This window comes from Pristiophorus japonicus, chromosome 9 (genome assembly GCF_044704955.1).
Source record: "Pristiophorus japonicus isolate sPriJap1 chromosome 9, sPriJap1.hap1, whole genome shotgun sequence".
NCBI lineage: Eukaryota > Metazoa > Chordata > Chondrichthyes > Pristiophoridae > Pristiophorus > Pristiophorus japonicus.
This window is the reverse complement of record NC_091985.1, coordinates 62544531-62832888: the sequence shown is the minus strand read 5'-3', so window position 1 is coordinate 62832888 and position 288358 is coordinate 62544531. Positions and strand designations below refer to the sequence as shown.

The window sequence follows — 288358 nt, the reverse complement described above, 5'->3', positions numbered from 1 at the left end:
GGAGTGCCCACCAACTCTTCATTAACACTTACTTTTAGCTCCCTGTAGATGAAAATTAAATCAGTAGATGGTCTTGCAAATATAAAAAGCCAATTATTGTCTTAATTGTTCCCTGTGAAAGTGATTTGGTTGTTCCTCTGTTTAAATATGAATGTATTACATTTTTGCTGTAATACTTCACATAATGATGTTGAAATCAATAACAAATAGTGAAATATATCAGAGTTGCACTAGACGTTTAAATTTGTTGCTAGGATATGGCAACTCAACAATCTGGGGTAAACCAGCAGAACCCCCTGATAAATGGTAGCATTCCTGGGAGTTTCCAACATGCCTTGCAAGTGGGCGGAGGTTTGGTGGGGGGGGCGGGAGGGGGGGCGGTTGTCGTGACCCTCTGTCTGCTCCTTACAAGGCAAATGTCATCAAGAAGTGGAGCCATGGCTGCGGATTCCGTATCCCAGGAGCTCCCACTTATCTGATTCAGTCGGACGTGGTGCATCTCCGGAGGCCAGTAAGCCAGGTGAGTTGAGGTGCATCAGCGACCACATGGGCAATAGTAGACTCCACCAGTGGGGTCCAGGCCAGGGGCATTTAAAGAAAAAGTATTTCTAATTGCTCCCCTTATGCAGGGGCTGAGAGGGACATGGCTGAGGTCAAGCAAGGGAAATCCCAAAACCTAATAGTGGGCGAATGGCACTTTTTCCAGCTGCATGGGACAGAAGGGTGTAATGGTGCTCATTGTGGCCTTTACACCAACCTGCCCTATGCAAGGTAGGTGCCCACCCACAGATTTCACAAAGTCTCGGGGGGAGGATTGTGTCCCCATAAATTTCAACACCATGTTGGTTGCAGAAAGAAAGGCTCACAAATAGACATATCTAGGGATTGTTCTGCACAAAAATGTAGCAAAAAACAATCTTTGCTCAGTGGGTAGCACACTCACCTCTGAGTCAGAAGGTTGTGAGTTCAAGTTCCACTCCAGAGACTTGAGCACAAAAATCTAGGCTGATACTCCAGTGCAGTGCTGAGGGAGTGCTGCACTGTCGATGGTGCCGTCGTTTGGATTAAATGTTAAACCAAAGCTCCGTCTGCTCTCTCAGGCGGGAGTAAAAGATCCCATGGCACTATTTCAAAGAAGAGCAGGGGAGTTATCTCTGGTCTCCTGGCCAATATTTGTTCTTCTTAGGCAGTCCCCCGAAGTCGAGGATAACTTGCCTCCACACTAAAATGAGTTCTAAGGTGACTGATGAGACCAATGCGGGATCTACAGTCTCTGTCACAGGTGGGGCAGATGTTGGTTGAAGGGACGGGTGGGCGGGGTGCTTGATTTGTCATACGCTTCTGTTTAATTTGGCTTCCGCATGCTCCTGGCAAAGAGACTCGAAGTGTTCGGCGCCTTCTCGGATGCTTCTCCTCCAATTTGAGCATTCTTGGGCAAGGGATTCCCAAGAGTCAGTGGGGATGTTCCATTTTTTTCAAGGAGGCTTTGAGGGTGTCTTTGAAGCATTTTCTTTGCCCTCCTGGGGCTCACCTGCCGTGACATAGCTCGGAGTAGAGTGCTTATTTCAGGAGTCCAGTATCGGGCATGTGGACTATTTGGCCCATCTAATGGAGCTGATTGAGCGTGGTCAATGCCTCAATGCTGGGGATGTTGGCCTGAGAGAGAACGCTGATGTGAAGAGCCTGACCTGTGAGGGACCATCAGCGGCAAGTCGGGGCCATAAGAGGTGCAGCGTGCGACAGCCATGGGCAGCGTGGAGGCCACTACAGCGCGAGCTGATGTAGGAGGGCAACGGCTGTGAAGAGTGACGTCATCAAGATCCAGGTCGATGATTGGGCAGATACAGCAGGAGCAGCGAGAGGGGTGAAGGAGCGGCGAGAGACTGTGGAGGGACGTAATCAGGGCCCAGGGGAGGTGCGAATTCAGGGCCAGGGGCCCAGGGGCTGCACGGACCAGTTCACACTGCAAAACATGTGCGCGCTAGGTCCATGCAGCAGAGCTGGTCTCCAGTTGTCTTGGGTAATCCTTGCCACTGGACCAAGACCTAGCTCTGTCAAGCCCATGTGATGGCTGGTGTGCAACGGCCACCCCATGTTAAAAAATGCACGCACAGGCATCTTCCACCCTTCAGGATGTAGTTTAGGTCCTTCATTGAAACACCTGTGAACTCATCCTTTTTTTGGTGGGAAGCAAGTCATCCTCGTTTCGAGGGGCCGCCTATAATGATGATGATATCCTGCCAATTAATTTGAAGAATTTTGAGGAGGCAACTTTGGTGGTACTTCTCCAGTGCTTTGAGGTGCCTATTGTACACTGGCACCAAGTTCATGGTCTACAGAGCAGTAGTGATACCCATCTTCCTGTATGGCCAATATTTATCCCTCAGCGAATATCACTAAAGCAGATTATCTGGTCATTATCACATTGCTGTTTGTGGGAGATTGCTGTGTGCAAATTGGCAGCAGCGCTTCACACATTATAACAGTGACTACACTTCAAAAAGTACTTCATTGGCTGTAAAGTGCTTTGGGACATCCTGAGGTCGTGAACGTTTCTATATAGATGCAAGTCTTTCTTTCTTTATATCATCTCAGATCAGTGTCCATATTATATTATGGTAATGCCAGATAACAAAATCCACATCACAGAAGTTAGAAGCTGAAGGCTAATGACAATGTAAGAATGGTTAGAAAACCAATGCAAGATTTTGTATAATATGTATGTTATAAGGTGGGTTTGATAGCTGTCAGCTTACAGGAAAGAGAGCACATCTGGGATTACAGTGAGTGCACATGCTGACTGGCGTGAATGAACAAGTGTGTGTGTTAAATATTATGAAATGTCGAAAATTTCAGTTGTTTCTTATTATTTTTCAATGTTGTCGAGAGCAAAGCTTTACCATCTTGGGAATTCTAAATGGCTTTGATATATAAAAAAATAATTGATCTTGATCTTTCGGGAACTACAGTAACTGGGGCCCCTGGCAGGAACATTGCAAAGGTTATAAGGACAAGGACTCACGTGAGACCATTCCATTTTCTAGTTATTAATTTTCATTAGGTTTCCCCTTTCCTTAACTGAAAGCTTTTGCAGAAAATTCATGTTAACTCTTTAACTTCTGGAGTTTTTGTTTTGACACTGAACCCAATACTGTCAGTATCATGGAAGCAAGAATAAAGGATCACAGTTATATGCATAAATGCATTGTCGATTACATAACTGCACGAACAAAAATTTGATGAACATTTAATTTACTATGATATGAAAGTAGAATTTGGAAAATATCCCCTGTATGCTATTTGCAACAAAATTAAAAAAATATATAGGGTTCATAAACAAGTTGAGAGTCTTGTTACAGATAGCAGATACAGGAATTTTTTCTTATGTAAAATAAAACTTATTCGACTTTTGTAAGCAACATTAAAGTTGGATTCCAAAGTGACCCAAGGGCAGCAGATGAGGCAGGTGCTGTTTCCCATTGCTCCATTTCCTATACTAAATGGAAAGGCTAAGAGAGCTAAATTGGATAGCTCTGAAAAAGGGCGCGGTGAACACGATATGCAATTACCCCATGCCCCTTCGATGTAATGCAGGCAGCACAGCATCTTCATGCTGCCTACTCATGTACATGTTTTCTGCATGCAGCCAGCCCTAGCCACGCTGTTGATGGGCTCCACACATAAGCAGGGGGCCCAAAATTGATATTTGCTAGCAGCAATTAAAATTGCTTAAAACTAGCCTGCACATCTTAAAGGGGAGGTGCATTGTGGCTGGGACAGATGCTGGGAGTCCTTTGTGAGCTGAATCTGACCTGGGAAAGACAGAAAAATGGCTGAACATGGGAGAGAGCGGGCACCCAGATTTTCCAAGACTGCACTGGAGGCTTTTGTGGAGGAGGTGAAGGGGAAAGGAGATGTGCTGTATCCGCAGGGGGCCTGAAGACACCTCCAGACACACAGTGAAAAGGCAGTGGGAGCAGATAGCCGTGGAGGTCAATGCCCAAAGGACCTGGATGCAGTGCCGCAAGACGTTTAATGACCTCACACGAGTGGTCAAGGTCAGTGAATGCATCATCAAATGCCACATCCTACCAACTGCACCACTAGCCTCAGCTACTGCTCAAATCAACACACCCCCATCACTCACCTACCAATAATATCCATCAATCAGGACTCATATCTAATATGCTTCACCTCTTCCTCACACTTAGCACTGTTGCAAGTCTCACATCTACACCTCACAATTTACATACCCTGCTATTCAACCATGACAGCCACATCACCCAAACATATTGCATAACACTCACTGACACACTTCCCCCTCTCTTGCAGGAGAAGATGGCATACAACCTAAGGCAGCAGGAACTAACTGGAGAGGCATGCCTGCAGGTTCTAGCTCCCATGGAGAAGACGGTGCTGGCTATCATCAGAAAGGCCATTGCTGAGGCCAGCAGTAAGCTGAATCCATTGAAGATAATGGTATCCTCATACCTAATGCTCCTTCTCACATCTCACTTCCCCTGAACCACAATCTCTTCTGACTTAAAAGCTGCATATGGTGTAAGCATGCACCTCTTACTTTCCCCCTTATACCTTTTTCCTTTCAGATACCCAAGTGCAATCTGGCCAGGCAATGGAGGAAGACCAAGACGACAGTGATGATGAAGATACACCATCACTTGATTTCACACTCGCAGCCATCAGCTCAGATATGGACACTGCATGTATCTTAGAGCATATCATAGAGGCGGGATCTGCATGTGGTGAGACACTGAGCACAAGTGCCCTGCAGCCAGGGCAGGGGACAAGGATAGCGCAATTGCCAGCTCACCGGAGGGCGAGGTCGCACATGAGTTCTGCTGCAGAGGACTCAGATGAGGACTTCGATGGGCCAGTCTACAGAAGATGGTTGATGGTGTACACAACCAAATGCTTGGTGCATTGGCAGGCCTGCCAGGAAGCCTGCATTCAATGTCAATGAGCATGGAGGAATCCAGCACTAACTTGGCACAGGACTTTGCGCAGAACTTGGAGCCCATCCTTTCCCGCACTCCATCAACATACTTGTGAACCCAACCATGATGCCATGCGTGAAGGCCAATGTCTCAACAGATTTCTAGGGTTGGTGAGGCGCCGACCCGGGAGAGTGGCCGTGGTTCCATGGAGCATGAGTCTGCTGTCCTCTCTCAGGAAGGCAGCATTCGTGCTCCCATCCCTTCCACTCCGCCAGTGCCTTTGCTGTTTCCCGGGATGGGAGGATTGTCCTCTGAGGAGAGATTGAGTAGACTAGGACTATATTCTTTAGAGTTTAGAAGAATGAGAGGTAAGCTCATTGAAGCATACAGAATTCTTACAGGGCTTGACAGGGCAGATGCAGGGAGGATGTTTCCTCTGGCTGATGAGTCTAGAACCAGGGGTCACAGCTTCAGAATAAGGGGTTGGCCATTTAGGATTCAAAGGGTTGTGAATCTTTGGAATTCTCTACCTCAGAAGGCCAAGGAGGCTCAGTCGTTGAGTATATTCAAGACAGAGATCAATAGATTTTTAGATACTAAGGGAATCAAGTGATATGGGGATAGTGCAGGAAACATAGAAACATAGAAAATAGGTGCAGGAGTAGGCCATTCAGCCCTTCGAGCCTGCACCACCATTCAATAAGTACATGGCTGATCATTCCCTCAGTACCCCTTTTCTGCTTTCTCTCCATACCCCTTGATCCCCTTAGCCATAAGGGCCATATCTAATTCCCTCTTGAATATATCCAATAAACTGGCATCAACAACTCTCTGCGGCAGGAAATTCCATAGGTTAACAACTCTCTGAGTGATGAAGTTTCTCCTCATCTCAGTCCTAAATGGCCTGCCCCTTATCCTAAGACTGTGTCCCCTGGTTCTGGACTTCCCCAACATCGGGAACATTCTACCCGCATCTAACCTGTCCCGTCCTGTCAGAATCTTATATGTTTCTATGAGATCCCCTCTCATCCTTCTAAACTCCAAAGTATAAAGGCCCAGTTGATCCAGTCTCTCCTCATATGTCAGTCCTGTCATCCCTGGAATCAGTCTGGTGAACCTTCGCTGCACTCCCTCAATAGCAAGAATGTCCTTCCTCAGATTAGATCAGACCAAAACTGAACACAATATTCCAGGTGAGGCCTCACCAAGGCCCTGTACAACTGCAGTAAGACCTCCCTGCTCCTATACTCAAATCCGTAGCTATGAAGGCCAACATACCATTTGCCTTCTTCACCACCTGCTGTACCTGTATGCCAACTTTAAATGACTGATGAACCATGACACCCAGGTCTTGTTGCACCTCTCCTTTTCCTAATCTGCCGCCATTCAGATAATATTCTGTCTTTGCGTTTTTGCCCCCAAAGTGGATAACCTCACATTTATCCACATTATACTACATCTGCCATGCATTTGCCCACTTACCTAACCTATCCAAGTCAACCTGCAGCCTCCTAGCGTCCCCCTCACAGCTCACACCGCCACCCAGTTTAGTGTCATCTGCAAACTTGGAGATATTCCACTCAATTCCTTCATCCAAATCATTGATGTATATTGTAAAGAGCTGGGGTCCCAGCACTGAGCCCTGTGGCACTCCACTAGTCACTGCCTGCTATTTTGAAAAGGACCCGTTTATCCCGACTCTCTGCTTCCTGTCTGCCAACCAGTTCTCTATCCACGTCAGTATATTAACCCCAAAACCATGTGCTTTGATTTTGAACACTAATCTCTTGTGTGGAACCGTGTCAAAAGCCTTTTGAAAGTCCAAATACACCACATCCACTGGTTCTCCCTTGTCCACTCTACGAATTACATCCTCAAAAAATTCCAGAAGATTTGTCAAGCATGATTTCCCTTTCATAAATCCATGCTGACTTGGACCGATCCTGTCACTGCTTTCCAAATGCACTGCTATTTCATCCTTAATAATTGATTCCAACATTTTCCCCACTGCTGATGTCAGGCTCACTGGTCTATAATTACCCGCTTTCTCTCTCCCTCCCTTTTTAAAAAGTGGTGTTACATTAGCTACCCTCCAGTCCATAGGAACTGATCCAGAGTCGATAGACTGTTGGAAAATGATCACCAATTCATCCACTATTTCTAGGGCCACTTCCTTAAGTACTCTCAGACTATCAGGCCCCAGGGATTTATCTGCCTTCAATCCCATCAATTTCTCTAACACAATTTTCCACCTAATAAGGATATCCGTCAGTTCCTCTTTCTCACTAGACACTCGGCCCCTAGTACTTCCAAAAGGTTATTTGTGTCTTCCTTTGTGAAGACAGAACCAAAGTATTTGTTCAATTGGTCTGTCATTTCTTTGTTCCCCATTATAAATTCAACTGAATCCGACTGCAAGGAACCTACGTTTGTCTTCACTAATCTTTTTCTCTTCACATATCTATAGAAGCTTTTGCAGTCAGTTATGGTCACTCTTCCCCAAGGGGCCTCGCACAACAAGATTGCTAATTAGTCCTTTCTCATTACACATCACCCAATCTAGGATGGCTAGCTCCCTAGTTGGTTCCTCGACATATTGGTCTAGAAAACCATCCCTAATACACTCCAGGAAATCCTCCTCCACCGCATTGCTACCAGTTTGGTTAGCCCAATCAATATGTAGATTAAAGTCACCCATGATAACTGTTGTACCTTTATTGCATGCATCCCTAATTTCTTTTTTGATGCTATCCCCAACCTCACTACTACTGTTTGGTAGTCTGTACACAACTCCCACTAGCGTTTTCTGCCCTTTGGTATTCCGTAGCTCCATCCATACAGATTCCACATGATCCAAGCTAATGCCCTTTCTTACTATTGCATTAATTTCCTCTTTAACCAGCAATGTCACCCCGCCTCCTTTTCCTTTCTGTCTATCCTTCCTAAATGTTGAATACCCTTGGATGTTGAGTTCCCAGCCTTGGTCACACTGGAGCCATGTCTCCGTGATGCCAATTACATCATACCCGTTAACTGCTGTCTGCGCAGTTAATTCGTCCACTTTATTCTGAATACTCCTCGCATTGAGACACAGAGCTTTCAGGCTTGTCTTTCTAACACACTTTGCCCTTTTAGAATTTTGGTGTAATGTGGCCCTTTTTGCTTTTTGCCTTAGGTTTCTCTGCCCTCCACTTTTACTTTTCTTCTTTCTATCTTTTGCTTCTGCCCCCATTCTACTTCCCTCTGTCTCCCTGCATAGGTTCCCATCCACCTGTCATATTAGTTTAATTCCTCCCCAACAGTGCTAGCAAACACTCCCGCTGGGACATTGGTTCCGTTCCTGCCCAGGTGCTGACTTTCCAGTTTGTATTGGTCCCACCACCCCCAGAACCAGTTCCAATGTCCCAGGAATTTGAATCCCTCCATTGTGCACCACTGCTCAAGCCACATATTCATCTGAGCTATCCTGCGATTCCTACTCTGACTAGCATGTGGCACTGGTAGCAATCCTGAGATTACTACTTTTGAGGTCCTACTTTTTAATTTAGCTCCTAGCTCCCTAAATCCGTCTTGTAGGACCTCATCCTGTTTTTCTACCTATATCGTTGGTACCTATATGCACCACGACAACTGGCTGTTCACCCTCCCTTTTCAGAATGCCCTGCACCCGTTCCGAGACATCCTTGACCCTTGAAAGTGGAGTTGAGGTAGAAGATCAGGCATGACCTAATTGAATAGCGAAGCAGGCTCAAGGGGCCAAATGGCCTACTCCTGCTCCTAATTCTTATGTTCTTATAATGCCTGTCAGCCAGCCAACCCAGACCGCTGCTGCCCATGCTGAGATAGTGCAGTCTGAATCCAAGCCTTCTATGCCCAGAACCTTTTGAGGTTGTCCTTCAAGGTCATCTGCAGTCTCTTCCACTGAATGCCAGCAGCCTTCCACCAGCCATGCTGCAGCCACTAGGGTAGCACTGCATGGTAGCACTAGGACAGGCAAAGGCACATGGAAGACAGGCACTAAAGGAATGCGCAGGGATGGTTAATTTAAGTTTGTATGCAATATGGCATGACTTGATTTATAAATTTGGTTTGGGATGTTTATTTTGTGTTGGCTTTTATTTTTGCATTGTGGCCAAGAAGAAAATGTGATAGTCAGTGACAGAGGGAAGGCAAGGAGTGTGGGACTGTTGGTGAATGGGGAGTTGGAGTTGAGGTTACTGGTTATTGCTCTTGAATTAATTCTTCATGTACAGTCCAGCTACAAAGAGGCTGCCTAGGTTGACGCCTCCCTTCATCTTTCTCCTCTTCTGCCTCCTCCTCTTCCTCGTGCTCCTAATCCTTCTGCTCTTCCACGTGCTCCTGATCCTCAGCTTCTCACCTGATAAGTGGTGACAAGGGCTGTCCCCTCGTGATGGCACAGTTGTGCAGTATGCAGCTTACCACCATGAATCTTGGAATCTGGTCAGCCAAGTACTGCAGGGCTCCTCCAGAGTGCTCTACGCAGGGGTATCGTTGCTTCAGCAAGCCAATGGTCTGCTCTATCACATTTCTTGAGGCTGTATTGCTTTCATTGTATATATGCAGCCCACGTGTGCATGGATTTCCAGCTGGAGTCATGAGCCATGTCGTCAGCAGATAGCCCTTCTCACCCAATAGCCACCCTTTGGTTTGTCATGGCAGAGTTGACATGCGGCACCCGCAAAGCAATATGCATGCAGTCAATGGCACCCTGCACCATGGGGAAGCCTGCAAACCTTGAAAACCCTCATGCTTGCTCTGCCTGCTTGTCTCTGGCAAGAGGGAATGAAATGAAGTTATCTCTCTTTGAATAAAGAGCCTCAGTGGAACAGTGGACTGCAAACTGCGGGATGTTGTTAATATCTCCTGGGCGGATCCAGGTGGATAAAAGTTCATAGCCACAGTCACCTTCCCAACCAATGGCAATGCAGCCCTTGCCCTGCTCTGAGGTCGGCGTTGTGGCTGCAGCAATTGGCAGATTTCAAAGACCTCCTTAGTGAAGCACAGATGTCTCAAACATTGGCTGTCACTGAGGTTCAGGTAGGAAAATTGCTCCCTGAACACCCTGGGAGGATATGGACTCCTGCTGAGTGCCCTGCTCCACCTCCTCCTCCTCCCTATTCTAACAACTTGGCCTGCTCTGCATGGCCTCTGCTCATTCTGCTAGTCATACTCTATTCCAAGAGGAAGGTCTACTAGTCCACCCATGTCGGGGAGCAAGTGGTTTGTGCAGAAGCATTGTAGTCAGCAAAAAATCTTCAGTACTTGCCTTACCATTCCCTGTAGACTTTTGAAACCTGCAACAACTATGAAAAGCACTAAAAACGTGTAGAATTGTAGATATAGCCAGAAGAAATCAACCAGGAACTAACTTGTAAGCAGCTGATGATCCCTTTAAATAGCACTAGTGGAGGTTCCTTCCTGCTGCTTAACGCGTGTTTAGCTGTGCGAGCTTAAGAGAGGCAGGGCTGACTTAACCATAGGCTAATAGGCCTATATTTTTTAGGCCCTCGACTTTAGGCCCTAATTTTTATATCATTAACCCTAAATCTTTGTCACAAGATTGATTAAGCAATATTATATATAACTGCATAATTATATCTTCAAAGGTGTAAAATATTGTATCCTTATGGCTCAAAGTGTGTATAAAATTCTGCGAAATGTATAAATAGCCCCAAAAAATTCACCCAGAGAGTTATGTATGCTGTTCATCGGATAAATGCATAAATATTGACCCCTAGCTCTCTTTTTCCTATTAATTCCACAAAACCTGAGTACACCAAACAGAATCGTTATCTGACCAAATAAATGTTTGAATATATGTTTAACAAACAGACTGGCAAACAAGAATGGCTCATCTATTCACTTTCTACGAAAAAAGTGCACTGTTTTTATTGCCGCTTGTTTTCTGAAGACAAAAAGTGTGTCATGTTCTGTGAAGGCTTCAATGATTGGAAGAATACTGCAGACATAGAAAATCATGCAATGTGTGAGCAATATGCATTGTCAGTGGGTCTCTATCATGCCCGAAAGAAAGTCAGCGACAGAATTGATTCTCAAGTGGAAGCTCGATCGCATTGGAAGAATGTCCTGAGACGTGTAATTGAAACCATTGTTTTCCTTGCTGAGCATGGTCTGCCATTCCGTAGCTCAGATCAGACTATTGGATCAAAACACAGTGGCAACTATCTTGGCATTCTGTAAATGATTGCTAAATTCAACCCTTTCGTGTCTCAGCACATCAATGAGCATAGAAATCGTGGAAAAGGCCATACATCATGTTTATCAAATCATCATCATCAATCATTTATTATATATCACTGTTTAAAGCCAGAAAGAAACCATTTTCTGTATGCTGTTTTTTTAATGTACATAACTTTGATTTTTGTTAGTTGTTAAATTTGGATAAGTATACAATTATATTTGTTTGATGATTTTATGAATTGTATGCTATATATAGTACATATATAGGCCCTTCCCTCCTATTAGCCTCAGGCCCCTCACAGCCTTAATCCAGCTCTGAAGAGAGAGCGTCAGCTGGAGCATTGAGTTCCAAAATGGCAGCGCTGGCGTCAAATCAGCGTTGATGTTATAATCTGCTGATTCTGCATACTTCTGGCGGACGTTAACAGCACGTGTGCGAACCCCTTTAACAAGATGGCATCCGGTGCACTTCGTGTCAGAAGTGTGTTTGCGTGCCGCAGAGGCCATTTTGGAATGCTAAGGGCACTCATAGCGCCCAAACAACGGGTGCTACTGAGCCCAATTTCTTGCCCATACTGCCTTGATATCTGGTTATTTTGCTACAGGAGTGCAATTATTGTCCTTGAAAGCACATTCTGACTGTGCGCCATCAAGGAGAAAAGAACAGCTACACTGTGGCTTTTTTACACAGTGGGCCCTATTTTTGTCTCACTACTGTCCCGTTTACCCGTCTAACTGTGATGATAGCAGAACAAAAATTGCAAAATGAAAGCTGCCGACTTACTGCTGGAGGTCCGCCCAGTCCGATTCTCGGGTCGACTTGGATACCAATGTTGAAAGTGCTGCCAGTGTTCCTGCTGGAAACATGCAGGAGCTTAATGAATGATCAATGCTCCAGAATTCCAGGCCCTAAGTATGGTAGTACAGTACTCATGTTCATCCAACCAGACTGATAGATCTGAAATCCCGGGGTCAGCAAATTCACATATTGCTGAAGTAAAATATAGTGTACGATGATTTTAGAAAACACTTAGCAGGTCAGACAGCATCTGTTGAGAAACAGAGTTAACATAATTCAGGTCAATGACTTTTCATCAGAAATATTGCTGGGCAGGACAATGGCCCATGTTCCCCCAACAATTGCCTACTTACACAAAGAGACCCGGATATTTTATCGGGGTTGGGGATGGGGTGGGCGGTGGGAGGGGGGGATGGTGAGGGTGGCGGGGGTGCAGAGGAAACACTAGTAAAGGCAGTAGTTCTGCATTTAAATATGTTCTGCTCTTAAAGCAGTACCAGCATGCAACACTTTGAAGCCAAGGATCAATAAAAAACTAGGAAGAAGAGAAAGTGATGTAATTATTATTTTAACTGACATTAGACAGAGGGGAGGTTAATGAAATTGTGGGAGTGATGCCAAGACACCGGTCAATATGACAGCTAGGACCATGTGAAAGGAAATGGCACAGGTAGTGAATGGCAACTCCCAAACCATTGCAGATCAGGGTTTGATGACCTCACAAGATCAACAAAGATAAGTGAGATGGCTGCCAGGTGGCATTAATGTATATTTTATAAGTCTCGCACATATTTACCCTAAAATCCATTCACAAATCTAAGGGTACCTCCTGTGTATTAAATGATGTGTCATGACAACTGTATGTGAAAATCTTCTATTAAACGGATGCCACATCCTGCAGTGCACACATATCCATCGAAACCTCACTACTTCAGTGGGAATTCCATACGCATAATTGATGAGAATTCTCAAATAGCTGTCAAATAAAACAGAGAAAGACAGGCTGCAGGAGAAGGAAACAGCAAGAGGAGGAGGCATTGCAAATCACTAAACCAATGCTGTGGGGGATGGAGACATGGGAGGATCTGCATCCACAAATGGTTTGTGCTGATTAAGTGTTAATGGTCAAAGATCAGAAATGGTTTCTCTTTTTTCAGGCTAATACTCTGAGGACACTGTAACGTGAGTTTAACCAGAAGGAAAACGTGGACAGCAGGCAACTTATTATCTTCCTAATTCTTCTTATCACCACAGAAACTGGAAGCAAGAAAGGTGCTGGAGAGAGAGAGAGAGAGAGAGAGAGAGAGAGAGAGAAGCAGAATTATGACCATCAACATCTGGCACTGGGGGCATAAATTGACCTGCTTCATCGTGAATCCTATTGCTTGCAGTCAGCAGCCCAGATAGGTTAACTCAGGGTGATACAGCTAGTCTAAATGAGGATCTGTCAGGGTGGTGCACAACTCACACGGAAGCCCAGGAATGAGCTACTAGAGATAGAGCATAATGTATCTGAGTGGAAGCTTAGGCGATGTCAGATCCTTACTGTTGAGCATTCAGGCAATGATCTCAGGGGTCCAGCCATAAAAAGACAAATTCTTGCAGAGCATCAGAACAATATAAAGGCAGAACAACGACTCTCCGACGATGTGTCATAGATGACAAGGATGGCAGCAGAGTCTCCTTTGCGCCAGTATCAGAGAGGGATTCATTCCAGAACATCTTGGAGCAACTGACAGCCCCAGGAACTTCTACACACATCCCACAAGACAAAGAAGCCTCTTTTCTAGGCAAATTGACCAAACAAGAAACAGTCTCAAGGAAGACTTCAAAATGAAAGTAGGCGCCTTTAAATTAAAGAGCAAAATATTTTTCACAAAATTCCAATCCAAACAAAAGGGATATGAAATCGAATAGCGCAATAAAACACAGTAATTCACCTTCATGACCTGATCAGATACGGAGACAGGAATCATGGGTAAAAGGAGACGTCGGCAGTACAAGTACAAAAACCGCAGATTTCCAGTTCTTAATCCCCACTATGCAAAGTTAAATATTTTGAAAGTGAATCATGTTTGGAACAGAATTCTTTCTGTAGGTCATGTAAGCTTCTTTAGCTCCGATCTATACACACAATATTGTGATTATGGGATGCTCCAGCTTTAACCTTTGAACTGCTACACGAGTCCTAGTGCAGCTTCCCCTCCCTTGCCCCACTCATTGGCATGGCAGTAAATTAGACTTTTGACACAATATTGGCGGCGGGGAAGGGGGCAGCGGGGGGGAAAGATACTGCCGCCGATAAAAGGTTTAAAAAGGGGTATGGAGAATAAGTGAGAATTTTTCAGAGAATTTCTTTCTAAAGATACTGAAATACATTTTTTAAAGTGCATTTCATGTATCAGGCTCTGTGAACTGACCCAGGGAAGCTGTTCTTTTCAGAACAGAGAGATCTCCCGGTTTTGAGAGCCCATGTGTTTCAGCTCACTGTTATTTTTAAATTAGCTGTGGGATAAATTAGAGGGTTAAGAATAAAACAAAACCATCTGATGGTGAGGCAGGAAACAGATGTGGTTTGTGCTGTGAAAGAATAGTATCAGTTCAGTGGCTTTTACAAAGCTACTTTTTGAAATCCATTTTGCTGGTCGCAAGGAAAATTTATGAGCTGTATTAACTTTTCCACTGCCACTTAATGGTTTAAGAACATAGCTTTCAAGCTTTGAACTCTTCTAAGAACATTCCAGAAAAATACACTAAATATGGGAAGGTTTAGAAGTATTGATTTTTATATTCTGGATGCAAGGGACTGCACTGGTTGTGGGAGTCACATAGTTAGTGTCACCGTTGAACATACCATGGATAAACAATAGGGAAGTATTCCATGAGGAAGAACTCATAACTCATGAGTGCCAAAGTGAAGAGTGTAAAGGTCTTTCTTTAGAATGGAATTGAATAGGTGTTCCAGTGTACACCTTCATGCATTCTGTTTACATCACAGATGAAAATTTAGAAACACACCAATGTGTTGAAACAGTGAGATAGTAAAAGCTATTAAGTTGCTTTTTTGACTATACAAAGAAACAAATGTGATACCAGAGAGACTGTTGTAATAAAATGCAGTGATAGTAACTAATATGTCCTTACTATACAGTATAAATGCACACGAGGCCCATACTTGAGAGAAGGTCACTCTGTGACCAGTAACCTTTATTAACCAGCACTGAAGTGCAGAAGGTGGGTGGAGCTTCCCCTTTTATACCTGAAAGTCCAGGTTAGGAGTGTCTCCCACAAGTTCACCACCTAGTGGTCAGTATTCTCACGGTGTACAACTTAGGTCAGTTTATACATGGGTTACAATGACAGTTGAATACATGACATCACCTCCCCTGCAAAGTTTTATTGGGATCGCAGGTTAAGTCTCTCTGGTGGTTTACGCTCCCTTGTAGAGTACCTGAGTTGGGGCTCCGCTTGTTGGGCGCTGGCCTGAGTGTCTGCTGTTTGCGGTGCCTCAGGCCTGTCCGGACTGCCCACAGTGACTGGGCTCTCCTCCACTTGGTTCTGGTGTTCGGTCACCTGTGGTGGAGTGAACTCTACATCGTGTTCTTCCTCTGCTTCTTCTATGGGGTTGCTGAACCTCCTTTTTGTTTGATTCACGTGTTTGCGGCAGATTTGTCCATTGGTAAGTTTAACTACCAGAATCCTGTTCTCCTCTTTAGCAATCACAGTGCCTGCGAGACATTTGGGCCCTGCAGTGTAGTTGAGGACAAAGACAGGGTCATTGACATCAATACATCACGTCCTCGCATTCCCGTCATGCTGGTCACATTGTGACCGGCGCCTGCTCTCAACAATTTCTTTCATGGTGGGATGTATAAGGGATAATCTGGTTTTGAGCGTCCTTTTCATTAGCAGCTCTGCGGGTGGAACCCCTGTGAGCGAGTGTGGTCAGGATCTATTGGCCAACAGGAGGCGTGATAAGCGGCTTTGTAGGGAACCCCCTTGGATTCTGAGCATCCCCTGTTTGATTATCTGCACTGCTCGTTCCGCCTGGCCGTTTGAGGCCGGCTTGAACGGTGCCATTCTGACATGGTTGATACCATTTCCTGCCATGAAGTCCTGGAATTCAATGCTTGTAAAGCACGGGCCATTGTCGTTGACCAAGACGTCCGGTAGACCATGGGCGGCGAACATTGCCCGTAGACTTTCTACCGTGGTAGAGGATGTGCTTCAATTGAGAATGTCACACTCGATCCATTTGGAGTAGGCGTCTGCTACAACCAAAAACATTTTTCCCATGAAAGGACCTGCGTAGTCCACATGGATGCGTGACCATGGCTTGGCGGGCCAGGACCAGGGGCTAAGGGGGGCTTCCCTAGGCGCATTGCCCAGCTGGGCACACGTGTTGCACCTGCGAACACAAAGTTCCAGGTCTGCATCTATCCCTGGCCACCAAACGTGTGACCTGCCAATTTCCTTCATCATGACAATGCCCGGGTGCCCATTGTGGAGTTCTCTGATGAACACCTCTCTGCCCTTCTGGAGCATGACTACTCAGTTTCCCCATAGTAGGCAATCGGCCTGAGTCGAGAGTTCATCCTTGCTCTTGTGAAACGGTTTAAATTCCTCAGGGCATGCCCCGTACGTGGCTGCCCAGTCCCCATTCAGGACACATTTCTTAACTAAAGACAGCAGCGGGTCTCTATTTGTCCAGACTTTGATCTGACGGGCTGTCACGGGTGAGCCTTTGACCATCTCAGCAGCATGCTCGGTTGCCCCCTCGGTGGTGGCTAGTGGGAGCCTGTTGAGTGCATCGGCGCAGTTTTCAGTGCCAGGTCTTGCCGAATTGTGTAGTCATAGGCTAACGTGAGTGCCCAGCTCTGTATGCGGGCCGGCGCATTTGCACTTATGGCCTTGGTGTCGGCCAAAAGGGACGTTAGGGGTTTGTGATCTGTCTCCAGCTCAAATTTCCTGCCAAACAGGTACTGGTGCATTTTTTCTACTGCATATACACATGCGCTTCCTTTTCTACCATCCTGTAGCCCCTTTCTGCCTGGGACAGACTTCTGGAGGCATAAGCTACCGGCTGTAACTGACCCTTGGCATTAACATGCTGCAACACACACCCAACCCCATAGGACGACGCATCGCACGTTAGAACAAGTTTTTTACATGGGTCATACAGCGTTAACAGATTGTTGGAGCATAATAAATTGCGTGCTCTATCAAAAGCCCTTTCCTGGCTGTCCCCCCAGACCCATTCGCGACTTTTGGTAAGAGCACGTGTAGCGGCTCTAACAGCGTGCTCAATTTGGGAAGAAAGTTACCAAAATAGTTCAGGAGCCCCAGGAACGAACACAGCTCCGGCATGTTACGGGGTCTGGGTGCTCTCTGGATCGCTTCCGTTTTGGACGCAGTAGGTCTGATCCCGTCTGCTGTTACCCTCATCCCCAGGAATTCTACCTCTGGAGCTAGGAAGACGCACTTCGCCTTTTTCAGTCACAGACCTACCCGGTCCAGTCTGCGTAGCACCTCCTCCAGGTTGTGGAGGTGTTCTTCAGTATCACAACCCGTGATGAGGATGTCGTCTTGAAAAACCACCGTCCTTGGAATCGACTTGAGGAGGCTTTCCATGTTTTGCTGAAAGATCGCGGCGGCCGAGCGAATCCCCAACGGACATCTGTTGTACTCAAACAACCCCTTGTGTGCCGTGATGGTAGTCAGCTTCTTCGACTCACTCACCAGCCCCTGGGTCATGTAAGCTGAGGTTAGGCCCAATTTTGAAAAAAGTTTTCCACCGGATAGCGTCACAAAGAGGTCCTCCACTCTCGGTAGCGGGTACTGGTCTTGGGGTGACACCCGATTGATGGTGGCCTTGTAATCGCCACATATTCTGAATGACCCATCCACCTTGAGCACCGGCACAATCGGGCTCGCCCAGTCATTGAATTCGACTGGCGAGATGATGCCTTCCCTCAGCAGGTGGTCCAATTCGCCTTCTATCTTTTCCCGCATCACGTACGGCACCGCTCTGGCCTTGTGGTGTACTGGCCTGGCGTCCCGGTTTATGTGAATCACTACCTTGGTCCCCATGAAAGTGCCAATGCCGGGTTGAAATAGTGAGTCAAATTTGATCAGGACCTGTGAGCATGATAGTCGCTCCACAGAAGAAATTGCATTGACATCGCCCCATTTCCAGTTCATGACAGCAAGCCAACTCCTCCCCAGCAGTGCGGGACCGTCCCCCGGGACAATCCAGAGTGGTAACCTGTTCTCCGAATCTTTGTGGGTCACGACTACCGTGGCGCTGCCTAGCACCGGAATGATCTCCTTTGTATATGTCCGCAGCTGTGCGTCAATCGGCACTAATTTTGACCTCCTGGCCTTGGACACCCACAACTTGTCGAACTGTTTGATAGTCATCAGGGACTGGCTGGCCCCCATGTCTAGCACCATTGATACTGGGATGCCATTGAGGAGCACTAACTGACGTTGCAGTTTCTGCAGATATATTGCTGATACCTGCAAGTTCTGGCTGTGTGTTTGCCTCCACACCTCCAACATGAGCCATTGTTGGAAACAAAAGGTCCATTACCAGTCGATCGTCTCTGACTGTCTCTGTAACTGTCCTTAAGCACACCATTGACAGGTGTTGATGGCCCCATTACTGGCCGCATTGTCCCTTGCGATGGCATGAATCACCGTTCAGCTAGCCATTGTCTCTGTTGAATTCCCCCTTTGGGTGCGACTACATGCTCGGGCATGTCCGATTGCCCCTGTCTGCCTGCAGAACTGTGTGCTGCGTTAACAATGTTGACTCCCTGTCCACTTGCTGCATTTAAACCAAGATTTTTGTTAAACATCATTCTGGTCTCTTCCTCCCCTGAGATAAATGTCTGGGCCATCAAAGCCGCTGTTTCCAGGGTCAAGTCTTTTGAAAACCCCAGCGTGCCCGATGCCCTCAATAAAAAAGTCTTGCAGCATCTCCGCTCTGCATGCATCTGGGAACTTACATAGGCTCACCAGTCGTCGGAGGTCTGCCACAAAGTCTGGAACGCTTTGCCCTTCTCGCCGCCGGTGCGTGTAAAACCGGTGTCTCGCCATGTGCATGCTGCTCGCCGGTTTAACGTATTCCACGATCAACTTACTGAGCTCTTCAAAAGTCTTGTCAGCCGGCTTCTCTGGCGCTAGAAGGTGCTGCATCAGGGAGTACGTCCTGGATCCACAAACCGTCAGGAGATGAGCCCTGCGTTTGTCGGCCGAATCCTGTCCCAGCCATTCCTTAGTGTTGAAACTTTGCTGTAGTCTCTCAATAAAATCGGCCCAATCATCACCAACACAGTACCTCTAGTCTGTGCTGCTAGTGGCCATGCTCGCATGGTTTAAATCCCAGTTTCTCGTCGCCAATAATATGTCCTTACTATACAGTATAAATACACACGAGTCCCATATTTGAGAGAAGGTCACTCTGTGACCAGTAACCTTTATTAGCCAGCACTGAAGTGCAGAAGGTGGGTGGAGCTTCCCTTTTTATACCTGAAAGTCCAGGTTAGGAGTGTCTCCCACAAGTTCACCACCTAGTGGTCAGTGTTCTCACAGTGTACAATTTAGATCAGTTTATACATGGGTTACAATGACAGTTGAATACATGACAGTTACAAATTAGACGATTTTATAAAAATAACACCGTGATCTGTGGTATATAGAAAAATCTGTGAAGACTGTGAAATATGTAAAATATTTCTCTGAATGGACTGGTTCCATGAAAGAATCAAATCAAATTGGAGGCTTGTTAAAAAAGGATGGCAGTAATCATGGGCGATTTTAACCTTCATATTGATTGGACAAAGCAAATTGGCCAGGGTAACTTTGAGGAAGAGGTCATTGAGTGTATCCGAGATAGTTTCCTTGAACAGTACGTTGCGGAACCAACCTTGATATGGTACTGTGTAATGAGACACGATTAATAAACGGTCCTCTAGTCAAGGATCCTCTAGGAACGAGTGACCATAATATGGTTGAATTTCAAATTCAGTTGGAGGGTGAGAAAGTTGGATCTCAAACCAGTGACCTAAGCTTAAATAAAGGGGACTACAAAGGTGTGAAGGCAGAATTGGCTAAAGTGGACTGGGAAAATAGATTAAAGTATGGGACGATTGATGAGCAGTGTCAGACATTTAAGGAAATATTTCATAACTTTCAACAAAAATATATCCCCATGAGAAGGAAAGACTGTAAGAGAAGGGATAACCATCCATGGCTAACTAAGGAAATAAGCGAGGGTATCAAATTGAAAACAAGGGCATACAATGTGGCCAAGACTAGTGAGAGGCCAGAGGATTGGGAAAATTTTAAAAGCCAGCAAAGAATGACTAGAAAAATAATAAAGAGAGGGAAGATAGATTATGAAAGTAAACTAACACGAAATATAAAAACAGATAGTCAGAGTTTTTACATGTACATAAAAAGGAAAAGAGTGGCTAAAGTAAATGTTGGTCCCCTGGAGGATGAGACTGGGGAATTAATAATGGGAAACAAGGAAATAACAGAGACTTTCAACAAATATTTTGTATCGGTCTTCACGGTAGAAGATACTAAAAACATCTCAATAGTGGATCGTCAAGGGGCTATAGGGAGGGAGGAACTTAACACAATCACTATCACTAAAGTAGCACTCGGTAAAATAATGGGACTAAAGGCGGACAAGTCTCCTGAACCTGATGGCTTGCAACCTCGGGTCCTAAAAGAAGTGGCTGCAGAGATAGTGGATGCATTGGTTGTAATCTACCAAAATTTCCTGGATTCTGGGGAGATTGCAACGGATTGGAAAACCGCAAATGTAACGCCCCTATTTAAAAAAGTAGGCAGACAGAAAGCAGGAAACTATACACCGGTTAGCCTAACATCTGTCGTTGGGAAAATGCTGGAGTCCATTATTAAGGAAGCAGTAGCAGGACATTTGGAAAAGCATAATTCAATCTATTGTGTTCCGAACACAGATGAGGCTGCACACAGGGAGGTTAAAGTAACAGTGACCTCAGTCTTTAATAAGACACTCCAGAGTGAGGAACAGGCCTTAGCGGCCGGCTTATATACAGTGCTCCCAAGGGATGCTGGGATTCCTTGGGACTTCAGGGGATGAGCTCCCTAGTGGCGGAACATGGGAGCGCATGCTTTACAGATACACAACATCACTCCCCCCCGCCCCCAAAGTCAAAGTGAAAACTATTTACAAGGTGAGGCGGTCGGGAGCCTTTCTTTCCCGAGTGGACCGCCTCAGTACAAATGTCTGTTCTGGTGTGTTGGCTGTGCCCTCGCTGGGCTGGCGTGTTGTTGGCCCTGCAGGGCTGCTGGGTGAGCCTGGCCTTGCTGGGCTGTTGGGCGTGATAGGTTCGATTTCCTGGTCCGGGGTGGTGTCGTTGATCTTTTGGGTGTGTGTTGTGGGCTCGAAAAAGGTGGTGTCTGCTGTGGGTTGTTCAGGGCAGTCTGTGAACCGCAGCCTCGTTTGGTTCAGGTGCTTTCTGCAAATTTGTCCATTGTCTAGTTTGACTACAAACACCCTATTCCCTTCTTTAGCTATCACTGTGCCCGCGATCAACTTGGGACCATGTCCATAGTTTAGCACATACACAGGGTAATTCAGATCAATTTCCCGTGACTCAGTGGCGCGACCATCGTTTACATTTTGTTGCTGCCGCCTGCTCTCTACCTGATCATGCAGTTTGGGGTGAACCAGCGAGAGTCTGGTTTTAAGTGTCCTTTTCATGTGTAGCTCAGCCGGGGGCACCCCTGTGAGTGAGTGGGGTCTCGTGCGGTAGCTGAGTAGTACTCGGGACAGGCGAGTTTGGAGTGAGCCTTCTGTGACTCGTTTAAGGCTCTGTTTTATGGTTTTTACTGCCCGCTCTGCCTGCCCATTGGAGGCTGGTTTAAACGGGGCCGAGGTGACATGTGTGATCCCATTGCGGGTCATGAATTCTTTAAATTCGGCACTGGTGAAACATGGCCCGTTGTCACTGACCAGTATGTCAGGCAGGCCGTGGGTGGCAAACATGGCCCTCAGGCTTTCAATGGTGGCGGTGGCGGTGCTTCCCGACATTATTTCACATTTAATCCATTTTGAAAAAGCATCCACCACCATTAGGAACATTTTACCGAGAAATGGGCCCGCATAGTCAACATGGATCCTCGACCATGGTCTGGAAGGCCAGTACCACAAACTTAGTGGTGCCTCTCTGGGCGCGTTGCTCAACTGAGCACATACGCTGCATTGCCGTACACAGGACTCTAAGTCAGAGTCGATACCGGGCCACCACACGTGGGATCTGGCTATCGCTTTCATCATTACTATATCCGGGTATGTGCTGTGGAGATCCGAGATGAATGTCTCCCTGCCCTTTTTGGGTAGCATTACGCGGTTACCCCACAACAACCAGTCTGCCTGAATGGACAGCTCGTCCTTTCGCCACTGGAATGGCTTGATTGGCTCTTGCATTTCAACAGGGATGCTGGCCCAGCTCCCATGCAGTACACAGTTTTTTACTTGGGACAGCAGAGGATCTTGGCTGGACTAAGTCCTAATCTGGCGGGTCGTGACAGGTGATTTAGCATTTTCAAACACTTCCATGACCATCAACAAGTCTGCGGGCTGTGCCATCATCAACAAGTTTGCAGGCTGCACCATTTCCACCCCCGTGGTGGGCAATGGTAGCCGACTGAGAGCATCCGCACAGTTCTCGGTGCCTGGTCTGTGGCGGATGGTATAGTTATACACTGATAGCGCGAGTGCCCACCTTTGTATGCGGGCTGAGGCATTAGTATTTATCCCCTTGTTTTCAGCGAACAGAGGTGTGAAGGGCTTGTGATCGGTTTCCAGCTCAAATTTGAGGCCAAACAGGTACTGATGCATTTTCTTTACCCCGAACACACACGCTAATGCCTCTTTCTCAATCATGCTGTAGACCCTCTCGGCCTTAGACAAGCTCCTGGAAGCATAGGCGACAGGTTGCAACTTCACTACAACGTTAGCTTGTTGTAATACACACCCGACTCTGTACGACGACGCGTCAGATGCTAGCACAAGTCTTTTACATGGGTTATACAATACAAGCAGCTTGTTGGAGCATAAAATGTTTCTGGCTTTCACAAAAGCAATTACTTGTTTATTTTCCCCCATACCAAGTTCCCACCTTTGCGCAATAACACATGTAGGGGCTCTAAAAGGGTGCTTAACCCCGGTAAGAAGTTACCAAAATAGTTGAGGAGTCCCAGGAACGACCGCAGCTCCGTGTCATTCTGTGGCCCGGGCGCGTTTCTGATAGCCTCTGTCTTGGCGTCTGTGGGCCGAATGTCGTCCGCCGCGATCTTTCTCTCCAAAAACTCCACTTCTAATGCCATGAAGACGCATTTCGACCTCTTATGCCGCAGCCCTACGCGATCCAGTCGCTGGAGGATCTCCTCCAGATTTTGTAGGTGCTCGGCGGTGTCCCAACCCATGGCCAAGATGTCGTCCTGAAAGACCACCATGTGTGGTGCCGACTTGAGTAGCTTCTCCATGTTTCTCTGGAAGATCGCTGCAGCTGACCGAATTCCAAACGGGCATCTGTTGTAGATGAACAGTCCCTTGTGCGTGTTGATGCAGGTGAGGCCCTTCGAAGACTCCTCCAGCTCCTGCGTCATGTAGGCTGAAGTCAGGTCGAGCTTGGTGAATGTCTTGCCTCCTGCCAGCGTCGCAAATAGGTCGTCTGCCTTAGGTAGCGGGTATTGGTCCTGTAGCAAGAAACGATTAATAGTTACTTTATAATCGCCGCAAATCCTGACCATGCCATCACTTTTGCGAACAATTGGGCTGGCCCACTCACTGATTCCACTGGGGAGATGATGCCCTCGCATTGCAGCCTGTCCAGCTCGATTTCCACTCTCTGCCTCATCATGTGAGATACCGCTCACGCCTTGTGGTGAATGGATCGTGCCTCTGGGACCAAGTGGATCCGCACCTTTGCCCGAGAAAAGTTTCCAATGCCTGGCTCAAAGAGGGAAGGAAATTTGTTAAGAACCTGGGTACAAAAAGCCTCATTGACATGTGATAGCGCTCGGATGTCATCCCAGTTCCAGCGGATTTTGCCCATCCAGCTCCTTCCAAGCAGTGTGGGGCCATCGTCCGGGACAATCCAGAGTGGCAGTTCATGCACTGTGCCCTCGTAGGTGACCTTGACCATGGCGCTGCCCAGGACAGTGATAAGCTCTTTGGTGTACGTTCTCAGTTTTGTGTGGATGGGGCTCAGGGCTGGTCTGAATGCCTTGTTGCACTACAGTCTCTCAAACATCTTTTTACTCATGATGGATTGGCTAGTGCCAGTGTCCAGTTCCATGACTACGGGTAAGACATTCAATTTTACGTTTAGCATTATAGGTGGACATATCGTCAAAAATTTGTGCATCCTGTGTACTTCAGCATCTGCCTCCTCTCTCTGAGACTCGAAATTGCTTTGATCCACCAAGGACCGACCTTCCTCTGACACGTGGTGATTAGCAGGTTTTGCAGAGCTTGCAGCTTGTTTGCAAGCTCGTTGGAGGTGCCCCATTGTTCCACAGCTCTTGCAAGTATACCCTTTGAAGCGGCATCAATAGGCTGAATGGAAGCCTCTACAACGCCAATGAGGTGTGAATTGCCTTGCATTCATCCTTTGTTGGGGATTCTGATTCATCTGGGTCACCTGAGGCCTGCTGGCAGTTGCAGACTCGTGGGTTCTGCCCTGTACATTTCTGATCGCAAACACAGTTCCAGTTAATTTATGAACACTGCTAGCACTTGTATGCTGAGAGATTTGTTTGGTGTTATCACTGGTGGACGCTTGTGCTATCACAATGCCTCACTGAGGGTCCATGTCTCTACAGTCAAAAGTTTTCGGAGGATGGTCTTGTGGCCAGTGCCCAGTACAAAAAAGTCTCTGAGCATTTGCTCCAGGTAGCCATCAAACTCACATTGTCCTGCCAGTCGCCTTAGCTCACCACTTCCTGACCTTCAGATCACTGGCACGTGTAGAACCGATACCTCGCCATCAGCACACTCTCCCTCGGGTTAAGATGCTCCCGAACCAGTGTACACAGCTCCTCATACGACTTATCTATGGGTTTCACCGGAGCCAGAAGATTCTTCATGAGGCTGTAAGTCGGTGCCCCGCAGGCTGTGAGGAGGACCGCTCTCCTTTTTGCAGCGCTTCCTTCTCCGTCCAGCTGGTTGGCTACAAAGTACTGGTCTAGCCGTTCGACATAGGCTTCCCAGTCCTCACCCTCCAAGAACTTCTCCAGGATGCCCACAGTTTGCTGCATCTTTGCGTTGGATTCGTATTCTCATTGCCAGTTATTGTGTTCCTAACACAGATGAGACTGCACACAGGGAGATTAAAGTAACAGTGACCTCAGTCTTTATTAAGACACTACAGAGTGAGTAACAGGCCTTAGGGGCCGGCTAATATACAGTGCTCCCAGGTGGCGGAACATGGGAGTGCATGCTTTCCACAACACAATCAAGCAGAGTTCACATGGTTTTATGAAAGGGAAATCGTGTTTGACAAATTTGTTGGAGTTCTTTGAGGATGTAACAAGCAGGGTGGATAAGGGGGAACCAGTGGATGTGGTTTATTTGGATTTCCAGAAGGCATTCGATAAGGTGCCACATAAAAGGTTACTGCACAAGATAAATGTTCACGGGGTTGGGGTAATATATTAGCATGGATGGAGGATTGGCTAACTAACAGAAAACAGAGAGTCGGGATAAACGTGTCATATTCCATTTGGCAAACAGTAACTAGTGGGGTGCTGCAGGGATCAGTGCAGGGGGCTCAACGATTTACAATCTATATTAATGACTTGGATGAAGGGACCGAGTGTAATGTAGCCAAGTTTGCAGATGATACAAAAATGTGTGGGAAAGCACATTGTGAGGAGGACACAAAAAATCTGCAAAGGGATATGGACAGGCTAAGTGAGTGGGCAAACATTTGGCAGATGGAGTATAATGTAGGAAAATGTGAGGTTATCCACTTTGGCAGAAAAAATAGAAAAGCAAATTATAATTTAAATGGTGAAAAATTGCAAAATGCTGCAGTACAGAGGGGCCTGGGGGTCCTTGTGCATGAAACACAAAAGTTAGTAAGCAGTTACAGCAAGTAATCAGGAAGGCAAATGGAATGGTGGCCTATATTGCAAGGGGGATAGAGTATAAAAGCAGAGAAGTCCAGCGTATTGGTGAGGCCACACCTAGAGTATTGTGTACAGTTTTGGTCTCTGTATTTAAGGAAGGATATACTTGCATTGGAGGCTATTCAGAAAAGTTTCACTCGGTTGATTCCGGAGATGAGGGGGTTGACTTATGAAGATAGTTTGAGTAGTTTGTGCCTATACTCATTGGAGTTCAGAAGAATGAGAGGTGATTTTATCAAAACATATAAGATAATGGGGGTGCTCAACAAGTTGGATACAGAGAGGATATTTCCAATCATACGGGAAGCTAAAACTAGGGGGCATAGTCTCAGAATAAGGGGCCGCCCATTTAAAACTGAGATGAGGACAAATTTCTTCTCTCAGAAGGTTGTAAATCTATGGAATTCTCTGCCCCAGCGAGCTTGGAGGCTGGTTCATTGAATATATTTAAGGCGGAGAGAGATAGATTTTTGAGCGATAAGGGAATAAAGGGTTATGGGGAGCGGGCAGGGAAGTGGAGTTGATTCCATGAGCAGATCAGCCATGATCTTATTAAATGGTGGAGCAGGCTCGAGGGGACAAATGGCTGACTCCTGCTCCTATTTCTTATGTTCTTATGTTCTTAAATTGAACTGGTAGACAGATACCATGATTTTGAAAAATATTATGGACCCGAAATTGGTGGTACCGACCGTGTACCGCCTAAAAATGCAATGTTGGTGAAAAAACACCTACATACCACCGACATACCGCACGATTGAAAATTCCTCAGTGAAATACCACCTGGCGGTGTGCACATCGCCCGCCCATGCAGATCGCCGACATACCGCCCAAAAGTGCAAAATTCATGAAATACCGCTGGAAATACATACTGTCCTGGAGAAGTTACTTTTAAGTGCATCTTAAGTGGACGGTATGTGCACAGAGCAGACAGGTTTGTTTGATATTGATAGTTCTCCACAGTTTGATGTATTTTTAAATGGATTGTAGTATTTTCTAGTGTTAGGCAATAATATAAATGGTCTAATAAAGCCTTATTTAATTCTTTATTAATGAATTATAATAAAACATTTATTAGTGTCTCTCATCCCTCAGCCTCTACCACCCCCCAGTCTATGTCTGCCCCCAGTCTCTCTCAACCCTCAGTCTCTCTCTCTCTCACCCCCCAGTCTCTATCACCCCCTCAGTCTCTTTCCCCCCCACAGCGATTTCTTCCCCCCATAGCGATCACTTCCCCCCCCCCCCCAACAGCGATCTCCCCTCCTCCTCAGCGATTTCAGGCCACTCCACAGCAATCTCTCCCTCCACCCCACCCCCCACCCCCCACACAGCAATCTCAGGCCAACAGTCTCTGGCCTCTCATCAATGCCTGTCGGGGCGGAGTTTGAGAGCCGTGCGCACGCATGTGCACAACTTAGGAACCGAAGATTCCCGAGTCAAAAGGCCTCCTCCGCCGCACACCGCCGGCTGCACTGCGCTCCCACCCGCTGAACTCCGCTTAGCTTACCGCCGAGAAAAGTGGGATGAAATTCCCGCCCACTCAGCCCCAGCTATACCGGGTGGTAAAAAATGATGCTCGGAGACCACCGAAAAACGGGCGGACCATGTAGTTGACCAATTTCTGTCCCTATGTATGTGTCCAATCTCTATAAATTAAATGACTTGTAGAAACTGGATAATATGTTTTCACCAAGAGGCCCATGCCATACTTTATACTCGGTCAGTTCACCTATTCCCAAGAACCATCATCCACAGCTGTTTAGCCCCTCCTAGTACAGATGTAGTACTCTCCAGTTAATGGTCAGAGTCAATTCAAGTTTAAAAAGCTCCTTAATATTATGAATACAGCTTATTAAAGAAAAGTAACAACAAAGAGGCTCCAAATCAGTTCATAGCATATAAAAGTTACCCCTGACATGTCAAACTCTCAACGATAATCAGTTCGGAAAAAGTTGGACGTGGGACACATGGACAGATGCTCCTATATTTCATGTGAGGGTGTATTGCTCTGCATTAGCGAGATGAGTTGGACAGTAGGAGCACATTAGGTTAATGATATTTTGTACTGTAGTTTAAATCCAGACAGTGTCTCCAATGTTTTATCAAGTATATGAATTGCAGACCACAAATTCTTTGAGAGCTGCAATTAGAATAGAAATTTCTGTCTTATGTGCCAAAAATCAATAAGCACAATAAGCAAGTAAGTAGTTTTCATTCCGAACATTTGTGAAGTGCCTTGGAATGTTAAGGATGCTGTATCAGTGTTGTATAAAGATGATGATATGACAAATGGAGTATTTTTGTCCATAGATTGTAAATCTTCTCTGTGCATTATACAACATAGTTTTAAAAAGCTGGCTCTTTTAAGAGAGGTTCCACTCTCAAAGTGAGTTCTACCACTACATGTTGGTCTATTTGACTAGGCTTCTCCAGCCCTGCCTCAGGCATTTCGAAAAGAAACCAGTGAAACTGTTGATTACTAATCGCCATATGCCAATAACTTCCGAGCATGCCTCTGCCAAAGTTACGGGAAACTCCTGTGGAAATTCTAAAATTCTATCCCATAGTATCTGAGGAAAGCAATGATCCAAGTGCTCGAACAGTAAAATGCATCACCAAGCAAATAATTGATGTCAGAATCTACTCAGTAATATATACAACTCTCATTGAACACTCTCCCCCTACCCATGGAGCTGCACTTCAACAAACCTCTTGTACATGTAAATACATTGCGCCCCATTGTGCAAGTAATTGCTTTAGCCTCGCAGATTGGTCTCTCAAACGGCAAGAATGCATTTAAAAGAGTGCAAGAAGTATAAACATGAACATATCTGATATATGTTAGATTTCAAATGAACCATAATAGATGTCGAAGCAAGACAAGGAGCTGAATCTTAACTCCCAAAAACTTGTGGGTCGTGGTCGGGTCAGAGATTAATATTCAAAAAATGTGAAACAGGAACCCAACCCACCTCGAACCCACCCACTTCTGGTTTAAACGGAGGCGGGACGAGGGGCGGGTGACCAATCCACTCGCAGGAGCCAGGTTGGTCATTTAAATATTTTAATGAGACTGCGTGCCTTCATTTTACCGGTGATTCTATTTTTAACCACAGGTGACCAGGATTCCCGGCAGGAAACTTGGCAGGTGAAAGAAGGTGAAAAGGGCTGAATCCATGAGGTAAGTGCCTTTACAGCATTGCTTGTGGGCCAGGAGGAGCAGGAGTGTTTCCGCCAGGCCGAACAAGCTTACTGGCCCTGCGATTTGTCTGCTCTCCCTCACTCCACCAATGGACCCCCCTCCCTGACTACCATCTGCCTCCCCTTGACCACCATCGGATCCCCTTGAGCACCATCGGACCCTTCCCCAACCACCATCTGCCCCCTCCCACGATCAGAAACCCCCATGATTGGAAACCCCTGTGGTTGGAACCCCCTCTGCAATCAGAACCTTCACCTGCGATCGGTACCCCTCCCGCGATCGGAACTCCCACACGATCGGAAGTCCTCCTGCATGACAAGAAAACCCCCTGCATGATCGGAACCCCCCCCACCCCAAATGATCGCCCCCCCCTCTCACGATCTTTCCCCCCCCACACTAGACCTACCTGCTCTCAACCCAGCTTGGCTGCGGCCTTGTGCTGTGGGATTTCCCGCCCGACAGGTCTCCAGCCTGTCAATCAGGCTGGCTGTGGGCGCGAAAACTACAGAATTTTAAAAAAAGAACTCTATACAATACTGATAGACTCTATACTCCAATATGATATAATATAAATTTCCCACTGCAAAGCATTTTTTTAGTAATTGCGCTAAATGTTTCTAACGAATCACTTCTGTTGCAAGTTTACTCAATTTGCATCATACTATACCAAAAACCAAAAATATTAATGATAGCGGAAAAAGGTGACAGCACAAACCATACATTGATCGATGCTGTTGGTGTTAATTCCAGTCCGATACATGGGTCTATGCTAATATAAGGACGAACTTGCTCTTGCTCCTCCCTGCCTTGTCACTGCTGAAATCGGGACTTAATTTTCTGTCTTCTAAACAAATTCTTTCCCAGGACTTCAAAGCCATGGAAAGCTTCATCTGCCTCAGTCTTCCTTTTCTCCCAACAATTGACAGACATTAGAAACCCAAGGCTTGATGTCACCTAACTACTATTACTAAATCTTCTATTGTTTTCAACCTTGGTGGCGATCGTTTTCAGTCCTGGCCTTTGTCCCTAATTTTTTTTTAAAGCATAGCAGCACACATGACTCATAAATTCTCACTGGCGAAACCAGAAATTTATTTGCTTTGCTTTGAACGTTTTATTTCTGCCGAGTATTATATAAAATACAAACTAAGGCTAAAAATCCGCAGTAAAATTACCTTCTCAAATGACGGATGTATTGGTAAAATGAAAGGGTGACTGACATTAGTGGAACCTGATGTTTAAAAGCAATACCATAAATTTAGTGCTTTGTAGATGAAAGAAAAAAAATCAAGCGTGCTTCCTGTTCCAGTTCGCTATCCATCGACTACTGGCAGAAAGTGCGTGTTGTGGAAGTGCTGTGGTCCTGCATTTATATCCATTGACCTGTGACCCCATTCACCTACAGCAGTTGACCTTCCCCTATAATACAGAAATAGAAAATACAATGTCTGTGTGTTTAACCACCTGCAGAGTCTGTTGACTTATAAACTGCCAATGACAGGGCTGCTGACCTAAGAGGCAAAGGCCAAATGGTCTGTTTTGTTTGGGGTGAATTTAATAAATGGAAGCACGCAGAATTTTAGACACTCTGTAAAACGTACTGAACATAACAGCATATTTATGGAATTTTATGAAATGCTTGCTGTGTGAAAGTATGGTTCCTTTATGTTATTTTTAGATTTTTTTAGAAAACAAAATTAAATTATATTTTCCACTCCTTCCCCTTTCAAACAATTTTCTTTGGCTGGAAAATGTGTAAATGAGTTGTGGGCTTGTTCGTCATATTTGAAACCAACATTACCTCATAGCTTCACTGACAGTAGATTCAAATTGTCAAAGTGAGATGTGGGCACGTCACTTTCTCTGCAACAGCGAGGACCCCATCTTAGTAGCCCAATCCCAAGGCCCGATGGAAACGCATTACATATTGGCTTCAAATCTCAACCAGGCTTTTATCTGAATTTCTGGATATTGAGCACTTTAAGGGCTGCGCTATCAAGCTGACATTTGTTAACCTGTCCTAATGAACAAAAAATAATAATAATTAATACTTGCTCTAATATATCACCTTTCACATTTGAATGTGCCAGCATACTTCACAGAACAAATTACTTCTTGAAATGCATGAATTGTTGTAATTTAAGCAACCATGCAGCTACTCTGCACCAGCAGCCTCCCACAAACAGCCATGAGATTAATTACCAGACAAACTGTTTCATGATGGTTAGCGGAGGAATGTTGGCCAGAACACAGGAGAACTCCCCACTCTTTTTAAAGTCATGTAATTTGGTATACAAAGTTCTTCTCCACTCAGTCTCAAGCACTTTATAACCAATGAAGTTTTTTTTGAAGTGTAAACACTGCTTTAATATGGGAAATGCGGCAGTCAAATTGCGCACAGCAAGGTCCCATAAACAGCAATGAAATAAGTGCCCAGATAATCTGATTTAGTGGTGTTGGTTGAGGAATTAATATTGGCCAGTACAATGAGAATAACTTCTCTACTCTTCTTCAAAATAGTGTTACGGGATCTTTTCCGGCCACCTGAGAGGGCGGACGGGGCCTCGGTTTAACGTTTCATCTAAAAGGTCTAATTCCAAAAATAGATGGGGTAGGATTGGAGTGGGTCACGGCATGGTATTGTGGCTTGAATTATGAGGTTTGTTTTGCTGTTGATGATAATTAATTGAAAACATTACAATGCCATGACCTCATAAGGCATTAAAATAAGTGGAAAATGAAGTACAGCAGTTCCAAGGATCAGGATCGACAGAGATATTCTATTGTAAATATTGAAAATGTTACTTTTCACTGGGAAGAAGGAGAACAGTAACTTAAATGTTACACATTTCCACTTTGTTTGCACAGTGGTATCGTTTTGTGAATTTTAGTGAAAAATGCTACCCTTGTAATTATTTTAAAATGCTAAATTACAATAAAATATTTGTAATGAAATATTTCCAGCATTAAAGCTACTTCTGTTAAGACCTACAACTATCATTCATCTTTCTACCAATTATTCTGCTTTATTTTTCCCATCGAGTTTGGCTGTATATTTCTGACTTAGATTTCAATGGGCAATTAAAAACACATTTTGCCATTGATTATTGAGGCCCACTAAATCTCACACTTCACTGCGTCCAAACCACTACCTGAGAAACTGTCATTACTTGTTTCTTAATTACTCACTGCAACAGAAAACATACTTCCAAAACAGTGAAAGCATGATAAATTTACAGGGACTGTAATGGCAATATATCTTTACAGTCCTAAATCGCATTTAACATAACTCTGCTCTTGTGAGCTGTACAAGCACCTTATTCTTCAGCCCTTAGGTCAGTGCCTGAGCTTTGCAATACCTTGTACACTCAGGCACTCTAAGTGGATTTTATTCAAATAAAGCAATTCTTGCAAATGTCTCAAATGGATTTATGTGAGATTAAAGGACGAAGCAATGTTAAGGCTGCCACTCACAGCTTTCATGGGGATGCAGTGAAATTGATAAATGCTTGATTTTTTTTTACATTTACTATTGGAGATACAAACCTATAGAGGATACATGTGAAATTCAGGGTTTTAGTGGAAGATCAAACCAAATATCTGATAAATTATGGACATTTTATGAGGTCAAAGACAGTTTGAGTTACATGGGGCTGATTCACTGGGTGGTTTATTTTTAGGTGAACAAGTGGGCCTTATCTTATACTGCATACAATCACCAATGTTTCCTTTTTTGAGGTCGAATTTTGTGCTTATGAAGGTATAACGTACAACAACAATTTGTATTTATATTGCACCTTTAAGATAGTGAAATGTCCCAAGGCGCTTCACAGGAGTATGAGACAAAAAATTTGACACCGAGCCACATAAGGAGAAATTAGGGCAGATGACCAACAGCTTGGTCAAAGAGATAGATTTTAAGGAGCATCTTGAAGGAGGAAAGAGAGGTAGAGAGGCAGGGAAGTTTAGGCCAAGAATTCCAGAGCTTGGGGCCTAGGCAACAGAAGGCACGGCCACCAATGATTGAACGATTATAATCAGGGATGCTCAAGAGGGCAGAATTAGAGGAGCGCAGACATCGCGGGAGGTTGTGGGGCTGGAGGAGATTACAGAGATCGGGAGGGACAAGGCCATGGAGGGATTTGAAAACAAAGATGAGAATTTTGAAATTGAAGCGTTGCTTAACCGGAACCCAATGTAGGTCAGCGAGCGCAAGGGTGATGGATGAGCAGGACTTGGTGCGAGTTAGGACACGGACAGCTGAGTTTTGGATCACCTCTAGTTTACATAGGGTAGAATGTGAGAGGCCAGCCAGGAATGTGTTGGAATGGTCAAGTCTACTATTCACCATTTATAAAATACTAGGATCTATCTTTTTTGGTCCAAAATGGATGACCTCACACTTACCTGTGCTGAAATCCATCTGCCACAGTTTTGTACAGTCACTTATAAGGCCGGAATTTTCTCAAGAGAGGCGGGTTGGGGCGTGGAGCTTCTGAGGTGGTCAGGAATCCCGGTCAGGTGGCCAGGTTTCCTGCAGGCCCTGCTGACCTTAATGGCAGGGCCTGAATTGATTCTGAAGCCTCAGATTGAGAGGCTGGCTGGCTGTGGGTGGGTAGGCCTCAGAAGCAAGCGGCTGCTCTGTGAGAGGGATCATGGGAGGAGGATCGGCAATCGGCAGTGTTGTGTTCCTAACACAGATGAGGCTGCACACAGGGAGGCTAAAGTAACAGTGACCTCAGTCTTTATTGAGACACTCCAGAGTGAGGAACAGGTCTTAGCGGCCGGCTTATATACAGTGCTCCCAAGGGATGCTGGGATCCCTTGGGACTTCAGGGGATGCGCTCCCTGGTGGCAGAACATGGGAGTGCATGCTTTACAGATACACAACATCACTCCCCCCCCAAAGTCAAAGTGAAAACTATTTGCAAGGTGAGGCGGTCGGGAGCCTTTCTTTCCCTGGTGGACCGCCTCGGTACAAATGTCTGTTCTGGTATGTTAGCTGTGCCCTCGCTGGGCTGGTGTGTTGTTGGCCCTGCAGGGCTGCTGGGTGAACCTGGCCTTGCTGGGCTGTTGGGCGTGATGGGTTCGATTTCCTGGTCCGGCGTGATGTCGTTGATCCTTTGGGTGTGTGTTGTGGGCTCGAAAAAGGTGGTGTCTGCTGTGGATTGTTTAGGGCAGTCTGTGAACCGCAGACTCGTTTGGTCCAGTGCTTTCTGCAAATTTGTCCATTGTCTAGTTTGACTACAAACACCCTACTCCCTTCTTTAGCTATCACCGTGCCCGCGATCCTGTTGGGAGCATGTCCATAATTTAGCACATACACAGGGTCATTCAGATCAATTTCCTGTGAAACAGTGGCGCGACCATCGTTTACATTTTGTTGCTACCGCCTGCTCTCTACCTGCTCATGCAGGTTGGGGTGAACCAGCGAGAGCCTGGTTTTAAGTGTTCTTTTCATGAGTAGCTCAGCCGGGGTCATCCCTGTGAGTGAGTGGGGTCTCGTGTGGTAGCTGAGCAGAACTCGGGACAGGTGGGTTTGGAGTGAGCCTTCTGTGACTCGTTTGAGGCTCTGTTTGATTGTTTGTACTGCCCGCTCTGCCTGCCCATTGGAGGCTGGTTTAAACGGGGCCGAGGTGACATGTTTGATCCCATTGTGGGTCATGAATTCTTTAAATTTGGCACTGGTGAAACATGGCCCATTGTCACTGACCCAGTATATCAGGCAGGCCATGGGTGGCAAACATGGCCCTCAGGCTTTCAATGGTGGCGGTGGCGGTGCTTCCCAACATTATTTCACATTCAATCAACTGAGCACACACGCTGCATTGCCATACACAGGACTCTAAGTCAGAGTCGATACCGAGCCACCACACGTGAGATCTGGCTATCGCTTTCATCATTACTATACCCGGGTGTGTGCTGTGGAGATCCGAGATGAACGTCTCCCTGCCCTTTTTGGGTAGTACTACGTGGTTACCTCACAACAGGCAGTCTGCCGGAATGGACAGCTCGTCCTTTCGCCGCTGGAACGGCTAGATTAGCTCTTGCATTTCAACGGGGATGCTGGCCCAGCTCCCATGCATTACACAGTTTTTTTACTAGGGACAGCAGAGGATCTTGGCTGGTCCAAGTCCTAATCTGGCGGGCCGTGACAGGTGATTTATCATTTTCAAATGCTTCCATGACCAACAACAAGTCTGCGGGCTGCGCCATCATCAACAAGTTTGCATGCTGCGCCATTTCCACCCCCGTGAGAGCATCTGCACAGTTCTCGATGCCTGGCCTGTGGCGGATGGTATAGTTATACGCTGATAGCGTGAGTGCCCACCTTTGAGGCATTAGTATTTATCCCTTTGTTTTCAGCGAACAGGGATATGAGGGGCTTGTGATCGGTTTCCAGCTCAAATTTGAGGCCAAACAGGTACTGATGCATTTTCTTTACCCCGAACACACACGCTAATACCTCTTTCTCAATCATGCTGTAGGCGCTCTCGGCCTTAGACAAGCTCCTGGAAGCATAGGCGACAGGTTGCAACTTCCCTGCAACGTTAGCTTGTTGTAATACACACCCGACTCCGTATGACGACGCATCACATACTAGCACGAGTCTTTTATACGGGTTATACAATACAAGCAGCTTGTTGGAGCATAAAATGTTTCTGGGTTTCTCAAAAGCAGTTACTTGGTTTATTCCCCATACCCAGCTCTCACCTTTACGCAATAACACATGTAGGGGCTTTAAGAGGATGCTTGACCCCGATAGGAAATTACCAAAATAGTTGAGGAGTCCCAAGAATGACCGCAGCTCCGTGACATTCTGTGGCTTGGGCACGTTTCTGATAGCCTCTGTCTTGGCGTCTGTGGGCCGAAAGCCATCCGCCACAATCTTTCTCCCCAAAAACTCCACTTCTCTTGCTATGAAGATGCATTTTGACCTCTTCAGCCGCAGCCCTACGTGATCCAGTCGCTGGAGGACCTCCTCCAGGTTTTGTAGGTGCTTGACGGTGTCCCGACCCGTGACCAATATGTCGTCCTGAAAAACCACCGTGCATGGTACCGACTTGAGTAGGCTCTCCATGTTTCCAAACAGGCATCTGTTGTCGATGAACAGTCCCTTGTGCATGTTGATGCAGGTGAGGCCCTTCGAAGAATCCTCCAGCTCCTGCGTCATGTCGGCCGAAGTCAGGTCGAGCTTGAGCTCCTGCCAGCGTCGCAAATAGATCGTCTGCCTTAGGTAGCGGGTATTGGTCCTGTAGCGAGAAACGATTAAAAGTTACTTTATAATCGCCGCAAATCCCGACCGTGCCATCACTTTTGAGCACTGGAACAATCGGGCTGGCCCACTCGCTGAATTCCACTGGGGAGATCATGCCCTCGCGTTGCAGCCTGTCCAGCTCGATTTCCACTCTCTCCCTCATCATGTGAGGTACCGCTTGACCTTGTGGTGAATGGGTCATGCCTCTGGGACCAAGTGGATCCGCACCTGCGCCCCAGAAAAGTTTCCAACGCCTGGCTCAAAAAGGGAAGGAAATTTGTTAAGAACCTGGGTACATGAGGCCTCATCGACATGTGATAGCGCTCGGATGTCATCCCAGTTCCAGCAGATTTTGCCCAGCCAGCTCCTTCCAAGCAGTGTGGGGCCATCGCCCGGGACAATCCAGAGTGGCAGTTCATGCGCCATGCGCCCGTATGTGACCTTGACCATGGTGCTGCCCAGGACAGTGATAAGCTCTTTGGTGTACATTCTCAGTTTCGTGTGGATGTGGCTCAGGGCTGGAATGAGTGCCTTGTTGGACCACAGTCTCTCAAACATCTTTTTACTCATGATGGATTAGCTAGCGCCAGTGTCCAGTTCCATGGCTACGGGTAAAGCATTCAATTTTACGCTTAGCATTATAGGTGGACATTTCGTCAAATATGTGTGCACCCCATGTACTTCAGCATCTGCCTCCTCTCTCTGAGGCTCGAAATTGCTTTGACCCACCATGGACCGATCTTCCTCTGCCACGTGGTGGTTAGCATGTTTTGCAGAGGTTGCAGCTCATCTGCAAGCTCGTTGGAGGTGCCCCATTGTTCCACAGCTCTTGCAAGCATACCCTTTGAAGCAGCATGAATAGGCTGAATGGAAGCCTCCACAACACCAACAAGGCTTGAATTGCCTTGCATTCATCCTTTGTTGTGGATTCTGAGTCATCTGGGTCACCTGAGGCCTGTTGGCAGTTGCAGACTCGTGGTTCTGCCCTGTACATTTCTGCTCGCAAACACAGTTCCAGTTAATTTATGAACATTGCTAGCACTTGTGTGCTGAGAGATTTGTTTGGTGTTATCACTGGTAGACATAAACGCTTGTGCTAGCCAGTGCTTACTGAGGGTCGGTGTGTCTACAGTCAAAAGTTTTTGTAGGATGGTCTCGTGGCCAATGCCTAGTACAAAAGAGTCTCTGAGCATTTGCTCCAGGTAGCCATCAAACTCACATAGGTCCTCCTGCAAGTCGCCTTAGCTCGGCGACTTAGCTCGCCACTTCCTGACCTTCAGATCGCTGGCATGTGTAGAAACGATACCTCGCCATCAGCATGCTCTCCCTCGGGTTAAGATGCTCCTGAACCAGTATACACAGCTCCTCATACAACTTATCTGTGGGTTTCACTGGAGCCAGAAGATTCTTCATGAGGCTGTAGGTCGGTGCCCCGCAGACTGTGAGCAGGACCACTCTCGTTTTTCAGTGCTTCCTTCTCCGTCCAGCTCGTTGGCTACAAAGTACTGGTCTAGCCATTCGACATAGGCTTCCCAGTCCTCACCCTCCGAGAACTTCTCCAGGATGCCCACAGTTTGCTGCATCTTTGTGTTGGATTCGTGTACTTGACACCAGTTGTTGTGTTCCTAACACAGATGAGACTGCACACAGGGAGGTTAAAGTAACAGTGACCTCAGTCTTTATTGAGACACTCCAGAGTGAATAACAGGCCTTAGGGGCTGGCTTATATACAGTGCTCCCAAGGGATGCTGGGATCCCTTGGGACTTCAAGGGATGCGCTCCCTGGTGGCAGAACATGGGAGTGCATGCTTTACAGATACACAACAGGCAGGGGTTGGGTCTCGGGAAGGAGGAGAGACCATCAGCAGGGGTCGGGGATTGTGGAGAGGGAGTTCGACCAGGGATCGGGCGGAGAGGCCAGGGATCACAGTGCGGGGGTTGACCAGGGATCGGCAGGGGGGAGTCCCATTTTTAACAGTTTAACTACCCCCACGCTCCAAACCCACCAGTGTTTTAGGGGAAAATTCCGTCCTTAGTCTATCAATGTCTCTTTGTAATTTTATGCTCCTGTCTCCACCACTTGCTTATGCCACTGAACTTTGTTTGATCAGCAAACTTAGAAATATAGCTCACTGTTGTGTTATCCAAGTCATTAATGAATATTGTGAATAGTTGAGGCCCCAGTGCAGTTCCTTGTGGGACACCACTAGTCACTTCCTTCCAATTCGATTACATATCCATTATCATTACTCTCTGTCTTTTACTGCCTAACCAATCTCAAAACAGATCAATAATTTGCCTTCAATTCCATGGGGCTTGAATTTCCACTTTATTTGCATCGATATCGCACTTAACGTCCATTTGTACGTTGAGTTGAGATATAACGCACAGCTATCGCCCATTTAGGCAGAAAATGGAAAATAATGCCCATTTCTCGCCCAGCGTTACTTTCAGCATGTACTTAACGCTGAGAAATAATAATACCGCCCGCCCACTTTATTTGTCATAAAGATCAGAATTGATGAAATTAACGGCCAAAATATCGGCGGGCGTTACTTTTGGCACCTCGCACACATATCTCCGAAAATATGTATCGCCGAAAAAACCACTGTGAAAAAGTTGCCCTCGCCTGAACTAATCACAGCAGTATAGATACTATTCTGTAACTCGCAGGTCGCTTCATTTAAAAGGTTGCTTCAACTCCTGGGGAGCTTTGATGTACTGAGGAGTTCTTTTACGGTGATTTCAACATCTGAACAAACATCTTATCGTACTGTGGACGATTGGAATTTAGTTTAGGTGCCTTAGTGGGAAAATTTTATGTTTGTGAACAATAGGTATAACACTGATAGCTATTGTAATGGGGCCTGTAATTTCTCAGCCTGTCTTGATGACTATGCACATGCTGCAGACTAGAAATGGCAGAAACATAGAAACATAGAAACATAGGTGCAGGAGGAGGCCATTCGGCCCTTCGAGCCTGCACCACCATTCAATATGATCATGGCTGATCATGCATTTCAGTACCCCATTCCTGCTTTTTCTCCATCCCCTTGATCCCTTTAGCTGTGAGGACCACATCTAACTCCCTTTTGAATATATCTAACAAACTAGCCCCAACAACTTTCTGTGGTAGAGAATTCCACATGCGCACAACTCTCTGAGTGAAGAAGTTTCTCCTCATCTCAATCCTAAATGGCTCACCCGTTATTCTTAGACTGTGATCCCTGGTTCTGGACTTCCCCAACATCGACAACATTCTTCCTGCATCTAACCTGTCCAATCCCGTCAGAATTTTATATGTTTCGATGCGATCCCCTCTCATTCTTCTAAATTCCATTGAATACAAGCCTAGTCGATCCAATCTTTCTTCATATGTCAGTCCTGTCATCCTGGAATCAGTCTGGTGAACCTTCGCTGCACTCCTTCAATAGCAAGAACATCCTTCTTCAGATTATGATACCAAAACTGTACACAATATTCAAGGTATGGCATTATCAAGGCCCTGCACAACTGTAGTAAGACCTCACTGCTCCTATACTTGAATCCTCTCGCTATGAAGGCCAACATGCCATTTGCCTTCTTCACCGCCTGCTGCACCTGTATGCCAACTTTCACTGACTGATGTGCCATGACACCCAAGTCTCGTTGCACCTCCCTCTTTAACAATCTGTCACCATTCAGATAATAATCAACCCTCCTGTTTTTAGCACCAACGTGGATAACCTCACATTTATCCACATTATACCGCATCTGCCATGTATTTGCCCACTCACCTAACCTGTCCAAGTCACCTTGCAGCCTCTTTGCATCCTCCTCACAGCTCACACTGCCACACAGCTTAGTGTCACCTGCAAACTTGGAGATATTACATTCAATTTCTTAGTCTAAATCATTAATGTATATTTTAAATAGCTGGGGTCCCATCACTGAACCTTGCTGTACCCCACTAGTCACTGCCTGCCATTCTGAAAAGGACCGGGTTATTCCTACTCTCTGCTTCCTGTCTGCCAACCAGTTCTCTATCCACGTCAGTACATTACCCGCAATACCATGTGCTTTAATTTTGCACACTAATCTCTTATGTGGGACCTTGTCGAAAGCCTTTTGAAAATCTAAATACACCACATCCATTGGCTCCCCCTTGTCCACTCTACTCGTTACATCCTCAAAAAATTCTAGAAGATTTGTCATGCATGATTTCCCTTTTATAAATCCATGCTGACTTGAACCGATCTTTTAATAATTGATTCCAACATTTTCCCCACCGCCGATGTCAGGCTGACCGGTCTATAATTCCCTGTTTTCTCTCCCCCTTCTTTTTTAAAAAGTGGGGTTACATTAGCTACCCTCCACTCCATAGGAACTGATCCAGATTTTATAGAATGTTGGAAAATGACCACCAATGCATCCACTATTTCTAGGGCCACTTCCTTAAGTACTCTGGGATGCAGACTATCAGGCCCTGGGGATTTATCGGCCTTCAATCCCATCAATTTCCCAACACAATTTGCTGACTAATAAGGATTTCCTTTAGTTCCTTCTTCTCGCTAGACCCTCATTCCCCTAGTATTTCCGGAAGGTTATTTGTGTCTTCCTTAGTGAAGACAGAACCAAATTATTTGTTCAATTGGTCTGCCATTTCTTTGTTCCCCATTATAAATTCACCTGATTCTGACTGTAAGGGACCTAAATTTATCTTCACTAATCTTTTTCTCTTCACTTATCTATAGAAGCTTTTGCAGTCAGTTTTTATGTTTCCTGCAAGCTTACTCTCATATTCTATTTCCCCCCTCCGAATTAAACCCTTTGTCCTCCTCTGCTGAATTCTAAATTTCTCCCAGTCCTCAGATTTGCTGCTTTTTTGGCCAATTTATGCCTCTTCCTTGGATTTAACACTATCCCTATATTCAACAGCATTATGTACCCAATTAAAGACGTGCCAGACTGTTGAGGAGAACAAGACCTTAGACACCACGCACTTACAGGGAGAAGCGGTCTTACCTGAACTTGTCTGATAACACGTGCCTGAGGAGACTGCACTTCCGCAAAGAGGTTATCAGTGAGATATGCCAGCTCATCAGAGGAGATGTGCAGCCTGCCAGCACCGACAGGGCCACATTGTCCGTCGAGGTCAAGGTCACTGCGGCAATTTCCTTCTACGCATCGGGTTCCTTTCAGGCCTCAGCTGGTGACATTTGCGGTATATCTCAGCATGCCACATATTGCTGCATTTGTCAGGTCACTGAAGCCCTTTACGCATGCAGGATGGACTTTATCAGCTTCCCTATGACCAGGGAGGCTCAGACTGAGAGGGCTCTAGGACTCTACCAAATTGCTAACTTCCCCAAGGTGCAGGGAGCAATAGACTGTACACACATCGCCATGCGGGCATCTTTTCAGGATGCAGAGGTTTTTCTCGTTGTTGACCACCAGCAAATTATTATGGCAGTGAGTGCAAAATTTTCCGGGCAGCATCCATTATGCTCACATCCTGCGTGAGAGCGCTGTATCTGACACGTTTATCAGTCAGCCACAAGGTCAATGTTGGATGCTTGGTGACAAAGGATATAGCCTCACCACCTGGCTGATGACTCTCCTGCGTAATTCCCAGACAGAAGCCAAGAAGCGATACAACGAGAGCCACAGAGCCACAGGCAATATCGTCAAGAAAACCATTGGAGTGCTTAAGCAGCACTTTAGATGCCTGGACCATTCAGGAGGCGAGCTACAATACCACCACAATTCTTGGTGGTGTGCTCCATGCTGCACAACTTGGCTATCAGGAGGGGACAAGAATTGCCAGAAGGGACTGCCAGTCCACCTCAGGAGAGAGAGGAAGAGGAGGACGAGGAGGTGGACGTTGAACTCGGCCCAGACAATCAGGCTGACGATGAAACCATGCCCTCGCCCCCCTCTAGACCGCTGGAAAAGGCCCGTGGTGGCTACATAGCTGCAAGACTCTTATTTCAGCAGCTCATAAATGAGCGCTTTGCTTGAAATAACATTGGTGATATTTACAAAGCTGCAACACTGCTGTGTCTGCAGTTCATACATCAATGGTGTGCATCACCTTCATGACAGTTAAAGCTTAAGTTGATTCAAGTTAAGTTTAATTATCCCCTTTCATGTTAAACAATCACCAGTGTGTAACGGTGCATCTATCTGAGACAATGTGCAACAAGGTTATGTTAAATAAAAAACATTTAATGAGAACATTTGTATGAAATCATAATTTTATAACTGTAAAAAACACCCCACCCCACCCCCACCCCACCTTACATCAAATTTATAACATTTAAATCTTTCACATTTCCAACAACACTTCATAAACATCGAACACAAATGCAAGAAAACAAGGTGCCGCCCCCCCCAACCTCCCAACAAAATAGCAGCAACAACATTAAAATACTGTGAGCAAGACAACACCTGCGGCTATGCACCTCACTTTCCTTTCTCCCCTTCCCCGCTTCTCCTCTCCACCTCTATCCCTTCCCCCTCCCCTCCTGACTTCAAGCCACGTGGTCGAGGAGCTCCTCAGATGATGCTTCATTGGGGGTGATGACGGCAGAACCGCTGCTTGGACGGATATGGGAGAGGACGGTCCCGAGGTGGGAACATGCTCTGAGCCAGAAGCAAGATCTTCCTCCTGGCTCTCATGTGTCGTTGGCAATGGGGGTGCAGCACTTTGGGGTCCAGTGCCGTGCTCCGGGACCACTGGGAGCTCTCTGGCATCAGTGTTCCTGGCTATCACCTCCAGGGCCTCCGCCATCCATGGCACATACTCACTTATGATGGCGAACATGCTGGCCATTTTTTGGGATTATGCCCCCCATTGTCTGTAGGATCTGCTGACCTATGTCAACAATCCTCCTGATCAAGTGTACCATGTTGCTACTCAGATCTGTTGCTCATGGAGCAGATCTGCTGCGTCAAACCACCCTCCATGTTTTTGGCGCTATCCTGGAGACACTCGGGTGCCCTGCAACAAGGTGCTTGGGCCCGGTACCTCCATGCAGGAGGAAGGAAGGCCGCAGGAACACTATATGTCATGTGTATCGACTGCATTATGGAGCTTGGCGATGCAGGCTCCTCGAAGTCTGCACTCTCATCCGTGGAGAAGGCACCCAGTAGATCCATCGGCGCGAATCGGGGCTCCTCAGCACCAGATGCACGATCGTCTGGTGAGTCCGGCCCCGCACCCCCAGGTTCTGGACTCATTGGTGTTGCATGGGGCCGCGATGCTAGCTGAGCTACAAAACATAAATGAGGTTATTAGAGGAGAAGGGGTGGTAGGGTCACAAGGTGATTCCAATGCTACACACAGCATAGGCATGACAAAAGTACCACCACTATCAAAATCATCACAGACATCACATTTCATGACCATGGCCAAATTCTGCATTGCAATGATTCTCATGCGGCCATCATTATTTAGAGAACATTTTTATCAATCATATAGCATATATTATTGGTGGATATGAATGGATGTAGCATCTATTGACTTTACATCACGCAATGGTGTATACTTTACTCACGTGGCATCTCATCAGGTTCTACAGCTGCATGCATGGCCGACCGGAGGTGGCTCCCCAATAGTGCCAGCACCCGCTCCTCGATGTCGGTGAGCTCGATGATGACCGGTGGCCTACCACCCGTTCGCCTCTGCTTGGCCCTATTCCTCGAAAGCTTCTTCTGTAAAAGGTAACATCAGCACGTCATGCCATGAGATCATTGCATGAGATCATTGCTAGGTACTGTCACACATACAACATATAACCTACAGATGTAATCATCATTATTTGATAATTATCATTCTTTACCTAAAGACGTAAAAGCAGACTTCGAGTAAAACATTCCCGGTATAAGTGCAAGACATCACACCTGATTTTAATCAATCATTACACTTACAAATCAAATTATATAAATATATAAGTACATGTAAATAAATGTAAGACTCGGGCGGATCCGACAAGGTCATTCCAGCGCTTGCGGCACTGGCTGCCCTCACGCACCTCGTTGGTCGCCGACGAGACCACCTCGGCTATCTCGGCCTATATCCTCTGGTAGACCTTTGGGGTGGGCTTCCTATGCCCACCCTGGGTCAATTGACCCCAACGTGACTCCACCTCCTGTAGGAGGGAGGCATTTGCCTCGTCGGAGAATCTCCTCGCTTATTTTGCATCCTCCCAATTGTTCCTCTCCCACCTAACTGCTTTCACCAGTATCAGTCTCCACAGCATACTGGGTCACCTCCTCCATCCCTTCCATTTTAAATATTATTGTTTTGACAGAAACTCAGTGGCAACAATGTTATTTGTGCTCAGTAGGCCTTTTGCTGCTGGTAAATCTCCCTCCTGCCTCCCAAAACAGCCAAACAAGCACACAACACACCCACACACGCTTTCAGTTCCTCTCTGCTCTCTCTCTCTCTTTCTCTTTCCTCTTCTGCGCATGTATCGATGACCCCTGATCTCCTGAAACGCGGGAAATGTGGGAAACAACCATTGCCATACCGCTGCTGTGGACGCCAACACTTTACGACAGAAGGTCAAAACATTTTAACGCTGACACCCATTTCCGATCGTTCGCGGTAACAGCCATTTTATAAAATGGAAAGTTGTGGTTTTGAAAATGGCCGATAATCCGGCAATCTCAAAACCCATATTTACCACCAATGCTGGAAATAACACCCATTTTAGGGTGATCTGCACAATAATGGAAAGTCTAGCCCTGTGAGCTTTAATTTTAGCTGACAGTCTTTTTTGTCAAATGCCTTCTGGAAGCCCATATAAACTACATCCATAGTCTACTACTTTAGTTACTACCTCAAAATATTCAATTAGGTTCGTTGGACATGACCTACCCTTTACAGAGATCCATGTTGGCTCTCTCTAATCAGCTCAAATTTCGCTAAGTACTCAGTCACTCTGTATTTAATTATGGATTCCAATAACTTCCCCACAACAGATGTTAGACTAACAGGTCTATAATTTCCTGGTTTCTCTCTCTCTCACCTTTCTTAAATAATGGAGTTACATTTGCAATTTTCCAAGTTAAAGGGTCAATTCCCCTGAATCGAGGGAGCTTTGGAAGATTATGGCTAAAGCACCTGCAATTTCTTCACCTACTTCCTTGAAAGCCCTGGGATGGAATCCCATCAAGTCTTGGGGATTTCTTAGTCTTTAGTGCCATTATTTTTTCTAAAACTGCTTTCTTGCTTATGTTAACTTTAATGAGTTCCATTGTTAGTTTCCCTGGAAGGTCAGGTATATTATTCTCTTCCTCTACTTTGAAGACTGACGCAAAGTAATTATTCAACAAGTCTGCCATTTCCTTATTTCCATTATCCGCATCGGTTTTTAAAGGGCCCACATTAACCTTGACTACTCTTTTTCTTCGAATATAATTGTAAAAACTTGTGTTAATATTGACATATCTTGCAAGTTTCTTTTCATATTCCTTTTTACAGCTCTTACTATCTTATTTTTTTTCCTTTGCTGTTCTTTATATCTATCCCAGTCCTCTGGATCTACACTATTTTCACTTTTGTACATCTTTTTTCTATTTCTCAAATGGCTCCAATGGGATTATTCAACTTATCCTTTGGGGGATTTATAATTAATTTGATATTTTAGAATGAACTGAACATGCATAAAACCATTACTTAGAAGTGCTTACCATGAGAAAGAATATATTATCATATAAAACATATTAAAAGTGAAAAAATATCTTCAAATGTTTTTATCCACTTAATAACCAACCTAAATTAAAAATCTACTATTAAAATTAAAGCAGACTGCAAAGATCTAAATAAAATGATTTCTGATATACTTGAATTATGCTCAGCTGACCAATCAGATGATGACTTGTGTGTCATACAGGGTATTAATAATCCAGTGAACCTTACCATCCCTCAATAAACACCTCGCTAGTCTAGCAATGAACTGTGGTGACCTCATGTAGTAATTCAAGCAAAGGAAAACTGCTAAAGTAAGACTCATTTTTCAACTTATGCTTAGTATTAGCTTGTAATGATATTGCAAATCTGTTCTGAAGTACATTAGACAGTAACTAATGAACTCCTGTTGAGTTTACTACTGCAACAATATTGATGGTGTTGCTGAAAAATACCAATCACTAACATGGGCCGAGGATTTAGCTGAGAAAGAAAGCAGCTTGTCATCCTGTAACATCAGTGGGTTTACCCCTCTCTTTCCAAATCTCTGCTTTCTTGCTCCACTTGATCATTATCTACTGCTCAGAAATCTTGGTAAAGGACCAATGTGATTATTGCAGGAAAGACCATAGCTGAATATAGTGGGAGAGATGACAAATTTGATGAAGAAGTATTGGAGCAAGAGTAGGAGATAGTATGGTGAGCTCAACACAGCAAGGACTGAAGGAAAAGGAAAGGTGTGTAGGATTGATTTTTATATTTTATTTTTAAATTCTATTGAGCAAATTTAGTACGGCTACACTTGCCTCTTAGGGCTTGATTTTCGGCTTTTTGCGTTTTCACCTGTTTCTGGGCGCAATTCGCGGTGGAGTCAAAAGTTAGTGTTAGCGCCAGAGCTCACAATTTCACTGAATGAAAGTTCATGAGAAGTGTTAGCGTTAACTCCGGCATTGCCGAAAGTTCCACCACTGAAAAAGCAGCTGTTCTGCGCATGTGCAAATATTTATTTATTTTTCTTCCTGCGCTTCTGGTCTGCTCTCCAGTCGCAAATGCCAATGCAGGTTGCCACGCGCATGCGCAGTACAACTGGGGCTCAATCAGCCATTTTACATTTGGATTTTGATGATGGAGGACGACGATTCCAGACAGCGTGCCAGGTGATTCAGCCACGAGGCTAATGAAGCTTTAGTGGGGGTTATGGAAAGAAGATGGTAGGAGTTGCATCTTCGGGGTGAATCTAGACCACTGCCATCTATATTTAAAGGATCTGGAGGCAAATCGCTGAGGAGGTCTGTGCCTCAGACACTGTGGTGAGAACAGGCGCACAGTGCAGAAAGAAATTTAATGATCTGATAAGGGTGGTCAGAGTGAGTACAATTTTAATTCATGCACTCCTTCATTACTTCAAGGATAATCTGACACACTATTTGTTCTCATGCTGTTGGTGCCTCTCAGCACTCTGTGGGTTGCCTCCTAAAATGCATGACACATAGGTAGTCTTAGTTCGGAACCCTATTTGCCATGAATGATCTTTACACATTATTAAGATTGCTTTCTGAGCTCTCATAAGATTGCTCCCCACTTCAATGTCCTCCTGATGAACCATGTGAAACTTCTAAGACCATTAAACAGAGGACTTTATTACATTCACACAGTATGGTATAAGTGCTTTGGTGGCTATCTGTGCCATAAGAGCCATTGAATCCTCTTGTAACCATTCCCATTTTTATCTTTGCAGGCAAAGAAGTCTCATAACCGCCGCGAACAGGCGCGGACAGGCGGCAGCCCATCTCAGACCCTGCCACTCACGGACATCAAGGACAGAGTGGCAGGCCTCATCGGCGTCATTGGTTGGACAACTGCCACTGGGGGCGCTGACCCCCGCTCGGATACTGAGGGTAAGTCTTGCAATGTTGTTAATGTTGTTGAATGATCTCTCAGCTGGATGCAGCTTATTTAATTTAAATTAATTTAATTGAAGTCTCACAATAAAGTTTACAAAGTTTACAATGTTACAATGTTTAATACATTTTTTGTTCACCTTAACCATTCCTGTGCCGTGCCTCATTTGCAGAATACGAGGGGGAATAGTCAACATGGTGGGGTAGAGTGGGCAGGCAATGGTCAAACATGCCGTTCACTCTTCAAGCAAAGTGTTCAATTATGAGCTGCCGATGTAAGGCTTTTGCAGTGGTGAAATCTCCTCGAGGCCTCCCCTGTGGCCTCTTCAATTACGTTGCAAATGATCAACAATAAGCCTTCTTCCAGCTTGAAGCCGTATGAATATTGCAGCCAGGATTACTGGCTCCCGACCTAGCCTGCCCCCATATTTTTTTAATGATCTTAAATGTCCTTTATAAAACAAACTAGAAACTCACATAAACTCCACAATCAAAAGTATGCAGTAACGGAATGTTTGTCTCCAAATCCTTTCAATCACTGACAACTCTGACTTTCTCCTCCGATTTCAACATGGTGCCATTAGCACCTGGTGCACCCTGGGTCCATCTGGTTTTTCTGGGTTAGTTCTCAGGCAGACGCTAAATCGGGCGATATGTCCGAAAGTTCCGCCTGGGGTGCTAGTGCAGCGATGCACAATGCTTTACGTCATCCCAACGGTCAAATCAGCAGCGGTAAGTTTTAGCGCCGCCGCAAACCCATTGGTGAAAGTTCCGCCTGGGCGCAAAATGTTGTGCGCCTCGTTTTCACCCAAAAAAAATCAGTTTTGCGCCCCACCGAGGCGCTAAATGGGGCGCAAATCAGCCGAAAATCCAGCCCTTAGTGTTTTATCATTAAATGCGCTCCCATCTATTGATGATCCAGCCAAGTGTGAAGAACTGTATAACTTTATGGGACCCTCAATTTATGTATCTTCAATTATTGCATAGCATCTATTCTGTTATTCTGTGTTGTAGCATGACCTAAGAATGCATGTAAATTTTAGTAAAACTCATAATTTTAATTTTGAAAAATAACTATTTTAGAGCACTGATTGAGACTATAGCGCATGGTTGAGTTGAGAAGGCAACATGATGATTAAAGCATAAGGTGGTAGCTGGGTGTTTCAATCAGCTCAAATTGCTTTCTTCCACAGTGCGGCCTATTCATTTGCATGTTATGGAAAACTGCCAAGGTCCAACCGTTTGAGAGTTTGAGGAAACAGCAACACATCTGCAAAAACCCTTTGAAATGAACAGAGATTTTTCTTTACTTTGGGAAATACAGAAAGAAGCTATATTTTTTCAGAAAAGAAGATACAGCCTTTGGAAATAAATAGGAACTGACAGTCCTGCAGTGGACAATTATTTGTGGAAATCCAGCAGGGAGGGCAGTTAAACTGGAGTGGGGGACATAGCCACTCCTTTCCTGCCCCGATCTGACCGACTGCAATTTTAAATTGCAGTCGGCAAGGACACCTGCCCCAAACTGCAGTGTGCAATTTAAAATCTGGCTTCTATTACATCAATAGAGCCTGAATTGCCATTTTAACCTGAGGCCTGAGCAGGCGAGCAGTGGTGGATTCCCTGGCAGACCAAACCTGATGACACCAGCAGTCAGCGCCAGAAGAGGCCCAGCAAGGTAAGTGCTCCTCTGGCACTCTAGGCCTTCCCTACCCTGGGCTTCCTGCACCACTTTCCACAAACGTTTCCCTCTTGGAACACTTGCCTTGTGCCGGGGATCGTTCCCCTGAGTCCCCGGCAACGGCCTTCTGTTGCCCGATTTTAATGGCCGACCAGCTGCTTCCCACCGACTTCTCTGGCCGTATTAGTCAGAAAGTTAGCCAGTCTCAAGCTAATGATGCCTGGTCATTATAATCGGCCAAGTCTGCCTGCTGCTGTTCCCAGGTGGATACGTCTGCCACATTTCCCAGTGCCCAGCCAGAGGTTAAAATCCCGATTTGTTTTTCTATCTGTTTCCAAGCAAAGGTTTTATTTGGGTTTTAGAATGTGAATTCTCCTTTTTTGTTCTGTTCTAAGGAGTTGTGGCCTTACTGAAATAATGTATAAAATACTACCTCTGTCCGACTCACCATCATGTGGCATAACATAAGAACATAAGAAATAGAAACATAGAAAAATAGGAACAGGTGTAGGCCATACGGCCTCTCAAGCCTGCTCCGCCATTCAATAAGAATATGGCTGATCTGATCATGGACTCAGCTCCACTTCCCCGCCCGCTCCCCATAATCCCTTATCCCCTTATCGTTTAAGAAACTGTCTATTTTTGTCTTCAATTTATTCAATGTCCCAGCTTCCACAGCTCTCTGAGGCAACGAATTCCACAGATTTACAACTCTCTGAGAGAAGAAATTTCTCCTCATCTCTGTTTTAAATGGGCGGCCCTTTATTCTAAGATCATGCCCTCTAGTTTTAGTCTCCCCTATCAGTGGAAACATCCTCTCTGCATCCACCTTGTCAAGCCCACTCATAATCTTATACGTTTCGATAACATCATCTCTCATTCTACTGAATTCCAATGAGTAGAAGCCCAACCTACTCAACCTTTCCTCATAAGTCAAACGCCTCATCCCCGGAATCAACCTAGTGAACCTTCTCTGAACTGCCTCCAAAGCAAGTATATCCTTTCGTAAATATGGATAACAAAACAGCACGCAGTATTCCAGGTGTGGCCTCACCAGGTATAGCTGTAGCAAGACTTCCCTGCTTTTATATTCCATCCCCTTTGCAATAAAGGCCAAATACTATTGGCCTTCCTGATCACTTGCTGTACCTGCATACTATCCTTCTGCGCTTCATGCACAAGTACCCCAGGTACTGCGCAACTTTGCAATCTTTCTCCATTTAAATAATAACTTGCTCTTTGAATTTTTTCTGCCAAAGTGCATGACCTCATACTTTCCAACATTATACTCCATCTGCCAAATTTTTGCCCACTCACTTAGCCCATCTATGTCCTTCTGCAGATTTTTTGTGTCCTCCTCACACATTACTTTTCCTCCCATCTTTGTATCGTCAGCAAACTTGGCTAAGTTACACTCAGTCCCTTCTTCCAAGTCATTACTATAGATTGTAAATAGTTGGGGTCACAGCACTGATCCCTGCGGCACCCCACTAGTTACTGGTTGTCAACCCGAGAATGAACCATTTATCCCAACTCTCTGTTTTCTGTTCGTTAGCCATTCCTCTATCCATGCTAATATATTACCCCCAACCCCGTGAACTTTTATCTTGTGCAGTAACCTTTTATGTGGCACCTTGTCATAAGCCTTCTGGAAGTCCAAATACACCACATCCACTGGTTCCCCTTTATCCACCCTGTTCGTTACATCTTCGAAGAATTCCAACAAATTTGTCAAACAAGGTTTCCCCTTCATAAATCCATGCTGACTCTGCCTGACCGAATTATGCTTTTCTAGATGTCCTGTTACTGCTTCTTTAATAATGGACACCAACATTTTCCCAACCACAGATGTCAGGCTAACTAGTCTATAGTTTCCTGCTTTTTGTCTGTCTCCTTTTTAAAATTGGGGTGTTGCATTTGCAGTTTTCCAATCTGCTGGGACCTCCCCAGAATCCAGGGAATTTTGATAAATTACAACCAATGCATCCACAATCCCTGCCGCTACTTCTCTTAAGACCCTAGGATGCAAGCCATCAGGTCCAGGGGATTTATCTGCCTTTAGTCCCATTATCTTACTGAGTACCACCTCCTTAGTGATTTTGACTGTCTTAAGTTCCTCCCCCCCCCCCCCCCTATAACCTCTTCACTATCCACTGTTGGAATATTGTTAGTATCCTTTACTGTAAAGACTGATACAAAATATTTGTTCAGAGTTTCTGCCATCTCCATGTTCCCCATTACTAATTCCCCGGTCTCGTCCTCGAAGGAACCAACATTTACTTTAGCCACTCTTTTCCTTTTTATATATCTATAGAAACTCTTGCTATCTATTTTTATATGTTGTGCTAGTTTACTTTCATAGTCTATCTTCCCTTTCTTAATCATTTTTTTAGTCGTTCTATGCTGGCTTTTAAAAGCTTCCCAGTCTTCTGTCCTCCCACTAGTTTTGGCCACTTTGTATGCCCTTGTTTTTAGTTGGATACCGTCCTTTATTTCTTTAGTTAGTCACGGATGTCTATCTTTTCTCTTACACCCTTTCCTCCTCACTGGAATATATCATTTTTGAGACGTATTTTTTGTTGGCTGAAGCGAGACATTTACCACGAGAAAGTAAAATCTGTGCTTCTATAGGCACATTAGAAAGTATGGAATAGTAAAGTGCTATTTGCCTCATAAAGCCACCAACAGGTTGTGTTCATTATTCATTGCCAAGGTCGTACCCAAATAACTTAACCGATAGTAAAAATTCCAATTTGATTAAATGCTATGAACCTTTTCCTGACCCTAGAAGGTGTTGAATGAAAATTAACTAAGAACACCATTTACTTGATTCAGATTGGTTACATTCTACAGAGGGCACTTTGCATGCCCCAGCAGAATGGGAACAATAATGCTCCTTATAATAGTTTATCACCTGAGTCTATAATTAATCCTTATAACCGTGACTCACATTCCAACCAAACATTCGTCAGGTTTGTTTTGAAAGGGTAACTGTTCTCCTGAAAGAGGGGTTGGCAGATCTTATTGTTTGTTTCTTTTCATATATACACAGCAGAATGATGTAAATAGCATCAAAGTGCATGACATTGTGGTGAAAATAATCTTCTCCCTCCTCAAACAATATAAGGGCTGTCATTGGGACAGTGCCATTTAAAGGAGTTCATTTGATGCAACATTAAGTGCATCTGATGGAGTCTGTTCCAAATATCTACTATTCAGTGGGAATTTCTTTTCTAATCTCAAATCAATTTAATATACTGAGGTTTGAGATTAAAGGTCCAATGACGTGGTCCCATCACCATGTCAGTGGGTTAGCTGTAACCTGCTTGCACAGCACATGTCCAGCCCCAATTTTAACTTGGGCTGAAAATTGGGCAGGTGGGGGCAACTGATGTCGTCGGCCTGAGGCCCAGGCAATTATTTCCAGTTGACTGATGGGTTCCCTCCCGATCATGTTGGGAATCGGACAGCTCGCCTATCTACCACACGCAATTTCCAGTGTAACACCACAGGTCTATTTAAACAGATGTACCTCTTAAAGCTAGGTTGCCTCCCCTATTTGGATTTTTAATGGAAGAACAATGGAGGCTATCCTGGCTATTGAGATGAGTAGAAGGTTTCCCCCTTACATCTTTAATGCCTCAATGGAGGCCGCAGTGGATGAAGTCAGGGCAATGTGGGAGGTATTTTTACTCAGCAGCCGCAAGAGCGCCCCCATGGCTACCATGAAGCAGTTCTGAACAGAGGTGGCTGACAGGGTCAGTACCGCCAGCATCACCTCCAGGACTAGGTTCAGTGTAGGAAGAGGTTTAATGAGCTCATATGAGTACAGCTCTTCATCTCTCAATCTCTCTCAACAATACCTGACAATTCCTTTCATCCCCTCCCCACCACTCTCAATAATTCCATCACACCCTTCAGTATACCAGGGACAAAATGTTGTCTATCACCCTGTTCCACATTTGCTGCTCATCACCACCTAGTCTTCACACAACCTGACAACTCTTTCATTGCATCTCATGCATAGCCATAGCTCAACGGGAAAACACTTAGGGCTGGATGTTCGGATTGGCTGATTTCGGGGTGGTAATGGGGGCGGGGCAGTAAATTGCACTCTTTAACATTTTGTGCCTGAGTCAGCAAATTGGGCAGTTGGGCCCCGAGTGTGGGGCGGAGCGCTAAGGGGGACATTGTACACCTCTCTTCGGGCATTAGACCAGCTGAGCATGTGAAAATCCCAAGCTAAACAGCTGGCCCGGGAGCACTCTGAGAGAGGCCTAGGAAGAAGAAAACTTGAAAAAACAACACCAAAAACATCCCCAGTACATAATCAATGCCACCACAACATAAATCGCAAAAAAATAAAAGAAAAAACCATCACATTTACCTGAGGTGGACATTACTTACCTCACTGAAGCTGGTATAGGTTGGACTGCCCGTTTTCACAGGCAGTCCCAGCAGGGCATGCTGCAGAGCGTATAGGTCAGGCGGGAGTCAAAAAGCGAGCCGGTGTCGCAACCAGGGGCGTTGCACACTGGCACAGCTCTTCCGGGCGGTACTGCTCTGCGACCCTGCAGAGCCGGCCCTGAAAACCTCCGCAGGGCGCTGGAAGCTGACCGACCGACTGCCCAGAAGAGCTCACCACCGCCATTGCCACCCCTCCGGGGTGAAAGCAGAAGCACACATCAATGAAAAGTCTGCCCCTTTAAGTGCAATTTATCATTGACAGCCTAATACTCACGTATTCCAAGGTCTTCATATATCAAACAATTGTAACACAAACAAGGTCACTAATGAGAATTAGTGATGGATGGGCTTCAAATTGGGTGATCAATGATCCTCAACACTTTGGGAAATGCACCAGTGCAGTAAAAATGGACAGACGTATAATGTTATTAAGTGGACAAAGAAATGAAAGTGTTGGCCATGCAGCCATCTGTTTAATGCATGTGTGAGAAACATGTTAGCTGATCTTGCAGTGCCCGACAGGAATGAGCAACAAAGACTTGAGGACAATAATGATCTTGCTAACTCACTGGTAGTTCAAAACTCTGCAACTGGCCCCATGCTCACTCAGAGCTTGAACAATTGGGGCTTTTGTCACTGAGACAGTGTGTAAAGTCCTGTCCCCTCAGTACAGATTCACACGAGGCATGTAGTGAAGTCAAGGTCACTGTGGACCTGCACCTTTATTTCACAGCTCTGGAATGCTGCACTTGCCTGAGACCTGTCCTTATATACCTGTCTCTTGCAAGTGCACCACTGGTGGTAAGGTATGCTGGTGGTTACAGGTCATATCTTATTACAGTCATGTGTAGCATGTTAGGATACAGTTATATATAATAATGTAAGATACATGACATCACCCTCCCCCAAGGTCTTATTGTCTTTTTAGGTTCAGTGTCTCAGGTGGTCTACGCTCTCGCGTGGAGCGTCTGAGTTGTGGTTCAGTTGTTTGCCTTGGTGTCTGTTTTTCTTTGGGTGTGGTTGCTGGTATCTCGCCTGGGCTGTCTGTTTCAATTAGTGTGATTGTTGTTGACTCGCCTGGGCTGTCTGTTGGGATTGCCCTTTCCTGAGGTTGTTTCCTCTGTCTGTCCACCAGGTGTGGTGCGAGTTCCACATTGTAGTCTGCCTCTGGTTCCGCAGTGTTGTTGGTAAATCTGCTTTTGACTTGGTCTACATGCCTCCGGCAGGTTTTGCCACTGTCCATTTGTACTACCAGTAGCCTGTTTCCTTCCTTGCCCGTTACTGTCCTTGTAAACCATTTGAGACCTCTGCCATAGTTTAGTACAAACACTTTATCCCCTATCTCATTCCATCTCCCCCTCAAATTTCTGTCAAGGTACTCAGTCAGCATACGACGCTTTGCCTCAACGATTTCGTGCATGTCTGGGAGGATTAATGAGAGCCTTGTTTTTAAAGTCCTTTTCATCAACAGTTGCGTGGGGAGGATCCCAGTCAGTGAGTGCGGACGAGATCAGTATGCCAGCAGCAGTCGCGACAGATGACCCTGCAGCGTGGGACCTTGGATTTTAAGCATGCCTTGTTTAATGATTTGCACTGCTCTCTCCGCCTGGCCGTTGGGAGTCCGGCTTGAACGGTGCCGTCTTGACGTGATTTATGCCGTGGTCAATTATAAAGTCTTGGAATTCTGCGTTGGTGAAGCACGGACCATTGTCACTGACCAATATGTCAGGGATTCCGTGCGTTGCAAACATGGTTGCGAGGCTCTCCACAGTGGTGGAGATTGTGCTCGAGTTTAAAATGGTGCATTCGATCCACTTTGAAAATGCATCTACAACTACGAGGAACATTTTGCCCATGAATGGGCCCGCATAGTCTACGTGCACTCACGACCACAGTTTGGTAGGCCAGGGCCAGGGGCTCAGTGGAGCCTCCCTGCGGGCATTGCTGAGTTGGGCACAAATGGTGCACCTTCGGACGCAGAGCTCCAAGTCCGCGTCAATACCAGGCCACCGGACGTGGGATCTGGCTATGGCCTTCATGAGAACGATCCCCGGGTGCTCGCGGTGGAGCCCCACATCAGGCAGTCTGCTTGTAGTGATAGCTCATGCATGTGCCTGTGAAAGGGTTTTAATTCCTCGGGGCAGGTATCGCGAGCCTCTGCCCAGTCACCGGTTAGGACACATCTTTTTACTCAGGATAACGTGGGGTCGCTGGCCGTCCAAGCTCTGATTTGGCGAGCCGTCATGGGCGAACCTGTGGACTCAAAGGCATTGATTGCTATGACTATCTCACAGTCCTGTTCGTCAGATCCTTCCGTGGTTGCCAGGGGCAGCCTGCTGAGCGCGTCGGCACAGTTATCTGTGCCTGGTCTGTGCCTTATGGTATAGTCGTAGGACGCCAGCATGAGTTCCCACCGTTGAATTCGCGCTGAGGCGTTGCCGTTTATTGCCTTGCTCTCGGATAGGAGGGACGTGAGGGGCTTGTGATCGGTTTCTAACGTGAACTTGGGCCCGAAAAGGTATTGGTGCATCTTTTTGACACCATACACACATGCGAGCGCCTCCTTCTCTACCATTCCGTATCCGCACTCCGCGAAATTTACTTGTAGACATAAGCTATGGGTTGTAATTTTCCCGCACTATTAACATGTTGCAAAATGCACCCGACCCCATACGCTGACGCATCGCATGTGAGAACTAGCTTTTTACCTGAGTCAAAGAAAGTCAAAAACACTTTTGCAACACAGAAGGTTGAGTGCCTTATTGAAGGCGCGTTCCTGGGCGTCCCCCCAAAACCAATCGCACCCCTTCCTGAGTAGCACGGAGAGGCTCCAGCAGCATGCTTAAGTTCTGCATAAAGTTCCCGAAGTAATTGAGTAGCCCGAGAAAGGCGCGCAGTTCTGAGACATTCCGGGGCCTGGGTGCCAGGCGAATTGCTTCTGTTTTGGACTCGGTTGGGCGGATTCCATCAGCGGCAATCCTTCTGCCCAAAAATTCAACCTCGGGTGCGAGAAACAGGCACTTGGATTTCTTGACTCGTAGGCCGACTCGATCCAACCGCTTTAGTACTTCCTCCAAATTACGGAGATGGGAGTCGGTGTCCCTGCCCGTGATAAGTATGTCGTCTTGAAATACAACCGTCCCCGGGATGGACTTGAGCAGACTTTCCATGTTGCGCTGGAATATGGCAGCTGCCGATCTGATGCCGAATGGGCATCGATTGTACATGAAAAGGCTTTGATGTGTGTTGATGGTGGTGAGTAGCTTGGATTCCTCGGTCAATTCTTGCGTCATATGTGAGGTCTAATTTTGAGAAAAGTTTACCTCCAGCCAATGTGGCAAATAAGTCCTCTGCTCTGGGCAGCGGGTACTGGTCCTGTAGGGAGAATCTATTTATGGTAGATTTGTAGTCCCCACTGATTCGTACAGATCCATCAGTCTTCATGACTGGGACGATGGGACTTGCCCAGTCGCTAAATTCCACAGGTGATATGATGCCTTCCCACAGAAGCCTGTCTAGTTCATGTTCAATCTTTTCCCTCATCACATAGGGTACAGCTCTGGCCTTGTGATGGACCGGTCTAGCATCCTGTGTGATGTAGATTTTGACTTTGGCCCCTTTGAAAGTGCCCACACCTGGCTGAAAGAGATGTTCAAATCGCTTTATAACTGTTGAGCAGGAGGTCCGTTCTTCTAATGACATGGCATGGACATCATCCCATTTCCAGTTTAGTTTTGCCAGCCAGCTTCTCCCCAGCAGTGCTGGGGGGTCTCCGGGGTCAATCCACAGGGGAAGTCGGTTCACTGTCCCTTTGTGTGTGACAGAGAGCATGGCGCTGCCGAGGACTGGTACGATTTCTTTGAAAAAGGTCCTTAGTGTGGTGTCGACCCTTGTGAGTTTTGGTCTGTCTCTTTTATGCGGCCACAGTTGTTCAAATTGTTGAGCGCCCATGAGAGATTGACTCGCTCCCGTATCCAGCTCCATGTTGACAGATATCCCGTTGAGTAGGGCCCTCATCATTATAGGAGGCGTCCTGTTGTAGGAGCAGCGGCCATTTATCGTGTTGACCCGCTGTACACCGGTGTCCCGGGTACTGTCCCTACCATCTTCTGGTCCGCTTTCCGACCCATCTGATTCGTATACCAGCCGAGCTGCCGTTTTTTTGCACATGCAGGCCAAATGCCCTGTATATTCACAATTTCTGCAAACAGCCTGCTGAAATCGACATCCCCTTGACGAGTGCCCACCCCCACATCTCCAGCACAGACCTGTTCCATTGTTCAAAGAGTTCCCAAAGAATGAGCTGCGTCTGGCTGATCTCTCTTGAGCTTCTCTCAGTTTGTAGTTGATTGCTTGCATTGTGGGTTGATGTGAACGGATGTGAACAGGTGTGAACGGCTGTTTCTGTGGCCCTTGATGGCCTCTGCCTGCTGTTGAGAGCCTGTTCTCCCGGTTTTGTCTGTGTGTCGGGGTAGCAGCTTGTTTAATGCTGTGAACTTCTTCTTCTGATATTTTGTTAGTTGTCGTACCTGCATTGTAAATCAACCTCGTTTTTCTTCTTCCCCTCCCAAGAATGTCTGTGCAACCAGTGCTGCTGCCTCTAAGGTCAGGTTCTTGGTCTCTATGAGCTTTCAGAATATGCCTGCATGGCCTATTCCTTCAATGAAAAAGTCTCTCAGCATTTCTCTCCTCAGTTCATCGGAGAACTCACATAAACTAGCCAACCTTCGAAGTTCTGCCACGAAGTCGGGTATGCTCTGGTACACACAGCGTCTATAGTTGTAGAACCTGTGCCTGGCCATATATAGGCTGCTCACTGGCTTCAGGTGGTCTCTTACCAGTGTGCTCAATTCTTCAAACGACTTGCTTGCTGGTTTCTCGCGTGCCAACAGATCCTTCATTAAAGCGTATGTTTTCGAGCCACAGCTGGTCAAGAGATGGGCTCTTCTCTTGTCTGCCTTATCGTTGCCTAACCAGTCTTTGGTTGCAAAGCTTTGCTGGAGCCTTTCTATAAAGTCCTCCCAATTGTCTCCCGCATTGTACTTTTCATCTGATCCGTTGTTCGCCGTTCTGTGGATTCTGTAATCCTGTAACCCGTCGCCACTGTAAAGTCCTGACCCCTCAGTACAGATTCACATGAGGCATGTAGTGAAGTCAAGGTCACGATGGACCTGCACCTTTATTTCACAGCTCTGGAATGCTGCACTTGCCTGAGACCTGTCCTTATATACCTGTCTCTTGCAAGTGCACCCCTGGTGGTAAGGTATGCTGGTGGTTACAGGTCATATCTTATTACAGTCATGTATAGCATGTTAGGATACAGTTATATATAATAATGTAAGATACATGACACAGTGAATGTTATGGGGAGTTCGAATAGATGTTTTCAAAATTATGAAAAGTTATGCGAGGGTGAATAGTGAAACATTGTCGACAGTGGTTGGCAAATTGGTAACAAGGGGCATGGTCTCAGGATTAACACTTAAACAGCTAAGGGGGAGCTTAGAAGAAATATTTTCTCACAAGTGTTTTTAGAATATGGATTGCTTTACTGCAAGTGTCGACTATGCAGAGGCCATGATATCGCTTAAAATGAATTGGATAAGTATTTGAAAAAAGTATATAAAAATAATTGGGGGAAGGACAAGGAAATTGAATTAGAGTAGGTAACTCCAGTTGAAGATCACTGTTACAGGCATAAGCATTATGGGCCAAATGGCCGCCTACTCTGTTGTTTTGCTTCAAAAACATGGAACAGTGGTCAGTGGGTGCATTACGATATAATATACCCAGGGTCTCCAAGAGTATAATCGTCTGATGCATGCTCCATAACTTTGCTATCGAAAGAAACCTAACCATGGAGCAGGAGGAGACCAATCCAGGGCCAAGGATAGAGCATCATCATCATCATCGAAGCGAGGATGGCTTGCTTCCATACCAAAAAAGGATAGTTCACAGGTGTTTCAATGAAGGACCTAATATTCCAGATCCCGAACTACATCCTGAAGATGCCTGTGCGTGGATTTTTTTAACATGGGGTGGCCGTTGCACACCAGCCACCACATGGGCTTGACAGAGCTAGATCTTGGTCCAGTGGCAAAGATTAACCAAGACAACTGGAGACTAGCTCTGCTGCATGGACCTACTGCGCGCACGTATCACAGTGTGGGCTGGCCCGTGCTGCCCCTGGGCCCTCGCCTCTTCTGGGCCCCGAACTCACACCTCTCCTGGGCCCTGATCACGTCCCTCTACAATCGCTGCTCCTTCGCCCCGACCTCGCCGCTCCTGCTGTACCTGCCCACGCTCCAATCACCGAACTGGACCTTGATGATATCACTCTTCGCTGCCGTTGCTCTTCTGCACCAGCTCGCGCCGTACCTTGCAGTGGTATGCCACCACACTGTTCCAGGGACCGCTCACCGCTCCTTTTATGGCCCTGGCCTGCCACTGATGTACAGAGCAGGAGGTAGATACTAACTATCAAGATGTAGTTTCTGAACATCAGTGCAGCCAAGAACACTGATTACGATGCTCATCCAAGATGCATTGAGGTAACTGTCTAAGTTGCCCTTTTGAAGAACCCTGTGCCAAAGAGAGCTCTGCTGTAGCTATTCCTGGAGTTAACACATGCTTCATGGTTGACTAGAGCGCAGATTGCAACATTGGAAGCACATTCTTGCTATCTAATTCTCAGTGTGCTGCAGTTCATCGCTGCACAGTTATGGCTGGTGGATGCCTCCAAAATTCTTAGTTAGACGTAAGGCTCTTTTGTATAAGGTTGGGGTGGTCTTGAACCTGACCTGGAGATGGCGCGGGTTCTCACTGGTTCTGTAGTTTAGTTCCACTCCAGCGGGGAGCTTGTTGACTGTGAGGTGGAACATGGCAGCGAGAAAGATTGAGAAGAGGGTTGGGGCGATGAGGCAGCCCTGTTTGACCCTGGTGCAGACGTGGATTGGGTCTGTGATGGATCCGTTGGTAAGGATCATGGCCTGCATGTTGTCGTGAAGCAGTCAGAGGATGGTGACAAACTTTTGGGGGCATCCGAAGCGGAGGAGGACACTCCTTAGACCCTCACGGCTGATAGTGTCAAAGGCCTTAGTAAGGTCGAAGAAGGCCATGCATAAGGGCTAGCGCTGTTCCCTGCATTTTTCCTGCAGCTGTCACGCTGCAAAAATCATGTCCATTGTGCCCCGTAGGGAATGAAATCCGCACTGTGACCCTGGGAGGAGCTCCTTGGCCATGGGAAGAAGAAGAAGGTTGAGGAGGATTCTAGCGACGACTTTCCAAGTGGCTGATAGCAGGGAGATTCCTCTGTAGTTGCCGCCGTCGGACTTGTCCCCTTTTTTAAAGATGGTCATGATCACTGCATCTCTGAGAACTCCCGGCATGCTCTCCTCCCTCCAGAAGAGAGAAATGAGGTCATGTATTCGTGCCAGCAGTGCCTCTCTGCCATTCTTCAATGCTTCAGCAGGGATTCCGTCCGCACCCATAGCCTTGTTATTTTTAAGGGGCTAGACTTTTCACTTCACATCGCCCATCTATGGCCGAAAACGGACCTCTATCGCCCATTTTGAGCAAAAATTGGAAACTAGGCCCAAAATATCGCCGGAAAAATAGACCCTCAAGTTTCCACTTTGATTGCTGGGATGATCACCCAAATGATTGCCCATACAAGGCCCATCCCAAGTTTCAGCACTTAGCATGCACTTCGCTGGACCAATGCAAGGCCCAAAAGAGTGCTCAAAAATAGTTGCTTTTTCAGGTCCTTAGAGAGGGAAATGGGCACTACGGACGCCATTTTTAGCTTCTGAGGAAGGGTGGAGAATTGTTCTGAGTTATTTAGAGAGTAAAATTGATGCAAATTGTACTCAGAAATTTGGGACAGGGAATATAAATAGGTATTATCACCTTATTTATGCTAAATAGATCTCATATATTGGAATTGTGTATTAAATAGCTTTTACGTAGTGAAGTTATTTAATCATATTCCGTGGGGAAACATAATTAACAAACAAATCTGCATGAAGAACTGTAACATTGTAAAATTTATGTAAATAAGAGAGAAGGTACATAAGTTTTAGAAATGTTTTTTTTATTAATAAAGAATTAATGAACAACACCCTCCCTCCAAGCCCCGACCCCCTGCACCACCCTACCCTTCCCTCAAAATCCCCAAAACGTTAGAAGAAAAAATTATTGAACATTTTAAAGAACAAGTGGCCATTTAAGTAATGATAACAAGTGATCATTTCAGTCACGCTAACAAGTGACCATTTCAGTCATGACAACAAGTGATCATTTCAGTCATGACAACATGTGACCATTTCAGTGATGACAACAAGTGACCATCTCAGTCATGCTAACAAGTGACCATATCAGTGATGATAACAAGTGACCATTTCAGTCATGACAATATGTGACCATTTCAGTCATGCCAACAAGTGACCATGTCAGTCATGCTAACAAGTGACCATATCAGTGATGATAACAAGTGACCATTTCAGTCATGATAACAAGTGACCATTTCAGTCATGATAACAAATGACCATTTCAAAAAGAATGGAAAGTGAACAGTTAAGTAATGATAACAAGTGAGTAAGTGATTATTTAACTATTGAATACAATTGGCCAATTTATAACAATAACAATAACAAGAGTATAATAAATTGGTAATAACAAGTGAACATTTTAAAACAAGTGAACTATAGAGAAGGACTCCCCCCTCCCTACCTGCGGCCACGTTTCCCTCCAGATCCAGTCCCATCCTGTATTCGCACCCCACCCGCCCGTTTTGGTTGACGCAGACCGTCACCAAGACGTCGTGCAGAGTGGGATGTCAAGACTTCCTGCCGTGGTGGAGGTGATGGAGAGGAAGCGGAAGCCTGAGGCTCCACTTCCGAGTCCGGAGGAACTGTGTCCTCCGTACTCGTTTGCGTGCTAGGGGTCTCGCTGCGAGCAGATACGACACCTTGGGGTGCAGCGTGTGTCCAGTCAGCAACGCATGCCGTAGGGCATTGGTTGCGGCTGTCTGCTGCTGAATTGTCTCCAACGTCTCCCGAGCAGTCTGTGACTGCTCAGAAGACCAGTTCGAGAAGTTCTGGCAGAACTCGCTCCAGGATGCTGGAAACTGGCTCCAGTTCGCAGAGAATCCCGTGAACCTCTGGATAAGGTCGCGACCAATCACAACCGTCTCCCTGCACAGGGAAATCAAGCTCTCTGTCTGGCCCTCCAAGGCAGGCGATTGCTGACCGGACCTCCGTGGGGTCGGCGTTTGCAATATGACGTGCCTTGGTGTCGCCACCTGCACACCGCTTGGTCCCGGTGCTTCTTGCATCTCAACTGAGATGGCTGCAGGTTGTTCCCCCCCCCCCCACAAAAATCTCTTCCTCTTCTTCCGTCTCGTCAATCTCCTCCTCCTCCTGCTGATATATCACAGCAGCAGGAGTCCGCAGTGGCTCCCCTTCCTCCTCAGTCTCCTATGATCTCGGCGAAGTTTCAGTGGTGGTAGTGGATTCCACCGACTCGATGACCACTTGACCTTTAATTTGATAAACAACGTTTAACAATTCAAATCATTACATTACAATTTTTCTCCAACTGAAAACATTGCATGCTTTCCATTACCCCATATGCACAAGTGATCACAAGGTTTAACATGACCTAACATGACCTCATTCGAAGATCTATAGTACATCACAATTATATATCAGATTATATTATAATTGCATAACATTACATGCGTAACTATGATATTTTCAATATTTACTCATGATTCACACATTGCACAAAGCACATTTTTCATTACTCACATGTCTCAAGGATGGGTTCGGCCACACCACGGGATGTGACTGAACGGCTTTCTGGCCCCACCAAGGACACCGCAAGCTCCTCGTACTGGCTTAGTGTGTGCATCATGGCAGCACCCCCACCCGTCCTCCGTTGCTCCCGATTATTCATTGAAATCTTCTTCTGTAAATGATACGATAACATTGCATGGCATAAGCAAATGGATCAGGCATTTTAAGACATTGAAGACATCTAAGACTGACAGATTTAAATGCTCTATTACAAATTAGCATTACATTGCATATTTCGCGCTACATTTAACTTTATGCTGGGTTGCGTAAAATTTAGTTATGTTTAAATGTAACCCAATAACATTGCAGATTCTAGTTACTATTTAGATCATTAAATAATACATAAATATTAATTTCAATTTACTCTCACAGCTGCCAGTAGGCTGTTCCACCGTTTGCGGCACTGGTCCAGTGTGCACGTTTCATTGGAGGCCGATGTGACTACGTCGGCTATTTCGGACCAAATCCTGCAATATCTTGCCCACCCCATGTCAGATCCTCCCACCTGGAGCTTACTGCCTTTACGAGGGCCTCATTTGCCTCTTCGCTGAAGGGTTTGGCCCTTCTCTTTCCTGCACCTCCCTCCATTCTTTAAATTTATCTGTAATTTGGATAAGACTTTCCGACCTGCTTCCTTTCTCCTCTCTCTCTCACTCTCTCTCCCAGACCCACCAAGAGCTTCTGAGCATGTGTGAAGACCCTTGACCTCTCAAAACACAGGAAGAAGCATTAACCTGAAAAAAAAATCAACCTGCACATGCGCAGTAATGCGTTGCTAGGAAAGCTTTTTTTTCATTCACTTCCGTTTTCTTTGGGCGATCAGGAGATCGCCAAGAAATGACATTGCCCATTTGACATCGCTGGGCTAAGGCCGAGTGGAAAATCGCAAAAAAAATGGGCCTTGAGCCGCCGATCAGCACAGGCGATAGATAGGTCCTGCATCGCTGGAACAAAGCCCATTTTTTTTGGCCTTAGCCAGAAAGTGGCAAGTCTAGCCCAAGCTGTCTTATGGACTTTTCTACCTCATGCAGTCTCACTGAGGTGTAGCATGCTGTGGGATGGAGACGAGAACACTCAAGTCAAAGGCAGAGTCTCGATTGAGGAGATCTTCGAAGTGCTCTTTCCAGCGGGCCCTGACTGCCTCGGTGTCCTTGATGAGTGTTTTCCCATTTTTGGCCAGCAGTGGGGTGGGGCCTTGGGTGTTTGGCCCGTAGGTGGCTTTGACTGCGATGAAGAATCCTCGCACATCATGGTTGTCGGCCAGCTGCTGTATCTCCTGTGCTTTCTCCATCCACCATCTGTTCTTTAGGTCCTGAGTTTTTTGTTGGACCTCAGCCTTGAGTCGCCTATAATGTTGCTTTGCTGCTCCCGAGTTGGGATGTTGCTTCAGGCTCAGAAATGCCCTGCCTTTGCGATCTATTAGCTCTTGGATCTCCTGATCATCCTCATTAAACCAATCTTGGTGTTTCCTGGTCGAGTGACTGAGCATCTCTTTGCAGGCACTGGTTATGGAGGCCTGGAGGGCAGACCAAGCACTGTAGGTATTCTGCGTCTCCGGATCATCAAGGCACGCCAGCTTAGTTGTGAGCTGCTGGCTGTATAGGGCTCTCTTAGCTGGGTCCTTAAGTACTCCGGCATTGACTTTTTTGCAGCACTGCTTCTGCTGCCCCCTCAGCTTTGGGGCTATGTTGATGTCGATGATGGATCGGATTAGGCGATGGTCCATCCAGCGGTCATCGGCTCCTGTCATGGCGCGGGTGATGCGCACATTGTTGCGATCCCTGGCTCGGACGATGATATAGTCAAGCAGGTGCCAAGGCTTGGAGCGAGGGTGTTGCCATGATGCCTTGTATTTGTCCCTCTGGTGGAACAAGGTATTGGTGATGACAAGTTCGTGCTCTAGACATTTTGTCAGGAGTAGGGTACCACTGGAGTTGGTGGTCCAAGATCACGGCAACCTCTGTCATCAAGCTACAGTACGCGGACAACACCTGCATCTGCGCACATACAGAGGCTGAACTCCAGGACATAATCGACGTATTTACTGAGGCGTACAAAAGCATGGGCCTTACACGAAACATCAGCAAGACAAAGGTCCTCGACCAGCCTGTCCTTACCGCACAGCACTGTTACAAGGACACCCTCAAAGCCTCCCTGATAAAGTGTGACATCCCCACTGACACCAGGGAGTCCCTGGCTCACGACTGCCCTAAGTGGAGGAAGTGCATCAGAGAAGGCGCTGAGCACCTCGAGTCTCAACGTCGAGAGCAGAAATCAAGCGCAGGCAGCAGAAAGAGAGTGTGGCAAACTAGTCCCACCCACCCCTTCCCTCAACCACTATCTGTCCCACCTGTGACAGAGTCTGTGGCTCTCATATTGGACAGTTCAGTCACCAAAGAACTCACTTCAGGAATGGAAGCAAGTCTTCGTCGATTCTGAGGGACTGCCTATGATGATGATGATTTGTATGGTGTCAAGTGAATCTTGTAGTTGATCCTGCTCATGCATGAGATTCCTTTTCTAATCAATCCCTGTGAGGTCAGAATCCCTAGTTACTGCAACTGAGGATGGAACTGTGCTGACCCTCCTGATAAATGTCATGTTTGACAAATTTGCTGGAGTTCTTTGAGGATGTAACAAACAGGGTGGATAAAGGGGAACCAATAGATGTGGTGTATTTGGACTTCCAGAAGTCATTTGACAAGGTGCCACATAAAAGGTTGCTGCACAAGATACACGTTCACGGGGCTGGGGGTAATATATTGGCATGGATAGAGGATTGGCTAAATAACAGAGAACAGAGAGTCAGGATGAATGGTTCATTCTCTGATTTGCAACCAGTAACACAGTGCTAGGACTCCAACTATTTACAATCTATATTAACGACTTGGAAGAAGGAATTGAGTGTAACGTAGCCAAGTTTGCTGATAATACAAAGATGGGAGGAAAAGCAATGTGTGAGGAGGACACACATAATCTGCAAAAGGACATAGTGAGGCTAAGTGAGTTGGCAAAAATTTGGCAGATGGAGTATAATGTTGGAAAGTGTGAGGTCATGCACTTTGGCAGAAAAAATCAAAGAGCAAGATATTATTTAAATGGAGAAAGATTGCAAAGTGCTGCAGTGCAGCGGGACGTGGGGGTACTTGTACATGAAATGCAAAAGGATAGTATTGTGTTCCTAACACAGATGAGACTGCACACAGGGAGGTTAATGTAACAGTGACCTCAGTCTTTATTAAGACACTCCAAAGTGAGTAACAGGCTTTGGGGGCCGGCTTATATACAGTGCTTCCAAGCGATGTTGGGATCGCTTGGGATTTCAGCGGATGTGGTCCCTGCTGGCTGAACATGGGAGTACATGCTTTACAGATACACAACATCACTCCCCGCCGCAGTCAAAGTGAAAACTATTTACAAGGTGAGGCAGTCGGGAGCCTTTCTTACCCTGGTGGACCGCCTCAGTACAAATGTCTGTTCTGGTGTGTTGGCTGTGCCCTTGCTGGGCTGGCGTGTTGTTGGCCCTGCAGGGCTGCTGGGTGAGCCTGGCCTTGCTGGGCTGTTGGGCGTGATGGGTTCGATTTCCTGGTCCGGCGTGGTGTCGTTGATCCTTTGGGTGTGTGTTGTGGGCTCGAAAAAGGTGGTGTCTGCTGTGGGTTGTTCAGGGCAGTCTGTGAACCGCAGCCTCGTTTGGTCCAGGTGCTTTCTGCAAATTTGTCCAATGTCTAGTTTGACTACAAAGACCCTACTCCCTTCTTTAGTTATCACCATGCCCGCGATCCACTTGGGACCATGTCCATAATTTAGCACATATACAGGGTCATTCAGATCAATTTCACGTGACACAGTGGCGCGACCATCATTTACATTTTGTTGCTGCCGCCTGATCTCTACCTGATCATGCAGGTTGGGGTGAACCAGCGAGAGTTTGGTTTTAAGTGTCCTTTTCATGAGTAGCTCAGCCGGGGGCACCCCTGTGAGTGAGTGGGGTCTCGTGCGGTAGCTGAGCAGTACTCGGGACAGGCGGGTTTGGAGTGAGCCTTCTGTGACTCGTTTAAGGCTCTGTTTGATTGTTTGTACTGCCCGCTCTGCCTGCCCATTGGAGGCTGGTTTAAACGGGGCCAAGATGACATGTTTGATCCCATTGCGGGTCATGAATTCTTTAAATTCGGCACTGGTGAAACATGGCCCATTGCCACTGACCAGTATGTCAGGCAGGCCGTGGGTGGCAAACATGGCCCTCAGGCTTTCAATGGTGGTGGTGGCAGTGCTTCCCGACATTATTTCACATTCAATCCATTTTGAAAAAGCATCCACCACCACTAGGAACATTTTACTGAGAAACGGGCCCGTATAGTCGACATGGATCCTCGACCATGGTCTGGAGGGCCAGTACCACAAACTTAGTGGTGCCTCTCTGGGCGCGTTGCTCAACTGAGCACATACGCTGCATTGCCGTACACAGGACTCTAAATCAGAGTCGATACTGGGCCACCACAAGTGGGATCTGGCTATCGCTTTCATCATTACTATACCCGGGTGTGTGCTGTGGAGATCCGAGATGAACGTCTCCCTGCCCTTTTTGGGTTGCACTACACGGTTACCCGACAACAGGCAGTCTGCCGGAATGGACAGCTCGTCCTTTCGCCGCTGGAATGGCTTGATTAGCTCTTGCATTTCAACGGGGATGCTGGCCCAGCTGCCATGCAGTATACAGTTTTTTACTTGGGACAGCAGAGGACTTGGCTGGTCCAAGTCCTAATCTGGCAGGACATGACGGGTGATTTTATCATTTTCAAACGCTTCGATGACCATCAACAAGTCTGCGGGCTGTGCCACCCTCAACAAGTTTGCAGGCTGCGCCATTTCCACCACCGTGGTGGGCAATGGTGGCCGACTGAGAGCATCCACACAGTTCTCGGTACCTTGCCTGTGGTGGATGGTACAGTTATACACTGATAGTGCGAGTGCCCACCTTTGTATGCGGGCTGAGGCATTAGTATTTATCCCCTTGTTTTCAGCGAACAGGGATATGAGGGGCTTGTGATCGGTTTCCAGCTCAAATTTGAGGCCAAACAGGTACTGATGCATTTTCTTTACCCCGAACACACACGCTAATGCCTCTTTCTCAATCATGCTTTAGGCCCTCTCGGCCTTAGACAAGCTCCTGGAAGCATAGGCGACAGGTTGCAACTTCACTACAACGTTAGCTTGTTGTAATACACACTCAACTCCGTATGACGACGCATCACATGCTAGCACCAGTCTTTTACACGGTTTATACAATACAAGCAGCTTGTTGGAGCATAAAATGTTTCTGGCTTTCTCAAAAGCAATTACCTGTTTTTTTTCCCCATACCCAGTTCTCACCTTTACGCAATAACACATGTAGGTGCTCTAAGAGGGTGATTAACCCCGGTAGGAAGTTACCAAAAGAGTTGAGGAGTCCCAGGAACGACTGCAGCTCCATGACGTTCTGTGGCCTGGGCACGTTCCTGATAGCTTCTGTCTTGGCATCTGCCGAATGCCGTCCGCCGCGATCTTTCCCCCCAAAAACTCCACTTCTGTTGCCATGAAGACGCATTTCGACCTCTTCAGCCGCAGCCCTACGCAATCCAGTCGCTGGAGGACCTCTTTCAGGTTTTGTAGGTGCTCGACGGTGTCCCGACCTATGACCAATATGTCATCCTAAAAATTCATCGTGTGTGGTACCGACTTGCGTAGGCTCTCTCTGGAAGATCGCTGCAGCCGACCGAATTCCAAACGGGCATCTGTTGTAGATGAACAGTCCCTTGTGCGTGTTGATGCAGGTGAGGTCCTTCGAAGACTCCTCCAGCTCCTGTGTCATGTAGGCTGAAGTCAGGTCAAGCTTGGTGAATGTCTTGCCTCCTGCCAGCGTCGCAAATAGGTCGTCTGCCTTAGGTAGTGGGTATTGGTCCTGTAGCGAGAATCGATTAATAGTCACTTTATAATCACCGCAAATCCTGACCATACCATCACTTTTGAGTACTGAAACAATCGGACTGGCCCACTCGCTGAATTCCACTGAGGAGATGATGCACTCGCATTGCAGCCTGTCCAGCTCGATTTCCACTCTCTCCCTCATCATGTGAGGTACTGCTCGCGCCTTATGGTGCATGGGCCATTCCTCTGGGACCAAGTGGATCCGCACCTTCGCCCTGGAAAAGTTTCCGATGCCTGGCTCAAAAAGGGAAGGAAATTTGTTCAGAACCAGGGTACATGAGGCCTCATCGACATGTGGTAGCGCTTGGATGTCATCCCAGTTCCAGCAGATTTTGCCCAGCCAGCTCCTTCCAAGCAGTGTGGGGCCATCGCTCGGGACAATCCAGAGTGGCAGTTCATGCACCGTGCCCCCGTAGGTGACCTTGACCATGGCGCTGCCCAGGAAAGTGATAAGCTCTTTGGTGTACGTTCTCAGTTTCATGTGGATGGGGCTCAGGGCTGGTCTGAGTGCCTTGTTGCACCACAGTCTCTCAAACATCTTTTTATTCATGATGGATTGGCTAGCGCCAGTGTCCAGTTCCATGGCTACGGGTAAGCCTTTCAATTTTACATTTAGCATTATAGGTGGACATTTCGTCGAAAATGTGTGCACCCCGTGTACTTCAGCATCTGCCTTCCCCTCTCTGTGGCTCGAAATTGCTTTGATCCACCATGGACCGATCTTCCTCTGCCACGTGGTGGTTAGCAGGTTTTGCAGAGGTTGCAGCTCGTCTGCAAGCTCGTTGGAGGTGCCCCATTGTTCCACAACTCTTGCAAACATACATAGAAACATAGAAACATAGAAAATAGGTGCACGATTAGGCCATTCGGCCCTTCAAGCCTGCACCGCCATTCAATGAGTTCATGGCTGAACATGCAACTTCAGTACCCCATTCCTGCTTTCTCGCAATACCCCTTGATCCCCCTAGTAGTAAGGACTTCATCTAACTCCTTTTTGAATATATTTAGTGAATTGGCCTCAACAACTTTCTGTGGTAGAGAATTCCACAGGTTCACCACTCTCTGGGTGAAGAAGTTTTTCCTCATCTCGGTCCTAAATGGCTTACCCCTTATCCTTAGACTGTGACCCCTGGTTCTGGACTTCCCCAACATTGCGAACGTTCTTCCTGCATCTAACCTGTCTAAACCCGTCAGAATTTTAAACGTTTCTATGAGGTCCCCTCTCATTCTTCTGAACTCCAGTGAATACAAGCCCAGTTGATCCAATCTTTCTTGATAGGTCAGTCCCGCCATCCCGGGAATCAGTCTGGTGAACCTTCACTGCACTCCCTCAATAGCAAGAATGTCCTTCCTCAGGTTAGGAGACCAAAACTGTACACAATACTCCAAGTGTGGCCTCACCAAGGCCCTGTACAACTGTAGCAATACCTCCCTGCCCCTGTACTCAAATCCCCTCGCTATGAAGGCCAACATGCCATTTGCTTTCTTAACCGCCTGCTGTACCTGCATGCCAACCTTCAATGATTGATGTACCATGACACCCAGGTCTCGTTGCACCTCCCCTTTTCCGAATCTGTCACCATTCAGATAATAGTCTGTCTCTCTGTTTTTACCACCAAAGTGGATAACCTCACATTTATCCACGTTATACTTCATCTCCCACTCACCTAACCTATCCAAGTTGCTCTGCAGACTCATAGCATCCTCCTCGCAGCTCACACTGCCACCCAACTTAGTGTCAACCGCAAATTTGGAGATACTACATTTAATCCCCTCGTCTAAATCATTAATGTACAGTGTAAACAGCTGGGGCCCCAGCACAGAACCTTGCGGTACCCCACTAGTCACTGCCTGCCATTCTGATAAGTCCCCATTTACTCCTACTCTTTGCTTCCTGTCTGACAACCAATTCTCAATCCATGTCAGCACACTACCTCCAATCCCATGTGCTTTAACTTTGCACATTAATCTCTTGTGTGGGACCTTGTCGAAAGCCTTCTGAAAGTCCAAATATACCACATCAACTGGTTCTCCCTTGTCCACTCTACTGGAAACATCCTCAAAAAATTCCAGAAGATTTGTCAAGCATGATTTTCCTTTCACAAATCCATGCTGACTTGGACCTATCATGTCACCTCTTTCCAAATGCGCTGCTATGACATCCTTAATAATTGATTCCATCATTTTACCCACTACCGATGTCAGGCTGACCGGTCTATAATTCCCTGTTTTCTCTCTCCCTCCTTTTTTAAAAAGTGGGGTTACATTGGCTACCCTCCACTCGATAGGAACTGATCCAGAGTCAATGGAATGTTGGAAAATGACTGTCAATGCATCCGCTATTTCCAAGGCCATCTCCTTAAGTACTCTGAGATGCAGTCCATCAGGCCCTGGGGATTTATCGGCCTTCAATCCCATCAATTTCCCCAACACAATTTCCCAACTAATAAGGATTTCCCTCAGTTACTCCTCCTTACTAGACCCTCTGACCCCTTTTATATCCGGAAGGTTGTTTGTGTCCTCCTTAGTGAATACCGAACCAAAGTACTTGTTCAATTGGTCTGCCATTTCTTTGTTCCCCGTTGTGACTTCCCCTGATTCTGACTGCAGGGGACCTACGTTTGTCTTTACTAACCTTTTTCTCTTTACATATCTATAGAAACTTTTGCAATCCGTCTTAATGTTCCCTGCAAGCTTCTTCTCGTACTCCATTTTCCCTGCCCTAATCAAACCCTTTGTTCTCCTCTGCTGAGTTCTAAATTTCTCCCAATCCCCGGGTTCACTGCTATTTCTGGCCAATTTGTATGCCACTTCCTTGGCTTTAATACTATCCCTGATTTCCCTTGATAGCCACGGTTGGGCCACCTTCCCTTTTTTATTTTTACGCCAGACACGAATGTACAATTGTTGTAGTTCATCCATGCGGTCTCTAAATGTCTGCCATTGCCCATCCACAGTCAACCCCTTAAGTATCATTCGCCAATCTATCCTAGCCAATTCACGCCTCATACCTTCGAAGTTAGCCTTCTTTTGGTTCTGGACCATGGTCTCTGAATTAACTGTTTCATTCTCCATCCTAATGCAGAATTCCACCATATTATGGTCACTCTTCCCGAAGGGGCCTCGCACAACGAGATTGCTAATTAATCCTCTCTCATTACACAACACCCAGTCTAAGATGGCCTCCCCCCTAGTTTGTTCCTCGACATATTGGTCTAGAAAACCATCCCTTATGCACTGCAGGAAATCCTCCTCCACCGTATTGCTTCCAGTTTGGTTCGCCCAATCTATGTGCATATTAAAGTCACCCATTATAACTGCTTTGAAACAGCATGAATTGGCTGAATGGAAGCCTCCACAGAGAGTGGAGAGCACCAGTTCCCACTGTCACAGGACAAAGAGTGGAGAGCACCAATTCCCACTGTCACAGGACGGGAGAGTGAAGAGCACCAGTTCAAACTGTCACAGGACGGGAGAGTGGAGAGCACCAGTTCCAATTGTCACAGGACAGAGAGTGGAGAGCACCAGTTTCCACTGTGACAGGACGGGAGAGTGGAGAGCACCAGTTCCCACTGTCACAGGACGGGAGAGTGGAGAGCATCAGTTCCAACTGTCACAGGACAGAGAGTGGAGAGCACCAGTTCAAACTGTCACAGGACGGGAGAGTGGAGAGCACCAGTTCAAACTGTCACAGGACGGGAGAGTGGAGAGCACCAGTTCCCACTGAGACAGGACGGGAGAGTGGAGAGCACCAGTTCCCACTGTCACAGGATGGGAGAGTGGAGAGCACCAGTTCCAACTGTCACAGGAGAGAGAGTGGAGAGCACCAGTTCAAACTGTCACAGGAGCATCGAGTCGTGTCCTGGTAACTGCCCCCAAGGGAAGTGGAGTGTGGGAAATTGCACTCCGCTTCCATTGAGGGGTGGTAAGGCCAATTCTGCGGCGGGAGCAGGACTTCCACGCTGGGGGCTAAAATTCCCTGCCCCAGAAGGTTACCGCCCCAAGATGGGAGCCTGTGCGGGGAGGCAGAGGGAAGTTGAGGGGAGACGGGGGCAGGGGATGGAGGGGAGAGTGGTGGATGTGGGGGGCAGAGAAACCCAGGGCGGGGGACAGGAGGGACCACATTGCAGCGAAGGTCTAGGGGGGTGAAGTGTGTTGGAGGGGCGGGCCTGTGGGCTCTGTGCCTCGGTGCGGGGAGTGTTCAGAGTGGGGTGGGCGGGTTGACTGCGCAGATGGCGGTTGGTGGATGTGGTATGGTTGGCGTCGCGGGGGCGTGGCTCTGGGGTGGCCGGGACTGGGGGCTCGACATCCGGGGGTGTTCGGCATTTGGGAAGGATTCTGACGGGACAGGGCGGGTTGGGTGCGGGGTGAATGTTCCCGGTGTTGGGTGGGTCCGGAGCCGGGGGTGGCACGCTCTTGGGATGGGGGGTGGGCTGTTTGGGGCTGGGATTGGTAGAGACTTTTTCACTTGGGGAGTTGTTGGCCTGTGGGGTTCCCTACCGCGGAGAGTTGTTGATGCCAGTTCATTGGATGTTTTCGGGAGGGAGTTGGATGTGGTCCTTGCGGCTGGGAGGGGTAAGGGGGGTTTGGAGGGGGCATGGGGGGAGGTGCTGAGGTGGTTGATCAGCCATGATCTTGTTGAATGGCGGTGCAGGCTCGAAGGGCTGAATGGCCTACTCCTGCACCTATTTTCTATGTTTCTATGTTTCTACAACACCAACAAGGTGTGAATTGCCTTGCATTCATCCTTTGTTGCGGACACTGAGTCATCTGGGTCACCTGAGGCCTGCTGGCAGTTGCAGACTCATGGTTTCTGCCCTGTACATTTCTGCTCGCAAACACAGTTCCAGTTAATTTATGAACATTGCTAGCACTTGTGTGCTGAGCGATTTGTTTGGTGTTATCACTGGTGGACATAAACGCCTGTGCTATCGTAATGGCTTTACTGAGGGTCGGTGTCTCTACAGTCAAAGGTTTTTGTAGGATGGTCTTGTGGCCAATGCCCAGTACAAAATGTCTCTGAGCATCTGCTCCAGGTAGCCATCAAACTTACATTGTCCTGCAAGTCGCCTTAGCTCGGCGACGTAGCTTGCCACTTCCTCACCTTCAGATCGCTGGCACGTGTAGAACCGATACCTCACCTTCAGATCGCTGGCACGTGTAGAACCGATACCTCACCTTCAGATCGCTGGCACGTGTAGAACCGATACCTCACCTTCAGATCGCTGGCACGTGTAGAACCGATACCTCGCCATCAGCACACTCTCCCTCAGGTTAAGATGCTCCCGAACCAGTGTACGCAGCTCCTCATACGTTTTTCACCGGAGCCAGAAGATTCTTCATGAGGCTGTAGGTCAGTGCCCCGCAGACCATGAAGAGGACCGCTCTCCTTTTTGCCGCACTTCCTTCTCTGTCCAGCTCGTTGGCTACAAAGTACTGGTCTAGCCATTCAACATAGGCTTCCCAATCCTCACCCTCCGAGAACTTCTCCAGGATGCCCACAGTTTGCTGCATCTTTGCGTTGGATTTGTATACTCGTCGCCAGTTATTGTGTTCCTAACACAGATGACCTCAGTCTTTAATAAGGCACTCCAGAGTGAGTTACAGGCTTTAGGGGTCGGCTTATATACAGTGGTCCCAAGGGATGCTGGGATCCCTTGGGACTTCAGGGGATGCGCTCCCTGATGGCGGAACATGGGAGTGCATGCTTTACAGATACACAGCAGATAGTATGGAGGTACAGCAAGTGATCAGGAAGGCCAATTGTATCTTGGCCTTTATTGTGAAGGGGATGGAGTATAAAAGTAGGGAAGCCTTACTACAGCTATATAAGGTATTGGTGAGGCCACACCTGGAATACTGCGTGCAGTTTTGGTTTCCATATTTATGAAATGGTGTACTTGCTTTGGAGGCAGTTCAGAGAAGGTTGACTAGGTTGATTCCGGGGATGAGGGGTTTGACTTATGAGGAAAGGTTGAGTGGGTTGGGCCGCTACTCATTGGAATTCAGAAGAATGAAAGGTGATTTTATCGAAACGTTTAAGATTATGAGGGGACTTGACAAGGTAGATGCAGAGAGAATGCTTCCACTGATGGGGGAGACTAGAACTAGAGGGCATGGTCTTAGAATAAAGGGCCACCCATTTAAAACTGATGAGGAGAAATTTCTTCTTTCAGTGGGTTGTAAATCTGTGGAGTTCGCTGCTTCAGAGAGTTGTGGAAGCTGGGACATTGAATAAATTTAAGACAGAAATAGACAGTGTCTTAAACGCTAAGGGGATAAGGGGTTATGGGGAGCAGGCAGGGAAGTGGAGCTGAATCCATGATCAGATCAGCCATGATATTGGATGGCGGAGCAGGCTCGAGAAGCCGTATGGCCTACTCCTGTTACTATTTCTTGTGTTCTTTTGTTCTTATAATATGTACCTGTTACTCATCTGGCACCACCAGTTTCTCCTCCTCGTTCATGATGAACCTGGGGTAACCTGATCAAGTTGCTAATTCGCATCTTTCAGGGTATGTTTTTTTATGCGGGTCTTGGCATAGGTAGTGAGAGTGATGCAAGATACTACAAGCTGTTGGCTGGCTGGCATTCTGGTAATACAGGCTTACAATGGCCTTTCATGACCTCAGGACATCCCAAAGTACTTTGCAGCTGATGAAGTGTAGTCACTGTTTTACTCTACAAAACGCGGCAGCCAATTTGCACACAGCAAGGTCCCACAAACAGCAACAAAATAAATGATGAGATCACCAAACCCAGCACTGGTGCCAAGATCAAAATCCCAATTTTCCACAGTTCCTGCGCTGCTTTTTTGCCTCTAATGCCAGCACAAGGTAACACAATTTCAGGCCCTAAGAGCCTGCTGAATCCATTTAACTGTTGTTTAGCTGCGTAATCAATCCCGTCAGCGTATTGGCCAGCCTAGTGGTGGTCAGGAGATCCCACAATTTGAACATGCAGTTGAAAACAGGAATATCAGCGGTTTAAAGGCAGATGAGAATTCTCCTGAAAAGCTTTGGTGGTCCACAGTTAACCCTAAAATAGCATATCGACAATTTCCAGGATTATAGCTAAGGCAATACTTCAGACGGAGAGAAAAACAAATTCTGCCACCCAATTCTCAATTTCTCCAAACACAGCTACAAAAGTTAAATTTTCAGTATCAATATTGGTGATTAAAAATGTTCTTTTTTAAAATCAGCTATACTTTGTTATTATTACCTCCTCCCCCAGTGGGTCCCACTGCCACTTATAAATCATTCTAATGGTGTTACTCGTGGTGATCCTCTGTCCCCAGAGTATCCTGTGAAAAGTCTTCCTGCGGTAAACAGATTGTGATGTCAGCTGTCAGACGCACGGGCAGCTGTTAATATACCAGTGCTAGAACCATGCTTGATTGTGGTTGCAATCTGTGTAATATAATCGCAATATGGCAAAGCAGCTATATTGATTTCTGCTAAAGACGAGCACATCCTGAACAGCTGAGACCCGTCTCTCACAGTCATGGACCAGGCGTGCTTTATTGCTCAAATTAAATGGGGATTAAATCTTTGAAACAGCTGCCTCAAAGCACCAGCGAGGGAGAGAGGAAGGGAGAGCAAAAGCAGGAGGCACATTACAGGTTTCTTCAGGTCAGCCAATTTTAGCAGGCAGATTTATGGCGGGTGGTTAAAATAAATGTTTTATGTTGAACAATAAACACCTTGTTACAAGTATTAAATGGGCTGCAGAGACACAAAGGAAGCTATTCCCACACACTGGCTCGCGAAACATGAGTGAATCGACGAGCTGTTGTTTAGAATGGGACCATTTTTTTCAGGTAAAATGTTACAATTAAAATAAAAGTGAGAGTAACGGTTGAAATTTCAAAAGCTATTGTCTGGGGCAGTTGATGTTGGACTGCCGCCTTTGCAGTGTTACATTTTGAACAAATGTCAGCATCTGAATTTTGAGTCCGTTTCATAAATTCGCTATGACATTCTGTATATGCCAGCAGATTTAGGAATATAGGATGAGCAGCAAATAGTTAAATTCAGTGACAGTATTTGAAGATGAGAATTAGGAAGGCATAATAATGTTAAAGATAAATGTTGAGACTTGGTTATAGTTCCAAATTTCAGAGTGCATTCATAACAAGTCGTGAATGGTGCTGTATAAATGCTTCCAATCTCACCTTTTCACTATCCCCTGTGACCTCCCCTCTCTGACCCCGAACGATCAGTCCTCAGCAAAGGCTTGAGCTTCATCCCCTTACGCCCCATCTCAATGAATTTCGAGCTCGGCCACGATGTTGAGCTCTTTTTCCGCCGTCTTTGCCTCCGTGCCCGCTTCTTCGGCCAGGAATCCTCCCCCCGCACAGCTGACCCTTTCTCCCGTTTTGAGAATTCTCGCTCTACCGAGACCCCTCACTCTGGCCTCTTACCCTCTCTGGACCTTTTCATTGCAAACTGCCAAAGGGACATGGGCCGCCACAATTTCTCTGCTCCCCTCACTCACCCCAACCTACCTCCCTCTGAACTTGCAGTACTCTGCTCGCTCAGATCCAACCCCAACCTTATCATTAAACTTGCTGACAAGGGTGGCACTGTTGTAGTTTGGCGAACCGACCTCTACCTTGCAGAGGCTGATCACCAACTCTCTGACACCTCCTCCTACCTGCCCCTGGACCATGACCCCACTCATCATCATAGTCCCTCGAAGCAAGGATGACTTGCTTCCACGTCAAAAAAGGATGAGTTCACAGGTGTTTCAATGAAGGACCTAATATTCCAGGTCCTGAACTATACCCTGAAGGATGGAAGATGCCTGTGCATGGATTTTTTTAACGTGTGGTGGCCGTTGCACACCAACTACTGACCCCACTACTGAACATCAAGCCATCACTTCCCAGATCGTCACTGACCTCATCTCCTCTGGAGATCTTCCCTCCACAGCCTTATAGATCCCCAACCCCGCACAGCTCACTTCTACCTCCTTCCCAAGATCCACAAACAGGACTTCCCCGGTAGACCCATCGTTTCAGCCTGTTCTTGCCCCACAAACTTATTTCTTCCTATCTCGACTCTCTTTTTTCTCCCGTTGTCCATTCTCTTCCCACCTACATCGGCGACTCCTCCGACGCCCTCCGTCACTTTAACAGTTTCCAGTTTCCCGGCCCCAACCGTCTCCTTTTCACCATGGACATCCAATCCCTCTACACTTCTATCCCCCACCAGGATGGCCTGAGGGCGCTCTGCTTCTTCCTCGAGCAGAGACCCAACCAGTCCCCATCCATCACCACCCTCCTCTGCCTGGCTGAACTTGTTCTCACATTGAACAACTTCTCCTTTAACTCCACTCACTTTCTCCAAAGTAAAGGTGTTGCTATGGGAACCCGCATGGGTCCTAGCTATGCCTGCCTTTTCATGGGATATGTGGAATGTTCTTTATTCCAGTCCTACTCACCTCTTTTTGGATGATACATCGATGACTGTATCGGTGCCGTTTCCTGCTCTCGTCCTGAACTAGAAAATTTATTTCACTTTGCATCCAATTTCCACCCTTCCCTCACCCTCACATGGTCCATCTCCGACTCTTCCCTTCCTTTCCTCGACTTCTCTGTCTCCACTTCTGGGGACAGGCTTTCGACCAGTATCCACTATAAGCTAACTCCCACAACTACCTAGACTACACTTCCTCTCACCTCGCATTCTGTAAGGACTCCATTCCATTCTCCCAGTTACTCCGTTTCTGTCGCATCTGCTCTGACGACGTCACCTTTCACATTCGTGCCTCTGACATGTCTTCCTTTTTCCTCAACCGAGGGTTCCCCTCCGCCGTGGTTAACATGGCCCTCGACCGTGTCCATTCTATTTTCTGCAACTCTGTTCTCACCCCTTCCCCTCCCTCTCAGTACCACGACAGAGTTCCCCTTGTCCTCACCTTTTGCCCCACCAGCCTCCACGTTCAACAGATTATCCTCTGCTATTTCAGCCATCTCCAGCGTGATCCCACCACCAATCACATCTTCCCCTCCCCTCCCCTCTCAGCATTCTGAAGGGACCGCTCTCTCTCTGCGACACCCTGGTCCATTCTGCAGTCACCCCCAGCACCCTCTCCCCCTCCCAAGGCACCTTCCCATGCAAGCACAGGAGATGCAATACCTCCTCTTTTACATCCTTCCTTCCCACTGTCCAAAGCCCCAAATACTCCTTCCAGGCGAAACAGCAATTTACTTTGACTTCTTTCAATTTAGTATACTGTATTCGCTGCTCACGATGTGGTCTCCTCTATATTGGGGAGACAAAGTGTAGATTGGGTGACCACTTTGCGGAACACCTTCATTCAGTCCGTAAGTGTGACCCCGAGCTTCCAGTTGCCTGTCACTTTAATTCTCTACTCCACTCCCACTCTGATATCTCCGTCCTTGGACTCCTGCACTGTTCCAATGAAGCTCAACGCAAACTCAAGGAACAGCAACTCATCTTTCGTTTAGGCACTTTACAGCCATCTTTCAGAAGGCTTTCGACAAGGTCAAACACAAGAGATTAATGTGCAAAGTTAAAGCACATGGGATTGGGGATAGTGTGCTGACGTGGATTGAGAACTGGCTGGCAGACAGGAAGCAAAGAGTAGGAATAAATGGGTACTTTTCAGAATGGCAGGCAGTGACTAGTGGGGTTCTGTGCTGGGGCCTCAGCTGTTTACATTGTACATTAATGATTTAGACGAGGGGATTAAATGTAGTATCTCCAAATTTGCGGATGACACTAAGTTGGGTGGCAGTGTGAGCTGCGAGGAGGATGCTATTAGGCTGCAGAGTGACTTGGATAGGTTAGGTGAGTGGGCAAATGCATGGCAGATGAAGTATAATGTGGATAAATATGAGGTTATTCACTTTGGTGGTAAAAACAGAGAGACAGACTATTATCTGAATGGTGACAGATTAGGAAAAGGGGAGGTGCAACGAGACCTGGGTGTCATGGTACATCAGTCATTGAAGGTTGGCATGCAGGTACAGCAAGCGTTTAAGAAAGCAAATGGCATGTTGGCCTTCATAGCGAGGGGATTTGAGTACAGGGGCAGGGAGGTGTTGCTACAATTGTACAGGGCCTTGGTGAGGCCACACCTGGAGTATTGTGTACAGTTTTGGTCCCCTAACCTGAGGAAGGATATTCTTGCTATTGAGGGAGTGCAGCGAAGGTTCACCAGACTGATTCCCGGGATGGTGGAACTGACATATCAAGAAAGACTGGATCAACTGGGCTTGTATTCACTGGAGTTCAGAAGAATGAGAGGGGATCTCATAGAAACGTTTAAAATTCTGACGGGTTTAGACAGGTTAGATGCAGGGCGAATGTTCCCAATGTTGGAAGTCCAGAACCAGAGGTCACAGTCTAAGGATAAGGGGTAAGCCATTTAGGACCGAGATGAGGAGAAACTTCTTCACTCAGAGAGTGGTGAACCTGTGGAATTCTCTACCACAGAAAGTTGTTGAGGCCAATTCACTAAATATATTCAAAAAGGAGTTAGATGTAGTCCTTACTACTAGGGGGATCAAGGGGTATGGCGAGAAAGCAGGAATGGGGTACTGAAGTTGCATGTTCAGCCATGAACTCATTGAATGGCGGTGCAAGCTCGAAAGGCCGAATGGCCTACTCCTGCACCTATTTTCTATGTTTCTGTGTTTCTATGTTTCTGGAGTCAATATAGAGTTCAACAATTTCAGAGCATAGCCTCTGGCCATCTTTTGCTCCCTTTCCCCCGCCCCCGAGCTTATTTTTTTTTCTCTTTGTCTCGAATGGCAGCTGGTCATTAATTGCGCCATTCACACCTTATCTAGACTGAACTTTTTCTAACCTGCCATTATCATTTTGATGCGACTCAGCATCCCTTTTGTCTCTCTAATCTCTCCTGCCTTCCACCCTATCACAGACCTTTGTTCTTTCTTCCCCTCCACCTTTCAGTGCTTAAGAATGTGCTGTTTTCAAACATTCGCCAGTTCTGACGAAGGTTCGGTGACCCGAAACGTTAACTCTGTTTTTCTCCCACAGATGCTGCCTGACCCGTTGTGATTTCCAGCATTTTCTGTTTTTAGTTCAGATTCCAGCTTCCGCAATATTTTGTTTCTATGCTACATAATTGCATACTGATTACAGGTGAATTCCACCCCTTCCCCAATCCAGGTTTGTTGTGCGTTGCCTTCAAGCACTAGAATCATAGAATTTTACAGCACAGAAGGAAGCCATTCGGCCCAATATGCCTGTGTCAGCTTTCTGATAAACATATCCACTTATTTCATTTTCCCATACCCATTTATATTTTACTTTGTCAACTATTTATCCACTTCCTTTATAAAAGCTATTATGGATTCTGCTTTCACCATTGTTTCTGCTTGGGCATTCTATGTTCTACCAACCGCCTGTGTACAAACAATCTCCTAATCTCTCCCTTTATTTTTTGGTAATGATCATAAATTTATGGCCTCTAGGTATTGACTCACTGACTAGTTAAGAACATAAGAACATAAGAAATAGGAGCAGGAGAAGGCCATTTGACCCCCCTCAAGCCTGTTCTGCCATTTAATAAGATCATGGCTGATCTGATCATGGACTCAGCTCCACTTCCCTGTCCGCTCTCCATAACCCTTTATTCCCTCATCACTTAAAAATCTGTCTATCTCCGCCTTAAATATATTCAATGACCAGTCACAGGGCAGTCGGCGAGAGGCGGGAGTTCGGAAGAGAGGTCTATAAAGGCCCAGCGGGAGTTCCTGAGGTGGCAGCAATCGGCGAGAGGCAGGAGTTCGGAGGAGAGGCGTATAAAGGCCCAGCAGGAGTTCCTGAAGTGGAGGCAGTTGGTGAGAGGCAGGAGTTCGGAGGAGAGGCGTATAAAGGCCCAGCGGGAGTTCCTGAGGCGGCCGCAGTTGGCGAGAGGCAGGAGTTCGGAGGAGAGGCGTATAAAGGCCCAGCGGGAGTTCCTGAGGCGGCCGCAGTTGGCGAGAGGCAGGAGTTCGGAGGAGAGGCCTACCGGTGCAGCTGCAGCAGGGAGAGAAGGCAAAAAAGAAGTAGAAAAAAATTGAAAGGTGACGTCACAGCCAAGGGGGTAAGTGATTGGCTGGTGATTGGTAAGTAGCTTTACTTTTTCTTTTCTTTATCAGTAAGTAATCTTTAGCATTGTTGTTGCCAAATTAAATTAATCTAAGGGTTAAGTCATGGTAGGAGAGCTCAGACACGTGTTATGCTCCTCCTGTACTATATGGGAAGTCAAGGACGCTTCCGGTGTCCCTGACGACTAAGTGTGCGGGAAGTGTATCTGCCGGCAGATCCTGACGGATCGCATTGCAGCACTGGAGCTGCGGGTGGATTCACTCTGGAGCATCCACGATGCTGAGAATGATGTGAATAGCACGTTTAGAGAGTTGGTCTTACCGCAGGAAAAGGGTACACAGCCAGATAGGGAATGGGTGACCAGCAGGAAGAGCAGTGCAAGGAAGGTAGTGCAGGGGTCCCCTGTGGTCATCCACCTGCAAAACAGATACACCGCTTTGAGTACTGTTGAGTGGGATGACTCATCAGGGGAGGGCAGCAGCAGCCAAGTCCATGTCACCGTGGGTGGCTCTGCTGCACAGGAGGGCAGGAAAAAGAGTGGGAGAGCGATAGTGATAGGGGATTCGATTGTAAGGGGAATAGATAGACATTTCTGCGGTCGCAACCGAGACTCCAGGATGGTATGTTGCCTCCCTGGTGCAAGGGTCAAGGATGTCTCGGAGCGGGTGCAGGACATTCTGAAAAGGGAGGGTGAACAGCCAGTTGTCGTGGTGCATATAGGTACCAACTATATAGGTAAAAAACGGGATGAGGTCCTACGAGACGAATTTAGGGAGCTAGGAGCTAAATTAAAAAGTAGGACCTCAAAAGTAGTCATCTCAGGATTGCTACCAGTGCCACGTGCTAGTCAGAGTAGGAATCGCAGGATAGCTCAGATAAATACGTGGCTTGAGCAGTGGTGCAGAAGGGAGGGATTCAAATTCCTGGGACATTGGAACCGGTTCTGGGGATGGTGGGACCAGTACAAACCAGACGGTCTGCACCCGGGCAGGACCGGAACCAATGTCCTAGAGGAAGTGTTTGCTAGTGCTGTTAGGGAGGAGTTAAACTAACATAGCAGGGGGATGGGAACCTATGCAGGGAGACAGAGGGAAATAAAATGGAGACTGAAGCAAAGGATAGAAAGGAGAATAGTAAAAGTGGAGGGCAGAGAAAGGCAAAAAGCAAAAAAGGCCACATTACAGAAAAATTCTAAAGGACCAAAGTGTGTTAAAAAGACAAGCCTGAAAGCTCTGTGCCTCAATGCGAGGAGTATCCAGAATAAGGTGGACGAATTAACTGCGCAGACAGCAGTTAACGGATATGATGTAATTGGCATCACGGAGACATGGCTCCAGGGAGACCAAGGCTGGGAACTCAACATCCAGGGGTATTCAACATTTAGGAAGGATAGGTAGAGAGGAAAAGGAGCTGGGGTGGCGTTGCTGGTTAAAGAGGAAATTACTGCAATAGTAAGGAGGGACATTAGCCTGGATGATGTGGAATTGGTATGGGTGGAGCTGCGGAATTCCAAAGGGCAGAAAACACGAGTGGGAGTTGTGTACTGACCACCAAACAGTAGTAGTGAGGTTGGGGACAGCATCAAACAAGAAATAAGGGATGTGTGCAATAAAGATACAGCAGTTATCATGGGTGACTTTAATCTACATATTGATTGGGCTAACCAAACTGGTAGCAATGCGATGGAGGAGGATTTCCTGGAGTGCATTAGGGATGGTTTTCTCGACCAATATGTCGAGGAACCAACTAGAGAGCAGGCCATCCTAGACTGGGTGATGTGTAATGAGAAAAGACTAATTAGCAATCTTGTTGTGCGAGGCCCCTTGGGGAAGAATAACCATAATATGGTAGAATTCTTTATTAAGATGGAGAGTGACACAGTTAATTTGGAAACTAGAGTCCTGAACTTAAGGAAAGGTAACTTCGACGGTATGAGGCGTGAATTGGCTAGAATAGACTGGCAAAGGATATTTAAAGGGTTGACGGTGGATAAGCAATGATAAACATTTAAAGATTGCATGGATGAACTTCAGCAATTGTACATCCCTGTCTGGAGTAAAATAAAATGGGTAAGGTGGCTCAACCATGGCTAACAAGGGAAATTAAGGATAGTGTTAAAGCCAAGGAAGAGGCATATAAATTGGCGAGAAAAAGCAACAAACCTGAGGACTGGGAGAAATTTAGAATTCAGCAGAGGAGTACTAAGGGTTTAATTAAGAGGGGGGAAATAGAGTCCGAGAGGAAGCTTGCAGGGAACATCAAAACTGACTGCAAAAGCTTCTATAGATATGTGAAGAGAAAAAGAGTAGTGAACACAAACGTAGGTCCCTTGCAGTCGGATTCAGGTGAATTTATAATGGGGAACAAAGAAATGGCAGGCCAATTGAACCAATACTTTGGTTCTGTCTTCATGAAGGAAGACACAAATAACCTTCCGACTGTACTAAGGGACAGTGGGTCTAGTGAGAAGGAGGAACTGAAGGATATCCTTATTAAGCGAGAAATTGTGTTAGGGAAATTGATGGGATTGAAGGCCGATAAATCTCCGGGGCCTGACAGTCTGCATCCCAGAATACTTAAGGGAGTGGCCCTAGAAATAGTGGATGCATTGGTGATCATTTCCAACAGTCTATCGACTCAGGATCAGTTCCTATAGACTGGAGGGTCGCTAATGTAACACCACTTTTTAAAAAAGGAGGGAGAGAGAAAACAAGTAATTATAGATCGGTTAGCCTGACATCAGTAGTAGGGAAAATGTTGGAATCAATCATTAAGAATGAAATAGCAGCGCATTTGGAAAGCAGTAACAGGAGCGGGCCAAGTCTCCCTGGATCAGGAAGGTATATGCTTGCTTTTTTGGAAATAGGAGGTGGGTGGGGTGGCTTGACCCATCTACCTCCACGGAGGTGTGTGGGGGACCTGACCTATCCACCTCCATGGCACGAACCTGGTATTGCAGTACTTCCAGGAACGGTGCAGTGGCTCTAGGCCTTTTGGCTAAGAGCATTGGCGCAGAGTGATCCTTGAATGGGCCCAAGGTGACCTCTGGCGTTTGTGATTTGACAAAGAATTGGAACGATTGGCTACGAATTTCAAAAAAAAAAAAAAAAATGGATTTGTGAAAGGGAAATCATGCTTGACAAATCTTCTGGAATTTTTTGAGGATGTAACGAGCAGAGTGGACAAGGGAGAACCAGTGAATGTGGTGTATTTGGACTTTCAAAAGGCTTTTGACAAGGTCCCGCACAAGAGATTGGTGTTCAAAATTAAAGTGCATGGTATTGGGGGTAATATACTGACGTGGATAGAGAACTGGTTGGCAGACAGGAAGCAGAGAGTCGGGATAAACGGGTCCTTTTCAGAATGGCAGGCAGTGACTAGTGGAGTGCCGCAGGGCTCAGTGCTGGGACCCCAGCTCTTTACAATATACATTAACGATTTAGATGAAGGAATTGAGTGTAATATCTCCAAGTTTGCGGATGACACTAAACTGGGTGGCGGTGTGAGCTGTGAGGAGGATGCTAAGAGGATGCAGGGTGACTTGGACAGGTTAGACGAGTGGGCAAATGCATGGCAGATGCAGTAGAATGTGGATAAATGTGAGGTTATCCATTTTGGGGGCAGAATATTCTCTGAATGTTGACAGATTAGGAAAAGGGGAGGTGCAACGAGACCTGGGTGTCATGGTTCATCAGTCACTGAAAGTGGGCATGCAGGTACAGCAGGCAGTGAAGAAGGCAAATGGTATGTTGGCCTTCATAGCTAGGGATTTGAGTAGAGGAGCAGGGAGGTCTTACTGCAGTTGTACAGGGCCTTAGTGAGGCCTCACCTGGAATATTGTGTTCAGTTTTAGTCTCCTAATCTGAGGAAAGACGTTCTTGCTATTGAGGGAGTGCAGCGAAGGTTCATCAGACTGATTCCCAGGATGGCTGGACTGTCATATGAGGAGAGAGACTGGATCAATTGGGCCTTTATTCACTGGAGTTTAGAAGCATGAGAGGGGATCTGATAGAAACGTATAAGATTCTGACGGGACTGGACAGGTTAGATGCGAGAAGAATGTTGTCGATGTTGGGGAAGTCCAGAACATAGTCTTAGGATAAGGGGTAGGCCATTTAGGACTGAGATGAGGAGAAACTTCTTCACTCAGAGAGTTGTTAACCTATGGAATTCCCTGCCGCAGAGAGTTGTTGATGCCAGTTCATTGGATATATTCAAGAGGGAGTTAGATATGGCCCTTACAGCTAAGGGGATCAAGGGGTATGGCGAGAAATCAGGAAAGGGGTACTGAGGGAATGATCAGCCATGATCTTATTGAATGGCGGTGCAGGCTCGAAGGGCCAAATGGCCTACTGCTGCACCTATTGTCTATGTTTCTATGTTTCTCTGACCCAGCCTCCACAGCTCTCTGGGGCAGAGAATTCCATAATTTTACAACACTCTGAGAGAAGAAATTCCTCCTCAGTTTTAAATGGGCGGCATCTTATTCTGAGACTATGTCCCCGAGTTTTGTTTCCCCTATATGTGGAAATATCCTCTCTGCATCCACGTTGTCAAGCCCTCTCATTATCTTATATGTTTCGATAAGATCAGCTCTCATTCTTCTGAACTCCAATGAGTATAGGCCCAACCTACTCAACCTATCCTCATAAGTCAAACTCCTCATCTCCGGAATCAACCTCGTGAACCTTCTGTGAACAGCCTCCAATGCAAGTATATCCTTCCTTAAATACGGAGACCAAAACTACGCCGTGCTCAGGGTGTGGCCTCACCAATATCCTGTACAGTTGTAGCAGGATTTCTCTGCTTTTATTCTCTATCCAAATTGCAATAAAGGCCAACATTCCATTTGCCTTTCTGATTACTTGCTGTAACTACATACAAACTGTTTGTGTTTCATGCACAAGGACCCCCTCTGTACTGCAGCATTTTGCAATTTTTCTCCATTTAACTTATAATTTGCTTTTCTATTTTACTGCCAAAGTGGATAACCACACATTTTTCCACATTGTACTCTATCTGCCAAATTTTTTCCCACTCACTTAACCTGTCTATATTACTTTACAGATTTTTTGTGTCTTCCTCACAATTTGCTCTCCCACGCATCTTTGCAGCATCAGCAAACTTGGCTACATTACATTCGGTCCCTTCATCCAAGTCATTAGTGTAGATTATAAATAATTGAGCCCCCAGCACCAATCCCTGCGGCATCCCATTAGTTACTGTATGCCAACCGGAAAATTACCCATTTATCCCGACTCTCTATTTTTTGTTCGTTAGCCAATCCATTATCCATATTACCCCCAATCCCGTGAACTTTTATCTTGTGCAGTAACTTTTTATGTGGCACCTTATCGAATGCCTTCTGAAAATCCAAATACACCACATCCACTGGTTCCCCCTTATTCACCCTGCTCATTACATCCTCAAAGAACTCCAGCAAATTTGTCAAGCACGGTTTCCCTTTCATAAAACCATGCTGACTCTGCTTGATTGAATAAATTATGCTTTTCCAAATGTGCTGCTGCTGCTTCCTTAATAATGGACTCCAGCATTTTCGCAACGACAGATGTTAAGCTAACTGGTCTATAGTTTCCTGCTTTCTGTCTGCCTATTTTTAAAAATCGGAGCGTTATATTTGCGCTTTTCCAATCCGCTGGGACCTCCCCAGAATCCAGGGAATTTTGGTCGATTACAACCAATGCATCCACTTCTTTTGGGACGCTAGGATGCAAGCCATCAGATCCAGGAGACTTGTCCGCCTTTAGTCCCATTATTTTACCGAGGACTACTTCTTTAGTGATTGTGATTGCATTAAGTTCCTCCCTCCCTATAGCCCCTTGATTATCCACTGTTGAGATGTTTTTAGTGTCTTCTACCATGAAGACTGATACAAAATATTTGTTGAAAGTCTCTGCCATCTCCTTGTTCCCCATTATTAATTCCTCAGTCGCATCCTCTAGGGGACCAACATTTACTTTAGCCACTCTTTTCCTTTTTATGGAACTGTAGAAACTCTTACGATCTGTTTTTATATTTTGTGCTGGTTTACTTTCATAATCTATCTTCCCTCTCTTTATTATTTTTTTAGTCGTTCTTTGCTGGCTTTAAAAATTTCCCAATCCCCTGGCCTCCCACTAGTCTTGGCCACATTGTATGCCCTTGTTTTCAATTTGATATCATCCCTTATTTCCTTAGTTAGCCACGGATGGTTATCCCTTCTCTTACAGTCTTTCCTTCTCATTGGGATATATTTTTGTTGAGAGTTATGAAATGTCTTCTTAAATGTCTGCCACTGCTCTTCAATCGTCCCACACTTAAATCTATTTTCCCAGTCCACTTTATCCAACTCTGCCTTCATACCTTTGTAGTCTCCTTTATTTAAGCTTAAGACACTGGTTTGAGATCCAACTTTCTCACCCTCCAACTGAGTTTGAAATTCAACCATGTTATGGTCACTCATTCCTAGAAGATCCTTTACTATGAGATTTTTTATTAATCCTTTCTCATTACACATTACCATATCTAAGATAGCCTGCTCCCTGGCTGGTTCCGCAATGTACTGTTCAAGGAAACTATCCCGGATACACTCTATGACCTCTTCCTCAAGGCGACCTTGGCCAATTTGCTTTGTCCAATCAATATGAAGGTTAAAATCGCCCATGATATGGGTTTTTATCTGGATTTTGTGTCTCCCAAGTGATCACATGGCTCCAGTTGGAGTGGAGTGTAGATTTGGTGCAAGGTGTGTTGCAGTTGTGTTGGGTGGACTGGTTGGGCTGGGTACTCTTTACCTTTCCACCATTGTTCATTGTTCATAGGTTTGTATGTAACCTTCAGGGCTGCTGACCGAGGGCCGAGCAGTTCTTTGTCGGCCGGCACGGACATGATGGGCCGAAATGGACTCCTTCTGCACTGTAAATTTCTATGTTTCTATGGGCCCAAGTTTCTCAAGGAGGCGCTCTGTTTTTTTTTGAGCAACTAGATTATTTTGGAGTAACTTAAAAATCGCAATTCTCCCCATTTAATTTGCTCCAGTGTAAGTGAGTTAGGTTTTTTTTTAGTTTCGTTTTTTTTTCAAAAGGGGGCATTACCAGCCACTTACGCCTGTTTTGGCCATTTAAGCAAGTTTAGCCAGCTAAAAGTTACTCCAAACTAACTTAGGCCAGCGCATGTGGCCACTTGTGTCCACTCAGAAAAATCTTGCGGTGAATTAAAAAATCAGCGCAGGTAGCCAGAGATGGGAGGGGAAGGGGAGAGGATTTTGCAAAGCACTAAACACCTTCACAACATCATTAAAGATGCATAAAAACCATCATCAATGATAAATTAAAAATAAATCAATTACTAAAAAATAAAAAGTTCTAACTTGCTGACTGCAGCACACACCGGCAAGCCCTTCGGCCAGGGCTAGGGGCGGGAGGCTTGCAACAAGCAGCAGGAGAGCCCTCCGGGGCATGCAAATGGAATTATTTGAAAGGTGCAAACATTGGACTCAAGCCACACACCCCCCCCCCCCCGTTCTCCCTCCCCCCCTACCGGGTTCCTCCAGCTCCTGCTCCTGCTCCCCCAGGCTCCTCCAGCTCCTGCTCCCCCGGGTTCCTCCAGCTCCTGCTCCCCCGGGTTCCTCCAGCTCCTGCTCCCCCGGGCTCCTCCAGCTCCTGCTCCTGCTCCCCTGAGCTCCTCCAGCTCCTGCTCCAGCTTCTGCTCCCCCGGGCTCCCCGGCAAGTTTCCCTCAGCACACACCGCGCACACACTGAACTGGAGTCTAAGTGATTGCGAGAAGGCAGCGGCCGGCCTGTGCGGCAGGTAGGGCACTCAGCCTGGGATAGAGGCGGCGAACATCAGGTCACCCCTTCGGCTAGGGATAGAGGCAGCAAGCATCGGGACGTGCTAGGAGGGCGAGGAGCTACCGAGCATGCGCGCTGACTCCACTGCGCATGCACACAGCTGCCGGCACTGTTTTTGGCGCAGGGCTGTAGCTCCGCCCCCCACTGTGATTGCCACACCACGCCAGATCCTAGGACAGTCCATGGAGCGGGGAGAATCAGCAGCTACATTTTCGGTGCCGTTTTTGGAGTAGAAAGTCGGCGCAACAGGGTAAGTGCGCTGGAAAAAGGGGTTGGGGAAACTTGGGGCCTATGTTTCTATAATTATTGCCGTTCCTTTTTTACAAGCCTCCATTATTTCTTGATGTATATTCTGTCCAACAGTGTAGCTACTGTTAAGGGGCCTATAGACTACGCCCACCAGCAACATTTCCCTCTTATTATTCCTTATCTCCACCCAAACTGATTCAACATCTTGATCTTCTGAGCTAATATCGTTTCTCACTAACGCACTGATCTCATCCTTTATTAACAGAGCTACCCCACCTCCTTTTCCTTCCTGTCTGTCCTTCCGAATTGTCACATATCCCTGAATATTTAATTCCCAGCCTTGGTCACCTTAGTTGAAATAGTTTTTGTTAATTTACCTTATCAAAAACATCTCACAATTCTGAATACCACTATCAGTTCTCTTCTTAACCTTCTAAAGGAAAAAGCTCAAGTGTCTCTAGCCTCTCCTCATATATATAGCCATGCATCTCTTGTAACATCTTGGTGAATCTTTTCTGTACCTTCTCCCTGGCCTTGATGTCTTTCCTAAAATAAAGCACTCAAAACTGGACTGCTGCTTGACCAATAACCTGTGTAGGTTTACCACTAGTTCTTTGTATTTGTACTCTATATTAATGAAACCCATTTACTATTCTTTACAGCTTTTTCATTTTTTCCTCCCAGTTTTACAGATGTGTGAGTTTGAGCACCCAAGTCTCTCTGCTCCTAGAATCCTTTTAAAATGTTACCATGCATGAAGAGTGTGCCTGTTAGTGTACACATCCTCTCCTATTTATCCTCCCAAAATGAATCAACTGATGTTTTCACCGCATTAAGTTTCAGCTGACACATTAGTTACTTTGCGTATTTCCTTTTGTTGTTATTTACAGTCCTCCCTGCAGTTAAACATGCTCCCAGTTCTATGTCTCTACAAATTTTCATATTGTTCCCCGTCTATACCCAAGAAGGAGGTATTTGGACCTTGAGCTGGAAGGCTGAGCCATAATTTAAAAAAAAACAGTCAGTCTCTTCAGGCGTCTAGGCTGTAGAGGCCCGTACGCCTCATCTCACTGGCTGCATCACCCTCTACTGATATGCCATGTCCTAAATGCGCTAAAGGAGTGGAAACTCCTGGCATAGGGAGACCCCACTCCTGCTTCTGTACCTTGCTGTCATTTGCCTTGGAAGGAGTGAGTGGTGTTACAAGGCAAAGAGCAAACTCCTGGAAATGGCAGCGATCTGCCTCAATCTGCCTTTAAGGCCCCAGTGACCCCATGTCATGTTGTTGCGCTCTTCTGGTATTAACAACACTCTTACTGGTATCGTTATCCATGGAACCAAAGGGTATCCTCTTTCATCCAGAATCTGTTGATGTGATTTTCTTCTCTGAAGAGGTTGGGAGTGTTGAATTTCACATTATGAAGGCATCATGACGACGTCCAGCAGATCCAGTGTTGACATGGAAGAGTCTCTGCATGCTGTTACACACAATCTGCACATTAAGGGAGCAGAGTCCCTTCTATTAATGTAGTTGAAGGAATGTTCTGCGGGATCAGTCAAAGCAGAATGTGTGCCATTGAATGCATTCTGGTCCTTAGGAAAGCCAGTAACCCCTTAAAAGTGGATGTCCCGATCTCATTGCTGCCTATCTTTGATGGTAAAATTGAGGAATTTGCCTGATCTCCTATAAAGGACATCAGTGACCTGAAAAATGCATGCCTGATATTGTAATGATTGCTTGTGTATTCCTGAATCGTACTTGTGCCACAAAAGTTGAGGGTATGGTCACCAACGAGAGAGTACTGTGGGAAGATGAACGTGGCTGCAGTTTAGAACCTCCCGGCCTTTCCAAACCTCCCGGCCTAAAATATTCAAAAGTGACAAAGCAGTAAATAAGAAATAATTGCAAATAGGACTGTGTACCCAGACTTTGTGGACCGTATTGCCACGGCTTGGGCCGCATCTGGCTTAAAAGCTGCAGTTTGAACACCTGTGATCTAGACTGCATGCAGGTCTCTCCCTCACCTCCTCAAAAATGTATGAATTGAAGTTATTTTATTTTTTGGGAAGTACGCAATTGGTCAGAATTTCACCAGCACTGAGAGGGCAGGATTGGAGGCGGGTCAGCTATCAAAATTGAAATGATTGGCAGTGGGTCGGGAGCCCGCTGTCCCTCCATGCTCGTCACCCAGGTGTCAGATCTGTCAGCGCTGAAGAAACCCGACACCAAGCGGCGGGGGGAGGCAATTTAACAAGTTAACAAGCACTTAAAAACTATTTTAAGCTCACCTTTAGATTTTTAGAGCTTGCCAATGGCTTCCCTGCTGCTCGGGGATCACGTCAGGTAAGGAGGTTGAGATGATTTACTAACTTGACAGCTGCAAATGGTTTATAAAAGCTCCCATTTCATAGGTGCTCACTTTCCAAGGCTAGCAGCTGCTGCTTACTGCATTTGGAAGACAGATTGATCTTTATGCAGCTAGCAAGTGTTTGGAGCAAACTCTCTATCTGGTGACACCTCATTGGAACAATCTCACTCACCATTGACAGATCGTTTCTGTCATCTAAACCTCACCTGCCATCTATTCCATCAGCATCAATGCCCTTGAAAAAACCTTACCTTGGTCCTCAGAATCCCACCACGATCAGCCCCAACACTAGCATCACGAGGCACACCAACATCACCAACAACACCACCAGGTAATCACCTGATGCTGCACCAGACACAGGGCATCAGCACCCAACCACATTGCTGCCCGGGATGCCAGGGATGGCCTCACCGTGGCCAGATTTACTTCACTTGACGCTGTACACCCTGGCTGCTACATAATGCGCCAGGTTGGCACCACCCCACACCAACATCATAAAGCATCCCTACAATGCCCAAGCCATTCCTTTCACACTCATCACCATTACGGGAGGTACCATTATGTCTCACCATTCTCTGCAACTCACAAAGCCACATACAAAGGTGCACACAAAAATCTGTCCAAGAAAGTGTTCAAAATAAAGATTTCAATGTTTGACAGCATATTAACAGAAACTTTACATGAACATTGGCGATAACAGCCAAGTGCCTACCCTTGTGTGCTGTTAGCTGGTATGATTGGACTAGAATGAGGGTGAGTGTGAGGGGAGGATAGTAAGATGGGGAAGTGATAATGTAGATACAGAGGAATGGGTGGAGGTGCAAGGTAAGTTGGTGTGAGTATGGATGTGCAGGAGTAGGGTAGGGAAGGCAGAGTGATGGGGATGTGATGAGTGGCACAGCAGGATGAGGCTGAGTGTGGCTTTGCAGTAATCTTTTGTGATCCACTGAGATCATTGAAAGGTTTGTGCCACAAAGCCAGGTCCTCCTGACGACATCCCTACTTGTGCCCTCCTGTGCAATATGCAACCAAGCTACGTTGGTCTCCTGAGGAGGTCTCTTCCGCCCATGGGAAAGGAAGAGAACTTCTCTGTGTGCTGTGTTTTTCTCCATCAGCATATGGAGTGAGTCAGGGGAGAGCCTGCGTGCAGCCCTGCACTCTGTGCAGTGCTTGTCAGTGTTTGCAGCACCTTAATGCTGTAGAACACTAACAGCACAACTGTTAAAATCAATATGGAAATGGTACCATTAAAGAAACCGTCTGATGACGTGCGATCAAATGACCTCATCAGACCTGCTCCCTTTTAATTGGCTAGGAACCTCGCTGGGCAGGCTTAACAAGCCCAATCAATGTAAAATCACGTATAGAGAATGGGGTGGAGCTGGCAGCGGGCCAGGACCTTGCTACAGACCTTGGCCTCCCAGTACCCGCCTCGGTAGGCGAAGTCGCAGCCTTTGTGTTTGCTCATTACCTTGGATATAGGGGTGAAGGCAGCAAAGATCAGAACCATGAGCCTGCAAAGCATATTCTTCTTGAAATGATCCTTGCTAGGAAAGAATAAAATGTATGTTCCTTCAATCAAAATCTCAAATACCGAGCAGTATACTTTTATGAGATGTGAAGTTTGTGCTTTTTGTATTATTTGATTCAAAACTGTACTCTTCTATGTAGAGTTTAGATAAATCTATTTGGCTGATAAAAATGTATAACTTTTCGTTGGGACAGCCAAATGACATTTAGCACTGACAAGGCTGAAGAAACATTTCTGTTCCTCCTGACACCATTGAAAGTTAAAAAACAAATTATTCACTTACCTTTTTGGTGGCAGCTGCTAGCTCGGCCTCAGCCACGTCCCAAAAGCCTGCATGGAGCAGGTCCGAGCAGTTTTAATCACAACTTTCACACACAGACACCCACAGCCTCTTTGCTTAAAAAAGCACTCATTTTAACTGTATTTTCCAGCTTATCATCAAATAATAAAAAAATACAACTGATCAGAAACTTCTAAAAACTGCAGAAAAGTATTCCATCAGTACAGTTGACTGGTACTGATGCTTCCTGGGAAATTAGACACACGATACATTCTTGGACACAGCTAACTGCATCACAGCACTGGGCTAAAGTAGCAAATCCAAGCCCAGGCTTTTCAGTGTGGTTTAAGTAAAAAAAAATAATTCAGGCATTAAAAGACACAAAAGCAAATTCTTTGGATAAATGTAATCATGTTATTCTGCAATATGTACTCTTTAAAAAAAATTTGTTTAAACCCTTAGTTTTAACATTAGAAACATAGAAACATACAAATTTACAGCGCAGAAGGAGGCCATTTCAGCCCATCGTGTCCGCGCCGGCTGACCAAAAGTCACTCGGCCCTTGGTCAGCAGCCCTGAAGGTTACATATAAACCTATGAACAATGAACAATGGTAGCCCAACCAGTCCACCCCACACAACTGCAATATCCCATGCACCGCAACAGTTTACACTCCACCCCAACCGGAGCCATGCGATCTCCTGGGAGAGGCAAAAAAACAGATAAAAATCCAGGCCAATTGGGGGGGAAAAATCTGGGAAAATTCCTCTCTGACCTATCCAGGTGATTGAAACTAGTCCGGGAGACACTTTGGCTGTATTAGATTCCATGACGTACTTACCATCATGTCTGCACCAGCCAACAAGAAGTTATCCAGTCTAATCCCACTTACCAGCTCTAAGTCCATAACCCTGCAGGTTACGGCACTTCAAATGCCCATCCAAACACCTTTTAAATGTGATGAGGGTTTCTGCCTCTACCACCCTTCCAGGCAGTGAGTTCCAGACCTCCATAACCCTCTGCGTGAAGAAGCTTCCCCTCAAATCCTCTCTAAACCTTCCACCAACCACCTTAAACCTATGCCCCCTTGTAATTGACCTCTCCACCAAGGGAAATAGGCCCTTGCTATTCACTATATCCAGGCACCTCAAAATTTTATACACCTCAATGAGGTCTTCCCTCAGCCTTCTCTGTTCCAAGAAGAACAAACCCAGTCTATATAATCATAGCTAAGTTTCTCTATTCCAGGTAGCATCCTCATAAATCTCCTCTGCACCATCTCCAGTGCAATCACGTCCTTCCTATAATACGGCGACCAGAACTGCACGCAGTATTCCAGCTATGGCCTAACCAGTGTATTATACATTGAAGCATAACCTCCCTGCTCTTGTATTCTATGCCTCGGCCAATAAAGGCAAGCATTCTGTATGCCTTTTGATCCACTGTTACTTTCAGGGGTCTGTGGGCAAGCACTCTTGTTCATCTACACTTCTAAGTGGCCTACCATTTAATGTGTATACCCTTTCCTGATTAGCCCTCCCCAAGTGCATTACTTCACACTTCTCCGAATTAAATTCCATTTACCACTGCTCTGCCCACCTGACCAGTAGATTGATATCCTCCTGCAGTCCATGACGTTCTTCTTCATTATTAACCACACAGCCAATTTTAGTGTCATCTGCAAACTTTTTAATCATACCCTCTATATTCAAATCTAGATCATTGATGTATACCACAAAAAGCAAGGGACCCAGTATTGAGCCCTACGGAACCCCACTGGAAATATCCTTCCAGTCACAAAAACATCCATCAACCATTACCTTTTGCTTCCCAGCTCTAAGCCAATTATGGATCGAACTTGCCACTTTGCCCTGGATCCCATGGTGATCAGTCTACCATATGGGACCTTATCAAAAGCTTTGCTAAAGTCCATATATACTACATCATATGTGCTACCCTCATCGACCCTCCTGGTTACCTCCTCGAAAAATTAAATTAGGTTAGTCAAACATGATCTTCCCTTAACAAATCCGTGCTGACTGTCCCTGATTAATCCTTGCCTTTCTAAATGTAGATTTATCCTGTCCTTCAGGAATTTTTCCAATAATTTTCCCACCACTGAGGTTAGGCTGACAGGCCTGTAATTACTCGGCCTATCCCTTTCTCCGTTCTTAAACAAGGGTACCACATTAGCAGTCCTCCAGTCCTCCGGCACTATGCCTGAATCCAAAGAGGACTGGAAAATGATGGTCAAAGTCTCTGCTATTTCCTCTTTTGCTTCGCTCAACAGCCTGGGATGCATTTCATCCAGGCCTGGGGACTTACCCACTTTCAAAGCTGCTAAACCCCTTAATACCGCCTCTCTCACTATGTCTATTTCATCCAGAATTTCACACTCCTCCTCGACAGCAGTATCTACATTGCCCCTTTCCTTTGTGAAAACAAATGTAAAGTATTCATTAAGAAGCATATCCACATCTCCCGCCTCCACACACAGATTACCCTTATGGGGCTAGATTTTGCACTTTTGTGCAAATCGCCCAAAAATGGCATTATTTCCGGCGTGGGCGGTAAAAATGGGTTTTCAGATTGTTGGCTTCTCGCCTATTCTCAAAGCATCTAGTCTCCATTTTTGAAATTGGGCATTACCGTGAGCAATATGAAATGGGCAGTCACGTTAAATCTCTCTGACCTTTTGCAGTAAAGTATCGCGGTCCTTAGCAACGGCATCGCAATGCTCGATTCTCGCGATTCAGGAGATAAAGGGTCATCGTGACATGCGGAGAAGAGGAGACAGAGAGAGAGGGAGCTGAGAGGGATTGAAGGCGTGGCTGGGTGTTGTGTGGCTGCTTTGGGAGGAAGGAGGGACAGTTTAGAGCTTTAGAGCAAATAAGGAAAAAAAATTAGCTGGTACCAGCCACATATTTGCTCGAATTTGGCCTATAATGGAGGGAGAGGAGGAGGCATCACAGCACACTGTGGAGACTGACGCTGGAGAGAGCGGAGAGGAGCACATTGGAGGGCGAAAAGAGCGAGGAGGTTCTCGGATGAGGCAAGTGCCTCCCTCCTGCAGGAGGTCGAGTTACGCTGGGATGATTTAACACAGGGAGGGTGTGGGAAACCCACCCCAAAGGCCTACCAGAAGAAATGGGCCAAGATAGCAGAGATGGTCTTGTCAGCAACCAACGAGGTGTGTGAGGGTAACCAATGTTGAAAACGATGGAACGACCTTGTGGGATCCACAAGAGTATTACATTTATTTACATGTACTTATGTATTTACATAATTTGATTTGTAAGAATCATGAGTGACTATCAACAGATATGAGGTCTTTCACTTTTACCGGGAATGTTGTAATCAAAGCCTGCGGTCACGGTGTACGTCTTTAGGTAAAGAATGATAATTATCATAAAGTCTCTGTGACAGTACCTAGCAATGATATCACGCAATGACCTCATGCCATGTCATCCTGTTACCTTTTACAGAAGAAGCTATTGATGATGAGGTCTGTGCAGAGGCAAACGGGTGGGGGGGCCACCAGTCCCCAGCGACATCACTGAGATGGAGGCGCGGGTGCTCGCACTCGTGGGGAAGCACCCCCGGACAGCCACGGATGTATCTGCAGAGCCTGAAGTGAAGCCACATGAGTAAAGTTTACACCATTGCGTGATGTAAAGTCAATAGATGCCACACTCACTCATATCCGAACAATCATATATGATAGATGATTTCTAAAATTGTCCTAGACATAATGATGACCTAATGAAAATCATTGCAATGCACAATGTGTTGATGGTCATGAAATGTGATGTCTGTGATGAATTTGATAGCGGTGGTGCTTTTGTCGTACATATGCTGTGTGTAGCGCTGGACTCGCCTTGTGACCCTAGCACCCCTTCTCCTCCAATAACCTCATTTGTGTTTTGCAGCTCAGCCAACAGCACGGCCCCAGGCAAGACCACAGAGGCCAGAAGGTGGGGGCGCAGGGCCCAACTCTCCAGACGATCCTACATCTGGTGCTGAGGAGCTCCGATTCTCGCCCGTCAATCCGCTGGGTCTGTTCTCTACGGATGAGAGCGTGGACTTCGAGGAACCTGCATCACCACTCTCCAGAAGCCATTCCACCCCAAGGCCATCTAGTGCTCCTCCGGTCATTCCCACCTGCACTCTGGAGGTACCGGCCCCAAGCACCTCCCCATAGGGCACCCCATTTGTCCCCAGGAAGGCGCTGACGCTGTGGAGGCGTCGTGGATGCGGCAGGTCTGGTCCATAAGCGCCACATGAGAGCGGAGAGATGGTTCAGTTGTCCAGGAGGACAGTAGACATTGGTGACCAGCTCATCGAAGCTTTGGGAGGCATATCCCGACAGCTGGCCACCATGACTGAGTACGTCCCACGGATGGCGGAGGCCCTGGATACGATAGCCAGGAACACTGCTGGCACAGGCCCCCCAGTGGTCCCAGAGCGTGGCACTCCACCCCTAGGTTCCGCACCACCACTGCGATCGACAGATGAGAGGAAGGACCAAGATCCTGCTTCTGCATCAGAGAATGTTCCTCTCTCGGCACCCGCTGCTCCTGTACCCATGTAACCACTACATCTGCCTTCATCCCCTGCAATGAGGCATCGTCTGAGGAGTTCCTCGGCCAGGCACCATGGAGTGAGGAGGGGAAGGGGTAGAGGTGGGGAAAAGAAGGGGAGGGGGAATGGAAAGTGAGGTGCATGTCCGCAAGAGATGTCTGTCTTATATCTCCAGCTGGGTGTATGCAATTTGTTGTAATGTATGGGGGGTAGGGACCACCCTCCTGCTTTGCATTTGTATTCTGTGTTGCTGGACATGTTGAACATTTGACTAATGTCAATGATGGAAAAAGTGGGATGTGGGCGGGGGTTGGCTGTTATTGCCCGTGATACTTAATGTTATATATGTAAACTTGTATATACTCTATACAGCCACCAGAGGACTCATCCCCTGGAGTCCCAAGGGATCCCATAATCCCTTGGGAGCACAGGTATTTAAGGAGGCCTCACAGGTTGGAGAGGCACTCTGGAGACCTGCAATAAAAGACTAGGGTCACACTTTATTTTGAGCTCACAGTGTTCAGTCTGACTCTTTCTCCACATATATTATTTCAGACCAATGTTGGTATTTTTTTTTTTTTATTGAACATAACCTTGTTGCACATTTTCTCAGATAGCTGGACCGTTACACACTGGTGATTCCTTAACATGAAAGGGTTAAATAAAAATTAACTTCAATCAACGTAAACTTTAACTGGCACCAAGGTGATGGGCACCATTGGTGTCTGAGCTGCACATACATAGCAGTGTGTCAGCGTTGTCTCTCACAGCAACGTTCTCTCAGGCAAATCGTTCAGATATCAGCTCCTCACGTAAGAGTCTTGCAGCTATGTGGCCACCACGGGTCCTATCCTGCAGTCTGGAGGGGGTCGTGGGAATGGTTGCACAGCCAGCCTGATTGTCTGGCCCTAGGTCAGTGTCCAGCCCCTCATCCTCCTCTTCCTCTCTCTCCTGAGTTGGAGCATCAGTCTCTTCTGGCAATTCTTGGCCCCTCCTGATAGCCAGGTTGTGCAGCATGGAGCACACGACCACGAATTTACCTACTTGTTCAGGGTTGTATTGCAGTGCCCCTCCTGACCTCGACCAACACTGATGTCCTGATTGCAGACTGCATATGTGGCCTGATGAACTCACAAATTTCATTGATCACCACCTTGTGGAAGCGCAGTCTCCGAAGGCAGGTGTGCTCGGACAGATCGAGGTAAGACCTCGTTTCCCTGTACGTGCGGGGTGTGTATGGTCTGGCCCTCCTCCTCATTCTTGCATGTCTTAAATTGGGCACATAATGATGTGCATCACACATTGAGCCATCTGCACTCTGAAGCATCTGTGTATTAATCGATGCAGGCTGAGAAATGGCTGGCCTCATTGCAATGAAAATATAATAGTGATTGATCAGAAGCAATAATTTCCTCACTAAAATACACCTGCAGGCAGAAAATACTAGTGGGAGTTGTGTACAGGCCGCCAAACAGTAGTAGTAAGGTTGGGGACAGCATCAAACAAGAAATAAGGGAAGCATGCAATAAAGGTACAGCAGTTATCATGGGCGACTTTAATCTACATATTGATTGGGCTAACCAAACTGGTAGCAATGCGATGGAGGAGGATTTCCTGGAATGTATTAGGGGTGGTTTTCTAGACCAATGTGTCGAGGAACCAACCAGGGAGCTGGCCATCCTAGACTGGGTGATGTGCAATGAGAAAGGACTAATTAGCAATCTTGTTGTGCAAGGCCCCTTGGGGAAGAGTGACCATAATATGGTAGAATTCTTTATTAGGATGGAGAGTGACACAGTTAATTCAGAAACTAGGGTCCTGAACTTAAGGAAAGGTAACTTCGATGGTTTGAGGCGTGAATTGGCTAGAGTAGACTGGCAAATGATACTTAAAGGGTTGATGGTGGATAGACAATAGCAAACATTTAAAGATCACATGGATGAACTTCAGCAATTGTACATCCCTGTCTGGAGTAAAAATAAAACGGGGAAGGTTGCTCAACCGTGGCTAACAAGGGAAATTAAGGATAGTGTTAAATCCCAGGACGAGGCATATAAATTGACCAGAAAAAGGAAGGATGTTTTTGCTATTGAGGGAGTGCAACAACGGTTCACCAGACTGATTCCCGGGATGGCCGGACTGACATATGAGGAGAGATTGTATCAACTGGGCCTTTTTACATTGGAGTTTAGAAGGATGAGAGGGGATCTCATAGAAACATACAAGATTCTGACGGGGCAGGACAGGTTAGATGCAGGTAGATTGTTCCCAATGTTGGGGAAGTCCAGAACCCTTAGGATAAGGGGTAGGCCATTTAGGACTGAGATGAGGAGAAACTTCTTCACTCAGAGAATTGTTAACCTATGGAATTTCCTGCTGCAGAGAGTTGTTGATGCCAGTTCATTGGATATATTCAAGAGGTAGTTAGATATGGCCCTTACGGCTAAAAAGATCAAGGGGTATGGAGAGAAAGCAGGAAAGGGGTACTGAGGGAATGATCAGCCATGATCTTATCGAATGGTGGTGCAGGCTCGAAGGGCCGAATGGCCTACTCCTGCACCTATTTTCTATGTTTCTATGTTTACAGTAAATGCCCAATAGTCCAGAGTCTGAATATAGAAACATAGAATATATGTCTTTTAAGATGGTCGCTTCACTTGAGAAGAACTCCAGAGTCAATCCAAACTCCCCCAAAGTTGAAGCAGCCTTTGAAAATGGCAGCCACACCGCTGGCTTTAGTTCAGAACAGTTCCACTTTTTCCGGGTGGTTTTTTGGGTGAGCGATATTGTGGGCGATATGTGTGCAAGGTGATGAAAGTGATGGTGGGTGATCTCCTGGGTGTTAGTTTCGCCAAATGTGCTCTTTACAACAAAAAATAATGGGCAGGCGGTATTATTGAATCTCGGCGTTAATTCCGTGCAGAAACTAACGCTGGGCTATATTATGGGCATTGATTTTGCCCATTCTGATGACTCCGCCCAAAAAAAGTGGGCGGGCAGTATTATTTTTTTCCGGTTTACACACATGGGGAAAGTAACGCTCGGCGATAAATTTCCGAAAAATGCCCATCAGTTTCCATTTTGTGGCTAAATGGGGGATATCTGGGCGTTTTACGTCATTTCAACGGTAAAATGGACATTAAGTGGGCGTTAGGCATGCAAAAAAACGTGGAAAATCTAGCCCATGTTCTCTAATAGGCCTTATCCTTTCTTTAGTTATCCGCTTGCACTTAATATATTTATAGAACATCTTTGTGTTTTCCTTGATTTTACTTGCCAAGAATTTTTCATGCTCTCCCTTAGCATTCCTAATATCCTTTTTAATTGCACCTCTGAACTTCCTATATTCCTCCAGAGATTCTGCAGTATTTAGCCGTCGGTATATGACATAAGCGTCCCTTTTTTTCTTTATCCCTAGACATCCAGAGGGCTCTGGAATTGTTATTCCCACCCTTTTTCTTTAAGGGCATATGTTTAGGAGCTTAGACGTCTGAAAAACAATGGTAGATCAAACATTTTCTGTGAAAAACTTTTCAGAAAGGATTTTGAGTGATTTGTGCTTAAAATTATCCACTGGTCAGATGATGCTGTGGCAGGGTGATGAGCTTATGTAGGCAATTTCCATTATAAATATGGACATAGGGAATTTGTAATGGAAAAAGTTTTTCACAAAGGTGTGATGAAAAGAGTGACAATGTGGAGTAAGGTTTTGTAGACAGGAAACACGCGTATAGATTAATAGAAATTAAAAACTTAATATATGAACGTCTGAGCTGCTAAATGTTCAATCCATTTTTACTGCATAGCTTACAGATAAAATGGATGGCACGTGTTCATTGCATTCATGCCACATTAGTGTACCAGGACAATAGCTGATTTGCAGCTTCTTGTTCACAAATATGTTGATTTTGTTTTTTTAATTTTAGCCCATTTGCCTGTCAGCTCCCTCAGGCCACCTGTCAAACTGACATTCAATGCATTGTGTAGTACCATTGTTTGAATCACTATGTTTACTTGTCTGTTCCGCATCTAAAGGTGACACAGTTATGAATGAAATGCAAAAATGCACTCTGTCGAACTAACAGGCTGATTTTTCATTCAGATTCATGGTGTTCCTTTTTTGCTCTTCTATAAAACTGCCCATATTAAAGGTGTCATGTATCTCACATTACTGTATATAACAGTATCTTACCATGCTATACATGACTGTAACTGGATATGATCTGCAACAATAAGCATACCTTACCACCAGGGGTGCACTTGCAGGAGACACTCCATACCTGTCCCACTGAGGTATATAAAGGGAGGTCTCAGGCAAGTGCGGCACTGGAGAGCTGGAATTAAAGGTGTAGGTCCTGAGTGACCTTGATTTCAGCATGTGTCTCGTGTAAATCAGTACATTAGAGTCAGGACTTAACAAAAGGGTTTAATGAAAACCAGGCTGAAGTGGCTTAAAACAACTTTCTGAGCTAATAATTATCTGTGGAGGACAAAGATAGAAAACTGAACATAACTCAGGAGAAATAACCCTCGAATATGGTCACAGTAAACTAGAGCAATAATGTCGTAAATTGAGAGGAAGAACGACTCCAAAGAGTGCAATAGGTTATAGAATAGAAATTTATTGAGTAAAATGGTTGCTGTCTTTTGCGGCTTGTATCTTTGGGCTTGAATTTCCATAGGCCTCCCGTTATGTTTCTGGGTGGTATTGGCCATTGTGGGCGATAACAAGGTGAGCGAGAAATTCCCCACCTGAGTTACGCCGGCGGTTTCGAGGTACCGCTGGGGAGCGGACCGCCGGTGTGCACCGTTCTCAGGTCGCTCTGGCGTGATATTTGGCTCAGCGGTGACCTGTAGGTAAGTATGAAAAAAAACGCCCACGAGAATCAACGGAGCTGGGTGGTTGGTGATTAGCTCTTCAAGAAAAAGGTTAGTAATTGTCTTTTTACACATTATTTTAAAATTATGTTGTGGTGATTTAGGTTAAAAGGGTCTGGAGAATGTTTGAATGATCTTTTATGTCCTGTTTTTTAAAACAATATTTTAAATGTTTTTCTGCTCCTCGGCCCAACCCGTAACCTCAGGGTAAATTTTTAGTGATTTTTTTAATTTATCGCCCATTTTCTTTCGGAACCGCCCAATCGACCCTAAATTCCACTTTTTTGCCAAGAATCGGGGTGCTGGACAGATTTTTTTATTTTTTGGGGGGAAGTTTTTGCCGGCAATAATCTTGGGAATCTTAGTGGTCTTTTGTCGGCAATCGGGTGCTGGCGGGTTGTTAGGAAATTAGAGAGGTTCCTGAACAATTAGTGCTGTGCTACAGCTGCTTGGCAGCTTGAGTAGAAAAGGCTAGGCCAGACCACCATTGTATTAGAGACAGTGTGTATAGTATTGAATTTCACTGAGTCTTCCTCTGAAAGATCTGAACAAGATGTATTGCATATGGTCCTAACTAGGTCGGTGTAAGGTGAGGACCCCCGGCAGACAGGAGAGAATAATTCTCGAGAGACTTACAGACAACAGAATTAAATTAAACCTCATATTTGATAAAGACCTGGGTGTAAGGTGAAAAGCATTTGATATATGTTTAGGAAACTAGAAATTGCTTAGAAACTAGTCTAGAAAAAACTGATCATGTTTTTAATAATAGGATATTTTAGCCTTGCAACTAAAATTGCTGTTGAGTATTTCAGTCTGGAACAAATTTTAAAATTGACTGGAAGTTTGAGATACTATTCCATTAGACATCTGTTTGTATGGCGAATAAAATATTTAAAGTACTTTTACAGTTATATATTTAAGAGTTACAGACAAACTTTTAAGTAAAGTTTGAAACGTTGAGAAAGATTGGGAATGAAATTGGCCTGTTGTGTGCCTCCCGTTAGCACATCCAGTGTCGGGGGGGTGGGGGGGTGCCAGCCTAACAAGGCGCAAAAGTGTTTTCACTCGGGTGGGGCGGGGCGCTACCGGCTTCCACGAAATTGTGCGGGAATTAGCGGAGTCATGAAACCAGTAGAGCCGCGCCCCCACTGGTAGCCTCCGGGACTCTGTGCCTGCGGCGATGACATAATCGCCGTGCGTGGCGACCCCTTTTCGCCCTGCAGCGGCCCATTTTTGCCCCATGGCAGAAATTGGGCAGTGCCCTGTGGGGCTGCTGTGGGCAATGTCAATTGCGGGGCTCACAGGGTGAAATTTAAAGGGAAGGTGCGCTTCGCCATGCGCCTCCATTTTTTTTGGCCGACTTACCGGTCGGGTCTTTCTGTGCCGATTTAGTGTGGTCCCTGCCGTGATCGTGCAGCCCAGCACTCCGTTTCGTCGCCGGGCTGTGGCCACGGCACCCAGCATCCCTGGTGGCCTAATGGATGCCCATCAAGAGCCATGCAGAGCTCGCAGCGTCCCTCCCCTTTAACGGAAGGGGAGGGCCCGTGGAACATGGCAGCGCTATGTGGAGAGGTCGTGTAACACTCCGCGTTGCACGCATTTAGTGCCCCCGTGAGTAAGTGGAGCACGCGACACTGCGCTCCACTTCCTATGAGGGGTGGTAATCCCAATTTTGCTTCAAGGGCGGGACTTCAGCACCGGGAGCAGAATATCCGACCTCGGAAAGGTTAGCGCCCGCAAACGGGTAGATACGCAATTTCACGCACATTGAGTTACGCAAATTACATTGGTCCCGTAATACTTGGAAATGCAATCCTGGCAGTCACTCCAAGCTCGTGCTTAGCGCTGGTTTTCAGTGTTGACTCCACCAGAGTATAACGGTCAAGGGGAAGGGCCTTTAATTAGCATGGGGTCAGTGAGCACCCACACCACAATGGGCACATCTTGTGTGCCCACCTACCCCAAGCTGCAGGGAAAATCCAACCTCAGGCTGTCCAGGTTGGAGGACAGTATTGGTGTCTCCACCCATAAATCATCCAAGTCCACTCAAGTAGCATGAGGTGGATAGATTTTTGTGGGACCACGAGGAGCTTTAATCCTGACTCCACAGAAATCAGTTTGAATTCTATTACTTGCCGTTTTTGGAGTGGCCTGCAGCGAACCCTTTAAGAACTGTTGGTTGTGTCACTCTGCACCAAGTACCAGTGAGTTTAGCATATGTGCCGCACACTCCACGCATTGGTACCTGAAAATTTCATTCGGATCCTATGTACAGGACCCTGACTTGCGTACCTTAATGAAGCAGCTGTCTGCAACAGAAGGGCACTGTGGCAACAACATTTCCAGAACCAGATGAAATACATCAGTAAATAGCACATTACCGTCCAAGCCAAAAACAGAGACAAAACCGGCCCCAATCACAATCTAGAGTTTCGAAGAATTAGAGGTGATCTCATTGAAACATACAAAATTCTTACAGGGCTTGACAGGGTAGATGCAGGGAGGATGTTTCCCCTGGCTGGGGAGTCTGGAACCAGGGGTCACAGTCTCAGAATAAGGGGTTGGTCATTTAGTACCGAGATAAGGAGAAATTTCTTCATTCAAAGGATTGTGAATCTTTGGAATCCTCTACCCCAGAGGGCTGTGGAGGCTCAGTTGTTGAGTATATTCAAGACAGAGATCGATAGATTTTTGGATATTAAGGGAATCAAGGAATATGGGGATAATGCAGGCAAGTGGCGTTGAGGAAGTAGATCAGCCATGATCTTATTGAATGGCGAAGCAGTCTTGAGGGGCTGAATGGCCTACTCGTGCTCCTAATTCTTATATTCTTATGTTCCAAGGTCAGTTTATTTGCACAATTATTCACAGCTCGAAGTGCAGATTTGGGTGTGCACATGGACGTAACCTAATGCTGAGTGAATTTGTGGTTCAGATGAAATTTAAACAAATGACAAAAATTAAAGGGAAGTGGCAGAATAGGAAGGCAAATACAGAGGCAGTCCTTGGAAGTACTCAAAAGGCATTTCAACTCACTGACAGCCTTTGCTGAGGGTGATGGGGGAGAGTGGCCTTAAATAATGAAAGTAAAGGAAATCCAGTATGGAGACATGAGTCTGCAGGCATATGACAGAGTAGCTCAGCACACAGTCTCTTGTTTGATGGCTACTGAGTTGAACGTTGTGCTGCATGAAGTGACAGTAATGAAGGTGGCCCTGTTTACTACCTTGTAGCACTATCCCCATAGGTCAAGATTGCAGTATGCCTGGAGAAGGTGTAGCCAGGTTGGGGACTGCAGCTTACTGTTACTGACACTGTCCGTGCAAGCTCATTTGTGCATTTTAGCTGCTGTTGTCCTTGTAGTAGATTGCAAAGCTGTAGGTCTAGTTCTCTGCTGATCCGGAGTCTGTGAAGACACTTCCCCATGGTATTGCCAAGTAAGTGTGCCAGGACCTGCAGATATAGCTGATGGTATCTTGGTCGAGCTGGAGGTTCATACAGGAATACTTTCTTCCGTGCAGGATCACTTCAAGCATTAAGAACCACCCAATCAGGCCTTCACAAATCATCTTTGTGCTATTGGGTCTGCTTCTACAACCTCTCTTATGAATTGGCATTTCTGTTTGCACTAATCCTCTTCCAAATGAACTTATTGATGTGGATGTGAAGGATGCACCCAGTGGGCAGAGAATATCTCTGGTGCAGCCTTACCTGCCTGGTATCTTTCCTTTCATAGAATAATAGAAGCTTAGAAATTTACAGCATGGAAGGAGGCCATTTTGGCCCAGCTAATCCACGCTGGCTGACCAAGAGCAATCCAGCCTAATAGAAACATAGAAACATAGAAAATAGGTGCAGGATTAGGCCATTCGTCCCTTCTAGCCTGCACCGCCATTCAATGAGTTCATGGCTGAACATGCAACTTCAGTACCCCATTCCTGCTTTCTCGCCATACCCCTTGATCCCCCTAGTAGTAAGGACTTCATCTAACTCCTTTTTGAATATATTTAGTGAATTGGCCTCAACAACTTTCTGTGGTAGAGAATTCCACAGGTTCACCACTCTCTGGGTGAAGAAGTTTCTCCTCATCTCGGTCCTAAATGGCTTACCCCTTATCCTTAGACTGTGACCCCTGGGTCTGGACTTCCCCAACATTGGGAATATTCTTCCTGCATCTAACCTGTCTGAACCCATCAGAATTTTAAACGTTTCTATGAGGTCCCCTCTCATTCTTCTGAACTCCAGTGAATACAAGCCCAGTTGATCCAGTCTTTCTTGATAGGCCAGTCCCGCCATCCCAGGAATCAGTCTGGTGAACCTTCGCTGCACTCCCTCAATAGCAAGAATGTCCTTCATCAAGTTAGGAGACCAAAACTGTACACAATACTCCAGGTGTGCCCTCACCAAGGCCCTGTACAACTGTAGCAACACCTCCCTGCCCCTGTACTCAAATCACCATTCAGATAATAGTCTGTCTCTCTGTTTTTACCACCAAAGTGGATAACCTCACATTTATCCACATTATACTTCATCTGCCATGCATTTGCCCACTCACTAAATCTATCCAAGTCGCTCTGCAGCCTCATAGCATCCTCCTCGCAGTTCACACTGCCACCCAACTTAGTGTCATCCGCAAATTTGGAGATACTACATTTAATCCCCTCGTCTAAATCATTAATGTACAATGTAAACAGCTGGGGCCCCAGCACAGAACCTTGCGGTACCCCACTAGTCACTTCCTGCCATTCTGAAAAGTACCCATTTACTCCTACTCTTTGCTTCCTGTCTGACAACCAGTTCTCAATCCATGTCAGCACACTACCCCCAATCCCATGTGCTTTAACTTTGCACATTAATCTCTTGTGTGGGACCTTGTCCCACTTTCCAGCTCTTGGTCCGTAGCCTTGTAGGTTACGGCACTTCAAGTGCACATCCAAGTACTTTTTAAATGTGGTGAGGGTTTCTGTCTCTACCACCCATTCAGGCAGTGAGTTCCAGACCCCCACCACCCTCTGGGTGAAAAGATTTCCCCTCAAATCCTTTCTCAACCTACTAGTAATTTCTTTAAATCTGTGCCCTCTGGTTGTTGACCCCTCTGCTACGGGAAATAGGTTCTTCCTTTCCACTCTATCTAGGTCGCTCATAATTTTATAGACCTCAATAAGGTCTCCCTCAGCCTCCTCTGTTCCAAAGAAAACAAACCCAATATATCCAATCTTTCCTCATAGTTAAAACTCTCCAGTCCAGGCAACATCCTCATAAATCTCCTTTGTACCCTCTCTAGTGCAATCACATCTTTCCTGTAATGTGATGACCAGAACTGCACGCAATACTCTAGCTGTGGCCTAACTCGTGTTTTATACAGTTCAAGCATAAACCCCCTGCTCTTGTATCTATGCCTCAGCTAATAAAGGCAATTATTCCATATGCCTTCTTAATCACCTTATCTATCTGGCCTACTACCTTCAGGGATCTATGTACATGCACTCCAAGGTCCCTTTGTTCCGCTACAATTCTCAGTGTCTTACCATTTAATGTGTATTCCCTTTCCTTATTAGCCCTCCCCAAATGCATTACCTCACACTTCTCCAGATTGAATTCCATTTGCCACTGTTTTGCTCACCTGACCAGTTCATTGATATCTTCCTGCAGTCTGCAGCTTTCTTCTTCATTATCAAGCGCATGACCAATTTTTATATCATCTGCAAACTTCTTAATCGCAATTCCTACATTCAAGTCTAAATCATTGATATATACCACAAAAAGCAAGGGACCTAGTACAGAGCCCTCCAAAAACCCACTGGAATCAGCCTTCCAGTCACAAAAACACCCATCAACCATTAACCTTTGCTTCCTGCCTCTGAGCCAATTTTAGATCCAACTTGCCACTTTGCCTTGAACCCTAGAAACCTTGAAGCTTTTACTTTCCTGCTAAAATCCATATAGACTACATCAAACACAGTACTCTCATCGACCCTCCTTGTTACCTCCTCAAAAATTCAATCAAGTTAGTCAGACACAACCTTCCCTTAATAAGTCTATGCTGACTGTCCTTGCTAAACCCCTTAATACTTCCTCTCTCACTATGGTTAGTTCATCTAATATTTCACACTCCTCCTCCCTGATTGCAGTGTTTGCATCGCCTCTCTCTTTTATGAAAACAAACGCAATGTATTCATTTTTAACCATATCCACATCTTCCACCTCCATACACAGGTTATATTTATGGTCTCTAATAGGCCCCACTCTTTCTTTAGTTATCCTCTTGCTCTTAATGTATTTATAAAACATCTTTGGGTTTTCCTTGATTTTACTTGCCAAAATGTTTTCATACTCTCTCTTTGCTTTCCTGATTTCCTTTTAAATTTCACCCCTGCACTTCCTATACTTCTCTAGGCTTTCTGCAGTATTGAGCCCTCAGTATCTGTCATAAGCCTCCATTTTTTTCTTGATCCTACCCTGTATGCCCTTTGACATCCAGGGGTCTCTAGATTTGTTAGACCCACCTCCGTGGGTACATACTTGCTCTGAACCCTCAGGATCTCCTCCTTGAATGCCTCCCACTGCTCTGACACTGATTTACCTTCAAGTAGCTGTTTCCAGTCCACTTTGGCTAAATCACATCTCAGCTTGGTAAAATTGGCTTTCTCTCAATTTAGAACTTTTATTCCTGGTCTATCCTTGTCCTTTTCCATAACTACCCGAAAGCTAACTGAATTATGATCACTCGCACTAAAATGCTCTCCCACTGATACCCCTTCCACCTGCCCAGCTTCATTCCCTAAAACTAAATCCAGAGCCATCCCCTCTCTTGTTCGGCTTAAAGTTCTCCTGAATGCATTTTAGGAATTCTGCACTCTATACCTTTCACACTAATTCTATCCCAGTTAATATTACATAATTTAAATCCCCTACTATTACTGCCTTATAGTTTTTGGACTTCCCAGAAATTTGCCTACATATTTGCTCTTCTATCTCCCTCTGACTGTTTGGGGGTCTATCGTACACTCCCAGCAGTGTGATCGCCCCTTTTTTGTTCTTCAATTCAACCCATATGGCCTTATTTGATGATCCTTCTAAAATATCCCTCCTCACAGCTATAATTGTTCCTTTAATCAATATTGCGTTGTCCCCCTTCTTTTTTACCCTCCTCTCAATCCCATCTGAAAACCTTGTAACCAGGAATGTTGAGCTGCCATACCTACCCTTCTTTCAGCCATGTCTCAGTAATAGCTATAATATTATACTCCCAAGTATCTATCTGTGCTCTCAGTTCATCTGCCCTATACTCATTGCATTGAAGTATATACTGTTTATCATTGCCAAACTCCCTTGTTGTCTATTTTCTAGCCTTTGCTTCCTCTGCCTTTCAAAACAGCGCGGGAACCCAATGGCAGAGGCAGTGCAGCAGAGCACATTGGGAGAGCAGAACATTTTAAAACAGCATGGAAACCCAGTGGCCTCTTTCTCCAAAAAGGTCAGATATGGGGTGTGGAGATTCCCATTTGGGAAACCCATTGTTGGCACCAATGAAATTGTCCAAAAAAACCCCATAGAACTAATGCAATGAAATATCCTGCAAACTCAAATGAAGAAAAATCATGCAGAAATGGTCTGCAAATTGTTCACCAAATCTTCTTGCTAAGTCCTCTAAACTTACTGTAGAACTCAGTGGCCAGCAATTCTGGCCCTCCCAGTATATATGGGTGTGAAGTGCACCATGTATAATGCACACTGAAATGTTGGGAAATTGGGTAAATCAAATGGCATCTCTCACCCTTATTTTTAATATTATGAAATTCCCAGCTTCTTCAACCTGGAGCTTCCAGCTGCCCATTCTTTTCAAATTTAAAAATGTACGAGCAGTGTCAACTCAATGGAGAGCCAGTGGAATATATCTCTGCCAAATTGTCTGCTCAGTGACACCACAAAAACTAGTGTATGCAGGTGTAATAGTGGCATAAATTGGTGTCAATGGTCTCACTGTGCTGCCCCCAAAAAGATGGTGTTTGAAAATGGTATTATTCACACAGTCATAGCTGACTCACGAAGCAATTAGAGTTGTTGGCCGTGAAATTCAACCTGTTTGCGCCGGCTGTTAAGGCTGGTTTGGATGAAAAAATGGGGACCACCTCGCTTCCTCGGAATGCAGCGACCACCGTTTTTGGAAGATCGTCAGCACTGTTGTTCCCTGCGCTCGCTCCAAACATGGAAATTAGTCAGTTCGTGATGTTAATCAGCGTGCAATGCTGAATTGACGCATGACTTGCTATGTTGGATGTCCCTGCTCGTTTTAATGCCCTCTCCAAAGCACGCATGGCAGAACGTGTGTGCAGCTGTACGACAGACTTCTTAAAGGGACACATGCAACTTTCAGCTAAGTTTAGATTTTTGCTTTTGTACTGGTTCCATTACATTTTATTGGATGAATGGCTTGGTGTAAGACATTTAAAAAGTGGTTACAGTGTGAAGGGAGTGCCGGTAATGCTGCTTTGCAAGGCTTTGACTCTTAAAAGGAAGGCCTCTGAGAACATCACTTGCTCCCAGTCCTGGGGACTCTATTTGCAGCCCTGCTTGAGCTGCAGCATGACATTGAGATGGAGCATAGGCAGCAAAGGGGATAAGTTGCTCGCAGAGGGAGGAGGAGAGGGAAGAGGTGGAAGCAGAAGGAAGGAGGCAGCCCAGACAGTCCCTTTCTTGCCAGGATATCCGGGATCAAACCATCCGCTTGCAGTTCCAGTGAACCCAACCCCAATTTCCCTTTCAACATTTTGTCCACACCTTACCTTCCCTCTGTTACTGATCATCACAATGTCCCCTTGGCCACATTGAGGAAATAAAAACCACCACAAAGCAAACTTTCCAATCCAACTTTATCCATATATACATCCAATATTATTTCAAAAAATCAACTAATCACCCTTGTGCATTCCTTTAGTGATGTTTTGTGTGTGCCTTTGCTTATCCTAGTGCTACTACGCAGTGCTACCTCAGTGGCTGCAGCATGGCTGGTGGAAAGCTACTGACTTTCAGTGGGGACACTGCAGATGGCCTTGTAGGCGATCTCGAGAAGCTGGTGGCTGTGAGTGTCAAAACGAGTGCTGGCATTTCTTATTATTATTATTCTTCACTCCCCTCTCCCTCTTTTTGTTGACCCACTGGCTGGGCGGGCTGGATTTCTTGGGTGTCTGAAATGATGAAGGCACAAGAGTAGGGTTGTGGTGAGGGAAAGGGGTAAAGCAAGAGGTATGTAAATCAGAAGATATGTAGGATGAGGGGGAAGTGGGATGTGAGAAGGAGGATAATATATTGGCCTGGAAATTCCGGCCTCCCCGGGTCCATACTGACTGTCTACGGACCCGGAAAGGCATTGCAAAAGCCGATTTTCAGCGCACAATGCGCAAGCGCTGAAAACTTGACAGATCCAACGCATATTGGGAACAAAGACATTTGCAAGATTGCGGGATTTAACCATATCTTGCCCAGCAAATGTCCTCAAAATTCTTGCGCCTGATAAAAGCAGGCGCATAGCCTACTTTTACAGGCGTAGGAGTTTAAAAACATACAAAAGTATAATTAAATTAATTTTAAAAAGCACATTTTATTGTTAAAACCCTAATAACAAAACTTTAAAAAAAACAGAAAACTATTTTTCTTTTCGAAGGCATTCATTAACTTTAATTTCAATTAATTTTAATTATGTGAGGTGTGTTTTTTATTTTTTATTATTGCGTTTAGTGTGTTTGTTTTTTTCTCATGAATAGCAATGAGAACTCGTAGATACGGAGTTCTCATTGCTATTAATGAGAAAGCTGTGGAATACTGTACCTGATTGGCTGTGCCGTCACGCGTGACTGCACCTTCGGCGTGGGAACCTTGAGGATGGGAGCGTGCTTTGCAGCGCAGGAAGAGAATGTCACCCCAATGGAATCCCACACTCCTCCGGGACCACCAGATATTTTCGTATAAATTTTTCAGGTCAGATGCATCTGCCCGCGGGAACCCTCCGACCGCAATTTCTGGGCCATTAAGTAAAGTTAGCTTTGCTCGAACAAGGCGACCTTCGGCCCCCTGCTGAGTGCGTTGCCTGTCAGCAGTGCGTTCAGCGCTGGGCTGTGTGCTGCAATCATGAGAATTAGCAGCAGCATGAAGTTAACATGCTGCCTGCGCTGCTTGAACAGGCGTGGGCATATCGCACTTTGCGATGTCCGCACCCGTTTTTCAGTGCAATGGATTTTTAGCCCTGTTGAACCTTGACAAGACCTAGAACACAGTGCCTGTTTTGGACATTTGTGGGCAAAATCATAGAAATGACTGAACTGAACAGCAGGAGGCCAATTAGCCCATCTGGGGGCTGTGCCAGTGCTAATTCCTCAACTGGAGCTGTCTACATTAATTCCTAAAATATCTGGGAATTTTACCATATTATCCTTTTCCAGTGCAATTCAAATGAAATCATATATAAAATTATTATTGATGAAACGTTTTAACGTGAAAAGTGTTTGTGGGCCATTTGTATATAACACGGAGGCTTTTAACAAAATAGCAGAAGGATTTAGGGTAGAGAATTGTTCCATAGCATGAAGCCAAATATGAAAAAGTATCAATCAATTTATTTATACATGTGTGTGTATATATACATATGAGTATTTATGGGAATGAAGTATAAAACTAATTTGCAATTAACCCCAGACCTTGCTGAATAAATATCCCCCATATGTGAATTAGCACAACAATTTTAGTGGCTAATACTTTGAGGGTTAAGTTTATTTGCACACATGATAAACAAACATGTGTTATACATTGAAGAGGCTGATCATAAGGTCCTGAGCTGAGCAGTTAATCAATGCCTGAGTCTGATTAGTGGATCTCTTCAATAGTAATGCTGATGCATATTTTCAGGATGTGTATAAAAAAGGCCTACCGAAATGACTGGAGCCTTGTCCAACATCTACATAGTGGAAGGTTTCAGTGCTGCTTCAGCTTGTGTTGTGAAGACTCTTCTCAGCAGGCTTCTGGCACAGATCCTTTCAGGACTGTTTTCTTTGGATGAAGTTCTTCTTCCTAAGATCAGGCTGAAAATGGATAACTGCTTACCATTTCAATCCTGGAGCCAGCTGACATGTGGTACATACATTACTGAGGGCCTCACAAGTAAAAGGGAGATCATTGCAAGTTAGAAACTGAACCCATTATGGATAATAACAGATTCTATTTTCTTGTTAATTTATATTTTGACTTTTTAGTGCTTGCGACATAAACTTGAGCTCATCCAAAACTCTGCTGCCCTGTGTCCTAACTCTCACCAAGTCGTGTTCAACCATCACCCCTGTGCTTGCTGACCTACATTGGCTCCCAGTCCGGCAAAACTTCAATTTTAAAATATTTATCCTCGTTTTCAAATCCCTCCATGGCCTCACCATCTGTATCCTCTTTCAAGAAGGTCCAAGAGGTCCCCCATTCAGCCCCTGGTCTATGCTTAGTTAGCAAAATGTCCTAGGGGGAGTGTTTGCTAGTGCTGTGGTGGAGGAGTTAAACTAATATGACAGGTGGATGGGAACCTATACAGGGAGACAGAGGGAAGTAGAATGGGGGCAGAAGCAAAAGATAGAAAAAAGAAAAGTAAAAGTGGAGGGCAGAGAAACCTAGAGCAAAAAGGGCCACATTACAGCAAAATTCTAAAGGGACAAAGTGTGTTAGAAAGACAAGCCTGAAGGCTCTGTGCCTCAATGCGAGGAATATTCGGAATAAGGTGGACGAATTAACTGTGCAGATAGCAGTTAACGGTTATGATGCAATTGGCATCACTCCAGACATGGCTCCAGGGAGACCAAGGCTGGGAACTCAACATCCAGGGGTATTCATTATTTAGGAAGGATAGACAGAAAGGAAAAGGAGGCGGGGTGGCATTGCTGGTTAAAGAGGAAATTAATGCAATAGTAAGAAAGGACATTAGCTTAGATGATGCAGAATCGGTATGGGTGGAGCTACGGAATACCAAAGGGCAGAAAACGCTAGTGGGAGTTGTGTACAGACTACCAAACAGTAGTAGTGAGGTTGGGGACAGCATCAAACAAGAAATTAGGGATGCATCTAATAAAGGTACAGCAGTTATCATGGGTGACTTTAATCTACATATTGATTGGGCTAACTAAACTGGTAGCAATGCAGTGGAGGAGGATTTCCTGGAGTGTATTAGAGATGGTTTTCTGGACCAATATGTCGAGGAACCAACTGGGGAGCTGGCCATCCTAGACTGGGTGATGTGTAATGAGAAAGGACTAATTAGCAATCTTGTTGTGCGAGGTCTCTTGGGGAAGAGTGACCATAACATGGTAGAATTCTTTATTAAGATGGAGAGTGACACAGTTAATTCAGAAACTAGGGTCCTGAACTTAAGGAAAGGTAACTTCGATGGTTTGAGGCATGAATTGACTAGAATAGACTGGCAAATGATACTTAAAGGGTTGACGGTGGATAAGCAATGGCAAACATTTAAAGATCACATAGCTGAACTTAAGCAATTGTACATCCCTGTCTGGAGTAAAAATAAAATGGGGAAGGTGGTTCAACCGTGGCTAACAAGAGAAATTAAGGGTAGTGTTAAAACCAAGGGAGAGGCATATAAAGTGGTTCGAAAAAGCAGCAAACCTGTGGACTATGAGAAATTTAGAATTCAGCAGAGGAGGACAAAGGTTTTAATTAAGAGGGGGGGAAATAGAGTACGAGAAGAAGCTTGCCGGGAACATAAAAACTGATTGACATGTATTTCATCATCTTGCAATGACAATAGTTATGTAACTGTAGCTCATGCACACTGTACCCGTACTCTTGAAATGCACACCCTGACCACAGGGGGTGAGCTTGCAGGAGACACTCCTCACCTGGGTTTCCAGGTATAAAAGGGGAGGTCCCACCCAGGGTCAGCACTCCTTGGTCCTGGGAATAAAGTGAAAGTCACAGAGTGACCATGTCTGACATGCCTCGTGTGAGTTTGTAACAAGGTGCAGAGACACCACATTTGGCGACGAGAAACGGGAATCACCGAACCACGAGGATGGCTACCGGTGGCACAGAAGAACGCTACTGTGTGGGTGAGGACTGGGATGACTTTGTGGAAAGACTCCAGCAAAGCTTTGTCACAAAGGACTGGCTGGAAGAGACAGCGGCTGACAAGCGGAGGGCGCATCTACTGACCAGCTGTGGTCCACAGACGTATACGCTGATGAAAGACCTGCTCGCACCCCAAAAGCCAGCGGACAAGTCCTTCGAAGAGCTCAGCCAGCTGATCAGTGAGCATCTCAAGCCGGCAAGTAGCATACACATGGCCCAGCACCGGTTCTACTCTCACCGGCGTCGGGAGGGTCAAAACGACTCGGACTTCGTGGCGGAACTGTGGCGTTTGGCCAGTCTCTGTAAGTTCTCCGATGCCTGCAGGGGGGAGATGTTAAGGGACTTTTTCATCGAGGGCATTAATCATGCCGGCATTTTCAGGAAGCTCATAAAGACTAAGGACTTGACTTTAGCTCAGACCTTTATGGCAGGGGAAGGGGAGACCAAGCTAATTTACGCACGCAGCCCTGGTTTTAACGTTGCAATGAACCAGGGAGTTAATGTTGTAAAAGTGATACAGAACCCCGCAAGCAGGCAAGGGCAATTCGACACCGCCCAGGCAGGCAGGCAAGGGGAATTCGACACCGCCCAGGCAGCAACAAGCTCCAGGGTGGGCCCGCAACAGGGACAATGGAAAGGGGATCGGCAATTCACACCATCACGAGGAACAATGCATCCCGTGATGGGATCAGTAACACCCTCCATCAGAGTGCTTAGAATCAGCCAAAAGGGCCATCAGAGAGGAATGCCTGGGAATAGTCCTTTTGTTAACAGCAATCTCAGCTCATGTTGGAGGTGTGGGGGTAGACACACTGCCAAAAGCTGCAGGTTCCAGCTTTATACCTGTAGAATTTGTAATGTCAGTGGACACTTGGCCAGGATGTACAAAAAGGCAGTAGTGAGGCTAGTCTGCGAGACAGAGGAACCAGACGAGGGGTCTGCAATGCAGGATGAGGCCTGGGGAACAACCATGGATGCTGAAGTTCAGAGAGTTCATGTGGCTGACGTCCACAGCTCGTACACTAAAAGGCCACCCATGATAATAAAAGTCTTACTGAATGGCATCCCGGTGCACATGGAGCTCGATACGAGAGTTAGCCAGTCACTCAAGAGCGCCCAACAATTTGAGAGACTATGGCCACACAAAGCTAGCAGGCCCAAACTGGAACGCATTGAGACGCAGCTACGTACGTACACCAAAGAGATCATCCCAGTGCTGGGTAGTGCAAACTTAGTGGTAACGCATAATGGATTACAGAACCGACTGCCACTCTGGATTGTTCCGGGAAATGGCCCGCGCTTTTGGGGAGGAGTTGGCTAGCTGAGATGAATTTGAAATGGGGGGATGTGCATACCATTTCATCCGTGGAGCGAAATTCATGCTCGTAGGTATTGCAAAAATTCGAGTCACTCTTTCAACCCGGTGTTGGAACGTTCAAGGGCACTGAAGTAGTGATACGCAACACTCCGGACGCCAGACCAGTGCACCACAAAGCCAGAGCGGTGCCGTAGGCGATGCGTGATAAAATTGAAAGTGAACTGGACAGGCTGCTCAGAGAGGGCATAATTTCGGCCGTTGAATTCAGCGACTGGGCAAGTCCCATCGTTCCTGTCCTCAAAGCAGATGACTCGGTTAGGATTTGTGGCGACGACAAAACCACCATCAACTGAGTGTCACTGCAAGACCAATACCCGCTTCCGAAAGCGGAGGACCTCTTTGCCACGCTGGCAGGTGGAAAGCTGTTCACGAAGCTGGACCTCACTTCGGCCTACATGACTCCAAGCTTCTGACCACCATCACGATGCACAAACGATTATTTGTCTACAACAGGTGCTCGTTTGGCATTCATTCGGCAGCGGCTATCTTTCAGCGAAACATGGAAAGCTTGCTCAAGTCCATCCCTGGAATGGTCGTATTCCAAGGCGACATCCTTATAACGGGTCGAGACACCGAGGAACACCTCCGCAACCTGGAAGAAGTGTTACGCCGATTGGATCGGGGAGGCTTGCGGCTAAAAAAGGCCAAGTGCATGTTTTTGGCCCCAGAGGTCAAGTTCCTGGGCAGGAGGGTTGCCGCAGACGGGATCGGGCCCACTGAATCAAAAACAGAGGCGATTCACCGGGCGCCCAGGCCCAACAACACGTCGGAGTTGCGATCATTCCTGGGACTTTTGAACTATTTTAGGAACTTTCTGCCGAACTTAAGCACATGCTCCTCCGTAAAGGTTGCGAATGGTTTTGGGGGGAATGTCAAGGACGGGCTTTCAACAAGGCGAGGAACCTGCTGTGTTCCAACAAACCATTGACTTTGTATGACCCCTGTAAAAAAACTGGTTTTAACATGCGATGCGTCATCCTACGGGGTTGGATGTGTATTGCAGCAGAGTCACAATGACGGCCGACATCAACCGGTGGCCTATGCCTCCAGGTCGCTCTCTCAGGCAGAGCGTGAATATGGCATGGTTGAGAAGGAGGCACTCGCGTGTGTGTACGGTGTGAAAAAGATGCACCGGTACTTTTTCGGTAGACAGTTCGAGCTAGAGATGGACCACAAGCCGTAAACATTCCTGTTGTCCGACAGCAAGGCTGTCAACGCTAACGTGTTAGCTCGCATACAGCGATGGGCCCTCATGCTGGCTGCGTATAACTACACCATACGGCACCGGCAAGGCACCGAAAAATGCGTTGACTCAGCAAGCTCCCACTAGCCACCACCGAGGGGGCGCGGAGTAGAGCGCCGAGATGGTCATGGACGTTGAGGCTTTTGACACTGTGGGCGCCCCCATCACCGCCGGACAGATCAAACTCTGGACCAACAGGGACCCCCTCCTATCCATGATAAAGAAATGTGTCCTGGCTGGGAATTGGGCGCCCGAACACAGGGCGTGCCCCGAGGAAGTCAGGCCGTTTCAGAGACGGATGGATGAACTCTCCATCCAAGCCGACTGCCTGTTATGGGGCAGCCGGGTAGTCATGACCCAGAAAGGAAGGGAAGCATTCATCAGAGAACTCCGCAGCGAGCACCCTGGCATCGTGTTAATGAAGGCCATTGCCCGGTCACATGTATGGTGGCCGGGGATTGACTCAGACCTGGAACACTGGGTTCGCAGGTGCACGATGTGTGCCCAGCTGGGCAATGGCCCCAGGGAGGCTCCACTCAGCCCGTGGCCCGAGCCCACCAGGCCATGGTCACGTATTCACGTAGACTATGCGGGCCCGTTCTTGGGGAAAAAGTTCCAGATCATAGTCGATGCATACTCGAAGTGGATCGAGTGCATCATATTGAATTCGTGCACGATTTCCATCACAGTGGAGAGTCTGCGTACGGTTTTCGCGACCCACGGCTTGCTGGACATCCTGGTCAGCGACAATGGCCCGTGTTTTACTAGCCATGAATTCCAGGAGTTTATAGAAACATAGAAACATAGAAAATAGGTGCAGGAGTAGGCCATTCGGCCCTTCAAGCCTGCACCGCCATTCAATGAGTTCATGGCTGAACATGTAACTTCAGTACCCCATTCCTGCTTTCTCACCATACCCCTTGATCCCCCTAGTAGTAAGGACTACATCTGACTCCTTTTTGAATATATTTAGTGAATTGGCCTCAACTACTTTCTGTGGTAGCGAATTCCACAGGTTCACCACTCTCTGAGTGAAGAAGTTTCTCCTCATCTCGGTCCTAAATGGCTTACCCCTTATCCTTAGACTGTGACCCCTGGGTCTGGACTTCCCCAACATTGGGAACATTCTTCCTGCATCTAACCTGTCTAAACCCGTCAGAATTTTAAACGTTTCTATGAGATCCCCTCTCATTCTTCTAAACTCCAGTGAATACAAGCCCAGTTGATCCAGTCTTTCTTGATATGTCAGTCCCGCCATCCTGGGAATCAGTCTGGTGAACCTTCGCTGCACTCCCTCAATAGCAAGAATGTCTGTCCTCAAGTTAGGAGACCAAAACTGTACACAATACTCCAGGTGTGGCCTCACCAAGGCCCTGTACAACTGTAGTAACATCTCCCTGCCCCTGTACTCAAATTCCCTCGCTATGAAGGCCAACATGCCATTTGCTTTCTTAACCGCCTGCTGTACTTGCATGCCAACCTTCAATGACCGATGTACCATGACACCCAGGTCTCGTTACACCTCCCCTTTTCCTAATCTGTCACCATTCAGATAATAGTCTGTCTCTCTGTTTTTACCACCAAAGTGGATAACCTCACATTTATCCACATTATACTTCATCTGCCATGCATTTGCCCACTCACCTAACCTATCCAAGTCACTCTGCAGCCTCATAGCATCCTCCTCGCAGCTCACACTGCCACCCAACTTAGTGTCATCCGCAAATTTGGAGATACTACATTTTATTCCCATTATCTAAATCATTAATGTACAATGTAAACAGCTGGGGCCCCAACACAGAACCTTGAGGTACCCCACTAGTCACTGCCTGCCATTGTGAAAAGCACCCATTTACTCCTACTCTTTGCTTCCTGTCTGCCAACCAGTTCTCAATCCACGTCAGCACACTACCCCCAATCCCATGTGCTTTAACTTTGCACATTAATTTCTTGTGTGGGACCTTGTCGAAAGCCTTCGGAAAGTCCAAATACACCACATCAACTGGTTCTCCCTTGTCCACTATACTGGAAACATCCTCAAAAAATTCCAGAAGATTTGTCAAGCATGATTTCCCTTTCACAAATCCATGCTGACTTGGACCTATCATGCCACCTCTTTCCAAATGCGCTGCTATGACATCCTTAATAATTGATTCCATCATTTTACCCACTACCAATGTCAGGCTGACCAGTCTATAATTCCCTGTTTTCTCTCTCCCTCCTTTTTTAAAAAGTGGGGTTACGTTGGCTACCCTCCACTCCATAGGAACTGATCCAGAGTCAATGGAATGTTGGAAAATAACTGTCAATGCATCCATTATTTCCAAGGCCACCTCCTTAATTACTCTGGGATGCAGTCCATCAGGTCCTGGGGATTTATCGGCCTTCAATCCCATCAATTTCCCCAACACAATTTCCTGACTAATAAGGATTTCCCTCAGTTCCTCCTTCTTACTAGACCCTCTGACCCCTTTTATATCCGGAAGGTTGTTTGGTCCTCCTTAGTGAATGCCGAACGAAAGTACTTGTTCAATTGGTCTGTCATTTCTTTGTTCCCTGTTGTGACTTCCTCTGATCCTGACTGCAGGGGACCTACATTTGTCTTTACTAACCTTTTTCTCTTTACATATCTATTGAAGCTTTGCATTCTGTTTTAATATTCCCTGCAAGCTTCCTCTCGTACTCCATTTTCCCTGCCCTAATCAAACGCTTTGTCCTCCTCTGCTGAGTTCTAAATTTCTCCCAGTCCCCGGGTTCGCTGCTATTTCTGGCCAATTTGTGTGCCACTTCCTTGGCTTTAATACTATCCCTGATTTCCCTTGATAGCCACGGTTGAGCCACCTTTCCTTTTTTATTTTTACACCAGACAGGGATGTACAATTGTTGTAGTTCATCCATGCGGTCTCTAAATGTCTGCCATTGCCCATCTACAGTCAACCCCTTCAGTATCATTCGCCAATCTATCCTAGCCAATTCACACCTCATACCTTCAAAGTTACCCTTCTTTAAGTTCTGGACCATGGTCTCTGAATTAACTGTTTCATTCTCCATCCTCGAAATAGTGGATGCATTGGTGATCATTTTTCAACAATCTATCGACTCTGGATCAGTTCCTATGGACTGGAGGGTAGCTAATGTAACACCACTTTTTAAAAAGGGAGGGAGAGAGAAAGCAAGTAATTATAGACAGGTTAGCCTGACATCAGTAGTGGGGAAAATGTTGGAATCAATTATTAAGGATGAAATAGCAGCGCATTTGGAAAGCAGTGACAGGATCGGTCCAATTCAGCATGGATTTATGAAAGGGAAATCATGCTTGACAAATCTTCTGGAATTTTTTGAGAATGTAATAGTAGAGTGGACAAGGGAGAACTAGTGGATGTGGTGTATTTGGACTTCCAAAAGGCTTTTGACAAGGTCCCACACAAGAGATTAGTGTGCAAAATTCAAGTACATGGTATTGGGGGTAATGTACTGATGTGGATAGAGAACTGGTTGGCAGACAGGAAGCAGAGAGTCGGGATTTTCAGAATGACTAGTGGGATGCCGCAGGGCTCAGTGCTGGGACCCCAGCTATTTACAATATACATCAATGATTTAAATGAAGGAATTGAGTGTAATATCCCCAAGTTTGCAGATGACACTAAACTGGGTGGCGGTGTGAGCTGTGAAGGGGACACTAAGAGGCTGCAGGGTGACTTGGACAGGTTAGGTGAGTGGGCAAATGCATGGCAGATGTAGTATAATGTGGATAAATGTGAGGTTATCCATTTTGGGGGCAAAAACGCGAAGACAGTATATTATCTAAATGGCGGCAGATTAGGAAAAGGGGAGGTGCATCGAGACCTGGATTTCATGGTTCATCAGTCATTGAAAGTTGGCATACAGGTACAGCAGGCGGTGAAGAAGGCAAATGGTATATTGGCCTTCATAGCTAGTAGATTTAAATATAGAGCAGGGAGGTTTTACTGCAGTTGTACAGGGCCTTGGTGAGGCCTCACCTGGAATATTGTGTTCAGTTTTGGTCTCCTAATCTGAGAAAGGACATTCTTGCTATTGAGAGAGTGCAGCGAAGGTTCACCAGACTGATTCCCGGGATGGCTGGACTGACATATGAGGAGAGACTGGATCAACTCGGCCTTTATACATTGGTATTTAGAAGGATGAGAGGGGATCTCATAGAAACATATAAGTTTCTGACGGAATGGGACAGGTTGGATGCGGGTAGAATGTTCCCGATGTTGGGGAAGTCCAGAACCAGGGGACACAGTCTTAGGATAAGGGGTAGGCCATTTAGGACTGAGATGAAGCGAAACTTCTTCACTCAGAGAATTGTTAACCTGTGGAATTCCCTGCCGCAGAGAGTTGTTGATGCCAGTTCATTGGATATATTCAAGAGGGAGTTAGATATGGCCCTTACGGCTAAAGGGATCAAGAGGTATGGAGAGAAAGCAGGAAAGGGGTACTGAGGGAATGATCAGCCATGATCTTATTGAATGGTGGTGCAGGCTCGAAGGGCCGAATGGCCTACTCCTGCACCTATTTTCTTTGTTTCTGTGTTTTTGCTCAGTCTATTTTTTGTGCTCCACCAATTCTGGCCTCTTGCGCATCCCCGATTTTAATCGCTCCACCATTGGCGGCCGTGCCTTCAACTGTCTAGGCCCTAAGCTTTGGAATTTCCTCTCTAAACTTCTCTGCGCCTCTAACTCTCTTTCCTCCTTAAAACCTACCTCTTTGACCAAACTTTCAGTCATCTGTCCTAATGCGTCTTGGTGTCAAATTATGTTTAATTACGGTCTTGTGAAGCACCTTGGGACATTTTACTACATTAAAGGCACTATATAAATGCAAGCAGTTGTTGTTGTTATTGCCAAATTGATGGAGGTTAGCGCAAGGGAATGGAGGATGTTCCACTTTAGTACCCAATGACAGCAGTGAGCAGTGAGGAACAGCATGGCCAGATCCAGCATAAAGGTCCCTATATTCTAACCCAACAATGTACCTCAGAATATAACAAGATAATCTCGTGTACCAATGTGAACTTTTTCCATTTCCTGCAGTTATACCATCTACAAATGGAACTGCCAAGTTATGGTTCGGTTTCTGTTCTAAACATGGGGCCCGATTTTGCTCCATTTGATACCTGAGATCATCTGGTTTTGGGACGTCAGCCAGAGGAAATGGGAGCTGAAATTTCATTATGCCAGGTCTCTGCCCCTTAACTCTTGATGTGCCTTTCTTTAGACATCCTCCATTGTAGGCAGCAAACCCCCATCTGAAGAAGCTGGGATTGAGAAGGTAGATACATGCACATGTCCTTTACTGTGCATTTCCCAACATTCACAGACACTTCCCATAATCCGAGAAGCACGAGCAGTTCACTTTCTCAGCAGAAGCACAGAATTCTCAGTGATGGCAGCAGAGCGCAAGGCTAATGGGTGCATCCACAACAGTTTTCATAGAGGACAGTAGGCCTTTCCTGATGTCCATGTCATCTGCTGCCACTTCTGTACTGTCTACGGAAAGAGAGCTCTGTGTAGGTATCTTAAAATAGAGCATTGTGGAACATGTGCATGTGGAAACACAGGACTGCACATTGTTCATTGCCATTCGCAACTCCTCAGATAATAGAGCAGTTGATGCCTGCATGCAAGACCTGGATGACATTCAGACTTGGGCTGATAAGTGGCAAGTAACATTTGCACCACACAAGTGACAAGCAATGACCATCTCCAACAGGCAAGAGTCTAATCACCGCCCCTTGACATTCAATGGCATTACCATTGCCAAATCCCCCACCGTCAATATCCTGGGGGGGTACCATTGACCAGATACTTAACTAGACCAGCCTTATAAATAATGTGACCATAAGAGCAGGTATTCTGCGGTGTGTCTCTCACCTCCTGACTCCCCAAAGCTTTTCCACCATCTACAAGGCACAAGTCAGGAATGTAATAGAATTCTCTCCACTTGCCTGGATGAGTGCAGCTCCAACAACACTCAAGAAGCTCGGCACCATCCAGGACAAAGCAGCCCGCTTGATTGGCACCCCATCCACCACTTTAAACATTCACTGCCTCCACCACCAGCGCACCGTGGCTGCAGTGTATACCATCAGAGAAGTAGCGGCAGGGATAATGGATGCACTGGTTGTAATTTACAATAATTCCCTGGATTCTGGGGAGGTCCCAGCAGATTGGAAAACTGCAAATGTAACACCCCTATTTAAAAAAGGAGGCAGACAAAAAGCAGGAAACTACAGACCAGTTAGCCTAACATCTGTGGTTGGGAAAATGTTGGAGTCCATTATTAAAGAAGCAGTAGCAGGACATTTGGAAAAGCATAATTCGGTCAGGCAGAGTCAGCATGGATTTATGAGGGGGAAGTCATGTTTGACTAATTTGCTGAAATTCTTTGAGGACGTAACAAACAGGGTGGATAAAGGGGAATCAGTGGATGGGGTGTATTTGAACTTCCAGAAGGTATTTGACAAGGTGCCACATAAAAGGTTACTGCACAAGATAAAAGTTCACGGGGTTGGGGGTAATATATTAGCATAGATAGAGGATTGGTTAACGAACAGAAAACAGAGAGTCGGGATAAATGGTACATTCTCGGGTTGGCAATCAATAACTAGTGGGATCAGGGATCAGTGCTGGGACCTCAACTATTTACAATCTATATTAATAACTTGGAAGAAGGGACTGAGTGTAACGTAGCCAAGTTTGCTGACGATACAAAGATGGGAGGAAAAGCAATGTGTGAGGAGAACACAAAAAATCTGCAAAAGGACATAGACAGGCTAAGTAAGTGGGCAAAAATTTGGCAGATGGAGTATAATGTTGGAAAGTGTGAGGTCATGCACTTTGGCAGAAAAAATCAAAGAGCAAGTTATTATTTAAATGGAGAAAAATTGCAAAGTGCTGCAGTACAGCAGGACCTGTGGGTACTTGTGCATGAAACACAAAAGGTTAGTATGCAGGTACAGCAAGTGATCAGGAAGGCCAATGAAATTTTGGCCTTTATTGAAAAGTGGATGGAGTATAAAAGCAGGGAAGTCTTGCTACAGTTATACAGGGTATTGTTGAGGCCACACCTGGAATACTGCGTGCAGTTTTGGTTTCCATATTTACGAAAGGATATACTTGCTTTGGAGGCAGTTCAGAGAAGATTCACTCAGTTGATTCTGGAGATGAGGGGTTGACTTATGAGGAAAGGTTGAGTAGGTTGGGCCTGTACTCATTGGAATTCAGAGGATTGAGAGGTGATCTTATTGAAACGTATAATATTATGAGGGGGCTTGACAGGGTGGATGCAGAGAGAATGTTTCCACTGATGGGGGAGACTAGAACTAGGGGGCATAATCTTAGAATAAGGAGCCGCCCATTTAAAACTGAGATGAGGAGAAATTTCTTTTCTCGGAGGGTTGTAACTCTGTGGAATTCGATGCCTCAGAGAGCTGTGGAAGCTGGGACATTGAATAAGTTTAAGACATAGACCGATAAGGGAATAAGGGGTTAGAGAGAGCTGTCAGGAAAGTGGACCTGAGTCCATGATCGGATCAGCCAAGATCGTATTAAATGGCGGAGCAGGCTCGAGGGGCCATATGGCCTACTCCTGCTCCTATTTCTTATGTTCTTATGTTCTTATCTGCAAGATGCACTGCAGCAACTCACCAAGACTTCTTCGACAGCACCTCTCAAAACCGGGACCTCTACCACCTAGAAGGACAAGGGCAGTAGGTGCATGGGAACACCATCACTTGCAAGTTCTGCTCCAAGTCATACACCATCCTGACTTCGAAGTATATCGCCCTTCATTCATTGTCGCTGGGTCAAAATCCTGGAACTCCCTCCGTGACAGCACTGTGGGAGTACCTTCACCACACAGACTGCAGCGTTTCAAGAAAGCGGCTCACCACCACCTTCTCAAGGGCAATTAGGGGTGGGCAATAAATACTCAGAGTAACTATTTGTACTGTCCTTTTTCTGTCCTTCTGCGCCTGTGTCCTCTGGACTCTGCCTCTGAGGCCTCTCGCCCGGAACTGGAACCGGAAGTAGATACCGCAAACCGAAAATGGGGCCCACAATTGACCATGTTGTTCCTCAGAGCCTGCAGGCAGTAGGGAGAGAAGCAGCGGGGAGAGAGCTGGCATGCGACGGGGAGAAGAGCGGCAGAGAGGGGCGGTGGGTAGAGGGCCTGTGGGTGGCGGGGAGAGGCGGAGAGACATGGGGTGAGAGAGAGAGACACGGGGAGGGGGGGCAGCAGGGAGAGAGAGATACAGGGGGCGGGGAGAGATAGAGACATGGGGGGAGAGAGAGAGACATGAGGTGGAGAGGGGAAGCGGGAGAGGGGAGAGAGGGATCTCGGGGAAGATGGATCACGTTCTTCCAACCCCCTTTACACCCACACCCGATTTCTCGGAAAGCTCGGTGCATATGTTAAAAGGGACATCGTTGGAGTGGATGAAATCCAGAAGTCACAACACTGGCACTATTCACTTCATACTCAATAAACCTGTTAACAATCCGCACACAATGCCCCATCTATGGTGGGTGGGAGGAGGCGGGGGGGTAAGTTCATGCACCTGCACTGGTGTAAGGGACTTTGTGCTGGGGTAGGCAGCACTTGCGCTGGGGTAAGGGACTTTGGCTGGAACTTGGTGGCTTTTGCTGGGTTGGTGGAGATCTATCTTCTGTGGCTGCTGAAGTCAAAATGGATCGAATTACAATTTGCAAAGTCAGTCAGAACTTGGGCTGGGCGGTTCCAGTTACACATTCCAGAGAAACTTCAGGGTGCGGCTTATCCTCCAAGGGGACCAATCAGCAATAGATCATGTGATAAGAGACAAGGTAGCTATTTTGGCAGTACAATTAAACATGTCCATAAATGCTGGCTTTGCCAGCGCGCCCACATCCCATGAACGAACAAAAAAAAAGGAAAGGTTGCTGGTCTTCATGGAGCACAGAAGATATCATCACAAGAAGCGAGCTAGTACATGCTGTAACTATGCCCTCGGAGATGGAAAATTTAATGTGCACCAAGTCAGTGTGCAGCGACGTTTCTCGCTAGTTGGCCTATAATTTGGGGAGCTGTGTCATACACTCCTGCATTTCAGGGTGCGGCTTATCCTCTGATGTGTCAAAGTGTAAGATGCTGTCAAAGCTGGTGGAAAGAGTAAAGGTAATATAGGAAGTGGTGAAACCCCAAAGGGCCTAAAGCCCCAAAGATGTGGCTGCTGTGAATAAAGCAATTGCATAACAGTAGCTGTGCACAGCATGTAAAACTGCTGCCGGTGTGACTCCTATGCAGCACAGTTTGGAGCGATTGTCTGGTTTGCACAGCTTTCAATCTATGAACTGAGGGGCAAAAATATCCCTGGCCAATGCTGGAACTTAGGCAGGATCTTCAGGATTGTTTTTACACAGAAGCAGCGGGCCTTCTTCATCCAGCAGGCCTCAGGCAAATTTGGCAGTGTTTACATTGCACCTTAATTTGGGAAACATAGATAAAAGAACAAAAATAAAGAGTACACATCAGAGAAGGTGAATGCATAGAGATACTTCACATTGAAAGCTTTGCACCATAATCAACTGATGGCGCCCTTTATCATGTACTTCCTCGGTTTTATGGGAGAGGTAGATTGACACATCTTTATTGTAATCTCTTTAAGCACCCAGGAAATAATTTTCTAAAATTAAATATTGCGAAGACTGAAGCCATTGTCTTCGGTCCCCACCACAAACTCCGACTCCATCCCTCTCCCTAGCATCTGGCTGAGGCTGAACCAGACTGTTCACAAACTAGGTGTCATAATTGACCCTGAATTGAGCTTCCGACCACATATCCGCAACATCACTAAGACCGCCTATTTCCACCTCTGTAACATCGCACGTCTCTGCTCCTGCCTCAGCTCATCTGCTGCTGTTACCTCTAGACCTGATTATTTCAACGCATTCCTGACTGGCCTTCTACATTCTACTCTACGTAAACTTGAGGTCATCCAAAACTCAGCTGTCCATGTCCTAACTCACACCAAGTCCCATTCACCCATCACCATAGTGCTTGCTGACCTACATTGGCTCCCAGTTAAACAACGTCTCAATTTAAAAATTTGCATCCTTGTTTTCACATCCCTCCATGGCCTCGTCCCTTTCTATCTCTGTAATCTCCTCCAGTCCCACAACCCCCCCCCCCAAGATATCAGCGCTCTTCTAATTCTAGCTTCCTGAGCATCCATGATTTTAATCGCTCAATCATTGATGGCCGAGCCTTCTGTTGCCTCGGCCCTAAGTTCTGGAATTCCCTGCCTAAACTTCTCTGCCTCTCTATCCCTCTTTCCTAATTTAAGACACTCTTAAAGCCTACCTCTTTGACCAAGCTTTTGATCATTTGCCCTAATTTCTCCTCATGTGGCTCGGTGTCAATTTTTTTTTGTCTTATAACACTCCTGTAAAATGCCTTGGGACATTTTACTACGTTAAAGGTACTATATAAATATAAGTTGTTGTTCATTTGCTGGGCAATAACTGAGAATTCTGAAGAAATGTCTTTACCCAGAAAGTGGTGAGAATATGGAACTCGCTACCACAGGGTGAAGTGAATAGTATAGATGCATTTAAGGGGAGGCAAGATAAACGTATGAGGGAGAGGGGAATAGAGGGTTATGCTGATAGTTATATGAGGAAAGACAGGAGGAGGCTCAAGTGGAGCATACCGGCATGGACTGGTTAGGCCAAATGACACTTCTTGCACAGCAGTCATATGTTTGAGGCTCTTTTAGTCCTGCTTAGCCCCTGGAGACTGAAACACTTTGGTGTCCTGCAAGCTAATGCCTTTTCCAATTGTTATGTTAAGGAGCATGCAGCACACCATCTCTGGAGCATACTATAATGTGCCACCAACTGATCCAGTCAACCAGTGATTGTTGCCTTAAAACTCCAAAACGCTGCTCAGTGAGCACCCTTTTTTGGCATTGGCTTCACAGTAATACTCCTCAGCTCTTTTGGTTGTTGTGTCAACTGGCCTCATGAGCCAAGATTGAAGAGAATAGTTGAAATCCCACAGAAGCAATCTATCTAGTCTGCCATCCATGTGGAATAGATCTTTGAATGTTGGAATGTTGCAAGACGAAAGCATCTTGGCAGGTCCCAAGATACCTGGAGTTAATGTGCAGATTGCTAAGGTTCACATTAGACACACTAGGGCTCATTCCCCAATCACCTGTATAGAATCAGCTATGATTACAGCGCTTACCCATGCGCCCAAGTAAGTAGACTTCTCCAGATTCAGTAAGGTCTGCTAATGGAAATAACTTTGTGTGCGAGAAGCGTGTTATCAGCTGGGCATTAGTGAGTTAGACGTGCAGCACTTAAAAGGAGGTTGACAGATTTTGAATCTAGTCTGACTGTTGTGCCACAGTGAAGGGAACAGAATATGTTAGCAGCCTGTGAGAAACTGTCCCGTTCTCAGAAGAAGGCCTGGATATATAGCGAACGTACATTCAGCAGTCGCCATTTTTGGTGCAGTGGGACACCTCTCCAACGGAGCCAATATGCAGGAAGTATAGCAGAGGCTGGCCAGTTGTGTCAATGCAGTCTCCAATATCCATAGGTTATAAGTGAAAATGAGGAAAAGGTTAGCTGGACTGAGGTAGAATGTCAAGATAGGAATAACTAAAGTGTGCTCAAAGAAAAGGAATATCTATGCTATAAATGTATCAAACACTCGGTTCATGGCATGGCATCCCATCGGCAATCCAGCCTGGAAACCATTGGTCCTACTCCTCACATTTCCCATCCCCCAATTATTATCTCTGTCATGTTGCAGCAGCAAATTGGTAGCCTCCACTATAAGGATTTCCTTGCTCAAACTATTTATATACCTTACACCAATTCTTTCAGACTAAGTGGAATATAGGCTAGTCGTTAGTGTTCTCCTCAGATTATGTCATAAGACAAAGCACCTATTTGAATCATAGAATCATAGAATGGTGATACAGTGCAGAAGGAGGCCATTCAGCCCATTGAGTCTGAGTCGGCACTTTCAAAGAGCAATCCAGTTGGTCCCACTCCCCCGCTCCTTCCCAATTATCCCTGCAATTTTTCTCCTTCAAGTACTTATCCAATTCTCTTTGGATGGCTATTATTGAATTTGTATCCACCTCACTATCAGGTAGTGCATTCCAAATCCTAACCGCTCATTGCGTAGAAACGTTTTTCCTCGTGTCATCTCTGGTTCTTTTGCCAATCACCTTAAATCTGTGCTCTCTGGTTATCGACCCTTCAGCCATTGGAAACCGTTTCTCTTTGTTTACTCTATCTATTCTACCCATCTTGATTTTGAACACCTCTAACAAATCTCTGCTCTAAGGAGAACCCCAGCTTCTCCAGTCAATCCATTTAACTGTAATCCCTCATCCCTGGAACCATTGTTTTTAAAAGAATAATCGTCCAGAACCTTTAAAAAGGGAACCTGCCAGGTGGCTCTCCCTTGAGCTAAAAGATGCTGTGGCACTATTCAAAGAGCAGGGAGGTTCACCTGGTGTCCTGGCCAATATTCATCCCTCAAACAACATCACTAAAAGAGAATATCTGGTCATTTATTTTATTTGATATCTGTGTGACCTTTCTGTGCACAAATTGACTGCTGTGTTTCCTATAAAGTGACTTTTCAGAAAGCACTTTGGGACAACTTTGGGATGTCAAAGGCACTATATAAATGCAAATCTTTCTTTATTGTCATAACATGAGGGAATTAGCCACATTAGTCAACCCTATCTTGACATTCTTCCTCAGTCCAGCCAACATTGATTCAATATCCTTTTCTATCTTTATCTGCAGATGTGTACTCAATGACATGCTGCATCCTTAGAAAACAGGCAATGTCAATGAAGCTTTCTTGCCTGGACATCTGCTGCTGCTTTGTGCCAAACTGGGGTATGTACCTTAACAGATTGTGGATACATTGCTAAATGGCTCATTCCTGCCAAGTACGAACAGGAATTTAGTGCCTCAGAAAGGAAAAGAAAATTGATGGTTCAGACTTCCTTTTAAATGCATCGCGCCCAAAGTCCTTTTCCGTTCATTCAAAATAATTATATCACAATTTGCCTTATTCTAGAAAATGGCTTATATTTAATTCTTTATTAAAATAGATCATTGCACCCAGATGTATATTACATAACCATTAAGAATACCTACTTCAGTAAATGTCTGAGTAAAATATAATAAAGTGAGCATATTGTACACAAACTATTCCTTTATTGATAGTAGACCATAAAAGGGAGCCACCGTGGGTTCATAGGAGGTCATACCTGACACTCTTTCACCAAAGACACTGGAAACGCTGGCGCAATGAAGTTGACCCAAGGGCTGGGAGGTTCTAGATAACACCATTTCTGAAAGCTCCAGATCGTGGCCCTTTTAACCATCTTGGCCTGGATTGCTTCCACCTCCATAATGGTGCCCACTTCTGCCTACCTCCACAGTGGGTCCCACTTCTGCCTCATCTCACTTGGCGTTCTAGCCTCTAAACTTAATGCTGGTTAATGTTTGAACTCGAAGTGAAAGTAGTTACCACTTTTGGCCCTGCACCCTTTGTATCTGCTATATTTATGAGGGTGGAAATTCGGTACCGCTCATTTTGAGGCGTTAATCCAGGTGGAGCGGTAAGTATAGCGCCTTTAAAAAGTTTGGCCTCCTACCAAGAAATGTGGTTGAATTGGACCAAGGGGGCGCTCAATCAGCTGTTGCACACTGACCTGGGGGACGCTACTGAAAATCTTTGCGCTAAATTTTGGAAATCATTGCGCATGCTCCGAAGTCCGATCCTGGGAAAAGTCAAGTTGTAAAGGCACGGCAAGGTAAGTACGCGCATGCGCAGATCCAACTCCTAAGTGTCTTGAGAGTGGGAAAATGAAGGAGCAAGGAGGACAGCAGCAAGTGCATCGTTTCTCGGCCACTATCCTTGAGGCCTTGCTTGAAGCTGTGGAGAGGCGCAACAATGTGCTACAGCCTGGAGGGGGAACGAAGGCCATTGCCAAAGGTGTTCAGGGGGCTGTGGAGGGAGGTGGCCCAGCATGTCTCTGCCTGCGACACGGTGGCCAGAACAGTGACTCAATGTCACAAAAATTTCAACGACCTTGAGTGAGTACTTTCACCTTTCACCTTGCAATGCGTTCATGTGAGCCTCACTGTCTCACACAATGTAAAGGCTTTGTACTGCCCACCCCTTCTCTATGTGTACCAGGCCAGGCTCCTCGTTGATGGAGACACCCTAAAACCTCTCTATCGCCTCACCTGACATGCCCCGCCCATCCAAGCATCTCTCACCTTCCAGCTCCCGACTCAGCCTGAGAACATCTTTTAACTCTTCATTTATAGTCACAGGCCTTCAGCTTCATACTTACTCGTCACTCTTTGTCCCCAAATCCCACCGTTGACACATCCAAACACAGGCATCTTCCACCCTTCAAGATTTAGTTTGGACCTGGAATTTTAGGTCCTTCATTGAAACACCTGTGAACTTTTTGAAGTGGAAGCAAGTCATCCTCCATTCGAGGGACTGCCTATGATGATGATGATGTGCTGCTATGCAGGCTGAGATGCAGAAATGCACACAAAGACATTAGTATCGAGTCACTTATTGCAGACAAATATGGCACACGAGTAACTACTGACCCACTGACAACTTCATGGTTTAGTCATTGTAGGCCAAACTCGGCCACAACAGGCGACAGCAGCAGCGGATGGGAGGTGGGGAACCAGACCTCCAGGACCTTGCCACCATCGAGGAGCGAGTGTCTGCTCTCATGAGCAAACCAGCTGTGGTGGTAGTGACTGGCGAGGCAGGGCTCCTGCATGACAGTGGTGGTTTGTGAATGAGATGGGCGTTTTCTGTGAGACACTTTACCCTTGAGCCCACATGCCTTACAACATGTAGCTCCAAAATAACGATGCCCCCTCCTTCTTGCCTTCCTACCCCACCCCAACTGCTACCCACACTTCTGTTGCTTTGTGCTTACAAATGATGAGCCAGATGAGCGGCAGCCTGCCCGTCAGCCATCTTTGTCACACAACGGCGAAGATGAGGAGGAACTGAAGACCAGTGTGGTGACAGAGCGGGATCTGTCCTCAGTACCAGCAAGTGAGGAGGCCAGCTCGTTGGAGGAGCCCGTCCTCTGGGGCCTTGTAGATCTGGACGCTCCAGGCCCCAGTGGGCTGCAGCAAAGCCCAGCGTGAGGGGAAGCTCGGAGACCAGCTCTCCGGAGGGTAAGTCGGCCCAGGAGTCCTGCTCAGAGACTGACAGATGAGGACCTGGATTAGGAGGCTATGTCCAGGGAGTCCATGCAGATGCACCGCGAGCTTATGGGTGCATTGGAGAGGGTTCCGCAGTGCGTGGATGCACTTGTTGTGAGCGTGGCGGAGGCTGCCTCAAGCATCACCCATGCCTTTCAGCAGTCCAGTGAGCCCATCCTTGTCTGGCTAAACCAGCAAGTGGGCTCAACGAGTGACAGTGGGGACCCAGATGTGATGGCGCGTGCCATGGTTGTTGGGGCAGCAGCCATGACATCACAATATGAAGCCATACAAGGTCTTCATGATTGCTGGCATGTACTCTCAGACTGCTGCGTTACAAGCTCGGTCTGCTCTGATGCAGTCTCAGAGTGATGGCATGCAAGCAATGACTGCTGCCATCCCTTCTGTCATCTTCACAGTCTGACGGGGAACAACAACAACAACAACAACTTGTAGTTAGAGCACCTTTAACATCGTAAAAAGTCCTAAGGCGCTTCACAGGAGTATTATGTGATAAAAATTTGACACCATGCCGCATAAGTAGAAAGTAACGCAGGGAAAGAGATATGTTTTAAGAAGCATCTTAAAGGAGGAAAGAGAGGTAGAGAGGCGGAGAAGTTTTGGCATTAAGTTCCAGAGCTTGGGGCATAGGCAACAGAAGACACAGCCACCAATGGTTGAGCAATTATAATCAGGGATGCTCAGGAGGGCAGAATTAGAGGAGCGCAGTATTCGTGGGGGGTTGTGGGGCTAGAGGAGATTACAGATATAGGGAGGAGCAGGGCCATAGAGGGATTTGAAAATAAGGATGAGAATTTTGAATTTGAGGCGTTGCTTAATCAGAAGCCAATGTGGGTGATGGGTGAGCGGGATTTGGTGCGAGTTAGGACACGGGCAGCCTCTAGGTTACGTAGGGTAGAATGTGGGAGGCCAGCCAGGAACGTGTTGGAATAGTCAAGTCCAGAGGTAACAAAGGCATGGATGACGGCTTCAGCAGCGGATGAACTGAGGCAAGGACAGAGATGGGCGATGTTATGGAGATGGAAAAAGGCGGTCTTAGTTATGCTGTGAATATGTGGTCAAAAGCTCATTTCAGGGTCAAATATGACACCAAGGTTGCAAACAGTCTGGTTCAGTCTCGGACAGAAGTTGGGGAGAGGGATGGAGTAAGTAGTTAGGGAATGGAGCTTGTGGTGGGACTGCAGCAGGCCAGAAATCTGTGCTACATATTGCCCCTGATGCTCTTGCTCTGCCCTGAGGGTGTGGCAGTGGGCCGCTGGAAATGGAAGGTGCTGTCCTTGTTGTGTGGGGTCCTTTAGGGAAGAGTGACCATAACATGATTGAATTTCTTATTAAGATGGAAAGTGAAGTAGTCCAATCCGAAACTAGGGCCCTAAATCTGAATAAAGGAAACTATGAAGGTATGAGGAATGAATTGGCTATGATAGATTGGGAAGTTTCATTAAAAGGCATGATGGTGGATAGGCAATGGCTAACACTTAAGGAACTAATGCATGAATTGCAACAGTCATACGTTCCTTTCAGGCGTAAAAACACAAAAGGAAAAGTGGTCCAACCATGGCTAACAAAAGAAATTAAGGATAGTATTCGGTCCAAAGAGGAGTTATACAAAGTTGCCAGAAAAAGTAGCAAGCCTGAGGATTGGGAGCAGTTTAGAATTCAGCAAAAAAGGACCAACAGATTGATTAAGAGGGGAAAAATAGAGTATGAGAGTAAACTTACAAGGAACATAAAAAATGATTGCAAAAGTTTCTACAATTACGTAAAAAGAAAAAGATTAGTGAAGACAAATGTAGGTCCTTTACAGACAGAAATGGGAGAATTTGTAATGGGGAACAAGGAAATGGCAGAACAATTAAATAAATACTTCAGTTCTGTCTTCACGGAAGGGGGACACAAATAACATCCCACAAATGCTGGGAAGCAAGAGGAATTAAAGGAAATGATACTTAGTAATAAAATAGTGCTGGAGAAACTAATGGAACTGAAGGCAGATAAATCCCCAGGGCCTGATGATTTGCATCCCAGAGTATTAAAAGAGGTAGCCATAGAAATAGTAGATGCATCGGTTGTCATCTTCCAAAATTCTATAGATTATGGAACAGTTCCTGCAGATTGGAGGGTGGCAAATGTAACCCCACTATTTAAAAAAGGAGGGAGAAAGAAAACAGGGAACTACAGACCGGTTAGCCTGACATCAGTAGTAGGGAAAATGCTGGAGTCTATTATAAAGACTGTGATATGGCACACTTAGATAATATCAACAGGATTAAACAAAGTCAACATGGATTTATGAAAGGAAAATCATGTTTGACAAACCTACTGGAGTTTTTTGAGGATGTAACTGATAGAATAGATAAGGGAGAACCAGTGGATGTAGTGTATTTGGATTTTCAGAAGGACTTTGATAAAGTCCCACATAAGAGGTTAGTGTGCAAAATTAAAGCACAGGATTGGGGGTAATATATTGGCATGGATTGAAAATTGGTTAACTGACAGGAAACAGAGAGTAGGAATAAACGGGTCTTTTTTGGGGTGGCGGGCAGTGACTAGTGGGATACCACAGGGATCAGTGCTTGGGCCCCAGCTATTCACAATATATATAAATGATTTGGATGAGGGAACCAAATGTAATATTTCCAAATTTGCTGACGACACAAAACTAGGTGGGATTGTGAGTTGGGAGGAAGATGCAAAGACGCTGCAAGGCGATTTAGATAGGTTGAGTGAGTGGGCAAACATGGATAAATGTGAAGTTATCCACTTTGGTAGGAAAAACATAAGGACAAAGTATTATTTAAATGATGATGGCTTTGGAAATGTCGATGTGCTGAGGGACCTGGGTGTCCTTGTAAACCAGTCATTGAAAGCAAACATGCAGGTGCAGCAAGCAGTTAGGAAGGCAAATGATATGTTGGCCTTCATTGCAAGAGGATTTGAGTACAGGAACAAGGAGCACCTCGAGTCCCATCGCTGAGAACAAGCAGAATCCTGCGACAGACTGTAGGGCTTTGGTGAGACCGCACCTGGAGTATTGTGTGAAGTTTTGGTCTCCTTACCTAAGAAAGGATATACTTGCCATAGAGGGAGTGCAGCGAAGGTTTACCAGACTGATTTCTGGGATGGCAGGACTGTCGTATGAGGAGTGATTCGGTCGACTAGGCCTGTATTCACTAGAGTTTAGAACAATGAGAGGGGATCTCATTGAAACGTATAAAATTCTGACTGGGTTGAATAGACTGGATGCGGGGAGGATGGTTCCCCTGGCTGGAAAGTCTAGAACAAGGGGTCACAGTCTCAGGATACGGGGTAGGAAATTTAGGACCGAGATGAGGAGAGATTTTTTCACTCAGAGGGTGACGAACCTGTGGAATTCTCTACCACAGAAGGCTGTGGAGGCCAAGTCACTGAATATATTTAAGAGGGAGATAGATAGATTTCTAGAAACAAAAGGCATCAAGGGGTATGGGGAAAAAGCAGGAATATGGTATTGAGATAGAGGATCAACCATGATCATCATCATCATAGGCGGTCCCTCGAATGAGGATGACTTGCTTCCATGAGAGCTCACAGATGTTTCAATGAAGGACCCGATGTTCCAGTCCTGAACTCCAATGGAGGGGGTGGAAGATGCCTGTGCGTGAATTTTTTTCAATGTGTGATGACCGTTGCACATTATCCACCACACGGGCTTGACAGAGCTCGGCCTTTAGCCAGTGGCAAGGATTAACCAGGACGACTGGAGACCTGCTCTGCTGCACGGACCTAGTACGCACACATAATCGCAGTGTGGGCAGGTCCGTGCTGCCCCTGGGCCACATACCCTTATTCACCGCACCTCCGCCACAATGTTCCAGGGCCCGGCGCTCCAGCTCTATTTATAGCCCCGACCTGCGGTGGTGTTCTCACACAGGTCGGGGCGGCCCACGAGTACTGTCATGTAAGGCATAAAATGACAAAATTCTCAAGAAATGATCAAACCCGCCCACACAATTGTTTCTTGCTCCAAACAAAAGTCTTGAATTCCATGCACCCATCCAAGCAGAACCTATTAGTGATACGGGGCTGAAACCGATCAAAGGCAAGCCCCGCCCAAAGCACCATCAGAATCTCAGCCGTCTTTTCGACAGTAAATGGGCGAAACTTGCCTCGACCAACCCAGGCCCCTGTGTCACCAACAGGCTCCGCCCAAATAAATATGTGGAATCCAGGACTCCCACCTGGAACAAAACACTATTACACAGGCAAGTCCAATCATTTCCCGTGAACTTTGTCACTTTATGCCTTATAAAGCATACTGTTGGTGAGAGTCTTTGAGAGAATTAGAGATGCCAGGCAAAAAGATTTTTCAATAAATATTTCATGCAATTTTGCTAGCTCCCTTCGTTACTGGCAGCTTTTGTTAACTTTTATACGTAGACTTTTATACATCACTAACTCTTAAAGAAAAGTTTGCATCGAATGCATTTTGCTCATGCTTCAGACCTGGAACTTCGAAGTGTCTGAAGTATTTTTTTTAAAAGAGAGAAGACCTGTCATTTCATGCTATGTTTTCGGACTTTAATCTAGCCTCTCATCAAAGAAGGGCAGGATTCCGAGATTTATAAGCAGCTGTCAATCTAGAGAAATTCCCCCAGCAATTAGCCTGTAATTGATCTCCAAAGATGCCCATTTAAACCGCTCCCCTACAGGCCTGGACAGTGGAGAAGTGGTTTGGATGGGCATATCTGGAGATCAATTAGAGGGATTGGCCAGGGCTAGCTACAGCTCCACCTTCGCAAATAGACATCATAACCAGACTATGCTTGAGCAATGTCATGGGAACTCTACAAATATCTCTCCCATGGTGTTGCTTACGCTAAGTGGTATGAAGTGCGAGTTTATAATGACAGGGGAATTATATTGTAGCTCGCGGTGTATTATGCTGCCGCTAAGATGAAGCTGTGTTTAAACTGGCCTGTGTCAGGAAGCCAGGAAGCCAATTGCTATCGATAAAAGCAATTTTAAGAAATCTAAATATATTTGTGTCACTTGGATATGATTGGCTAAAATTTCATATTGATAAAATAACAATGAATGGCAATCGGTCAGTTAGATAAGGCACCAATTGGGAGAATGCAAAGCAGGTGCATAAACATCAATGAAAGGATCAGCCATGATCATATTGAATGGCGATGCAGAGTCAAAGGGCTGAATGGCCTATTACTGTTCCTATTTTCTATGTTTCTATATTTCCTCAGAATGACATCATTCTGGCTCCCACCATTGCCATTCCCCCTTTGCACCTGCCATGGCCTGCACCCCAGCCATCCAAGATTGCTGCCACTCATTCTGAGGCAGTGCAGTCGGCAGCCTGACATTCCAAGCCCACAGTTGGTGCAGGGCGTCCTCCTAGGCCATCTGTCCTGTCTCCTTCAGACACAGAGCAGCACTCAAGCGGCCTTGATGCAGTCACTGAGACCACATTGAGGAGGAGCAGTAGGCATGGGAGGGGGTGAGGCAGAGGGGTGGCAAATGCCTGCAGAAGACGCACTAATCATATGTGTCCCCATAGGAATATGTCGCTGTTGACTATAAATGGTTGTCAAAATCTCTTTGGTGTTCTTGCACGCCTGCTCCTGTTGTAAAGGGCTGTAGCTAAAATGGATACTGTTGCAGAATGTGAACTGACAAGGCCGTTTGTACAGATGTTGTTGATGTTCATTATGTATTCTGGTGTTTGAAGAGACGGTAGCTCCAGCTTTTATTGTTTGCGGGTGTGGGTACTTTGGGGTTGTTTGAGGGATGTATATAAATAAAATGTTGCTTTGACCATTTCCTTCAGCCTCTGGTATATGACTGTGGACTTGTGACGGAGATGTGGCATTATCATTGCACAACGCGCAATCATTATTAGCTGCATCCCTCAACTTCCTCCATCTAAGCAAACCGACGCATTATGAGCCACTGCCGCATGGCCCTTGCGTCGGCACCATTGGCACGCTGCCTCCTCCGTGGCTGCTGCTGGTCCTCATCATCTTGCTGGACATTCGGGGCCTCACCAGGCTCCTGTTCATCTTCCTCTTCCTCTTCCTCCCCCTCCTCCTTCTCCTCCTGTGGTGGGCCTACAATCCCCAGTGGCAAGGCCTGGGCCCTCCTGGTGGCCAAGTTATGCAGCATGCAGCACCCCACAACAGCGAGACCTGGTGAGGGGTATATTGAAGGCTGCCTCCAGAGCGGTCCAGGCATCAGAATCGCTGCTTCAGCAGCCCTACTGTCCGCTCAATGATGTTACGGGTGGCAGCATGGCTCTCATTATAGCGTTCCTCCGGATCTATAGTGGGATTGCAGAGGGGGGTCATTAGCCAGGCTTCCAGGCCGTATCCCTTGACCTTGAGCAGCCAGCCTCGGCATTCTTGTGGTGGTTGAAACAGTCGAGGAACAGTGCTCTCCCACAGGATAAATACCTCATGTGCACTTCCAGGATAGCGAGCATTGACTACAAGAATGCGCTGCATGTGGTCGCATACCAACTGCACATTTAGGGAGTGGTATCCATTTCTGTTTCTCAATACCTCTGCATTCTGGAATGGTGCTCGCAAGGCCACGTGCGTGCAGTCCATTGCTCCTTGAACCCTCGGAAAGCCCACTATCCTGTTAAACCCACATGCGCACTCATCCTGTTTCTCCCTGGTCATCAGGAAGGTAATGATGTCCATTCTGTGTGTGTAGAGAGCCTGTGTGATGTCACGGATGCACCGATGTGCTGTGAATTGTGACACGCTGCATATGTCCCCTGATACAGCCTGGAAGGAGCCAGAGTCATAGAAGATGAGTGGCACCGAGACCTTCATTGCAACAGGCAGCGCAGTCCTGTGCCGATGTGAGGCTGCAGGTCTGCCTGCAGGAGATGATATGTCTCTGTAACTACCTTGTTTCGAAAGCGCAGCCTTCTGACACACTGCTCCTCGGACAGATCCAGGTATGAATTGCTGCTGGTAAAGCCGTGGGGGTAAGGCCTCCTGCCTCGACAACTAGGGCCTCTCCTCTTTCGGCCGCCGACATGGCCAACAGCCCTTCTGTCTTGACGCCGCCTTACTGGAGCATGTAGAATGCGACGCTGGCGCCATAGTAATGTCATTAAAGTTTTCAGCTTCACTTATTATCAAACTGTACTGTTATGTCTGTCTGTCGCTGCAAACGCAGAGGCTCACTGCCGTGCCGTTTGTAAACGTTGCACTGACTGTGACCTCTGAGGGAAGCACGTCCTCATCCCTTTAAGTAGCCACCAGTTAGCAACTTTGGAAGGTTGCACTGACTGTTTTTTCAGACATGATTAGTGCTGGTCGCTAAATGAGCTGGCCGCGCCTAATTTAGCGAGCGGGGCGCTAGCATGGTCATTGCACCAGGGCTGACATTATGATCTGACTGATAGCAGCCAGGCGCTAGCATTTGGCAGCCGGTAAACTTCAGCTAAATTTTCCAGTGGGGCGCTGCAAACTGCACACCTGGTCGGTAAGTTATTACATTAGCATTAACGCCCCTCCTGCCGCTAACTGAGGCGCTAGACAACTGAATTTCTACCGCATGGAGTATTTTTCTTTAGCTTCTAGCAGATCCTATTCAGAAGGCTTTTTCAAATAATTTTGAAAAGCAAGAGGGAAAATTCAAATTTTTATTGAGGTAGCATTTATATTGAATGGACTAGAAATTCATTTTTTGGCAAAAACGGTATTTTGTCGCCAAAAATACCACTTTCGCTTTGCTACCGTTACCCGGCGTAAAATTCGAGCTTCAATTTGTGCAGCGGTAAAAATCCGCATTGCACGAGGATTCGTGACGCAAACCTCGAATTATCTGCAACTTTACTCCGAGGCCGATATCGCTGCGACAGAGGCCTTGGGAGAGGGGAAACATCAAAAAAAATTGCAAAAAAATTGTGCACAAGCAAGCTCCCACAAACAGCAACGTGATAATGACCTGATAATCTGTTTTTTTTTGTGATGTTGATTGAAGGATCACCGGGCATTACTTGCCTGCTCTTCTTCGAAATAGTGCCATGGGATCTTTTACGTCCACCTGAGAGGGCAGACGGGGCCTCGGTTTTAACGTTTCAGAAAGATGACATCTCTGGTGCAGTGGAGCTCAGTATTGCCCTGGAGTGTAGCCCTAGACATCCATACTGCTTTGCCACTGGTGTCTCCTATCTGCTTGTTGTGCCTTACTCTGTTGGCTGCCTGGAAGGAGCAGATAGGTCCTCACCCTGAGACGTGAAGTCCTCATCCATGTCATCTCTTGTCTTTCCTGGCCCTAGTGGATGATCTGGGATAGACGTGGACACAGACCCTTGATCGATCCACTCGCTTCTGTAAATCAGAAGCAAGAGCTTCCTGTAAATTGGAGCCCAAGGTCTCAATAATAGCAGTCATGATGTTGGCACTTGAACTAAATATCCTCGGAGACTCCCTTTCCTTTTTTTGGGCTAGCATGAAGTCACTAAGCTCTCCTTTACCCATTCCCCCAATCACCATTATTAGCAGGGCCTGCTCGTCATAACTACTGAGGCATCTCAGGTCCACCTCCAGTATGGATTCTCTGTTGATTGCTTTTGTTATATATGTAAACCTGTAAATACCTTGTTTAACCACCAGAGGGCTCATCCCCTGGAATCCCAAGGGATCCTACAATCCCTTGGGAGCACCTGTACTTAAGGAGGCCTCACAGGCTGGAGAGGCACTCTGGAGACCTGCAATAAAAGACTAAGGTCACCCTTTACTTTGAGCTCACAATATCTGGTCAGACTCTTTAATCATACATAACAACTGGCGACGAGATACAGATGACGAACCCTATCGCAATGATGCAGAGAACAGTGGCATCTTGGAGAAATTTTTGGAAGTAGATGATTGGGAAACCTTCGTGGAACGACTCGACCAGTACTTCGTGGCCAATGAGCTGGAAGGAGAAGTGAACGCTGCCAAACGAAGGGCGATTCTCCTCACCGTTTGCAGGCACCAACGTATGGCCTCATGAAAAATCTGCTTGCTCCAGCGAAACCCACAGAGAAATTGTATGATGACTTGTGCACACTGGTCCGGGAGCATCTTAACCCGAAGGAAAGCGTTCTGATGACGAGGTACCGGTTCTACACATACAAGAGGTCTGAAGACCAGGAAGTGGCGAGCTATGTCGCCGAGCTAAGACACCTTGCAGGACATTGCGAATTTGAAGGACATTTGGAGCACATGCTCAGGGACTTCTTTGTACTTGGCATTGGCCATGAAGTAATACTTCGCAAACTTTAGACTGCAGAGTCCCAACCTTGAGAAAAGCCATAGCAATAGCCCAAGTGTTCATCGCCACCAGTGACAATACCAAGCAAATCTCTCAGCAGACGAATACTGCAACAAGTACTGTGAACAAAGTAATGTTGTTTTCAAATCGTAACGTACAGGCAGGCCTTACATGCCGGCAGCTGCACGTCTGCAGATGTCTCAGAGTCTACCATCAAGGGTGATGAATGCAAGGCTGTTAACACCCTGTTGGTGCTGCGGGGGTGATCATTGATTCCATTCATGCCACTTCAAAGGATACGTTTGCAAGGGCTGTGGAACAATGGGACATCTCCAACGTATGTGCAGGCGAGCTGCAAACCCTGCTAATCCTGCAAACCACCATGTTGCAGAGGAGGACAGATCCACGGCGGATCACGACGAACCAGAGCCTCAGACCGAGGAGGCAGGGGTATATGGGGTGTACCATTTACCACAAGGTGTCCCCCGATAATGCTGAAGGTTGAATTAAATGGACTCCCAGTGTCAATGGAGCTGGACACGGGTGAGAGCCAGTCCATTACGTGCAAAAAGACTTTCAATAAATTGTGGTGCAGCAAGGCCTCAAGGCCAGTCCTGACTCCCATTCGCACTAAACTGAGAACTTACAAAAAGGAACTGATTCCCGTAATCAGCAGTGTTACTGTAAAGATTTCCTACGATGGAGCGGTGCACAAGCTACCGGGCAATGGCCCCACGCTGCTCGGCAGGAGTTGGCTGGGGAAGATACACTGAAACTGGGATGACGTCCGAGCACTCTCATCCGTCGATGACACTTCGTGTGCCCAGGTCCTAAACAAGTTCCCCTCGCTGTTCGAACCAGGCATCAGAAAGTTCCAAGGAGCAAAAGTGCAGATCCACCTAATTCCGGGGGCCCGACCCATCCATCAGAAGGTGAGAGCAGTATCGTACATGATGAGAGAGAGGATGGAGATCGAGCTGGAACGGCTGCAACGAGAGCGCATCATTTCGCTGATCGAATTCAACGAGTGGGCCAGTCCGATTGTGCCAGTCCTCAAGGGAGACGGCACCATCAGAATCTGTGGTGATTACAAAGTAACTATCAATCATTTCTCCCTGCAGGATCAATACCCACTACCAAAGGCAGATGACCTTTTTGCGATGCTGGTGGGAGGAAAGACGTTCACGAAGCTGGACTTGACCTCAGCCTACATGACGCAGGAGCTGGAGGAATCATCGATGGGCCTCATCTGCATTAACACGCACAAAGGTCTCTTCATTTACAACAGGTGCCTGTTTGGGATTCGATCAGCTGCAGCGATATTCCAGAGAAACATGGAAAGCTTACTGAAGTCGGTCCCGTGCACCGTGGTCTTCCAGGACGACATCTTGGTTACAGGTCGGGACACCGTCGAGCATCTGCAGAACCTGGAGGAGGTTCTTAGTTGGCTTAATCGCGTGGGGCTCAGGTTAAAACGCTCGAAGTGCATTTTCCTGGCGCCTGAAGTGGAATTCCTGGAGAGAAGAATTGCGGCGGACGGCATCAGGCCCACCGATTCGAAGACAGAGGCAATTGAAAATGCACCGAGGCCACAGTATGTAACGGAGCTGCGGTCGTTTCTAGGACTCCTGAACTACTTTGGTAACTTCTTACCAGGTCTCAGCACACTGTTAGAACCACTGCACGTCTTACTGCGTAAAGGAGACGAATGGGTATGGGGTAAAAGCCAAGAAAATGCCTTTGTAAAAGCTAGAAAACTGTTATGCTTAAACAAATTGCTTGTGTTGTATGATCCATGTAAGCGTTTGGTACTAGCATGTGATGCATCGTCATACGGTGTCAGGTGTGTATTGCAACAAACTAATGAATCTGGGAAATTGCAACCAGTTGCTTATGCATCCAAAAGTCTCTCAAAGGCTGAGAGAGCCTACAGCATGATTGAAAAAGAAGTGTTAGCTAGTGTTTATGGGTTAAAGAAAATGCATCAATATCTGTTTGGGCTCAAGTTTGAATGGGAAACTGACCATAAGCCACTGATCTCCCTCTTTTCTGAAAATAAGGGGATAAATACGAATGCACCAGCCCGCATCCAGAGATGGGTGCTCACGTTGTCCACACACAACTATGCCATTCGCCACAAGCCAGGCACAGAAAACTGGACCGTTGCTCTCAGTAGGCTGCCATTTCCCACCACGGGGGTGGAAATGGCACAGCCTGCAGATTTAGTCATGGTGATGGAAGCATTCGAAAGTAAGCAATCATCCGTTACCGCCCGACAGATTAGAACCTGGACGAGCCAAGACCCCTTACTGTCTTTGTATAAAATTGTGTGCTTCACGGGAGCTGGTCCAGTGTCCCGTTAGGGATGCAGGAAGGAATAAAGCCGTACCAGCGCCGCAAAGATGAAATGTCTATACAGGCATACTGCATCTTATGGGGTAATCGGGTAGTGGTACCAAACAAGGGCAGGGAAACTTTCATTGGTGATCTCCACAGTACCCACCCAGAACATCAGAACATAAGAATTAGGAACAGGAATAGGCCATCTAGCCCCTCAAGCCTGCTCCGCCATTTAACAAGATCATGGCTGATCTGGCCGTGGATTCAGCTCCACTTACCCCCCAGCTCCCCATAACCCTTAATTCCCTTATTGGTTAAAAATCTATCTATCTGTGATTTGAATACATTCAATGAGCTAGCCTCAACTGCTTCCTTGGGCAGAGAATTCCACAGATTCACAACCCTCTGGGAGAAGAAATTCCTTCTCAACTCGGTCCTAAATTGGCTCCCCGTATTTTGAGGCTGTGCCCCCTAGTTCTAGTCTCCCCGACCAGTGGAAACAACCTCTCTGTCTCTATCCTGTCCATCCCTTTCATTATTTTAAATGTTTCCAGAAGATCACCCCTCATCCTTCTGAAATCCAACGAGTAAAGACCCAGTCTACTCAATCTTTCATCATAAGGTAACCCCCTCATCTCCAGAATCAGCCGAGTGAATCATCTCTGTACCCCCTCTAAAGCTAGTATATCCTTCCTTAAGTAAGGTGACCAAAACTGCACGCAGTACTCCAGGTGCGGCCTCACCAATACCCTATACAGTTGCAGCAGGACCTCCCTGCTTTTGTACTCCATCCCTCTCGCAATGAAGGCCAACATTCCATTCGCCTTCCTGATTACCTGCTGCACCTGCAAACTAACTTTTTGGGATTCATGCACAAGGACCCCCAGGTCCCTCTGCACCTCAGCATGTTGTAATTTCTCCCCATTCAAATAATATTCCCTTTTACTGTTTTTTTTTTCCAAGGTGGATGACCTCACACTTTCCGACGTTGTATTCCATCTGCCAAACCTTAGCCCATTCACTTAACCTATCTAAATCTCTTTGCAGCCTCTCTGTGTCCTCTACACAACCCGCTTTCCCACTAATCTTTGTGTCATCTGCAAATTTTGTTACACTACACTCTGTCCCCTCTTCCAGGTCATCTATGTATATTGTAAACAGTTGTGGTCCCAGCACCAATCCCTGTGGCACACCACTAACCATCGATTTCCAACCCAAAAAGGACCCATTTATCCCGACTCTCTGCTTTCTGTTAGTCAGCCAATTCTCTATTCATGCTAATACATTTCCTCTGACTCCGTGTACCTTTATCTTCTGCAGTAACCTTTTGTGTGGCACCTTATCGAATGCCTTTTGGAAATCTAAATACACCACATCCATCGGTACACCTCTATCTACCATGCTCGTTATATCCTCAAAGAATTCCAGTAAATTAGTTACACATGATTTCCCCTTCATGAATCCATGCTGCGTCTGCTTGATTGCACTATTCCTATCTAGATGTCCCGCTATTTCTTCCTTAATGATAGTTTCAAGCATTTTCCCCACTACAGATGTTAAACTAACCGCCCTATAGTTACCCGCCTTTTGTCTGCCCCCTTTTTTAAACAGAGGCTTTACATTAGCTGCTTTCCAATCCGCTGGTACCTCCCCAGAGTCCAGAGAATTTTGGTAGATTATAACGAATGCATCTGCTATAACTTCCGCCATCTCTTTTAATATCCTGGGATGCATTTCATCAGGACCAGGGGACTTGTCTACCTTGAGTCCCATTAGCCTGTCCAGCACTACCTCCCTAGTGATAGTGATTGTCTCAAGGTCCTCCTGTCCCACATTCCTGTGACCAGCAATTTTTGGCATGGTTTTTGTGTCTTCCACTGTGAAGACCGAAGCAAAATAATTGTTTAAGGTCTCAGCCATTTCCATATTCCCCTTTATTAAATCCCCCTTCTCATCTTCTAAGGGACCAACATTTACTTTAGTCACTCTTTTCCGTTTTATATATCTGTAAAAGCTTTTACTATCTGTTTTTATGTTTTGCGCAAGTTTACTTTTGTAATCTATCTTTCCTTTCTTTATTGCTTTCTTAGTCATTCTTTGCTGTTGTTAAAATTTTCCCAATCTTCTAGTTTCCCACTAACCTTGGCCACCTTATACGCGTTGGTTTTTAATTTGATACCCTCCTTTATTTCCTTGGTTATCCACGGCTGGTTATCCCTTTTCTTACCGCCCTTCTTTTTCACTGGAACATATTTTTGTTGAGCACTATGAAAGAGCTCCTTAAAAGTCCTCCACTGTTTCTCAATTGTGCCACCATTTAGTCTGTGTTTCCGGTCTACTTTAGCCAACTCTGCCCTCATCCCGCTGTCGTCCCCTTTGTTTAAGCATAGTACGCTCGTTTGTGACACTACTTCCTCACCCTCAATCTGTATTACAAATTCAACCATACTATGATCACTCATTCCGAGAGGATCTTTTACTCGGAGATCGTTTACTATTCCTGTCTCATTACACAGGACCAGATCTAAGATCGCTTGCTCCCTTGTAGGTTCTGTAACATACTGTTCTAAGAAACAATCCCGTAAGCATTCTATGAATTCCTCCTCAAGGCTACCTCGTGCGATTTGATTTGACTAATCGATATGTAGGTTAAAATCCCCCATGATTACTGCCCTTCCTTTTTCACATGCCTCCATTATTCCCTTGATTATTGCCTGCCCCACCGTGAAGTTATTATTTGGGGGCCTATAAACTACGCCCACCAGTGACTTTTTCCCCTTACTATCTCTAATCTCCACCCACAATGATTCAACATTTTGTTCATTAGAGCCAATATCGTCACTCACAACTGCCCTGATATCTTCCTTTATTATCAGAGCTACCCCACCTCCTTTCCCTTCTTGTCTATCTTTCCGAATTGTCAGATACCCCCGTATGTTTAATTCCCAGCCTTGGCCACCCTGCAACCACGTTTCTGTAATGGCCACCAAATCATACCCATTTATAATGATTTGTGTCGTCAACTCATTTACTTTATTTTGAATGCTGCGTGCGATTAGGTAGAGTGTTTTAATACTAGTTTTTAAACCATGATTTTTAGTTTTGACCCCTCCTGCAGCCCCTTTATATCCATACATATTGTCCCTTCCTATCACCTTGTGGTTTACACTTACCCCAGTGCTATTCTGCTCTGTGCTTCCTGCCTTTTGCATTCTTTCTTGGGATCCTGTTCATCTGAGCTCTCACCCATTCTAACTAGCTCAGAGCTCTCTCCTGTGTTCCGAATACTCTTTGCATTGAGGCACCGAGCTTTCATGCTTGCCTTTTTATTACACTTTGACCCTTTAGAATTTTGCTGTACAGTGGCCCTTTTTGTTTTTTGCCTTGGGTTTCTCTGCCCTCCACTTTTACTCATCTCCTTTCTGTCTTTTGCTTTTGTCTCCTTTTTGTTTCCCTCTGTTTCCCTGCATTGGTTCCCATCCCCCTGCCATATTAGTTTAACTCCTCCCCAACAGCACTAGCAAACACTCCCCCTAGGATGCTCCAAATGGATTGAATGTGAGATAATGTCGGCAAGCATGTCCGCTGCCACTACTGAAAGCCTGCGGGCCATGTTTGTCACGCATGGCCTGCCTGATGTCCTTGTGAATGACAATGGGCCGTGTTTCACCAGTGCCGATTTCAAAGAGTTCATGACCCGCAATGGGATCAAACATGTTACATCTGCCCTGTTCAAACCAACGTCCAATGGTCAGGCAGAGAGAGCAGTGCAAACAATCAAGCAGAGCTTGAAGAGGGTAACTGAAGGCTCACTGCAGACTTGCCTATCCCGAGTGCTGCTTAGTTACCGCACGAGACCCCACTCGCTCACTGGGATTCCACCCGCTGAACTGCCCATGAAAAGGGCACTTAAGACAAGGCTCTCGTTAGTCCACTCTGATCTACACAAACAGGGTAGAGAGCAGGCAGCTTCAACAAAGTACATATCAGTATAGCGCAAATGTGTCACAGAAATTGAGATTAATGATCCTGTATTTGTGTTGAACTATGGACAAGGTCCCAAGTGGCTTCCCGGCACTGTCGTGGACAAAGAGGGGAGCAGGGTGTTTTGGGTCAAACTTTCAAATGGACTCATCGACAGGAAACACTTGGACCAAACCAAACTCAGATTCACAGTTTACCCAGAACAACCCACATTAGACCCTACCATTTTTGACCCCCCAACATACACACCAGTGACAACCGAGACAGCGGTTGACCACAAAACAGAACCCATCACCCGCAGCAGCCCAGCAGGACTCCCCACACCAGGCAGCCCAGCAAGGCCAGCTGCACACCAGCCCAGCGAGGGCCCAACAAACAACTCAACAAAACCAGCATTTGCACTGAGACAATCAACCAGGGAAAGAAAGGCCCCAGATCGACTCAACTTGTAAATAGTTACACTACTGACTTTGGGGGGGTGGGGGGGGGGGGAATGTAGTTATATATGTAAACCTGTAAATACCTTATTTAACCACCAGAGGGCTCATTCCCCGGAGTCCCAAATGATCCACAATTCCTTGGGAGCACCTGTACTTAAGGAGGCCTCACAGGCTGGAGAGGTACTCTGGAGACCTGCAATAAAAGACTAAGGTCACCCTTTACTTTGAGCTCACAGTATCTGGTCAGACTCTTTATTCATACATAACAGCTTTGACCAGCTTTCTCCTTTGAAAAGAAAACAGAAACCTTTCAGCATTAGAAAGGGCATCCCACTGAGCAGCTTGACCAGGCAAGAAAGGATGAGCAGAAAGCATGCAAATAGCCCAAGGAGCCATTTAATCAATTAGTGATAAATGATGTGTGTGTTCATCCATTTGGCAGCCACCATATTGGAGATATTTAGATGGTTTCAGAAGTGAGGGGCTCCATTACACATGTGACTGTATACTAGGAACATAGGAAATAGGAGCAGGAGTAGACCATTCAGCCCCTCGAGCCTGCTCCACCATTCTATTAGATCAAGGTTGATTTGATCTTGGGCTCAGCTCCACTTCCCTGCCCACTCCTCATAACCCTTCACTTCCTTATCTTTCAAAAATCTGTCTATCTCCGCCTTAACTATATTCAATAACCCAGCCTCCACAGCTCTCTGGGGCAGAGAATTCCACAGATTTACGACCCTCTGAAAGAAGAAATTCCTCCTCATCTCAGTTCTAAATGGGCGATCCCTTATTCTTAAACAATGCCCCCTAATTTTAGATTTCCCCATGAATGGAAACATCCTCTCTGCATTTACCTTGTCGAGCCCCCTCAGTATCTTATATGTTTCAAAAAGATCCCCTCATTCTTCTAAACTCCAATGAGTATAGGCCCAACCTGCTCAACCTTCCTTCATAAGTCAACCCCTTCATCTCAGGAATCAACCAAGTGAACCTTCTCTGAACTGCCTCCAATGCAAGTATTCCCCTCCTTAAATAAGGAGACCAAAACTGTATGCAGTACTCCAGGTGTGGTCTCATCAATACCCTGTACAGTTGTAGCAAGACTTCACTGCTTTTATACTCCATCCCCCTTGCAATAAAGGTCAACATTCCATTTGCCTTCCCGATCACTTGCTGTACCTGCATACTAACTTTTTGTGTTTCATGCACAAGAACCCCCAGGTCCCCCTGTACTGCAGCATTTTGTAGTTTCTCTCCATTTAAATAATAATTTGCTCTTTTATTTTTCCTGCCAAAGTGGATAACCTCACACTTTCCCACATTATACTCCATCGGCCAAACGTTTGCCTACTCACTTAGCCTGGCTATATCCCTTTGCACTCGGCTGAGTGCTTGGTACATGCGTAGTACATCATCCCATTGCTTTTAGTGGGCACTAATTAACCTCTCTACCTTTGTATTTTTCCTCAGTTTGGAGAATATCCTTCTCATTCGCACAGAAGTGACAGCATTCACATGACTGGCCAACTTGTTGGACACTGTTTCTATTTGGAAGATTTCCCTCTGCCCCAAAACATTGCCACTTTCTTGAGAATCGCCTCCTTCAATAACGTTTATTCACTGAAAGGACAAATTCTGGGAGCTTCTCTAGCTGTAAGCCCACGACACTTAACTTTGCCATAGTGGGAATCATGCCCTGCTGGTGACATAGGAACACAAAATCTGATCCTTCCATTTATGCAGAGACTTATGGGTAGAAAGAGCTTAATAGTATAACAATCATCTGGGGGCAATCCACACTGCAAGGACCATTTCAAGGGGAAAAAAACACCAGTACATGTTTATTCAAGCAAGGAGAGAGAGCAAGCAAAAAGGATTAGCGAAAGGAGTGATGAGGGCTGTAAATAATTTTATAACCATTGATATGCCTCTCCCTATCTCTGTAATCGCCTCCAGTCCTGCAACCCTCCAAGATCTCTGCGCTCTGATTTTAATCACTCCATCATTGGTGGCCGTGACTTCAGCTGCCTCGGCCCTAAACTCTGGAATTCCTTCCCTAAGGCTGTATGTCTCGCTACCTCTCTCTTACTTCCTTTAAGGAGCTCCTTAAAACCTACCTCTTTGACCAAGATTTTGGTCATCTGTTCTAATATCTTCTTATGTGACTCGATGTAAAAAAAATTTTGATAAAGCTCCTTTGAAGCTTTGGGGCATTTTACTGCATTAAAGGTGCTACATAAATGTCAGTTGTTGTTGTCTGCTCTCAGTCATTTTGGTTAAAAAGATTCTAACCTACCTCCTTACATTTTGCTTAACAAAACCCCCAAAGTTTTCTGCCTATAAATGAGTTTGAAATATATCTCACTATTATGTTTGCAAATCCAACTCCTGAAAGGAGCCTTTACGCTTGACTGATGCGTCAGTTAATTATTGCTACTAATTAATGCCTAATTAGGAATCAAGAATTGACCAGTCCTTTCAACCTCATAAGACAGTCTTTAAACCTTAGATTTAAGTATGGCTTCCACCCAATCAGCCTTTGTTGTTGCATAATCCAATGTGAATTTGCAGACACCACATCAGGAGAATAGTACTGAACCAATTATAGGACGCTAATGCTTAATTATTAGCAAGGGCTGCTCCTCACAGCAACTGAGGCATCTCAGCAACCTCACTGAATTTGCAATAGAAAAAAATAAAATACAATTGTGTTTGAAGATTGCTTTGTAATGAACCACAAAGAGCTTTCTTGAAGTTCAAGGGAAGAATTTATTGTTTGAATTTAAAACCAGGGACACACATTGTGAGGAAATGCTACATTGGAGTCTCCTTTTCTTCTGAAAGGATGATATCTGTCTGAATGTGGTCACTATTATGTATGCAACCCTATGTAACCAGCATTCTACTGCCACCAGAGGACATATTTGTTGGAGTCCCAAGGGATCCCAGCATCCCTTGGGAGCACTGTATATAAGCAGGCCTCCAACCTGTACTCTGGAGTTAGAATAAAAGAGACTAAGGTCACACTTACTCATGTCTACAGTACTCAGTCACATTGCTTTATTTAAGTCATAACAACTGGCGACGAGATAACAAACCATGCAGAGAATGCAGAGAACTGTTGGTATCCTGGAGAAATTCTCAGAAGGTGACGATTGGGAAGCCTTCATGGAGCGACTCGACCAATACTTCATGGCCAATGAGCTGGAAGGGAGTGTGAATGCTGCCAAATGAAGGGTGATCCTCCTCACCATCTGCGGGGCAACAACCTATGGCCTCATGAAGAATCTTCTTGCTCCGGTAAAGCCAACAACCAAATCGTATGAAGAATTGTGTATACTGGTCCGGGATCACCTAAAGCCGAAGGAGAGCGTTCTTATGGCAATATATCGATATTACACATGTCAACGGTCTGAACGGCAGGAAGTGGCGAGCTACGTCGCCGAACTAAGGCGCCTTGCAGGACAGTGCGAATTCGATGGATTCCTGGAGTAAATGCTAAGAGGCTTTTTTGTGCTTTACATTGGCCATGAGGTTATCCTTCGCAAACAATTGATGTTGAAACACCGAACCTGAGCAAAGCCATAACGATAGCCCAGGCATTTATGTCCACCAGCGATAACACCAAACAAATTTTGCAGCATAAAGATGCATCGGCAAGTACTGTACACAAAGTAATGTCATTTTCAGGCAGGAATGCATATGGCAGAACGTACACGCCTGCAGCTGCACGACCTCAGATGACCCAGAGTCCACCATCAAGCATTAATGCGAGGCAATTAACGCCTTGTTGACGCTGCGGAGGTGATCATCGAACCCATCAATGCCGCTTCAAACACTATGCGTGCAAAGGCTGTGGAACAATGGAACACCTCCAGCAAATGTACAGATGAGCTGCAAACCCTGCAAACCACCACGTTACAGAGGAAGACCAATCCATTGCGGATCAAACTGAACTAAAGACTCAAACCGAGGAGGCAGAAGTGTATGGGGTACACACCTTCACCATGAAATCTCCACCAATCATGTTAAAAGTTGAACTGAATGGAATTCAAGTATCCATGGAATTTGACACAGGTGCAAGTCAGTCCATCATGAACAAAAAGGTCTTTGACAGGCTGTGGTGCAACAAGGCACACAGGCCCAAGCTGAGCCCTATTCATACCAAGTTGAGAACTTACACTAAAGAGCTGATCCCTGTAATTGGCAGCGCAGCAGTAAAAGTCTCCTATGATGGAGCAGTGCACGAACTCCCACTATGGATTGTACCAGGAGATGGCCCCACACTATTCGGCAGAAGCTGGCTGGGAAAAAATCCGCTGGAACCGGGACGACATCCAAGCGCTTTCGTCCATCAACAATGCCTCATGTGCCCAGGTTCTGAGCAAGTTTCCGTCGTTGTTTGAGCCAGGCACCGGAAGTTTCACGGGGGGCGAAGGTGCAGATCCACTTGATTCCCGGTACACAACTCATCCACCACAAGGCACGGGTGGCGCCATATATGATGCGAGAGAAAGTGGAGATCGAGCTAGACAGGCTGCAACAAGAGGGCATCATCATGCCAGTGGAGTTCAACGAGTGGGTCAGTCCGATTGTTCCGGTTCTCAAGGGCAATGGCACGGTCAGAATTTGTGGGGACTATAAAGTAATGATTAGCTGTTTTTTGCTGCAGGACCAGTAGCCGCTACCCAAGGCAGATGACCTATTTGCGATGCTGGCAGGAGGAAAGACGGTCACGAAGTTGGACGTGACCTCGGCCTACATGATGCAGGAGCTGGCGGAATCTTCAAAAGGCCTCACCTGCATCAACATGCATAAAGGTCTGTTCATCTACAATAGATGCCCATTTGGGATTCGATCGACCGCGGCCATTTGTCAAAGGAACATGGAGAGTCTGCTAAATCGGTTCCGCACACTGTGGTCTTCCAGGGCGACATATTGATCACAAGTCGGGACACCATCGAACACTTGAAGAACCTGGAAGAGGTTCGAAGTCGGCTAGATCGTGTGGGACTCTGGTTGAAACGCTTGAAGTGTGTCTTCCTGACGCCAGAGGTCGTGTTGTTAGGGAGAAGAATCACGGCAGACGGCATAAGACCCATCGACGGAGGCCATCAAGAATGCGCCGAGACCACAGAACGTGACGGAGCTGCAGTCGTTCCTGGGACTCCTCAATTATTTTGGTAATTTCCTACCTGGGTTAAGCACCTTGCTAGAACCTCTACATGTGTTGCTACGTAAGGGAGATGACTGGGTATGGGGGAAATCACAAGAGACAGCTTTTGAGAAAGCCTGAAATCTATTATATTCTAACAAACTGCTTGTTCTGAATGACCCATGTAAACGTTTAGTGCTAGCTTGCGATGCGTCTTTGTACGGGGTCGGGTATGTGTTACAACAAGCAAACGAATCGGGAACATTGCAACCGGTCACTTATGCGTCCAGGAGCTTGTCCAAGGCCGAAAGGGCTTACAACATGATTGAAAAAGAAGCCATGGCATGTGTACACGGGGTAAAAAAAAATGCATCATTATTTGTTTGGGCTTAAGTTCGAGTTAGAAACTGACCATAAGCCGTTCATATCGCTATTTTCAGAGAGCAAAAATATCAATACCAATGTCTCTGCTCGCATCCAAAGATGGGCGCTCACGCTGTCTGCATATAACTATAACGCCCTCAGTCAGCTACCATTGCACATCACCGGGGTGGAAATGGCACAGCCTGCAGACTTGCTCTTGGTGATAGATGCATTTGAAAACGTAAAGTCACCCATTACGGCCCGCCAGATCAGGACCTGGACCAGCCAGGATCCTTTACTGTCCCTTGTAAAAAACTGTGTCCTCCATGGGAGCTGGTCCAGTGTCCCAGCGGCGATGCATGAAGAGATGAAGCCGTTCCAGCGGCATAAAGACGAAATGTCCATACAGGCGGACTGTCTTTTGTGGGGTAATCACATGGTTTGCCCAAGAAAGTCAGGGAAATGTTCATACACGACCTACACAGTACCCACCCAGGCATAGTAATGATGAAAGCTATAGCCAGATCCCATGTGTGGTGGCCCGGCATCGACTCAGATTTGGAGTCTTGCATGCGCCAATGCAACACTTGTTCTCAACTGAGCAATGCACTCAGGGAGGCACCGCTAAGTTTGTGGTCATGGCCCTCCAAACTGTGGGCTAAGATCCACGTTGACTTCGCTGGCTCGTTTCTAGGCAAAATGTTCTTGGTTGTTGTGGATGCTTATTCAAAATGAATTGAGTGTGTGATAATGTCTGTAAGCACATCCACTGCCACCATCGAAAACCTATGAGCCATGTTTGCCACGCACGGCCTGCCGGATGTCCTTGTCAACGGACCATGCTTCATCAGTGCCAAATTCAAGGAATTCGTGACCCGCAATGGGATCAAGCATATCACATCTGCCCCATCCAAGCCCGCATGCAATAGCCAGGCAGAACAGGCAGTCCAAACCATCATGCAAAGCTTGAAACGCGTGTCGGAAGGCTCCCTGCAGCTACCGAGTCCTGCTCAGCTACCGCACTAGACCCCACTCGCTCACCGGGGTTCCCCCAGTCGAGCTGCTCATGAAAAGGGCACTCAAAACAAGGCCCTCTCTAGTCCACCCTGATCTCCATGTTCATATCGAGGGCAGACGACATCAACAAAGCATGTACCATGATCGCGCAAATTCGTCACGCGATATTGAAGTCAATGACCCTGTATTTGTACTCAACTATGGACATGGTCCCAAATGGCTCGCTGGCACTGTCATAACCAAAGAAGGGAGTAGAGTGTTTCAGGTCAAACTCGCAAATGGATTAACTTGCAGAAAGCATTTGGACCAAACCAAACTGTGATTCACAGACAGCCACGAGCAACCTGAAGAGGATACCACCAACTTCGACCCTCCGATACACACACACAAGTGGCAACTGACATCACAGTTGACCACGAAGCTGAACTCATCATTCCCAGCAGCCCAGCAAGACCAGCTGTGCAGCAGCCCAGCGAAGGCCCAACCAACTCACCTGCATCTGCATTTGTACCGAGACAGTCGACTAGGGAGCGGAAAGCCCCAGATTGTCTCACTCTGTAAATAAGTGTACTATTGAATTTGGGAGGGAGTGATGTTATGTATGCAACCCTATGTAACCAGCATTCTACCGCCACCAGAGGGCATATCTGTTGGGGTCCCAAGGGATCCCAGCATCCATTGGGAGCATTGTATATAAGCAGACCTCCCATGCTGTATCAGTACTCTGGAGTCAGAATAAAGAGATTAAGGTCACACTTACTCACGTCTACAGTACTCAGTCACATTGCATTATTTAAGACATAACAGTCACCTTCTGGGATCATTTGAGCCTGTACAAAGCACTTGTAAGGTATGCCTAGGAAAGTCGCCACATCTCTGCACTGATAAGAAAACAGACTTGTTACTCTTCTTTGTATCAACTCTTAACACACTGTAGTTGAATTAACTAGTTTGGGCATAATCATGCTTCAGGGATGACCACTGGGTAAATTCTGTGGTGACAATCCTTCTTAGTTAATTGTGTCTTTCTATATCAAATCTTTATATTTTTAACATTCAATTGGCTGATAAACTAACCTGTGGATGCAGTTTTCAACCAATTAAATGTCAATTTTTTTTGGAGGTTGCTCCCATTTCCAAAATGAATTGTGGGAGCCAGAAAAGGATAAAACAGGTAAGAGAATTGTTTTAAAGCTTATTTTTTAGTTAAAAAAAGGTTACATTACATTAGATTGAACAAGAAAATATAACTTAAAAGAGTTGAAGAGAGAGATTAAAGAAGAAAAGGGGGCTGAAATTGTCCCTCTCCTTAAGGCCTGTTAACACCACAAATCGGTGGCCACGCTGTGGAGTGGAGAGGCCGCCAAAGTTTTGTGGAATGGCCGCTGATAGCCCAATTGCCCTCCCGACTTTTCCTGGCGGTGCCCCAATCCCCTCCATTACCGCTCCGCTGCTACTGATCCGTCTTAAGCACGTCATCACCATGCGCACCACCAATCTGACCCCCCAACGGCGACATTCCCCATGGAAAATCTTCGGCCCGTCTGGCAGTGCCAAAACAAGCTTTTTCCCGGTGGTTCAGTGAGGCTGTGGCCTTCTGCAGCGGCGGTGCGGCTTCCCTTAAAGAGGAAAGCGCACTGCCAATATCGCCATGTTTTTTTTTGGTTGGCCGACTGTCACATCAGCCTGACAAATATGCCCCGGGCTGGTCCAGCCGAACCCCTCCCTGGTGGCCCAGTGGCCCAAAGTTTTATCACCGCGGAGGCTCTCCCCTTTAAGTGAAGGAGAGAGCTGTGGTGACGCAGCACCCGTGATGATGTCATCGCGACGGTCACTCCGCTCCGCACCCAACTTCCGCCCCTCAGTTGCTGTCACTGCTGCATCTTTGCCCCTCAGGTGTAGTCACCGCCCCCATTATGGTCAAGTTCCGGATCGGAGAGAAAAATAAACAAAGAGCCGAATGTCGCTGAAGAGACGACCTGAACCGCAGTTGTGGTAAAAATCATCAAAATGGGTTGGGAGCGCTCCGTTTCGGGCAGGAGGCAATTTCTACCCCAGGGACTTTTGTAATTTAGGATTGGTATAATTGTAACAAGATGATACCACATATGTATATATACACAGTGACAAAGTGTCCCACTGACTTGAAGTTCGAACAAGTTCCCACCCTCATGACATCCCTGAGACTGAAGTGCAGATGAAATCTGTAAATACCATCGTATGTACCTTTTATACTTCTCTAAATAAAATGGTTATGAACAAGCAAATGTCTGAATTCCCCCACACCACTCAGTACCAAGATTATTTGTACATAATTGTATATCATAGAATATTATAATACAGAATGAAACCATGTGTACAACTTTGCCTGTGCTCGTTGTCTGAAAGAGTTAGCCACGTAATCCTATTCCCCTTTTACCCTTTACGGTCCTTTACCCCGTTAAAATTCTCTCTTTCCCTTTTAAAAGCTATTTTGGATTTTTCGTCCATTGCTGTTTCTGATAGGGCATTCTATGTCGATCTGTGAAAGAGATTTCTTTATACCTCTTATGTATTGATAAACCTTATAAAGGTTTTTATTTACTATTTATATTATGATTCAATTGTAATTTTAATAAAGAAATCAGGATATAAAGAATGTTGCCAATACTCATATTCTTGCTCTCAGACTGAGAATAGCCATTACTATTGTGTGCAACTATTTCATCTGAGTACATTAACTGGAACAGCATTCCACTGTAAATGGCAACCCTTTAATTTCAAAATTGTTGTAATGCTGGGGATTTTATTCAAGAGGCCCTCAAAGGAAGAAACTGCAGGGAATCCAAAACAGAATGAAATTGTTGTAGAAATCCCAGTTCTGTCCGGAATAACTACATCCTCAAAACCTTCAACAGCTTTCTCTGTTACTCTGCTGGCCCACATGCATTAGATTAACTGCACTAGTCTCATGTAGTCTCAGATATAATGGGAGTTCTCACTACTTCAACGCAATTACAATCACATGAATATGCACAATTATGCTATTACTAAAGTCAAATCAAATTTAAAATCCAATGTCAATCAAAATTGACGAAATAGTGGATTATAAGTAAGTTTTCAGAATAGCGCTGAGAATATCACTTGCATTTTGGAATGGAAAAATTAAAGTGAAATGTAAATTTGATTGGCTAGAAAAATAAGGGCCAAGTGCTAATGTTTGAAACCAGGAACCATAACAGTAAAAAAACGATGTTTAACATTATGAGCGGTATGTGTTAATGAGGCAGTGTCACCTTAATATATTCAAGTTCTGGGCACGTTACCAATGCCAGATAAATGAAAGATGATTAGAAATGTTCCATAAACCAGCATGCCTAATTACAATTTGGCTTATATCGCTGCTTTCCACCCAAATGTTTAGAAAGTTCAGTTCAGAATGAATATGGCTGTTACTGCACACAGTGGTGAGGTCATTCACATGGTTTCTGCAATGTAAGCATTTTCTTTTGCCCACAGTGGGAGCTACATCAGGAAGCCTCAAGCCATTTTGTGAAATGGCCACTTGGGTCAGTTCTGTGCTCATTGCAATGTCATTAAACACAGCTGATAACTTTCTGGAAGCAGGTGATTTATTTCACAGTGGACACTTTTCTTCCATGAATCATTCTAGCTGGGGAAGTAAAATTAGCCAGTTTCACAGTAACCCCTAACCATATGCAGTTCAACTTGTAGAATGCACAATGTTTCCAAAGTGACACTTTCTGTGATGTTTTTGATTAACCCGAAATAGCCCACCAACAACAGCTGTTTCATATACTTAACCAATCCCTCTCCACATTGCAGGAAAAGCTACTTTTGTGAGTGAATTGTTTCTTAATGTAAAAGAACATAATTTATAAAACACCTCTAAGACTCTGCTTTACAAGACAAAATTATTTTCCCTGGCATGAGTAGGATAAAAGAATGAAAAATTAATCTTAAAAATGTTTCTTCCAGAGCTGATAGGCATCTTCAGCCACTATTGATGTTTATTCCTTAAATCAATTTGATCCTCAATTTAATCCTATTTGTTGCTGGAAGGTGAGACATTCAATAGGAAGATGTTTTCATGGGCACAGTCAATGCTGCAGAGGCACAGCTGTAACCTGGTAGAAAAGCTCATGACATCCAAGAGGCATAGGTGAGTGCACAGCACACTAAACATGTAGGCCGAGATCCTGGTGTAAGTGTTGTGTGGTGAAGCCTCTATCCACTCAACTGCTGCCCTGCTGATTTTGATGAATTTTCCAGGGCCAAGTACAATTTTATTTGGTGGGCTCCTAGTAGGTTTACTGCTGGGAAACCTGTCATGCTGGGGGTGGGATGTATGGAAAATCTCTGCTGCAGCAGGACTCTTGCATCTGTGGCAGCTTAAAGGGATGGTCTTCCTCATGACCAAAAAAAGCACCCAGTTACTGCAACATTTCCCTTGAAGTATCATTCATGGAGCGCAAATGGTTATACGGGAAAAAATTGCAGGGCTGTGTGGAAAGATCAGGGGGTTGGGACTAGTTGGATAGCTCTTTCAAAGAGCTGCCATAGACACAAAGGCTGGAATTTTGCTGCCGCTTAGAGGACAGGATCGGATGAGGGTCAGCTGTGAAATTTGAAATGATTGACAGTGGGGCGAGGCTGTCGCTACTTTAACAGGTGTCGGGTCTGTCAACGCTGAACAGACCTGACACACAGCGGCGGGGGAGGCAATTTAGCAGATTAAAACCTTGTTAGAAGTCTATTAAACAAAATATTGAGGTCAAATTACTATTTTCCCAGGTTTTCTATGAGGTTGCCATTGCTCGGGAATCATGTCAGGTACGAACATCGGGAGTTGCATTAAAATGAATTCATTTCATTACCTGACAGCTATAAAAGCTCCCATCTCACAGCTGTTCACTTTCCAAGATCAGAATCTCTTGCTTACTGCATTTGGAAGGCACATTGACCTTTATGCAGGTTGCAAATCTTTGGAGTAAATTCTCTATCCAGTGTCATCTTGTTGGCACAACCTCTCTCACCATTGACAGATCACTTCTGTCATCTGTACATCACCTGCCATCCATTACATGAGCATTAGTGCACTTGAAACTATCTCACCTTGGTCCTCAGAATCCCACCATGATCAGCCCCAACACCAGCAGCACCGGGCACACCAGGAGCACCAACAACAACACCAACTTTCTCTGCAGTCAACAAATACTGCAACAGACACAGGGCATCACCACCCGACCACATTGCTGCCCGGGACGCCAGGGATGGCCTCACCATGGCCAGATTTACTTCACTTGGCGCTGTACACCCTGGCTGTCACATGATGCACCAGTTTGACACCACCCCACACCAGCTCCATAAAGAATCCCTACAATGTCCAAGCCATTCCTTTCACACTCATCACCATTGGGAGTTACCATTATGTCTCACCATTCACTGCAACTCACTAAGCCACTTCCAAAGGTGCACACAAATCTGTCCAAGAATGCAAAGTGTTGAAAATAAAGATTTAAATGTTTGACAACACATTAACAGAAACTTTACATGAGCATTGCCAAAAACACCCAAGTGCCTACCCTTGTGTGTTGTTAGTTGGTATGCTTGCACGAGGATGAGGATGAGTGTGAGGGGTGGCTAGTGAGATGGGGGTGTAATAATGTAGATATAGAGAGAGGTATGGGTGGAGGTGCAAGGTAAGTTGGTGTGAGTAACGATGTGCAGGAGTAAGGTCGGGAAGGCAGAGTGATGGGGATGTGATGAGTGGCACAGCAGGATGAGGTTGAGTGGCTTTGCAGTAACATTTTGTGATCTACTGAGATCATTGAAAGGTTTGCACCACTGCTGCCAGGTCATCCTGATGACATCCCTGCGTGTGCCCTCCTGTGCAATGTGCAACCAGGCTGCGTTGGTCTCCTGGGGAGTTCTCTTCCATCCATTGGAAGGAAAGAGAACCTCCCTGCGTGCAGTGATTCCCTCCATAAGCATATGAAGGGAGTCATGGGAGAGCCTGTCTCCAACCCTGCACCTCTGTGCAATGCCTTTCTGTGTTTCCAGCACCTCAATGCTGTAGAACACTCACAGCATAACTGTCAAAATCAATTTGCACATGACCCCTTTAAGGAAACTAGATGATGACATGTCATCAAATTACATCATCGGACCCGCTTCCTTTTATTTGGCTGGGAAACTTGCTGAGCGAGCTTAACAAAAGAACAATTCGGAAGGCAAAGAGAAACTATGAAATTAAATTATCGAGGAACATAAAACAAAAAAGTAAAATATTTTCCAGGCACATCAATAAAAAAAGGAAGGTTAGGTTGAGAATAGGACCATTAAGGGAGACAGGAGCTAATACCACAGGTAACGATAGAGAGATGGCAGAAATATAAAATAATTATTTTGCTTCAGTATTTACCAGGGAGATAAAACAAGTGGACGTGACATTGGATGATGAGATTAGTAATGAGATAAGTGCATTTAAAATTTAAAAAGGGGATATATTAAATAAACTAATCAAACTCAAAGAGGATAAAACACGGGTCTGGATGGATTGCATCCACTCAATTTCAAAGAATCTAGGGAAGAGATAGTAGAGGCATTATGACACATATTTAACAAATCGTTAGAACAAGGTGTAGTGCCAGAGGACTTATATAATACCGCAGGTCGGGGCCATAAAAGGAGCAACGAGTGGCCCGGGAGTGGTGTGATGGCCCCGACCTGCGTGGGAGCACTGGCAGCATGTCAGGGCCATGGGGGGAGCGGCGGGCGGCTTGGGAGCAGCGTGGAGGCATACTGCTTCAGGGAGCAGTGTGAGCTGATGCAGGAGGGCAACGGCAGCGAAGAGTGATGTCAGCAAGGTCCAGGTCGGTGATTGGAGCATGGGCAGATACAGCCAGAGGGGCGAGATCGGGCGAAGGAGTGGCGAAAGACTGTAGAGAGACATGATCGAGGCCCAGGGGAGGCATGAATTCGGGGCCAGGGGCCCAGGGGCAGCACGGGCCAGCCCACACTGCGATATGTGTGCACACTGGGTCTGCGCAGCAGAGTCATTTTGGGTAATCCTTGCCACTGGACCAAGACCGTGTGGTGCAGCGGCCACCACACGTTAAAAAAATCCATGCACAGGCAACTTCCACCCTTCAGGATGTAGTTCGGGTCCTTCATTGAAACACCTGTGAACTTATCCTTTTTGGCGTGGAAGCAAGTCCTCATCGTTTCGAGGGACCGCCTATGAATGAATATGATAATACCAATATTTAAGAAGGGGGATAGAATGGGCTGGATTTTGCGGTCCTTTGTGTTCTGTGTTTCGCCCCGGAGCGGCATGAAAGGCGGCGTTCAGATCTCCTGCACCCCGTCGCAATCCTCTGGTCTGTTTTTACGGCGGCGCTCAGCAGCACCGCTGGGAAGAGCTGCATCAGGTGTGCAATGCCTCTCGTTGCGACACCAGCAGTAGTTTAGTCACTTGCCCGATCCGTCTGCCCGACAGTACACCCTTACTGACTGCCTGGGAAATCTGTGCGGTCCAGCCATGCCGGAGGCGGTGAGGAAGGTAAGTGTGAGTATTTGTTCTTTTAATTTGTGTTGTGGTGGCATGGACAATGTTTATGGAATGTTTTTGTGGGGTTTTTTTTAGGTTTTCTCCCCCCGTCTCCCATTCTCCCCCCTCCTCCCCCTTGCCCCCCTCCCAAGCCTCTCTCCGAGTGCATACGGCCCGACAGTGCACGAGTTTGCGAGTTTCCTATTTTTTTTGAAAAGTGTACAACGCCTCACTTCGCGCTGCGTCCCCTGACGCAGGGTCCAGATGGCATAAATACCTTACCAAAGTGCAGACTATTCCCAGCTGATAACTTTCCCGCCCTGCCTTCATTTTCGTCCCGAAAATGGAAAAGCCTAACATCCAGCCCAATAGATCCAGGGAGTTATAGAGCAGTCAGCTTAACATCGGTGGTAGGAAAAATAATGGAATCCCTACTAAAGGAGAAAATGGAAGAACATCTAGAAACCAAAAATATATTAATGAATAGTCAGCATGGATTTCAAAAGTGACAGTCTGGCTTGACCAACCTTATTGAATTTGTGGAAGTGGTAACAGAGAGAGTAGACAATCGTAATGCAATAGATGTAATTTATCTAGATTTTCAAAAGGCCTTCGATAAGGTACCCCATAATAGACTGATAAACAAAGTCAGAGAATGCAGAGTCAAGGGACAAGTAGCAGAATAGATAGCTAGCTGACTTGAAGACAGAAAGCAGGGAGTGGGAGCACAGGATAGCTAGTCACAGTGGCAGAAGGTGGGTAGTGGTGATCCACAAGGATCGGTGCTGGGACCATAACTTACATTAACGATTTAGACTTTGGAATTACAAACACAATTTCTAAATTTGCGGATGACACCAAGTTTGGGGGGGCGGTTAATAAATGCTGAGGAGGACTGCAAAAAATTACAGGAGGACATTAATAAACTTGCAGAATGGGCGTATAATTGGCAAATTAAGTTCAACATAGATAATTATGAGGTATTACATTTTGGCAGGAAGAATACGGAGGTCACGTATTACTTGGAGGGTGAGAGTCTAGGTAGGGTAGAGGAACAAATCCACCAATCACTAAAAGTTGAGACACGGGTTAGCAAAAGCAAAAAAAAGCAAACAAAGCACTCGGGTTCATTTCTAGAGGGATAGAATGGAAAAGTAGTGAAGTTAAGTTAAACCTGTATCAAACCTTGGTTAGACCACACTTAGAGTACTGCATACAGTTCTAGTTGCCATATTATAAAAAGGATATAGGGGCACTGGAGAGGGTGTAGAAAAGATTTACAAGGTTGATTCCAGAAATGCGAGAGTATACATATCAGGAAAGAATATACAGGCTGAGTCTCTTTTCTTTTGAAAAAAGGGTGACCTAACAGAGGTCTTTGAAATTATGAAAGGTTTTGATAGAGTGGATACAGAGAGAATATTTCCACTTGTGGGGAAGAGCATAACTAGAGGCCATCAACATAAGATAGTCACCAAGAAATCCAATAGGGAATTCAGAAGAAACGTCTTTACCCAATCAGTGGTGAGAATGTGGAACTCGCTACCACAGGGAGTGTTTGAAGCGAATAGTATAGATGCGTTTAAGAGGAGGCTACACAAGCATATGAGGGAGAAGGGAATTCGAGGGAATGCTGATAGATTTAGATAATGAAAGATGGGAGGAGGCTCAAGTGGAGCATAAACGCCTGCATGGACTTTTTGGGCTGAGTGACCTGTTTCTGTGACGTATATCCTATGGAATCCTATGTATGTAATCCTATGTAACAAGCTCTATCAACATAAAATCACTTGTACCGAGTGGGCTGGAGCCAGCAGTGGGTTTGGAACCCGTTACCTACGTTGCCGCCTCGCTCCTGCCTCCATAGGCGAAATCGCATTGAAAGTGCCAAACGGCCTCCTTCTGTGCTGTATGATTCTATGATTCTACAATCTCCCCTCCGCTGACTGCACCATGGGCATTTTAATTTTTATTGAATCTCCGCTAACCCTAACAAACACAGACACCTGTTGTATGCAGGCATTTCTTACATCCAGCATTACTAGGAGTACAGAAGGGATATACTTGCATTGGAGGCAGTTCACAGAAGGTTAACTAGATTTATTCCTGAGATGAAGGGGTTGACTTATGAAGATAGGTAAGTAGGTTGGTCCGATACTCATTGGAGTTTAGAAGAATGAGAGGTGATCTTTTGAAACATATAAGATACAGAGGGGGCTCGACAAGGTAGATGGATGCAGAGAGGATGTTTCCCCTCGTTGGGAAATCTAGAACTAGGGGGCATAGTTTCAGAATAAGGGGCCGCCCATTTAAAATGGAAATGAGGAGGAATGTCTTCTCTCAGAGGGTTGTAAATCTGTGGGATTCTCTGTCCCAGAGAGCTGTGGAGGCTGGGTCACTGAATATATTTAAAGTGGAGATAGACAGATTTTTGAACGATAAGGGAGTCAAGGGTTATGGGGAGTGGGAGTGGAACTGGGCTCAAGATCAGATCAGCTATGATCTTATTAGATGGCAGAGCAGGTTCGAGGGGCCAAATGGTCGACTCTTGCTCCTATTTCTTATGTTCTTATGTACTATAATGGTGATGACAGAAAATGTGTCATAGGATGTCATTACTGCCTTATTTTTAGTAACGCATGCCCAAATTTCAGTGGGCACTTTCAGCATCCAGCCGAAGTGCAGCCCAATTTTCTAACCTCACCTGTCTGAATTATGCTGCCTGGAATATCAGCATAACTTGGGAGTGAAGTCCTCCATGAACACAACTAGGACTCCGCAATTTAATAAAGTGCATTCATTTTTTTTATATATATATTGCAATCAAACATTCTTCCATTGAGCAGAAAATAATTGGTTATCCAAAAGGAAAACAAAGAAAATATATATAGTACGTGGCAAAAACAATTCTGTGATTGTGAATATGTCCAGAGAAAATAATTGTTCCCGATTCCCGATCTCACTGAAAAACTTGGCAATCAGATATTCATATGCCTGACTTTGTCTCTACAGTGGCTAGTTTGCTGCTGATAGCTGCTGCACACCCCATGCATCCATATCGTGTCATTGCTCATCGTCCAGTTTGATGATGAGAACTCTGTCCATGGCAATAATATACAGCATAGAATTGTAGGTCTGCTCTGCAACATAATGTAACGGCCCCATTGATGGCTCCCTTCAACACCCCAAGTGTCTGGTCAAAGAAGACCCTAGCTGTAGCTGTTACCATGACAGGGAATGGTAGCATAGTGGTTATGTTACTGTACTAGTAATCCAGAGGCTTGGACTAATGATCCAGAGAGATGAGTTAAAATCCCACCATGGCAGCTGGGGAATTTAAATTCAGTTAATTAAATTAATCTGGAATAAAAAGCTAGTATCAGTAATGGTGACCATGAAACCAGCAGATTGTCATAAAAATCCATTTGGTTCACTAATATTCTTTAAGGAAAGAATTTTGCCATCCTTACCCGGTCTGGCCTATATGTGACTCCTAATCCACAGCAATATGGTTGACTCTTAACTGTCTTCTGGAATGACCTAGCAAGCCATTCAGTTGTACCAAACCTACAAAGAGCAGCTGTTCATGAAGGCAACTCATCACCACCTTCTCAAGGGCAATTAAGATGGGCAATAAATGCTGGCCTTGCCAGGGACACCCAAATCCCATGAACAAAGAAACTTTTAAAATAGAAGTTGCGTAGAGATGTCACAAACAAGTGGTGTAACAATGTAGCCCATTTCTGAGGAACTGATTTCTGAGATGCCAATTGTGTGTAGCTGGAAGGTCCCTGAGCCATCAACGTTTAGGGCAGTGGTGGACTTCACTGCCGCTCATAGTGTAATGCAGGAGGTTGACTGTCCCTGCCAGGTGATTCATCAGGTGGTTCATCTCAGTCACAGCTTTCCTGGTGAACTTGAGTCTTCGTGGCCATGACTAGCTCACTGAATCTATAGTAGTTGATCTGTCTTCAGGAGCAGTACCTGCAATGTGCTCTCCAGACAAATGTTAGTTTTATTTGAACCCTGCTATGGGTGATTCAATAGTATATTTTACAACAATAGCTTTTCTTAATGTCTATATATGCCTCAAATCAAATCACGCTGCTGGCCCAGAAGGCATTTACATCATCATCATCATAGGCAGTCCCTCGGAATCGAGTAAAGCTTGCTTCCACTCTTAAAAATGAGTCCTTAGGTGGCTGAACAGTCCAATACAGGAACCACAGTCCCTGTCACAGGTGGGACAGATAGTCGTTGAGGGAAAGGGTGGGTGGGACAGATTTGCTGCACGCTCTTTCCACTGCCTGTGCTTGGTATTTACAGCAGGTTGCTTAAAGAATTAGGAGTTGTGCTACGCGAGTCCCTTACTCATAGCTCGCTGGAGTCTGAAATCATTCCTAATGATGTGAGAGAGGGTTGTTGTTGTACTGATATTCAAAAAGGGCAACAAGTCATAACCTGGGGAATTGTGGGTCTATTAGCTTGACGCCAGTTGTAGGGAAGTTGCTAGAAATTGATTATAAGGGATACTCTGTACAACTTAACAGAGAAAGGGTTATTAGGGACATGCAACATGGCTTCTGGAAAAGTAGGAAGTTACTACTTTGATGGACAAAGGTAGCCCTGTAAACATATTTTGACTTTCAGAAAGCTTTTGACAGGGTGCCACACAACAGGTTACTATACATGGCAGTGTCCTGTGAAATTGGAGGGCAGATCCTGGATTCAATTGGGAATTGGTTGCTATCTCATAGGCAAAGAGTTGCCATTAATTACAGTGGCGCCACATGGAGTCCGGTTACAATAGTTTGATGCTAGAACTGTTATTCTACATTAATGATCTGCATGAAGACTTTGGGGTTAATTTCCGCATGTTCACGGATGACATGAAGATCTGTGTTTGTGTGAAAATCCTTGAGGAGGATTCTGATGCGATGGAGGAATGAACCTCCATATGGCAGATTACATTTGTTGATAATGGAGTCCCTGGCCAAAGACCGCCTTAAGTGGAGGAAGTGCATCTGGGAGAGCGCTGAGCACCTCGAGTCTCATCGCCGAGAGCATGCAGAAATCAAATGCAGACAACAGAAAGAGCATGCGGAAAACCTGTCCCACCCTCCCTTACCCTCAACGACTATTTGTCCCACCTGTGACAGGGACTGTGGCTCTTGTATTGGACTGTTCAGCCACCTAAGGACTCAGTTTAAGAGTGGAAGCAAGTCCAAGGGATTGCCTATGATGATGTGGATGAATGCAATGCCATGCATGTGGGTAGGGTGAGTGCCAAGCATGTGTATACCATGCTGGGCTCTGAATTAAAAGCCAGAATTTTCTGCAGATAAACCGGTTGGGGACAGGGTCCTCCGAGTTGGGCGGGACACCCAGGAGGCCAGGTTCCCCGCAGATCGTGCCAACTTTAATGGCAGAGCCTGATTTGCATGCAAGGCCTTGGTTTTCTGCCACAGCCAGGGATTGGCAGGAACTTGGTCGGGGATTGGGGAATGGCAGCAGGGTGGGGTGTCAGAAATCGGCAGGGGGTGCGCAGAGGATTGTCGGGGCAGTGTGGTGGGTGGGATGGAAGGTCGGCCAGTGGTCGGAGATTGGTGGAGGGGGCGGGGAGTGGTTGGGAATTGGTAGGGGGAGCTCGGAGGATCGGCGGGGCAGTGTGGGGGGGGGGGGGGTGAGGGTCAGGCAGAGGATCGGAGATTGGCGGAGGGGGTGGGGGGTAGTTGGGGATTGGTAGGGGAGCTCGGAGGATCGGCGGGGCAGTGTGGGGGGGGGGTGGGGGGAGGGTCGGGCAGAGGATCGGAGATTGGCGGAGGGGGTGGAGGTAGGTTGGGGATTGGCAGGGGGAGCTCGGAGGATCGGCGGGCCGGAGGATCGGGGGTTCGGCGGGGGGGGTTTGGTTGGCTGGAACATCGGCAGTGGTGGGTGGGGGGGCAGGTGAGATAGGGGATCGAAACCGGCTACCGGAGGCTTGTGGTCGGCCTCAGCATCATTGCAAGGATGGTGGCAAGGGTGGGGGGAGGCCTGGATATGTGATCGGAAGCCTTGTGGTGTGTCTTCGATTGCGAGGGGTGGGTTTGGTAGGAACCCTGGATCCAGGAGGTAGATAAAAAGCCACTTACCTTCTGGATGCAGCAGTCCCTGCCGCAGTTTAATTGCCAGGTTTCACGAATTGTGTGAAACCCGCTCACACCCAGTTAATAATAATAATTACTTTTATTTATATAGCGCCTTTAACATAGTAAAACATCCCAAGGCGCTTCACAACAGTGTTACAAGACAAAACAGATAAATTTGACACCAAGCCATAAAAGAAGAGATTAAGACAGATGACCAAAAGCTTGTTTAAAGAGGTAGGTTTTAGGGAACGTTTTAAAGGAGGAAAGAGAGGTAGAGAGGCAGAGAGGTTTAGGGAGGGAATTCCAGAGCTTAGGGCCCAAACAGCTGAAGGCATGGTCACTGATGGTTGAGCAGTTGTAGAGTTAAAAACAAAATGGAAAGGATAATAGAGGCTTCCAGCCTCTTTACAATATTTAAATGAAAGTTCCGCCCCCTTAGAGCAGGTTGGTTGCCCAGCCCCCCCGTCTCGCTCCCGTTAAAACCGTAAGTGGGCGGGTTGGAGGCGGGATCAGGTGTGGAATCCCATTTTTAACAATTTAACTGCCTTCATGCTCCAAACCCAGCCATTATTTTAGGGGAAAATTCCGGCCAAAGTGTTTTGAGTGGCAAAGGGGATCTAAGTGTTACAGTGCATGAGTATCTAAAGGTCCATGACCAGTGTAATGAGGCTATAGTGAAAGCAAATAGAATATTGGGATGTATTGCTTGGTTAGGCCAATCTAGCATGATGTCTAGTTCTGGTCCCTTCATATGGTTGGAGATATAGAGACGCTGGAAAAGGTTCAGAGGAGGATTAGTAGATTAATACCCAATCCAAAGACCCTTAGTTAGCACAATAGCTGCAGGGAGATGCATCTTTTTACTCCAGAAAAGTGTAGAGCTTTGGGGAGTTCCTGGAGGGACTGATGTCACTGAGTACAAAAGATGGGGTAGGGGTGTTGGGTGATTGGGTGTTGGCCATTATTATCTCCTGGAGCTCGACTTTGATCGCCTTTGAAGAGGAATTTCCCAGAAGTCTTTTTTGCCTGAATTGGCCCAATGTTTTTTTTTTATAAATTGGATTTTTTTGCCTCTCCCGAGAAATGACATGGCTGCAGATGGGAAGCCTTTGGGGTCATGTTGCCTAGTTTCAATGCAGTGGAGTGGGACAGACTCAATGGACCAGCTGGTCTTTTCCTGTCTGTCTTTGTCATATATTTTTATGACCTATGCCCCAACTTACAGTAATATTAATCTCTTATCTTTGTACTCTTCTTTTAAGTTGTCCAGCTTCTACTGGACTAAAAACAGAAAATGCTGGAAATACTCAGCAGGTCAGGCAGCATCTGTGGAGAGAGAAACAGAGTTAACGTTTCAGATTGATGGCCTTTTGTCAGAACTGAAAAATGTTACAGATTTAACAAGTTTTAAGCAAGTACAGCGGCAGAGAAAGGGGGATGAAAGGAAAGAACAGAAGGGAAGGTCTGTGATAGGGTGGAAGGCAGGAGAGATTGAATCATGAAAGGGATGATGATGCGAGGCAAAATGGGATGGTAATGGGACAAGTAAAGAATCAAAAGATGGGTCTAGAAGAGGTGTAAATGGGAATAGCAGAATCATCAACAGCTGCCGTCCAAGGAATCAGAGTAATTATTTGCACTGTTTTTTCTGAGCCTGTATCCCCTGGATTCCGCCCCTGATGCCTCTCACACATGAGCAGATTCCTCGGACCCGGAACCGGGAGTGGGGCCCCACAACAACCACGTTGTTCTGACTGTGTTTTCTGCCGGTGGAGCCTGGAGCTGGGTTTGCTTCCAGTTTTTGCATTATTTGGAACATTTTTGCGGCCTTCTGTGGGAGTGAAAACTTCGGAGGTTGTGCAAGAGAGAGGCGTGGCGAACGGGTGGGTGGCGGGGGAGGGGCCGAAAGAGAGAGAGAGAGAGAGAGAGAGAGAGAGACATGGGGGGGGTGGGCGGGGAGCGGTGAGAGAGAGAGAGATGGGAGCGAGAGAGAGAGAGAGAGACACAGGGGGAGGGGGGGGGTGGGGGGGCGGTGAGAGAGAGAGAGATGGGAGCGAGAGCAAGAGAGACACAGGGGGCTGGGGGAGAAGAGAGAGAGAGACAGGGGGGTGAGAGAGAGGGACACGGGGGGGGGGAGGAGAAAGAGAGAGACGGGCGGTGGGGAGAGAAAGACATGGGGGAGGGGGGAGAGAGAGACAGAGACTGGGGGGAGAGAAAGAGAGAGGGACACGGTGGGAGGTGGGGGAGAGAGGCACGGAGGGGAGAGAGCGAGAGAGAGAGAGACAGTGACTGGAGGAGACAGAGACTTGGGGAGAGAGAGGGGATTGGAGGGGAGAGAGGGAACTGAGGGAAGACCGATCACATTCTTCAAACCCCACCCCCTTTACACTCACATTCGATTTCTCAGAAAGCTTAGTGTGTATGTTACAAGGGACATCATTGGAGTGAATGAAATCTGGAAGTCACGACACTGTCACTATTCACTTCATACCCAATAAACCTGTTAACAATTGGTGACCCACACGCAATGCCCCATCTATGGCAGGGTGGGGTGGGTGGGCAGCGGGTGGGGGAGATAAGGTCAGGAACTTGGGCTGGGATGGGGTCAAGAACTCGCTGAGGGTGTCAGGAACATCGACTGGGGGAGGCATGGATCTGGGCTGGGATGGGGGTCAGGAACTTTTGCTGGGTTGGGGAGCTCTATCCTCTCTGTTTTCTGAAGTCAGAATGGTTCGAATTACACTTTGCAAAGTCAGTCAGAACTTGGGCTGGGTGGTTCCAATTACACATTTAAGAGAAACTTCGGGGTGTGGCTTACCTTCCAAGGGGACCAATCAGCAATGGAATCATGTGATAATGGAGACCCAATCAGATCATTTTTCTAGTGCAAATAACTCCATCCCTGAGAAATTGGGGGCAGAGGTTATTACCTGAAATTGCTGAACTCGATTTTGAGTCTGTAAGGCTGTAAAGTGCCTAACTGAAAGATGAGGTGCTGTTCCTTGAGCTTGGACTGGATCTCCTGCCTGGTTGTCTGAGCTTCAGAGTGCGGAGATCCACCTGAAGAGCTGATTTTCCCTGGTGCCTAGACTGGATGCAGCAACTCGGGAGCAGTGTTTTACAGGATATTACAGCACTAGAGAGGAGACAGCGGAGATTTACGAGGATGTTGCCCGGACTGGAGAATTTTAGCTATGGGGAAAAATTGGATAGGCTGGAGTTGTTTTCTTTTGGAACATAGGAGGTTGAGGAGACCATACTAAGATATATAAAATTATGAGCGGTCTATAGAGTGTATAGGAAGGACCTATTTCCCTTAGCAGAGGGGTCAACAACCAGGGGGTTGTTGCACATTTAAAAAGTACTTGGATATGCAATTGAAGTGCCGTAACCTACAAGGCTACGGACCAAGAGCTGGAAAGTGGAATTAGGCTGGATAGCTCATTGTCGGCCGGCATGGGCACGATGGGCCGAATGGCCTCCTTCCGTGCTGTAAATTTCTATGATTCTATGTAAATGCACCTTGTATGCCACCTGCCACCTTTTCTAAATGTGCAGTCTACCATCCAAGCCAGGTATGCTGTTTTCCATTATTGCCCTGCCAGAAAATAAAGCACATTTGCTCAGTTCTTTGTAGCTATGGAATCTGTCCTACTTTATAAACATTGTGGAATTCATAGCATCCCCAGTCTTGAAGTGGCTCTGTAATGCAGATACATCAGTACAAGTGGAAGGTTTCATGATGGGATGGAGTGAGGTAAAAGAGATCTGGTTTTATTAAGTAGTGTGAAATATCCTGCTTTTTTGATAAGGCTGAGTCGGGAGCAGCGTCAGAGGTGCATGGAAAGGCCTATAAGAGGCCGTGAGGTCAGGCAGTGCGTCGCTGAGTCAGGAGCAGCATCGGAGGTGCGTGCAGAGGCCCAGCTTGTGCAGCTACAGGGAGAAGGCAAAAAAAGAAGTAGAAAGAAATAGAAAGGTGACGTCACAGCCAAGGGGGTAAGCGATTGGCTGGTGATTGGTAAGTAGCTTTACTTTTTTCTCTTCTATATCAGTAAGTAACCTTTAGCATTGTTGTTGCCAATTTAAGTGTATCTAAGGGTTAAGTCATGACAGGAGAGCTCGGTCACGTGATATGCTCCTCCTGTACCATGTGGGAACTCAGGGACACTTCTGGTGTCCCTGACGACTACGTGTGCAGGAAGTGTATCCGTCTCCAGCTCCTGACGGTCCGCGTTGCGGAATTGGAGCTGAGGGTGGATTCACTCTGGAGCATCCACGATGCTGAGAATGACGTGAGTAGCACATGTAGCGAGTTGGTCTTACCGCAGGTGAAGGGTCCACAGCCAGATAGGGAATGGAAGACCAGCAGGAAGAGCAGTGCAAGGAAGGTAGTGCACCTGCGGTCATCCCCCTGCAAAACAGATACACCATTTTGAGTACTCTTGAGGGGGATGACTCATCAGGGGAGGGCAGCAGCAGCCAAGTTCATGGCATCGTGGCTGGCTCTGCTGCACAGGAGGGCAGGAAAAAGTGTGGGAGAGCGATAGTGATAGGGGATTCAATTGTAAGGGGAATAGATAGGCGTTTCTGCGGCCGCAACCGAGACTCCAGGATGGTATGTTGCCTCCCTGGTGCAAGGGTCAAGGATGTCTCGGAGCGGGTGCAGGACATTCTGAAAACGGAGGGTGAACAGCCAGTTGTCATGGTGCACATTGATACCAACGATATAGGTAAAAAAAGGGATGAGGTCCTATGAGAAGAATTTAAGGAGCTAGGAGCTAAATTAAAAAGTAGGACCTCAAAAGTAGGAATCTCGGGATTGCTACCAGTGCCACATGCTAGTCAGAATAGGAATCACAGGATAGCTCAGATGAATACGTGGCTTGAGCAGTGGTGCAACAGGGAGGGATTCAAATTCCTGGGACATTGGAACCGGTTCTGGTGGAGGTGAGACCAGTACAAACCGGACGGTCTGCACCTAGGCAGGACCGGAACCAATGTTTGCTAGTGCTGTTGGGGAAGAGTTAAACTAATATGGCAGGGGGATGGGAACCAATGCAGGGAGACAGAGGGAAACAAAATGGAGACAGAAGCAAAAGACAGAAAGGAGATGAGTAAAAGTGGAGGGCAGAGAAACCCAAGGCAAAAAACAAAAAGGGCCACTGTGCAGCAAAATTCTAAAGGGTCAAAGTGTAATAAAAAGGCAAGCATGAAAGCTCGGTGCCTCAATGCGAGAAGTATTCGGAACCCAGGAGAGGGCTGTGAGCTAGTTAGAGTGGGTGAGAGCTCAGGTGAACAGGTCCCCCAAGAAAGAACGCAAAAGGCAGGAGGCAACAGAGCAGAGTAGCACTGGGGTAAGTGTAAACCACAAGGTGATAGGAAAGGACAATACGTATGAATATAAAGGGGCTGCAGGAGGGGTCAAAACTAAAAATCATGGTTTAAAAACTAGTATTAAAACACTCTACCTAAATGCACGCAGCATTCGAAATAAAGTAAATGAGATGACGGCACAAATCATTACAAATGGGTATGATTTGGTGGCCATTACAGAAACGTGGTTGCAAGGTGGCCAAGACTGGGAATTAAACATACAGGGGTATCTGACAATTCAGAAAGATAGACAAGAAGGGAAAGGAGGTGGGGCGGCTCTGTTAATAAAGGATGATATCAGGGCAGTTGTGAGAGATGATATTGGCTCTAATGAACAAAATGTTGAATCATTGTGGGTGGAGATTAGATAGTAAAGGGAAAAAGTCACTGGTGGGCGTAGTTTATAGGCCTCCAAATAATAACGGTGGGGCGGACAATAATCAAGGGAATAATGGAGGCATGTAAAAAAGGAACGGCAGTAATCATGGGGGATTTTAACCTACATATCGATTCGTCAAATCAAATCGCACGGGGTAGCCTGGAGGAGGAATTCATAGAATGCATACGGGATTGTTTCTTGGAACTGTATGTTACAGAACCTACAAGGGAGCAAGCTATCTTAGATCTGGTCCTGTGTAATGAGACAGGAATAATAAAAGATCTCCAAGTAAAAGATCCTCTTGGAATGAGTGATCACAGTATGGTTGAATTTATAATACAGATTGAGGGTGAGGAAGTAGTGTCTCAAACGAGTGTATGATGCTTAAACAAAGGGGACTAAAGTGGGATGAGAGCAGAATTGGCTAAAGTAGACTGGGAACAAAGACTAAACGGTGGCACAATTGAGGAACAGTGGAGGACTTTTAAGGAGCTCTTTCATAGTGCTCAACAAAAATATATTCCAGTGAAAAAGAAGGGCGGTAAGAGAAGGGATAACCAGCCGTGAATAACCAAGGAAATAAAGGAGAGTATCAAATTAAAAACCAATGCGTATAAGGTGGCCAAGGTTAGTGGGAAACTAGAAGATTGGGAACATTTTAAACGACAGCAAAGAATGACTAAGAAAGCAATAAAGAAAGGAAAGATAGATTAAACAAGTAAACTTGCGCAAAACATAAAAACAGATAGTAAAAGCTTTTACCGATATATAAAACGTAAAAGAGTGACTAAAGTAAATGTTGGTCCCTTAGAAGATGAGAAGGGGGATTTAATAATGGGAAATGTGGAAATGGCTGAGACCTTAAATAATTATTTTGCTTCGGCCAAAAACCATGCCAAAAATTGCGGGTCACCCGAATGTGGGAAGGGAGGACCTTGAGATAATCACTATCACTAGGGGGGTAGTGCTGGACAGGCTAATGGGACTCAAGGTAGACAAGTCCCCTGGTCCTGATGAAATGCATCCCAGGGTATTAAAAGAGATGGAGGAAGTTATAGCAGATACATTCGTTATAATCTACCAAAATTCTCTGGACTCTGGGGAGGTACCAGCGGATTGGAAAGCAGCTAATGTAACGCCTCTGTTTAAAAAAGGGGGCAGACAAAAGGCAGGTAACTATAGGCCGGTTAGTTTAACAGTAGTGGGGAAAATGCATAAAGCTGTCATTAAAGAAGAAATAGCGGGACATCTAGATAGGACTAGTGCAATCAAGCAGAAGTAACATGGATTCATGAAGGGGAAATCATGTTTAACTAATTTACTGGAGTTCTTTGAGGATATAACGATCATGGTGGATAGAGGTGTACCGATGGATGTGGTGTATTTAAATTTCCAAAAGGCATTCGGTTACTGCAGAAGATAAAGGTACGCGGAGTCAGAGGAAATGTATTAGCATGGATCGAGAATTGGCTGGCTAACAGAAAGCAGAGAGTCGGGATAAATGGGTCCTTTTCGGGTTGGAAGTCAGTGGTTAGTGGTGTGCCACAGGGATCGGTGCTGGGACCACAACTGTTTACAATATACATAGATGACCTGGAAGAGGGGACAGAGTGTAGTGTAACAAAATTTGCAGATGACACAAAGATTAGTGGGAAAGCGGGTTGTGTAGAGGACACAGAGAGGCTGCAAAAAGATTTAGATAGGTTAAGCGAATGGGCTAAGGTTTGGCAGATGGAATACAATGTCGGGAAATGTGAGGTCATCCACATTGGGAAAAAAAACAGTAAAAGGGAATATTATTTGAATGGGGAGAAATTACAACATGTTGTGGTGCAGAGGGACCTGGGGGTCCTTGTGCATGAATCCCAAAAAAGTTAGTTTGCAGGTGCAGCAGGTAATCAGGAAGGCAAATGGACTGTTGGCCTTCATTGAGAGAGGGATGGAGTACAAAAGCAGGGAGGTCCTGCTGCAACTGTACAGGGTATTGGTGAGGCCGCACCTGGAGTACTGCATGCAGTTTTGGTCACCTTATTTAAGGAAGGATACACTGGCTTTGGAGGGGGTACAGGGACAATTCACTAGGCTGATTCCGGAGATGAGGGGGTTACCTTATAATGATAGATTGAGTAGACTGGGTCTTTACTCGTTGGAGTTCAGAAGGATGAGGGGTGATCTTATACAAACATTTAAAATAATGAAAGGGATAGACAAGATAGAGGCAGAGAGGTTGTTTCCACTGGTCGGGGAAACTAGAACTAGGGGGCACAGCCTCAAAATACGGGGGAGACAATTTAAAACCGAGTTGAGAATGAATTTCTTCTCCCAGAGGGTTGTGAACCTGTGGAATTCTCTGCCCAAGGAAGCAGTTGAGGCTAGCTCATTGAATGTATTCAAATCACAGATAGATAGATTTTTAACCAATAAGGGAATTAAGGGTTATGGGGACCGGTAAGTGGAGCTGAGTCCATGGCCAGATCAGCCATGATCTTGTTGAATGGCGGAGCAGGCTCGAGGGGCTAGATGGCCTACTCCTGTTGCTAATTCTTATGTTCTTATGCATTTACACTCACAGTATCCCACAGCACATAACAGTAAAATCATACTGACGATAATAATTTCCAGCCCTCTTAAAGCTCTTAAATCAGAAGCCGAGCTGATGATAAGGTTAAAAAACTAGTTAGCTTAAGTTAAGTAAGAGAATAATAAATTCATTGTGAGGTTTCTGCCTTATGTAAACACAACATTGTACATTCTTCAACAGGGCCACAAACAATCTTATATGTGCAATAGACAATAGGTCCCATATGATCCTCAAGTGGTGCAGAGATTTGCTCTCCAATATATCCATCAGAACTTTGGGTTAACTAGACCACTAGAAGCAGCAATTTCCTTGCTGTTTCTTACTTTACAATTTTTGGTGAATTTTCTGCTCACCAAGTGGTACTCAGGAATTGAAAAAAATATTAATTGACTGATTAGCAATCTCACTCAAGGAAGTCATAAACATAATTGATGTGGCAATAAAAATGTCATTCTGATGTAGCAAAGGGTGCTTTTCTGGGCATTGGGTTAAAGGTCATGCTGGGACACAGTAGAAGTTCTAAACTGTACACGACCCAAAAGCTGAACCCGGAGTGGAAATTGGTTGAGATTTATATACTAAATGTAAAAGAAGATTAAAGTTTGCAAATATCTGATAAATAATAAATGCTGTTCGTTTCTTCTTTAGAAACAAGTGACTCACATTGGCCATCCTATCGTGCGTAGTGACGAAGGAAAATTAAAATTACATAACACCACAGTGTTTACAACATTTAAGTTTTTGTGTATTAGTGCTTTTAATTTGACATAGAGCAATGTGTATCCATTTTGAAAATTAAAACTATTTTAAGACAAAGCAGGAAATGCCATGTATCATATGATTGCTCTTGATCTCATCCATATATAAAATTTAGAATTGCAAATGAAAACATTACGCATGATTTCACCACAAAAATAATTGCAGAATATTTACTGGTCTGTCCTAACATATAACCCGTTGCACACATTTCCATAAAAATAACATTTGAAGTAGTAGCTATAATTAAAGTATTGTGTTCCTAACACAGATGAGACTGCACACAGGGAGGTTAAAGTAACAGTGACCTCAGTCTTTAATAAGACACTCCAGAGTGAGGAATAGGCCTTCGGGGCCGGCTTATATACAGTGCTCCCAAGGGTTGCTGGGATCCCTTGGGACTTCAGGGGATGAGCTCCTTGGTGCCGGAACATGGGAGTGCATGCTTTACAGATACACAACATCACTCCACCCGCCCCCCCCCGCTGCAAAGTCAAAGTGAAAACTATTTACAAGGTGAGGCAGTCGGGAGCCTTTCTTTCCCTGGTGGACCGCCTCGGTACAAATGTCTGTTCTGGTGTGTTGGCTGTGCCCTCGCTGGGCTGGCGTGTTGTTGGCCCTGCAGAGCTGCTAGGTGAGCCTGGCCTTGCTGGGCTGTTGGGCGTGATGGGTTTGATTTCCTGGTCCGGCGTGGTGTCGTTGATCGTTTGGGTGTGTGTTGTGGGCTCAAAAAAGATGGTGTCTGCTGTGGGTAGTTCAGGGCAGTCTGTGAACCGCAGCCTCGTTTGGTCCAGGTGCTTTCTGCAAATTTGTCCATTGTCTACTTTAACTACAAACACCCTATTCCCTTCTTTAGCTATCACCGTGCCCACGATCCACTTGGGACCATGTCGATAGTTTAGCACATACACAGGGTCATTCAGATCAATTTCCCATGACACAGTGGCGTGACCATCGTTTACATTTTGTTGCTGCCGCCTGCTCTCTACCTGATCATGCAGGTTGGAATGAACCAGCGAGAGTCTGGTTTTAAGTGTCCTTTTCATGAGTAGCTCAGTCGGGGGCATCCCTGTGAGCGAGTGGGGTCTCGTGCGGTAGCTGAGCAGTACTCGGGACAGGCGGGTTTGGAGTGAGCCTTCTGTGACTCGTTTAAGGCTCCGTTTGATGATTTGTACGACAAGCTCTGTCTGCCCATTGGAGGCTTGTTTAAACGGGGCCGAGGTGACATGTTTGATCCCATTGCGGGTCATGAATTCTTTAAATTCGGCACTGGTGAAACATGGCCCGTTGTCACTGACCAGTATGTCAGGCAGGCCGTGGGCGGCAAACATGGCCGTCAGGCTTTCAATGGTGGCGGTGGTGGTGCTTCCCAATATTATTTCACATTCAATCCATTTTGAAAAAGCATCCACCACCACCAGGAACATTTTACTGAGAAACGGGCCCGCATAGTTGACATGGATCCTCGACCATGGTCTGGAGGGCCAGGACCACAAACTTAGTGGTGCCTCTCTGGGTGCGTTGCTCAACTGAGCACATACGCTGCAATGCCATACACAGGACTCTAAGTCAGAGTCGATCCAGGGCCACCACACGTGGGATCTGGCTATCGCTTTCATCATTACTATACCCGGAGATCCGAGATGAACGTCTCCCTGCCCTTTTTTGGTAGCACTATGCGGTTACCCCACAACAGGCAGTCTGCCTGAATGGACAGCTCATTCTTTCGCCGCTGGAACGGCTTGATTAGTTCTTGCATTTCAACGGGGATGTTGGCCCAGCTCCCATGCAGTACACAGTTTTTTTTACTAGGGACAGCAGAGGATCTTGGCTGGTCCAAGTCCTAATCTGGTGGGCCGTGACAGGTGATTTTTCATTTTCAAATGCTTCCATGACCATCAACAAGTCTGCGGGCTGCGCCACCATCAACAAGTTTGCAGGCTGCGCCATTTCCACCCCCGTGGTGGGCAATGGTAGCCGACCGAGAGCATCCGCACAGTTCTCGGTGCCTGGCCTGTTGCGGATGGGATAGTTATACGCTGATAGCGCGAGTGCCCACCTTTGTATGCAGGCTGAGGCATTAGTATTTATCCCCTTGTTTTCAGCGAACAGGGATGTGAGGGGCTTGTGATCGGTTTCCAGCTCAAATTTGAGGCCAAACAGGTGCTGATTCATTTTCTTTACCCCGAACACACACGCTAATGCTTCTTTCTCAATCATGCTGTAGGCCCTCTCGGCCTTAGACAAGCTCCTGGAAGCATAGGCGACAGGTTGCAACTTCATGGCAGCGTTAGCTTGTTGTAATACACACCCGACTCCGTACGACGACGTGTCACATGCTAGCACAAGTCTTTTACACGGTTTATACAATACAAGCAGCTTGTTGGAGCATAAAATGCTTCTAGCTTTCTCAATAGCAATTACTTGTTTTTTTTCCCCATACCCAGTTCTCATCTTTGCGCAATAACACATGCAGGGGCTCTAAGATGGTGCTTAACCCCGGTAGGAAGTTATCAAAATAGTTGAGGAGTCCCAGGAACGACCGCAGCTCCGTGATGTTCTGTGGCCTGGGCGCGTTCCTTATAGCCTCAGTCATGGCATCTCTGGGCCGAATGCCGTCCGCCATGATCTTTCACCCCAAAAACTCCACTTCTGTTGTCATGAAGACGCATTTCGACCTCTTCAGCCACAACTCTACGCGATCCAGTCGCTGGAGGACCTCCTACAGGTTTTGTAGGCGCTCGGCGGTGTCCCCACCCGTCACCAATATGTCGTCCGGAAAGACCACCGTGTGTGGTACTGACTTGAGTCGGCTCTCCGTGTTTCTCTGGAAGATCGCTGCAGCCGACCGAATTCCAAACGGGCATTTGTTGTCGATGAACAGTCCCTTGTGCGTGTTGATGCAGGTGAGACCCTTCGAAGACTCCTCCAGCTCCTGCGTCATGTAGGCCGAAGTCAGGTCGAGCTTGGTGAACGTCTTGCCTCCTGCCAGCATTGCAAATAGGTCATCTGCCTTAGGTAGCGAGTATTGTTCCTGTAGCGAGAAATTATTAATAGTTACTTTATAATCGCCGCAAATCCTGACCGTGTCATCACTTTTGAGCACTGGAACAATCAGACTGGCCCACTTGCTGAATTCCACTGGGGAGATGATGCCCTCGCGTTGCAGTCTGTCCAGCTCGATTTCCACTCTCTCCCTCATCGTGTGAGGTACCGCTCGCGCCTTGTGGTGAATGGGTCGTGCCTCTGGGACCAAGTTGATCTGCACCTTCAGCCTGGAAAAGTTTCCAATGCCTGGCTCAAAAAGGGAAGGACATTTGTTAAGAACCTGGGTACATGAGGCCTCATCGACATGTGATAGCGCTCGGATGTTATCCCAGTTCCAGCGGATTTTGCCCAGCCAGCTCCATCCAAGTAGTGTGGGGCCATCGCCCGGGACAATCCAGTGGGGCAGTTCGTGCACCGTGCCCTCGTAGGTGACCTTGACCATGGCGCTGCCCAGGACAGTGATAAGCTCTTTGGTGTACATTCTCAGTTTCATGTGGATGGGGCTCAGGGCTGGTCTGAATGCCTTGTTGGACCACAGTCTCTCAAACATCTTTTTACTCATGATGGATTGGCTAGCGCCAGTGTCCAGTTCCATGGCTACGGGTACGCCATTCAATTTTACGTTTAGCATTATAGGTGGACATTTCGTCGAAAATGTGTGCACCCCATGTACTTCAGCATCTGCCTCCTCTCTCTGAGGCTCGAAATTGCTTTGATCCACCATGGACCGATCTTCCTCTGCCACGTGGTGGTTGCAGGTTTTGCAGAGCTTGCAGCTTATTTGCAAGCTCGTTGGAGGTGCCCCATTGTTCCACAGCTCTTGCAAACATACCCTTTGAAGCGGCATGAATAGGCTGAATGGAAGTCTCCACAACTCCAACAAGTTGTGAATTGCCTTGCATTCATCCTTTGTTGGGGACTCTGAGTCATCTGGGTCCCCTGAGGCCTGCTGGCAGTTGCAGACTTATAGTTTCTGCCCTGTACATTTCTGCTTGCAAACACAGTTCCAGTTAATTTATGAACATTGCTTGCACTTGTGTGCTGAGAGATTTGTTTGGTGTTATCACTGGTGGAAATAAACGCCTGTGCTATCGCAATAGCCTTACTGAAGGTCGGTGTCTCTACAGTCAAAAGTTTTCGTAGTAGGTCTCGTGGCCAATGCCCAGTACAAAAAAGTCTCTGAGCATTTGCACCAGATAGCCATCAATCTCAAATTATCCTGCAAGTCGCCTTAGCTCGACGACATAGCTCGCCACTTCCTGACCTTCAGATCACTGGCATGTGTAGAACCGATACCTCACCATCAGCACGCTCTCCCTCGGGTTAAGATGCTCCCGAACCAGTGTACACAGCTCCTCATAAGACTTATCTGTGGGTTTCACCAGAGCCAGAAGATTCTTCATGAGGCTGTAGGTCGGTGCCCCGCATACTGTGAGGAGGACCGCTCTCCTTTTTGCAGCGCTTCCTTCTCCATCCAGCTCGTTGGCTACAAAGTACTGGTCTAGCCGTTCGACATAGGCGTCCCAGTCCTCACCCTCCGAGAACTTCCCCAGGATGCCCACAGTTTGCTGCATCTTTGCATTGGATTCGTATTCTCGTCGCCAGTTATTGTGTTCCTGATACAGGTGAAGCTGAACACAGGGAGGTTAAAGTAACAGTGACCTCAGTCCTTAATAAGACACTCTAGAATGAGGGACAGGCCTTAGGGGCCGGCTTATATACAGTGCTCCTAAGGGATGCTGGGATCACTTGGGACTTCAGGGGATGAGCTCCCTGGTGGCGGAACATGGGAGTGCATGCTTTACAGATACACAACATAAAGGGAATTTACTCACACCACCCCCAGGAAAATACGTAATTCCTTTCTGGCAGTTTCATGTTCAACTTATATTAATGGAACAAACGCTGGTTGATTCTTTTAAAACTAAAACTGAGTCTGGTCCAAGTAAGCTAAGAGTCAAAATTACTGAGTATTTCACTCGTTAAACAAAACTTTTATAAATATTCAAAAATATTCTAATTTAAAATAGCTACTGAAATTAATTTAAATGAACCAATAGTTTGATTTTTCTGTTATTTGAATTAACATTCACATTTTTTATTTTAATTTCTTTGCAACTAATGTATTGATTTTAATTCACTATAAATTTTCAATCCTAGTTACAATTAAAAGTGAAACTGCCTGGAAAAAAAGTATTTGAGCCAAAGAGCAATTGATAAAGAGCGTGTGGAATATTGAAAGACATTTTCTCAAATATATTCTATTATTTGTTGGGTAGAACTTGTAGATAGGTGAAGTTGGATAACTTAATGTAATAGGAAAATAGAAGAAAAAGTCAAGGCCCATCTGGCCCATCAATGTCATCCCTCTTGTATTTCAACTCACCCAATCAATCATCCAACTGCATCTTTAACTCCTCTAACATCTTAGATTGCATTGCTTACCATTGATCATTCCAAGTAGATCATGCCATTTATTTAATCACTCTTTAAAAAAAGACATTTTTTGAAGATCTGGTTTAAATTTACTTTTCCCTAATTTAAATATATGACCTTAAAAGTAATTTTTTTGGATTCACTTATCTACACCATTCAATACATTATATACCCTTCCAACTATTTTGTTTCTGAACAAAAGAAAAAATGATGAAAGATAATACGATTTCATTCTTAGAATTGAAATCCCACCTAAATAAGAACGGGTGAAGACTAAGATTTTTCCTTAACACTCGGATTTGAGAATTAGGATAGAGAGACTCCACAAATTGTAGACTAGGAATTTGCATAGGATGGCACCATCTTTAGAAGTGGTAGAACATAAGAACATAAGGAATAGCAGCAGGAGTAGGCCATTTGGCCCCTCGAGCCTCCCCCTCCATTTAATAAGATCATGGCTGATCTGATCATGGAATCAGCTCCACTTCCCTGCCCGTTCCCCATACCCTTTATTCCCTTATCGCTCAAAAATCTGTCTATCTCTGCCTTAAATATATTCAATGACCCAGCCTCCACAGCTCTCTAGGGTAGAGAATTTCACAGATTTACAATTCTGAGAGAAGAAATTCCTCCTCATCTCAGTTTTAAATGGGCGGCCCCTTATTCTGAGACTATGCCCCCAAGTTTTAGTTTCCCCTATGAAACATAGAAACATAGAAAATAGGTGCAGAAGTAGGCCATTCGGCCCTTCGAGCCTGCACCGCCATTCAATGAGTTCGTGGCTGAACATGCAACTTCAGTACCCTATTCCTGCTTTCTCGCCATACCCCTTGATCCCCCTAGTAGTAAGGACTACATCTAACTCCTTTTTGAATATATTTAGTGAATTGGCCTCAACAACTTTCTGTGGTAGAGAATTCCACAGGTTCACAACTCTCTGGGTGAAGAAGTTTCTCCTCATCTCGGTCCTAAATGGCTTACCCCTTATCCTTAGACTGTGACCCCTGGTTCTGGACTTCCCCAACATTGGGAACATTCTTCCTGCATCTAACCTGTCTGAACCCATCAGAATTTTAAACGTTTCTATGAGATCCCCTCTCATTCTTCTGAACTCCAGTGAATACAAGCCCAGTTGATCCAGTCTTTCTTGATATGTCAGTCCCGCCATCCCGGGAATCAATCTGGTGAAATATCGTCTCTGCATGCACCATATCGAACCCCCTCATTATCTTATATGTTTCGATAAGATCACCTCTCATTCTTCTGAACTCCAATGAGCATAGGCCCAATCTACTCAACATATCTTCATAAGTCAACCTCCTCATCTCCGGAATCAACCTAGTGAACCTTCTCTAAACAGCCTCCGATGCAACTATATCCTTCTTTAAACACGGAGACCAAAACTGTACACAATACCCTATGTGTGGCCTCACTAATACCCTGTAAAGTTGTAGCAGCACTTCTCTGCTTTTATACTCCATCCCCCTTACAATAAAGGCTAAGATTCCATTTGCCTTCCTGATTACTTGCTGTACCTGCATACTATCTTTTTGTGTTTCATGCACAAGGACTTCCAGGTACCTCTGTACTGCAGCACTTTGCAATTTTTCTCCATTTAAATTATAATTTGCTTTTCTATTTTTTCTGCCAAAGTGGATAACCTCACATTTTCCCACATTATACTTCATCTGTCAATTTTTTACCCACTCACTTAGCCTGTCAAAATGCCCTTGCAGATTTCTTATGTCCTCCTCACAATTTGCTCTCCTACCAATCTTTGTATCATCAGCAAACTTGGCTACATTACATTTGGTCCCTTCATCCAAATCATTAATATTGATTGTAAATAGTTGAGGCCCCAGCACCGATCCCTGCCACACCCCACTATTTACTGTTTGCCAACCGGAAAATGACCCATTTATCCCAACTCTCTATTTTCTGTTAGTTAGCCAATCCTCTATACATGCTAATATATTACCCCCAACCCCATGAACCTTTATCTTCTGCAGTAACCTTTTATGTGGCATCTTATTGAATGCCTTCTGAAAATCCAAATACAGCACATCTACTGGTTCCCCCTTATCCACCCTGCTCATTACATCCTCAAAGAACTCCAGCAAATTTATCAAACGTGATTTCCCTTTCATAAAACCATATTGACTCTGCTTGATTGAATTATGCTTTTCCAAATGTCCTGTTACTGCGTCCTTAATAATGGACTCCAGCATTTTTTCAATGACAGGTGTTAGGCTAACTGGTCTATAGTTTCCTGCTTTTTGTCTGTCTACTTTTTAAAATAAGGGCGTTACATTTGCGGTTTTCCACTGGGACCTCCCCAGAATCCAGGGAATTTTGGTAGATTACAACCAATAGATCCACTATCTCCGCAGCCAGTTATCTTAAGATCCTAGGATGCAAGCCATCATGTCCAAGGGTCTTGTCCGCCTTTAGTCCCATTATTTTTCTGAGTAAAAGTGATAGTGATAGTGATTGTATTAAGTTCCTCCCTCCCTCCCTATTGCCCCTTGATTATCCAATATTAGGATGTTTTTAGTGTTTTTTACCGTGAAGACCGATACAAAATATTTGTTCAAAGTTTCTGCCATTTCCCTATTCCCCATTATTAATTCCCCAGTCTCATCCTCTAAGGGAGCAACATTTACTTTAGCCATTCTTTTCCTTTTTATGGACCTGTAGAAACTCTTACTATCTGTTTTTATATTTCGTGCTGGTTTGCTTTCATAATCTATCTTTCCTCTCTTCATTGTTTTTTTAGTCGTTCTTTGCTGGCTTTTAAAAGTTTCCCTATCCTCTGGCCTCCCTCTAGTCTTGGCCAATTTTTATGGCCTTGTTTTCAATTTGATACCATCCCTTATTTCCTTAGTTAGCCACACATGGTTACCCCTTCTCTTATAGTCTTTCCTTTTCATTGGGATATATTTTTGTTGTGAGTTATGAAATATCTCCTTGAATGTCTGCCACTGCTCATCAACCATCCCACACTTTAATCTATTTTCCCAGTCCACTTTAGCCAACTCTGCCTTCATACCTTTGTAGTCTCCTTTATTTAAGCTTAGGACACTTGTTTGAGATCTAACTTTCTCACTCTCCAACTGAATTTGAAATTCAACCATGCTATGGTCACTCATTCCCAGAGGATCCTTTACTAGGAGCTGGTAAGTTAGATGCTTTCGTTCTCACAGCATTTCAGAATGGATCAATGCTGAGATTTTCCCGAACATTCGGATTTGCTAATTATGATACAGCAGCACTCAGTGAATCTTGTCTCTGTCTTGTTATGTTCAGCCTGCCCCCTTTTCAACCTTTAATTCTGCTCAGGTCCACAGAGCACTCACTAGATTCCCTGCCACTCCCACCCCTACCACCCCCCAACCCTTGACTGGTGAGCTGCATGTGAGTGCTGCTTTTGCGTTTGCATCGACCCAACCATGTATACTGACTTTCCTTTAAGCTGCTTTAGAGGTCCCGCACAGCCAGCTTTTCAAGAGAAAAACCACACATGTGCAGAATTTTGAATGGGCCATCTGGCCCAAAAGTAAGATTATAGGGAATATTGCTTGACTCCCACCTGCCTGATGGAATTGGTCACCTGAGCATGTTTTCTTTAGGCGAAGGGAAATATTTGGGGGCATATTTCTATTTATCACAATGCCAGGTTTAAAAAATCAACTTTTAAGTTCACAACATCACAGACACTAAACATAATTCTCTGTTCAACTTTACGTTATTACAGTCGGATCCCTGTAATATTCTTATCTGTCTTCTCTGAATCCTCTTCAACACCTCAATGTTTTTTTTAATGGTAGGGTGCCCAAAGACTGCATACAATCAGATACATAAAGGTGCTTTTACATGAGGGAAGTGCAGCCAATGGCAGATGTGTGGCTCTCCCCATTAGCTGCATTCCTAAATATAAACAACCTAATGTAGAGAACTTATGGTATCTTATTCCCATGAAAATGCGATTCCTGTAAGCTAACAGTGGGAAGCCAGTCCTGCATGGCTGCACTCCTCTACAATCGGATCTGTGTATTGCACAGCAGAGCCCATCAGGCCTACAGAGAGATATGCAAATTGAGGAATGTGCTATACAGAAACTGCTCTCCCCTAACTGGAATAAAAAAGTAAAAGCATTTTTAAAGGGCCTTTATGGAGCCAATTTTCATTGTGGCCCTCCATCCTGGCTTACATTGGGTGTGTAATATTTGGATGCACCTGACAAGAGCAATATTGAAGCTGCCTGTATTTCTGCTTTCCACAGGCAGGACTAAAGACTGCCATTGGCTGCTTGTCCAGCAGGCCTAAAATCCTTCAACAATTTAAAGGGGCATTCATCTGCATAGTGCTACATGTAACGTGATTCGTGATCGGTATTGAAATGTATCCTGGAATCGAATGTAAATCTGTTCTCATCTGCTCCATGTAATACCCCCATTTGCACAGTACTACATGTAACGTCATTTACGGATTGTACTAAACTGTTCCTTGAAATGAAATGCAACCTAGTGCATTGTATGGAACTGCTGTCAGCATCCAAACAAATTGTATGGACTTGCTGACCACAAGGTACTGAGCTATTTTCCAATGTATTGTGAAAATGTTATATGAGTAAAGTATATTTTTGGGGAAAAAAAACAAAAAAAATGTAAAGGGGCTTTGCTGCAGTATTTAGGGAAAAGGTAATGTCTGAAATATGTCTTCCAGCAGTCACGGGCCCCTCTAATGAAGAGGTCATTAATATTTTGCTCCAGCAAGTGCAACAGATTCCTCTGTCCTCCATGACAGTCAGTGGGTGGGCTGAAGCTTGGATGAGGATGTTTGGCAGAAGGCGATCGAGAATGTCAATTACAGCAGCACAGTGTAACTATCCTGGCTACAAGCCTAGAAAAAGTGTAATTTCGTCACCAGGCTTGTCAAAGTGGGTGAACCCACTATAACCTCATTGCAATCCAATGTATTAACTATGAATGGGATGAACAATTCTCTTCCATTCATGCAGTTTTACAGTTTTTACATTTTCCTATAATTACTCATTTTCCCCTGGGTAAACTTCCCCGCACATCCCCCTCCCAATAACATCTCTTTTAGTGACATCTTCAATTGCTGCAGCCCTGAGTATTCCTTCCTTGTATTGTACATGCTTGATGAATTTTTATGTGGTGACAACACATGTGGACAGCACTGTGAAACATGGGTATTTGTGTCTTCCATTGGTTTTGCAGGAGAAGATTGCACATAAGACAGAGACAAGATTCTGATTTAGGTTTAGAGTAGTTATGGAAAAGGACAAGGAGCAATCAAATGTGAAAATTCTCAACTGGAGGAGAGTTACTTTCAGTGAGTTGAAAGGTGATAAGCCTAGGTGGATTGGAATCAAAAATTGGCAGGTAGAAGAATAAATGAGCAATGGGAGGCCGTCAAAGAGGAGATAGTTCGAGTTCAGACTAGACACATTCCCACGAGGGGCAAAAGCATCCAAAGCTAGAGCTCCCTGGATGACTAAAGATTATAGAGAGTCAAATGAAACAGACAAAGGAGGCTTATGATAAATGCCAGGCTCATGTTACAGTAGAGAACCAAGCTGAATACAGAAAGTATAGCAGAAAAAGAAAATAAGAGGGTCAAAGAGAATAAATTAGTGGGTAACACAAAAGGGAACCCAAAAGTCTTTTATTAACATTTACTAATAAAAGGGTAATCAATGGAAGGATGGGGCCTTCTTGTAGAGGCAGAGGGCATGGCTGAGGTACTGAATGAGCACATTGCATCTGCCTTTACTAAAGAAGAGGATGCTGCCAATGTCACAGCAAAGAAGGAGGTAGAGACACTGCATAGGATAAAAATAGATAAAGAGAAAGTACTACAAAGTTTGGCTGTGCTCAAAGTAGAAAAGTCACCTGGTCAGATAGGATGCAGCCTAGGTTGCTGAGGGATATAAGGTTGGAGATAGTGGAGACTGTGGCCACAATCATAACAATAGCTTCTAGAGGACTGGAGGATTGCAAATATTATACCCATGTTCAAAAAAAGCGAGAGGGATAAACCCGGAAACTACAGCCAGTCAACCTAACGCCGGTGGTCTGGAAACTTTTAGAGGCAATAATCCGAGACAAAATTAACTGTCACTTGGAAAAATATGGGTTAATAAATGAAAGTCAGCACAGGTTTCTTAAAGGTAAATCATGTTTGACAAACTTAATTGAGTTCTTTGATGAAGTAATGGAAAGGGTTGATGAAGCTAATGTGGTTATGTTGTATATATGGACTTTCAAAAGGCATTTGATAAAGTACAACAAAATAGATTGTTAGCAAAATTGAAGCCCATGGGATTGTAGGGCAATGGCAGTGTGGATACGAAATTGTCTAAGACAGAGTAATGGTTGTTATGCTCGTAATGAAGTGATACAACTAAGTACTGTATGCAATGAGTAAGCATGACCTTAGCTCCTTTAATTAAACTTCAGAGTGCTGGTACAGCATGGGAGGCCTGCTTATATACAATGCTCCCAAGGGATGCTGGGATCCCTTGGGACTCCAACAGGTAGGCCCTCTGTATGATACAGGTTGTCAAGGGTTACATACATAACATCACTCCCTCGCAAAGTCAATGGTACACTTATTTACAGGGTGAGACGATCTGGGGCTTTTCGCTCCCTTGTCAATTGTCCTGGTACAAATGCAGGTGTAGGTGAGTTGGTTGGTTGGTTCTTCGCTGGACTGCTGGGCAGCTGACCTTGCTGGGCTGCTGGGGGTAGTGGATTCAGCTTCGTGGTCAACCGTGATGTCAGTTGCCACTTGTGTGTGTGTTGGAGGGTCGAAGTTGGTGGTGTCCTCTTCAGGTTGCTCGTGGCTGTTTGTGAATTGCAATTTGGTTTGGTCCAAATGCTTTCTGCACGTTAGTCCATTGGCCAGTTTGACCTGAAACACCTTACTCTCTTCTTTGGCTATGACCATGCCAGCAAGCCATTTGGGACCATGTCCATAATTGAGTACAAATATAGGGTCATTGACTTCAATATCGCATGACAAGTTTGTGCGATCATGGTACATGCTTTGTTGATGCCGCCTGCCCTTGACGTGATCATGGAGATCAGGGAGGTTGCCTTGTTTTGAGTGCCCTTTTCATGAGCAACTCGGTTGGGGGAATCCCAGTGAGCGAGTGGGGTCTTGTGCGGTAGCTGAGCAGGACTCAGGACAGTCGGGTCTGCAGGGAGCCTTCCGACACATGCTTCAAGCTTTGCTTGATGGTTTGGACTGACTGTTCTGCCTGGCCGTTGGATGTGGGCTTGAACGGAACAGATGTGACGTGCTTGATCCCATTGCGGGTCATGAATTCCTTGAATTCAGCACTGGTGAAACACGACCCATTGTCGCTGACAAGGACATCAGGCAGGCCGTGTGTGGCAAACATGGCTCGTAGGCTTTCAATGGTGGCAGTGGACGTGCACATTCAATCCATTTTGAATAAGCATCCACAACAACCAAGAACATTTTGCCGAGGAATAGGCCCGCAAAGTCAACGTGGTTGCTAGACCACGGTTTGGAGGGCCATGACCACAAACTTAGGGTGCCTCTCTGGGTGCATTGCTCAGTTGCGAGCAAGTGTTGCATTGGTGCACGCATGACTCTAGGTCTGAGTCGATGCAGGGCCACCACACATGGGATCTGACTATGGCTTTCATCATTACTATGCCTGGGTGGGTACTGTGTAAGTCGCGTATGAATGTTTCCCTGCCTTTCTTTGGCAAAATCACGCGATTACCCCACAAAAGATAGTCCGCCTGTATGGACATTTCTTCTTTGCGCCGCTGGAATGACTTGATCTCTTACGCTGGACCAGCTCCCATGGAGGACACAATTTTTTACCAGGGACAGTAAAGGATCCTGGTTGTCCAAGTCCTGATCTGGCGGGCCGTAACGGGTGACTTTTCATTTTCGAATGCATCCATCACCAAGAGCAGGTCTGCAGACTGTGCCATTTCCACCCCGGTGGTGAGCAACAGTAGCCGACTGAGAGCATCAGTGCAGTTCTCTGAGCCTGGTCTGTGGCGGATTACATAGTTGTATGCAGACAGCGTGAGCACCCATCTTTGGATGCGGGCAGAGGCATTGGTGTTAATCCCTTTGCTCTCTGAAAATAGCAATATGAGCGGCTTATGGTCAGTTTCTAGCTCAAACTTGAGACCAAACAGATACTGGTGCATCTTTTTCACCCCATAAACGCACACCAGAGCTTCTTTTTCAATCATGCTGTAAGCCCTTTCTGCCTTGGACAGACTCCCGGATGCATAGGCGACCGGTTGTAATGTTCCCGATACGTTAGCCTGTTGTAACACACACCCGACCCCGTATGACAAAGCATCGCAAGCTAGCACTAATCGTTTACATGGGTTATACAGAACAAGCAATTTGTTGGAACATAACAAATTTCTGGCTTTCTCAAAAGTAGCCTCTTGTGATTTCCCCCATACCCAGTTGTCTCCCTTGCCCAGTAGCACATGTAGGGGTTCTAGCAAGGTGCTTAACCCGGGTAGGAAATTACCGAAATAGTTAAGGAGTCCCAGGAACAACCGCAGCTCCATCATGTTCTGTGGTCACAGTGCGTTCTTGATGGCCTCCGTCTAGGCGTTGGTGGGTCTGATGCCATCTACCGTAATTCTTCTCCCTAAGAACTCTGCCTCTGGCACCAGGAAAACACACTTCGAGCATTTCAACCTGAGTGCCACGCGATCTAGCCGACTTAGAACCTCTTCCAGGTTCTGCAAGTATCCGATGGTATCCCGACCTGTGACCAGTACGTCATCCTGGAAGACCATGGTGCACAGAACCGACTTTAGCAGGCTCTTCATGTTCCGTTGGAAAATTGCCGCGGCCGAACGAATCCCAAACGGGCATGTGTTGTGGATGAACGGACCTTTGTGCATGTTGATGCAGGTGAGGCCTTTCGAAGATTCCTCCAGCTCCTGCGTCATGTCGGCTAAGGTCAGGCCCAACTTGGTGAATGTCTTTCCTCCAGCCAGGGTCGCAAATAGGTCGTCTGCCTTGGGTAGCGGGTACTGGTCCTGCAGCGAAAAACGGTTAAACGTTACTTTATAGTCCCACAAATTCTGACCGTGCCGTCGCCTTTGAGAACGGGAACAATCAGACTGGCCCACTCATTGAACTCCACCACCTTCTCGTTGCAGCCTGTCCAGCTCAATTTCCACTTTCTCTCGCATCATATATGGCACCGCCCGTGCCTTGTGGTGGATGGGCCGTGTACCGGGAACCAAGTGGATCTGCACCTTCGCCCCCGAGAAACTTCCAATGCCTGGCTCAAACAACCACCGGAACTTGCTCAGAACCTGGGCACATGAGGCGTCGTCGACGGACGAAAGCGCTTGGATGTCGACCTAGTTCCAGCGGATTTTTGCCAGCTAGCTTCTGCCGAACAGTGTGGGGCCATCTCCTGGCATAATCCATAGTGGGAGTTCATGCACTGCTCCATCATAGGAGATTTTTACTTCTGCGCTGCCAATAACAGGGATCAGCTCTTTGGTGTAAGTTCTTAGCTTGGTGTGAATGGGGCCTGTGTGCCTTGTTGCATCACAGCCTGTCGAAGGCCTTTTTGCTCATGATAGACTGACTCACACCCGTGTCCAGTTCCATGGATACTGGAATTCCGTACAGTTCAACTTTTAACATGATCAGTGGACATTTCGTGGTGAAGGTGTGTACTTCGTACACTTCTGCCTCCTTGGTTCGGGTCTCTAGTTCAGCCTGATCCACCATGGATCGGTCTTCCTCTGCAATGTGGTGGTTTGCGGGGTTTGCAGCTCATCTGCACATTCGCTGGAGGTTTCCCATTGTTCCACAACCTTTGCACGCATAGTGTTTGAAGCGGCATTGATGGGCTCGATGATCACCTCCACAGCGCCAACAAGGTGTTAACTGCCTCGCATTAACGATCGATGACGGACGCTGGGTCATCTGAGGTTATGCAGCTGCCGGCGTGTACGTTCTGCCATATGCATTCCTGCTTGAAAACGACGTTACTTTGTGTACAGAACTAGTCGAAACCTCTTTATGCTGCGAAATTTGTTTGGAGTTATCGCTGGTGGACATAAATCCCTGGGCTATCGTTATGGCTTTGCTCAGATTCGGTGTTTCAACAGTTAATAGTTTGCGAAGGATAACCTCATGGCCAATGCCAAGCACAAGAAAGTCTCTCAGCATTTGTTCAAGGAATCCATTGAATTCGCAATGTCCTGCAAGGCGCCTTAGTTCGGCGACGTAGCTCGCCACTTCCTGGCCTTCTAACCGTTGACAAGTGTAGAACCGATACCTTGCCATCAAAACGCTTTCCTTCAGATTTAGGTGCTCCCAGACCAGCGTACACAGTTCTTCATAGGATTTGATTGTAGGTTTCACCGGAGCTAGAAGATTCTTCATGAGGCCATAGGTTGTTGCCCCACAGATGGTGAGGAGGATCGCCCTTCATTTGGCTGCGTTCTCGTCCCCTTCCAGCTCATTGGCCACGAAGTATTGGTCGAGTCACTCCACAAAGACCTCCCAATCGTCCCCTTCTGAGAATTTCTCCAGGATACCAACAGTTCTCTGCATTTTCGCGTGGTTGTTCGTTATCTCATTGCCAATTGTTATGCTCATAATGAAGTGATACAACTGAGTACTGTATGCAATGAGTAAGTGTGACCGTAGCTCCTTTACCTGAAATCCAGAGTGTTGGTACAGCATGGGAGACCTGCTTATATACCGTGCTCCCAAGGGATACTGGGATCCCTTGGTTCCTCCAACAGATAGGCCCTCTGGTGGTGGTATGATACAGGTTGTCAAGAGTTACATACATAACAATGGTGAACAAATGTTTTCAGATTAGAGGGAAGAATACAGTGGTATCCTCAGGGGTCGATAGGACAACTGCTCTTTTTGATATATATTCATAACCTGGACTTGGCTATGCTGGGCATAGTTTCAAAATTTGTAGACGACATAAAACTCGGAAATGTAGTAAACAGAGAGGAGGATAGTAATAGACTTCAGGTTGAGTCTATACACATTGGAGTTCAGAAAAATAAGAGGTGATCTTATTGAAACGTATAAGATAATGAGGGGGCTAGATAAGGTGGATGCAGAGGATATTTCCACTCATAGGGGAGACTAAAACAAGGGGACATAGCCTTAGAATAAGGGGCTGCCCATTTAAAACTGAGATGAGCAGAAATTTCTTCTCTCAGAGGATTGTAAATCTATGGAATTCTCTGCCCCAGAGAGCTGCAGAGGCTGTATCATTGAATATATTTAAGGCAGAGATAGACAGATTTTTGAGCGATAATGGAGAAAAGGGTTATGGGGAGTAGGCAGGGTAGTGGAGCTGAGTCCATGATCAGATCAGCCATGATCTTATTGAATGGCAGAGCAGGCGAGGGGCCAAATGGCCTACTCCTGCTCCTATTTCTTCTGTTCTTATGTTTTCTGTTTATTTGCCAAACACACCACGTATTGCCAGAAATCTTACCAAAACATTTCGTTGAATCATATAATAATCATCGTAACTCTTCTGGTTCTTCTCCCTCACCAGTGATGAAGACATTCTCCCTGTTAACAAATTCATATACTGAATTCCCATTTGGGTTAACAACAATCAAAATATAAATATGGATGTACACACTCAAGTGATAAGCATCAGCATTGAAAATTGTAAAACGTTCTGATTGTAGGTCATTAAATCAGAGGTGATTATGTATGTGCCTGACCTAATGTGGCCCTATGGTGCTGAAGTATTCGTCAATTCATTAACCAGTCAATCAATACAGACTCTTAAGATGCAGTGTCGTGACCCAATGAGTAAAGATGGCAACAGGTTGAGCAGTTAGTTTGTTAGTGAAAAAGGCCATTGTTATAATTGATAAAAGCTGTACGGAATATTACAGGAAGACTTAATCCTGTTTGCATAGGGACAGTGTGCCTCCATAATTTTAAAGAGTTTTGACAGAAACCTTACCCTGCTTAATCCTGGAATAGAAGAAAGCGGTCATTAAAATACTGCATTTTATTTTTTTCAAATATCTGTAAAATTACATGAAACTGTGAAATTATATCGGGCAGCTAGGCAATATTTGAAATCTTCTCGCTACATGCTGGAAAGGAGAGAAGAAAAAATATGAGGGGGAAAAAAAGACACAAATCAGCAGCAAGTCTTTGAACAATTTTTTTAATGAGCTGTAATAAATTCTGTTTCAGTAATCAGTTGGGAAACATAAACACTTCATTCCTAACATTTTGTTCTCATAGGGTAATAATTAGACTCTTCCAGGCGTCGGAGACTTTGGGCAAAGGCTTGCTTGCTTTCTTTGGAGTTTAACCTAGGAAACTCAAGTACGTGATTGTGACTCGGGAGGGTGACTGATATTTGGGTGTGCGTGGCAAAAATGAATTTACGTGAAGTGAGTTAGTTGATGTGTTTCCAAGTTCATTGTGTGTTTACAGTAATTAACCCTTAGCTTCCCAATAGGTCCAAGGATATCCCTGTCTACCCCTGAATGACCAGTTTTGCAAATTTACAGCTTACACACTGTGGCACTGAAATAATGCTAGTTTTACAGTAATGGGACTATTCAAACATTAGTAATAACTTTATTACTGCACTTGTAGCCATAAACTTCCAAAATAAACACTAAACACACATTGTTTAAAATTTTAAAAAGAAACACTTCAATTCAACTTGCCTACTGCATCCATTTTTTACCTCTTTTTTTCCCTAGCTCTTTCTGCCTGTTCCTTTAATAACTTTAACTTCACTTGCATTATTTTTTCTAACTAATATATTCTTCACTATCTACTCCAACCTTTCTTTGTGTTTGAGTTTAAAATAATTTACTTATTTTTTTCCTGCCTCCCTGCTTCCTCCATCTATTTTGAAGTGGGAATTAATTTGGGGAAAAAAAACTGTTATTTGATTGGCCCCACAGTTGTTCAGCTAATTTAGTGGCAAAAACAGTTTAGAATTACATCGAATCTACAGAACAGAAACAGGCCATTTAACCCAACTCGTCTATGCCGGTGTTTATACTCCACACTGGCCTCCTCCCCCTCTAATAATGTCTTCCCACTGGGGGTAGTGTGCTGATGTGGATTGAGAACTGGTTGTCAGACAGGAAGCAAAGAGTAGGAGTAAACGGGTACTTTTCAGAATGGCAGGCAGTGACTAGTGGAGTGCCGCAAGGTTCTGTGCTGGGGCCCCAGCTGTTTACATTGTACATTAATGATTTAGACGAGGGGATTAAATGCAGTATCTCCAAATTTGCAGATGATACTAAGTTGGGTGGCAGTGTGAGCTGCGAGGAGGATGCTATTAGGCTGCAGAGTGACTTGGATAGGTTAGGTGAGTGGGCAAATGCATGGCAGATGAAGTATAATGTGGATAAATGTGAGGTTATCCACTTTGGTGGTAAAAACAGAGAGACAGACTATTATCTGAATGGTGACAGATTAGGAAAAGGGAAGGTGCAACGAGACCTGGGTGTCATGGTACATCAGTCATTGAAGGTTGGCATGCAGGTACAGCAGGCGGTTAAGAAAGCAAATGGCATGTTGGCCTTCATAGCGAGGGGATTTGAATACAGGGGCAGGGAGGTGTTGCTACAGTTGTACAGGGCCTTGGTGAGGCCACACCTGGAGTATTGTGTACAGTTTTGGTCTCCTAACTTGAGGAAGGACATTCTTGCTATTGAGGGAGTGCAGCGAAGGTTCACCAGACTGATTCCCGGGATGGCGGGACTGACATATCAAGAAAGATTGGATCAACTGGGCTTGTATTCACTGGAGTTCAGAAGAATGAGAGGGGATCTCATAGAAACGTTTAAAATTCTAACGGGTTTAGACAGGTTAGATGCAGAAAGAATGTTCCCAATGTTGGGGAAGTCCAGAACCAGGGGTCACAGTCTGAGGATAAGGGGTAAGCCATTTAGGACCGAGATGAGGAGAAACTTCTTCACCCAGAGAGTGGTGAACCTGTGGAATTCTCTACCACAGAAAGTAGTTGAGGCCAATTCACTAAATATATTCAAAAGGGAGTTAGATGAAGTCCTTACTACTCGGGGGATCAAGGGTTATGGCGAGAAAGCAGGAAGGGGGTACTGAAGTTTCATGTTCAGCCATGAACTCATTGAATGGCGGTGCAGGCTAGAAGGGCTGAATGGCCTACTCCTGCACCTATTTTCTATGTTTCTATGTTTCTATGTTTCTATGTTTCTATCCCTCTATTCTCTTTCCCTCAAATATGCATCAAGTCTCCCATGAAATGTGTCAATGCTATCTGCTTCAGCCACTTCATTTGGCAGCAAATTCCATATTCTCACCATGCCCTGTGTAAAGAAGTTGGCATATCATAAATGTGAGCTAATAAAATATTAAAGCAGCCTCCAAGAAGCTTGCATTTTCTCTTTTAGACCAAACACTTAATTTCCTCTCAACAACTCTTAATGGTCTATAAATTCCAAATCTTCAGGAAATGGTTCTCCAACATAAATGCAGCATTAGTCACATAACACTTAATTGTCTAGGCCTCTAAGGTTCTGATTTTCTCCTATTATTTCTTAAAATGTGCTTATTTGACCATGCTGATATGCATAAGTTGTATATTTCTAGAAAGCATTTGCTCTCAGATTGATTTCCACCCTCAGATACCAATGAAATTTTATACCTGTCTAAAAAAAAAAAGAGTACAGCAGAATGTGTTTTTTCATGAATTTAAATGTCAGCATGCAATAATTATATCAATTGAATACCAAAGTGCTTTGTTATTTCAGTACTTTGTGCTATTTTCTTTGTGATCTTTAGAAGTAACTGACTGAATACAGGAAAGTGAATATTTATGCTAAAGGACACAGGGCTGAGGTTGACCCGCTAGTCAGTTAATTGCATAATCCACTTAATTGCATAAAATACTCGTCCCAACATTGTACACTTAAAGTAAAAGCACTAGACCAGAAACAAAACTTCAAGTCTGGGTCCCTCATAAACACTGATACCATTTTTTTCAATGATTAACTGGATCATTTTACCTGCAGACATTCTCATCAAGATAATAAAAATAATATAACTGAAGCCAAGTTCGACATAGGAAATATTAATTCTCAGTGAAATTCAAATGTATTGTATCAGTTAAGGATGAGTGTTCAGATTTCAAATTCATATTTAATTTTGGAACTCTCAAAATTTAAATCCTCTAAATCTGAATCTATAGTCTGTGATATGTAATAGCAAAATGGCAATAATTCTTCTAGAGCCTCAAAGGAAACACAAAACTATTGTATAACATTATAAAATGTTTTTGTTATAGAGCCTGGGGTAAAACTATTCATTTGCAACTCAGATTGCAAACTTTTGCGCAAAACTGAAGTTTCATGATTCTACCTGTGACAAAAAGCTTGGATCGAGATTAACGATCATCCCCATCCTGATGCTTCCGATCTTCTGACAGACACACCTCTGGGGTTGCATATCACCCTCCTAAACAGATTGCCAGAGGTTTGATAGAATTATATCTACAACATGTTTACACAATCACATCCCACTGGACGACCAAAGTTTGGAGAAACACAAAGCAATACCCTCCCAATGAGACCAATAGTGAATATGGACTCATACCCGCTCTTTCCCAACTATTTTACCAAGGATTTGGTCTTCGGAGGCTGGTATATTATTTTCTCTGTTAAATAGGAAGTAAATCTTCTTTTTCACCAAAGTGATTTCGTCTTTAATACTCAATTTCCCAGTATGTGTTCCTGGTATACAAACCTCTGTCTGCCACTAGGCTCCTTCAACTTGCATTAGAGACTGCGTTTCTGCTTTCACAGTAAGATGGCACCAAATTTAAGGGAATAGGTCCCATCTGCAGAAGGACTCAAAAATCAATGCCCTGTGACTCCTTTGGAGAAGGCCACTGTGGATATCCCAGAACATTGCAGCATGGAACAAACAAGGAAAGGTGAAGCAAAAGGTTCCAGGCTAGTACCATCCTACTATCAAGTCTTGACCCCTTCTCACTCACTCCAACACAGGCAAGAACACAACCATACAAACATTACATACAATATCTTATAATGCAATTTCTGGTGAGAAGCTGCCAGTATAGGCCTTACAGGCTGAGACAGGAGAAATTATAATGGGAAATAATTAAATGGCAGAGAAATTAAACAAATACATTGGGCTAGAAATTCTGTTCTCAGCAAGAACAATATTTTTTCACCAAAATTATCATCTTCGCTTCGCTATCGCTATCAGGCCGGAAATTCAACTTTTAATTTGCGCAACGGTAAAAATCAGCATTGCACGAGGATTTGCAGTGCAAACTGCGATCCTCGACAACTTTAGTCTGAGGCCGATACCGCTGCAATTTGGGTCTTGGGAGGGCGGAAAAACACCAAAAAATAATTTGGAAAAAACAAAAAAAATTCACAAAACATTTACATCTATTGAATCGCTGAAAAAGAATTAAAAAATAAAAACTTTTGTAGATCTTCATACTTACTGCTGTTAGCAGGGGTGCTATGACAGGTTTCTCCCTGTCGGCATTCTGAGCGCAGAATACGGGTGCTGAGAGAGCCACATTTCTGGCAAAAACACTATTTCAGGTCTTGTACGGCGGCACTTCTCTGCCCAGCGGTACGTGGAAAGCGCTGCCGCAAAACGTCACCGAATTTCCCGCTGACCGGATTTTCGCCTAAAATGGTGAAATAGCACCAAAAACCCGGTCGCAATATTGCCAAATTTCTCGCCCTTTGTGTCTGTCTTCACAGGTGAAGACGCAAAAAAACTTCCCTAAATAATGGAAAACCAATGGTCTGGGGAGAATGAGGAACTGAAAGCAATTAGTATTTGTAAAAAAATAGTACTGAAGAAATTAATGGGACTGAAAACCGATTAATCCCCTAGATTTAATGGCCTACATCCTAGGGTTTTGAAAGCGGTATATATAGAGATAATGGATGCATTGGTTATCATCTTTCAAAATTCTAGATTCTAGAACGGTTCCTGTGATTGGAAGGAAGCAAATGTAGCCCCACTATTTAAGAAAGGAAGGAGAGAGAAACGATGAACTACAGAACAGTTAGTCTGACATCAGTAGTAGGGAAAATGCTAGAATCTATTATTGAAGATGCGGTAACAGGGCACTTGGAAAATAATAATACGATTGAGCAGAGTCAACACAGATGTATGAAAGGGAAATCATGTTTGACTAATCTGTTCGAGTTTTTTGAGGTTGTAACTAGCAGAATAGATAAGGAGGGACCAGTGGATGTGGTATATTTAGATTTTCAGAAGGTATTCGATAAGGTGCCCCACAAGAGGTTATTGAACAAAATTAGGGCTCATGGGATTGGGGTTAATATACTTGTATGGATTGAGGATTGGTTAATGGACAGAAAACAGAGAGTAGGAATAAACCGGTCATTTTCAGGTTGGCAGGCTGTAACTAGTGGGGTACCGCAAGGATCAGTGCTTGGGCCTCAGCTATTCACAATCTATATCAATGAATTGGATGAGGGGACCAATGTAATATATCCAAGTTTGCTGATGATACAAAGCTAGGTACAAATGAAAGTTGTGAGGAGAATGCAAATACGCTTCAAGGGGATATAGACAAGCTAAGTGAGTACATGGCAAAAAGAATATAATGTGGAGAAATGTGAAGTTATCCACTTTGATAGGAAAAATAGAAAAGCAGAGTATTTTTTAAACAGTGAGAAAATGGGAAATGTTGCTGCTCACAGAGACCTGGGTGTCCTTGTACACGAATCACTGAAAGTTAACATGCAGGTACAGCAAGCAATTAAGAAAGCAAATGGTATGTTGGCATTTATTACAAGAGGATTTGAGTATAAGAGTAAAGACGTCTTACTGCAGTTATATAGGGCCCTGGTGAGACAGCACTTGGAGTATTGTGTACAGTTTTGGTCTCCTTGCCTAAGGAGGGATATACCTGCCATAGAGGAAGTGCAACGAAGATTCACCAGACTGATTCCTGGAATGGGGGGATTGTCCTATGAGGAGAGATTGAGGAGACTAGGCCTATATTCTCTAGAGTTTAGAAGAATGAGAGGTGATCTCATTGAAACATACAAAATTCTTACGGGGCTTGACAGGATAGATGCAGGGAGGATGTTTCCCCTGACTGGGGAGTCTAGAACCAGGGGTCACAGTCTGAGAATGTTGGTCATTTACAACTGAGATGAGGAGAAATTTCTTCACTCAGAGGGTGGTGAATCTTTGGAATTCTGTGCCCCAGAGGGCTGTGAGGCTCAGTCGTTGAGTATATTCAAGTCAGAGATTGATAGATTTTTGGATATTAGAGGAATTAAGGGACATGGAGATAGTGCAGGAAAGTGGAGTTGAGGTCGAAGATTAACCATGATCTTATTGAATGATGGAGCAGGCTCGAAGGGCCAAATTCTTGTGTATAACACTTGTCCTTTTACCAAAACTGAAGGCCTTGAATAGCAGTCTGTCTGCACTACCAGTGGCCTAGAGCAAGGCTGTAGCATGATACACATCTGTACCATTCTCACTGAAGGTTGTAAGCAGCTACACAGACCCTGGTGGATGGACTTAGTGAACTTAAGGAAATAGAACTGATTGAGGCAGAAGTTACAGAGAAGGAGCAAGAACTTGCTAACCAGATGACAATATGATGCTCTGCACTCATAGGAACTCTGGCAGTTGGAAAACGTTCTGTGCCCTGTCAAGCTGATGCCTGGTTTGCACAAGGAAAGTGATGATCGTGTTATCCCTTGCAAATATGGTGTCTGCCAGTTGAAGCATCTGTGGACAGCTAATTGCCTAACTTGGCAAATGTTGCCTGTGATGGTTTGGAAGGATCAGTGGCATAAAGCAGTGACCTGAACACCAAGGAGAAGAATGGTCCCTGTGGTAGAGCCTATCTGTAGGTCGGCCTCCAGAAGTTTGAATAGTTATGTGAAGACAGGCCCACACTGGTATGCCTAGGAAAGTCTGTCTGGGTCCACAAATGTGGATTATTGACTAATAACAGGCATGCACAATATGCCTAAGGTATAGCTTCACCTGCCTTTCTTGTCCCATCATGAAGTGCCTTCCTTCTGCAAATCATGGAGCATCATTAGAATCTCTAAAGGAATTCCCATTCTCAGCACTTTACTGTAAGTGAAATTACAGCTGTAAGCAAAACTGCGGTTTTAGGAAAATAAATGATTAAAAAGTAAAACAGTCATGACCCTGTCTTTGGTCGAGGAACAGCATCTCATCTTTGATTAGGCACTGAACAACCTCTGAACTCAACAATTTCAGACCATACCCACTGCTCCCATCTTTTTGAACAGCAGGTGCTAGTAATGGTCCTGCTGTTGCCATTTACAGCTTCTCTAGACCCATCTTTTGTTTCTTTACTTGTACCATGACCATCCCCTTTTGCCTTGCACCATCGTCCCTTTTGTCATTTAATCTTTCCTGCCTTCCACCCTTTCACAGACTTTCCATTTTGTTCTTTCGTCCAACCCCCTTTTTCCCCTCCTCTGTACTTGCATATAAACTATTAAATCTCTAACTTCTTCCAGTTGTGGCAAAAGGTAATTGACCTGAAATATAATTCTGTTTCTCTCTCCACAGATGCTGCCTGACCTGCTGAGTATTTCCAGCATTGCCTGTTTTTACTTTATGACCCTGTATTATACTGGTGAGGTACACTAAGGGGGAGGAGGTGTTGGAAAACACATGGGGGTCATTTTCAACTTTGCCACCTGGCCAGTAGCCTGTCAGAGTGATTTAGAAAATGCCCAATTTTTTTTTCCATTGAAATCAAGATATTGAAGTTAAAAATTACCGACATGAATTACCCGGTTACTGCACAAGATAAAAGCTCACAGGGTTGGGGGTAATATATTAGCATGAATAGAGGATTGGTTAACTAACAGAAAACAGAGAGTCGGGATAAATGGGTCATTTTCCGTTTGGCAAACAGTAACTAGTGGGGTGCTGCAGAGATCAGTGCTGGGTCCTCAACTATTTACAATCTATATTAATGACTTGGATGAAGGGACCGAGTGTAATGTAGCCAAGTTTGCTGCTGATACAAAGATGGGTGGGAAAGCAAATTGTGAGGAGGACACAAAAAAATCTGCAAAGGGATATAGACAGGCTAAGTGAGTGGGCAAAAATTTGGCAGATGGAGTATAATGTGGGAAAATGTGAGTTTATCCACTTTAGCAGAAATAATAGAAAACCAAATTATAATTTAAATGGAGAAAAATTGCAAAGTGCTGCAGCACAGAGAGACCTAAAAATCCTTGTGCATGAAATGCAAAAAGTTGGTATGCAGGTACAACAAGTAATCAGGAAGGCAAATGGAATGTTGGCCTTTATTGCAAGGGGAATAGAGTTTAAAAGCAGTGAGGCCACACCTGGAGTATGGTGTACAGTTTTGGTCTCCGTATTTAAGGAAGGATACACTTGCATTGGAGGCTGTACAGAGAAGGTTCACTAGATTGATTCCGGAGATGAGGGGGTTGATTTATGAAGATAAATTGAGTAGGTTGGGCCTATACACATTGGAGTTCAGAAGAATGAGAGGTGATCTTGTTGAAACTTATAAAATAATGAGGGGTCTCAACAAGGTGGATGCAGAGAGGATATCTCCACTCATAGGGGAAACTAAAACTTGGGGACATAGTCTTAGAATAAGGGGTTGCCCATTTAAAACTGAGATGAAGAGAAATTTCTTCTCTCAGAGGGTTGTAAATCTATGGAATTCTCTGACCCAGAGAGCTGTGGAGGCTGGGTCATTGAATATATTTAAGGCGGAGAAGAACAGATTTTTGAGCGCTAAGGGAGCAAAGGGTTATGGGGAGCGGGCAGGGTAGTGGAGCTGAGTCCATGATCAGATCAGCCATGATCTTATTGAATGGCGGAGCAGGCTCGAGCGACCAAATGGTCTACTCCTGCTCCTATTTCTTATGTTCTTATGTTCTTATGAAATCTGTGGAACCAATTTGCATAGAAAGCTGGGTAAAATAATGCTGTTGTTAAATTGCAGGTGTCTGAAAACTTTTAAATCTCTTCACCACAAAATGTGGCACACCTGCCCATCCAATTCTATGACTCGTGCTCTTAATCCACGTGACTCTATGTCACATGAGTGATAAAGTTCTAAAGTTACACCTATATTCTGAGGGGGAAAGTTTTAAAGTGATTTATTAAAACTCTGGCAGGATTAGTGAGGTTTGAAAATGAATGTCATCCTAGCTGAAGTGGAGATGTATTTGTGAAATATTTGATCTTTAACCTCAGCAACCTTGCCACTGAGTAACATGTTGCTGACATGTTTATCACATGATGTGTGAGATTATTGTGCCAATTTTATACCTCTGTGTGAAGAGTCAGTGCAAAGTACTTGGACAACCAAAATTAGACTAGGTTTGGTCAAAGGTTATTGTGAACAATACGAGGGGTTAGATTTTTGTATTCACCATCTGGCCGGAAAGTCTGGTGAGGCAGATCTCATGCCCTGTACATTCTGTTTATTTCAATGGATTGAAAATCAGGCAGGTTCTATAAAAGGCATGTGATCGGTCCTGCCAGATTACTGCCCAGGCGGTTAAAATAAAAGTCTATCCTTAATCTGTCCCAAAGCACAAACAAGCTACACATATCTAAAACAAATTCTGAAATACCAAAGTAATGTTAACTACAAATAATACTGTGACACTCGTGCAGGTACAACACAAATACACAACACATCTGAATGGACTTGAAGCATACTTCTTTTCAAAACAACGTCTGGAGTCAGGGCTGACTCTTCATTTAAGAGCTGTCAGGTTTTATAGACTGGTTGAGTAGGTTTACTGTGCTATTAATAAAGCTCATGTGTGAATTATTGTACAATGGGTTGGAACATTGCTGTTTCACAAATACAGCAGAAAAATGCCCACCAATTTGAACTGGGAGCCACTCCACTGGAAAATGGACTATCTACTGGCAGTCTTTTGGTGTGTGAATGTTTATGAAATGGTGTTTTTAGCTTACAAATTTTAATATTCAATACTTATAATAGTAATCCAGGGGCATAGTAGCATAGTGGATGAGTAATCTAGAGGCCTGGACCAATAATCCGGAGACATGAATTCAAATCCCACCATGGCAGCTGGGGAATTTAAATTCAGTTAATTAAATAAATCTGGAATTAAAAAGCTAGTATCTGTAATGTTGACCGTGAAAATACCGGATTGTCGGAAAAACCCAACTAGTTCACTAATGTCCTTCGAGGAAGGAAATTTGCTGTTCTTACCCAGTCTGGCCTATATCTTTTGCCAGACTCAGAGCAATGTGATTGACTCTGAACTACCCTCTGAAATGGCCCAGCAAGTAACTCAGTTGTGGCGCCACAACTGTACCAAACCGCCACAACAAAGTCAGCACTAGGGAGTACCTTCACCACATGGACTGCAGCAGTTCAAGAAGGCAGCTCACCACATTGCTCTCAAGGGCAATTCAGGATGGGCAATAAATGCCGGCCTTGCCGGCGATGTTCATATCCCGTGACCGAATAAATAAAATGTTTTTTTTAAAGGGCAGACGATGACAGCTTACAATTATAGAATACCCCTCACATATAGAGAGACATACCAGAGCATTTTACAGAGTGGTGGACGTAGAATGGATACTGAGTTGTAGGGAGAAAGGGAAAAGAAAGGAGGGGACGGCTAAAGCCCAGTCAGAGAGAAAGAGATGCATTTCTGTGGAGGTTCTGACAGTATCCTGGGGGCAGAGCCAAGGGCAAGGATTCCCTAAGCTGGGAGTTCCTGCTCCTACTCCCTCATAATATCCTGGAATTGTGTGGTGGTTGGTAGGCTGAGTGAGTGGATAAGTATCAACCACCACAAGGGCAGATGTGGACTTCACCAGTGGGGTACAGGCCAGGCAATTGGCCTGGTCTCCCAAAAGATACAAATGTTTTGAATCGGCTCTCTTTCTTAGTGGCCAATTGTGTCAGTGCCGGATAGGGGAAGGTCAGGGCAATCCTCCTCCCCTCCAAAGGTGCGTGAGTACGGAAGTTTTTACCAGTATCGGGCAATCAAATGCCAAAGATGTGCCCATCTGCCCCCATACTAACAGGCTGTCCTCACGCCAACCCCGGCGATGTGAGTGCTGGAGGTTACCATCTGGCATGATCCCAACATAACCACAGGGTTTGCTACTGGAGCAATTTCGGGACCAAGGTCAAGGTCATTAAGAGACTTTTAAAGACAGGGAAGTAGGTGACAAGGCACAGGTGTTGAGCAAGTGAGACCTCCAGATAGAAGATGTACTCCGACTTAAGGAACAGTTCCTGATGTGGAACGGATGGAGCAAGAAACAAGGGCTATGACACAAATCATCTAATAATTGTGTTATCATTCTTCAGGTGGTCTTGTTACCAGCCCACTGATGTGCATTTAACCATTTGACATTGCACTCTTGTTGTTGGATTGGATCCCAACAGGAAATCATACCAGAAGTGCAGTTGCAAACTCCGTGAATGAATCATAGAATGTGACTTCACAGTAACATGCCATTTGGTCAATATAATCTGTTCCAGTGTTTTATGGCACACAAGCTGATGTGATGGTACCCTTGACTCAGTGGTATCACTCTTGCCTCTGAGCCAGAAGGTTATGGGTTTATTGCCACTCCAGAAACTTTGAGCATATAATCTCGGCTGGCATATCAATGCAGTACTGAGGATGTGCTACATTATCAAAGGCGATGTCCTTCAAATGAGATGTAGGTGCAAAAGAGGCCATGGCATTTTTCTAAGACACGATGGGTGTTCTCCTGGTGTCCTGGCTAATATTCATCCCTCAATCAATATCACTAAAACAAGTTAAGTGGCTATTTATCTTGTTGTTGCTTGTGGGACCTTGTTGTGTGCAAATTGGCTGCCCCATTTCCCTACATTACATCAGTGACTACTTTTCATTAGCTGTAAAGGGCTTTGGAACATCCTGAGGTCATCAATGATGCTATATAAATGCAAGCTTTTTCTTTCTTCAAGCCACCTGGTTTATTCATCATACATTATACTATTCATCGTTTCCAAGCAACTTTTTAATTTCCTTTTAGAAGAAGTTCTGAACTCTGCTTCAATAATTGTTAGTGGCATAGAATTCTACATTCTACCCATCTTCTGGGGTGTAAAGATTTTTCCACCCTTTCTTTAAATTCTTTTGGTGATGATCATATATTCATGTGCTCGTTTCCATCTTGTTGACCAGTGGAAACAATCTACCATTACCTTATCATAATGCCTCATAATCGCAGAACTGTAGCACCAAAATCTAAGTTTGGGAAAATTAATTCACCTCAATACTCAGCTTTATGATAACTATTTGCATTGATGATTTGTACAGAGCATAATGTAGAAAACAAATATAGTAATAAAACTGGAACATTGGCTACTATAACTATGTTTAAATTGAAAGAGAATATAAATAATGTCACCAATTAGTGTCTAATAATCATTTAGTTATTGTCAATTAGCTACAAAATGTGTAAGCAACAATGGGAAGAGAAAAGTAGTATGGAATAGAGAAAGACGTGTAACCTCTGATTGCTCTTTGAGACTGGGTGCTTGATCGTTTCCAAATTATACTAATTGATAGCTATGACAGAGCATTAGTGGCAGGGGCAGTTGCTACTGTAGCTATTAAGATAAAGTTAATAGAAAGACTGATGCAAAGGATAATCCTCCTATCTATTTGTCAACCTGCTTTTCCATCTTTTTAACCAATCACTTCAAATTGTCATAAAAACAGAAAATGCTGGAAATCTCAGCGGGTCAGGCAGCATCTGTGGAGAGAAAAACAAAGTTAACGTTTCAGATCGATGACCCTTTGTCAGAACTGGCGAATATTCGAAAAGAACAGATTCCGAAGGAGCACTGAAAGGGAGAGGGGAAGAAAGAACAAAAGGGAAGGTCTGTGATAGTGTGGAAGACACAAGAGATTAGAGACACAAAAGGGATGATGGGCCGATTTGAAATGTTAATGGCAGAAGTTAGAAAAAGGTTAGTCTATATAGGGTGTGAATGGTGGAATAATTACCAGCTGCCATGGGAGACGGAGGGAATTTTTAAAATGTTTTAAATCTACTTTAAATTGTAGTCTGGGTTGGGGGAGAGCAACATTCGTACACCACTCTCCCACATTTACATGCAGAAATGGTCTCTGTATAGATCAGTATCAGAATCCCAGAGCAATCACACACGTGGCTGTGCAATGTTGGTCTCTGTTCTTGCGTGAAGTGATAGTGTCAGTAATGGCTGATGTAATGGCGTCTGTGAATTCCAGGGGTTCACATGAGGACAACAAACCAATGTTGTACTGAATCTAACTCAGTTTATTCAGTGGCCAATTTCAGTAGCTCTGAGAACCAGTGGGAGATGGAGAGACCCAACAAAAACTAAGCCAATTCTGACACCACACTTAGAAAACCTTGTCTGTTTTTCTTCAGTCCTGCCACTGGCTGAACAGGATTTACACATCAGAAACTGTAGCATTTTATTCATATAGGAATGGGATCGTTTTGATGCTTCCTTTGCAGCTGCTGAAAATTCTTTCAAAACCTGAACATGTAATTTTTGCACATCATGCAACATAAAAGTAAGTACTTTCAATTCACAGTTGACAAATTTCTAGATAGCCCAGTATAAAACCAGTCAGGAACTTTTATGCACCTAAAGCTCATCACCATGAGGTTGAAATTGGTTCCAAATCCAGGAGCAATGAGGATCGCCATGCTGAAACTGATGTGCAAGAGGACCGTGAAAAATTGGTCCTCTTGCATCAAGATGTGACCAGCGTGCTTAGGGCGCTAGTAGTTCGCCAAGAGGCAGTGCCAGGTCCTGAAGAGGATGACGGTTGGCTCTCTGAGACACCGGGATGAGGGGGAGGGTGGAGATGGGGACAGGAGGCAAGTGGTGGCCAGCAACAGCCTGTAATTTCAATGCAGGAATGCTTTTCCTGGCTCCACATCCAGGTAAGTAAAGTAATGTTACTTACCTTTTTGGTAGCAGCCTCCAGCGGCCCCTTTAAGGACCATTGGTTTTTCTGCATCAAAGCCTGAGAAAACTAACCTCTGCATGCACAGAGCATGCTGTAGTTAGACGCAATCCAATTTAGCAAAGGCACCTGAAACAGACGTTAGGTTTTCCATTTGCATAGGCAAAGGGCCTAATGCTTGTTTTAGGCAGGTGCTCAAAGACGACTGAAGGATATCCGGATCAATGTGATGACTGATGCCCTCCCTTTGTGCAATGATCGAATGATCGCGTGCGGTCGGTGACAACGTTTGGTTGGTTGTGGACCCAATTTGCGCCTGAAAAATGAGTAAAGCCAGGTCCAATTTCACCCCGAGGAGTGCAAATTTATAAAATTACACCTCTAATTGTCCATTTCAAAACCAGACCAGCAATAACTCTATCTTAGAGAACGAGAGTAATCCATGGTTATAGATACCGGAAATGAATTATGAGGCAGGAGACAGTCATGGATGTCAAACAATGGCATTATAGAATTATAGAATGTTAGAGCATGTTCAGCCTTTGAGTGATGACAACAAAACTCCATTGTTTTATAAACTCCTCTATTAGATTGTCATGCAATTCACTTCCATGTATATGTTAATTTACAGTACACACTCAACAGTGCATTTCCATCTAAAAATAATTCTTTTTAATTGATCAGATACTGCAAACAAGCATGTTTTTGAAAATACTGCATATTGTTAAGGCAGGGTTATCTTCAGTCAAGAATTTGTAGTCCAGAAGAAAACCATCTAGTCTGAACTATCCAAGATGAAAATTTTGACCTGCATCATTGTACGTGAATTTGCACCAGAGACAAAAATCCCCAAACATTTGCTAAGTAGCCAATGTATGGAACAGCCTGAAAAATAAAAGGCTACGCTCTAATACAAACAGAAGGCAGCTGATGGAGGAGAAACAACCATTGTCATCCCTCGGCCCTTGCAAAGAAGAATTTAAACGTTTTAGCTTTTTAGAAAAACAAGTGAAACACTAACACTAATTAAGGTTAGAAATTGTGTAGCGCTCCATTTGGGGCGATAACTTTTGCGGGAGCGCAAAAGTATTAGCGGGCGCTGCACAAGTGAAGCTGAGGTGAACTTCCGGTTTAGCGCTCCAGGAAGGAAGTGGAGCGCTGAATCAAGTGTTACCCTTGGAGCGCTAAAGCCGGCAAGAGGGGCAGTAGCATTATAGTGCTGCACAATATCGAGTGCAGCACTGCTGGGATCGAAGGCTCCTTCCCTCCCTTAAAGGGAAGGGCCATTGCTGCAGGCTCTGCATTAAATCGATTTCCCTCCTCACCGATGGCAGCCATGATCTGCAATGATCAGCCCCAAGCAGTTTAACAGAGTGTAGGGCTGATCAATCGCGGCCAAAGAAAAGGTAAAAAAAATGCACAGAGAGTTATTAAATGATTTTTCCCCTACCTCACCGCCGATCGATTGAAATACTATTCAGCAAGCGGCCGGCCTACCTCACAACTCCTCCTGCAGCTGCCGTTGTTGACGCCCGGCGATGCTGCAGGGGACGGAACTGAAGTTCGCATCCGAGCGGTACCAGGGCCCTACGCACCAGATGACGTCACGATCTCTGGGGTGCAGGTGATCGTGGTATTAAGGTTTATCGTCACCGCTAAGCTGCAAGGCAAGTTCACGGGTGTCGGTACTCTTACCGCACCTAATCGCAGAGCCAGCAGTGTACCATTATCGCCTCCTGGAGGCACTAATGATGGCGCAAAGGAAGCCAATTTCTCCCCCCTAATACTCTCTACATTAAACCACAAGGAGCAAAATGCTATCTACAATTAAAGTGAGTTGATTGCTTGGTACATAGATATAGGAAGTGAAGAGGGGGAGAAAAGTAAGAAAATGCAAAGGATTATTGTCTTGTTTTCTTAATGCTGCACTTTTTATATCATGTCTGGGTAAAAAAAACAGTAAAACTTTAAAAAAGCAGTTACATAAAATCAATTTGGTGTCTACTTTAGATACAGTTCTAAATATGCGAGATGCAAAAGGATACTGGATAGACAATGGATAGTCATGGATATTTAATAGAATTCGGAAGGAATGTCACATTTATTTTGAAGTTTAGATGACTGTCTCACTTAGTGATATCCATCACATATGGCTGAAGCTATCATTATTAAAGTTTGCATGCTAGATGTCAGCTTTGTTCACAATACTGGTGCCATGCGGTATGTGGGAAATGCACTGTAATTGTATATCGGATTACAAGCAAAAGGGGAATTGCAAACCATCAGAAACAGAGAAGTTGATGACATCCAATGGTGATGTTCGGCATGCTGCTCACATATCCTGGTATGATAAATTGCATCCTTGAAGGGGGGTGGGGGCGGGGATTGAAAACTACTGGAATCCTCAGCATGGAAGCGCTCAGAACTCTAACCCTCTGGCTATCTTTCCTTATTGTCACAATTGCTCTTGGAATTGTCCCATTGCAACACTGGGTGCAAGGGGAGGTGCACTATTTAAATACAGCTTCACTTATTTGGAATAATACTACTTTTTATGGGCTCAATTTTCCACATGGGCAATTTTTGCTGCTGTTGTAGAGGTACGTCTGATTTTTTAGTGGCCCAACCGCGCCAAAAAAAAGTTCCAAGTTTCTCCGGAATAAACTCTGAATTTGGAGCAACGTACATTGGCCTTAAGCTCTGTGAGTGGAGCTTAAGGCCAGCACCAAAAACTGATGTTGCCAGGGTAACGAGGGACGCTCTGAAGGGCTGACGCTGGAAAGTGAAACTGATGAAGGGCTGAGGCTGGGCTGGAAACTGAAGCCCCTGCCATCCCGGGCCGAAAGGACCCCGCACCTATCGCAGGCCGAAAGGACCCCGCACCGGCACGTAACTATCCCGAGCCAAATGGCCAAAATTCAGCCCCAAACTACTCTTGTAAAATAATGGCATTACTTTCATAGGAGAGAAAACTAACAAACTGCATTTTACACCATAGTAAACACTCAAGATGATTTGAAATAGACTGTATGCCGAGATTAAAATGGTGTCACAATATCAATAATATCCCTGTCTACATTACTACATTTAGCTCCCAGCTGCTTACATGAATGCCCAACATCACGATTCCCATTTCTGTATGGTTTTCCAAAATTCATGAGATTCCCAATAAAAGTACAGATAGAGAACAGGGAATTCCTGAGATTTTATGATGAAAAGAATTTCTAATATGCCCTAGAGAGGGAGTCAGAGGCCTGGTCACAGACAGGGGGTTAGAGGGGGGAGGGTCAGAGGTCTGGTCACAGACAGGGAGCTCGGGGAGAGAGGGAGTTCGGAGGTCTGGTCACAGACAGGGAGCTAGGGGAGAGAGGGAGTTCGGAGGTCTGGTCACAGACAGGGAGCTCGGGGAGAGAGGGAGTTCGGAGGTCTGGCCACAGGGAGGGAGCTGGAGGCAGAAGGGAGTCAGAGGATAGAAGGCACAGGCTTCGAGATTCTGAGTCCCATAATCCGCCACCAGAGTGCAGCAGCTTTACAAGACTTCCGCCCGCCCAACCTGCCCAGTGGCAGAATCCCTGAGGTCAGCAAATTTAAATATTTCTGGGCAGAGCAAAGGTGCTTGTTCTGCGAGCAGTTGTTGACTTAAGCCAGGAGTCCCAAAAACTTCATCGTGGAAGGAGTGTAGAAGAAGTCCTGGTTTGAGCGGTATTTCTGCATTTAAAGCTGAACTACTCTTACAGCAGTATCAGCATGCAGCAATGTCAAATCATGGTGGAACAAAAAGGAACCAGAAATAAGAGAGCCCTAAACATCTCAGAGAGTGATGTAAATATGATTCTGAATGAAATTAGGCACGGGGTTGCAATAGTAGGAGTGGCAGTCAAGAGATTTGCAAATACCATAGCCAGGACCATGTGGAAGGAAATGGCACAGGGTTGAGGTTTGATGTCCTCTGTGATGCTACAATGTATATTTTGTACATTTCAGACATTAGACCTATATTACCTTAAAATTGCATTCACATATCTAAGGGTATCGCCCGGTTCATCAAATGGTGACACCTGCACATGAAAGACTTCAATTAAATGAATATAGAATCCTGCAATGCATATCTGTCTGATGAGAATTTCATAAGACGAATGATGAAAATTCTCAAATCATTGTCAAATCAAGCAGTCTGTAACTCACAATAACAAGCATTTTTTGGTCAAGCAAGGAAACAATGTGTACAGTTCCTGAGAAGGACAAGTTACAGGAGGAAGAGGCAATGCAAATTCTGGGAACTCATTAAACCAATGCTGTGGGGGATGGAGACATGGGAGGATCTGCATCCACAAATGGTTTGTGCTGATTAAGTGTTAATGGTCAAAGATCAGAAATGGTTTCTCTTTTTTAAGACTAATACTCTGAGGACACTCTTCCATGAGTCTAACCAGAAGTAAAATGTGGACAGCAGGCAACTCATTGCATTCCTAATTCTTCTTATCACCACAGAGACCGGACGGAAGAAAGATGCAGCTGAGGAGATTAAGGGTGATTTGATACAGGTATTTAAAACTCTGAAGGGATGACACAGAGTAGATAGAAACAGATTGTTTCCAGTGGTTGAGGGTAGAATGAGGGGAAATATGTAATATATCAACAAGTATATCAAGCCTTTCTTCATTTGTATTTCTTTATACTAGGCAGCATCCTAGTAAATCTGCGCTGTACCCTCTCTATTACCTCAACATTTTTTCTGCAGTGTGGAGCCGAAAGCTACACACAGTACTCTAACTGTGTTTTTACTGAGGTTTTATATAGATTCACTATTACATCTGTACTTAAATATTCTATACTTCTTGCCAGTATTCCATTAGCTTTTTGCTGGCTTTATTCACTTGAAGTGCTGCTTTTGATGTTTTGTGAACCTGAAAAAGAATGAACTTGCATTTATATAACATTTTTCACGACCTCAGATTGTCCCAAAGTACTTCACAGTCAATGAAGGGTATTAAATACGGCAGCCTGTTTGCAAACAGCAAGATCCAACAAACAGCAATGAGATAAATGATCGGATAAGTTGCTTTAGTTATATTGGTTGAGAGATAAATATTGGCCACGACACCGGGAGAACTCCCCTGCTGTTCTTTGAAGAGTTCCATGAGATCTTTTACCAATAAAAGGGTCGAGATATTCGATGGCGCTGCACCCATTTGACAGGTGTAAAACGAACGCCTTAAGAGTCCAATCTGGCAGGCCATGTGCGTGAGCCCATTTTGTGCCAGAAGTGTGCCACCAGCCATATTGGTTCGGGCTGCTCAGTAGGCATCCAGAGCAGATGCTTGAAACTGGTGTTAGGCCCATTGCATATAATAAATCAGGTGGTCGAAATTCGGTTACGCCCCTTTTGGGGGCGGTAACCGAGATGAGGCGGGACTTCCTGTGCCTGATGCAGAAGTCCCGCCCCAGCCATGAAATTCGAGTTACTGCCCCTCACAGGAAGTGGAACGCAATGTCGCGCACTCTACTTCCTTTTGGGGCGGGATCGGGGGTGCTATGTGGGCGAATCGTGGAGCACTACGCTGCCTCTCTGCGTAGCGCTGACATGTTTCAACGTCCCTCCCCTTCCATTAAAAGGAACACTGCAGGTCCTTTGAAGGGGTGCCGTGGCCGCAGCTTGACACCGAAATGTGGTGCCAGGCTGCACAATCGAGGCCCAGACCACGTGAAAGAAGTGACGAATGGCCCGACCAGTACGGGGGGGGAAATAAAATATGGCGGCACGAGGCGCAACGGACCTCCCCTTTAAGTTTTGCCCCGCGATGCGTGACCGGCTCGGTTCGCGACATGCAAAGCTGGCACAGGCATTGCCCGCGGGGGCATCACAGGATGCTGGCTAATTTTGAAAAGGGCGAAAAGGGGTCGCTGCGCACGGCGATGACATCATCGTCAGAGGTGCATTGGCCCAGGGCTATAACAGTGAGAGCACGGCGTGACGTCTCCGCTAACCCCCACACAATTTTGCGGGAGCCGGTAGTGCCCCCCGGGTGAAAACAGTTTTGCGCCCCGTTGGTGCTCCCCGGAGGCGCAGAACAGGAGAATTTCAGCCGCCAGGTGTCTTACGCCTATTTCAGGCCCATTTGCTAAATTTGACTGTGAATGACCACAGCATACAGCATGCATACTTCGGTCACTTTTTCCAGGTGATCAGCAGCCAAACCAATGGTCTTTAAATCAAACCCTCATAGCTGCCACTCGAAAGGTATGTTAAAAGTTCAATAGGGGAGACACAAAGAAACAATTTCCTCTGGTGGGGGAGTCCAGAACATGCGGCACAATCTTAAAATTAGTGCTAGGTCAGTTATGAGTGAAATCAGGAAGCTCTTATTCACAAAAAGAGATATGGTAATCTTAACACTCTGCCCTAATAAGGCTATGGACACTGGGTTCATTGGAATTTTCAAAACTGACATCGCTAGATTTTTTTTTAGAACCTGTGAACCAAAGAAGGTTCACTAGGTTGATTCTGGAGATGAGGGTGACTTGTGAAGATAGGTTGAGTAGGTTAGGCCTATACTCACTGGAGTTCATAAGAATGAGATGTGATCTTCTTGAAATGTATAATATAATGAAGGGGTTCAACAAGGTGGATGCAGAGAGGATATTTCCACTCATAGGGGAAACTAAAACTAGGGGGCATAGTCTCAGAATAAGGGGCTGCCCATTTAAAACTGAGATGAGGAGGAATTTCTTCTCTCAGAGGGTTGTAAATCTGTGGAATTCTCTGCCCCAGAGAGCTGTGGAGGCTGGGTTATTGAATATGTTTAAGGCAGAGATAGACAGATTTTTGAGCAATAAGGGAATAAAGGGTTATGGGGAGCGGGCTGGGAAGTGGAGCTGAGTTCATGATCAGATCAGCCATGATCTTATTAAATGCAGAGCAGGCTCGAGGCCAAATGGCCTACTCCTGCTCCTATTTCTTATGTTATGTTCTTATGTTCTTACGTAAGAATATCAAACGATATGGATTAAAGGCTGGCAAATGGAGTTGAGGTACAGATCAATATTGATCTAATTGAATGGCGGAGCAGGCTCAAGGGCTGAATGGCTGTACCTATACATGCTAACCGTCTAGGGATAGAAACATAGAAACAAAGAAAATAGGTGCAGGAGCAGGCCATTCAGCCCTTCTAGCCTGCACCGCCATTCAATGAGTTCATGGCTGAACATGAAACTTCAGTACCCACTTCCTGCTTTCACGCCATACCCCTTGATCCCCCGAGTAGTAAGGACTTCATCTAACTCCCTTTTGAATATATTTAGTGAATTGGCCTCAACTACTTTCTGTGGTAGAGAATTCCACAGGTTCACCACTCTCTGGGTGAAGAAGTTTCTCCTCATCTCGGTCCTAAATGGCTTACCCCTTATCCTCAGACTGTGACCCCTGGTTCTGGACTTCCCCAACATTGGGAACATTCTTCCTGCATCTAACCTGTCTAAACCCATCAGAATTTTAAACGTTTCCATGAGGTCCCCTCTCATTCTTCTGAACTCCAGTGAATACAAGCCCAGTTGATCCAGTCTTTCTTGATAGGTCAGTCCCGCCATCCCGGGAATCAGTCTGGTGAATCTTCGCTGCACTCCCTCAATAGCAAGAATGTCCTTCCTCAAGTTAGGAGACCAAAACTGTACACAATACTCCAGGTGTGGCCTCACCAAGGCTCTGTACAACTGTAGTAACACCTCCCTGCCCCTGTATTCAAATCCCCTCGCTATGAAGGCCAACATGCCATTTGCTTTCTTAACCGCCTGCTGTACCTGCATGCTAACCTTCAATGACTGATGTACCATGACACCCAGGTCTCGTTGCACCTTCCCTTTTCCTAATCTGTCACCATTCAGATAATAGTCCGTCTCTCTGTTTTTATCACCAAAGTGGATAACCTCACATTTATCCACATTATACTTCATCTGCCATGCATTTGCCCACTCACCTAACCTATCCAAGTCACTCTGTAGCCTAATAGCATCCTCCTCGCAGCTCACACTGCCACCCAACTTAGTGTCATCCGCAAATTTGGAGATACTGCATTTAATCCCCTCGTCTAAATCATTAATGTACAATGTAAACAGCTGGGGCCCCAGCACAGAACCTTGCGGCACCCCACTAGTCACTGCCTGCCATTCTGAAAAGTACCCGTTTACTCCTACTCTTTGCTTCCTTTCTGACAACCAGTTCTCAATCCATGTCAGCACATTACCCCCAATCCCATGTGCTTTAACTTTGCACATTAATCTCTTGTGTGGGACCTTGTTGAAAGCCTTCTGAAAGTCCAAATATACCACATCAACTGGTTCTCCTTTGTCCACTTTACTGGAAATATCCTCAAAAAATTCCAGAAGATTTGTCAAGCATGATTTCCCTTTCACAAATCCATGCTGACTTGGACCTATCATGTCACCATTTTCCAGATGCACTGCTATGACATCCTTAATAATTGATTCCATCATTTTACCCACTACTGAGGTCAGGCTGACCGGTCTATAATTCCCTGTTTTCTCTCTCCCTCCTTTTTTAAAAAGTGGGGTTACATTGGCTACCCTCCACTCCATAGGAACTGATCCAGAGTCAATGGAATGTTGGAAAATGACTGTCAATGCATCCGCTATTTCCAAGGCCACCTCCTTAAGTACTCTGGGATGCAGTCCATCAGGCCCTGGGGATTTATCGGCCTTCAATCCCATCAATTTCCCCAACACAATTTCCCGACTAATAAAGATTTCCCTCAGTTCCCCCTCCTTACTAGACCCTCTGACCCCTTTTATATCCGGAAGGTTGTTTGTATCCTCCTTAGTGAATACCGAACCAAAGTACTTGTTCAATTGGTCTGCCATTTCTTTGTTCCCCGTTATGACTTCCCCTGATTCTGACTGCAGGGGACCTACGTTTGTCTTTACTAACCTTTTTCTCTTTACATACCTATAGAAACTTTTGCAATCCGCCTTAATGTTCCCTGCAAGCTTCTTCTCGTACTCCATTTTCCCTGCCCTAATCAAACCCTTTGTCCTCCTCTGCTGAGTTCTAAATTTCTCCCAGTCCCCAGGTTCGCTGCTATTTCTGGCCAATTTGTATGCCACTTCCTTGGCTTTAATACTATCCCTGATTTCCTGTGATAGCCACGGTTGAGCCACCTTCCCTTTTTTATTTTTACGCCAGACAGGAATGTACAATTGTTGTAATTCATCCATGCGGTCTCTAAATGTCTGCCATTGCCCATCCACAGTCAACCCCCTAAGTATCATTCGCCAATCTATCCTAGCCAATTCACGCCTCATACCTTCAAAGTTACCCTTCTTTAAATTCTGGACCATGGTCTCTGAATTTACTGTTTTATTCTCCATCCTAATGCAGAATTCCACCATATTATGGTCACTCTTCCCCAAGGGGCCTCGCACAATGAGATTGCTAATTAATCCTCTCTCATTACACAACACCCAGTCTAAGATGGCCTCCCCCCTAGTTGTTTCCTCAACATATTGGTCTAGAAAACCATCCCTTATGCACTCCAGGAAATCCTCCTCCACCGTATTGCTTCCAGTTTGGCTAGCCCAATCTATGTGCATATTAAAGTCACCCATTATAACTGCTACACCTTTATTGCATGCACCCCTAATTTCCTGTTTGATGCCCTCCCCAACATCCCTAGTACTGTTTGGAGGTCTGTACACAACTCCTACTAACGTTTTTTGCCCTTTGGTGTTCTGCAGCTCTACCCATATAGATTCCACATCATCCAAGCTAATGTCTTTCCTAACTATTGCATTAATCTCCTCTTTAACCAGCAATGCTACCCCACCTCCTTTTCCTTTTATTCTATCTTTCCTGAATGTTGAATACCCCTGAATGTTGAGTTCCCAGCCCTGATCATCCTGGAGCCACGTCGCCGTAATCCCAATCACATCATATTTGTTAACATCTATTTGCACAATTAATTCATCCACTTTATTGCGGATACTCCTTGCATTAAGGCACAAAGCCTTCAGGCTTGTTTTTTTAACACCCTTTGTCCTTTTAGAATTTTGCTGTACAGTTGCCCTTTTTGTTCTTTGCCTTGGGTTTCTCTGCCCTCCACTTTTCCTCATCTCCTTTCTGTCTTTTGCTTTTGCCTCCTTTTTGTTTCCCTCTGTCTCCCTGCATTGGTTCCCATCCCCCTGCCATATTAGTTTAAATCCTCCCCAACAGCACTAGCAAACACTCCCCCTAGGACATTGGTTCCGGTCCTGCCCAGGTGCAGACCGTCCGGTTTGTACTGGTCCCACCTCCCCCAGAACCGGTCCCAATGCCCCAGGAATTTGAATCCCTCCCTGCTGCACCACTGCTCAAGCCACGTATTCATCTGCGCTATCCTGCGATTCCTACTCTGACTATCACGTGGCACTGGTAGCAATCCCGAGATTACTACTTTTGAGGTCCTACTTTTTAATTTAGCTCCTAGCTCCTTAAATTCGTTTCGTAGGACCTCATCCCTTTTTTTTACCTATGTCGTTGGTACCAATGTGCACCACAACAACTGGCTGTTCTCCCTCCCATTTCAGAATGTCCTGCACCCGCTCCGAGACATCCTTGACCCTTGCACCAGGGAGGCAACATACCATCCTGGAGTCTCGGTCGCGGCCGCAGAAACGCCTATCTATTCCCCTCACCATTGAATCCCCTATCACTATTGCTGTCCCACTCTTTTTCTTGCCCTCCTGTGCAGCAGGCAACGGTTGGGAGTCCTATTCGCCCTGTCCACCTTAGTGGCCCAAATCAGCAGTGGGACTACTCATCCCTAAAACCCCACTCTTTCTGAGTCTGATGACTAAAGTAAAGTTCTTTTTCACTATACTTCCAGTGATACAGATCTTGATAACCGCTTCGGCAGTCTAGAACTGTTGTCACTAATAATGGAATCAGATACAATAGAAAGGATGTTAACTTATTTGCAAGTATTTATTCAAGGTAATTTTCAATTGTACATTGTTTTTTGAGATTTCATTTTTTTTGGAGCTGTGTCCGCTATTCTGAATTTTGTAGGTTACATACTGACGAGGAGGAAGCAGAGGCCTGGCACATGGAGGGAATTAGGAGAGGCTGGCCATGGGAGCTGGGAGGAAGGGCAGACCACATTGTGGTTGTAATGTAGCAGAAAAAAGGGACAGAAAAGAAATACAAATCATCATAGGCAGTCCCTCGGAATTGAGGAAGACTTGCTTCCACTCCTAGAACGAGTTCTTAGGTGGCTGAACAGTCCAATACAAGAGCCACAATCCCTGTCACAGGTGGGACAGACAGTCGTTGAGGGTAAGGGAGGTTGGGACTGGTTTGCCGGGCGTTCCTTCCGCTGCCTTGCTTGATTTCTGCATGCACTCGCCGATGAGACTCGAGGCGCTCAGCGCCCTCCCGGATGCACTTCCTCCACTCAGGGTGGTCTTTGGCCAGGGACTCCCAGGTGTCGGTGGGGATGCCACACTTTATCAGGGAGGTTTTGAGGGTATCCTTGTAATGTTTCCTCTGTCCACCCTTGGCTCGTTTGCCATGAAGGAGTTCCGAGTAGAGCACTTGCCTTGGGAGTCTCATGTCTGGCATGCGAACAATGTGGCCTGCCCAGCGGAGCTGATCAACTGTGGTCAGTGCTTCAATGCTGGGGATGTTGGCCTGGTCGAGGACACTAATGTTGGTGCGTCAGTCCTCCCAGGGGATTTGTAGGATCTTGCTACGGCATCGTTGATGGTATTTCTTCAGCGACTTGAGGTGTCTACTGTACATGGTCCATGCCTCTGAGCCATACTGGAGGGTGGGTATTACTACAGCCCTGTAGATAGAGTAGATAGCTAGATAGGTAGAAATAGTCACAAGAATAAAGAGTCAAACAAGAACAAATAGCATGAAGGAGAAACTATATTGATAAAACAGTTTGAAGCAAGATAAAAGTACAAGCAGACTATAAATAACATAGTTTAAAGTTTTCAAAATCCTGCATGGACATATGAAGTAAAAAGCATGGAACAAGTTATATAACTTCTTGGTTTGCCTATACAAACACACTGGGAAATGTTCAGGAAAACAGAACAAATGCACAGGGAAGAAATGTAACCGAGAAAATTCTAATCAGGATATGGGAGTAATGCCGAAGTGATACTTGGAAAAAAAACTTCACTTTCCAACAAAAGCTGATTTGTTCAACCATGCAGGTACACACCTGGACAACCTACCTGCTTGTTTGTCTATCTATAAAATACAGCATTATTTGAATTTCGCACCTGCACCCCCCCCCCCCCCCCGCCCACATAGTCCTTTGCAGCAGATGCATTTTTCTCATGCTCCCTTTATTCTCTACCCCACTGCTTTCGCACACAGCTTCATGCAGCTCTCATATTTAGACTGAAGATGAAAGAATCCTTTAATGATTTCTGTAATGTGCTGCCATCACTGCAGGCTGTAAAAATGACCTTGTACCAGTGAAATTTATTATATCAAAACTTTGTTGAACTCTGAACAAATGTTGAAGTAAGCGGGAGATCATACAGTTATAAACAAGGGTACAACTTACATTTAATAAATATTGTTTTATTTTTTGCATAATTTAAGATGTTTGTAATTCTGTGATTTAAAAAAAAGTTATTTAGAAATAGAAGTTACCCATTGATCACAAATTGGTCTAATTTGCCTTTTGTAGGAGTTAACCCGCCAGTCCTACATATTCCATTTGCTCTGCAGTGTCTGGATTCAGGCACAATAAGAAAAGAGCCATAATTCACTCTTTGCCATATCAATCAACTGTAAAGATTGATAGAGCTGCTCTGTGCACTGAATGAACTAATTATTTCATTGCATAAGCCATGAATTCATGCATTACACATAAGAAGTGATAGAAAAAAACAGAACTTTGTCAACAGACTTTAGTGAAAAGAAACATTGTAGTTTAAATACCAGTCAAGTAGTTTTGAATCAGTCTTGGAAGGATTAGGCTGTAGCCTTGTCGCAGGTTTTATTGAGGCAACACATAACATCTTGATGATGTTTTCCTGTTGAGCTGCGTGAGTGCACGAAGAGAATGAACCCATTTATTTCTGGCTTTTCGTTTTTTCTGCTCTCTGCTGGGTACCTGCAGTACTTTCTATTGGATTAAGATCCCGATTTTATACAAAAAAAGACTAATCGAACTCGTTTAATTCATTAAGCACTACCAGCGGAGCAAGCTGTGAATTCTCCGAATACAGCAATGCAGGGGTTTACAAAGAAGCGGTTTCATTTTAACTCTGCAAACTCTATGATGACTATGCATACTGATTGACAAAAGACAAATCCAAATTCCCCCAATAGCTGAATGAGTAAATGTTTGGGGTGCTACTGAGCCATACAAACGTGGAAGGCCCTGCCCTGTGCTGAACTAGCTGATTGTAGTTGGGGTGGCAGAGGAAGTGCTACAATTGGACTCTGCATCACTGCAGTAAGGAAGAACAAAATAAACCAGGGTTCCCGCTCCCGGTTCTGTTCCCATCCGACGGCCTCTAGAAAGGGCTTGTTTGAATGTTAAGTGAGGCTAGCACTGGGCTGAGCTGTGGTGTCCCAATGGTTGAATAGTCGCATAGCTGTATAAATTCACACATAAAGAACAGGGTAAGGAAATGGCAAGCAGCTGGCACCCATGGAATCATATCCCAGCATGTGTTCGCATCTTCAGGACAGAAGAGGATACATTTGGAAGAGGAAACAAAAATTTAAACTGAGCTTGTTTGTACAAAACCAGTTACTTGCATGTTACTTGACAAGTTAGAGAAAGTTTTAAAAGCACTGAAGCCTCGTGACTGTTGGGGAAGTATTTTCTGCACATCTTCATGGTCCAGTGTCAGATCTTCACTGTTAACCACCAAACTTGCCAGTTGTTGCCTGTGACCTTCAATACTGAACTGTCCCATCTCCGAGGATGAAGAGAAACTGTCAGCACTGATCCGGCACCTATCTGACAGCTTGATTATCTTGTCATCCGAGAAAAATGGAAATTGATGATGAGACTATAGTAGATAGCTAGTCCCATGTGTTCCCACTTTTGTAATGGAACACTTCCTTCACTCACATAATCCACCCAGTGGTTAAGTCAAAAACTGACGAAAATCATCCAATAAGGTCAACCGAAAATCTTATTTGCAGGATCCCTTGTTAGCTCAGTGCATAAATGTACCATGTGATGTGGTATTGAAAGCATAACATATTATAGGAGCATTTAAAAAATCATTAAACTCAACTATCTCTTTTTACAAACCAAGAGAGTCCCCCATTCAGACCCTGGTCTTTGTTTAGTTAGCTGATCACAGCCTAATCTCTGCAGTCTTCCAATTCTGGCCCCTGATTTTAATTACTCCACCATTGCCAGCGGCCCTAAGCTCTGGAATTACCACCCGAAACCTCTCCACCTCCCTACTACTGACTCCTCCTTCAAAATGCTCCTTAAAACCTATTTCATGAAACCAGCTTTTGGCCATCTGCCCTAACATCTCCTAATGTGGCTCGGTGTCAAATGTTGTTTGGTAACACTCCTGTGCAGCGCCCTGGGACATTTTACTACATTAAAGGTGCTGTGAAAATGCATGTTGTTGTTGTTGTTGAGTGCCGATAGGGACGAAAGAATTGGGCTTAGTGCATCTAGATTAACCTGAGGAAAAATCAGCTGTGATTCCTGCTCCTGAACACTATTCAGTGATACCTGATGGAAAGTGCACGTGTGTGGATGTTGTCCAAGTACAGTATTGAGGTCAGCTCCACAAACAAATAACCTCCCAAGAATGGGTGTGATGCCAGAGGACTGAAGGCACTCATGGAACAACATGTGTGAGCATCTTCAGCGAAGCAAAGAAACCTAGAAAATGTTTTTTAACGTGTTTGTAAGATCTAGCTACAGCTACTGAACCACCTTTATATGATAATTTAGCTCCAAAGTTCAAGTTTGGCTGAGAAAGCTTCAGTAAAGAAATTGGTATGTGTTGCGCTCATTATCCGGATGTAAAATGGATGCCCGATCTCTAGGCATGAGGTCCTGCACCCAATCTGTGCCACTGGCATGGCTGTTATCATATTGGTCCTCGCTGTTATTAGGCATCCCTGGATCCTGCCTGAAAACAGTGTTGGCCCAATTTAAATATACAAAGAAGCGCCCTGCGCCATGCAAGCTCTGACTAGTTTTTCCAGTTCCACAGCAGCATAAAGGTACCACTGGAAGCCTCAGAAAAAGCTTCACCTGCTCGAAAATGTTTATCAGGGCATCAGGCACTCGCACCATGATTTTCTGTTGGATATAAAATTTTAGGGCGTGCATCTGCAGTTTTCTGACATATGTGTTTGATGGGCGAAGTTCCCTTCAGAATTGGGATTTTCGAAAATTGGCCATTTAGTGTGAGCTGACATCATTAATGAGACATCAGTTAGCAAATGACACAGAAGCACTTCCATTTACAATGGTTACATGCAATCATGCACTCATTTATTTTGAAGTTCGGGATTGGGGGGGGGGGGGAAATGAATCTCCCAGGAGTAGAGTCATGTGACTAAGATTAGAATGTTTATTGGCCTTGAAATCCCGGCCTCCCCGCGTCTGTACGGACTGTGTACAGACCCGGGAAGGCATCGCAAAAGCTAGTTTTCGCCGCGCAATGCGCATGCGCTGAAAACCGGCTTTACCGATCTGTCAACTTTCTGGTTTGACAGATCGCACGCATCTCAGGGCAAAAGGACATAACCTACTTTTACCAGCGTAAGAGTTTTAAAACATACAAAAACATATAAAAATAACATTTAAAAAACACATTTTAATGTTAAAAACTCTGCCCACTAAGGCAAATTTATTTTAAACCATAATTAAAACTTTTTAAAAAATAGGCAAATATTTTTTTTCAAAAACATTTATATCAATTTCAATTTCTATAATGTATTTATGTGAGTTTTAAAAAAAATTTTATGTAGTGTTTAGGTGTTTGGGGTATTTCTCATTCATAGTAATAGGAGTTTCGGACTTACTCCTATTACTATGAATGAGAAATACTTTACCGTGATTGGGTGTCCAGGCCCATGTGACTCCTACGGATGTCCCAACGTGAACGCGCTGCTTTGCGCAATAAGAGGAGGACTCAGGGCCGGGATCTCCGGTGGGTGCAGCAGGAAAAGGTAGGTACGGATCTTTTTAGCCATTTTCTGGCGAGCGCCTGTGGGAAGCAGAGGAGCGGGATTTCAGGACCATTATTTGCTCGAGCAGTTGCAAGATGCTTCTTTGAGCTATTGCGCAGTCAAAGACGGTTTAAGTTTTTCTTGTCAATAAATGTGCTTAAAAACCAAGGCAAATCTTGGGTGTGGTCCGAGCTGTGCACGTTTGCCATGGTGATGACTCAACTCCAGCGTCAACATGATAATGTTGAGCAGGCTTTATGAAGCAGGGCAATTCCTGATATAGTGACCACGGCCATTTATGAGTACATTGCTCCTAAGTGACTTGCTTTTACCTGCAGTGGCTTTTATTTTTCAGAATAATAATGCACATTGGGTTCAAGTTGACCTGGAAGTTCAAGTAGTAGACCAATGTTCCAGTAAGGGCCAGCGGTGAATCTGAAAGTGCCTGCCAGTTCCACTCCCAAATACAGGATTAAAGAGAGGGCCCTCTATCTGTGCTTTGTGATGTGAATCTGATTCACAGTACCACTGTTCTCAAGGGAGGTGGAGAGATTGTTACTAGGCATTAAGCGATGAGGAGCCATGTATTTCCCATGGCTTTTCACAGGCTGGGGATTGTCTTGACATGAGCTGAGGCTGAGTAGATACAGTTTGCTTTATTTATTTCTAATGTTCTGTCTATGATCCTCTTGACTTCACAGCAGCAGCTCTGACAAGTTCACCATGGTGAAGGTTTCATATTCCATTGAACACAGGTTAAAATGAGATAAGAGTGAGAAGGGAAACCAGGCAGAACTAATTTTGACAAAAGGTAATAACTTGTGGAATAAGTTACCAAGGAAGACCATTAAAGCAAACAGTAGCTTACCAGCAGTCACTGTCAAGGCGAAAACTTGAAGAATAGCAATTTTGGTTGCAAATTTCAAAGGGCTGCCAGTACCTGTGCAATAGTAAAGGCGCAATCTTCCCCAAAGCTGTTTTTTTGGCGTACTTGAAGAGTTACGCCCATTATTTGGGGGCCCAACTACGCCCCAACTTTCCCCGTTTGAATTGTTCATTTTGACGCCGCCTAGCCTGTCCTTTAGCTTTGGGGGTGGAGTCTAAGGACACACTGCAGGTTGAGGCTGGAAAGTGAAACATACAACACATTCTGGCCAGCTCACAGCAACCTGCATAAGCACATTCCACATTGCAGCAGCATTCCAGCATTAAATTATTAAAGCGTTTATGCCAAAAGTCTATCCCCCCTGCCCCACCACCCCCCCTCACCCCCCTCCCGGTGTCCGGTGCCACTCCTAACCTTGGCCGAAAGGCTTCCCTCCCCTGCCGGTGCTGGTTGCTGCTGCTAGCCCTGGCCGAAGGGCCTCCCTCCCCCCCGGTGCCGGGTGCCGCTCCTAACTCTGGCCGAAAGGCTTCCCTCCTCTCCCGGTGCTGGTTGCCTCCCCCCCTCTCTCCTCTTTCCTTTCTCCTCTCCCCCTCTCTCTCCCGCTCTGCTGCTGCTGTCCTGGCCGTGGAACTGCATCTGCTGCACCGATTCTCTTACCTGCACCGATTTTGTTAACTGTCCAGAAAGTTTTTCCAGAGTGGTCACATACGCCGTCCTATGAAAAATTGGAGTAAATCGGAGCTGGCCAAACTTGCCAGAATTGGCGCGGGTGGCAGGTTACGTCCCCAATGAAGTAAAAAAAAAATCGTAGCCTAGAAAAATCCTACCTAAGTGAATTACGCTGCCACAGAAACTTTGGAGAAACTTGGAGATTTTAATTTACTCCCCCAAAAAAACGGTGCAGGCCAAAAAAACAGCGCAGATATTTGGGGAAAATTGAGCCCCATGAGTCAGGAGAAGAGAGAAAAACGGGAGGAAACTAGAAAAAGAAAAAGGTTGATTTTTCCAAATCTCTTCTACCTGCATTCCTGATGAAACTAACTCATGCTATTCCAGCAGTGTTGGCATATCACCCAATTTAATTAGGCCTTTGTCTGTTCCTAAAATAAAAATCTTTTACAAAGCCAAAACAAGATTAAGAAACTGGATGAAATTATGCATTTCTTCTGGGTTTTGTAAAGTTTCTCAATCAATCTTGATCGTTCTCTTTAATGTCGGGCAAGAAATAATTATGCCATTATATCCTGTGATTCCTTTTTTACAATATTTTAGTGGAACATTATTTTTTAGTAATTGCTTTAAAATTACTTGAGATTTGGCATCCATGCTGTGGCATGAGCACTTAGTCGTTAAAGTAAGATTTCAGCCACCTGGATGGGCCTGTATTATAATAATGTCCATCTTATTTCTCTTCATGATAATAATTATGGAGAATGATTGCTGTAACACTCAGGTGTTGAAAAGCATGTTCCTGTTCTGCAGCGTGCAGAGGAAACTGGCTACCTAATGTATATTAAAAATGCGGATTGGTCTACAGGTACTGCACCTGTAGGTGGCACTGTGAACGTAATGTTATGTGATTAATTATCTAAAATAGGATAGCACCTGACATTACATGACAACCTCCTACTGAACATTAAGTAGTCCTAGTTAAAGGTCTTGTTATAATAAAATAGACAGTACCAGGAAGCCAAAACATTGCAAAGCAAACAAAAATCATCTATCAAATATGGAGGTCCTCAGAAAGAGATCTGTGTCAGATATTTTAAGAAACAGACATTAACAGCCTAAATAGTTTATCGGCGCACTCGACACAAAATGGAAATGTGACAGGAAATGTAGAAAGAAGACTAGAGTGTAGGAAATGAAGGCACACCGAAGGATATCTAAAAAAAAAATCAGTAGCGGTTTAAATAAAAGAGCAGAAAATCATTTTGTCAGTCTTCCGACCACACTGCTCATATTATTATCAATAACACAAGGAATGTGAAACTGAAGACTGAACCAAGTTGTAGTCTGAGGTGCCAGAAATCCTGCCCCATGACCTCAGTGTGATCCCATGCACTATGGACTGGAATTGCCATCGGACTCTGCAAATAAGATGAGTTCACATTATGCCATGAGGTGAGCTCATTCTCTTAAAGGGCTGCTGGATACCCTTAAAACCCCAAAATAACTGCACAAAATGACAGCATTGAGGGCCTGCTACAGAAGATTCTGATGTGAAGGATGGTCTTGTTTGGAAGAAAGGACCAGCTGGTGATAAAGAATATTGTGAGAGTAACATGAATGGGGGTGAGAGAGTTAATTAATGCTGCCTCACCGGTGGCCCAAACCCGGAAGCAGGTGAACAATAAAAGTTTTGTCCTTTGTAAGGTTATTAAGGTAAGCGAATGCATGCATGTAACAAAATCTTAACTATTTTGCCCAGCTTGTTTATTGCTCCTGTCGTAAGCTTGGTGCAGCATCACAAATGTAGAACGTAGGATGCTTTGCCAACTGCTGCTCTTTGTAAATGCGTTGCCATGCTCATTGTCTCCTGGTTTACCAGGCCATGTTGCTATATCACAGTACTCTCCACGTTGGCCATTAAATGGGTCAGGTCTCAAGCAACAAGTTCTATGACAGCACTAGACCCATTACAGCTGCATGTTCGTTTGCTCACATAAGGTTGTGCTGGGAACTTTGGTAGACCAACTCACAATCCTCTTTCTTAAATATATCCCTTTCCTATCTGCTTGTAGAAGAAGGCTGCACATAACAGAAAGCAATGCATACAAGTAGGAAGGGGGTCATGAAAGCTGCAGCCCTTGGCTCCTTATGAGGAGAAGGCATTTGGCATTATAGGTGTGGAGGCAATACACGGTGTGAATAGGCTTAATTTGGAAGCATCTCCAAGCTCAAAACTTACATCCTTTGCTTTTCATTGCTTATCTTCTATTTACTCACTCATTCATTCCCTTGTGCACACTATGATTGATGGAGGTAGAAAAGATACAGAAGCTCGATGTTGTGGTGCAGATCAGGAGCTGATAGCTAAGTCACTGCAGACACTGGCACAGTAGGTAAGTGTGATTCCTATGTGTACAACAATTTCTGGCTGCTTTTCCTCTCTTCTAGAAGTTTTTCCACCTGCTCTGATATTAAGGTCTGTAAATATGGTGTGGTGCCTGGTGGTCTTCTAGCCCACAGCACAGCAGAATCAGCGCCATTACTGAAACTGCTATTTGCTATTAGGTTGCTGTCCGTTCAGTGGACTAACCAAGTACAGTAGCATAGTGCTTTTGTTATTGGATTAGCAATCCAGAGGCCTGGACTAATGATTCATGAGACATGAGTTCAAATCCCACCGTGGCAGCTGGCGAATTTAAATTCAGTGAATTAAATATATCTGAAACAAAAAGCTAGTGTCATTAATGGCAACCGTGAAACTATTGGATTGTCGTAAAAACCCATCTGGTTCACTCCTTCTTCTTTCGTATGGCAGTAGGAAAGCAAATCAAAAGTAAATATCCAAGTTGGATATCCAGGCGAAAGCTTCTGGTGTAACAGCGTGGATATCTTGTAGGCTGCCTGCACATTTCCTCTGAGGGCAGTGCTCAATGATGTGCTCCAGGGTCTGATCCAGTGCTCCACAGTGGCATGCTGGGGATGCTTTAATCTTCCACCTATGGAGAAGGTGGCAGCGTCTACCATGACCAATACTGAGGCGGTTGATGGTTGCCCACTGTTTGTGAGGAAGGTTTGATTCTACAGGTTGTACTGCAGGGAATCCATTCTGTATGTCACAGTTCTTCCAAGCATTTTGCCATCGGTCAACAAGGCTGAGGGGAGATAGCTGAAAGGCTTCGGCGACAGTCCAAAATGGCCTTCTAGATTTGAGATGGGTTGGTGGTAAGTTGTTTAAGTCGGCCTGGATCGGCATGTCTTTGCTAGTGTAGTGGATATATTCTCTGGAGACTGCATATTCGCAGCGTAGGTTGCAAATATCGGGAGTCAAGGTGTTGGTGTCGATAAACTCTCGAAGTAGAATTCAGCTGGATATCAACGGATTTGACATGTGGACTTGATAGCCATGCCGGACAACAGTACTCTGCTGTAGAGTACACCAGGGAGAGTGCTGCCGTACGAAGGGTTTGAGCATCTGCTCCCCATGTGGATCCTATGAGTTTCTGGATTAAGTTGACCCTACTCTGGTTCACTAATGTCCTTTAGGGAAAGAAATCTGCCGTCCTTACCCGATCTGGCCTAAATGTGACTCCAGATCCACAGCAATGTGGTTGACTCTTAGCTGCCCTCTGAAATGGCCTAGAAAGCCATTCAGTTGTACCAAACCGCAACAAAGAAGTATAGTGCAGTGGTTCAAGAAGACGGCTTACCACCACCTTCTCAGGGGCAATTAAGGATGGGAGATAAATTCTGGCCTTGCCAGCGACGCTCACATCCGGTGAACGAATTTTTAAAAATCACAATAATCATAGGGGTTTCATTTGGTGCTGTGCTAATAAGATACGCGTGTTTGAAAGTCTGGTTTTAGCACACAATTTTGATCCTAATTGCTGATCACCCTAATTTGAACTTGCCTGGAGGTGCTAAACCAGACACCTGCAGGTTTAGCACTCAAGCGCTGATTAGACACAATTTTCATAGAGAAGTATATGTGGACTCCACGCACCCACTTCCACTGAAGGTGTGGAATGGGCTAGAACATAAGAACATAAGAAATAGAAGCAGGAGTAGGCCATTGGCCCCTCGAGCCTGCTCCACCATTTAATAAGCTCATGGGCTGATCTGATCTTGGGCTCAGCTCCACTTCCCTGCCCACTCCCTATAACCCTTCACTCCTTTATCATTTAAAAATCTGCGTATCTCCACCTTAATATTCAATGACCCAGCCTCCACAGCTCCACAGCAGAGAATTCCACAAATTTATGACCTCAGAGAAGAAATTTCTCTTCATCTCAGTTCTAAATGGACGACCCCTTATTCTTAAACTATGCCCCCTAGTTCTAGATTCCGCCACAAATGGAAACATCCTCTCTGCATTTATCTTGTCGAGTACCCTTAGTATCTTATATGTTCCAATAAGATCACCTCTTATTCTTCTAAACTCCAATGAGTATAGGCCCAACCTGATCATCAGGCTGGCTGACACATAGCGGCAGATTTCAGGATGGCTCGGGGACCAAGTGAGAGGGCGCACAGATTCTCAGACGCGGCACTGGAGGTTCTGGTGAAGGAGGTCCAGAGGAGGAGGGATGTCCTGCAATGTCCACTGTAAACTGCACTGCCTCCAGTGTGGCCCGCCTCCCCCAATGTGTAGCCCATTCAAATTTTTGAGCATGCATGTTATCTACAATGTAAAAGCCATTGAGAGGCCTGTGCGGGACCTTGCAGATGACTGTGCAGCCACTTAGCGGTAACATTGATGCCACGGGTGAGGGTGGGGGGGGAGGAGTCCACTTCACACTCCTGTCCCCCTCTCCTGCAGCAAGTGCTGCTCTGCCTGGCCTCATGCCTTCCCATTCCTCCTGCAGGCTAAGGGGGAACCCTAGCAAGATGACAATGAACAAGCACTCCCTTTCTCCTGGTGACTCTTATAAGGTGTCCAATAACATAGTACAGCACAGCAATTACTTATTTAAAGTGACATCTTCAGATAATTTACAGAATACATTTTGGCAGAGTATTGGTGAAGTCTTGACAAAGTGTTCCAGAAAGTCTGCTGATGTGTTTCAAAAGTCCTCTTCAAACCTCCAGCCACAAGTGAACAGTAAAAGGTGATATACCTTTAAGTAGCACTCAAAATCCTCTGCAATAACTAGTTTACTCCCAATTAGCTAGTCGATATTAGGAGGGCGCGTTAGGTCAGGTGCTATCCACCACAATGCCATGCAGCCTCCTTAATGAGTGCTCTCAGGCAATTTAAGAATTTAGAATGATTTATTCCCAGGACCTCAACACTGTGAAACTCCCTACCTCGCTCAATCTTTTCTTCTTCCTGTAATTTTCAGGCTTTTAAAATCGAATCATTACATTTTAACTCACCTTTTTTTCCATTCCCTGCAATTTAAAATCGATAGGATAATACCTCCGCTAAATAGCAGAGAGAAATTTCAGACAAACTCATTTAACAAGGCTATAATCATGTAAAATTTTACTCAGTGACTTTACCTGCTGGTCATACTGAATAATAATGGTTCTTTATGAAAAAGAAAAAGTTTTAATCTTAAAATTGTTGTGTGGTTTCCTGGTAGTACTGAGATAGTGAAAGGATGGATAATACCTAACCCTCTGAATATCACAATTGGACTTGGCCCAAATCAAATGCAAATAACAAATTGATTCCAAAAGTTCTATGAATTGAGAAATAGTCAATTCTTTTTTGATAATTGGGAGGTGTTTGCTGGAAAAGGAAAGTTGTTTAGGAGGGACAGCCTCCATCTTAACTTCAAGGGAGCAAAAAGGCTGGCAGAGGGTGTTGAGCATGCTTTCAGAAAGCATTTAAACTAAGTCAGAACGGGGATGGTGCAGATCCATTCAAAGTTAGTGATAACTATATAGATGCTAAGCATGAAGATGAACCAGGTAGGAAGCAAATAAGAATTAATAACTTTAAGAAATTAGATGGGAGACCTTTAAATTGCTTTTATGTAAATGTAAGGATTCACTCTGGAGCATCCACGATGCTGAGAATGACGTGAGTATCACGTGTAGCGAGTTGGTCTTTCCGCAGGAGAAGGGTCCACAGCCAGCGAGGGAATGGAAGACCAGCAGGAAGAGTAGTGCAAGGAAGGTAGTGCAGGGGTCTCCTGTGGTCATCCCACTGCAAAACAGATACACTGCTTTGAGTGCTGTTGAGGGGGATGACTCATCAGGAGCGGGCAGCAGCAGCCAAGTTCATGGCACCATGGCTGGCTCTGTTGCACAGGAGGGCAGGAAAAAGAGTGGGCGAGCGATAGTGATAGGGGATTCAATTGTAAGGGGAATAGATAGGCGTTTCTGCGGCCGCAACCGAGACTCCAGGATGGTATGTTGCCTCCCTGGTGCAAGGGTCAAGGATGTCTCGGAGCGGGTGCAGGACATTCTAAAAAGGGAGGGAGAACAGCCAGTTGTCGTGGTGCACGTTGGTACCAATGACATAGGTAAAAAAAGGGATGAGTTCCTACGAAATGAATTTAAGGAGCTAGGAGCTAAATTAAAAAGTAGGACCTCAAAAGTAGTAATCTCGGGATTGCTACCAGTGCCACGTGCTAGTCAGAGTAGGAATCGCAGGATAGCTCAGATGAATACGTGGCTTGAGCAATGGTGCAGCAGGGAGGGATTCAAATTCCTGGGGCATTGGAACCGGTTCTGGGGGAGGTGGGACCAGTACAATCCGGACGGTCTGCACCTGGGCAGAATCGGAACCAATGTCCTCGGGGGAGTGTTTGCTAGTGCTGTTGGGGAGGAGTTAAACTAATATGGCAGGGGGATGGGAACCAATGCAGGGAGATAGAGGGAAACAAAAAGGAGGCAAAAACAAAAGACAGAAAGGAGATGAGGAAAAGTGGAGGGCAGAGAAACCCAAGGCAAAGAACAAAAAGGGCCATTGTACAGCAAAATTCTAAAAGGACAGAGGGTGTTAAAAAAACAAGCCTGAAGGCTTTGTGTCTTAATGCAAGGAGTATCCGCAATAAGGTGGATGAATTAACTGTGCAAATAGATGTTAACAAATATGATGTGATTGGGATTACGGAGACGTGGCTCCAGGATGATCAGGGCTGGGAACTCAACATCCAGAGGTATTCAACATTCAGGAAGGATAGAATAAAAGGAAAAGGAGGTGGGGTAGCATTGCTGGTTAAGGAGGATTAAGGCAATAGTTAGGAAGGACATTAGCTTGGATGATGTGGAATCTATATGGGTAGAGCTGCAGAACACCAAAGGGCAAAAAACGTTAGTGGGAGTTGTGCACAGACCTCCAAACAGTAGTAGTGATGTTGGGGAGGGCATCAAACATGAAATTAGGGGTGCGTGCAATAAAGGTGCAGCAGTTATAATGGGTGACTTTAATATACACATAGATTGGGCTAACCAAACTGGAAGCAATACAGTGGAGGAGGATTTTCTGGAGTGCATAAGGGATGGTTTTGGCCATCTTAGACTGGGTGTTATGTAATGAGAGAGGATTAATTAGCAATCTTGTTGAGCGAGGCCCCTTGGGGAAGAGTGACCATAATATGGTGGAATTCTGCATTGGGATGGAGAATGAAACAGTTAATTCAGAGACCATGGTCCAGAACTTAAAGAAGGCTAACTTTGAAGGTATGAGGCGTGAATTGGCTGGGATGGATTGGCGAATGATACTTAAGGGGTTGACTGTGGATGGGCAATGGCAGACATTTAGAGACCGCATGGATGAACTACAACAATTGTACATTCCTGTCTGGCATAAAAATAAAAAAGGGAAGGTGGCTCAACCGTGGCTATCAAGGGAAATCAGGGATAGTATTAAAGCCAAGGAAGTGGCATACAAATTGGCCAGAAATAGCAGCGAACCTGGGGACTGGGAGAAATTTAGAACTCAGCAGAGGAGGACAAAGGGTTTGATTAGGGCAAGGAAAATGGAGTATGAGAAGAAGCTTGCAGGGAACATTAAGACGGATTGCAAAAGTTTCTATAGATATGTAAAGAGAAAAAGGTTAGTAAAGACAAACGTAGGTCCCCTGCAGTCAGAATCAGGGGAAGTCATAACGGGGAACAAAGAAATGGCGGACCAATTGAACAAGTACTTTGGTTCGGTATTCACGAAGGAGGTCACAAACAACCTTCCGGATATAAAAGTGGTCGGGGGGTCTAGTAAGGAGGAGGAACTGTGGGAAATCCTTATTAGCCGGGAAATTGTGTTGGGGAAATTGATGGAATTGAAGGCCGATAAATCCCCAGGGCCTGATGGACTGCATCCCAGAGTACTTAAGGAGGTGGCCTTGGAAATAGTGGATGCGTTGACAGTCATTTTCCAACATTCCATTGACTCTGGATCAGTTCCTATGGAGTGGAGGGTAGCCAATGTAACCCCACTTTTTAAAAAAGGAGGGAGAGAAAACAGGGAATTATAGACCGGTCAACCTGACATCGGTAGTGGGTAAAATGATGGAATCAATTATTAAGGATATCATAGCAGTGCATTTGGAAAGAGGTGACATGATAGGTCCAAGTCAGCATGGATTTGTGAAAGGGAAATCATGCTTGACAAATCTTCTGGAATTTTTTGAGGATGTTTCCAGTAGAGTGGATAAGGGAGAACCAGTTGATGTGGTATATTTGGACTTTCAGAAGGCGTTCGACAAGGTCCCACACAAGAGATTGATGTGCAAAGTTAGAGCACATGGGATTGGGGGTAGTGTACTGACATGGATTGAGAACTGGTTGTCAGACAGGAAGCAAAGAGTAGGAGTAAATGGGTACTTTTCAGAATGGCAGGCAGTGACTAGTGGGGTATGCAAGGTTCTGTGCTGGGGCCCCAGCTGTTTACACTGTACATTAATGATTTAGATGAGGGGATTAAATGTAGTATCTCCAAATTTGCGGATGACACTAAGTTGGGTGGCAGTGTGAGCTGCGAGGAGGATGCTGTGAGGCTGCAGAGCGACTTGGATAGGTTAGGTGAGTGGGCAAATGCATGGCAGATAAGTATAATGTGGATAAATGTGAGGTTATCCACTTTGGCGGTAAAAACAGAGAGACAGACTATTATCTGAATGGTGACAGATTAGGAAAAGGGGAGGTGCAAAGAGACCTGGGTGTCATGGTACATCAGTCATTGAAGGTTGGCATGCAGGTGCAGCAGGCGGTTAAGAAAGCAAATGGCATGTTGGCCTTCATAGCAAGGGGATTTGAGTACAGGGGCAGGGAGGTGTTGCTACAGTTGTACAGGGCATTGGTGAGGCCACACCTGGAGTATTGTGTACAGTTTTGGTCTCCTAACCTGAGGAAGGACATTCTTGCTATTGAGGGAGTGCAGCGAAGGTTTACCAGACTGATTCCCGGGATGGCGGGACTGACCTATCCAGAAAGACTGGATCAACTGGGCTTGTATTCACTGGAGTTCAGAAGAATGAGAGGGGACCTCATAGAAACATTTAAAATTCTGACGGGGTTAGACAGGTTCGATGCAGGAAGAATGTTCCCAATGTTGGGGAAGTCCAGAACCAGAGGTCACAGTCTAAGGATAAGGGGTAAGCCATTTAGGACCGAGATGCGGAGGAACTTCTTCACCCAGAGAGTGGTGAACCTGTGGAATTCTCTACCACAGAAAGTTGTTGAGGCCAATTCACTAAATATATTCAAAAAGGAGTTAGATGAGGTCCTTACTACTAGGGGAATCAAGGGGTATGGCGAGAAAGCAGGAATGGGGTACTGAAGTTGAATGTTCAGCCATGAACTCATTGAATGGCGGTGCAGGCTAGAAGGGCCGAATGGCCTAATCCTGCACCTATTTTCTATGTTTCTATGTTCGAAGTAAATTGTTAGAATTGAAATCCTATTCTGTGGTGGAGAATTTGGACATATTTGTTGTGCTTTTGGGCGCGAAAAATGGGCGTCGATGTCAGGGCTGCGCCGTTCTAGGCGCGGCCTGAAACTTGACCCCATTGTGTATTTCTGAGACATGGCTAAATGACAATGATGGGAGAGAAATTCACCTAAAGGGCCACAAGAGTTTCAGAAAGGATAGGGTAGGTCAAAGGGGAGGTGGGGTTACTATTTTTATCAGTGAGAATCTAACAGCTAGAGAGAGACTTGATATTGCCTCATCAGGCTCAGATGAAGCTATTTGGGTTTAAGTGGACCAAGCTCACGGGCAGGGATTAGTTATTGGTAATTGTTATAGGCCCCTGGGTCAGACACTTGAACGTGATGAGTTATTATGGAAACAAATGACTGATGCTTTTAATATATAATGCCACCTTTGTTTGGTGGGTAATTTTAATTTTCCTGGCATTCAGTGGCACGTTGGTTTACCAGCTGTTGTGATGGGGTGTGCAGTTGAAAAATGTATTGAAAATATACAAGACTGTTTCCTGACTCAACATGTTAATGAAGTAACTAGGGAAAATCATATATTGGATCTGGTGTTTAGTCGTGAGCCTGACCTCATATCAGGCCTCCATGTGGGGGAACATCTGGGCAACAGTGATTACAACATTATACAGTTTCAATTGGCTAGTAGAACTAAAAGTACTGAGAACCTACAACTCATACCAGATTTCAGACGGGCAAACTTCTCCAAAATGGCAGGTGAGTTGGAACAGGTAAATTGGCTAACCCTCCTCAGTGGTGATGCGACCGATGTTGAATATAAATGGAAAGTTTTTTAAGAATCTGATTAAAAATGTGGTAAACAAACATGTTTCCAAAATCAAAAGAAGGAAATGTGGTGAGAAAAAGCCAAGGTGGCTGACTGGCTATGTACAAAGTCAAATAAGATGTAAACAGAAATGTTGCTATAAATTAAAGAAATGTAACACTCAAATAAATAAAGTTGAATACAAAGAACAACTAAAGAAAACTAAGGCTGCGATTAGATCAACAAAAAGACTAATGGAAAAAAGGATTGTAGATAACTGTGGCAGTAATGGGAAGAGCTTTTTTAGTTATGTCAAGAGTCAGAGAACTTTCAAAGACTCCACTGAAGGGAGTTCAAGGACCGGTTACAAATGACTCACTGAGTATGGCAGAAATGTTAAATGAGTACTTTGCATCAGTATTCACCCTGCAAGATGATGCTCAAATATTAGAATTTAATAATACTAGTTTTACTACTAGTAACATTAACATAGATAGGCATATTGTTTTAGAAAGAATTAAGAACTTGAAAATAGATAGAGCAGCAGGTCTGGATGATATCCACCCGAGGGTCCTCCGGGAGATGGGACATGTGCTGTGCGAGCCCCTGGCCTATATTTTTAATAGCTCACTGCACTCTGGAATGGTTCTTACAGATTGGAAGGAGGCTAATGTAGTCCTCATTTTTTAAAAAGATGACAAGGCAGACCCGGGTAACTACAGGCCCATCATATAACATCAGTAATAGAGAAGATGCTTGAAAGAATCATAAGGGATACAGTATGTGTATACTTGGAAAGGGAGGGACACATTAGAGACACCCAACATGGCTTCGTAAAAAGGAAGTCATGTCTCACAAATCTAATTATATTTTTTGAAGAAGTTACGAAGTTGGTGGATGAGGGAAGCCCAGTAGACATTGTCTACTTCGATTTCCAAAAAGCTTTTGACAAGGTACCGCACAAGAGGCTTCTCTATAAGATCGGAGCCTCTGGTATTAGTGGAAATATATTGAGCTGGATACAGAACTGGCTGGCAGGACGCAGGCAAAGAGTAGTTATAGATGGATTTGGATCTGTTTGGAGTCTCCAGTGGTGTCCCGCAGAGATCAATGTTGGAACCATTGCTTTTTACTATTTTTATTAATGATCTGGATTCAGGGGTTGGTGGCACACTTCGAAAATTTGCAGATTATACCAAGATCTGTGCGAGTGCTAGAACTGTAGAAGAGGCTCGTCTGATTTAGGTAGATCTTAATGTGTTGGGAGACTGGGCTCATGACTGGAAAATGATGTATAACTTAGATAAGTGCAGTGTTATGCATGTGGGCAGGACAAATGCTCAACATTCATACACCCTCCAGGGAAAGGCATTAAAGATAGTGGAGATAGAGAGTTGGGCATTCTAGTGCATACATCCTTAAAGGTACACAAGCAATGCCGTGCAGTGATAGCTAGAGCAAATAGGGTGTTGGGGTGTATCCATTGGACATTTCAGTATAAGACGAGGCGTATTGTTTTGTCTTTGTACAAGACCTTAGTCAGGCCGCACTTGGTATACTGTGTCCAATTTTGGTCTCCTCACATGGTGGATGATATTGAGGCTTTGGAAAGGGTGTAGAAGAGGGCCACTAGACTAATTCCAAAACTAATGCACCATAGTTATCAAGGTAGGCTAAAAGAGTTGGGACTCTTTACCTTAGAGCAGCATAGACTTAGGGGGGATATGATTGAGGTTTATAAGATAATAAAGAGAATAGAAAGTGTTCCAGCTGACCGTTTATATCAATTAAATAGGTTAGGCAGGACCAGGGGGCACAAATTTAAGTTGTATAAGGCTAGATCTAGGTTAAATGTCAGGAGGTGGTTCTTTTCACAGAGAATAACAGACCTCTGGAACAAGCTGCCGTTTCATGTGGTGGATGCAGACTCACTGAATTCCTTCAAGCAAAAGCTGGATTTGTTTCTGGCTGCGGCAGAGATTAACTCTTACAGAAGGTATGTACCTCAGGGAATTTAATGGTCAGAGTGATCTTCTGGACTAGTTTCATCGCCAAGATGGGTCAGAGAGAAATTTCACAGATTTTTGTTCCCCAAATTGGCCTGGGTTTTTTAATCTGCTTTTTTGCCTCTCCCAGGAGATCACATGGTTTCGAAAGGATGGGGTGGTTTTTATAAGTTGTGATACACAAGGTATCGCAATTGTGTGGGACAGGCTCGATGGACCAGGTGGTCTTTACTTGTCCATCATTGTTCGTATATTCGTATACAGGTATTTGTATATTTACTCTCTTCTTTCAAATCTATATCAACAACAACAAATTGTTCAAATCTTCATAAGAAACAATCTTCTTTCAAATCTGCATCCTCCTTAGTTAGGAGAGGTAGAAAGATTCAGGCTAAGAACATCTGAACAGACATCATCAATACAGCTCCTTGGTGCCAGAACTCCCTCACTATTTTTCCCAGCTTTTGTTCTCTTCCTCCCTCAGACCCATTATCCAAGATTGATCAACTCAACTCCTAGGGAAAGTGGGGAATGCCATTTTAGTTGAGAGTCCTGCGGACCAACACTTGACCTCCACTTGTTCAGTAAAAACCAATGTACAGAAAATAATTCTCTGCTATAAATATTAAGAAAAAGAAAATATATTTCAGTGTTCAAAAGGTTAAAAAGTGGCCAAGCCTACATGTATGCATTATTAAATCATAAATGGAGCCGTTCCTACTGTTTTCAATTACAACCTCATGGAAATATTGTTAGAACTACCTTTATTATTTTTGACTGTATTTTTTCTGTACTTCACCAGTACCTCATACTCTCCACTCAGCAGGAGGCTGCATTACATACTGGTTTATCATTTCCAATGATTCATGATTAATCCTACAATAGATATTGAAAGGGATGATGAAAATTAAAGGAATGTTTTAGCAAGCCCACCCGTCATATTTCAGTTTAGGAGGGTTGAAAGCAGTTGCTTGTTTAATATCCCCTGGGCTCTTGGTACTGGCGTTGGATGTCACCACGTGTGCTGCCTTGCAGAATAGGGGCTCCCACGATTCTAAAAAAAAAATTGGATTAGAAAAACCTGAGATCTCATCTGCACTGCATTAGGATGATAATAGCACTCTTCATAAGCAATTGAAAGGGGGAAAAAAACCTTTGTTCTTCACCATTTTCTGACTTCAAGCCTCTGTGCAGCCCGTGCTTGGATTTCCAATACCCGCTCCTAGGAGGTGAGGCGAGGTGAGACGAGACTCCCAGCCAAAGGCATGAATTCAGACCATTACCCTTGTTATGCTAAAAAGAAACCCTGCCATTGCACATTCAATTCATCCCCTTCATCTGCCTCATTCGTTATATCCCCTGCCCTCCTTTTCATGCCACATGTCATTCTCCAGTAAAGAGGACAGGTTGGTAATCTCATTGCAGACCTATGTCACTGCTGCTCAGTTGTAAGAACATATGAGAGTACATCCTTCCAATTTGGGCAATGTGTTTTTTACTCTGCTTTGCATATCTAAACTAAAGGAAACATAAGCATAACCCTACCCTTCCACCACACCATTCTCTTACATAATGTATCGTTGAGGGATAGAAATCATGGAGTTGATAATGTGATTGAAAACACCCAAGTCGCCACAGCACTTCAGATACAGGATCCTCAGATTATCAGTATGGAAACCTGAGGCTAGTGCCTGCCTAATGCACACTAATATGTCTGTATATTTGTGAACACTTTGCACACTATGTATAAAATTAAGCTCAAAGTCACTAAAGAGCAACTTTATTTTAAATGTGGGTCCTCTTAATAATCTGATCCAGAGGCTGCTAGGTTGATCACCTGCATAAATAGGTCCTGCACAGGAGGTTTGTCCCCTTCATTTTGGCCCTGGTTGTTAAAGGTACCTTGCTGTTATTACAGTATCTCCTAGCAACTCACTGTTTCTGCACTATTTTGGTCTTGTGGCACAAAGGAAGTTGAGAAAACTTTTTGGAGCCTGCCTGACAGCTGTTTAAAATTGTGAATCATCTTTTATCTGTAATTGTTTGTACAGCTGAAAAGTTTAGTGAAATCACTTGTGTGTCGATATGAATAGTCCAATGGGTATAAGTTGTGAACGAGGAAGAGGAGGAGGATCAGATGACGCATGCCAGACATACATGCCCTTATGCTGCCACTTAGGTGCAGGCCCAGGCTCTGATATCTGAACCTGCTTGCGCAGATTAAGATTCTCAAATGATGCCATCACAGAGTTATGCAGGGTTCTGCAACTAGCCTTGGAAACCAGTCCCGCCACAGGACTGTCAAGGTTACAGCTGCAAGAGAACAGTGTCACATCTCCCAAAATTCAGCTCACAATTACTTCATGAAGGTCAAAGATGCATTTGTTTACCAGGACTAATAATTTCATCTATTTCACGATGGAAAGCCTCTTTCTTTTCTATATGTGGCAGGATTCTCACAAGTGAGGGTGCCATTTGTATGGCTATATGTAGCCTTACCTCCAATACAACTTCACTCATGAATAGAAAGGGCTAACATTCAATGAATGTGCAAATCATCTGTGACCATAGGAGCAGGATCATGCATGCCAATGGCCAATGGTCATTTCCCTGGCAGCTACAATAATTCTTTCAGCCTGCAGCAAATAGTTTGTGATCGTTATGAGAGCAGATATCTGCACAGCAATGAGAACTTTGAATATCTGCATGAGGATTTTCTTTAAGTTGGTGAATCCAGACAAGACAGATTGCTGTGGATTGGAGCTCACAGTGTGTGTAGGCGCAGTCAAAGCATTCATCATGGTAGGTATGTCTTTGCTAAGGACCTCAGTCAATGCTGACTTCATGGCAGAAGGTCCCAAAGTGGCCATAATCTCCATGGTGCTCTGCAGCTTGGTCAGGTAGTCAGGCAGCACTGATCAGATGCAGATTGTGGACATATTTAAACTGTACAGGATTCTTAACAAAACCTTAAATAACTCTACGAAGTGCTTATATTAAGTTACCAAAGTAACTTGGAAAATCATACACCCTGAGTCTGTCTTATCCTTTTCTTACCACCCTGTTGCAGACTGACATTGACAGAAACCAGGCAGTAGAATGATTAACTGCACTCGCAACGTGGGAACATAGTCATGACTGCAATGCAGAGGGACCCAAAATATGCAACAAAAAAAAGGGGGGGTTTAAACAAAATCTAGCAACACAAGAATTAATAGCCAGAGGACAATATATGGCCAGGTGTTTGATACAATTTCCATCCTATCCAAATGTGAGTGTGCCTCAAGAGCAGAGTAAGTACATATCAAATACATGAATATTCTCTTTATACCGTAAGTTTATTTCTTTTGATTTGAGTACGAGTTTTTAATTGGTGTTTTTTTTGGTTTTGCTAGTGTGGGAATGGAACAAATCATTTTTGTGGTGGGCAATGAATAAGAAACTGGCTTTCATCTACACAGCAAATGTTTTGATCAGGATATGCTTAGTGCCAAAGCCATTCAGTCTTTTATGCCTCATTTTAAGTTTGCAGTGTTTAAGGCCCCTGCTGTCATGAACAATGTTAGTGTCTTAATGCTCTACAGACAGCAACGGGCTAGGGAAAAATAGCACCTTTTAATGGTTTCATATATTTTCCATATTTTCATTCCTCCATTTCCCATTTTTCTCATGTGTTCCTCATTTTTGTTTTGTACCAGGTGCCATTTTTTGACTGAGGGTTAATCAAAATGATTTTTTCCAAAAGACTTTTCCAAGAGGTGATCAAGCATTTTCCAGCAGAGATGAAGAAAAAAAATCTGAGGATCTAATCAACTGGGTGAATCGCAAACACCTGTACGTGGCCAGTTGCATAGCACCATGCAGATAAAGCTAGAGTTTCTGTCTTTCATATTAAATGGATAAAATACAATAACCCCCTCCACCTCCAACATGAACATTTTCAAATTAGTGTTTACTTGTTGACAAGAAAAAAAAGAATGCAAACGCATAAGGGCCAAAATTTCCCCCCCGACCAGAAAGTAAGCGCACTCACCGATTCCTTAGGTCTGTCTCAGCCCCCATCCATGGGGCGGAGATTGGACCGATATTCACCTCTTTGGTGTTTATTTCCAGTCAGGGCGGTGCTGAGGGGCGGAAGTGACGTTGGAGCGGGGCCTCTTGGTCATCAGCACTGCACTGATGATGTCAGCGCGACGCGGACATACCGCATTGCGCTGAAGCACCACAGCATCTCTCTCCTTCAGTTAAAGGGGAGAGCTGCTCCGAACTGTGCTTGAGGTTTAGTTAGGCCCACTGGGCCACCAGGGAGGGTTTCGGCCAGGCCAGTGGCCCGATACCCAAGAGGGGGTGCCAGGCTGCCTGTTGGTGGCCCGACCGAACCCGTGGCCACCATTGTCGGGCTGATCTGGCAGTCGGCCGACAATTATTATAAGATGGCAATCGTAGCAGCGCGCACTCCCCTTTAAGGACAGATGCACCGCCCAGGCACACACAGCTTCCTGCTGGGGAAAGCTGTCAGTGGCACCGACCGGCAGCCGCTCTTCTCCCACAGGGCAATTTCCTGTGGGGATCAGAAAGGGGATCGCCACTGGTCGGAAGGGGGTCAGGACGGTAACATGGGTGGTGCGGAAACCCGTTCCCGCCGCTCCCGGCCCGGGGACAATATAGGAAGGGTTGGCCCATCCATCTGTTCTCAGCCGATAAGGCCTATCCGCTCCCTCTTAGAGGCAATAATGGAGCTTAAGGAGGGGAACAATTTCAGCCCCGTTCTTTCTTTGTTCCTTACCCCTCTCCAGTGCCTGTATTACCAGGCACATACCTTTCTCTATGGAATTGAACTCTGATTTGCTGCTCCATAGCTCTCCCCCACCCTCTGCTCTAGAGTCTCCATTGTTTTAATGTTTGCTCCATCAAGTTGTACAGTGTGAAGCTGATATTTTGGTTTTTATTTGCTGATTTTGCTCCCATTTTGACTTTTTAAATCAGGAAAATGATAGCATTGATAAAACACCAAATGGTTTAAAAATTGTTGAAATCAACCATTTTTGTTACATTCACAACAAAAAATTTTCTTGATCTTTAAAATAATTTTTGGAACTGAATGGCATTTGTGGATGCGCATTTAACATGTCTTTATTGTATTCCCCTGGCCACTATTTCAAATGTGGGATTATTGCATTTAAAATAAATGGGTTAATACCTGCGCTAAAATAACAGAGGGACAAATATAAGGCAAAAGTATAAAGGATTTATCTCCTAATATGATCTTCAGTTATTTCTAGCTTTAAACAAAGAAAACATTTTGGGGTAGATTTATCTTTGCCTTGTGGGCAGTAATCTGGTGGAGTATATCATCTGCCCATTACAAAATCCACCCGATTTTAAATCTATTGATTTCAATGGAATGAAAATCGGGCGAGCTCTGCACAGGATGGGCGATCTGCTCCACCAGATTACTGCCCAGGCAATGAAAAAGAAACTCTACCCCTTACTCTCTGGATTCTTTGGGTCCGAAATTGCCCCTATTTAGAGTCCTGTTAGCTCCTCCGGGGGGGGGCGCTAATGGGGCGCAATGGCGTTTTCGCCCAAGGAAGAGGTGCACTACTGCCTGCTGGGAAATTGCCCCGCAGGTTTGGGAGGTGCTGTCCTGTCAGCGGCACGCAATCGGCGATGACATCATCGCCCTGCGCGCTGACCTCTTTGCGCCCCGCGAGGGAAATTGCCTATTACAGTTGATCAGGACTTTGAATTGATGCTTCCAAACAAAAATTATAAACCAAAATCTTGAAGAAAATCAGGGGCAGTGAGGGCTCTGTGAGGCTGGCGTGGGCGGTGTCAACTCCTGCTTCGCAGGACATCCGCTGCCGGGGCGCCCCTTAAAGAGGAGGACTTTAGCTCCCCGGGCCGTCATCTTTATTTTTCGGCCAACTCTTGGGACGGCCCGACAATGACAGCCCTCGTGTTGACCGGGCTGCCATCGTGCAGCCCGGCACTTTGTTTTGGCCCATTGGTCGCATCCCTAGTTGCCTAGTAGCGGCCTGCAGAGTGCGCAGCGGCCCTCCCCTTTAATGGAAGGGGTGGGGCGTTGTAGCGCTTTAGTGCTATGTGAAGCATCTGCGCAGCGCTGGCCTGCTGCATGCCTGTGCTTGACTCAGCAGTGTGCTACCACCTCGGGAGCATCCCTCAAAGGAAGCGCATAGCCAGAGACAGTGCTCCGCTTCCTTTGAGGGATGCATGGCCCAATTCCACGTCAGGGGCGGGACTTCCGGGCCGGGTGCAGGAAGTCCTGGTCCCAGAAAGTTATTGCCACCAATCGGGGCGAGGGGTAATTTCTAACCCTTTCAGTTCCCAATTCAGTTTTCATCAGACAGGATGACTGCAACTGAATTTCTTCAAGATATCGGTTTATAATTTTTGTTTGAAAGCATCAATTCAAGGTCCTGATCAACTGTAGTATATGTTTCTTACTCAATGTTATTCAGTAAATTCTTACAAAAACGCAAACATTGCTGTTTCTGAAGAAGATGGGAGATGGTGTACCGTACAGCATGTCTGCAGTCATGTGTGCACTGATTCCAGTTGTTTGGAAAATATCTGTATAGAGTTTTTTTTACAGCTTTAGCAATGTACCTTTACTGCTAAATGCCGGTCAGAGCTGTGCTGGGAAACTTCATTTGGAAATTCAACTCTAATTTCTATTCCTGTCTCCATACTTGTGATGTTAAACATAATTAAGTGTTTTTGTCATTTATCTCATTTGCAGTTATCTCTTGTCTCATTGCTCGCCTATAATGGGCCCAAGTTTCCACATGATTCGCGCCTGATTTTTAGGAGCAACTGGTGGAGAACGGACTATTTTAGAAATCGCAATTCTCCACTTTTTTTTCTGCAGTTCTAGTCAGGTAGAACAGTTCTAGTTTAGAACAGAATTTTTTCTTCAAAAGGGGGCGTGTCCGGCCACTGACGCTTGATTTGAAAGTTTCCACAGTGAAAATGTACTCCAAACTAAAGTAGAATGGCGCCAGTGAAGATTTTTGTAGAACTGAAAAAACCTGTTCTACACATTAAAAAATCAGGCGCAGGTTACAAATTAGGCGCCCAGAACGAGGTGGGGGGGGAAGGGAACTCATAAATTTGACAATAAATCCTTATTTATACTTCTACAAATATTATACAAATAAATCCAACTTGAATAAACATTTATAAGCCAAGAAAAGATTAAATAAACCATCTTCCTACCTGTGTGAAAGTGCTTCAGCCAGGGAGAATTCTGCAGCTGTTCGTGCCGCTGAGCGAGAGAGGGAGGGAGAGAGAGAGGGGGGGTCGGGGAGCGGGTGTCGGGTCGGGGGGTGGGGGGGAGCGGGTGTCGGGTCGGGGGGGGGAGGGGAGCGGGTGTCGGGTCGGGGGGGGGGGGGGGAGCGGGTGTCGGGTCGGGGGGGGGGAGCGGGTGTCGGGTTGGGGGGGGGGAGCGGGTGTCAGGTCGGGGGGGGGGGGAGCGGGCCTCGGGTCGGGGAGTGGGACTCGGGTCGAGGGGACAGCGGGTCTCGGCGGGCAGGGAGCGGGTCTCGGGTGTCGGGTCGGGTCGGGTCGGGTCTGGTCGGCGGGGGGGGGGGGAGCGAGTGTCGGGTCTGGTCGGGCGGGGAGCAGGAGCTGGCCGTGAGAGGAGCCTCATTCACGCAGCGCCATTGGGCCAGGGCTAGGGGCTGCGTGCTTCGGGCCCCTCCCACACAGTTCGGCGCCTGGAGCTACTGCACTTGCGTGCCGACTGTAGCGCGCATGTGCAGAGGTCCCGGCACTGTTTTCAGCGCAGGGACCTGGCTCCGCCCCCCCCCACAACTCGTGCTGGCTGCGCCGAGTGCCACAGGACCTGTAAGTCGGTGGAGACTACCGAGGATTTTTTTAGGCGCAAAAAACGGGCGCCCAGCTCGGAGGGACGCCCGTTTTTTTTCTTGTGGAAACTTGGGCCCAATATTACCTCAGGATACTTAAAAACCTTTTGGACACTTGTTTGATTTCAGTGTCATGAAAATAGCACATCTGTATACTTATAACGCCTCACAGCTTCATCAATCCATTATTTAGCAGGTATAAGAATTAATTAAAAATTCACTTTGTTTCAACGAAACACAAACCACCAAAGTTACAAGCCAAATGCTGCTCACATGTGAGAAACAAAGAAACGGTTCAGCAGCGATCAGTTCTAGTCCATTACAATTTTTCACTTGGGTATTAGTGGTTGATTTTCCTCATGCTTCCACTGGGAGTGCACATTTGGAAAAATCTGCCCTTAGAAGTGATCTCTGGCATTGAATCATGTGCTGCAGCACTGGGACTTGTAATAATTTCTGTATCACATTGGAAACTTTTACCCAGTGAAGTCTGCTTCCCCCAAGTAAATATTTTATTGTTTCAAGTGCAATGTTACTCCTCCTCCTCCTCCCCCTCCCCCCCAAGTCCATTATTTCTTCAGTGTGGGTGGCTGAGGAGACTCCAGCAGTGTCTGTTTCCCACCCCACCTGCAGCCTGACTCCATTCTCCATTATGAGTCAATGATATACACTATCATATCTGCCAATTTAACCAATCCAAACGGACAGGAGAGAGAGCAACTGTCACAATAAAACTATGTTTTATTTATTTATTTTATTAAACATTTCTGGGGCTGACTGACCTCTTTATTCAGGCTGTGATCTTATTGTTCCCAAGGCTGGGGTGTTAAATATAACATCATTTCACTCAGCTACAGTTCCCTGTCGCTGTTCAATCCCCCTCCCCATGGTTTGTTGCTTTCAGTATAGCAGCAGGTTAACTAATATGAATGTGACAGGAAAACAATCTCTTGAAGAGGAATTGTTCTTGTATAAAATAAATACTTAAAACTTAGATTCTTTTTGGATCACGAAGATGAACCAGACATTTTTAGAAACTGTTTGTTGCCATTTTGTGTAGCCCACGATTTGCACCATTTAACAAACATCATTTGACAAAAAATGTTCTTTTAGTGGGAGTGGCACAAGTGACTCCTCAGTTTGAGCCATGATCTTTCACTTTAACAAGACTCCAGCAGCGCATCGAAAATCGGCACAGCAGTGGTTAGAGCAGCTCAATTTAGAGCAACATTTGATAAAATGGGGTCCTTTGATCCAGTAGAATACATAAACCTTTAGCAGGTTAATTGAGCTGCTTAGGCAAAGGCTGCATGTGTGTTAAAAGCTTTACTCAATTAGCAATTTGAACTGTGTGGCCCCTTTTATTGTAAACCTGCCTGATTCTGTGATCATTAACATCTGATTCATCTCTTGCTCTTGGGTGGGATAGTCTCATACTGGGCTGATGACATACTCCCAGTGTGACAAACAAACACAGCATTTCTCCAGAGCAGTTGGGATTTCTGGCTTCATGATTGACCCTAGACATCTACTTTCAGCAGATTCTGTCCTGATGCCCCCAAGCAGTCTTGTGGAGAAAGCCTGTGATGGTTTTCATCACCATCTGACACCCAGAAATAATTCTTTAGCATCATCGTTAAAAGGAATACAAGAGTAAATCCATTTTGCCTGAAAAACAAATTTCTTATCTAATTACCAAATTAAATAATAATAGCCATCTGACCCAAACATTGTGGGATATGATAATCTGTGCTTCTATCTAACAGCTCCAAGATGATCCAATATCACCTATTTGTTTTAGAGTCGCATCTTAAGTCATGGAGGTTCCATCCAAAAATAAATTGCTTGATCCAACCCTTGTAGTAAAGGGACCATTAGGGAAGAGTGTCCATAATAAGATGGAATTTTATATTAAGTTTGAAAGTGATTTAGTCTTAAATCTAAACAAAGCAAACTACATAGATATGAAGGGCGAGTTAGCTGAGGTAGATTGGGAAACTACATTAAAAGATGTGATGGTAGACGAGCAATGGCTAGCATTTAAAGAATTAATACATAATTTACAACAAATATACATTCCTTTAAGGCACAAAAGCTCCACAGGAAAAGTGGTCCAACTGTGGCTTACAAGAGAAGCTAAAGATAGTATTAGATCAAAGGAAGAGGCTTATAATGTTGCCAAAAAGAGCAGTAAGCCTGAGAATTGGGAGGGGTTTAGAACTCAGGAAAGGAGGACCAAGAAATTGGTAAAGAAAGGGAAAATAGAATGTGAAAGTAATCTAGCGGGAGACATAAAAACAGATTGTAAAAGCTTCTATAGGTATGAAAAATGGAAAAGATTAGCAAAAGCAAATGTGGGTCCCTTACAGGCTGAGGGGAGAAATTAAAATGGGAACTAAGGAAAAGGCAGAGAAATTAAATAAATACTATGGTCAAGATATTTGGTTGTTTAGCGACACCATTAGCATTAGAGAGGGGCGCTAAGGAGTCGTTAAACACCTACCGCCCGAGCGCCGTGCTGTCAAACTCTGCTGCAAATTTCAGTGAAAGTTTAGCAATGGTGCTGACAGTTTGCACTATGCTCGCTAGCACCACCAACTCGGTGATGTCATCGAGTATGCAACGCCTCCGTAGTTGCGCATTAGAAAAATTTACTCTTTCGCCTACACTGGCGCCTGGCACTGACACCAGCAGGGGATAGCAGTCGGTACAGCAATGATCCCAGGGCGATATGATGAAATGTAAGTTTTTCAACTTCTACTTATTTGTTGCAGTAGTGGGGAAGTGTGTGTGAAGTTCATTGAAATTTTCACAAGGATTTTTTTTTCCAGCTTCTGACATCCTAGCACCAAGAAATTGAGTTGGCCTCCTGCGCTATGGCTCTGTTGGCACCTTAAGAGGAGTGTGGAATGCTTCTCTTAGCGCTCCACTCTCCTCTTGGGGCAATACAACTGAATATCGCACTTTGAGGCGGTAGACAACGCCTGGTGCTAAAAGTACCGCCCCTGTACCATCACCACCTCCAAGTGGACGATACCGAATTTCCAGCCAGTGAAGAAGATACAAAAACCTCCCGGAAATAGTGGAAAACCAAGGGTCTAGTGAGAATGAGGAACTGAAAGAAATTAGTATTAGTAAAAAAATACTACTGCAGGAATTAATGGGACTGAAAGCCGATAAATCCCTTGGACCTGATGGCCTACATCCAAGAGTTTTCAAAGAGGTAGCTATAGAGATAGTGGATGCATTGGTTGTCATCTTCCAAAAGTCCATAGATTCTATAAAGGTTCCCGCGGATTGGAAGGTAGCAAATGTATATTCAAGACAGAGATTGATAGATTTTTGAATATTAAGGGAATCTAGGGATATGGGGATAGTGCAGGAAAATGGAGTTGAGGTAGAAGATCAGCCATGATCTTATTGAATGGCGGAGCATGTTTGAGGCCGAATGGCCTACTCCTGTTCCTATTTCTTATGTTTATGTTCTTAACCCATTCTGCAGCCAATACTGTGGGTATTGTCGTATTACAAAGTGCATATTTGTATATTGTATAAATACTGACCGCTTAAGAGCTATACGGATAATAGGATATCCATAACCTTGGATATATTACATTTGGTCCCCTCATGCAAATCATTGATATAGATTGTGAATAACTGCGGCCGAAGCATCGATCCTTGAGGCACCCCACTCGTTACATCCTGCCAACCTGAAAATGACCCGTTTATTCCTACTCTTTATTTTCTGCCCATTAACCAATCCTCAATCCATGTGACTATATTACCCCAATCCCATGAGCTCTAATTTTGTTAAATAACCTCTTGTGCGGCATAATATTGAGCAAAGGTCATAAATGTGAGTGTGTATTGCATTATTGGAAACAACAGCAGAGCAGGAGTGGAGCAGGAGCATGAAGGGAGGAGAGCCCCAGGACCCAGTATGGCAACGGCAGACCTGACCTGATGGGAACAACAGTGGAGCATGAGCCAGTCACCGCAGGGAGCAGCGCGAGCCAGCCTGAGAGTGTGACGGAACCACAGAGGGTGACAAAACCAGCATCACAGGATCCCATGTAGCTGATTGGAGGTTGAGCCCAGTGGTGAGGTCAGGACCCAGGAGAGGTCAGCGAGCAGCGGGAGGCCCAGAGGTCGGGGGCAGCGGGAGGCCCAGAGGTCGGAGAGCAGCATGAGGTCTGGCGGTCAGCGGGCCCGGAGGTCGGAAGAGGCGAGGAACAGAGGTCGAGGCCCAGGAGCGGCACAGCATGGGCCAACGGCGAGTTGGTGAGGCCGCCATGCGCTCTGTGAAACCCAGGGAGAGAGGTCCTGCGGGAAGGAGAAAGGAGGACAGTAGGAGCATGTGTGTTTGCATGTGCTAGGCCCATACATCGGCGCCTGGTCTCCAGTCGTCTTGGATCCATTTGCCACTGGACCAAGACCTTCTTCTGTCAAGCTCGTGTGGTAGCTGATGTGCAACGGCCACCCCACGTTAAAATAATTCACGCACAGGTATCTTCCACATTTTAAGATGAAGTTCGGGACCTGGAATATCAGAACCCTCATGGACAACCCCAACAACCACAGACCGGAACCCCGCATGGCTATCGTTGCCCTGGAACTCAGGCGCTTCAACATAGACACCACCGCCCTGAGCAAGACCCGGCTGGCAGGGTAAGTCCAGCTCAAAGAACAAGGTGGTGGCTACACCTTCTTCTGGAAAGGCAAACCAGAAGTAGACTGTTGCCTCCATGGGGTGGGCTTCACCGTAAAAAACAAACTAGTGAGCTGTCTCAGAGACTCCCCTTGCGGGATAAACAAATGCCTCATGATTCTTCCACACACCCTAGTCCAGAACTAGTGAACTACGGTCTTCAGCGTGTACACCCCAACACTGGAAGCTACAGACGAGACTAAAGAGGAACTCTACTCCAGCTTCGAACAATCCCTGTCCCGAGTCCCAATGGGCAACAAGCTAATCCGCCTTAGCATCTTCAATGTCAGAGTTGGAAAGGACACTAACCTCTGGGGAGGTGTAATCGGCAGAGAGGGGGTAGGGAAAACCAACTCCAATGGCACCCTCCTCCTGACAAAATGCTCAGAACACGGCCTCATCACAACCAATACCCTGTTCCATCAGAAGGACAAATATAAAGCCTCATGGCAACACCCTCGCTCCAAGCATTGGCATCTGCTAGACTATGTCATCATCCGAGCGAGGGACCGCAAAGATGTGTGCATCATCTGCACAATGACAGGAGCTGACGACTGCTGGACGGACCACCGCCTAATCCACTCTATCATTACCATCAACATTGCCCCAAAACAGCAGCGTCAACAGAAACAATGCCACAGGAAAATCAACGCCGGAGCACTCAAAGATCCTTCTAAGAATGCCCAATTCAGCCAGCGCCTCGCTACCAACTTGACGACTCCCAGTGACCCAGAGACGCAGAGTGTCCACAGTGCCTGGTCTGCCCTCAAGGCTTCCATTATCAGCACCTGTGAAGAGACGCTCGGTCACTTGACCAGGAAACACCAAGACTGGTTCGACGAGAATGACCAGGAGATCCAGGAGCTAATATTCCGCAAGCGCAAGGCATTCTTGGACTGGAAACAGCAACACAACTCGAGGGCAAGAAAACAGCCCTACAGACGTCTGAAGACTGAGGTCCAACAGAAAACCTGTGACCTAAAGAACAGATGGTGGGTGGACAAAGCTCAAGAAATCCAGCAGCTATCTGCCGACCATGACGGTGAGGATTCTTTAGAGCACCCAAGGCCCTACCCCACTGCTGTCCAAGAACAGAGAGGTGCTCATCGAGGACAGAGAGGCAGTCAGTGCCCACTGAAAGGAGCACTTCCAGGATCTCCTTAATCGAGTCTCTATCTTCGACGTGAGTGCCCTCACTCCATCCCACAGTATGCCACCCGCCACCATCTCAGCACAACCCCAGCCCGGCACGAGGTTGAAAACTGAAGAACAACAAGGCATCAGGAGCAGATGGAATCCCCACCGAAGCACTAAAACATGGCTGAGAAGTACGACTGGCACGGATTCATGACCTCATCTCTCTTATCTGGAAGGAGGAAATCATGCCAGGAGATCTCAGACTCTGTAATAATGACCATCTTCAAGAAAGGTGACAAGTCCGACTGTGGTAACGACAGAGTAATCTCCCTGCTGTCGAACACCGGAAAAGTCATTGCAAGAATCCTCCTCAATTGTCTTCTCCCTGTGGCTGAAGAGCTCCTCCCAGAGTCACAATGCAGATTCCACCCACTAAGGGGCACAATGGACATAATCTTCACCATGCGGCAGATACAAGAGAAATGCAGGGAACAGCACCAACCCTTGTACATGGCCTTCTTTGACCTCATAAAAACTTTCGACACTGTCAATCGTGAGGGCTTATGGAGTATCCTCCTCAGATTGGGCTGCCCTCAAAAGTTTGTCACCATCTTCCGCCTGCTCCACGATGACATGCAAGCTGTGATCCTGACCAATGGATCCACCACAGACCCATTCCACATTCGGACCAAGGTCAAGCAAGGTTGTGTCATCGCACCAACGCTCTTCTCGATCTTCCTTGCTGCAATGCTCCATCTCACCTTCAGCAAGCTCCCCGCTGGAGCGCATCTAAATTACAGGACAAACGGGAATCTGTTCAACCTCCGCTGCCTCCAGTCTAGATCCAAGGTCGTCCCATCCTCCGTCATCGAACTACAGTACGCAGACGATGCTTGCATCTGCGCACACTCGGAGGCTGAACTCTAAGCCATCGTCAACACCTTCACCAAGGCATACGAGAGCATGGGCCTTACACTAAACATCCGTAAGACAAATGTCTTCTACAAACCTGCACCCGCCACACAAACACTGCTCCCGGTTATCAAAATCCACGATGAGGCCTTGGACAACATGGACCATTTTCCATACCTCAGGAGCCTACTGTCAACAAGGGCAGACATCGATGATGAGGTCCAACACTGCCTTCAGTGTGCCAGTGTAGCCTTCGGTCGCCTGAGCAAGAGAGTGTTTGAAGACCAGGACCTCAAACCCGGCACCAAGCTCATGGTCTACAAAGTAGTAGTGATACCTGCCCACCTATATGGCTCAGAATACAGCATGCACCTCAAAACACTGGAGAAGTACCACCAGTGCTGCTTCCTCAAGATCCTGCAAATCCATTGGCAGGAGAGATGCACTAATGTCAGTGTTCTCACTCAGGCCAACTTCCCAGCATCGAAGCATTGACCACGCTCGATCAGCTCCCCTGACGGGCCACATCGTCCGCATGCCTGACACGAGACTCCCAAAACATGCGCTCTACTCGGCGCTCCAGCACGGCAAGCGAGCCCCAGGTGGCAGAGGAAACACTTCAAGGACACCTTCAAAGTCTCCTTGAAAAAGTGCAACACCCCACCGACACCTGGGATCCCTGGCCCAAGACTGCCCAAAATGGAGGAAAAGCATCCGGGAAGGTGCTGAACACCTCAAGTCTCTTCGCCGAGAGCAAACGGAAGCCAAGTGTCATCAGCAGAAGGAGCGCATGGCAACCCAGGCACCCCACCCACCCGTTCCTTCAACCACCGTCTGCCCCACCTGTAGATCCTGCATTGGATTCTTCAGTCACCTGAGAACTCATTTTTAGTGTGGAAGCAACTCTTCCTCGACTGCGAGGAACTGCCAAATAAGAGAAGATCTTTATAGAGTGCTGAGAAACTAATTTCTTACCCAATTGCCAGATATTCTTTGGCTCAAACATTGTGGGATGTGATAATCTGTGGTTCTGTCTTACAACTGATGAGCAATGATCCAAAATCACCTATTTATTTTAGATTAACTTCTTAAACCATGGAGCATTTCATCCAAGATAAGCCCTTCCTTCCCTCCCCAGGACATATCTGGAAGCTGGCTTGCCATCCTAGCTGGCCAATTTTGGGAAGGGCCAGACTGGTGAGCTATGTATACCAATCGGCCGTCCCACTGCAGCTCAGCAGTATTATGGAACTAAGGCCCAATTTCGAGATAGCCTTGGGCCTCTGTCATCAGGCATGCGGTTTTAACACGTTGCCAATTTCGAACCGGTTCCCGACCATAACCTAATCTCTCTGCCCCCCCTCCCCCACCCCGCACCCCCCAGGAGGACAGATCCCACTATGGCAATGACAATTCAATAAATCTGAAGATTTGTTATAAATAAATACCAAGGAACGCTGCGAGTTTACTCATTTTCTTCAGGGATGGAAACCTGCTACTCCTACCCAGTCTGGCTACATGTGGCTTCAGTTCTACCCTACATGGTAGACTAGAAATACTCTCTGGTACTCTAGGGATGGGCAATAAATGCTGCCTTGACAATCACCCACAGTGTCAAGAGAAAGTAAAATAAAACACCTTCTAATTATCTCCTTAATGTCAAAGGATTCAACCAGTAACAGAGGAAAGCCCTGAGCTCACAAAGATTAGGCAGACGGAATCTTTCTCCCAGAGGACGACAAACTCAAATAATCAAGATATGTCTCCTGCACCTGGCAGGGATTGTCGCACAATTCTGATAAAGGGGCACATTCTGAGAGAGCTGATCGCAATACTCAACAATGTGCCTCATATACTGACTCCCTACCATTTCCCACTGCAACATTCTCATCCCCGACACACGGAAGGCACAGTGATCATGGGAGGGGACTTGCACTGCAACCCACCACCCCCATTTAAGTAGATTTCTAGCAGAAATGGGATACTCGGCAGCCAGTCAGGATATCCAAGATGATATACTGACCTAGGACTAGTTGATATATGGAGAGTCATGCTCACCACAAAGCAATAATATACCTTCTATATAAACGCACAGAGAACACACTCCAGAACTGGTCATTTTTTCTTCAAGCTATCACACCTGGACTGAATCAGTAGCTACCACATGTATGACAACAAAGCAATCATGCTCTGTTTCACCCTTACTAACTAACAACACATCCCTGTCATTGGTGATGAAACACCCTGCTTCATTATCAGGAGTGTTATGTCCTTACACTCTACTGTAAATCAACACGAGGCACATACTGGAGACAAGGTCACTCTGTGACCTGTACCTTTATTCACTGGACCAAGGAGTGCTGACCCTGTGTGGGACTTCCCTTGAAATACCTGGGTGACCAGGTGAGGAGTGTCTCCCACAAGTTCACCCTCTGTGGTCAAGACATTTCTTAGGTGTATACAGTGTACAGTGTTGTTACATGAAGGTTACAGTTACATGAAGATTACAAACATGGCAAGGAGCCTGAAAATATGGGACTTAATACCTCCCCATTATTCAGGGCCCTATTATTGTTCTCTTCTGCCGAAAAAGGCATTGCAAACCTGGAGCAAAGATAAGTGGAGTTAAACAGGTGCTAGACAAATTCCGCCTCATCTAGAACAACCAGTGCCACCATCTCCAAATAAAACACTTCCGCTCGGAGGCAGCCATGCTGAAAATGCTCAATGAGCCATAGCTTCACACTCTAGAATTGTACCCACTAATAGACCCTGCAAACATATCTCCACATTTGCTCTTTCAGAACATAAGAACATAAAAAATAGAAATAGGAGTCGGCCACCTGGCCCCTTGAGCCTGCTCCGCCATTTAATAAGATCATGGCTGATCTGATCACGGACTCAGCTCCACTTCTCTGTTCAGCTTTACATAAGAACATAACATAAGAACGTTAGAATTAGGAACAGGAGTAGGCCATCTAGCCCCTCGAGCCTGCTCCGCCATTCAACAAGATCATGGCTGATCTGGCCATGGACTTAGCTCCACTTACCCGCCCGCTCCCCGTAACCCTTAATTCCCTTATTGGTTAAAAATCTATCTGTCTGTGACTTGAATACATTCAATGAGCTAGCCTCAACTGCTTACTTGGGCAGAGAATTCCACAGATTCACAACCCTCTGGGAGAAGAAATTCCTTCTCAACTCGGTTTTAAATTAGCTCCCGCGTATTTTGAGGCTGTGCCCCCTAGTTCTAGTCTCCCATACCCGTGGAAACAACCTCTCTGCCTCTATCTTGTCTATCCCTTTCATTATTTTAAATGTTTCGATAAGATCACCCCTCATCCTTCTGAACTCCAACGAGTAAAGACCCAGTCTACTCAATCTATCATCATAAGGTAACCCCCTCATCTCCGGAATCAGCCTAGTGAATCGTCTCTGTACCCCCTCCAAAGCCAGTATATCCTTCCTTAAGTAAGGTGACCAAAACTGCACGCAGTACTCCAGGTGCAGCCTCACCAATACCCTATACAGTTGCAGCAGGACCTCCCTGCTTTTGTACTCCATCCCTCTCTCAATGAAGGCCAACATTCCATTCACCTTCCTGATTACCTGCTGCATCTGCAAACTAACTTTTTGGGATTCATGCACAAGGACCCCCAGGTCCCTCTGCACCTCAGCATGTAATTTCTCCCCATTCAAATAATATTCCCTTTTACTGTTATTTTTCCCCAAGGTGGATGACCTCACACTTTCCGACATTGTATTCCATCTGCCAAACCTTAGCCCATTCGCTTAACCTATCTAAATCTCTTTGCAACCTCTCTGTGTCCTCTACACAACCCGCTTTCCAACTAATCTTTGTGTCATATGCAAATTTTGTTACACTACACTCTGTCCCCTCTTCCAGGTCATCTATGTATATTGTAAACAGTTGTGGTCCCAGCACCGATCCCTGTGGCACACCACTAACCATCGATTTCCAACCCAAAAAGGACCCATTTATCCCGACTCTCTACTTTCTGTTCACCAGCCAATTCTCTATCCATGCTAATACATTTCCTCTGACTCCGCGTACCTCGATCTTCTGCAGTAACCTTTTGTATGGCACCATATTGAATGCCTTTTGGAAATCTAAATACACCACATCCATCGGTACACCTCTATCCACCATGCTCGTTATATCCTCAAAGAATTCCAGTAAATTAGTTAAACATGATTTCCCCTTCATGAATCCATGCTGCGTCTGCTTGATTGCACTATTCCTATCTAGATGTCCCGCTATTTCTTCCTTAATGATAGTTTCAAGCATTTTCCCCACTACAGATGTTAAACTAACTGGCCTATAGTTACCTGCCTTTTGTCTGCCCCCTTTTTTAAACAGAGGCGTTACATTAGCTGCTTTCCAATCCGCTGGTACCTCCCCAGAGTCCAGAGAATTTTGGTAGATTATAACAAATGCATCTGCTTTAACTTCCGCCATCTCTTTTAATACCCTGGGATGCATTTCATTAGGACAGGGGACTTGTCCACCTTGAGTCCCATTAGCCTGTCCAACACTACCTCCCTAGTGATTGTGATTGTCTCAAGGTCCTCCCTTCCCACATTCCTGTGACCAGCAATTATTGGCATGGTTTATGTGTCTTCCACTGTGAATACCGAAGCAAAATAATTGTTTAAGGTCTCAGCCATTTCCACATTTCCCATTATTAAATCCCCCTTCTCATCTTCTAAGGGACCAACATTTACTTTCGTCACTCTTTTCCATTTTATATATCTGTAAAAGCTTTTACTATCTGTTTTTATGTTTTGCGCAAGTTTACCTTCGTAATCTATCTTTCCTTTCTTTATTGCTTTTTTAGTCATTCTTTGCTGTTGTTTAAAATTTTTCCAATCTTCTCGTTTCCCACTAACCTTGGCCACCTTATATGCATTGGTCTTTGATTTGATACTCTCCTTTATTTCCTTGGTTATCCACGGCTGGTTATCCCTTCTCTTACCGCCCTTCTTTTTCACTGGAATATATTTTTGTTGCGCACTATGAAAGAGCTCCTTAAAAGTCCTCCACTGTTCCTCAGTTGTGCCACCATTTAGTCTGTGTTTCCAGTCTACTTTAGCCAACTCTGCCCTCATCCCACTGTAGTCCCCTTTGTTTAAGCATAGTACGCTCATTTCTGACACAACTTCCTCACCCTCAATCTGTATTACAAATTCAACCATACTGTGAGCACTCATTCCGAGAGGATTGTTTACTAGGAGATCATTTATTTTTCCTGTCTCATTACACAGGACCAGATCTAAGATAGCTTGCTCCCTTGTAGGTTCTGTAACATACTGTTCTAAGAAACAATCCCGTATGCATTCTATGAATTCCTTCTCCAGGCTACCCCGTGCGATTTGATTTGACCAATCGATATGTAGGTTAAAATCCCCCATGAATACTGCCGTTCCTTTTTCACATGCCTCCATTATTCCCTTGATTATTGCCTGCCCCACGGTGAAGTTATTATTTGGGGGCCTATAAACTATGCCCACCAGTGACTTTTTCCCCTTACTATCTCTAATCTCCACCCACAATGATTCAACATTTTGTTCATTCGAGCCAATATCGTCTCTCACAACTGCCCTGATATCATCCTTTATTAACAGAGCTACCCCACCTCCTTTCCCTTCATATCTATCTTTCCGAATCGTCGGATACCCCTGTATATTTAATTCCCAGTCTTGGCCACCCTGCAACCACGTTTCTGTAATGGCCACCAAATCATACCCATTTGTAATGATTTGTGCCGTCAACTCATTTACTTTATTTTGAATGCTGCGTGTGTTTAGGTAGAGTGTTTTAATCCTAGTTTTTAAACCATGATTTTTAGTTTTGTCCCCTCCTGCTGCCCCTTTATATTCAGTGGCCCTTTTTGTTTTTTGCCTTGGGTTTCTCTGCCCTCCACTTTTACTCATCTCCTTCCTGAATTTTGCTTTTGTCTCCTTTTTGTTTTAGATCAAAAGCCAAAACAGAAAGTGTGAGGGGGACCCAGGAACAAGACCTGAGTCACCAGTTGCAGGCGAGGAATGGAGACACATATGGAAACAAATACAACTGCTTGCATAGATGTGATGTAGTCACTGCCTAACACATCTGTTACTGCAAACCATGAGCTGCTGCACGTTGCTTGTGGCAATGTGACATGTAAAGTTGGAACAGGTAAGGTGCAGACTCCACCTGGAGCTCTAGAAGTACCATACAACGTGGACCCCTTCCCTAGAAGCACACAAAACTCAGAAATCTACAAACACATAGCCAGACTGCCCAAACAAGGTAAGAGTGGACCAACTGGAACATAGTCACATGTTAACAAGAATTTTCTTCCATTTTTTGGATATCTGAAGCCCCATAAAGGCCAACAATTGAACCCTGCAAGACCCCTCGCTATGCAGACAGGATTTTTGAAATCTCCCTGAACTCAGCCAAGAATCCACAGGGCAGTGCCAAGTTCCCCTGTTGTTTAACTATACCAATATAGAACCACAGTTTCAGTGTAAGTACAATACTGAAAAGTTTTTAAAATGCCTTTCCAATTACAGTTCACAGCTGATTGAGAAGTAGTGCTCTCTGCTTCATTGGTTGGCCTGCTTTCCCACCTGACTCCATCTTGTCAACAAGTCAACGCCATCCTACCATATGATCTCAGACTTTAGCTTTATATTCTTTCATATTATCTTCAACCTGTCCTCTGTTTATGATCTGGACATGTCTCTCCTAATCCCTGCCATGCTTAAGTGATCTGAAATCTCTCTGGGTCCATGTTGGCTGCTGTTCCAGACCTGAGCTTATTACTTCTATCTCCATTTTTCTCTCTATTCTCTTGTCTCCTCTCCTCCTTGTCATCCAGTCATGCCACCTTTCATTTCTTCCCTCTCTGGTAATTTGCGCACCCCCCACCACCAACCCCAATCCCTACTCTAACCCATCACTACCACTCTGCCTGCCTATTCTCCTACCCCATTCCCAGTAATGAATGCCTCTTGAATAAACCCAGAGCTATCTTCTGTACCTCTCTTGGTATTCTCTGAAGGGCCCATCAAGGCAACCACTTTTGCCTCCATATGAGCAGCAATACCAACTATCCTGTCCTCTCCCATTAACATTTCCATTCAGCACACCTGCTGAAGCTAACTTCTGCAAGTCTTCAACAAACTTCTTTGAAGACCTCAAAAACCCAACACTCAGTTAAACATTCATGTTCAAACAGCAATTCTTGGCTTTTATACATTTTATGGAAAACATTCTGCTGGAAGATTACACCCAAAACACTAACCTGTCTTTCCTCAGCATTTTCTCCTTTTACTCCAGATGTCCAGCATTTCTTTTTACTTTTTGAAACAAAAGTCACCAGGCAGTTTCAGGGCCGCTGAACCTTTTAGTGTGCTGTCTATGATTTCCTCTTGACAGTTCCCTATGAAGTGATATTCCTTTGATAAAAACATAAGGACTGAAATTTGGCTACGCCCCATTGGGGGCCATAAGCAAGGTGAGGCAGGAATTCGTGCGGCCAGCGCGGAAATCCCGCCCCGGCCATGAAATTCCGCTTCCCGCCCCTCACAGCGACATTGCACTCCACTTTCTTTTTGGGCGGGTTCGGGAGAGCGACGTGGCATCTCCACATAGTGCTGATGTGTTTCAACGCCCCGCCCCTACCATTAAAGAGGAGGGATGCTGTGAACTCCACAGGCCCTTTGAAGGCGTCCACTGAGACACCAGGTCTAAGGGGTGCCATGGCCGCAGCTCGACACTAAGATAGAGTGCAGGGTTGCACGATCACGACCCGGACCCCCCGAACAGCCTGACCGATAAGGGGGGGGGAGGGGGGGAAATAAAAGATGGCGGTGCGCGGCACAGAGCACCTATCCTTTAAGGTTTGACCTGCCCAGTTCACGACGGCCTCACGGGGCGCTGGCCATTTTATGCCTCGCGGCTGAAAGGGGCTGCCACGGGGTGAACAGGGGTGTCCACGCACAGCAATTATGTCATCGGCAGAGGCGAAGCGGCCCACGGCACTACCATTTTTGCACCTCCGCTAACTCCTGCGACATTTCGTGGGAGTCGGTAGCATCCTCTACTCCCGGGCAAAAACAGTTTTGCGCCCCGTTTGCACCACCCAGAGATGCTAACGGGAGGCACAGAACAGGAAAATTTCGGCCCCATAGTGTATCCCTGAGAGTGCACATCAATCTGAACCTCATCTTTCTGAAAGTCATGTAGATTTTCCCTGCCCCGGTTGCATAAATGTATCATCATGTTCACAAATACCCTTTGCTGGAATGAGGGAAGGATGAGCATCAGTATTTTTTCTTTACAAATAGATCGGATTGGGATGGAGTGTGCAGGCTTCCAGACTAAGTCCATCAGCCCTCTCTACTCATGTTGCTACATCTGAGTTGTTTTCCAGGGCCTTTTTGTTTAATATTTAAGCAGAGTTCTATTTCCAAGTCACAGGGCATTTTTAACTTTCTGAACGAGTGTGGCTGTGCCTAGCTTTGTGCTGTGGTTATACTGAGCTATAATTATCTGGATATAGAATATGTGCAGGTGGATTGAGTAGTACAGCACTAGATGCTCTCAGCTTGGCATCCCACAACAGAAAATACATCAATACTAAAGCAAAATACTGTGGATGTTGGAAATCTGAAATAAAAACAGAAGATGCTGGAAATACTTAGCAGGTCAGGCAGCATCTGTGGAGAGAGAGAGAGAAACAGAGTTAACGTTTCAGGTCGATGATCTTTCGTCAGAACTGAACAAGCTTAGAGATATAACAGATTTTAAGCAATACAGAGGCAGGGAAAAGGAGGAGGGGAGGAAAGAACAAAGGGGAAGGTCTGTGATAGGGTGCAAGGTCAGTGAGATTAAGTCAAAAGGATGATGGTGAAAAATACACCACTTCTGTTTTGCTAAACTGTGACACAGTATGCTCTTTAGATATTAAAACAAACAAATTACTTTACATAACATGCATTAGAATAGATACAGATGACTGAGTACTATATGGCTGCTATGCTGATGGTGCTGTGGGACCGTTGTATGTGGGATGCAGCTGGTCAGGCTTGTGTGCTATGAGTCACAGGGTTGTATTGAAGTCTGACAGTTTTACTCAATTACCTTCAGGGGTCAGGGTGAAATTTCACAGAGCTTTACTTTCCAGTGACTTTAACCTGTGATTATTCACTTCCCATAGGAGGTTGGGTAGGTTTGGTTGAGTCCATGGTAGGCTACATTGTACTTGGTTTGTGAAAGGAACAGATCTGATAGGATATCTATCTGCTCCACTGCTCATATAAGGGATAGTTTTCTGAGTATGCATTGCACTGCTCGTGATTTTCTGCTTCATGCTGGCAGTGGGCAAGGTTCCCTGCCACAGAAAGTTGTTGATGCCAGATCATTGGATATATTCAAGAGGGAGTTAGATATGGCCCTTACGGCTAAAGGGATCAAGGGGTATGGAGAGAAAGCAGGAAAGGGGTACTGAGGGAATGATCAGCCATAATCTTATTGAATGGCGGTGCAGGCTCGAAGGGCCAAATGGCCTACTCCTGCACCTATTTTCTATGTTTCTATGTTTCTATGTTTCCCCCTTCCCCCATCAGTGTACTCTGAAAATGTCTCCAATATAGTGGTCATGCCTGCACGTATTTTTAAATACCCACTTCCATCAGTCCCTGTGCAGTGACCAAGGTAAGTGGGTAATTCTGCTGCAAGGGAGTGTAAGCTACCTGGGGAACTATGGGAGTGTTGGGAGAGGCAATGGCTATGTTTTCCTCCACTTCTAGGCTTTGAAAAATGGCAATAAAATGAAGGGGTGGTGTTGAATTAAAAGTAAACCTGATGCCTTTTTTAATACAAAAGCATAATACCTGTAGAATCCAACTCCTATATTGGATCAATGCAGATTTTACAATATTTTTATCACATATCTATATAGAACATAGAAACATAGAAATTTACAGCGCGGAAGGAGGCCATCTCGGCCCATCGTGTCCGCGCCGGCCGACAAAGAGCCACACGGCCCTTGATCAGCAGGTTAGATTTAAACCGAATGACGGAAAGGCAAAGAGCACCCAGCCCAAACCAGTCCGCCTCACACAACTGCGACACCTCTTATACTGAAACATTCTACACTCCACCCCAACCGGAGCCATGTGATCTCCTGGAAGAGGAAAAAAAACAGATAAAAACCCAGGCCAATTTAGGGAGAAAAAATCTGGGAAAATTCCTCTCCGACCCATCCAGACGATCGAAACTAGTCCAGGAGATCATGTGGAATGAATTAATTTCATTGCATATATATGAGAGCATGAGAGGAAAGGTAAAATGCAAGGTGCTCCTGGTAAAATGGCATACACAATTGAGAAATGTATCTTCACATCTCAGTCCGGCATCTACCTGTTATGGTTGGTTTTCAATGGATCATGTTGCTGTGAAATTGATTTCTCATGATGCAAACTGTAAAATGTCATTTGCAAAACGTGGAACTTTTAGGAAATGGATAGTTGATTGGTGAACAGTAAATAAATTGGGGGGAATGTTTCAGGAGGTCAATGTTTGGTGGTGGATCAGGTGGGAAAATGCTTTTTTTTCACAGCGGGTCAGGACCCTGCTGTCAACCCACTACAGGATGTAGTGCTGGAGGAGCCTCAGCCCTTGCTCTTGTCCAACAGGTACGTGGTTATTGCTCCCTGTGTGGACGAGAACAGGGACTGCTAGAAGGATGAACAAACTGACCACAGCACCGTGGGACAGGGGGCCATTCAAATTGGGGGAGTAAAAAGAAATGTAGTGGTTGGAGACAGGAGGATAGATACTGTTCTCTGTAGCCGAGAGCGTGAGTCCTGAAGGCTGTGGTGCCTGCCTGGTGTCAGGGTTAAGAACATCTCCTCTGGGCTCGAGAAGAACTTGGAGTGGGAGGGGGAAGATCCAGTTGTCATGGTCCACGTAGATACAACGACATAGATAGGACAAAGAAAGAGGTTCTGCTGAGGGAGTAGGAGCAGATAGGGGCTAAATTAAAAAGCAGAACCACAAATGTAATAATCTCTGATTACCTGAACCACGAGCAAATTTGCATAGGATCAATAAGATCAGAGAGATGAACGCGTGGTTCAAAGATTGGTGTGGGAAAAATGGGTTTCGATTCATGGGGCACTGGTAACAGTACTGGCTTAAGAGGGAGCTGTTCTGTCGGAACGGGCTTCACTTGAACCAGGCTGGGACCAGTGTCTTGGTGAATTGAGTGTAGAAAGGGCTTTAAATGAAATAGTGGGGTGGAGTGATCAGGTGAGTGGAAATTTTAAAAGTCAAAAAGAAAGGAGAAGGCAATGGTGCAGGGTAGCGATAGGGGTACTGATAAACAAATGTGTGACAGGAAGGGACAGAGCGTATCAGAAAGTCAGGTCAGAATAGGGAAAAATAGTAAAAAGACAAAATTAAAAGCTCTTTATCTGAATGCATGCAGCATTCGTAACAAGATAGAAGAGTTGACGGCACAAATAGATATAAATGGGTATGATCTGATAGCCATTACAGAGACGTGGTTGCAAGGTGACCAAGACTGGGAACTAAATATTCAGGATATTTGACAATTCAGAAGGATAGACAGAAAGGAAAAGGAGGCAAGGTAGCTTTGTAAATAAAGAATGAGATCAGTGCAGTAATGAGGAATGATATTGGCTCAGAAGATCAAGATGTAGTATCAGTTTGGGTGGAGATAAGAAATAATAAGGGGAAGAAGCCACTGGTGGGCATAGTCTATAGGCACGCTAACAGTACCTACACTGTTGGAAGAAGTATAAAAGAAGAAATAAAAACAGAGAAAGTTAACATGCATCAAGAAAGCAAAAAGAACAGAAAATGTTGGAAATCTCAGCGGGTCAGGCAGCATGTGGCGAGAAACACAACGTTAACGTTCCGGTTCGACGACCTTCGTCAGAACTGCCGAATGTTCGAGGATCCCCAGGTCTCTCTGTAATGCAGCACTTTACAATTTTTCTCCATTTAAATTATAATCTGCTTTTCTATTATTTCTGCTGAAGTGGATATCCTCACATTTTCCCACATTATACTTCATCTGCCAAATTTTTGCCCACTCACTTAGCCTGTCGCTATCCCTTTGCAGATTGTTTGTGTCCTCCTCACACATTGCTTTCCCACCCATCTTTGTATCATCAGCAAACTTGGCTACATTACACTCAGTCCCTTCATCCAAGTCATTAATATAGATTGTAAATAGTTGAGGACCCAGCACTGATCTCTGCGGCACCCCACTAGTCACTGTTTGTCAACCGGAAAATTACCCATTTATCCCGACTCTCTGTTTTCTGTTAGTTAGCCAATCCTCTATCCATGCTAATATATTACCCCCAATCCCGTGAGCTTTTATCGTGTGCAGTAACCTCTTATGTGGCATCTTATCGCATGCCTTCTGGAAATCCAAATACACCACATCTACTGGTTCCCCCTTATCCACCCTGCTCGTTACATCCTCAAAGAACTCCAGCAAATTTGTCAGACATGATTTCCCCTTCATAAAACCATGCTTTTACGTCCACCTGAGGGAACAGATGAAGCCTCAGTTTAATATCTCATCCAAAAGACAGTACCTCCAACAGTGCAGCACTTCTTCAGTATTGCACTGAAGTGTCAGCCTGGATAATGTGCTCAAGTACTGGAGTTTTCAACCAAACTTGTAAATATCCATGCACTTTATTTGTCACAACTGACACTAGTTATGCCAAAATTACAAACTACTTTTCAGCTTGTGTCTTTAAACATTTATTTTCCTCATCATTTTTTTCCTTTTTCTCTTAGGATAGTCTTGGACCTGGTTTACTCAGTACAAACTTCACTGTTTTCTAATTAGCCAACCAGAGACACAATGCAAGTGAGTTGCGATGAATGATGTTGGCTTTTCCTCTGTCTCTGAGAGGAGTTAGAGTCTGCGAGAAGGAGCTGGATTTTCTCATCTTTTCTTGTTTCCTCCCAATTCAAACTGATTGCTTTGGCCTCTGACCTAACAGTTACTGAAAACTGTCAGAGCAATTGAAGAAAATGAGTTAGAGTAACAAACCCACCAGACATGAAATCATCAGAGGCAGGCCTGAGATACTAACTCACAACAGACAGCTCTTGGATACTAACTCACGACAACAGCGCTCAGATATGAACACAGGACAAATACCATGAGATTTGAATTCATGATAGTACCAAGATATGAACTCACGAAGCAGACTCTAAGATACTAATTTATTGGTAGAAACCCTGAGATACGTACTGACAGCAGACACTGAGATTAACTCATGATGGTCATTCTGAGATAATAACTCATGGAGCTAGAACCTCCACTTTTTTTACCTGCTAAACGCCCACTTAATGCCCATTTTACCGCTGAAATGACATATAACACCCACATAGCGCCCATTTTGGCACAAAATGGAAACTGGCGGGCATTTTTCGGAAACTTACCGCTGAGCGTTACTTTCCCCATGTGCTTAACACCGAGAAAAAATATTACTGCCCACCCACTTTTTTTGGATGGAATCAGCAGAATGGGCGAATTCAACGCCCATAATATTGCCCAGCGTTACTTTCCACACGGAATTAATGCCAAAATTCAATATTAATGCCCAGTGACTATTTTTTGTCGTAAAGAGAAGATTTACCCAAACTAGCGGCCATGGAGATCGCCACATCATCAATTTCACCACCCCACAAACATTTCACCCACAATATCGCTTACTCAAAAAACCGCCCACAAAAAGTGGAACTAACCGGAACGAATCACAGCGTTATGGACGCCATGTTGTAGATCACATGTCGCATCCTTTAAAAGGCTGCTGTGCTTCAACCTCGGGGGAGTTCGGATGTACTCTGCAGGTTGTTGGAGTTGATGTGAACATCTGTACAAACAACTTGACCACACTGTGACCGATTGGAATTGAAGAGGTGTGTTCATCAGGAAATTCCTTGTTTGTGAGCAATCGGTGGAAAACAGAAAGCTACTGCAATGGGGCCTGTCCTTTCTCACCCTCTCTTGGTGACCAAATACATGCAGCAGACTCGACATCACCAAAGGAACGCTGCACTGCATTATGTGCCTAGTGTATGAAGTGACAGACAGATGAGGAGAACCAGACGTTACAACCCCGCAAGTACAAGGAAAAGCATTCTTATCTCGACTTGCCCGACACCACCTGCCTTCGGAGACTGCGCTTCCACAAAGAGGTTATCACTGAGGTATGCCAGCTGATGGAGATCTGCAGCCTGCCAGCACCATCAGAACTGCACTGTCTGTCGAGGTCAAAGTCACCGCGGCACTGTCGTTCTACGCCTCGGGTTCATTTCAGGTCACAGCTGGCGATATTTGCGGACTTTCTCAGCATGCCACACATCGCTGCATTAGACAGGTCACTGAAGCTCTGTACGCACACAGGAGGGACTTGATCAGCTTCCCTATGACCAGGGAGGCACAGAGTGAGAGGGCTCTAGGATTCCCCAGAATTGCAAACTTTCCCAAGGTGCAGGGAGAAATAGACTGTATGCACATCGTGATGCGGACACCTTTTCAGGATGCTAAGGTTTTCAGGAACTGCAAGGATTCCACTCCCTGAATGTCCAGCTGGTTTTCGACCACCAGCAAATTATACTGGCAGTGAATGCTCAATTTCCGGGCAGCATCCATGATGCTCACATCCTACGTGAGAACACTGTATCTGACTTGTTTAACAATCAGCCACAAGGTCAATGCTGGATGCTTGGTGACAAAGGATATGGCCTCGCCACCTGGCTGATGATCCCCTGCGTGACACCCACACCGAGGCCGAGAGGCGATTCAATGAGAGCCACAGAGCAACTCGCAATATCGCAGAGAAAACCACTGGAGTGCTGAAGCAGCGCTTTAGATTCTTGGACCACTCAGGAGGCGAGCTCCAATATCACCTTGAGCATGTAGCTCAATTCGTGGTGGTGTGCTCCATGCTACACAACTTGGCTATCAGGAGTGGACAAGAATTGCCTGATGAATCTGACAGTCCAGCTCACCAGAGAGAGGAAGAGGAAGACGAGGAGGCAGATGCTGACATCGGCCCAGACAATCAGGTTGACACTGAAGCCATGCCCCCGCCGCCCTGAAGACCACATGAAAGGGCCCATGGTGGCATGATACCTGCAAGAGCCTTACGTCAGGAGCTCATCAATGATCGCTTTGCCTGAAAGAACATTGGTGATATTTACAAGACTGACACACTGCTGGGTGTGCAGGTCATACATCAATGGTGGACATCACCTTGGTGACAGTTAAAGTTTAAATTGATTGAAGTTAAGTGTGATTATACTCTTTGATGTTAAGGAATCACCAGCGTGTAATGGTGCAGCTTTCTGAGTCAATGTGCTGCAAGGTTTCGTTAAATAAAAAACATTTAAACCAAACATTAGTCTGAAATCATCAATATTTCTATGCAAACCAACATTCCCCCCACCCCTCCTCCCCACCTCTACCACTTACCCTCCTGACTCCAAGCCACCTGGCCGAGGAGGACCTCAGGCGATGCTTCATTGGCGGGGGGGCTGACGGCCAAAGCACTGCTTGGACGGATACGGGAGATGACGGTACGTGGTGGGAGCATGCACCGAGCCAGAAGCAAGATGTTGCTGCTGGCTCTCATGTGTGGTTGGCAATGGGGGTGCGTTACCTTGGGGTGCAGTGCGGCGCTTCAGGACACTGGGAGTCCTCTGCCACCAGTGTTCCTGGCTACCAGCTCCAGGGCCTCCTCCATCCCTTCCATGTTATATCTTATTTGATGGACAAAAACTCGGTGCCAACTATGTTCTTGGTGCTTAGTCAGCTTTTTTGCTGCTGGTGAATCTCCGTCGTCCCGCCCACAACAGTCAAACAAGCACACACCACAGCCACACATGCTTTCAGTCCCTCTGAGCTCCCTCTCTCACTGTTGCCTCTTCTGCACATATCATGATGACCCTTGACCTCCTGAATCACAGGAATCGAGCGTTGCCATGCCGTTGCTAAGGACGGCCACACTTTACGGCAGAAGGTCAGAAAAATTTAACGCCACCGTCCATTTTTATATCGCTCGCGGTAACGCCCATTTTCAAAAATGTAAACTAGGTGTTTTGAGAATGGGCGAAAAGCCGGGAATCTGAAAACCCTTTTTTAATGCCCATGCCAGAAATAATGCCCATTTTTGGGCAATAAGCTCAAAAGTGGAGGTTCTAGCCCATGGGGTCGATATTAACTTTTAGATGGCCAACCAGCAGAGCGACTGGCAGCCTGCCCACTCCGCCAGTGAATGGGCTGGATCCATTTTGAGGCCCAGGCCTCATTTAAGTTGAAATGATGAGCTTATCACTGCAAAAGGATGTCCCGATTCAGGCCGATGCTATATCTGGCAGCTTGGAGCCCACCCAGCTGCAAGACGGTAAATCAGCAGGGAGCGGTGGGCAGCGGGGGGGCTGGGAGGGCAGTGGGGATGCTTGTGATCGTGGATTGGTGCAGAGCCCAGGGCAGCAGCGCAGATTATTTAGGTGGGCCCCGGAAGAGCACTCCTGCTCCTCCTGCCCCCACGTAAATAATTTAAAATTTAGCATTTCAGGGACTCCACAGCTCTATCGCCAGTAAAACTGGTCGGAGAGTGCAGTTCTGTCCTAAAATGGCAATCTGATCTCATGTATGTCACTCTGATTTGCATATTAAAATGGGCCTACCATCTAAAACAGGCAGGCATCCTGGCCACCCAGAGGTAGACCCCTGTGATTGTGGCAGCAGGCAGAGCGCCAGCATTAATGGAGCTGTAAGACCCAATTTTGAGGCTATTATCTCTGATCACAGCAAATTAAAATTGACTCCATGACAGATAGCCCTCAGATACTAACTCACAGCAGGGAAGCCAGATATACTAACTCATAATAGATAGTGCTGAGATACTAACTAATGGCTCAGATATTAAATCTAAAATGACACCCTCAGATATATAACATAAGAACATAAGAATTAGGAGCAGAATTAGGCCATTCGGCCCCTTGAGCCTGCTCCGCCATTCAATGAGATCATGGCTGATCTTCTACCTCAACTCCACTCTCCTGCACTATCCCCATATCCCTTGATTCCCTTAATATCCAAAAATCTATCAATCTCTGTCTTTAATATACACAAAGACTGAGCCTCCATAGCCTTCTGGGGTAGAGAATTCCAAAGATTCACCACCCTTTCAGTGAAGAAATTTCTCCTCATCTCAGTCGTAATTGGCCAACCCTTTATTCTGAGGCTGTGATCCCTGGGTCTCGACTCCCCATCCAAAGGAAACATCTACCCTGTCAAGCCCTGTAAGAATTTTGATTGTTTCAATGAGATCACCTCTCATTCTTCTAAACTCTTGAGAATATAGGCTTAGTCTACTCAATCTCTACTCATAGGACAATCCCCCCATCCCTGGAATCGGTCTGGCGGACCTTCATTGCACTCCCTCTATGGCCAGTATATCCTTCCTTAGGTAAGGAAACCAAACCTGTACACAATACTAAAGGTGCGGTCACACCAGGGCCCTACATAATTGCAGTAAGACGTCTTTCCTCTTATACTCAAATCCTCTTGTAATAAAGGACGACATTGTATGATTGGGAGACCGCTTTGCGGAACACCTCCGTTCAGTCCGTCAGCGTGACCCCGAGCTTCCGGTCGCCTGTCACTTTAATTCCCCACTCCAATCCCACTCTGACATCTCCATCCTCGGCGTCCTACACTGTTCCAATGAAGCTCAACGCAAGCTCGAGGAAGAGCACCTCATCTTTCGTTTAGGCACTTTGCAGCCTTCTGGACTCAACATCGAGTTCAACAATTTCAGACCAGAACCTCTGCCCATGTTTGGCTTGCCCTCCTCATTTTTTTAACCTGCCACACCCTCCCCCACCCCGATCTTATAAAATATTTTTCACTCTGTCACCCATGGCAGCTGGTAATTATTCCACCATTCACACCCTATCTAGACTAAATCTTTTTCTAACTTCTGCCATTACCATGTCAAGTCGACCCATCATCCCTTTTGTCGCTCTAATCTCTCCTATCTTCCACCCTAATCACAGACCTTCCCTTTAGTTCTTTCTTCCCCTACCCCTTTCAGGGCTCCTTAAGAATCTGTTCATTTCGAACATTCGCCAGTTCTGACGAAGGGTCATTGACCTGAAACGTTAACGCTGTTTTTCTGTCCACAGTTACTGTCTGACCTGCTGAGATTTCCAGCATTTTCTGTTTTTTTTTGCTTTCTTAATTGCTTGCTGTACCTGCATGTTAACTTTCACTGATTCATGTACAAGGACACCCAGGTCCCTCTGAACAACAACAATCGCTCACCATTTAAAAAATACTCTGCTTTTCTAGTTTTCTTACCAAAGTGGATAACTTCACATTTCTCCATATTATATTCCATTTGCCATGTTCTTGCCCACTCTCTTAGCCTGTCTATATCTCCTTGAAGTCTCTTTACATCCTCCTCACAATTTACATTCCCACCTATCTTTGTATCATCAGCAAACTTGGATATATTACATTTGGTCCCTTCATCCAAATCATTGATATAGATTGTGAATAGCTGAGGCCCAAGCACTGATCTTTGCAGTACCCCACTAGTTACAGCCTACCAACCTGAAAATGACCTGTTTATTCCTACTTTCTGTTTTCTGTCCGTTAACCAATCCTCAATCCATGCTTGTATATTAGCCCCAATCCCTTGAGCCCTAATTTTGTTCAATAACCTCTTGTGTGGCACCTTATCAAATACCTTCTGAAACTCCAAATACACCTCATCCACTGGTACCCCCTTATCTATTCTGCTAATTACAACCTCAAAATACTTAACAGATTTGTCAACATGATTTCCCTTTCATAAATCCATGTTGACTCTGCCCAATCCTATTATTATTTTCTAAGTGCCATTGATAATAGATTCTAGTATTTTCTCTACTATTGATGTCAGGCTAACTGGTCTGTAGTTTCCTATTTTCTCTCTCCCTCCTTTCTTAAATAGTGGGGTTACATTAGCTAATCTCCAATCTGCAAGAATCGTTCTAGAATCTATGGAATTTTGGAACAACCACTATCTCTATAGCCACCTCTTTCAAAACCCTAGGATGTAGGCCATCAGGTCCAGGGGATTTATCAATTTCTTGGTCCTCCTTTGCTGAATTCCAAAATCCTCCCAATCCTCAGGTTTACTGCTCCTTTTGGCAACAATATAAGCTTCTTCCTTTGATCCAATACTATCTTTAGCTTCTCTTGTTAGCCACGGTTGGACTACTTTTCCTGTGGGTTTTTTGTGCCTTAATGGAATGTATGTTTGTTGTAAATTATGGGCCCAAAATTTATCGACATACCACCCACTAACCGCCCACTTACCGCCAAAAAATGCAATTTTGGTGAAAAAACACCTACATACCGCCGACATACCGCCTGGTGGAAAATTCATCAGTGACATACCGCCGGGCGGTATGCACACTGCCCGCCCATGCAGACCGCCGACATACTGCCCAAAAGTGCAAAATTCATGCCATACCACCGACATACTGCCGGAAACACATACCGTCCTGGAGAAGGTGTTTTTAAGTGGATCTTAAGTGGGCGGTATGTACACAGAGCTGACAGGTTTGTTTGATATTTCGCAGGTCTTTATAGTTTTCCACAGTTTAATGTATTTTTAAATGGACTGTAGTATTTTCTAGTGTTAGGCAGTAATATAAATGGTCGAATAAAACCTTATTTACTCCTTTATTAATGAACGATAATAAAAATGTTATTAGTCTCTCTCACCCCCCAGTCTCTCTCAATCCCCCAGTCTCTTTCTCTCTTTCCCATCCCCAAGTCTCTCTCTCTCCCACCCCTCAGTCTCTCTCACCCCCAGTTTCTCTCAGCGCGCCCAGTCTCTCTCTCATCCCCCAGTCTCTCTCACAGCCCCCAGTCTCTCTCAGGCCCCCAGTCTCTTCCCCCCGCACAGTGATCTCAGGTCGCCCCACAGCGATCTCCCCTCCCCCACCCCACTGCGATCTCAGACCACCCCACAGCGATCTCGCTCCCCCCCCCTACCCCCACAGCGATCTCAGGCCGGCAGTCTCTGGCCTCTCGTCGGTACCTCTCGGGAGGTGGAGCTTGAGAGCCGTGCGTACGTGCGCACGTGCGCACAACTCGGGAGCCGAAGATTCCCAAATCAAAAGGCCTCCTCCGCCGCAATCCGCTCCCACCCATTGCACTCCACTCCCGCCCGCTGCACTCCACTCCGGTTACCGCCAAGAAAAGTGCGATGAAATTCCCACCCACTCCAACGGTACCGAGTGGTAAAAAATGTTGCACCGCCTGAGGACCGCCGAAAAATGGGCAGGCCGTGTGTTTCACCAATTTTGGTGCCCTATGTATTAATTCTGTAAATGCTAGCCATTGCTTGTCTACCGTCATACCTTTTAATGTAGTTTCCCAATCTATCTTAGCCAACTCTCTCCTCATACCTACGTAGTTTCCTTTGTTTAGATTTAAGACCCGAGTTTCGGATTTAATTGAATCATTTTCAAACTTAATATAAAATTCTATCATATTATGGTCACTCTTCCCAAAAGGCCCCTTTACTACAATGTTATTAATTAACCCTTTCTCATTACACAATACTAGATCTAAAATAACTTGTTCCAAAGTTGATTCCTCAACGTACTGATTTAGAAAACCATCTTGTATACATTCCATGACTTCATCCTCCACACTATTACTGTAAATTTGGTTTGCCCAGTCTATATGTAGATTAAAGTCTCCATGATTACTGTATTACCCTTGTTACATGCACCTCTAATTTCCTAATTTATACTGTATCCTACATTACCACTACTGTTTGGGGGCCTATAAACAATTCTCACCAATGTTTTCTGCCCCTTGCTGTTTCTTAGTTCCAATCAAACTGATTCTACTTCTTGGTTTTCCGAGCTAAGATCCTTTCTCTCTATTGTCTTTATCGCATCCTTTATTATCAGGGCTACCCCTCCTCCTTTTCCATTTTGCCTATCTCTTCTAAAAGTTACGTATCCTGGAATATTTAGTTCCCAACCGTGGTCACTTTGCAACCACGTCTCCGTAATGGCTATTAGATGAAACCTATTAATTTCTATCTGCGCTATTAATTCACTCATTTTGTTGCGAATGCTTCGAAATTCAGATATAGGGCTAGATTTTACACTTTTGCGCTTATCGCCCAAAAATGGGCGTTATTTCCACCGCGGGCAGTAAAAATGAGTTTTCAGATCACCAGCTTCTCGCCCATTCTCAAAGCCCTTCGTCTCCATTTTTGAAATTGGGCGTTACCGCGAGCAATATGAAATGGGCGGTAGCATTAAATATCGCTGATCTTCTGCCGTAAAGTGTTGCCGTCCTTAGCAATGTTATGGCAAAGCTCGATTCCCATGATTCAGGAGGTCAAGGGTCATCATGACATGCGCAGAAGAGAAGACAAAGAGAGAGGGAGCTCAGAGGGACTGAAGGCGTGTGTGGCTGTGGTGTGTGCTTGTTTGGCTGTTGTGGGAGGCATGAGGGAGATTCACCAGCAGCAAAAAGCCTACTAAGCACCAAGAACATAGTTGGCACCGAGCTTTTGTCCAACAAATAAGATATAACATGAAAGAGATGGAGGAGGCCCTGGAGCTGGTAGCAGAGGGCTCCCAGTGGTCCCGGAGCGCCGCACAGCACCAAGGTGCCGCAGCCCCATTGCCAACCACACATGAGAGCCAGGAGCAACATCTTGCTTCTGGCTCGGAGCACATTCCCACCTCAGGACCGTCTTCTCCCGTATCTGTCCAAGCAGCGGGTCAGCCGTCATCCCCCCCACCCCTCCACAATGAAGCTCCTCGGCCAGGTGGCTTGGAGTCAGGGGGAGGGGTAGAGGTGGGGAGGAGAAGCAGCACGGGGGGCGGGGGGGTGGGAAGGGTTGCTTTTTACAGAAATACTTATGATTTCAGACTACTGTTCGGTTTAAATGTTATTTATTTATGTTACACATTGGTGTAGTTAGCTGCACCGTTACACGCTGGTGATTCTTTATCATAGGGTATAATTACACTTAACTTCAATCAACTTAAACTTTAACTGTCACCAAGGTGATGCCCACCATTGATGTATAACCTGCACACCCAGCAGTGTGTCAGCTTTGTAAATACCACCAACGTTCTTTCAGGCAAAGCGCTCATTGATGAGCTCCTGACGTCAGGCTCTTGCAGCTATCATGCCACCACAGACCCTTTCATGTGATCTACAGGGGGGTGGGGGCATGGCTTCTGCTTTAGCCTGATTGTCTGACCCGATGTCAGTATCTGCCTCCTTGTCCTCCTCTTCCTCTCTCTGGTGCGGTGAACTGTCAGACTCATCAGGCAATTCTTGTCCCCTCCTGATAGCCAAGTTGTGTAGCATGGAGCACACCACCACAAATTGAGCTCCCTGCTCAGGATGGTATTGAAGCTCGCCTCCGGAGTGATCCAGGCATCTAAAGTACTGCTTAAGCACTCCAATGGTTTTCTCCACGATATTGCGAGTGGCTCTGTGGCTCTCATTGTATCATCTCTCGGCTTCGGTGTGGGTGTCACGCAAGGGGAGTCATCAGCCAGGTGGTAGGGCCATATCCTTTGTCACCAAGCATTCAGCATGACCTTGTGGATGATAAGTTAACAAGTCAGATACAGTGCTCTCACGGAGGATGTGAGCATCATGGATGCTGCCCGGAAATTTTGCATTCACTGCCATTAGAATTTGCTGGTGGTCGACAACGAGTTGGACATTCAGAGTGTGAAATCTCTTGTGGTTCCTGAAAACCTCTGCATCCTGAAAAGGTACCTGCATCGCGATATGCTTACAGTCTATTGCTCCCTGCATCTTGGGGAAGTTTACAATTCTGGAGAATCTAGAGCCCTCTCATTCTGTGCCTCCCTGGTCGTAGGGAAGCTGATAAAGTTCATCCTGCGTGCGTACAGAGCTTCAGTGACCTGTCTAATGCAGCGATGTGTGGCATGCTGAGACAGACCACAAATGTTGCCAGCTGAGGCCTGAAAAGAACCCGAGGCATAGAACGACAGTGCCACGGTGACTTTGACCTCAACAGACAATGCAGTACTGATGGTGCTGGCAGGCTGCAGATCTCGCCTTATGAGCTGGCATACCTCAGTGATAACCTCTTTGTGGAAGTCTCCGAAGGCAGATGGTGTCGGGCAAGTCGAGGTAGCAACATCTGGTCCTCCTCATCAGTCTGGCATGTCTTACATTGGGCACATAATACTGTGGAACGTACCTTCGGCCATCTCGAGTCTGCAGCATGTAATTGGTCATCAAGAGAGGGTGAGAAAGGACAGGCCCCATTACAATAGCTCTCTGTTTTCCACCGATTGGTCACAAACAATGAATGTCCCGATGAAGACACCTATACAATTCCAATTGGTCACAGTATGGTCAAGATGTTTGTACAGAAGTTCACATCAACTCCAACAACCTCCAGAGTACATCTGAACGACCCCGAGGTTGAAGCACAGCAGCCTTTTAAAGGATGCGACATGTGATGTAGAACATGGCGTCCATAACGCTGTGATTAGTTGCGGTTAGTTCCACTTTTTCTGGGTGGTTTTTTGGGCGAGCGATATTGTGAGCGATATGTGTGCGAGGTGGTGAAAGTGACGCTGGGCGGTGAAAGTGACGCTGGGCGATCTCATGGCCGCTAGTCTCGGCAAATGTGAATGTGATCTTTACGACAAAAAAAAGTGGGCGGGCGGTATTATTGAATCTTGGCATTAAATCCGTGCGGAAAGTAATGCTGGGTGATATTATGGGCATTGATTTCACCCATTTTGATGATTCCGCCCAAATAAAGTGGGCGGGCCGTATTATTTTTTTCCCTCGTTACGCACATGGGGAAAGTAACGCTCGTGATAAGTTTCCAAAAAATGCCCGTCAGTTTGTGGCTAAATGGGTGATATATGGCCATTATACATCATTTCAGCGGTAAAATGGACATTAAGTGGGCATTAAGCATGCAAAAAACGAGGAAACTCTAGCCCAATGTGCCTTTAGCTTTGACTTTTTTCTATTTTTCAATGATGTCACCTTAGTCAGTGATGCCCTTTATCTTTGTTACTCTCTCTGTCCCATCTTGACCCACTCTGCTTATTTTTACCCAACACTCTGCTTTTCTCTCGGGCTGTTTTTAAATTTATTCTTTCCTGAATCCTTCCACCCGCCTTTATTAGTTTAAAGCCCTCTCTACTGCCCTAGTTATTCGATTCACCAGGACACTGGTTCCAGCTCGATTCAAGTGGATCCAGTCCCAATGAAACAACTCCCTCTTTCCCCAGGACTGGTGCCAGTGCCCCATGAAGTAAAACCCCTGCCTTTCACACCACTCTTTGAACCATACATTTAACTTTCTAATCTGCTTATCCCTATACCAATTGGCACGTGGCTCAGATAACAATCCAGAGATTAATACCTTTGAGGTTCTGCTTTTTAATTTGGACCCCAACTCCTCAAACTCTTTCAGCAGTATCTCATTCCTAGTTCTACCTATGTCGTTGGTTCCTACGTGGACCACGACAACTGGATCCTCCCTTCCCACTCCAAGTTCTTCATTGGATATATTCAAGAGGGAGTTAGATATGGCCCTTACGGCCAAGGGGATCAAGGGGTATGGAGAGAAAGCAGGAAAGGGGTACTGAGGGAATGATCAGCCATGATCTTATCGAATGGTGGTGCAGGCTCGAAGGGCCGAATGGCCTACTCCTGCACCTATTTTCTATGTTTCTATGTTTCTCCAGCTGCAAGGAGATGTCTTTAACCCTGACACCATGCAGGAAGACAACCTTCGAAACTCCCGGTCGTGGCTGCAGTGAACTGACTCTGGCTATACTGTTGCCAACCACAACTACATTCCCTTTTACTTCCCCCCATTTGATTGGCCTCCTGCACTATGGTGCCATGGTCAGCCTGCTCATCCATCCACACAGGCAGCAAAAACATAATTTCTGTTGGATAAGGGAAAAGGCTGATGTTCCTCCAGCACAGCACTTGTGGTCCCCATATGATGCAATTTTAACCCTACCCACTGGGCTCTCACGTGGGGAAAATGCAAACCTGAAAAAAAGGATAAAAATTTTAACTGGATGAATGGATAAATTTGACACTGCACAAAATTAAAATTAGTTTTCGAGGCCCTTAACATTTGTTTTGCAGCAATATGCTGGTAAATCCCCAGTTACACCTAATCCCTATGGGTCTAACTTTTAGTTGGGAATTTAACAGAGTACTTACTGTGGAAGAACTGAAGCTTTCGTCAGTTTCCCTGACTTGAGAGATTGCACTGATTGCCGACTCTGTGGGTTGCGGGGCGTGGGGGGGGGGAGGGAGGGGGGGGCTGGGGGAGGGGAGGTGAGGGGTACACAGTGCAGCTTGTGGAGGAGCAGGGAATGACAAACCGCACATTCTGGATTTCCGCTTTCGGCTGCGCATGCGCTAAATTCAGAAATTGCAGTCAGTTTCAATGACGAAATGACGACGAGCAGTGCTAATTCACCATCATCGGGACCGCAAATTCCGGGCCATTATATATATATGTGTGTGTGTGTGTGTGTGAAAATATAAATAAATAATTACATTGTTTTAGGTGGTAGTCACATTAATTATGAGGTAGATTTCATAATATTGCCTTGTCAGCTGTATCAGAATGAACACGTATTTATTTATAATTTTTAAATATTGGTGTTCCATTCTGAGAACTCACATCACACACGCACGAGTTAAAAAGCAACCCAAAAAATTGTCTCGAGAGCGAGGTCAATGTTTATTATTGGTTTTAATTCTTTAGGTCTCTGGGCCCAGCCACACAGGCTGAATTTAATAAAGATACCACGTTAATTTGTTTCCTTATAAATTGAGCTTTTATGTGCGTAGCTTTACAAGAATCCTTCAGCACAAGTACTTTACACAAAAGTGGTTCAGTGTTTACATGACTGTGTGATACAAGCGCCTCAAGGATTTGTCTGTCCATTAAATGCGTTTGAAGTGCTGTGCACCTGCACTGAGTCTCATAGGTTGCAGCATGAACAGTGAGACACTGAGTCCTTTATCCTGAAGCAAACTTAGATTAGGTTTTACCTGTACAGAGTTCTCCTCTTTTCAGAAGAGGAGATCTCAAATTCATGGGCCTAATGGTCAACCAATATACAAGATTCCATTTTCTGCCTATCTTTCTTCTGTGGTAACAATGGCTCTCTTTCCATGCTCCCTGAGGTGGAAAACACTTAGTAACTGCTGTCTATAATTAGATTTCCCCAGCTCTTTAAAAAAAAATGTAATTTAATCAAATTTAGAACAACATGACTATTTCAGTGATTATCTTTTCTCCCCATTAATGATAATTCTATTTACTTTTCCATGATCTTTTGTCATTCACTGGCTCCTCTCTGAATGCTGCCCGGCAAATTAAATCAGGAACAAGAAAAAAAAAAGTCTGTTGAGGAAATTTAAAAGTAATTATCATAGCTTTGAGATAAAGCAGGTCTCTGTGACTGAATAGCTGGCTCTACAAAAGGTGAAACGTTAAACTGGTGTGAGCAGCACCGCCGACGAGTTTGTTTAGATAACGCCTGAATAGATGAAATCTTCGAATTTAAGCTTTTAATGATGGTCCCCTTTTTTTGCAGTCGAGTGGGGTAATATATCTTTCCAAAGCTTTACAGTTTCTATTCCAGAATAGATGCCGTGTGTAATTCCAGTTGCTTTGGGTCAAATATGTCAAGTTCAATCAAAGCTCAGCCAGCAACAGATGGTTTGAATAAAAAAAGCAGGTTTTTTTTCCCTGAGAACCATTTTTGGCTTCTTTAGCTAAAATATCACTAAAAACAACAATTCCAGGTCATTTGTCAGGGCATTACCAGAAGACTCGGCTTCAGTCTTCAGAGCTGCCTATTTAATGTTTTTGGCAAAAATGTTTATGCAGATAATCATTGCAATTCATGTTTCTAGTCGAATAAGATATAGATATCTTTTGGCAACAAATGTCTGCTACAACCATCAATTCTGTGGCAATGTTTTATAAACCACTAAAAGGCATTGACTCCACTGTGCTTGGTTTCTTGTGCCACGCAATCTACCTCTGACAGTTTGTACTGTGGGCATGTTTAGACTAGAGTGTGTACCAGCAAGTGGTTAGCAATATGTTCTAAATTATTATTTCAATTTCTTCATCCGTATGCCAGGCTTGCACCTCTGCTTTTATTAAGACCTGGTGATACCGACCTGGTTGGCAATTTATTTTACCTCTCAGGGCACAACCCTCATTAATAATAAGACTTATTCTTACATGGTGTCCTATCAGATTTAAATGTCTCAAAGCATTTCAACAAATACACCGACATATTTATATAGCGTCTTTCAGAAAGAAAAATGTCCCGAAGTGCTTTACCGTAGTGTAAACAAAATATAGACACTGAGCCAAAAAGGGAGAAAAAGCTTGGTCAAAGAGTTTTAAAGAAGGCCTTAAATCAGGAGAGGGAGATAGAGGCAGAGGGGTTTGGAGAGGGAATTCCAGAGTATGGGGTCCAGCTAGTTAAAAACACATCTGCTAATGGAAGGACAAAGAGAGGAGGATGAACAGAGAACCATTGGTCAGAATGATCAGAAGTACAAGAGTTTGCGGTGTGAGAAGTGTTGTATTGTTTGGCATGGCCCCGACCTGTGAGGAACACCAGAGGCTGGTCGGGGCTTTAAAAGACCGTGGAGGCATGCCACTACAAGACACAGCGTGTGCTGCTGGCTGCAGGAGGGCGACAGTTATGAAGAGGGTGACTGGATTTGACATCACCCAAATCCAGGTCGCTGATTGGAGCGTGGCCAGGATAGCAGGTGCGGCGAGGTCGGGGTGAAGGAATAGCGAGAGTTCCTAGAGCGACGTGATCGGCGCCCAGGAGAGGCATGAGTTCGGGCCCGGAAGAGGCGAGGGCCCAGGGACACAATGGGCCAACCCACACTGTGATATGTGTGTGCACTAGGTCCGTGCAGCAGAGCTGGTCTCCAGTCGTCTTGGTTAATCCTTGCCACTGGACCTAGACCTAGCTCTGTCAAGCCCATGTGGTGGCTGGTGTGCAACGGCCACCACACATTTAAAAAATCCACACACAGGCATCTTCCACCCTTCAAGATGTAGTTCGGGACCTGGAATATTAGGTCCTTCATTGAAACACCTGTGAACTCAACCCTTTTTCATGTGTGAGCAAGTCACCCTTTATTCAAAGGACTGCCTATTGTTGGAGGAGGTTAAAGAGATAGAGCGGGGCAAAGCCATATAGGGGTTTTTACACAAGGATGACTATTTTAAATGTGAGGCAGTTGGGGACCGGGAGCCAATATAGATCAGTGATGACAGGGCTGATGGGTGAGCAAGACTTGGTGTGGGACAGGATGCAGGCAGTCGAGTTTTGAATGAGCTATGGTTTATGAAAGGTAATGAATGGGAGGAAAGCAAGGAGAGCTTGGAATAGTCAAGTTTGGCAGTGACAAAGACATAGATCAGAGTTTGAGCAGCGGATGGGCTGAGGTAGGAGCGAAGGTGGCCAGTGTTACGGAGGAAGGCGGACTTTGTGATTTTTCGCACTATGAATACCTTTCTGAGTACCGTGGGATTATTATGTAGGTAAACACGGCAGCCATCCTGCACCAGTAAAGTCCATAACAGGAATAAGATGAATAGACAGTTGATCTGTTTATTTGCTGATATTAGCTCAGGGAAAAATATTGGCCAAGACACCAAGAGAATTGTTGCTTTTCTTTGAATACTGCAATAAATTCTTTAATATCCACCTGAATGAGTTGACAGAGTTAAACTCTTAACCGACAGCCAACACTTCCAACAAAGCAGTACTCTGTCAGTACTACACCGGAATGTCAACCTAGATGTAAGCTCAAACTGTAATATTGGACTCATGCACACAACCCCTGGAGTGAGCATGCTCTTACTGATCTCAGCTGACACACTATTCTGTGTATTAACATAATCTTAATTATAAAACAATTAATTCATTCAAACTATCTTAAAAGTGCACAGGCTAGATGTTTTTTTAGCGCACTGTCATTTTTAGACTTTTGTGTCACCATCAGAGCATGTCTTGAAACTCAAGCAGAGAGTAGGAGGATGTGTAATCAGGTTTACCATCGTTTTATTTAGTTTGTTCTATTTCTGTTCACTTAGTTCTGTTGAAGCCATGAGTGCAGAATTGCCTTATTTCCAGGGATGTTCATTAAGTTACTTGGTTGCACACTGGATACTACACCAGAATTCTTATACATTTAATAGGCTGAGATGGACTAAACAGTTGCTTATAACCTGTGTGTGGAGTTGAATTTTGATAAATACATACCTCATTGCCAACTTTAGATAAAAGTAAGAATAATTTGGAAATCTTTCTTCGAGAAAAAAGCTTTAAAACATACTCTTGCTACTTATTCTGTCAGATAAAAACAAATATAATAATGTTTGTCAAGACTGTGGGGTTTCTTGGAATTCAGACAAATTTCAAAAATCATGGAAGTTTCACTCCCTCAATTTTAATGTCATCCAATGCCCTCAATGTGCAGCAGCTTCATAACACACATAATTGCAATCTGTCATGCATTGGTACATATGTAGACTTTTAAAATTGACCTAGAATTACCTAGAAATTCTAACATGAAAAGCCAACTAGTCTATTTATCCTCCACAAGACCAGAAGTCCTAATCCAGTGTTCTGACCCAATTCTCATATCCCTTTATTCACTTTTTCTTCAACTACCTAGCAAATGTATTTTTCAATGTTGACATGGTCCCTGCTTCAGTCACGAACTCTGGTAGTAACTGAAGCAGACACTGAAGTAGTGACTGAAGTAGGCACCTCAAAGCACTGGAGAAATACCACCAACGCTGCCTCCGCAAGATTCTGCAAATTCATTGTCAGGATAGGCGCATCAACGTCAACGTTCTCTCTCAGGCCAACATCCCCAGCATTGAGGCATTGACCACGCTCAATCAGCTCCGTTGGACAGGCCACATTGTCCGCATGCCCGATACTCGACTCCTGAAACAAGTATTCTACTCCGAGCAACGTCACAGCAGGCGAGTCCCAGAAGGGCAGAGAAAATGCTTCGAGGACACCCTCAAAGCCTCCTTGAAAAAATGCAACATCCCCACCAACTCTTGGGAATCCCTGGCCCAAGACTGCTTAATGTGGAGGAGAAGCA

At 45.4% G+C, this 288358-nt stretch overlaps 2 long non-coding RNA genes across 4 annotated transcripts; both read right to left on the bottom strand.

The window, feature by feature from the left end:
- Positions 1-43780: 43780 nt before the first annotated feature.
- On the bottom strand, positions 43781-64324 carry LOC139272620 (uncharacterized). Its single transcript, XR_011594915.1, has 3 exons — positions 64173-64324; positions 44174-44330; positions 43781-43888 (listed from the first exon to the last, which is right to left on the bottom strand). It is a non-coding gene; the product is annotated as an uncharacterized lncRNA (long non-coding RNA).
- Positions 64325-99087: 34763 nt separating this feature from the next.
- On the bottom strand, positions 99088-265634 carry LOC139272619 (uncharacterized). 3 transcript variants are annotated; one of them, XR_011594912.1, is made up of 4 exons: positions 265349-265634; positions 152191-152300; positions 115941-116091; positions 99088-99182 (listed from the first exon to the last, which is right to left on the bottom strand). It is a non-coding gene; the product is annotated as an uncharacterized lncRNA (long non-coding RNA). The 3 variants fall into 3 exon arrangements; XR_011594914.1 differs by lacking the exon at positions 265349-265634 and adding an exon at positions 173549-173656; XR_011594913.1 differs by lacking the exon at positions 152191-152300.
- Positions 265635-288358: the final 22724 nt, after the last annotated feature.